Source organism: Pagrus major, chromosome 15 (assembly GCF_040436345.1).
Source record: "Pagrus major chromosome 15, Pma_NU_1.0".
Classification (NCBI taxonomy): domain Eukaryota; kingdom Metazoa; phylum Chordata; class Actinopteri; order Spariformes; family Sparidae; genus Pagrus; species Pagrus major.
Window position 1 is genome coordinate 13297962 of NC_133229.1, and position 269331 is coordinate 13567292.

At 41.9% G+C, this 269331-nt stretch overlaps 8 protein-coding genes across 12 annotated transcripts; 5 read left to right on the top strand and 3 right to left on the bottom strand.

Moving 5' to 3' along the window:
• Positions 1-2156: 2156 nt before the first annotated feature.
• On the bottom strand, positions 2157-93358 carry sipa1l2 (signal induced proliferation associated 1 like 2). 5 transcript variants are annotated; one of them, XM_073481533.1, is made up of 21 exons: positions 93256-93358; positions 58277-60066; positions 52689-52822; positions 51204-51392; positions 45751-45925; positions 45434-45537; positions 43789-43946; positions 42631-43207; positions 36036-36310; positions 29771-30025; positions 25157-25303; positions 23559-23656; positions 22313-22401; positions 20683-21056; positions 17932-18189; positions 14672-14807; positions 9485-9707; positions 7522-7653; positions 5115-5232; positions 4370-4448; positions 2157-3948 (listed from the first exon to the last, which is right to left on the bottom strand). In XM_073481533.1, the coding sequence occupies exons 2-21, from the start codon at positions 59796-59798 to the stop codon at positions 3802-3804; spliced, it is 5190 nt and encodes a 1729-aa protein (XP_073337634.1). In that variant the 5' UTR covers positions 59799-60066; positions 93256-93358; the 3' UTR covers positions 2157-3801. The 5 variants fall into 5 exon arrangements, with proteins under 5 accessions (XP_073337634.1, XP_073337632.1, XP_073337633.1 ...); XM_073481531.1 differs by having other exon boundaries at positions 29771-30067; XM_073481532.1 differs by lacking the exon at positions 93256-93358 and adding an exon at positions 70371-70461 and having other exon boundaries at positions 29771-30067.
• Positions 93359-94138: 780 nt separating this feature from the next.
• Positions 94139-96663, top strand: map10 (microtubule associated protein 10). Its single transcript, XM_073482388.1, has one exon. The coding sequence runs from the start codon at positions 94144-94146 to the stop codon at positions 96613-96615; it is 2472 nt and encodes an 823-aa protein (XP_073338489.1). The 5' UTR covers positions 94139-94143; the 3' UTR covers positions 96616-96663.
• A 1529-nt stretch (positions 96664-98192) lies between these two features.
• Positions 98193-101708, top strand: ntpcr (nucleoside-triphosphatase, cancer-related). Its single transcript, XM_073482040.1, has 5 exons — positions 98193-98265; positions 98756-98918; positions 99009-99111; positions 100155-100364; positions 100959-101708. Exons 1-5 carry the CDS (start codon positions 98232-98234, stop codon positions 101034-101036), a joined length of 588 nt encoding a protein of 195 aa, XP_073338141.1. The 5' UTR covers positions 98193-98231; the 3' UTR covers positions 101037-101708.
• A 6391-nt stretch (positions 101709-108099) lies between these two features.
• On the bottom strand, positions 108100-123043 carry mymx (myomixer). The gene is made up of 19 exons (XM_073482409.1): positions 123019-123043; positions 122234-122490; positions 121043-121178; positions 120601-120795; positions 119974-120126; positions 118820-119037; positions 118299-118482; positions 117697-117852; positions 116443-116823; positions 112463-114379; positions 110933-111067; positions 110744-110818; positions 110565-110651; positions 110373-110464; positions 110194-110279; positions 110041-110104; positions 109720-109937; positions 109092-109238; positions 108100-108998 (listed from the first exon to the last, which is right to left on the bottom strand). The coding sequence occupies exons 2-19, from the start codon at positions 122425-122427 to the stop codon at positions 108733-108735; spliced, it is 4704 nt and encodes a 1567-aa protein (XP_073338510.1). The 5' UTR covers positions 122428-122490; positions 123019-123043; the 3' UTR covers positions 108100-108732.
• A 941-nt stretch (positions 123044-123984) lies between these two features.
• On the bottom strand, positions 123985-138886 carry LOC141009720 (uncharacterized). Its single transcript, XM_073482410.1, has 13 exons — positions 138392-138886; positions 137691-137780; positions 136230-136343; positions 133349-133495; positions 132607-132798; positions 131396-131479; positions 131077-131195; positions 130864-130978; positions 130699-130776; positions 130353-130468; positions 128057-128219; positions 124195-124334; positions 123985-124084 (listed from the first exon to the last, which is right to left on the bottom strand). Exons 1-13 carry the CDS (start codon positions 138884-138886, stop codon positions 123985-123987), a joined length of 1953 nt encoding a protein of 650 aa, XP_073338511.1.
• A 16339-nt stretch (positions 138887-155225) lies between these two features.
• On the top strand, positions 155226-183358 carry klhdc3 (kelch domain containing 3). Its single transcript, XM_073482208.1, has 11 exons — positions 155226-155325; positions 157779-158019; positions 160305-160481; positions 160731-160846; positions 160931-161002; positions 162352-162565; positions 163232-163318; positions 164784-164892; positions 176799-176872; positions 178270-178348; positions 180539-183358. The coding sequence occupies exons 2-11, from the start codon at positions 157866-157868 to the stop codon at positions 180603-180605; spliced, it is 1149 nt and encodes a 382-aa protein (XP_073338309.1). The 5' UTR covers positions 155226-155325; positions 157779-157865; the 3' UTR covers positions 180606-183358.
• Positions 183359-189023: 5665 nt separating this feature from the next.
• Positions 189024-193619, top strand: npas4l (neuronal PAS domain protein 4 like). The gene is made up of 9 exons (XM_073482411.1): positions 189024-189124; positions 190057-190220; positions 190412-190557; positions 190664-190763; positions 190878-191142; positions 191239-191348; positions 192037-192172; positions 192257-193494; positions 193600-193619. The coding sequence occupies exons 1-9, from the start codon at positions 189024-189026 to the stop codon at positions 193617-193619; spliced, it is 2280 nt and encodes a 759-aa protein (XP_073338512.1).
• Positions 193620-249648: 56029 nt separating this feature from the next.
• Positions 249649-254767, top strand: LOC141008988 (uncharacterized). Its single transcript, XM_073481375.1, has 2 exons — positions 249649-250693; positions 253618-254767. The coding sequence occupies exons 1-2, from the start codon at positions 249838-249840 to the stop codon at positions 253764-253766; spliced, it is 1005 nt and encodes a 334-aa protein (XP_073337476.1). The 5' UTR covers positions 249649-249837; the 3' UTR covers positions 253767-254767.
• The last annotated feature ends 14564 nt before the right edge of the window (positions 254768-269331 follow it).

Consider the following 269331-nt stretch of genomic DNA (forward strand, 5'->3'; position numbering starts at 1 on the left):
CACTTGAAAGGCAGGTGCAGGGATGAGTTGAACTGTGCGGAACGGACCATGAACGGACAGTTTCACATGAATCTTTTTTAGAATCATTGAAAAAGTCTGCGCCACTTCAAGAAGGTAAAGAGTTTAAAAAGCCTTTAAATCATCAGGGCTGTTGAATCAGAACAACAGTCAAAACATGCCTACGTATTTCGGCCTCATCAGGGTAAGTATACTTGTACACATACTTGCCCTGATGAAGGCCTTAATGGTCTAATAACTCATTACCCTCTTGAGTGCCTTCAACGCTCCTGAAGGAATAAGATGCCTGAACTGAAGAGCTCCACAGGGGAACACCATTTTCAGCAGCACTCCTTTCATGCTGTTTTTTTTTTTACTTTCAGCTAACTTTGAGTTTCCTTTGACAGCATCTCTAGCTGAGCTTTGGTGTAGAGATACTCATGCAAAATCAAATCATACTCAAAAGGCTAACTATGTGAGACATCAACTTAATTGAACCAATTAAAAGAAGGTATTTTTGTACAGAACTGGGGAAATGAGTTAGGAGAGGATCACCTCATGGCCAGTAAGTAGAGGGGATGGAGATATGAGGGATGTAGGCTATGTATTGACTTAAATAAAGAACTGAGAAATGTGCTTTTTGAATGAGATTTGAAGATTGATACAACTCTCATGCAAGCTCACCAATTAACAGGTTATATCTAGTTTGCTTAATTCGTACAAAAAACAAAATGTTCAACTATATTGTGGCGGTAGTGGCTGTAAATTGCTTACAGGCCAGCCCAACCTACATAAAAATATAAACAAAAAAACATAAGTAGGGGAATGCCCAATGTCCACTACTAGGACAATAAACCAATAAATAAACAAATGCCTCTTTTGCTATAATAAATAAATGTGCTCCTACAAGCCCCAGGGAAATAAAATGGTAAACTGAAGGTGTAAAGGGGCTTGGGTTTTAAGGGGTTCCCAAATAAACAAAGTTCCCTCAAGAAAGATGTGGGCAGCCAAGAAAACACAATGGGGCCTAAACAGACCAGAGTTCTGGCTGGCAATCTAAGGGGGAATGAGGTTCTCTGTAATTCAGGGAGAGACTCAGAATGGGTCAGGGGCAGATTCAGTATGAGGGTGAGAGCCACCGGTGTGCCATTACCCACCTCTCTTAAGCCTTTCAAACAGGGTGTCGTCACACTCTGATTGGCTGGGAGGGAAATGCCCCAAGCTGCTTCCACTCCTCAATCAGGAGTCAGTCTCCCCATCTGTGCACAGGTGATCTGAATCCCCTGCAATTCGTCATCAGGACAATCAGCCCAAACAAAGAAAAATAGCAAGTCACAAACAATTGGACTGCTACAATATATTCATGACAGAATTGAAAAACATGAATCTATCCTTTCACAACATCTGGTTTTAATTGACCAAACATCTGTTAAACTAAAGGGACAGTTCACTCTAAAATTAAAAACACAACAACATATTTTATCTCTTACCTGTAGTTCTAATTATCCATCGAGATTGTTTTATGCGGGTTGTCAAGTTTTAGAGACATCGGCCTTAGACATGTCTCCCTTTTCTCAAATTCAATGGGGAAACGAGATGGCACCCGGCTTGTAAAAGCGCATCTGAAAAGTTCAACAGCAATGTCTCTTTCCTGAAATCATGACACGGCTACTCAAGATAATCAACAGACCTTGTTGTGAGCAGTTTTGTGGAGAAACAATTTTCTTTCTACCCAACTACAGCTGCTAAACCTATCACAACGCTGAGGAAGCGTGCATCAACTCTTGGATAATAGGCTCGTGCTTGTGACAGTGCGGGATGTAAACATTAATGGCTGACTAGCTTAGTTAGCTTAGTTAGCTAGCCTCTCATCAATGAGTAGATGCACGCTATGGCAAGAAAATAGTTCCTACATGAAACTGCTCACAACACAGTCTGTGGATTGTCTCGAGTAACCGGGTCAGGATTTCTGTTGAGTTTTTTTTTTTAACTCAAGCGCCATCTACTTCCATTACATGTGAGAGAAGGCAGATGACTCTACAGCCGATATCTCCAAAACTCACATTAAAATACCAGTACAAATAAAAGGAAAAACATGTGCTTTTGATTTTGGAGTCGACTGTTGCAATAGAAACATATTAAAAAACACAAAAGAACTGTTATTTTTACAACTACATTTATTAAAAAAACAAAACAAAAAATTGAACAAAAACAAATAAAGCAACCAGTGTCCCACCAGGGATGAGACAGTTTCCGGAGAGAGACATTTTAAAAGCATACAAACCAGCAAACTGTAATCTAGCAGCATCCAAATGTTGGAATCTCCAAAATCATCATTTATATATTTAAATATATAGTTTGTTTTTTTGCCCTGGCAAGCTACACACTTTACAACATACACAGAGCTTTATCTCTCCTTAGTGCAGAAAAAAAACAAACAAATACCCTTAATAAAATAAACAACTTTAGGTTAAATAAGCTTAAATAATAGTGTTAAATACAAGACACTTCTGTGGCAGATATGTACAGAAATAAACACATTTGGCATTGTAAGTGTGGTTCACTGGCGCTTGCTCTAATGCTCTAGAAACCACTGCATAAGAACACGTTTTGCTGTGATAAACTACACACACCCACGCACACACATTCATACACACAATTTCATATCAGTGAGCCACAGACAAGGCATGTGTTTATAAAAGAGAATTAAAAGCAAAGAGAAACAATCCATTTACAACCGAGAGTTTTAGGCACAGTCTCTTCCTGTTTTATAAATACATGTCAAGTACGACTGCTTCTCGACAGGAACTCTTCACGTTTGTGCTAACTTTTTTTTTTTTTCGTTTTGTTTTTTCACTTTTTAAACACAGTTTCGTAACTACCACTTTGTTATTGCTAGGACATTGTGACAGTGAATGGAAACTACGGACAAACGTGTGTAGGGAAAGCACCTTTAAACATCAAAATTACTGCCATGTGACCCTACGTTACAACACTGAGGAAAAGAAAAAAAGTGGAATTCGTTGAAAAAGAAAAAAATGGCCCAGAAACATCAAACCTTGAAACTTTTTGTGGCTTTGGGAATCCAGAAATAAAAGGGTCTCAGTTGAGCTACATTCATTTTCCCCTCCTCTGTTACGTTTCAAGACCACCACATGTGGATTCCTCTTGGTGCAAGCAGACAGTAAGTACCACTTCATTATGTCCAGTACATTCCTCCGCTCCCCTCCTCGCCTCACCCTCTCCTCTCTCCTGTGTCCGTGAAGGCCGGCACAGAAACAGCTGTGTGACAGTGTGCGCAGTATGATACAGTAAAGCTGAGTATACAGTACAGTAGACTGACGGGACATACGTAGGTAGATTATATGTTGACTACAGTAAATGAGCTTTACATTCCACTACTGTAAGAAGATCCCGGGGACTCTGGCGGGGCCCCCGAGGGGTTGCCTATCTCAATTCCTCTCCAACACCGGAGATGAGGAAGTTTCCCAAGAGGCTCGTTTGCCGGGATGGAGAGAACGTTAACGTCAGAAACAGCCCAGCACTTCAGACAGAAGAGGTTCCCAAAAATAAGGTCCAGATCGGGGTTTTAATTCCACACAGGGCTGCACTACAGTCTCCTAAGCAGGGGCTTTTTAAAGAGTCTTGATTACACTGGGGGCCGGTAATGGTTTGTTTGAAAGTTTGTTTGCCTGTGGATCATCTGGGAGTCTTAAGTAGGAGTTGAGTGGGTGCCCAGGAGGAGTGAAGGCCATCTTGCACTTTTTCTCGCTCTCTCTTCCTGCAGGTCTCTTGGACTCTCTCTCAGGGTTTCTTGTCAATGGTGTGAAAGAACCACTCTGTGAACTTCCTGAGCTGAGCCGCCGCCGTCTGGCTCTCCTCCTGCAGTCGCATGTTGTCCTGTCTCAGGTGCTGCACCTCCTCCTGCAGCATCGCCTTATCCTCTTTCTCCTGAGCACACAAACACAAACACACACACATAATCAACACTGGGACATGAGGCAAAAATAAATGGATGCAAAAGAGGATGATAAAAGCCCCGCTATTACAAGAACATCCGTCTTTCGTCAGCGCTGCGTAAATGGGAGGCATTAAGCTTTTTCTCTCTGCTGATAAAAGTGCATTTCCTCTCTCCATTTTAAGCACATTAGCGGTCGTGGGGGAAATGTTGGGCTGGGAAACAATAAGGAAAAGGAAGCAGGATATTGAATTAAGTGGACGAGTTTGTATTACACAGACCTCGGGGACACACATTACTCAATGTCTATTCTCCTGAGTTGAGTGGCACAGACTGTTTGCTGACATGTAAAAAAGAAAGCGGAAAGGTGACGAAATGTTAATCAAGACGTTGGTTTGATAAATTTGAACTTACCTTTCTGAGGTCGTGCTGCAGCTGCCTGAGGATCACCTCCAACTGGTTGACTTTGCCAGTCAGTGTGGAGGGGGCGCTGCTGTTGGGGGACACAAAATAGGATGTTGTTACAACTCAATAAAGACTCATTTATCACATTTTATTGTCCTTAGCTAGCCAACTAAGGTCCTATATTTTAATTTTGGGTGTCTACAGGAAAATGTTTACATGCTGGGTGGAATTTTATGTGTAAATTTTTCCAAATCCCCTAAAGAGCATAATAGAGACGCCACCGTTACTCTTAACTGTGATCAACTCAAAACACCGTGGCTACCCATCAGTGGATGTTTCAGTCCAGCACACATTTCTTTAACAGTCCCTGTATCCCTAAATAATAATATACAGTAGTTGGGTAATAATATGACCCTTGTCTTTGGGAAAAAACACTCAGTTATTGTTGTAGCTCGTAAACGATCATGCAGCTTACGTTAAAGCAGATAAACACTTTTCACTCTTGAGTTTTTGGTGTTTGTAGAGGTTATAAAAAAAATAAGCACCCTACAAACTCTTGAGATACTGAGTATCGTTCTTATTATAGCCTCTTGCACATCACTTCATCATGTGAAAAAATCAGGCCTGCTGTGTCTAGTTATGGTTGCTAAGCTATGATTGGACAATCACTGCTCGGGGCCCGGTTCAAGCTAGCACTCAATAATTCACTGGCTACGGGAGCGTTGGTGCTTGTGTGTTTGTCGGTTAAGCGTACTCTGCTTCCAGCGCTGCTCCCTCCGCCTCCACCACTCGTCTGGTCAGCTCTCTGGAGATCTGCAGAGCCTCTGCCCGCTGCATGTCCGTCATGGTGCAGAATGACGCCACGCGCTGGTCTGGAGACAGAACAGGTCACGTAACAGGTCATAAACTGGCCTTAACATTGAAAATAGGAAATGTGTTCAGCAACGCATTTCATGGTGTCAACATGCAACGAAAATAGAGCAGAACAACACACTCGCATGCACACGCTCCTGACAGGATGAGGCAATTCATTCATGCTTTGGATGAATGAGTGGTTCTAGTGTAAGCGCTGTTGCAAAGCCACCAAATGAGGTCCTGCTGTATTGAGAGATCTATATCCAGACAATAAGGAACAAGGTGGTAAACAGAGCATTTCTAGACTATCACAGTCAGTCCCTTGGGCGTTGCTCGGGTGCCCTCGCCCCTCTGAGCTTCCTCTGACAGCTGTTTGCCACATAATGGGCTGGATCCCACAGAGCTGTAAGGCTCCAGTCATGCTTGTTTTACCATATCAGGCCCTTAAGCTTGCTCAAAGCCCCATGGAAAACCCAAACTTGGCATGTTACACTTGGGGACTGCTTAGTTTTGAGGCGTAATGCTCTTCTTCTTTAGAAGCCACTCTGTCTCTCTCAAGCCCTTGGTCTGAGACTAAAGATAGAGGGATCTGCATATTCATAGAAGAGATTAAGGAAACCCTTCCATTAATTTAGACCCCCAAATGAAAGCTAATCCACTCCAAGACAAAAGCTGATGGAGCCTGGAGTTGGTTGTTCAGACGAGGCAGGAAAGGGAGACCGAGCTCTTAATTTACATATGAATGAACATTTTCCTCATATTCGATGGCTGCATCAGAAAGATTAAAGACTTCTAGGAAAGCAGTGACGGGCGCGGAAAAGCGGCTTGTCACTTTTTGCATGACCCCATGTCCAGATTTAGTGGACAAACGGTTGAAAATCAAACAGAAACAGATTACACTGAAGAGAAAACATGACAATCTAGGAGTAAACATACAGTGCCGTATCTATTGGAGATGGGATAATAAAAAACATATTACACAGTTGACAAAGACAGCTTTCAGTGATTGCACCAAAAGCCTTTTGTTGGTGAAATCGACTAAATCCCATTTTAATTCCATCTGCTTCAACTCTAAAAGTCAGGAGGTCAGGATATGTTTGTGGATGCTGCAATCCAAACCGTCTCTCTGCATTATGAATTCGAGCAGCCTCTCAGGATCCGCAAGGTTATGAATGCTATAAAAGCTTTACATCTCTGGCAAACTTTCCTCCCCTGGCTCTAACCAGAGCTGGTTAAACATACATGGACCACAATGGCAGCCTGGAGCCACTTTCTGCTCGGCAACAAGCCTCCAGTTTACACAGTGTTTTTCTGGGCCAGCCGGGCTACCGTGACAAACCCCTTCTTGCTGCCAGTCAGACTCTGCATCATCTCCACTGATTCCACTCTCCTTAAATGATACGCTGCGGGCTATGCAGTCGGAAATGTATCAAAGAAGGAACTCTACAGAGGATACATTAATTATGACAAATGAATAGTCACATGCTACGTTGCCTCTTCAAAGGTCTAGGGGTCAGATGGAGTTCAAGTGGAAAAAAAGCTTGTGGCATGTTTGCGTTTTCCGTGACATGGGGAATACAGTGGTATGAGTGCGATCGAAAAAGTACTTAAACTATGGGGAAATGAGCAGAAGTGATGATGCTGACCATGAAGTGGAGACATTCAAATGCTAATAAACTGCAAACATGCTGTGACTGAGTGAACAGACAGACTTCAGTCCTACTCGATTCCTAAATGACTTGTCAAAGACCACAAACACTCTAAAGCAGCCATTCAGACGGTCCGCCTTATATATGATGATTGCTGGAGGAGAGAATCTGCCACTTTCAGTCAGATGACTCATCTTTTTCTAGAAGAAAAATTCTTCTAGTGGACCAAATTCAGACTTAATGGAGAAAAGGCCAGCAGAAGAGCTGCGATTATCCCCAGACCATCAACTCAGGAGCTTAACAGTAAAAGGCATCGCTGTAAGAACTCTCCCTGAAGTGACGACTTAAGAATTGGCTCCATGTCTGTGCTGTGAAATGATGGCTCATTTTTCCAAGTTAGGGTGCTTGATGGGAATCACAATGGGGCTCAGAGCGGAGGCGCAAAAAGCAAAAGGATTCCCACAAGTCGCCTCGTACAGCACTTAGGAGACGCTAGAGGAAACACAAACACAAAGCGCACACAAACCTGCACATTCAAGCCAGCTAGCACTTGCAGATTAAAGACACACACACACACACAAACACACACGCTAAGCAGCAATAAGGAGGGGGGAGGGGGTTACACGAGGTGCCAGCAGCTTCAACCAGGCTGGTTACCTTCGAAGGCTCGTGCTGCGTCAACCAGGTGGGACCAGTCCAGGCCCGAGGCAGTGTCTGGGAGGGGCATGAGGCCCGGGTCGCTGAACTTGGACCTGTCCGCCAAGGAGCCGTCAGAGAACCAAAACTCATCTGCAGAGACAGGCAGGCACTCAGATCAGTGTCTAGATCTGGCCTGAGTATAGAGCTAATCTCTGAGTTGCCCATCAGTTAGCATCAGAGCAGACAAGAGGGGTTGGGAAAGGGATGGAGGGGCGTAGAGGAGGGGGGAGGCAGGGGATTTATTCTAACTAGTCATCGCTGGATAAAAGGTCCAGTCACTGCTCATCAAAACACCTAGCTTGAGTCCATTTCTAATCTGCATTCACCGAAATAACAAAAGCTCTTAAAGGTCGCAAACAATTTAACTTTGAAAAGAAAAGTTTTGATTTCTGTGACAGCACACCAGCTTCTCTGCATAGCACTGGCAAGACGCTGTCTGTGGGGCGATAAACGACTTGTCTAAGTGAATGTCTTCATGTTTCAATCAATATCTCCTTTCCCTCCCCTCTGTCTCTCCCACCCTCCCTCCCTGTCAGCCCTGAAAGACTGCGAACGCAATAAACAAGCTCCCATTCTGCAGAGAGGCATTTAGAAAAGCATGAGTGGAGGAGCAGAGAAGAGACGGAGAGAGCTCGAGGTGATGCAGACGCTCTCCTTTCAATTTACCCGAGCGTCACAGAGCTCGAGTGATCCGCTGTTTACAAAATTGGACTGTTTCAGTAAGGGAAAGAGGGAGCCCATGTTCTCGACTATCCTTCAAAACAATCGGGGATCCATCAGGTTGACAGCCAGAAGAGGCTAAAGAGAGAAACATCTTTCCAAAAGCCATTTTCTATCTAGCGACGGCAGCCGGAGACGGATGAGGAGCGGTATGGAAATGAGACAGGAGGGACAGAGAGGGAAGGCAGGCAGGGACTCATGAGTGAATGAAATATAATGTATGACAGACACTGTGACACTCCTGATGGGAAAATAGGCATGTTCATGTCACAGATCTTAAGGACCTGCAGCGGCGCAGGCAGGACACATCACACCTCTCATTGCTAATACATATTCAGAGGATGCTGGGCCAACAGTAGAGAGGGGGAACACTAGCCAGCAGTGACAGGTGTCTGCTTAATGCAGACGGAGCGGCAGGCCTCTTTGCAAGTTGCATGCCGCCTCACCCAGTTCCAATTAGTTGGCTATATTGAGGAGTGTTGCTGGAGTGTGTACCAGTTGTGCTAATGATATCGGTAGGACGCAAGTGGCTCTTCAAACAAGTATCTATATCCTGGCTCTTATCTGGGGCCAGAGAAGAGGAATGATAATCCAAAAGCAACATGCAGAGAAAGTCTACATTAGTCCTCCTGTCTCTGAGAGGTATTTTAATAAGACAGAGCACAGTTCTGTTTGTTTCCTCTGAAGCAGCTTCTCTGTGGCATCCATGGTAGGGATACACTGATTGTGAAATTATGGGCTGATACCGATACTGACATTTTATTATGTTTTCATTGTTTTTTAGTTCCTCTTTTGTGAAAGGAAGAAAAGAAAGAAAGAAATCTTCATTATAAAAAATAAAGTCATTCAGCCCTTCATTAAATTATCTTGTAAGATCATATAAAAAAGATGATTTTGTTGAGAAGTAACTGCTTCAAAAGCCTCTTTCAGTTAGCTATACCTAACTGCCTACTCATTGTAAAGGATTTTTCAGAGCTTACATAACCCTACAAACTAATGGCTGGGATGTCACGAGCCTGTAGCTCATGAATTTGCCAGGGCAAAATCAATGCAAACACAAGTGCTATTGTTAACGTTCAACCTACTTTACCAATAGGCCCATTGGTGCATCCTTAATCTCCCGGTGAAAAATTGCACAAATTTTTTATGTGTTATCTTTTGCAGCAGCTAGTTGAGTGAGAGTTTCACCGTCTGTACTTACTCCTTAGGTTGGATGCCCCCTGGTTGTGGATCATGCGAGGAGGCAGCGTGCTGTGGTAAGGGGGGGTGGTGCTGAAGAGGATGTCGTTAGGCATGGCTTGGTCCAGCATGGAGCTGTGCGAGCTGGCGTAGGACGAACCCTTACGGTTACTACACACGCTCTCGTCTGACAGCGTCCGGTACAGTGTGGAGCGTCTTGGTGACAAACTGCCCACCGCTGACACCTGAGAGAGGAAGAAGCAGAACAATCTGTCAAGAGATGGCCACGACGATGCAAATGACAGAGCTGAATGACCTCTAAACCCCCGATGGCCCCTTCTCTGCAACCTTCCCTGCGCTTTGCTCTTATACAGCACAGCAGGTGTACACGAGCGGGCAGCTGGGTGGGTGAGGAGGGAACATCGGGAAGTGGTGTCAGGAATCAATTACAGTCTTTGCTCTCAGGAAAATGCAGATGGATTGAGCACAGCTGGAGAGTGTCTGGCAAGTGGGAGAAAGCGGGGACAGGGCCTGTGGAGGTGGTGACAGAGGTCACTGCGCTGAGGCGGCAGATAGTCACTGAGCTTATGTGATGGAGGAAAAAAGACTGCATATAACAGTTGTGAATGTATTGGTCATGGTAGCTTTAGCTCACCTAAACAACATATATCGGGGGAAGGTGCATGCTTTTGTCTGCGTCCGACTTAAAGTAAACACAAGCCTGCTACAGTAGAATAGCCATTACAGCTAACTGCACGGAGATTTACAACCAGGTCGCATCAGAGTATGTCGACAAACAATAAGACTTTGTATTCCTCTCAGTATTGTATTAAGTATTGTAGTGGTGCAGATATTGTAGATAATGCAGCAAGCAAGTTGACCCAGATGTAGATCCCTATGCAGTTAGATAATGGCTACTTCAGGGGGCTGTTCGGTGTGTACTTTAGGTCAGACTCAGAGACAACCGTTGGAAATTACTGATGTGAATTTGTAAAGCTTCCTTCCACGATGTCGATTTCCTTGACAAACATTGTTCGTCACGAGTCCTCGTTTCCATGAATCTCTCCAACAGTAGCCGTGAGTGCAAAATGAGTGCATCCATAATCACAATGGCTGCCTTTATGGTAAATAAATCCAGGTTGAAAAACACCATAATTTTCCTTTAATTAAACTCCAGCATGAGCTATTATCCAGGGATTGTCAATACAGATAAATAGAACACAGGGGCGCTCCTGTATAAGTCAATTTAATTCAGCGCTCTATTAAAAACTCATCATATTAAATGAACCCAGAACACATCTTCTTTTGTCTGCTTGTTTACAAACCAGACAAAGACCCAGCGGACACAGTTCAGTGAAGCGGTCCGTGTAATGTACTTACATAAAGTGTGTGTGCTGCTTTGCGTGTTCTCTCTAGAATAGTACTCATACTGCGAAGAATCTAAAGGCTTGAAGAGGTCAATGTAAGGCAACGCAGGGGTCAGAAGGCGACACACAGTGAGGATGAACAATCACAAAGGCTGGGGGGGTTTGAAAGGCAGCATCATCCTGAGGAGATGTCCTCTGCAGTGCACAGAGAAGAGTGAGACATACCACTGCAGGGACACTCGAGTTTCGTGACTGTGGCCAGATTTTTGATGGAGGATCTTCTGTTTAAACACACGAAACCGCAGAGGCCAATCCAATCCATCATTGTCCCTTTCAGCCTACATAAATATTGCAGGAGTGACATCAAAAGTAGCCACAAATGATATGCGGGGCAGTTGGCCAGATGGGTAAATGTCTGCCTTTGGCTTCCCAGCTGTAACCAACACTACACTGATATCCCCACAAGCCAACACCCAGCCATCTCAATTTCAAAGACCGATTCCCCACAAATCCCACCGTGAGAATTTAACAAACATCTAGTACGTCTTTAAATGAGATATATACTGGAATTCAAAGCAGCATACATACATACGACATCTCAGAGGGTTTAACTTAACAAGGTTGTCTGTTATTGCAAGTTTTCCCACCCAACTTTACAAGATTAGACCCCATAAGGTTTTCGCTCATCAAAACAACTTAAAACAGGATTTGCTGCTCTCTCCTATAAAGCAAAAATAGCACAGATTTAGAAGTGCAGTAAACGGAGTCACGGCAGATGAAACCATTTGCAATAGAGCTTAATGTTTTTTCAGAAGCCATCTATTTATTACATCTACAGCATCAAACCGGGCTCTCTGAACATATCCTGGCACTGCTTGATTGAACCTGCTGAGCACATTAGGCAGAAAATATCGTATTAATCAAACCTGCAAGATTACGGGCTATTTCAGTGTGTCTAAATCCACCTCGGCTGGCAGCAGTCCTCGCCCCGATTTGGGCTGCAATGCCTTTGAATTCTTTCATTCTTATCAGTCGAGGCAGCACTGACACATCCACCATTTTTCTTCTTGATTTCCTGGACTTTTTTTTACCTCGCTGCCCGCACTGAACAAAGACGACAACCAGCGTTAGAACCCTTTGACGTGCCACTTGGGAGGATGTGTTGGACAACCACCTATTCAGATGCTTTTTTCTTTCCCACAGGAGGTTCAAAGGAGGAACGCTGTGGGAGAATAAGTTGTGAACGGCCTTTCCTTTACGTCAGCCACACAATAGCCTGCCTGTCTGTGGAGGGGCGTCCCAGCGGACCGGGCGGCTGGCAGGGAAAATCTCTCTGCACCTGCTCACCCACACAATGGCATCGGGTGACTACCGGAAGTGACACACAAATTAACCTTTGCCCAAGACTCAGTTAAATCACTTATGAGATTAAACAACTCAGACTGTATTAAATTAGAAATACATCACTGATGTTTCCAACGCTGTCATTACTGTACTTTGATTCTTTTACGTGCCAGCAGATGATTGAAAACATGCAGTCCCAGGGAGGCTGCTCCCAGAAAAGAGTAGTATGTGTTCATTGGGATCAGATGTGTACAGAACATGGTTGGAGTATCTGGCTCTGTGCCCTCCCTCATGCATCTCTCTCCCAGATTGCTTTTCCACACACTGTATTATCACACTGAATCAGACTGGGGAGCGAGACTGCAACAAAGACCGAACTTCTCTTTGAATCCAACAAGCAGCACTGTGCACCTTTGTAATGGTTACTGCGCATTCCTTCTCTGTGGGAAACAAAATAGCATCAAATGAAGGGAAATCACAGCGCAGGCCCGATACACCTGCTTTCATTTTAGACAGCCATTCTCTTGTGAGCGTAGTGGAAGTGTAGTGTACAACAGCTAGATGAACAAACCACTGCACTGAGATACTTCAAGTGAGGGTCGAGGCCTGCTTGTGCCAGAGGACATGCCTGTCATCTGTCGGGCTGGAGTGCATTTATATTAGAATTGAGCAGCATCCAAAAATAACCCATTTGTACGTCTCCAGGGTCTCTTACTGGTAGATAATGGATGGAGGGGTGGGGGATGGCACAGGGGGGACTGAAGATGCAATTAATAGAGTCTGCAGGACGCAGGAACATCAAACATCGATGCACTCTCTGCAACTCCCTGCCTTTAATCCATGACATCCCGACTGAGCAAACACAGGCCCCCTGTTTTAAATCAAATTAACCGAACACTCCGTGCCAGTCAGAGGGGACTGAAAGGGTCTTGTGTCAGGAAAGACAAGCCCTATCAGCTGTGGTGCTCAGCAGCAGCGCCAGCTGATAGGCAGCAGATGTTTGTCCTGCTTGTGCTTGCTTCCCAGCAAGAGGTTATCTGCTCTGATTCTGGCCTTATGTACCGTGCCTGTTAGTCAGCATGATTAAATAGCATCAGGGTTTAGAGAGGATCTTTGGAATGTCTTGTGATTATGCTACCGACATTACTTCACGATTTTCATCCGTACAATTATCATGTACTTTAAGGGCATGGGTTTGCAAGGGGAATGTTCGGAACATGTCCCTTCCAATATTTGAGTGAACTTGTTAGCATTATCTTTGTGGTGAGGTCATATTAGATAATTCCCATATATCCTCCCAGAGGCTACGTCTCCAAGACAGGCATTCTATGCTAGCATCCGATTGGCCGAAAAGAAGGGGGCTGTTGGTCCATAACTCAAGAATGTGGAAAAATGTTTTGTTACACATGACTTGATCCCTTTCCACTGTTGCCTGCATTGCTCATCACACATAATGTAATTTCGTCAATACCAACACAGTTTGTACTTTGTAGATATCGTGAATTATGCCGCTGAAAAAGAGAAAGTACACCAGGAACTTTTTCACCACCCAGTGTGTAAGAGGTAGTAAGCTAGCTATCTAGTAGCCATGTTGATTCAAAAAGAAAATCTACTAGCTACCTTACATCTGATGTTAGATACCATGTTAGCTAGCAATAACTAGCAAGCTTTATCTTTTTTATGTATTTATCTTTTTACTGTTCTTAATCTATTTATCTGTTTAATTCCTCTGATGTGATGATGTCTTCTTATCATCCTTAGTTGATTTTATTCTTTTATCAAACTCTTTATTCGCATAACTTTTTTATTGCTATTGCTTTTTTATTTTATTCCTGTTACATTGACATTTTGAGTTTTGCATTTTGTGTTTTTTATTTCTCCTCTTCCGTGAAGGAAGGCTTCCGTGTTTGGCCTGACCGTTGATTGTTTATTCTGTAATATTTTCTTCAGGAATTAAACTCTGTTTTGAAAGGTGATATATTATCAAAGTTTATCATAATTATAAGCTAACCCTGCATCTGTCGTCAGTAGGCAAGCAGTTAGCTAATGAGCAGGAGTGAATATAAAAAGGAATAAATCAAAATATGAATTTGAGTCTGGAAATCTATTAATTATTTTGTGTGCAGGAAACACAGCAGCAGGCTAAAGAAGTAGAGCAGGCTGATACTGAAACAGGTGCATCTTCAAATGAATTATAGATTGGAATTATAGGAAGGCATCAGCGTTAAAGAGTGTTAGGATGTTCAGCAAATATAACCTTGAAAGTCAAGATATCTGGTCATTTTCTTTTAAATTCTATTTTAAAAAGATGGTTCTTCAGAAAATAAATGAGTTTATCCACATGTTTGTATGTATCTTATCCATCAATGCATAATTTAAATCAATGCATTTTGTTTTATATAGGTGGTGGGTTGATGTGTCTCTACAGTGTTGAGACCAATCGCATGCCCTTGATGTAATTTAGGGGTTAGTTGGTCCTTCAGCCACAATGACCTCACCTTCCGAGTCCTGTCTTCTCCTGGAGGGCTGTCAGGCAGCATCATTTTCATGTATTCTTCTTTCGAAAGTCTCTGCAGTGATTTCCCATCCCGCTCAGCCTGGAGCCGGCAGGCAGCCTCCTGTGCATACAGCTGCCTGTGGACGATACAGAGGGCACAGAAGAGCAGGGCTCATCAGACGGGGCATGGAAGCCACAACATGCAATGGGAGGCCTTGGGCCATCACAGCTCGGGTCCAGCTGTTTAGAAAATATTGTCAGTTTCACGCAAAGGGTTCAGGTGGATTCGTCTTAGCATGCCAACATCAGGTGCGTTCCTGCTCCATGCTAGTCAGGTGATCGTGGGGTAAAAGGGGGTTGGAGAATACAGCAAGGGACAGACTTTATTTCCAATCCTAGCCTGCCAGCCCATGATTAAAGAGACTGTGAAGACTGCAGCCAAGCACGTTGAGAGGTGGAAAGGAAGGAAGGAAAAAAGAGGGTTTTGGACAGAAATTACATCAGACAAGTGCAAACCAGGGACTCTGGGGGAGTGTTCAGACAACAACAGAGGAAGACACGAGAGCTGTTAGACAGGGTTGGAGGAGCCACAAGTGGTGACAAGTTTTGTTTTTGGTGGCGGTGGTTGTCAGTGAGGTATTTCAGGAGAACATTATCATTATATTGAGAGTGCTTGCTGAGTGTTTAGAGGGGGAAGTGACCTGGCTGGTGAAGCTGTGGGGCTGTGAGACCTCTGCTTTAAGTGTGTGTGCTGTTGGCAGGGTGTCATATAGCCGCAGGAGGATACGATACGCTAGATAGCAAGATGTTGGGACAGCCTGACTGAGTTGGTTACCTTAGAGACACTAATGCTGAGAGATGCCCTAGCACCATGGCAACCTAGCCCTAAATACATAGATGGGTGTTTTGATCCATTTGAGATTGCCAGATGCATTCTGACTGATACATGACATCTCTGAGTCGAAAGCTCTTTTCTCAAGGCTGCATCCAGGAAGGAAAAGTGCATTTAATTGAGCTGTATATACTCGTGCTCTTCCCCCTCTTCTCCTTCTGTATCCTGATCAGCTCTTGTCCAATTTGCTCTCATATGATCAATCCATGATTAGGGGAAGATTGGAACCACGCTAAAGCCCTGACCTTTGCAATTAAAGGTTATTCTACTGTGCGGGAGCATCTGTTTAATGCCTACAGCATGTAATAAATGTTGTCTCGCACAGCAGGTCCTGAGTATGGGTGTGAAAAAAGACAGAATGTTTTCATCCACCTGTTCCAACTACACATTTTTAATGCCAGAAATTTAAAAAAGACTACAAAAAAAAAAAAATGCAGGCTTGGCTGAGGAGGGCATACAAAGAGAAAATACAATTATTTCTTTTTGCACCTTGATGCTGAGGCACCTTATTTTGCTGGAGACAATGTGTTAATGTCACACTGCCCATCATTGCTACAGGACTCCAAAGAAGAATAAGTAATATTTCTAAAAGAATAAAATGAGTGGGGATGTCAGGGTGCACATAATGGCAACATCGCTGGTTTGGGTCAAGTCTGGGTTGCTTGTCATCCCCACTCACGATTACAAGAGTGGCTGATTAAAACGCCACAGGGTACACATGTTTCAGATGAGACAAATTCCTTCATCTTAGGTGGGAAGCAGCATGAAATAGCATGATATATCAGAGTGACTTATGCTTGATTACATATGTGATGTTCTTGAGTAAAATTGCCTGAAGGTAATTCACAGAAACGTGGACTGATTCACATTTAACTTTGCCAAAATATTTGAAATTCACATAAAATTTGCTGAGAATTTTAATGGAAACATAACTACAGGAATCCAGAGAGTGTGTCGGCTGAGGACAGGAGGACAGTGGGATTCTGTAGGAGATACAGCACAAATGTCACAGCCACTGATGCACAGCTGGTTGCCCTCTACTCTCAGCATGTGCCACAGGTTAGGACTCGCACCGTCAGACCTACTAGGACAGACTAGTAGGGCGGTGGTCGGGGACAAAGGGGGTAGTGGGTATGTGGGGGGGAGCAGGCTGGGTCAGATCGGGGCCACGGGGTTGACTTTGACTAACTGTATACCTTGAGCGTTCAGACAGCATTGTGAGAAGGAAGGCTAACAAGCTCTCCGCTCCTCTGGAACAAGAAGCAGAAGTAAGAGAGACAGAACCCAGGGTTAGGAGCATTGTTACACATCCTGCATTACATACAGTGTTACAGCAAATGAGAAAACTTCTTAGAAAGGGGGGAAGAGAAACTTCATTATGTTAGAACAATATCTGTGGTTAATATTAGCCCATTCATCATGAGGCACTGTTATGTAAGATGAAATAAAACTGCAGGAATATATAAACAAACAATGGGGAAGGTAACTGAATTACAGAGCTTTTTCATAAGTCGGCAGAAGATGACTTCAGTGCATGCGATCAATCACGGCGCCCTTAAGTGGCAAATTTCACAGTCTAAATGAAATTACTTGGGAGCTAGAGCAGGGGGTTTCTTCCAGGGCAGATCTCACATTCTCTCCTCCAAAAATATGCCCCAAGCAGGTCACGCAAACACCTTCGAACAAGCACACACACATCTACACTCACACCATCAAAGCTGTGTTTCAATTTCACTGTCAATGGCTCTCTGTTCTCAACAGCATCCATTTAATCACCAGACAGATACAGTCAGTCGTCACTGCTCATATAAAGTCTCGACCTGGCTTAGTGACTGCATGCATTCCTCTCCCTTTGTGAATATTTCTAGAGGCTATTCTGCGGCAGGTGTCCTCGGGCTGCATGTGTGACAGGAGTGTGTTGTTGTGTGTGGATCGTTGTTTGGCTCTCAGCAGAGATGCTGATGTGGTAGAGACTCAGCCTGGCAGTCCACGGGGACCCGGCTTCACGGGAGCGATCAATAACCACAAGTGACATGTGCCAAGTGTATTATGTCCACGGCTTCATTGAGCTTATTTATTTTGTGGCTGTCGGCTTCAATCAAGGCCAGTTTATGCACACTGGGTGGGCCGATGGAGAGGGGACACTTGTATTGGAATGGCTTTTGTGCGACTGTAAGTCTGGAGGAAACAGTGAGAGAACCAGTGCTGATGAGGCTAGTTAGCGTGATTAAAAAGTGCGTCATCTAGCTTTGCACGATAGCTAGTGTAACTGGAACCAAACTGTACTAGCTTTGTGGTGTATGAGCTAAATATTTTCTGATGTTTTCAGTCACGCTCTCTCTTGCTTCCTCTTTCACACACACACTCACCCACACTCTGAAATGCTGGGAGGTCCCTCAGTGCTGTGGGCATCTTCATCATCATCCTCGGCCGTCTTCATGCCCACTGGGAGAGTGCAACCAGCCTGCGGCCGTGCCTGTCCGCAGGCCTCTGAGCTGGGCCCCGGCCCCGGCTCTGGCCCTGTCAGTGAGCTGCTGGTCTGGGGGATGGTGTACACCTTGGAGGAGTCAGCTGACATACAGTATCTGGCACCGCGGGCCAGAGGACTGCCAGAGTGGTGTGAGCCACTGACATGATAGCAAAAGAATAAAGCATAATGTAACTCAAAAGTGACCAAAATGAATGAATTTAAAAAGGTGCAATATGTAAGAATTGGCCCCCACACTCCAAACAAATAGGGGGCAGCATATATCACCAGAGTAACTGCTTATTTCTATTAACTGTGGCTGCTGTTAGCTAGTTAGCTCAGTTAGCCCTGCAGCTAGCAGTTTGGGACTAGGAGCTCAGGGACTAGGGGAGTGTTGGTGTTTACACCACTAGCACAGCAGCTTTGTACCGGGAAGGGCCATGGCTAGCTGGTTAGCATGCTAAACTCAGTAGATATCTCTGCAACACAATGCATAGACATAAAGTCAAAACTGCTATTTCCTCACATTCTGTTGATGATTTGAGTTAATTTTTCAACTAGAAGTCTTACATATTGGACCTTTAAACAGAGAAAAACATGAAAGCATAAACAAAAATACAATGACAAATGAGAGAGTATTATTGAAGCTCAGCCTGCTGTTGACTCAGACAGGATGACACGATTTCCTCTACACAGTGTAGTCACGCCAGCTCACCTCTGACCTACATTGGGAGATGACTCACATGCAGTCTATCATGTGCGTATTTCTGCTGAACTTTGCCCTTTCAATATTTAGTCAAATATCAACTGACAAACCCGATTAAAGGGTCAGTGCACTCAAATCACGAAGTAGTGTATTTCACCACTTTCTGCCAGTGGTATTTAGACAGTTTTATCTGCAGAGGTTTTGAGACATCCTCCACTGTGACTTCTGCTGATTTATTTAAAAAACTGAGTAAGGGCATGGCTGGCTACAACAAGGAAAAATGTTTCTTATTTTGTGATTTGGGTGATATGAAAACCTCAACATTATGATGAAATGGTCGAAGGAACGCTTTCTTTGTTGAGAAAACGATGTTTATTACTAGATTTCAGCTACAGTTTCTAAAAAGCGATAACAACTTCAGTCATCATTCACCTAATAATAGATTAATGCAGGATGAATGTGCCACATTTAAAACAGCGATGTGAAAATGAGAAGCACTCTGCCTGTCTTTGCTCCTTTTTAACTTGCAGTACATCATTAATATGAGGGTGGACAGTTTGTGTTTGGTGTCAGCTGCCTGGTTAGGATTCATCGTTTAGGTATCATCTTGCTGTTTGCTGGAAAACTTTCAGCAAACACAAAACATTCTCCTAAACCACCCTGAGACATCAGAGTTGGCTTTAGCTGGAGGCACTACACACTCAGTTTCCATATTCATGACCATCTGGGCCACACCCTGCAGAATGTGCTCCTGCTGCTTCACTGTTTGCTCAGATGACACTCTGGTGTCAAAGACCATTACATAAAAGGTGGGAAGCATCGGAGTAGTCAAGGTGATGGCATGGGCTCTTTAATCATTTCTGAATGACATCCTGGAGCGGACAGTTCTGATGGCTCCCAAACCGGTCAATGATCTGAACAGATTGTGGTAACATAATCCTGTATGGCATAAACAAATAGATACCCATTCTATTTCATAGAGGCAGACTGTGAGTGGCTGCAGGGCCAACCCTCTGTGACACCTCTCCTCTTCCCCAGATGGGCCCCAGTCTGGTGAGGAGGACTTGGACGACGGTGTGATAAAACCCCCCCATGATGCTCCAGCCTGACAGCGGCTCCACCCACTGGCTTTCAGCACAGCTGGACGAGTCAGGTTGTGCGGGTCAGGAGCAAGGGAGCACGGCTCGGTGAAAAGGTCAACTAACAGCTAGCAGCTATCCTTCTGTGCATGTGTTTGTCTGTGTGTGTGTTTAACGGGACAGATAATGGGCCAAAGTGGGCGGGGGCGGCAGTGGGGTATGTGTGAAGTACATCCACATGTTTGAACACAGTGGATTATGCCTCCAGTCATACCATGAAAAGGGTGTGATTTTTTTCTCGGAGGGCAAATCAATGACCCAACACACTAGAATCAAGTAATTACCCATTGAGAGGAAAGAACATCAGAGTCATCACGCAAATTAACTGGAGCACACAATGTAGTGATTGATGAAAACAGCATCAAGTCTCCAAGTTAAGCACTGGGCCTGCAGAACAGCTCTAATGCTCCTTGGCAAAGATACAACAAGTCATTGGAAGTCTGCTGGAGGAGCGAACGTTGTTCTTCCTATAGATATTCCCTTGTTTGGTGTTACGATAATGGCTTTCCAACATGTCACTGTCTCCCGTTGGTGTTCAACAACATATGATTCACATCATTTTTTACATAATTCAGTGACTCTCTGTGTTCTGTATGCAAGCATTTCTTATGTTTCTCCACTCAATCATTCAGGCTTTTTCCTTTATTGTCACTTATCTCGATCTCGCCTGAAAGAAAAATCTCTGTTACCCCAAACACGCTTGTAGCTACAGATATACTGTATACATCAAAAAGAATTGGAAACAACATCTGAACTGTTTTTAAGGGAAAAACTTGAATAAAACACACATCCTGTGTCTGGACTATACCTTGAATGGGATGAGATCTCGCTAAGGTCTCCGATGCTTCCCTCCGTCACATGACTCGACATTATGGCGGAGGCGTAGCCCTGCGGCAGGTACAGCTTCCCATGCTCCTCCTCCGACGCCCCGTCCTCGTGGTGCTCTGATACCCAAGGGTGCCCCTGCTCCCCCACCCTGCCCTGCATCAACACCCGGGCCCCGGGGGCCACGCAGGGATTAGTGTCTATGCCGCTGTCTGTGGACGCCCCTTTGATGTATGTGAGGCCCAGCATCTCCGGGTCCATCAAGTCTCCAGAGCCAAAGTGCTTATCGTCGCTGTTGCTGGAGGCGTTGCTCGAGAGAGTGTTGCTACTTGAGTGGCTCGAGTTTTTATCGCCCGTCTGGTTGAATGAGAGGGGAAAAGGGGGTGAAGGAGACAGAAATACAGCAGATCAGACAAGGTTAAGCAGCAGGTGCAAATTATTCTTAACGGTCTTTTTAACATGCTTAGTGATAGGTTTACCCATCAGGCTACATCACATGTTCATGTGGCCCCGACGGAGGTGACAGCTTGTTTTTTCAAGGCTACCGTAAGGCTGGTTGACAGTAACACGAAGGAAGACGAACTGAATATGCAGAATGTCACACACTTCCATTCAAATTCCGGTACTTATGTGAGAGATGTGCATGATCTTGCCCTCTATATAGGTGTTTAATATTAGCATCAACTATTTTCCCCAGTTCCGATGAAAAAGTCAGAGTTAAGCTAAAAAAAACCAACGTAAATACATTTTCTATGTAGAACAGAAGTCTTATAATTCATTTTGTTGACTCAAAAACAGGCCTCTAGTGAAAGTGAAACAGTGAAACAGCAATGCTTCATTAGAGAGGACTTCAGGATTGTGACCGGTCATGTGTTCTTCATTATGTTATGCTTAACACAGCTAAAACACAGAAACAACTTCAGTAACAACAAATCAAAAACACTTATTCTGATTTGAAAAAACAAGCTCTGTTCATTAGGTAAGGGGAAGGGAGGGGTCTAAATTTTTATCCACTGGCTCGGGTTAATGCAACACTGGCTGAAAGCACTGAAAGATGTTGTTAGCTGTGTGCGCCAGCCTCCAGCATCAAAGGAGAAATAAAAGACAGAAGGAGAGATTGTGCATGGGCCAAAAAAAAAAAAAAAAAAGATAAGTGAGAGGGGAATATAGAGAAAGGGGGAAATGAGAGGCTGGAGCACTTAATATATTCAACCTTCTAGGAACAATGTGTCCTAGAAAAGTGTGAGACAACCAGAAACGGTGATGAGATGAGACGCCTGTTAGCATGCCGATGAAGGGAAAGTGATAACTGCGACGAGCGGCTAGAGGGGACGACACGAGGTTGAATACCCCAAATTGAGCCGCTGCTTGCTGCAAAGCCCATATACAAGGGCAATTTGACCTCACTCTGATTTAAACACTGATGTCGGCTAAACCAGCTCTGACAGAGCAGAGTCGGACTCCAAACACAGCACACACACGGGCTGCATTAAACTGCATTAAGAGCTTCTGTGCCCTTCAAAACACATCGACAGTTAACTTCTGAACACTTTCAAAAAATGTTGTGTGGGCAGCTTGCGTCAAAGTGAAATTAAAGTAGGTCAGGCATTTACCCTGGACAGCTTGTTGGGTGAGTCTTTTCCTCCCTCTCTTTGCTTCAGAGGATTCAGGATCTTGGTGGAGGGGATGTGCCATTTGGCCTCTGAGGACCGAAAAGGAAATGCAGAGTATAGATAAGAGCCAGTTATGAATGGACAGCATGAATTGCAATAAGGGCAACTGATGACAGCGCTGGGTCACATGCCTTTCAAAACATTACATTTTTAGCATTAAAGCAACAAGATGTAAACTTTTTTAACCTTAAAATAACCTTCAAAATTATGTTTATGGTACAGTGTCTTGTAATAAGGTGAATGGTGTCTCTGTCTCAGCCCCCCATCAGTGAGAGGGTAGGATCACAACGTTACATACATGTTTACTTCATCTGGGACCTGGGATTTGTATTTACAACAGTGGTGTTGCACTCAAAAACTGTAGGGGGCACCAAATCGCACATAATGCCAAATTCTACATACTGTTGCTTTAATATGCACCTGAATTAGGCATGGGACTATATAAAACTTCCATGTCACGATTATCCTGGCCAAAATAATTGCATTTCACAATATTACTTCGATAATCAACAAATTTGCTTAAAACTCTTAAAATTGCGCTGAAGACATTCTGAAATCAATTTAACTTTTACATTTTGTATCAAATTTGCAATCAAATTTCAAATATTTATATTGCATCACAGATAATACAAACAGTTCTTTTAATGAACATCCTTTGTCATGAAAAATGTTTACGTGCACAATAATTTTCCACTATTATTCCAACCATGACAATATTCAGAATTTGATGCGGGTCATGTAAACAGCATATTCCATTTGGATATTCCTAATTACGCCTTATTCCGAATGTAGCATTTTCCAATTATGACATGTGGGATATGCTGGTATTATTCTTTTTTTTTAATCATAAATAGTATTAGTATTAGTATAGTATTTCCACATATCTAATTCAACTTTTTTTTGTGAGGGATACAATGGGCAAGCATAGCTGTCAGCCATGGCTTAGGATTCTGGAGTGACTGGAAAGATGCAGGCTCCTTCTCATTGCAATTCAAAATAAATCAGAAAATCAATATAGGACCGTACTTGGGCTGGACAGCTCTTTCAAGTCACTCATCTGAGGTTTTTCATGATTATCCCGATCATGGAAATTCATTAAGATCAACCTATCCTGAGTGTTGAATCACGACAACAGAAGGAATGACAGAAACAAATGAAAAAGAAGATGAAAGAACATCAGACTCACCTGCAGACCTGGTCCTCTCCAGGGTGGGCTCCCTGTGCATCTCTCCGTCTCCCCCCTGCATGTCCCCTGCACGCTCATGGAGGATAGGGGAGGGACACCTGGAGATAGAAAGATAGAGGAGGAAAATGGGCTGTAAATTATTTTCTCTCTATAGTGTGAACTCTGTATTCCAGTCAGCAAAAAGGCTTGAATAGATTTACCACAGATGTACAGCAATTAGCTCAAGATCATTTAAGGTCGAATCACTTGAGCTTATAATAGAATAAAGAAGCTGCCAGACAACGCTGACAAGAGACCTCCTTTCATTTGACTTGGTGCTCGCTTCTTGCTCTTGACAAAAGGGAGAGAGCAGCAAATTTTTCAATGCGGGTCTTAATTAAACCTTGACGAGCTTCTAAAGGTTACAGCAGATGAACAGAGGCAGCAGTGTCTCATGATTTTTAGCAAAGACTCCGACTGGAGATCAATCGGCCAGTCAATGTCTCCGCTGTTGTGCAGCGTGGCGGCTCTGACAGGGCACAGTGATCCCTGAGAATTCAGTGCACTTTAGAGGCCTCTGACAGAAAGGCAGCAGCGTGGAGCTAAGCCTCTTGTCATGGTCGGCAACCACTTGCAGACAGACATTGGTCTCTGATGGGTTCTGCTCATGTACAAGACTCAGACTGACAGATGTAATGCCTGTGCAGTCTGAAGCCGTGCTGCCCTGCAAACCACCAAATGAGAATATTGAAAAGAGATCTATATTGATATGTACAAAACACTTGAACTGGAAAATTATAATGGCAGAAAGAGATTGTGGCGACTATAATCATGTTGACAGAAGCTAAAAGGTCTCTGCTGAAGTCCTTTCTCGTGTTCTCACCAGGATTTTACCTCCCTTGTGTTCATTATGGCCAAAAACTTTCTTTTCAAAAGGCTTTCTCCAAAATTACAGCGTAGTTTGCTAAAGTGGCACTTTAGTCGCAATAGGAAATGGTGGAGGACAAGAAAGTATTCTTTATAATCACTTTCTATTACACTTAAGTGCTCACCGTTTTTAAATATTCCGAACATAAGAAGGAAGATGTTCTTGTAGAAGAGTTATGACAACGCAAAATACTGTACTTGGCTTGGAGTTGAATGGCTATAAAACCGAATGCTTTGATTTTGAAAGTGCCCATTTATGTTTGATGTAGCCTTTATGTTCACCTGAATGAAATCCTGAAACCAAGGCTCGGGATGATTGAATGGAAACTATAATAATGGACATTAAATGGAAAAAAATCTCATACATGAAACTCATCATCTTCCATCATCTTCCCTCTTTTATGCTCTGGATGTGGTACAAGACTATGCCAGGCATAATTTCATTGTTATGTTAGATCACTTCCTGCACAAAAAAAAAAAAGTAAAAAAAGAAGAAAAGAGTAATGACTGGCCAAAAGTGCGCTGATGATTTGGTCATTTCATGTGGAAAAATTGGTGTCATTTTGCAAAATTGCAAGTTCTCAGAAATAATGCTGGGGCTGATTGTAGCTGCATTCATTACTGCTATATTCCTGGAGGGACTATGTAGAGGCTATTTCAAAAGAAGATGTAACGCTGCTGTGGTCCCGTACCCGTCATATCCAGGCTGCTGGGACCAGGTGCTGCTGCCGCATGGTCCTGGATCACTGGAGGAGGACTGGTTACTGGGGGAGCTGCGGTAGTGCTGGTCTCCCTTGTTACATGAGGTGACCTGTGGGTTCTCCATATCCTGCATTGTCCTGCAGAAACACAAGGGCAAAAGATACACAGTTGATCAAAAATAGTGAAAAATGACCATCACAACTTCACAGAGGCCAAGTTATCAAGTGAATGCTATATCAGTAATTTCAGCACTACTCTATCAGTACGGATTATTATTTGAATCCACTTTAAACTCAATATTTACATAAGATTTTTGACTTGAGAAGCCGAGATTTCACAACAAACCTGGAGACACTTCTTTCCCTCACTATTTCCTACATTAATGACTATATTATTGGGTGTCACTCCACTAAATGGTCTCTTGCACGTGAGCACTGTGGATTATCTCCAAGAAAATGTGAGAACTGTCAGTGAGGGAGAAGGTGTCTTGTTCTCCAAAGACAAACAGAAACAGAGATTAGTTACGGTAATAAGCCTCAGTGAGTAATCCAGATGGTGGAGCTCTGTTTGTATGAAGAGTGAAGAAGAAGTAGCTTCCAAATGTAAGAGGATGCTTCAGATTCCTGCTTTGAAACATAAACTCGACTCTGCTCTTTTCACATGTGACCCCAACCTATCCAAAATGTACTTTACCGTCTTGCAATAAGCCCTGGCCTGACTTAATGTCAAGACATGACAAGAGGTTTCTTTGCGTGCTTTCGCCTGGTCAGAGGACTTTGTGAACTACAGTCGAGGGGGAAAAATAAACACTGGATTCAAGTTATGCCTGCTGCCTAGAGGCCTTCCTTTTAACACACACCAAAGTAGGTTAGATGACCGGACGGAAATAAGAGTGCAACAACACAGGCAGGATGGCTTTCACATTAAGTCTCAAGCCAAGTCTAGCTGTATACTCTATACCATTTTCTTCTATGTGTCCCTTTTCTTCTGTATTTGTTTATGAGATGACTTTAGTAATAGATTTGAATTAAGCTGACATCCCAGGTGTGTTCTCCCTTTTTTAAAATATTAAAATTGAAACAATTCCAAGCATGAAGGAACATTCAAAAAGATAAGAAATATGCAGGTAGATTTCATAAAATAAAATCCAGTAGAGCCCGATAATGAAAAAATCACAATATAAATGTCTACGTGGAAGGTGACAAATTCTCGGCATGAACCCTTTTTCCTTCGTCATCAGGTTTCCTTTGTCTAGACCTCCATGGGAAACTCACTAAACTGTCAGTAACTCAGTCGCAGCACACATCATTGAACGCTTTGGCCAGATCGCTACATTTCCTCCCCGGCTGAAGTGTTAGTCTCCTCAGATGGGTCCAGGCACTTTAATGTGAACCAGCAGCAGCTGCTTTTTGTTCTCCCTCTCTTCCTCCCTCGACATAATGTAAAGTTCTGCGGGGATATTGAACATAATTTTTCTGTCTACGCTGCAATAACATTGGAGGCTACAGAGATTAGCGGCTGTCTCAGTTGGCTGCAGCATAGGTGTCATATTTTATAGTGCCAAGTCTGCATTCAGCTATATGTGTGGATGGGATGATGCTTTATCTAAGGCAGCCATTCTCAACCTTGGGGTCCCGACCCCAATTGGGGTCGCGAGATGATTTCTGGGGGTCGCCAAATCATTTTGGAAAAATATAAATGCGCAAAATTAATGTAGCGTCCGACCGGACGTTAGAAGGACAACGAGCGGTTGGTCTCAAACAGGCATTTTATTACTCAAAACCAGTTACTGTCGGCCAAACAAGTACACCAAAACAACAACAACGAACCTGTCCACTAGTCTCATGTCTGCCCTTCTCATTCACACATACAGACACAGCTGCACCTCCACCTCACCTGCCATCAGAGCTGCAGGACACCCTGCTAGATCTCTCCTCTGACCGCACATTACAGACTGCTTTCGTGGCATGCGCACTGGAAGAGTTCTGGTTGTCAGTAGCAAGAGTACGCAGCACTGTCAAAAGCTGCAACCGATGTACTGTTTCCATTTGCATCCACATATCTGTGTGAAAAGACCTTTTCTGCGCTGACATACATGAAAAACAAATACGGAGGAGAGTGATCTTCGCGTGGCCGTGTCTAACGTAAAGCCAGGAATGCAGCTGCTCTGTTCAAACAAGCGGGCCCAGCCATCACATTAAATAGTGGTTGCAGCTATTTGGCTTTGTGAAGAAAAAAAAAGAAGAAGACGTTTATAGAGTTAGGAGTTTTTGTTAACAAAAAACATCTCTGCTTTGACAAGGAAAGGGGCCGAATGAGCAGATTGACAGTAGTTGCGTTTCCATCCACCTTTTCTTATTCGCATTTTCAAAAATTGCGAATAAATACTTGGATGGATACGCCAGAAATTCGAATAAAGGCAGTAAATTCGCAAAAAAGTTTTTACGCTTGGAGGGGGTGGATTTGTCAGCGTATCGATAAAAGGAAAATGCGACTTTTTGTTATGGAAACAGGTTTTGCGAAAGTCCTTCACCCGGCGACGTTCCCAAACAAATGGAGAACGACGCAGTCTCCCTCCAGCAAACTCCGACAGCACTCGTAACATAAAAAATCTTCTTTTCCTTCTCCTCTTCAGGAGGGTTTTGTAGGCTGTGAACGCTGACAAAATTGTAGCTAATGTTCTCCCAAGAGCCGACAGGTTCACCAGTAAATTGTCCACGATGTTGAGTGTCAGCTGAGTGTCAACTGTTGTCATGGATACATTCACGCTCTCTTATGATGTAATCTCACGGCGCACTCCTCCTCTCCCAATAATCGCAAAACAATAACGAATGGAAACGGGCATAAATTTGCATTTGCTTTTTGCGCATTTTCACAAAACCCAGACAGCAGTGCATGTTAAATTGGGGTCGTGACTCAAAAAGGTTGAGAACCACTGATCTAAGGTATCAAGCTTCATATGTGTCCTATAGACCAGTGGTTCCCAACCCTTCCCTTTGTCAGACGTCCCTCCATAGCCCTATCAGATTAACTCAAGTGCCCTTTTATTGATACCACCTGTCATGTTTTTAAAGCTGTTCATTTGAGTTTACGCTGGATGTTATTTAACACTAGTAAGTGTATAGAAGTGGATATTGTTTCAGTAATGTGTCGTCTACTTAGAGTGGACAAAGGCGGACAGTCATTTGTTTTAGCTAACTTTTTTTTAATCAGACTGATTTCTATCTAGTTAGTTAGTCCAGCTACTCTGCAATCTCTCCACGTACTCCTGGCTCATCACTACTATAGGCCCATGTTCGATTTCTCTTCTGCACATCCACACAACATGAAAAATACATTAAAAAAATAAGCAGATTCTTCTTCTCTAGAATATGTCACCGTATAATATTCCCCTCCTGTCTCTCTCCCTCCCTCTTCAGTCTATGCCTCCTCCGTCCCCCTCCTCTACTCCCACTCCCTCTGGGGTGCTACATATCGTGGTCCAGGGAAGAGCTCTCTCTTTGTTTCTGCAGTAATTGGATGAGATGAGCTGAGCTGTGTCAGTGTCCCCATCACCTCCTCCTCGGCAGGGTGCAGGAAGAGGGAGGGAGGGATACGGAGAGAGAAAGAAAGGAGCGAGGGAGAATGGAGTGCTCCCACTGCCAGCGACTCTGATTAGGCAGAGAAGGCGGCCATTATCCCAGTATAGTCAGAACAGGCAACACCAGGGGGGGTCAGTGTGACACACTGGAAAGGTTATCATGACTGTAGGGGTTTCATTAGAATGAACAAATCACTGCTTTACATGGCTCAATAGAGATGTCCAAAAGAGACACAGTCTAGGACAGGAACAAAGTCTGAGTGTGGCCTTATCATCTAAAGGGAGATGAAAGCAAAGCCGTGAATTCATTGGACTAAAATGCTCCATTTATATGTATGCAAATAATTGAACACAATAACAGCACCTCAAAGTGTTACTGTGGTTCTTTTCTAAATGAGAAAGGCTGAGAGTTCAAAGATGTGATCTCAAAGGATTGGATCTTTTGAGCGTCATAATGTTTGATGTTTGCTCTGCATAGCTTTCTGAAAAACGTTGAGGAGAAAGCTTGACTTCTAAAAATGTCTTACAGCATCATTTGTTCTCTTCAGTTATTACATTCACTCACTTTTTCACACCACTGCAAATAATGTTGCTGTGACTTTTTCCTGATGAGATATTTTTTACTTCATTATTTCAATTTCACAAAGGTAAAAAGGTGAATATTTTCTGTTGTTGTTATTGTACATATTAAATCTGGTAAGAGCCTTTAGCAGAATAAGATGTGAATGACGAGTTGAGATTATTAGCTAGTGCGGAAAACCTTTTTATTTTTGGATATTACATTCATAAATACTGAACATGTACAGACCCAAAAGTTTGTTTGTTTGTTTGTTCTTTCACAGGCAGCTAATGGAAATCTTGTTATAGCCAAGTAGTAGTCCTTCATTGTGTCTGGGTCAATATGTGAGCAAAACTTCTTCAGAAAAATTATTCATAGTCTGTTATTGCTAGAATTATTGTTTTTGTCATCTCATCACTTTGAGTGATGAGGCATGGAAAGGAGTGGGAGCTGATGCCGGTTTACCTGGACCCATCTGGCAGCTTCCGATCAAAGGAGGTGCTCCGTGGGATAGCTGCCTGGTGCTGCTGGAGGATCTGCTGGCACTGCAGGCGGTCTGGGCCCTGTGTGGGCGAGCCTCGGGATAGTTGTGCTCCTGCAGCTGTGGGCACCCGATGCCAGGTGGTGTTTCTCCTGAAGGGTGTCTTGTACTCGCAGGGTGTACCCTCGCTGTCGACCTTGTACTCCACCATGGGAATGCGGTAGAGCTCGGAGCAGCCCCTAAGAGGCAGGGAGGGAGGATGGGGATGGAAACAGAAAAAACTGTTAAAGGTTAGTCAAGAGGCCGGGATGAAAATGATACAGTAACATCCTAGTTGTGTTGCAGGTTGCCGTTTCTTAAGAAAGCACCTAAAATATCAACTCTTCTGAGCTCCGCTTTGTTCACCAGTGAGTTGCTAACCTGTCAGTATTACACTGGGTGCTGCTGAGCAGGTAGTGGGTTCATCTAAACTTTGTTGCTGAGAAAAGCTGCATGTTGCTGCTTGAGAGAGTGAGAGAGTGACCATAACCAGTGACTTAAAAGGATCACGGAAGGGGACGAGCAGAGCTGGGTTATAACCAACAACAATTGCCCCACTTGGGACAAATAAAGTTATCTATTCATTGATTGATTGACAAATCCTCCGTCATTTTTCCATTAATGAGACCAAAAATAAAAAGATTATTGCAGTTTTCATCTGATGAAAATGTTACAATTTCCTGAAAAGCTCCATGGAGAACACAGTAGATTAATCTGGGACCAATTTCTTTTTAACAAATTCCATTATTTTACAGTATCACATGATTCCAACTATCATTGCAAATATCAATAGTAATCGTTATGATTATTGCGTCAGTCAATAAATCCACATGACAATATGAGAATGATTATCAGTAATGTGAGAACATTACATTACATGTTTTGATAAGTTTCCCATTAAAAGATTTAACAAAATTTTGCTGTTCGGATAAGTTCATGATTTTAAGTTGGTACTTTATACTGTACTGTGACGCTGATGTAAAATCTGGTGTGAGGGGAAGCATTTATTGCTTGGATTACCATGACTACACCAAAACACACTGATGCTGTCAGAATAATTTAGCCTGAGGCGGACAACTAGATAAAGTGTGTCAACAATACACACACACACACACACACAAACACAGTTGCATGTGCACACTGAGGGCTTACAGGCACATCGGAGACACTTCGAAAACAGTGGAAAACACTTTGCCCATTTTAATAGAGCCGAACCTCAGCTTGTCACTTAATCAGATATGGGTCTCCCCTGAGTAGCTCTACACAGGAGGCTTTTCCTCCCTCCATCTCTACCCCATTACTGCTAACAACACTGAGGATCTCTGGGATGGACAAGGCCTGTGATGCCATTTCATGCAACATTAATCTTTGGGGCTGGGCAGAGGCTTGGTGTGTATGTTGGAAGGATGGGGGGTTTACAAGGTGGTGGGTTGGGGTTAAACAGCCTGGGTGCTCTGCTAGCTCTCCAAAAGCATCTCAGGCATGACCCTAATGATTACACTGCCCTCCCCCCTCCAAAGTCCATTTTCTAGAATCCACTGGAGGGGGGAGCTGTGTATACTTTGCTGTGGTCATACATGTACACACAGTGGAGCTTGAGAAGGGTGCGCTGGCTGATTGCAAAGGCTGTGGTGGAGGGGGTGAGTAATCCCTCTCAGAGAGACCTTTTCATCAAACTGGGCCACGGGTGGCTGGGCTGTTTACAGCCGGTCTCCCAGTGCAGCTGTGGGTGTTATAAGATCTAACTAGAAGATCATCCTTCGCTTCCTCCTCCTCCTCCTCCTCCTCGCAGTGCCTGTCTCTCACATCTGGTCAATGTCCTCGGCAGGCTGGCCTCACTCATGACAGACTGTCAGTGGTGTGCTCTACATCCTATACAGTTTACATTATTTATTGACCACATTTATGAAGCATGCATCACTGGTTTGATATGTGGGACAGTGAGAGTAATGAGTGACATTACAGCATCAGAAGATCAGAGATGTCCATAAATGAAAAGAAATGTATCTTAATGGTTGAAGCTCACAAATCTACTGTAGTATATGAGGAGTCCAAACATTGGTTATTTAACAGATAAAATCATCGTCCTACTTACTTTCACCGTGGTACATGAGGTCTTTCAGTCACTTTTTGTTCATGTCAAAAGAAAATTGTGCTAACAAGAGTGTTAAATCCTCGAGACTGTTGGTCAACACGGCTGCTAACCCACTCATTACATTGATTAACTCTGTTTGTGTGGTCATGCCAGGTTGTCACACTTCATTACTCTCTGGAAAGGCTAAACCAAGCCTAACAGCTTGTCAACAGGAAAAGTCTCAGCCGTTGTCTCTTTCTCTGCTTTTTGCACCATAATGACCAAGGGCTGACAAGCTAAATTTTTATCTTATGATGCTAATGTCCTCCATCAGCACCCTTACAAGCTTAGCTGGAGGTGGAAATTCCCATCCCACTGGCCTGATGTATGTGGAATGCGCCTCTTGTTTGTAATGTATAGAGGGACTCGGGCTCTCTGTGTATAAATCACAGAGAAACGGCAGGAAACGGGTGTTTGGTCAACAGTTAAACCTGAGCTGGAGGCTGGCGGCGGAGGAGAGGCTGTTTGACACATCCAGCCTGACATAAGGAGAGAAGGGAGCCAAGAACTGGTGAGAAATAATACTGTCTGCTTCCTCTTGATTCCAACAAGTAGTGCTGCTGCACTCTTCCAGCTAAATGTGAGGGGCTATAAATTATACCACAATGGCCTACAAACGCTTGTAGAGGAGAACATCCACAACTGAAACCAACATCCGGTCAACTAAAAATACAGCTCCTGTATGTCTGACTTATTGGAGGAAATAATCTGACAACACAATTGCTGGAATAACATCTTTGCTCATTTAAAATATAGAGTTCAGCTCAGCCTGTGGCCGACAATCAGCTCTTTTAGCGTTTGGCTCTTAGAGAATTACAATGAATCAGTGTGACAACAGGACCTTAGACCTCAGTCAGAGTGCTGTCACTCTGATGACATGGCCAGCGACTGAGGGACATGCTAATCCATTCCCACAGTCAGAGTCCATGTCACAGCAAAGAGCCACAGAGGTTGTGACCTCCACCAGGCCTTTGCAGACCATTGTCAGGAGGTTCATTAAATAAGGTGTGCTGAAAAAAAGAGAGAGAGAGAAAAAAAAACTTTTTCAGTGATTTCTTTGCCAACTGATTTAAAAAGGAAAGAACGGCTCCTGCGAAGAATGCGAGGGGATTAAGGCGAGCAATTTGTGATGCAGGTTCTCTGAGTTTTGGTTCAGCTGTGCTCTTTTTCACAGGGTGTCGGCATGAGAAGTGAGAAATCCGGCTTAACTTTGGTCCAGATGAAAATCCATGATGACAAGTCTGATGACACTTCAAAGGAAAGGTCACAAGTGGCCATCTGAGTGTCACAGGCAATCCTCATTATCAGCAGGGGGGCTGGGGCAGGTTCAGCCTACTTAAATTTGGGTTATCTGACATTTTACCGACAATTTTTTATAGTTTTGCGCTTAAAATCTAAAATGTACAATATGTTGGATGAACAATACAGATGCTTTTTTCTTTCTGTCTTGCAGTAATCATCGATATTGTACTGATCCTTCTGTTTACTCTGACATCTCCGATGACCATACACCAAAACATACAATCACTGCCATGTTCTGTACATTGCATTCCTCTTCCATAGAGCTAATCTATTTCATCTTTTTCTCATTAGTTTGATCCAAGGCTAACATGTTGAACTTGTTTAAAGCTTTTCAGAGTGATGATGGAAAAGCCTGTGGTATTGCACTGGGCTGAAACCACATCCTTCCTCCAGTGTAAATAAATACGGCACTAGGTAAGGCTAATATTAGAGGCATATCTCCATTGGCTTAAGGCTGAGCGGGGTAAAACCATTTAGGGCATAAACAGCTTTAGGAGGTTTGCTGTTAAACAGTGCTACACAGCGGCCTACATGTTCCTTTTTTCTTCAAAATGTAATCTTTGCAACCATTTAACCCCATCAGTCTTCCTTGAAACTGAAGGAATCACAAAATACAGAAGACTAAATGATATTCTGACAATCTGAAAACAGTAAAGAGGACACATTCTCCTTCGAGCCCAAACATGTTCTTATGAAAACATTTGTCCTTGTCATGGTAGCAGTATGGAGCCAGGGTACATTGTCTGGAGGTCATGAGACTCTTGTCCATTGTTGTTAGACTAACCCCCATCTCTCTGGCCACAGGGGACAGACTGGGGCCGTCGGGCCCCTGCTGAATTCCTTTCGTTTGAGATAATAGTGGAGAAACTGGAGCACGTATTGTTGAACACAACTGCAACACTTTGGCAACTCAAAGACGCGGAGGCGAAAAGAGTTGAGGGCCCTCGAGATTCTTCACCTGACCTCTCACCTCCTGATTTGTTGGAGAGCCTTGGGAGAAAATTCACAGGACCCGAGACGGAGACTTTTGGTTCTCATGGGATGATGATGAGAAAGTGTGTTTCAGTAACACGGGGAAGTCTCCCAGTAGAGCTCAGCCACTCGAACCAGTATAGTCTTCGCCTCGCCTGTAATACCTACTAATCTGCCAGATCATCTGTTAGCAACGCCATATATGGGTCAAGCTCAGTGCATTATGCATCAAACCACACATTATGGACTGTGCGTCCATAATGTGTACATGATATAATGCCTACTCTTGGGCACACAATGCTATGCTACATGTTTATTTTTAAAACCATCTTTTATTGGCTGTCTAAAGTACATTCACAAGCTTCAGTGGTGTCAGTGAAACCAAACCAGATGTCCTCCACTGGCATAAACACTGTGTCCAAAGCCTCCTTTACAGAACGCTCCATCCTGTAACCACATCTCCAGGGAGCCGGACAGGCGTATGTCGATGCAGAACCAGTTTTTGGAAGATGTTTGTTTTGTCTACTTTCTGCTTCCCTGAACTGCGATTATGATTGTATCATCGTGTATCATCATAGATCGTGGTAAGAGGATTAGACGTTGGTTCTGCCAGAGTGGCTGCTGTGTTGGATTCCCAGACGAGGCATGTTAGCCCGCCATCTGGGGGAGCAAATATGTTACTCCTCTGTTGCCAGACCAGAACGCAAAGTTGAAAAAGCACACCTACTATACAGTCATTTGACATAATGGCATACATATAAAGATGTTCATGATCATTATCATACAGAACTTCTAGCAAGGCAGCCATTAATATCATTTTACAGAAATATAGCACGTTTTCAGCGATCAGCACTTGTACATGCACAGCCATCGACAGGTTTTTAATTTGAATTATTAGCTACCAACATTAGCATGACCTGCAACATCACAAACAGAAAATGGGATTAAATGGAGGCATTCTCTCTGCACACAGAAGTCATTCTGTGACAAAGTGGGAGCAGCATTTGCTGGTACACAAATCTGTCAGCCTGAAGCACAACCAAAACAAAGATGTCGAAAATGTGAGTGTGAAAGAGTGATGGATATGATTTCACAGGGCTGTCCGTCTCTCACAGACAAAACAAGCAGATGTGCTTTCAGAACAAGCATTTCGCACAGACCTTCATCTCTCTCCATCACAAAAGATCGTTTGAAATATGCCTCTCTCTTATTATCACGGGAGCAGTGGACTCTCCCCATGGGTGTGTGTCTCTAAAAAGCCAAACACTCCCATCCTAATTGCTGAATAGAAGACTGGGTGAGGTTAGAAAAAAGCAATCGGAAAATGCGAGCTGTCAGACAATGGCAGCGAGAGATGAGCCATTAATCAAAATGCTCCTCTCATTATCATTAGTGAGAAACGCTGACTGTCCGTGTCTGCGTGACTCTCCAGCCCTGCTGGAGCTTTCTCTTGCAACAAAGCCACATCAATACAAAAGAGAGTCTCCTCTCCGGAGAAATCAGCGGAGAACAACATCAGCCCGTGTGCGACAAAAACAGTATGTAAGCATTTCTTCATGCTAATCATCTCAAACATGAGAGTAAATGTCAAGCTAACTTACCCCAGCTGCAATGACAAACGAGAAAAAGAAACTGCTCTCCTGTAATGACTTCATACATTTTTGAGGAGCACCTGCTTCTCTGTCTCACTAACCACAACACAAAGCAAATAGGTAATCTGCGTCTGTTTTGTAAGCATCTTTGTCTCGAGATGTCTTAGAAAGTTTACTGTGTGAAAATAAGAAACAAGGGTAAGGTGTTACCTTCGGGGGGTGCCATCTTCATGAGGCTGGATTATCACCACTTTGACACTGACGGATGTGCGCAACAGGTCAATCATCTGCTCGTGTGTGAGAGTAGCGACAGCCACCTTGCAGATCTCCACCAGTCGGCTGCCCTGCCTCAGCCCAGCCTTCCAGGCGAAGCCGAAGGGCTCCACATCGGCCACGATGCCTTCAAAGTTGACATGGAAACCGAGCTGGCCAAGGCCGTTGCGACGCAAAGTCATCTCCGACGTCTCGCAGCCTCTGGTGGTGATCTGGAACCAGAATCAGGATAAATTTGTTCATTATCTTCCATACAGGGACATCAATTTTGTTTTGATGCACTGATCCAGAGACATAAGTGGAATGTACCCAATCACACTGAGATAAACAGAGAAAGACTGGATGCTGAGTGATCCTAATATCACTTAATAAGAGCTTTCTGAGCTAAAACAGTATATTCCAACAGTAGCTGTCAACAGTGTACAATTTGCCTCTTTTCTAACAGATGTGCGTGGGTTTTATTACACAAGAAACACACATAAGCACACCAAAGAATAATACGATTAGAGCAGAGTGAAAATCCTGTCCTTAGGCAGAAGTGTACGAGCGTGTTTGTTTGGCTAATTCAAAGAACCTCTCAAAATGGAAGTTAATAAGAGGGTACATCACTGAGCTAACTAATTTAGCGTCAGTGCTGAACAGAGACAGCTAAAACACACATGCACACTGCACACACAAATACACCCCAGTCTCTGTGGACACTCTAACTACAGCAGCTCTGTGGGTGGGGAATTAAGATCAACTCTGCCCATGAGATGCTTGTTCACAGAACTGAGTCTATTAAGCAGAGTTAATTTCTAAAAGGGACTTTGGAGAACAACATTTAAACACCAACACATAATCTGCATCAACTGGCAGGTGATGAACACACTTTGTTCACATCCAGATTGAAAGAATGATCTCTTCACCCCTTTTTCTAACAATTCTGGAGACTGCAGCCATGGATATTTGGTGGACAGTCGCTGCTTGTCCAATTGAATGAAACTTACAGTTGGTTCTTGTCCAATCATGTACTTGCATGCAAATTACGTTGCTCACTTTGCTCAGCGGTGGCCTGGCCTAAGCCTCTGCTTTAGTGCAAGTCTGGTTCAAATGAAGTTCAGGCGGATCTCTTGCATCAGCAGCAGCATTTTAGTAAAACACGCAATGACCAAACTGAGCAGAGATGAAAACATACAACTGTAACCTATCTATGAAGTTATACTGTAAGTGTAGGTGCACAGAAGACTGGACATTTTCCTCCAAGTTTTCTTGTGACACCACTGGGAAAAAGAAAAAAAAACTCCCACTGCATCAAATGAGGGCTTTAATCAGGCATCAGATTAGTCTTGGTTCAGTTGTGGGTGACAGCCTCCATTTGCCTCAGAGTGGCAGCTGGCTTCAGGGACACATTAACTCAGACTATGGCCTGTCAACACTCCACCAGATTCTCACACTGGCAGAAATCCTACCCCACTGTGAGAGAGGGGACCCTGGACAACCATGGTGAGACACAACCCTAAAACTTTGTTAACTGAGGAAAGGACTCATCCTGTTAGTGAGGTTGGTTAAGTCACAGTCTCAATTTTTTTTTCTAAACACAGGCTCAAAGATTCAGCTTGAAAAAAATGGATAAAACTAGAGGAGCACTTCAGTGAGGTGACTCACAAACTAAACAATCACTCTGCATAAAAGATCAAGGGCAAAGGAAATTGTAAATGTGAAGTCCAAAAACTCTCAGGGCGCAAAGGTGTGCAGGTAAATGGCCTGTATATGAGGAAGACATTGGCCTGGGTGGGTGTTAGGGATCATGAATCAAACTGCCCTTTGTCAGAAATTCATTAGGCCTAAATAATGGCTTTCTAAATGCCGTCATCAAGGCCCTTTATTCAGTCCATCTTGAAAATTAATGTGCACAGGTTCTCCTCCGAATGTCCCAGATCCATAATGGCTGAAGCTAACAGGACACTCATTGTCTCTTAGGAGAAAATGTGTTGCCTGTAAAGTTATTTTGATAAGGATGGTGACAAGAAGTATGGCAGCATGGACGTGGAAATGTGTGTCCTGCTGAATGACGAGCTCGAACAACATAAAACTACAGCGCTGCCCTTAGGAACCAAACAGTATCTGCCTCAAATCTGTTGTCAAGTGGTGTTACTGGCGTTGATCCTCAGTGAGAGGTCTGACAGTCTGAAGCAGCTTTGACACTGATGACACCGTCTGTGGTAGCGTGTTTCACAAACATGACAAAACCTTGTCATCCCAGTGATCTTCAATCAGCTGAAGTTAAGATTGGTGCCTTTGGGCTGTATATATTTGTTATTCCTCATATGATCTATCTTATGTAAGATGTTTTGCTCCCCTCTTTGAATTTTTGGGGATTTTAGACTGCTGTGTGGACAAAAGAAGTGATGTAAAGATAGTATCTTGGGCTTTTTTTAAACCATTTTGGACATTTTAGAGAATAAACGATTAAGCGATTAATGAAAGATGAAATTCAATCAACACTTTGTAACTTCTTTTTTTTTTTTTTTACCTTAAAATAACAATCAAAATCATGTTGATGGTACAATCTCTTGTAATAGGGTGAATGGTGTCTCTCTCTCTGCCCCCCCATCACTTGTTTCTGCACTATGTAACTTCAGTGAGAGGGTAGGATCACAGCGTTACATACAAGTTTTTTTTAATAATCAATTAGGCGGCTGTGGTATATATGTCGATGTGTCGGTACATCACTTAATTGTTATAGTTCTACCTTATTTCATTTTGCTACTTTGCTTTCTTCTATCATTCAAATCTATACCAGATTCGGTCATGTGCTTTAATTTGTAGTCCTGCTGATGTGTCCACTACAAAAAGAAACAAATATATAATGCAGGAGACTGCCGGTGTTTTGTTCAGGCAACAAAAAAATCGGCACCCGAGCCAAGATGACTTGTCTCATAAAAGCCGAAACACGCGGCCACCCAGCTCAGCGACACCCTGGAGAGCAGGACGTTACCACAAAGCTTTAAGTTGTGCCTCACACTGGGGCTCCTCTGTGTGTTACAGTGGGCAATCTGTTCACTCTGCTTCGCATTACATCACAGGTCCGGCAGCCTGTAAATCCTTCCAATGAAACATGATTCGAGTCCACCTCTGGGACTTTACAGACACCTTTGGGACAAAGTATGCTCAGTCAGCTCATACCCAAATGAGCTGCTGCTCCACTGTCTGTCTGACTAACACAAATAGACACCCACTTATTAATACTTCTTCTCAGCTTTTCCCTGTGAAATATCCCTTGCAAATCCCGTGGGTGAGTGGACAGTAAATGTGAAGGGATATTAGCATAGTGAATGAGGAAGCGAGGTCCTTTGGCTAATCACAAATGCTAATATATCCTGCACTGTCCTTTCTTATGATGAGTTGAAGAGACGCTGAATGACACCCATGTCCTTTTAAGATTAATTATGGTAAATACTTCTTCAGGATCTCATGGTTTTTGAGGTAGTTGAGTTTCTTTGTACTTGTGTTCACATTCACTTTTCAAAATTTTACTCAATCTCATTTCTAATAGATCATTACAATAAAAAAGTGATAATAAAAAAGGTGTAAATACAGGGTTTGTATAGCTTTTTAAGAGTAAAATTCAAACGCATTTTAAGCACTTTAAGCACTTTCCAGCCCGTACAAATGCATTTGCAATAAATACATTTTTCATAGTGCCTTTATACCATACCTATATCAAAGTATATTGTCAATTTGTTTATATTGCCAACTATTTTTTGGCACCAGGAGACAACAAACAACTATGACAGGATTATTTCATTTCAAATATTAAATGATTTTTGGTCTTGTGTAGAGTTATTTTGCAGATGAAAAACACAGATTATGTTGAAAATGAAGCATTCAAGGACTCTAATTCAAGTATATTCCTAAACTTGAAAACGGTAACCGTAGAAATTACGCATTTTAAAAACTTTTAAGACTTTGTAAGAACCCTGTGATAATCGTACCATAATCCTCAGAAGAATGAAGGTCTTGTCCTTGTTTTTAGTAGGAAATCGATTGTTACATTCATGTTGTTGGCTGAACCAATGATACGCTGACGAGGGTTTGTTAGAAATTTCCAAACTGCTCATGAGGTTGCCAAAGGGATAAATGGAGGAGAGTATGCAGGCAGGCAGGCGGACAGAAATAAGGTCATGCACGGCTCAGGTTTGGATTTTGGGATTCAAACTCGATGTTATTTAGAGGAAACAAAGGGTTGCCTGATTAGAGGTTCAGTAAACAAACCATGGAAACTAGAATGGGAAAAGCAAGCCTGTGCAGCAACATAAGGAGCGGAAACAAGGCATCGGATGCCAGATTCCAGGCTGAGGAACCAGGTGTTTGGACCTATTTTATCTGAACTTGAAAGGTACCTAAACCCACCTGACCCCAAAATCACACAATGTAACCAGGGCCACTGAGTTGTACAGATGGCCGAGACGGAAATACAAAATGGGGATGAGAGAACTAAGTGGGTAGCTCTCCATAGGAGTGAAGTAGTCTGAGGCCAAGAGTCCTCTATTCTTAGTCCATCAGACCCAAAAAATGTGTCTGTGTTTTCTTTCCTCCCCTTCAAAACTGGGTTGGTGTCCTGTTTAAGCTGCCTCGTCCTGTACCTGCACCCAGACAGCCGCATAATCAAGACTGGGCCACAATTACATCACGGCTAATCTTTTACTCCATTAAATTAACCGACTGCCGCAGGGAGTGGCTCCGGCTTTGTAGTTTTTGAATGTTTTATCCTGATCAAGAGCTGGAGAACATCTGCACTTGTGTGACCTGAACCGCTGTACACCTCTGCTGATTCTGTGCGATGAGCCAAAAAAAAGCTATCGACAGGAGGTCCGTAATCCTCTCTGGACTCTATCGACTTCACTTTACAGTTTCATATTCAAGTGACACTCACATCTCTGTACAACCCAAACAAGTCCAGGTCGACAGAGGAGGGGGGAGTCAGGAAAACAAATGTGTTGGGTTAACTCCGTAAGCCACATTCTTACGATGATGAGGAAAAGGGCAGCAACAGAAACACAAGGAAAGAAAATAAAAGACTGGAAGCTCAGTCAGAGCGTGTACTGTTGCAACACATAAGACTTGACAGGATAGATGTAGGTTAAATAAGCATCGGTTCTGCTGACATTATGATGAAAATAAAATAACACGGCTTGTGGTAAGTAGTAAAGCTACAATGGCAAGAGCAATATTTGCAGAACATATTGTTTCACCACAGGGAGACCACAACTATCCTAAGTAAAATGCCTCGCTGCACCATTTAAATGAAAGGGAGCCATTTTCCTTCATGTGCCAGCAGCTTATGTGTGAGACCCAGTCATCATAGATTTACACGGCAATTCTGGTGACAGACAACAACTCCATGTTTATGGGAGTTACTTACAGGTCAAGTTTTAGACAGGATATAGTGGTCAACTCCTTTTCACTCTTAGCCTAAATCAAATAAATGTAGTGGAGTAAACAGTACATGTTCCTCCAAAATGTAGTGGAGAGAAGGTATAAAATATAAGTGAAGGGAAATACTACTCAAGTGCAGTATCAATACCTCAAAATTGAACAATACTTAAGTATTAAGTAAAGTAAATGTACTTTTTTACATTCCATCACTGCATGCTACAGACCTGCAAAATCCAGTGCTGGGCCTTAGATAATGCTTCTCACGTATGATAAAGGAAGATATAGGGGTATATGGTCATGACCAGCAGGGAAAAAGGCAAAAAACATGATGGTCCACCCCCGACCAAAATGTTGGCTGCTGGCCACATATGAGGTAAAACTGTCAGTCCAACAACTGCATAGAACGAAGAGAAGATTGACACAAATGTTTCCAAAAGAGGCTGAGGCTGCGTCATTACTGCAGAGGCCCAGGTGTGTTACCAGGGGCCCTCTGCTGCATGTCGTCCCCTCTCCCTCCATCCTTTCCTTTCTGTCTTTAGCAGCACTCGCTAATAAAGGCAAAGGGCCAAAAAAAAATCTTTAAAAGTTAATAAACTATGGAGCTGTCTCTTTCTTTTGCTTTCCTGCCCTATGGCTGACCTGGCAAAGAGGCCATCAGTATTTGGCTAATTTTGATGCTAAAGTTCACTTTTTCTAATCTGTCAGTGCATGTTAGTGTATTAGTGCCAACCTGGGCTGCACCTTGGCCAATTCATTTAAACAGTTTCTGACACACCACTGGTGTGAGGACTTAATTGTTTTTACTGTAATACGCTCATTTTAGCAAAAATAAACTGGAGGTCCCGCTAGGACGAAAACCCTCAATTAGCCACAGAGAAATCAAACAGAGAATGAATTGCTCTCCCTCTGTGAGGCTGGTTGTAGTGTTTGAAAAACTGATTATCTGTCTTTTCCTGTGAAATCTCTTCGTATGGTGAAATTTCAGACTGACACTAAAGAGATGGGCACAAAGTACGCTACAAACGATCAGATACTCCCCCCTCGTCTAATCCAGCAGATATTAAGACGTCTAAATGACAGATGATTGCAGTTGAGTCTTTAAGGATCTTACCTCCAGTCGTTGCACCATCTCCCTGATGTCCTCTCCGCAGTTGTCGTGGGCAGACAGCATGATACACTCCCCGCGCTCATAGAAGATCTTAATGCTCATAATCCCTGAGGTCCATCCGATGACGTCACGACAAGAGCAGTTGAAGACCACATTTTTTGATTCTTCCTCGATGAGCACAATAAACTCGTTAGATATGCCGAGCAAGCAGTCCACATCCATCGACTGGCCAAAGTCCCTGGCGCGGACACTCCACGTGATGGCTCCCACGCTGAACAGATGTGCGTCCTTCCTCGGTTTCACCTTCTCCTTCTTCTTGGCTCCCAGGGTGATGAAGCTGAATTTGACAGCATTTTCAATAGTAGTTGTGCTGACAAAGTTCTCAGCCAGGTCCTTCAGGTACTCCTGCCGCGTACGAGTCGCCATGGCTCGGAACTTTTCTGACTTGTGTGCAGCATTTTCTCCATTGATGACCTTGGCGAGCAGGAAGTCCCTGAAAACGGCTGACTTTGGGAAAGTTACAGACTTGGGAATAGGGGGGCCGAATGGAGGCACGTCTTTAGATCGGGACACAGCCACGCTGGAAAAACAGGATGAGATCAATGAATCACATGTAGTGGTGACAGTTTGGGGGAACTAAGAGAAATGGAGTATTGAACTGTGCGTTTAATGAGCAGCCATTTGAAGAGTGTTGAAAATATATGGCTTTGAGGGAAATTATTTCTGGTGGGAAGACAGAGAGGAGCTCAGACTAATCTCGGTCGGTTCAACAAATGCTATGTTATTAACATGAGTCGTCTTGACTTCAGAAACACTCAAGGAGAGAGTCGTAAGTCATAATTTCAAGGTGTCTCTGAAGATAATAACTGTATCATCACTGAGCAGATCAAAAGAGCCTCGTGATTCCCGCACATTACGATGAAGCCTTGACAGAAACCACAGAAAGCACTCAGCAGGCTATTATTATTATTCTTTCAAATTAAGTGCTCTTAAAAGTTCATGTAGAGTCATTTGGCATGAAGACATTTATGCAAAGCACATCAAAAGATAAACACATTCCTCTAAATTGTCTGGAGGATATTAGTTTGCGTCTTTAGGATATTAGGAGTGAAATATTTGTGTGAGAGCCTCACAGGCGTGGTGCATGCTTCTTCTATTTACCTGTAGCAGACGTTATCAGTGCAGGGGTTGTGGACTTTGACGATGACAAACACATGTTGGAAATGGGAGCGGATGTGTTTTGGAGTGAAAGGAAGGGCCCCGGGCTCCTGGAATACTATGGTGACGATATCGTTGCCAATGTGCCTCTTCCTTAATAACTAGGACAGGAAACGGAGAAAAGGAGTCAGAGGCAAGTTAAAAAAGGTATCATACACAGGGTAAATATAGTACGAGAGATCAAGAGGCCACAGATTTAGATTTATTTATAGGTTTATTCCATCTTGTTTGAAAGCATTTGAGTGGACAAATCAAGAAAATCCCACTAACATTTCAAAGTCAAGTGAGAAATTGGATGCTATGTCTATACCAGCACCACGAGATCAACACCACCCATTTTTTGCTTTTTATGATTTAGAGTTGCACTATGTGGGTTTGGGGAAGACATTTTTTAATCAGAAGAGAAATTAAATTGATTTTGCATGCCTGAACAAACTAAATAAACAAACTCTCGACTTTACATGAATGAATAAACAAACTGACCTTAAAAGGACAACACAATTTCATTATATTCGCTGGACCCTGCCACCTTTTCTAGCTTCGAACCGTGTTCTAGGGACCTTATTTTCCTCTGAGAACAGCTTGTTTGCTCAGTTTCGTAATTTATTTCTATTATTAACTCATCAATATTGTAAATATCAAAATTCTGAGTTTGAAATTCTTCTCCAAAACCACATTGAGCCCTTTTAGTGTCTAAAAACAGAATAAAGGGCTTTTTGAACGAGGGCGACGTATTCCACTAACACAATTTAGCCTTTTTTGGGGCGAAGGAAACACACTCGCCCAAACCCAATTTAGACTGCTTGTATTGTTGGATTGTGTGGATAGTTAACCTCATTCTCTTGGCTGCCATGCAGTTGTCAGTGCCGGTCAGCAAGAGGTTGAAACAAGCAGGATTAGAGGGTACAGAGGTGAATTGGAAAGGATGAAGGGATGAACGGGGCAAGCTCTGCTCGGGCCTGCTGAAAGATTACCAGCAGGGATTAAATTGAAATGTCCATGAAATACAATTGGAGGTGGTGGAAGGAAAGGAGAAAGAATCCATGCCCAAATCCAGCCAATCAGACGCCTTAGATACACGTGATAGATTAGGTGTCGGCAGTGTTTCACTGTAGATCTGCTGCCCCTCACTCACTTACCAGCTCCTTCAGTCTCTCACTGTTAATATCTCTGCAGGGTTGTTTCATTATGGTCTCAAAAAGTACTTCCATATGAGGAGTACAGAGACTAAGATGGCTTTATTGGGCCGTCGCTCGCCAGTCCACCGTTACATCCACTTAATTCCACTTGTTAGCGCAGACAGACACAGTAGCCCATCAAATACCACGTCAGGTCCAGCCCCTGGGGACGCATTGATTAAATCCTACTATGGGGCACCGTTTCCATGGCAATGCTCATGCTTTCCAACTGATAGGTCATTACCGTGGCAAAATGAGCCTCTGGGGAAGATTGAAAGGGGCCGGGATTGAAAATATCCTTAAAGGAAGCTGCAAAGGGACCACCATTACCACCATTAGACCACACAGTAAAGCATACACAGTGGTCTGCTGGAGGGTACAGACAGAGAAGACATGAAGAGTTTACTGACCTGCTGTCTGTTGTTGGGTGTGTAGGGGAGCATGGTGGACACGTGAAACATCAGCTCATAGTCCTTGTAGGTGGTGTAGAGAGAGTGTGTGCCCGTGGAGTCGGCTGTAACACAGGACAGGACAGGACAGTCAAGGTCTCAGCCCTCAATACAAAAGGCAATTGTTTTAGGTAAGCTGATGATGTAATTGGACAGAAATCAAGATTAAAGATATACAAGCTTATAAAAAACACTACAGAACATCTGCACTTAGCAGGATTACAAGTGTGTGGGCTTGCACTTTGTGAACATTTAGCCTGACGTGTGTTTTATCTTACTCTTGTTATCCAGCTGAGCTCTGTACTTGGTGAAGCCTTTGAGCCGCACCCTCTGGCCGAGCAAATCCAAGAACTCCTCGAGTGCTGGCCCGGCGCTCTCGTTGTTGTACATCTCCTCTTCTGTGCTCTGGCCAGCCTTGCAGTAAAGCACTCCCACCTTGTGCTGGAAGCTTAGCTGCAACGAGGGAAAACACAGACACTCAGCGATGTAAGTATCATTTCCTGTCGCTGATATGCATCACACACCACCACTCACACACATACTGTACATTATGCACTCAAAGCATGCGAGTGCCCACTTTCCATCATGTCACAGCTAATGTGAAGGCCTTCATAACCCTTCTAGGAGAGAGCTGAAATCCCCTTTTGTGAAGCCGGGCTGTGAACTCTCAGGAGCTCTGAGCAGAGCATAAATCAAGCCCAGCTAATAGCTGCTACTTAAGAGCAGCTGTGGAGCAACGAGGGAGACATATAACAGGATAGCTTTGGTTTATGGCAGAAAACTCTATAAGCTGCCAGCAATAGCATTTTAATCCTTTCTAAAAACACTTCCTTAAGCAGTACTTTTGTTTGGTAAAGTCCTCACTGTAGCAGTGAAACACAGGTAACACGCATTGAATGGCAACAGCATCTTTCAAACGACCCCACTAATAAAACTCAATGTTCAACAAAGACTGCCTCAATGACAATAAATGTCTTATTCACAAAGATGAGTATTCATAGACACAGACATGCCAGCCAAATCTCACAGGTTTCACTGCAAGCATTTATATTATCCAGAAGTGACAGGTCTGATATGAACTTCTCTCACATAGAGACAGGAAGAAATAAAACATCCGGAGTGATTCTTCTTGCACGGTGAGAGAGAGAGAGAGAGAGAAAGCCCTCTTCACCGACATGAATCTTTCATGGCTTATAGCTCTCTGATGCTCGCCTAGTAAGAGGAAAAAATAGATGAAAAAATAGCCTCCTGCGTGTGGCACCTGTTGCCCAATATTCACAGCTGAGGACAGCGCGTTCTTGACCCGGGGTAAATGTGTCAATGCGGCAAGACGAAAAGGTTTCTCCGGATGTGAAAGCTGACAAATGATCTATATACTGAAACAAATTGGAATTGTCTTTTTCCTCCGTCACAGGTTATCAGTTCCCGGTGTGCTCCTGACACTGTCCCCATGATGACTCCCTCCATCAGGCAGTCGGCTCTGCACTAAAGCTCCTGCGGTGGCGGAAAGCTATTATACCATCAAGCCCAGTGGAAGTGGCATGATGTGGCCCTCTATTTTTTATCCTGCGTTATATGGGCTCACTTAACCTCCTGCTCCTCTTAACAGACTGGCCTATGGTGAGGGACAATCACGTTGGCCCTTTGGTGCAAATTTGGAGCTGCCTGAAAGGTGCAAACACATCAGGACACACACAGATGAGTAATGCTCCTGAGGTGAGGCTCATTGTGTAACCGCCTTTGATGTGTTTTTTCTGGTGGCATCAGCAGCCATAAAAAAGGTAGATCCCATTTAACGGATCTGTGATTAGTTAAAATATTCCCCTTGCTAAAAGATCTGAGCATACATTGCTAGAAATGCTAGAAATGTGGCCCCTCTAGCATTGCTCCTCTCCCTCTGTCTGTCCAGAGCTGCAGGGTGCTGAACACCGTTCCCCCCTCTCCTTCTCTTCAACAAAAAACTGCAAAGATGGAAAGATACTTAATGAGCGGAGAGAGAAACGAGGACAATGTTCCCCTTGGAGAGCCGTGAGACGTACCTGGGGGATACAGCAGTGTCCTAACACAACACTGTGACATCTGTCTGCACTGCAGTGTCTCGCTGCACCAAAAAGTCTCAAAACATGACGGCCAAAACCTGGTTACAATCATCACACACCATTACACAAACATCTATTACAGTTTTGGGGCAGAAGTGTTCAAGTTCTACAACAATACGTAAACTAGAATGAAAAAAAGACTCCGCTCTATGGAAACGTATTTAAATCAGCTAGATACCTACAGTGTTGTACAAAGTACCCGAAGGTCATACTTGAGTAAAAGCAAAGATATCAAGCTAAAATATTACTCTGGTCACCCATACAAATAGTACTTGAGTTAAAGTTTTAAAGTATTCTTAATGCTAATCAGGGTATTTTCAGTCTAAATAACACCAGGGTTTTCATTGGCCCGTTTGTGATCGGATAGTCTAAGTGGCTACAAAAATGAAAGGTTTAGATATTAATTCAAATTGTACTCATCATGATTTTAAAATGAATTAATTACATGGTGTGATGCATACTTAAGTATAAGTAAAATTACAGATGTAATCCTGCTGTCAAACCAACCAACAAACAAACAGACACTGGGTTGGAACCTCCTTGGTGGAGGTAAAAAGGGAACATGGGATGTAAATGTGAAGGGAAATGAAGGGGGGAAAATTCTGGTCACTACATGTCACCAAGTTAATCCCCGAGTTTCAAAGTCATGAAAGGGGATTGATTTACATAAGGCCGAGGTGATTTTTCTGGCACTGCAATACCAGCCTCAGTAGGTGGTAGATTAGTCTCTTGAACTTGTGGAACAAATCTCACTTAAGCCTGAATTATATTTCAGAGTTGAGCAGTCACTGTGGGAATCGGGAGTGATTTATGGTCCTGCAAAGGCTTTACCTGTTGACTACTGTAAGACCGCTGTGACACTTGATTGGCAGCGCTGGCAATTGTGTCGTGCATTCATTCTTTGTTCGCTTTATGATACGGAGCTCTGCAGTGAAAACGGTTTCCTAGATTAGGAAGAAGGTAATTTGTTCAGCATTTCTGAGAGGGGAAGATAAGCAGCCTTTCTCTGACCTCTTCGATGTTGTCTTCACTATCACCAAACACTATTATGTGTAGTTACGTTTCCTCAGCAGCTACGCATACACCTGCAGGCTCGACTTTTATCTTTTTCAGATCCCTGCTTTTCGTGAATTAAAAATTAAAGCTTGAAATTACGTTTTTAATTCTGAGAGCTGATAAACTCTATTAAACAATTTTCATTTCCATTTAATTTTCCAGATTTTAGTCGTCAGATGGCAACAGCAGATACACATTTGACAGCAATGGCTTTCTTAGAAAAATGTATCATTTGTGATTTCTATCACCTAAAATCACATCTCGAAAGCTGCTTAATGCTTTTCCCAGCCCATCTGCACACAGTCGGCTCACTGTGATCTACAACGTGATCTAAAATACATTCACATATGCCCTGTTCTCTTCTTACAGCCAGGCAATTACAGCACAGTCTACATCACTGCTTTCGGGGATATTCTTTCTGCAGAGTTGATCATGAGGCTATTATGAAGGCTGTCTTGCTCCAGGACACTCTCACTCACCAGGCGTCCTTTCTGTTCTGTTCACAGCAAAAAAAATAAAAAGAGGCCTTTTCACACACATACACACACACTCGCAAAACACAAAAACAGCGGACTGACATCTCCTCAGCAGTGCGTATACACACAAAACTTCCTCAAATAAAGCTTTCTACATGCGGTGGAAGAAAATTACGCACCAAAACAAACAAAAACATGCTTGGTAGACCACTCTATTTCTGAGCTGCAGTGCTTCCTGTCCAATATTAGCTTCCTCACATAAACGCATTAACAGGGCGGTGAAAGTCCGGCTTGCTTAAAATGAAGATTACAGGGTGCTCCACTATTAAACACATGCACAGCAAGCATAACATTAATGATTAAAACAGAGCGTACAAAAATACTGATGACCAAATATAAAAAACTGGCCTCCACTGGGCGTTTGGTTTGAGGTCTGTGAGGAGGACTGCCAGTTGGAAGAGCTTCAAGCCCCACTTAGTCTGGGCTCTCCGTAGTTTCTTAGATTACTTTATTGCTTTTCTATCCTCCCTATGTGTCAGTTTCGCTCGTATATCAATGTCTGTATCTGCAGACAGTCTCTCATAGCGAAGGCATGGGGTGTTGTATGGCAGGTAAACAAACTCAAGTATCAGCTCCTTGAAATCCGGCCAGAATAACATCCTGGAGCACTTATTTACAAAGTTACTTTGCTATAATTGGATACACAAAGTCTGTCATCATCTGGAGTGCATTTAACTTGCTTTAGAGAGGACACTACACCGCTCTTGTTTAAGCGTGTAGCACAGTCTTAATATACAAGAGGGACACGGCTGACACTTTCTATTATATGAGTCTTTCCCCTGTCAGTTGGAAGGATGGGTTCATGCTAATGAATGTAATTACACTAATAAGCAGCCCATTCTCTGATAGAAAGATAAGCAATAGAGCACTTGCTAATCCCCCCACGCTCCTTTCCATCCTGCAGTTTTATTAGATGAGAAAATAAAGGCCTTAAGATCACACAATGAATCCATCTCTGACACCTGCGAAGACAGAGCCCATATCACTAATAGCCATTTTATTCAAACAGAGATAATGCAAGATGACATACCCTGCCATCCCTGCAGAATATCAAATCACCTGCTCTCAGATAAGTAAGTTGTCAAAAGTGAGTTACTTGAGTGTCCTATCAGCAGAAAATGTGTGTCGAAGTAGTCGATGCTGGCTATAGAGAGAGCTGGATTCATATTGATTCTTTTAAAGTGTGATATTGGCTGTCTTATGCCTCCACCTGGGAGCCTGTGTTCATCTATAATAAGCAACCCACATATGGGACAAAGGTTCTTGCTATTTGAAGTGAATCCCTCCCCTGTTTCCTTCTATAGCTAACGTACATGTCAGATACAGAGAGGGATATTTCAAATAAAAAATGTATATCATAATATCATTACATTATTCATAATACTGATATTCTGCAGTAAAAGCACAATAAAAGATAACAATAATGTAATAATTTGCCAATAGTAAAAGTTTACCTTAGCTTAGCATAAAGAGTGGAAACAGGTGGAAACAGCTAGCCTGGCTCTGGCAGAAGGTAACAAAATCGACCTCCCAACACCACAACATTAAACACACAACTATATGTCAATATGTCTCTCAAAATGTTGTGGTTTTACAAGGCTTATGTGATGCAGCCTGGATGCAGTGATTTCCTGGAGTCATGGTTGGTTTCCTGGCAACCTCATATTGACGTAGTAGTATTCACTCAATGAAGTTACGAACCTAGGACTTCATGAATGAATGATACACTGCACCGGTCGCTCTAAGAGAGAAGATTAGCACTGTGTTACCACCGAAAACGCTCCTTCCGGTTAAGTGACCAGATGCACCAGAAGTGGAGCACATAACTCGCGCGAGGTAACATGGATGGCTAGGAATAAGGTGAATATAAAGAGCAAATAGATATATTACCCAAAATATTGCACTTTTCCTTTAATAACTGTTGTTCCCTATCAAATGTCCCTGATCGAGACACTCAACCGGATCGCTCCAGTGCTGCTCAATCATCAACAGCAGTCTGAGGTGGTACTCAAAACATTGAGGGCATCTCCATGTACTCACCCCCTGCTCATCCAACTTGAGTAGCTGCTCCGGGACCTTTGGGGAGTTGAGGGCCAGCCTCAGACACTGGATATTAAGCTCGGGGATGACGTACTCCAGCACTTCTTTCAGCGGCAGGCCGCGGGCCGTCCCGTGTCGTGCAGTGGACGGAATGGCATCCTCCAGGATGGCTCCACGGAGCGTGGTCAGCTGACAGAAAAGACAGATGGTGAAGATTCATCGTGTCGCCTTGTACAACGTGTTTTGGCTAGGTCTGTGTGGCACTATTTTCATGGAGGTCAATATGTCTGTGAATCAGTGGCTTTATTCATTTGGATCTCTTTGCCCACACTGTGCTTGAGTGATTACATTTTATTTCAAAATGCTGGAAATGAAAACCAGGCTTCATCCCTTTATGTTATGCCATATTAATTAGAGCAGTGGCTCCATTACGGCTCCATTGGAGGGCATTAGGAACTCAAATTCTAAATAATTAACATAAGCTGACTGCGCAGTAGATGTTAAGTGGTATTTTACTGTTAAGATCATTAATGTGCCAGTAAACGTTAACCCAAACAGCTTCAGAACACCCACTCTGTAACCCTCTGTTGTTGTTTGGAACATCACAGACACATTTAAGCTCATAAATCCCATTTGCATCCACACAGCCTTTGAACGTTAATGTCAGCAGTCAATGGCTGTCCGACAGAGAGGCTTTCTGAAAAGCAGATTACTTGATAGACTCATAGAGGAAGGGAGAGTGAGAGTGGGGCAGTGAGGCAGAGAGCGCTGAGGCTAAATGATAGGAGTACATGCAAATAGACGCTCCAGTGGTTGGGGAGTTAAAACATTTTCTGCGTGCTACTTGCAGGGCTACCATGACCCAGATACATTGTTTTATCATGGGAGTGGTGCTTTAAACCAAGAATGGCACTGGATATCAGTGACATTTCCCTGCCTGACACATCTGTTGCACCTGAATTATTCAGTGGATGAGACCACCCAGCATCAGTCAAGGAGAGGGTTCTGTACCACCAGGGACTGAGAGGCTGTGCATCTCGGTTTGTGGATTAATCAGCTTCTGTGTGCACGCGCGTAGGTGTGCGAGAGTGTAAGCGAGCCGGGGTGATCACACCGACTCCGATAGACTGCATCAGTGTTTGCATGACTGGCCAACTGAGTCACAACTGGCACGGCGTCACTGGACACATTAAGGTGGTAGGAGCAGATTTGGGAGCTGTGAGAAGCCTCCTCTTATTTTTCGGAGGTACTGAAGCGTTACCTCCACTCTCATACTGCTTGAATGAGCGCTGAGCTGAGTGACCTTAACATGTCTTGCCGAATGCAATATATGAGAAACGCACTTTAAAAGCTTGTTTTGGCTTGTACTCGATTCTTTAATAGGGTGACAGATATCACGCAGGTATCTCGTACCATGCATAGTTCTACGCTGATTTGAGACAACAAGCAGAGCAGAAAAAGTGCACAGAGGTGTATTAAAGTTACCTGGCTGGTTCTGAAGGTGACTCTGTAGTTGAATTGCATTCCTTCTTTCTCCTTCCCATCGTCCAGCCGCTCCCTGCGGATGCTGACGGCCACAGGTCCAAGATTGTCATCGAACCCGAAATAGTTTTGATGTTCTGGAGGTCAAGTAAGAGAGAGCATTATTAAACACAGACTAAAAAAGCAGAAAAGTTGTCTATTGCCCGTCTAAGCATCACATGAAGTGCTCTGAGGTGACATCAACTTCAGTGAATAGACAAACTTGCAAAGTTGTGAAAATTGTTATTAAAGGATGCGTTCACCTAAAAATGAAAAGTCAGACATTTTCTACTTGCCCCCATGCCAGACAAAGTAGGCTGAAGTTTCATAGCCCACAGCTAAAAGTGTTAGTGCGTACCCTGTCTGAAGTGAGCACACAAACTCAACCGCACGTACCGGGTGTAAATGAAGTCTTGTTAAATCAATTTGGGATTATGGGGTTTCCGGAGACTCGGATTACTTCGGGGAGCTGTGTAGAGCCATTTTATGTTTTTGTTTTCAAAAAAGGTCCAGATCTGCTTCAGTTGTTGAGGAGAATGCTGTGATGCTGTTTTGCAGAGAGGCTCCCGAAAAGTTTTGTGGACTTTGACACTTGACCTGACTTTCCATCTGCAAGCCGCCCTCTTGGAGATTGAAAGTCAGGTCAAGTTTCAGAAAATGATTTTTATTTTTGGTTGAACTTGTCCTTTAACCCTGTTCAAATCTTTATCAAATCACTGCTTTTGCTTGAGCAGAATATGGATTTATATGATTGAGTCCATATATTTATCCATCCATGTTAAAATTCTCTGGGCTTTGGCAAGCTGTTGCAGTGATTACAGAAAGCAGCAGGGGTCCAATGGAGATTTGAAAATGATTGGCTTGGGGATTAGAACCTGGTTTGTAGTGGCAACACGGGGATTAAAAAAGTAAATAAATATAAATACAGCCCTGGAAAGTTTGACCCACTCTGACCCATCACTGGCCCAAATACTTCACACAGCGTTATAACTCCACAAAAGCACAAAGTATTGCCGCAGTCAGACACGTTTTTGTTTGGCATGGTTCAGTACTAAAGATAGATTTGGGACTCTGATTAAAAAGTAATAATCATCCTTTGCATTCTTCATTCGGGAGCGGTGAATTTATGATCCGACCACATGCATACCTTTATAATGCAGATCCTGTGTAAACCCGAAAACACAGGGAAGTGTTGGGGGGCTTTTTGCATCCGGAGTCATGCCACTACAGAAGGAAAATCTGCTCCCGCTACTGTATTACACCTAGGCGTTACAAACCATGCTGAAACTTCACTCAAGCCAATTTCTCTCTGCTTTGTTTTAATGGCATATTGCTTCATTGGATAATTAACAGTGCAGGGTGGAAGAATACGTGGGAAGAGACAGACAAAGCTACATTTAAACCCAGGACAAAGTGGTTACACGGTATGCACCCGAAACCACTAGGCTACCACCAGGATGTCCTCTCTGACCAGGCTTAGAGTATTTGTGTCCTGTAGTGGAACATAAAAAGAACAGTGTGTGACATTGCTGGGACTGACAAACCAATTTATGGACTTTATATGAGCTGCTGGTAAAAACAAACAAACGAACAAGAGATTTATACTATTTAAGAATCAGAGTTTTAGCAACAGGGCCTGTGGATCTTGATGTTCAGCTGGTCAGGACATCCATTCATTGCACTCAGACAAAGTCTCCTAATGTCTTTCTAACCCTGCCTCCTCTCCAGTGTACAGGAAAATGACTCTAACTCCAATGGGAAGTCAATTTCTCATTATATTTACTCATCAGGATGCATATTTTTTCATTTGTGGACACTCAATGAGTTTTCCTCTTTTGTCAAGATGATAATTTGTGTAATGAATAATAGTAAGGAGCATTATTATAATGGCAATCTGCCCATTTTATTATTCTAATAGGTTATATAACATTTTAGCCTAATTTCTGGTAAGACTTCAGGAATTGCAAAGTTGCTAATATGTTGTTTGTTCCTCACAGCATGTTTGTATAGTGGGGTATGATGAAAAATATAATGGACACTAGGGGAGTCACCCGAAGGGCTTTAGCCTTTTAGTTTTAATATTACAAGAAGCAGCGCTTATTTCTGTGTTGACATAAGAGATAACACATTTTGAAATTCATTAAAGATGCCTAAATAAGACACTCAAAAAAGTGTACTTAAAAACACATTCTGTACTTACTCTTACAAACATCGGAGTATGTGTGTGTGTGTGTGTGTGTGTGTGTATGTGAGGTATGTGTCTCTGTGTGTCTGTTTAGGACATGGACAGGAGCAGAGCTTTGCACACAATAAGCGGTGCCTTGAGCAAACACTCCCTAATCCAGGCTAAAGCCGGGGAGAAAGACCTGGATCCTGCAGACAACAAAAGAAAAACCTCAAAGCACTGACGTTCGCAAAGTGATTCCTGCAGAAGTTTCGACATTGCATCTACGCCGAGTGAAAACGCTGATTCTTGTCCCTGTGGCCTTAACATCGGGGCAATGTGCTTATCAGCATGAATAATGAATTAACTGTATGTAGGCACTATGAGGTCAGCTGTCTGAGGAATGCATGGCTTGTCAGAGACAGTGGACTGAGGGGAAATGCTCTGTGAGGCATAAGGTCAAATGGTGGCAGGACGGGAGATGCCTATGCATATCAGGCATATAGGGATCCAAATACCAAGGGCAAAGTGACGGGGCAGAGTTGACTATAGAGGAAAGCTTTTTGTCAACACATTTGTAGAAACAAGTCACTGGTAAACAACAATAGGTGTTGACAAAAGGCTAAAAGGTCAAATAATGCTTCTATGTCACCCCATCTCCATATAAGGCATCATCTACATTAAGTGATTCTCAATGACTGGGCCTGGACTCGCTATCGGTCTATCAGCATTGGCTACTGGGCAAAAAAGATATAATCTGACAAGTACCAATCATCTATCCATCCAAAATGGACTGGATGAAACAGCATAAAAGACACCCTCGAACTGTCGCTGATATAGATCATTTCCACCATGATAAATAGTGTGTATGTGCAAATTTCTCACTGAGCAGTGAGTGTTATTTTACATGACATCTAATAAACTTCAGTTTCACACTTCTCTCCCTCTGTCAAAACTGTACATGTGCGCTCCCTCTCTCTTGCACGCCATCACCAGGGCGCTTCCTGTCGCTCTCTCTGATCATGACAAATGTAAAGTTACAAAAACAATGAGCTTGTAGAGGAATCAGCTTACTGTTGAAGAGAAATAGAAGGAATAGGTGCCATTTTAAGGATATCGATGTTGTAATTACTTTTTTTTCTATAAAATCCATGTCCATATATTTAGAGAATCTTATGTATATAATACATGTGAGCAGAGGATCTTTAAGCATTACTTTTTAGATTGTTGAATGTGCAGAGTTAGAAAATGTTGAGAACTCCTGGTTTACATCACCCTCTATTGTATCTGAACAGCCTACCAAGTACAGTATGTAACCAGGACCTGTGTGTAACCATGCTTGGCGTGAGTGTGGATGAAACATCGTGTCCATTAGGACAGCCTGGGGAGAAACACTCCTGTTGCTAAGGGAAGGAGGGCTTGAGGCAATCAATCTGATCAATGTTCAGCCCAGGTTGATAAAAGCCTGCCCTAAAGTGGTGTCACGCGGTCATGTTTGTGTGAGTGTGTGTGCGAGTATGTGCTGGTTTGTATGTGTGTGTGTTTTTGGTGAAGCGAAGGTGACGACAGACTTGTCGTTCCAATAAAACACCTCATGAACGAAGGGCAAGGGCTACATCCACATGCTGTGAAAAAGGCATCTTCCATAAAACCAACAACATCAAAACGAAACAGACAGTGACACAAGGCACTTCAATTATACATTTGACCTCGTTGCCACGGAATGAGGTTAAATGGATAAACAACTACACCAGTTTTGGGATGGGTAGAACATGAGGCAACATTTCAGAGTAAATGGTTATGGGAGAAAGCTCAATTTTACATTTAAACACACTGTAAGAAGAGCTGGGGCCTCATTACAGAAAAATGTCCGAGCTGCTTGTCCTATTTTAACTTAAGTTTCAAAAATAGAAAAAAAAATCTTACTTTACAGAAGCAACTCATGACTGTGTCCTATCCTATCTCAGACATATCTTAACTTAAGAAACTTAAACTGTAAACTCAATTCCTCTTTAATCTGCACTCATCCTGGCTGTCACACCTGTATCAGTGTTTAGCATGTTCTGCCTGTATCCATGACAATGGCTGTCTCGACAAGACAAGAAAAGATGGCTGATCAATTTTAGCTTCAGTGAGTTGGAGTCATGTCAGTGGAAGAGAGAATGTATGTAAGTGAGTATGTATGTGTTTTAAGTCAACACATGGTCAAGGCCAAGGCCATTTTAACGTGTGTATTAGCTTTTCCAACAGGCTATCATCAATGACAGCAACACACACAAGCTCATATTGATGTTAGTGTCTCCAACAGTGTAACATCAATGTCAGCTTCTCCAACAGTTCCTTTTAATCATAACATTTCGGTGTTTATGGTGTTCCCCGTCTTCATTGCCATACAGATCTAACAACAGTTAGCGGTAGTTATTTTAAATTTCAGAAAGGATGAATGTTATCCTAACTTATGAGGTTCCTTACTCAGGATATTCTTCAGTAAGGACACTTCTGTAAAGGCTAAATTCTTATCCTAAATGCAATTAGGAGACATGATTCAGTAATACCAAAAATCCTAAATGTCATCCTGAACTGAGATAAGATAGGATTTCAGACTTAGGAAGTTTCTGTAATGAGGCCCCACATCCATAATGGTCTAATTAACCTTGACGGAAGATATCAAACCTCAACTGAGGAATATTTTAATACACAGTATCTTTCTGAAGAAGGTCAGGCATTTCTCAGTGTGAAAGGTGAAGCAGCTGTTTTCTGGGGAGGCTTAAGAATGGGTAACTCAATCTGCTGACAGCAGCGAACACAGACGCGCAGACAGTGAGAAAAACAGATATGTATAATGCGGTGATGGGTTGGGGTCGGCATGGTATTTCCAGCATTGGTCACATAGGTGTTTTAATGAGGGGACCTGGGACCTTGGAATAGTTTTGCTGACCCCAAAGTTTCATAGGGGGGGTCCCGACACCCCAGCGGCCCCCGTGGGGAACAGCTGCAACACTCCCTCTCGCTCACCTCTCTCTTCTCACATGACTAATCACAGCTTCTCTGCAGGGTTCAGGGCAATATCACAGAGAGGACATGACCGTTCCTCTCCCGAGGAAGTGAAACACACACCCTCGCACCCAACACAGGCCTGCTATTGTTCTGGCCCCTATTTCATCTGGTCCTACAAAAATAACTGGACCGCCAAGATATCTGACCCAATGAGCGGAGGCTGGTCCATAAGAGAACTCTCACACGGCATTGTGCATAGTCTTGTTTCAAGGAAGTTTGGCCTGGAAAGTCTAATCATCCTCAACACGGAGTCATTTCATTCTTCCTGAATCATCACTTTAAATCTCTGTAAACCCCAAAAAAATACACAGTCATCATGAGCATTCCTTACCTCTTCCATAGAAGTACTTGTGGTAGTAGTATGCTCCAAGGTCAATGTGCTCAATGATGTAGCGTTTGACCTTCTCCCTGTGGATAGGCTGGTTTTCTCGAGGCACCTCCAGCACAGAGACTCCTGCATTGGTGCAGTGGGAGCTTAAAGATGATTCAAAAGAGCAGCTCTCTGACACACCACTGTAGTTGGCACTGTTGGCTCTGGAGAGGGAGATCCTCCTCTCGCCCTCACCGCCAATTTCATTTCGAAAGTGTGGACAGCTCAGCACTAAATTGTTGCCCTTCCCGTCCCCCTCGTCAACGTCCAAGTTCTCCTTAGGGTTCAAGTCCTCCCTGCTGCCCAGTGGTGACTCAAACAAGGGGGCATTTACATTGCTACATCCTGCTGCTCCGCCATCATTCCCTACTCCAGGTCCAGCTCCAGCCACAGCTCCAACTCCAACCACTCCAACAGCTCCAGGGCCTATTCCAGCCGAGGCAGCTGAAGCCCCAGTAGTGGTGTTCTTCCTCTGGCTCAGGTTAGCTCTGCTCGCCACCGCCTCGCTGATGTTGAAAAGAACGCTCTGGACATCATAGTGCGCAAAGCATTTCTGGAAGCTGAGCGGACGCCGGTCATCCTCTATTGAGAGCCTCAAGGCGTCGCTCTCACTCTTTATGGTCCGCAGTTTCCTGAAGAGAGATGTCTCAGATGATTCCGATTTAAGACGCCTCATGAACGACTTCTCCCGCTCCCGGCTATAGAGAAGAGAGCTGTCTATGTAGTCGTAGCCTGGAATGTGGACTATCTCACCCCTGGCAATCTGGGCTGCAGTCTGCAGGCTGGGGGAGAGGGAGGCATCACAGCGCAACAACTCAGGGAATCCCAGAGGCGGTATGCTACGGTGGTCCAGGGTGTCCACTCGGTAGCCCCGAAGCATGGTGAAGAAGCCATCTCCACTCAAGCCTTGGCGGTCAATGGAGGATGTGCTGCCGTATTCACGGTGCAGCGAGGCCCCAGTGTTTGGATTGACAGCATTCTGGTCCATTATGTCCTCAGAGTCAATGTCACTAATGGTCACATCACTGTTACTGCGTTGACGGATCGGATGGAGACCCTTCAGCGGGGAGTGGCTGAGAAGGTCACTCAGCGAGTATTTGTCAGAGTAGTCCACCTCCACACAGACTGCTTCGCCTTGCTCCAGTATTTCCACTGCGTGTTCCTGCTGGCCATTCTGAAATACCGGTATCACACTCTGATAGTTGGGGGAAGGCCGTCCGTCCCATCCATCTTTCCTTGGTGGCCATTCTGTCACCCTGGCCCTGACGCCCATTTTAGGCATGGCTGGGGTACCATTTGTTTTGCCTGCGCCTTCAGGTTTCCCCTGCATGTTGGAGGCTGGTGGTCCCATGCTACTATTCAAGGCTTTGAGTTTCCTGCCAAATAGCTCCTCTGTCTGCATGGCTCTGGAGTATTCTTCTGGGCCTCCCACAATTCCCACAAGGTTTGATTTGTTATCCGTCACAGGGCTCAAAATACTCATATCCTGCTGGCAGACTCCTTGAAGAGCACACTTTCAGGACCCGTCTTCATTACATCATGTGATTTGCTCAGTGGTGAGTGGAGGAGGAGCCTCTTTCCTGAGTCAATGAGGCAGCCGTCGTCATAACTCACAGAAGGCGCCTGGCACAACGATCGACACGCAGCATTTGGATGTCAAGGACAAGTGTCTGAGGAGCGCTGAGGCACAGCGGAGTGGAGTTTTCTCACAGCGTGCCACCGATGCAGAACGACAGCTGGAAGAGTTGGATCTGTGACACAGAAACAAAAACACAGAAGAAAATGTTAGCACACTGAAGTGGGTTAGAGCACTTTAAAACATTTAAAACATTTAAAACAGGGAAAAGCAGTTTGCATTGCTCAAAATGACCCGAAAACATAGCACATCCAGTTCAGCTATAAAAATTATCATCCTGCTGACCTAAATGTTCTGTTATCTCGTGATAAACTCCCACCAAGGTGCATGTAGGGCTGTATTACTTTTGGAACTATGTAGAGCATATCACTGAATACGGATAATTAGTGAATTCGAGAGGAGCTGATGCCATTATGGGTTTATAACAAGATAGATGTATATCTTGGTGCTTCAAGCCAATGCCTAACAGATGGTGGTGAAGCAAATTACCACAACAAGAGGCAGATGTTCAGCTAAATGTTCGCATGTACCAATATCTGATCCAACTGCTCGCAGCATCATCAAGCCTGCAAATTATACAGGAAGGATAGTTCTGCATATTCAACGCCAATGCCATTTTGCATTTTTATCTGATGTACTTGGTTAGGAGGAAAATGAACAAGGACACAATGAGGTAAGCTGGCTATGGGGTGAAGTCCGGTCCAATACTGTTAGAGAGACGAAGTTTCCAAGTTTACTCTTTCCCCTTGTTCAGTTTTGTTCTGCTGGGGAAAAATACACAGACAAAAGGCTGATATCAGCAGTTTTATTCATTAACCTGAACATCTGAGGACAGGGAGAAGGAGAGTGAAAACATTGCTCGGCTTGTCCTTGAAAAAGAGTTTAATTCCCTCCTGGGTATTTTAGATGTCAGATATACACAGGCTGCAAACTCACATGGTTTCCATTTTTATCTGTAAGTAAAGTCCCTGTACATCAACCATGTGTACACTATTGTTAAATAAGCGCCACGTTGGCCATACAGCCTCCATCAACTGCGGAAAACGATTTGACACGGACAATGCAATTAAGACACTGACAAACAAAGACTGTACTGTTTACTGACGCTGAAGGCAAGCCTCCAAGAGGAAGTGAGCAAATTGAGAAATTGAGGAAACACAAGCAGATTCTTCTCTCATCGATCTCATCCCATGTTATTGGGTGTGTCCAGTGGGAGTAAGGGACTGAGGTGTTACACTGGATTAATTTCCTCAAATACTGACTTCTGCATTAAAGATCACACAACACCAAGCGGCAGTCGACAATGTGACAGGGACGGATATAGAGAAATAATGATGGGGTGGCTAGAGGGTGGCATGAAGACTTTATGGGGTGCCAGAAATATACTGTATGTATGTATGTCATTTAATCGTGTCTAATATATGAATACTTATTTTGGAAAAGCTGACAAAAAGATAAAAAAGAAAGATATTCTTTAAATCTGCAGATACTGATATGGATAACAGAGCTCACCAGAGCTCCTTTTTCTTGAATGTTATTATCATCGTTATTAAAGTGGATGTTGCTAGTATTATGTGTAAGGATACTTAAACTCAAGACTTGCAGAGCACTTCTTATTGAAAGAGCAAATCTACAAAAATACATTCAAGTCAAATGTATTCCAAAGCAATTTATCTGAACTGTAGGTGAAGAAGATTTTAGACACAAACAGGTGTCGGAGAGCAAATCGCTATGGCAACTCTAATGTTTTGAAAAACTTGAACAAATCAAACAATGCATTATCAGCTACTGGCAAGTAGATTTCTATAAATTAGTTCGAAAGAAAAAAGAGAATTTCAAAGAGTGAGCTGACAATCAATCAACCGGAGTATAGAATTTGGATCAGTACCAGGATTGGACTGGTCCCAACTCTACTTTTTAAACTGGCTGTTGTTGTTGTATGTTGAAGTTGCATGACTGGTCTGACATACGAACATATTTGTTTACAGAATTAGCACTTTCAGAGATGTTGGTAGCTGCAGGCTAACAAGGCACATAGGTAAATATTTGGGCATTGTCAGTTTTAAACTGTCAGCACAGGTGTGACAGTAAACAAAAAATATGCTTCAACAATACAACCCTGCCACTCCCCATTCTGTACTTCCATGAATGAAGTTGGCACATTTTTAGCAGGATAAAAAAGCCATCAGCTGCTGGGAGCAAAAAGGAAATGCTGCCCGCTGCAGGGGCAGCTGGCAGTACCTGGGTATGTTCGGGTAGAACCTAGGAGTCTATGGGGAGCTTCATCTCTTGCTGCATTCACTTGCAGTCAGACATCAGTGTGTTGCTCTTTTAAATTTCTGAACAGCCACAACTTTTCATAAATACATTTTTGTATTTATGCAAAACTGGGATGGCAGCCAGGGTGTCAAGGCATTTTTTTAGGTGTGGCAGCTGCCTTCTGCCTGCAAATCTTCCTACATGGACCTAAATGCCTTTTTCTTGTTCTGTGGTGGTGTGCCTCATTTCTCCTAGTACTGCAATCATGTGAAAACCCCACGAGTTATCAAATAAACCCTGCACATCACAGAGAACAGGGCTCTGAAGTTTTGGCTGTTTGCTTCAGTGAAGATGATAAGCCCTGTTAGAGCTTTCCTCTTTGGAAGGTTTCACTGTGAAAATGATAGATGAAGTTTAGGCCCAGCGTCCCAAGCTGTGCTCCAGCTCTGTCCACTGGCCTTTAATATGATAGCTTCTGTTTCCAGACAACTGTTTACATTTCTCTTTTGCTGTTAAGGAGGAGGATGAACTATTTTGGGAGGGAAATGTGGGCCACATCAAGATTAGCTACAAGCCAGACTAGACAAAACACATTTGAGTCGGAAACATTGTACTAATAAAGTATGCACCTCTGCAGAGGCCAAATACAGGTTAATGCATGCATGACCCAAATGTGTAGGAATAGACTGAAAATGATACCTTCTCAGTTAAGTGTACTGCCAAACTACCCACAATCCTCTCTCTCCTATTATGGGCTGGTCTGGTTATGAACACAACTTCATTCACAAGCAATAAACTGCAGTGTCTCTGTATTTAACACAAGGCGGAGAGAGGACAGCAAGACATTGTGTTGTGTCATGTGAATGTATAATGTAGTGACAAGAACCGTTCTGGGAAATATGTTTGTCGGTCGCAGTAGGCGAATGATGAATAATGGAATATGTGGTGTGCTGCAGCGTAGTGAACAATGACAGCGTCTGTATCTGAAAAGGCCAAAGTGGTAAAATTGGGTATGAAGTTGCTTTTGATAAATAAAGCAACGAATTCTAAATTATAAAAATGGATTCTCCCATTCAAAATGTGGTCCACCGTACACGGCAACAGAAGAAAGATCAGACAAAGATCTGAAGTGTGTAAATATGGTTGTACTTAAAAATGGATAACTTTGTCTCTGAATTGTTTGTTAATCTCAATTAATGACTTGACAAAAGGGAAAGGAGAGAAAAAGTCCTTCAAACGCTAAATATCCAGCACCCCAAAACACCATTTAAGTTATCCTGTCAGCGTAACAAAGTCTCTTAAATTTACTGTAAATTACTGTAAATTTTTTTTTTTTTATCTTCTATCTCTTGGACATTTCCTTTATGTTTCTCCAGTCAACCAAAATCTGCCTCAGGGTCTGTTTCCCAGCCACGATGACAGGGAGCAGAGGTGACTATATGGCAGCCTGCTGACCGACACCCAAATGTCGCCTATTGACTGAACAATTAGAGCAAGTGACAGCAAAATGTGCCACCTGTGCAAACAGCTTTATCAATGGTGACACTCCAACAGAGGCTTTAACGGATGACTGAGAACCGGGAGAACAAAGGAACTGACATACTGTAATCTCAAAGCGTGACAACAACACAGCATGAATGACTTTTCACAGTAGTCCGTGTGGAGTGGCTAAAAAAGATGGAGGGGTGTAATTCTGTCAACACGGCAGCGTCGGGAGAAAACGGCATTATGTCATTGCGTTAAAGATGACTAAATGGACAAACATTAAGATATAAAGAGAATAAAAGACAGGGCCATAACAAATGCCATTCAAAACTTCTATGGAGTTTTTCAAAGAAGCTTCAAATGTCTCTCATCACATTTTGTGGTGCCATCATCCGAAAAAAAAAAAACTCATGGTTTTTTTTTCAATAAATCGTGACTTTTCGACTCTCTGGTTACTGGAAATGCTCGGATCACATCAGTCGGAAACAATCCTACTCAGCCACAACTGGAATCTAATTCTGCAAATGGTATAAGACTAATAACATTAGTGTAGCATAAGTGTAATTCTTTATCTGCAACTGTACAGAAATACCAAGTTTAAACAGAATGAATACGAATACAACAAAAAGAATTTGAATGGCATCATTAAAGGGTAACTCCACCATTTCACATTAAAGTGTATGTACAGGTCTTGGGGAGTACTACTGCATATGTGAAAACAAGTAGTATAAAGCCTTTTGTGGCTGCATGTAATCTGATAAATTGCCTCCAGTGTTGCATTGTGGATTATGTAGGCACCAGGTTTTGAAAAGCAGTCCACTCGTGTAGCATCTCAATCCTACAATACAGTTGGACTCATGATGGACAGTTTAAAAACAAATTATCAACATCGATACAGCAGGGCCACAGATATATTATCTTTTTTTTATTACATGCATTTTTCCTCCTCAAAACCTGATGCCCACACAGTGACTGTTGCATTGTGGATGCAACAGTCACTGAGTGAAATCACTGGAGGCAATTTATCAGATTACATGCATGATTCCATCATGATTTTTTTCCATCAACATGCATTCCTCCCTGAGAAAACCAACCGAAACTGTTGAACAACACCATATCTTGCAAGATGTTTATCCGGATCGGCACCTTGATTGCTGCTGACAAACCTACAAACTAACAAAACAACAAACAAACGGACACAGATGATAACATAACCTCCTTGGCGGAGTTAAAAACACACAGAAGCAGTAGACCACTATGTTTATGTTCATACTGTCCAGCCTCTCCTTGTTTGTGTTGCTACAGGGGGTCAGAAAAGGGTGAACTGGCCTTTATTTCACGTCTCGGACAGGACAGGATAAACCAGTGGACATGGTGGTCTGTGTTTCCCTTTCCTGCCTGCTATTAGTGACTTTCCCTGCGACAGTGATTAATGAACTCAGTTGTTTCATTCCACATCTATCCCCCAACCAATAGAAAGTGCCCCAAGCTACTTGGTCAGCAGAATCTATCTATACCTGAAGGAGGCTGTTTTCTGTCCTCTCCTTTCAGGCTGTGTGTACAAGGGAGGCAGCAGATGGAGGGTGGGCGGTCTGCTTGTCTAACAGCCCTTTATTACTGGAGTAATGCATCGCCATTATGGGTGTTTAAGACACAAGGCCTGGTGAGCAGGGGGGAAGGGATAGAGGAGAGATGGGAGAGAAAGACAGGCCTAATTACAGTAATGAACTCATTTTCTGTCTCTGATGTTCGATGGTCTGTCTTTCATCTCGGTTCATCTAGAGAGGAGTGGCTAGCTGTTCTCGCAGGTCTTAAAATAATCCTGACATTGTGGCCTGATTAAAGGCCCAGCAGATATTAATACGCTGTCAGGAAAGTGAGCACGTTCTGTCCACCATCCTGGGATTAATAGTATCACTGATAAGCCGTCTCACCAGAGCAGGGCACATGGCGAGATATCTCTGACAGTCTCACTTCTACGACTCCTAGACGACTGTCGCTGCGATCATGGAGAGGAAGACCACCCGGACAAAGCTCTGGAGCGCCTTTTGTCGCAGCTCCTTTGCAGTTCTCCGAATTATCCAAATGTTTACAGTGTCGGATGGATAAAAATGGGTACATTCAGAGTTACTTTGCTCCTCAGCTACTTGAGCTAAGAGTGAAATAGCGTTTTAATTTGAAGAAGAGATTTATGGAAATTAAATCACAACGCAAGGATGTTCTACAAAACGGCACTGCATATATTAACACTTAAGCTCTATTCGACGCCAGTTGCAAACACGTTTTGTGCACAACAGTATTCAGATTACTCCGCCGAGAGACGACAGCACTTCAGGAAATTAGGCGCACACTGTGTGCTGCTCAAAAAGCAGGGCCATGTCATAAACCCTTTAAAAATACTCTGCCAAATCATTTGCATGCCTGATTTAGACATAAGGTTACCTTTTAAAATATCTTCTTGTGCCAGCCTGAACTAGAGGAGTTTCAAAGGTTTAGTAAATTGTGTGTTGAAATTGCAAAAACTCACCTAGAAGTCGCAATTATGGAGGCAAAATATCAAGATTTGCATGTGTTTGGCCATCACAGGCACAATTTAGCTGTATGTTTCTGCCAGTGCAGGGTGCACCCGTTCTGCATGATTACAGAATACTATAATAACAGAGCAGCCTGTTATTATATTATTCAGTACACTGGCAAAGCTGAGGCAAGAGCATCTTGTAGGTAAAAGATGAAGCAATTGTATGCAAGCTTTTTACTTCCTTAAATCCTCACATTCCTCTAAAATGTGCCATCCTCCACGTTATCCAACTCAGGTCAAAGTCAAACATGTTTATTTAACCCCCACCAAGCTGCAGGGCCACTCTGAGCCCCGGGGTGAACACAGACCTGTGATTATAGACAATTATCTTTAATAAACCCTGGTGTCATTGAGCCACATTAATGCTCCTCTGTTCTCAGCAAGCAGGAAGTAGTAGCTGGCCGCGTCCCCAAGACGCCTCGACCTCCAGAGCTGAGGCCAAGCCGTGATGCAGTCATCCACTCCTCCCGCAGCGAAATTAGGGTGCAATGTAGGTTAGAGGCCAAGATGATTACACCAATTTTCCAGCTCATGGACTTCATCATATAGTGAGTCAGGCAGCATTACTATGTGAAGCCCTTCTACGTGCATTCACAATCTCTTTTATTTTAGTTTCTTATAACCTGCCTGCTCTGGCAGCTCTGCAGCCAGTCAGAGATTTGGATGTCTCACACTGACTGTGTTCATCATTAACGCACGGGAAAGAAAAAAATCTGAGCGGAAAGCAAACAAACCTGAAGGCACGTTTGCCTATGCTTCACTGCCCGCCATTTGATTCCTCAATAAACTCACAATAAAAACAATGAATCACATTCCATGTCACATCACACTCAAAGGCGATCAAATTTGCGCTGCACACTGTGTTAGTATTTCGCCCTCTGAGGAGTTGATTTAAAACAACGTGGGAGCTCTGTTTTCAATCCTCTATTGTGAGCAGCTGTTCCAACCTTGCAGTGGGAATGGGAGGGGTGCATGCAATGGTTTTGGGCAGGATAGATATTAAATTCATCACACTTGCAGGCAGAGAAGGAGGGGGTGTATGACTGCAACCAGACACGGGCATCTCCAATCTGATGAAAACATTCCTGTTTCCGCTTCACTGGAGCGATTCTTTACCTTAACTGGGTTAAAGCAAAGGAGATTGTGAGGTTAAGAAGAGAAGGGAAAGTGGTGGAGCGAGAAGAAAAAAACCGAATGGGAGTTTTGCCAAACCTTGCTCAAAGAGATTTGTGCAATTAAACCATACAACCAATTAATTGGGTGATGTTATCCTTGAGAGTTCATTACTGGGGCCTGGGAAAACTGGCATACCATCTTCCCCAAGTGCCTCCAAAACCAGAAAGGACACTGTGTGTGTGACTATGAAAGTATGGACCAAAGAAAACCAAATGCACCATTCAACTACTTCCTCTTTCATCTGCTGCTCTCACAATTCAACCTCACAACAGGGAGGAATCTCCCACCAGCTGACACTTAAATTAGCACTGATGCTAAAGCCCTGCCATCAATGTCCAAGCCCAGCCCGTCCTCAACACAGCGATAACTCACTCTATCTGAGCCGGTAAGAACCCAATCATCTAACTCCACCCTCTCTTATTGTGGTCAGACCACCAACCGAACGCCCCGATGTGCCAATATTGCCTGCAGGGAGTAATGCTGAGATTTTAATGGCCAGTGTGAAAGGAGGGTCACACCCTCAGTGGGAGGTAAGGAAACCAATAAAATGAGTTCCAGCCAGCGGCCTTATCGCGCCTGATGTGCATGTATGAAGGGAAACTAACAGCAAACCACATCCAGCCTACTTTTCCTTTAAAAATACTCACATGGATGAGAATTTAACACTATTTATTTAGGTTAAGTGAGGTTGCATACATAATGAGCAACAGAATTAAAAGTAATGCTTCACTAGTGATGGGTGGCCATGTGACAGCATCATCCGTTAGAGAGGATATAGAGACCGTACACCATTTGACCACCTGTATCCAACCCTCTCCTTCACGTCATTCTATTTCTATCATTACAAGCTCCAGTATACTCGATTTGAAATAAACTTTAGCATGTCCTCCGAGACTGTTGAATACAGCTCTGTATGTGACTGGAGGTCAGTCCTTCGACGCTGAAAAGGCTGGAATATGCAGAGAAATCTCAGAAACACAGAGCCAGAAATCCTGATGCTGAAAGTTGCAATGAATAGACGCACCAGCTCCAGCTGCAGCTTAGAGTCACAGCTTATGTTACAAGAGGGACGAGATGATTTAGAACGGGTCCCTGTGCTGCTCTGCAACAACAAAAAGCAGACAGCATGTTTGTTCCCTGAACTAAAGAGGAAGATTGAGTGCAGAGCTTACTCTTTTCTAACAACAGAGGAGCGGTACCAAGTGTGTGCCAGCCGCTTTTATCCTGTGCCAAAAGAGCGACCCGTTTACATAAAAGCACTAACACTCCAAGTTAGTGAACTTAATGTGATTTTGTTTGTTAATTGCATTAGAAGTGTGTTCACATTTTTTTTCAAAAGTTTCTGTAAATGCTAAGCTGAGTTACATTACAAGTACTGCTTGTCTAATATAGGTATCATTAGGGGCATAGCCAAGGACCACCTGCTTTCTACTAATTTTCATGGTAAAACTACAATAGCACGCAGTAGAGCGCATACCTCTGCCAAGGTCCAACAGTCCTCTTTTGTACTCACTCATAGATACCATCCACCTAAATACGCCTTTTTCGTCAGGATCCATGCATTTTTGCCTCCGCCAGGGAGTTTATGTTTTTCGTCAATTTATTTGTTTGTTTGTTGGTTTGTGAGCAGGATTACACAAAACTACTGAACAGATTTCCACAACACTTGGATGGCAGATGGGTCTCAGAATAGACCCCATTAACTCTTGGTGTGCATCGACAGATCCTGGACAGATTCAGGATTTTTTTTCACCTTCTTTAACATTGCGAGATTGACATTTTTGTTAATTTCTCAGGGAATAATGCATGGCTCTTGACTTCAGGTGGCTGAATACAAAAGGAGACTGCTGGGCCTTGGCGTAGGCATGTGCTCTACTTAGTGCCATTCTATTTCCCTGAGAAATTTACCATTTAAGTGTTGAAAAAATGATGCCCTATTTTGCAATCCTAAAGAAAGTGAGGAAAAAATTCCTTGTCCTGTCCTTTTATCTGGATGCGCACCAAAAGTTAATGGGGTCTATTCTGGGCCAAGACCCATTTCTTTATCCAAGTGTCGTGGAAATCTGTTCAGTTCTTTTTGTGTAATCCTGTGTAAGCCCAGTGGAGGCTTTTTATTTGTGACAAACCTGCCATACTGTCTTAGAGAACATGGTAATTCTGTATTTCAATGTCCAAAGTCCCCACATGTTTTACTACTCATGTGTGATCTCATTTCTCCTTGACTGCCCGCAAATATGCACTGTCATTTTCAAGCTAAAATCTCCCCGGGAAAACAAAAGAGTGTCCTGTCATCACCACAGACCATTCTGACATGATCCAATTTACATGGCATTGCCCACAATCACACAAACAAACGTGATGAGCTCATACCAACATGACCATGGGCATAACAGAGGAGACCGAGAGAAAACAGAGAATACTACAAAGGAGAGGAGAGTGGGTGCATGGGTAAAGAGCGAGGGGCTGAACGGAGGCAGTTTCTGCAACAGCGAGACACGATTAAAGACTTTTTGTTTACATCTCAAAGCACACAGACCCAAGTTGACCCTACAGCAGAAGAACAATCAGAAGAAGAGATAAAAAAGGAGGTCAGACAGCACAGAGTAAACACACAGACCCGCCGTCTCATCATTCCCCTGGCTCCGGGCCTCACAATGCACTGTGGGAAATGCCCACATTCACTAATGCCCAGTCAGTGCCCCAGGTGCACAGACTTATGGAGAACACAGCCTCTATCAAACAAGCATTGTAGTGTCTCCAGGAGTCCAACCTCTGGCATGAGTGCTGCTTCAAAAGAGACTCTTTATACTCTGTCTGCGTTTTGATCTATATAAAACTCAAGTAAAAGTCCTTTCAGCTGTTTCACTTCTAGACTGAGAACACCAGACGAGAATCTCTGCAAAAAGGAAGTGCATTCATACCTGAATAAGACTTCAATACTTCTATAACAGTCGAAGAAAATTGAACAGCTTTCCCGCACAGATATTAGACAGACAACATCTGGAATAAAAGAGGCCACAGACAGATATAGCTTTGTGCTGAACTGCACCGTCTGATATCTGCTCCTGTGGTTACAGAGCTTACCGGAGGTCACTGCCCTCAAACAGTCATCTCGCCACACCTCATCTGTCAACAGCTGTGCTCTCACGTGTAAAATTAAACAAAAGATAGCTGTTTGCTTTGCCGTGGACTTTGGGGTTTTGGACTGGTGGTTATTTCCAACTGTTGTCTTATCGTGGAGGCAGCTTACATGGACATGAGTCTGTTTTCCTACACCTGATGCACCCCCAGATTCTGCTCTGCTGCTTTGTGTTAGCTAGCAGTAGCTCCATCTGGAATATCTAAAAGCTCAGGGGTCACCCCGAGATCTGACTCCGCTTTACGTGGTTCAGGGAACAGTAAGTATTTACCCAACAGAAACTGCAAATGGTGAATTCTTTTCATTTCCTGCACACATTCAAATCTCATAATATCTACCATATGCTGCGTTACAGACAGAGAAAAGGGGGTCTGCCAGAAGAGTGGTTTGAAACACCATGACTGTGTATAGAAGCAGGGAACTGGAAGAAGGGAGAGACAGAGCTAATCTTATTATGTGTATGTGTACATATCTTTCATCTCCATTTCTGGGAACATCAGTTGAGTCTTTCAAAGTAATTGATTGCATTGTGAAGCAGCACAGCATGTTGTGACGCTTCACATGTAAAAAGGTCAAATGCTTCTTCGCCGAGTGGTGTTTTGACAGTAAATATCCACAACAGATGTTCTGAAAGTGCTTTAAGACACGACTCTTTTCACTTGGTGGTGACTGAGCCCATTCATCAAGTCATTTGTCTCAGTATTTCTAGTGCGAACATGAAATACACACCTTGTACTTCAGATCTGCTGTTTCGAAAAGTCAGATGGCAGATAATGCATTAAGATGACAGCCGTCGATAAAATAAAATTACCACTGCAGCTCCGGAATGACGACCTTTACGTGCCAAGATTAACATAATTACCTACAGCAATCCATCAAGTGGGAGCTTAACCACAGTAACAGCTCTGATGGTAGCTCCAAATGATCACAGTGACAAGGTGTAGAGCTGCAAAGTTATGAAAAGAACAGAACCACTGCTCTGGATCTGGACCGAGCCTCGTATAAAACAGCACAACAGTGGTAGTGCAGGGGAGCGGCAGGCCTCCTCCTGGCTCCACTGAAAATGGGAGTCTCCTACCCTGATGCCCCGCCAGCTGGCCGTCTGCCCAGCGCCTGCCAGGCAGCACACTGCCATTGTCCTTTAGTTGTTTCAGGGTGATCTGAGAATTAAAATAGACAGGACAACAGATTTTCTCTGTTTATACACACAGAATAAAGAACAGCCACTGCGGTAAACACTCACCCAGAATGCACTGAGTTAAATGATTTAAGTGATGTGGTAAACCTGGCCAACGCAGTGTCCCATTTTTAATACAAAATTCATGAATACTGACTTATTGAATGCAGCCTTACTAGAAATGTGACTAGCAGTGCCACACGAAGCTCTAATGTGTATGTCAGTTGATATTATGTAACAACCAGCATTAATATCACACCCATGATACACATGCATAGTTCTAGATATCTATAGAGGTCTCACAGACTGAAGCTCCTGTATGTTCCCAACAGAAGGAGACCGTGTTTGTTCTTGGCTGCTCCAGTGGAGCCCCACGAGCAGAGAGCACTGTGCTGTGGCCCTTCTCCAAAAGGGACCATCTGTCCCCCGAACTTGGCCTAGCCACACCGGGCCTTCGCTGCTATGGTGAGACAGAAAAGGGACGTGCAGGGTTGATGTGGCCCAGCAGGCCTCTAGAATAAACCACCACCTATTTCCATCAGCACACATCCCCCCTCTGCTGCTTCCCAGCAGCCCGCTGCTTGCCCTGCTACCTCCATACCAACGACAGCCTGTCAGCGGAGCGCACTCTCTCAGGGAGAGGAGAGAGAGAAGAGAGGGGAGAGAGAAATGGTGAGAAGCGCACTCTCATCTCGCAAAAGGGAAGCTGTTAAAAGAGACTTCGGAGTTCGGAGCAAACACATCCGTGCTCGCGCTTCTCTGCTGAGGTCAGTCAGAGTGCACATTGTCACATTATCGCTGAGGAACAGCGCAGCAGAGGAGGGAAGAAGGTAAAGACTGAGAACCTAAACACTAAGGCACACGCACATCACACATCACTCAGGGAGCAGCATCTACACATGCTGACCAGCAGGACAACCTCAGAATGTGTCAGTGTCCTCTTATTCACTTTGGTAGTGCTCAGTTTGTTTTCAAAGTTTGTTTCTCACCCAATCTCAGAGATTTGTCTTAGAGAGACAATTTGGACTCCTTGGCAGCAGCTGGGAGCTCCACAGCTGACACAGAGTATGGTTTAGTCAACTAGGGGGATGCAAACATAACTTGAGGGAGGACAGGAGTAAGCACAGATACACGGATGAATCACTCTTATATTCACCTCGCAAGAACTTTCTGTGCTGTGTCTGCCAGAGACACACACTCACCAATTCCTCCTCTGATACACACCACAGGCTAGACCACTCCTCAAACACAAAGAAAAGACTTTCCTCGCTTTACACACTGCTTATTCTGCACATATATGTGAGGTCAATATGCATTATTTAGCTTTTAATTTTTTCCCATGATGCCATTACATGACAACCAACACCAGAGATCAACAGTTGCCATGCTTACCTGATTAAGAGAGTCCTTTTTCATCAGAGCCATAAATCCTAAGAGCACAGGACACAAAGCCCTGTGAGCCACTGTGGTAATGAGCTCACTATGGAAATGCTATCCAAGTGCATTAAATCCGTCAGCCACTTGTTGAGAGAAAGCCGCCACACTTCACAGCAAGAAAGCCCCTAAAATAAACAGCTCTTCCTTCTTACTCCCTCTGTTTCTTTATCCAATCACTAGTTTGGGGAGAAAACCAAGAAAGGTGGAAGAAAAAGAAGGAGAGAGTAAAATAAGGTCGAGTCTGGCGGCCATCAGGGAGTCAATTTAGGGAAATGCATACAGCTGCCCCTTAATGCACGCGGCCCTCTCCCTCCCCCTGTGACAAAGCCACCAACAGAATGAATGGGACTGCAGCATTAGCATATGTAAGGGAAAGTAGGTGGCTGTGCTGGGCGGGGGGAGAAAGACTGCTGGGAGTTGGTGGCAGGGGGGAGGGGGTGGACCGTGACATTCAGAACTTCTCTGGCTGACAGGAAGGACGGGTAAAAAGAGGGGGAAAAGCTATTGTTCCCGGGAAAAGATGCCCAGGTCAAGCCTGTGACCTTAAGTTTCTTGCAATGGCTGACATTTGGAGCGGCGGGAGATGGAGGGATCCACTTATCGGTCCTCCATCCTATGAACTGCAGCCGGGTACAAAGGTCCGTCTGACAAACAGAGCCAGTAGCAACCATGACCACCTTAAACACACTGAGATAAGAGGAGAGAGACACAGCCAGAGAGTGGAATTGCCCTTCTTTCAAAACTGATAATCCCTCTAGCCACATGCCATATGCTGAGCCGGCATATTTTTACCTTCAGCAGACAGGAGGGCTGGGAGAGGCTGTGATGGTCCTGAGAGCAAGGAGGGAAAAAATGTATGACAAAAGGTCCTCATCTCTGCAGGGCGCTACTCTCTGGTGCTTCACTGCAAACAGCTGTGGGTTTAAGGGCCGACACACCGCAAGCCAGAGAGCTAGTGCCACCAAAGCCTGACTGCAGTTTGTTTAAGTGAAGCTTTTATCAGAAGATGTGAGGCAATGCATCAAAGGCTACAGCTGACAGCGAGCTGACCACTAACATTCATGCACAATCTGCACCTGAATGGCAGGAAGTAAGTAAGTGGTCTATTTAAAAGCTGAAACTGTAAAGGTTTGCTTGGTTTGCTTTGTGCTGGCGTGGAAAAACAAAAAAAGGAACCCAAACCAATCCAGTGAAAACAACAACTTTCAGACACTGAGTGGTGCCGCTTTCAACATTTTAGCAGACATATTCTCAATGCATTTTTTAAACATTTAGTTTGATTCAAAAACAACTTAACGTTTCAGTACACAGACCATCATCAGGTTGAAGAGGAAAAATATCCTGAAAAATAACCTGATGAAGGTACTGTATGTGTAGCAAAACGTCATGTAATTTTCTCAGTGTGAGGACAGTGTGCAGGAGTTATTTGCTATGAAACATTTAGTGGGACTTTCTTTGATTACATAAAGACTTCTGAAAAGTTATTTCCTCTTAAACAAACACAAGTCAGCTGTCGTCTCTGTGGTCGTGTTGTCAAAAATGTTCTTTAGTATCAATACACCCCTAGCAGCTGCGCTTTCTCGCTCTCTCTTCTGACAGCAAGTTGACACAAACACCACTGCAGTGCCCACTGAAGTATTTAACGAGATGTCCCAGTAAACTGCTGTTGATGAGGGCGTTGTGCTGTTGTTGGCCCAACAGCCATCTGTAATTCTCAAAGCTAAAAGTAATCCCCCTTAGAGCTATCAGGCCTGAGGAATCTCAGACAGCAGGGCTTGGGCTATGGTCAGAAGTAACATACTTAGATGCTGTTGTGCCTAACACACAGTACACAAACCTTATTATACCAATCTTTTAATAAAAATCAAAAATTTTCCTCATTTAATTATTGTAATTCTGCCTATGGTATCAAAAGTTGATATTTTTCAAGGTATTCTATTGAAGTTAGAAACTCCAGTCACGTGACAAAACTACTCTATGGTGTTCACCTTTTAACCGAAGATGTCAGGCATTGGGCTGTGTCAGTGGTCATTACGTGTTCAATCAGTTGCTGCTGACGCTAGTTGTTTAAGTTCAGCTTGGTGTGTCTTGGCCTGAACATGGAGTTAGTGTAAGGGTTATTATGGTTAAAATCTGTGGGTGTGGAGACCTATAAAACCATTCTCAACAACCACTGAGACACCTCTAAACAAGGCACTTGTAACTATTGCAGAGGCGCTGCATTATAACCATGGTTCATAACTGCACTGACTGAGCTGTGAAGCCACTTATTTCTGAGGAAGTCAACCTTCCTTGGACACATAAAGGCTAAATATAGAACAACTCTGCAAGGTAATTGAGTTGTGATGATATATCTCTCTTCCTATATAGTGCAACATAACTGAGTTTCAGGGGTCTTAATTGGAAAAACACTAAACAGTGACATTGTAACCACTTCCTGATGACTGCTTTGCTCTCCCTGTTTCTGGTTGGAGGTAGGAGCATGTTAATAGCAGGAAATGACAGACTTTAATCGAGCCGAATGAATGGCACCAAGTACAGGTCTGTGTGCCACAGTCGGCTTTGATCTAGCCTCTGCAGGCAGGTTCTCAGCTTTGATTGGAGTTGAGGGGAAGGAAAAGAGTTTTATTTGAAGAGTGGGAAGCCCCAGGAGGTAACACTTAGCAGTTCTTGTCACTGCATCCCAGCAAACAGACAAACTATTCATCGGCCTACACACATGTGCAGCAGGGCCTGTGGAGAAACACACAATCCCACAAACACTGCTCGTTTGCACATGGACGGCCGGGTCTGATGGGTAATTTACATACCATGGGTAGTCATTACACAAACGGATACACATGCACAACGACCTACATTCACAAACACTTCAAAATGTTCTTTCACAGCTCATCTTTCAAATGCTGGGGAGAGTTTGGACTTATTTAAAGAAATGTACTGACTTTTGGACGATGTGAGGCGAGCTGTTTCCCAGTTTCCTGTTTTTATGCTAAACTAAGCTAACTTCAGACACCTCTACACAAGGTCAAACAAAGCACGACCATGTTTTTTCATAAATTAAATATGCCTGGTTTTTAATAATGGGTAGTTTAAAATATTAATTAAATAAAATATAAAAATATTTTACTGCAAAAGTTAATTTATGTGGTTGATGTTTGGATCCTCCCCAAAACTGAAAATAGCAAAAAATGAGGCTCAAAGTAAAAAAGGGACAACATCTGCTTTATCACATGCATCTCTGGAAATAATAATCACAAAATTACATTACCAAATTTGGACTGGATGTTCACAGACATGTATTACATACAATGAAGCAACAATATAATCAAAACCTTTGTCCATGTTTCAAATTTCTACATGGTGCCTGAATATACTCCCAAAAAGATGTAAACATAGGCAGCTGTGGACACCATGGAGCTTAAAGGACGTGTCCTACACAGGCAGACGTATTCTGTACCTTGTTGTATTGTAGTGGTCGCTGTCACAACAAATTGGAGGGAGACGGATGACTGTACAGGGCCTATGTATGCACCCTATGATGATAAAATCTACGTCTCAAGGACCGTCATGCAATCACAGATGCGGAAAGTAAAATTCCGTATTTAAACACACATGAATTGTGGATGGAAATTGAATAGGAAATTAAAAATCCAAAAGGTAAATTTATACAGTATGGCTGTTAGTAAGGGCGCCAATCACCAAAAAAAATAATTAATATGTACCAAACACTGTTATCTTGTCACAAAAGTAGGTTTTTGGACTATTAACTTCACCGTACGATGTCACCAGCCCTTTTCTTCTGTTGACTGCATTGTTCGTCCTTGCAGTAGAGATATGTTGGATCTTACACTGCTTCTGCCTTTTCATACATCACTGGTTCCATTACTCCTTCCATCAGCCTCCAGCCTTTTCCCATAGGACTCCTAAGCACTGTTTTGTTTGGTGATGGCTTTGACCATTTGGTACATGGCTGTGAGTGCATGCTGGTGGATGACTCAACTCATCCAGACTGGTACCTTCATCTCCTTTCTCACTCTTACTCTGGCAGTGCTAATTTTAGCCCCTGCGATCGTCAAAAACCGTCATTACGTGCCCAAACAAAATGAATGTGTGACGTCTGGCAACAGGCAATGAATATTTTCCCCAACAGACGCATACTAGTTCTGCACCTTGCATAATACAAGAGCATTAGCATTGTACAGGACTTTCTTTTGGAGATGCTTGACTGTGGTGCCAATTTTTCATGGGACAAACTGTGAAGAACTCACTGTAGTCCTTTACCTGATCACAATAAATGTACACTCAACATTATTTAAAAAAAAAAAAAAAAAATCACACTCATTTTCTCTGTAGTGGAACCAACTCCTTCTGAAAACAACCCAACATTTGTCATTCGACGGTTAACCTGATAACACAACCAAACTCAGCATGGTGGTGTGGAAGCAATTGAGGCTTGCTTCATGATTACAGTACTAAACAAGTCTAAGTAGTACAATGTGGCGAGGAACGAGGGCTTTCGCCTGATTGTTTTCACCAGGGGACATTTAATAATCACCAAGAACCAAAGGCACCTGTATCCGCTCAGATTGAGCGCTCATTCACGAGGGTGTGACGATAGCCAGGCATGTGATCCCTTTCGCCGTCCAGTATTTTTAGTCCTGCTGATAACAGCCTGCTGTGGTAAGACAAGTTCTTCCTTAGTTATGCAGAGTGGCAGAGAAGTTGTTTAGGGAAATGGCCTGTTCCTCCCGCAGAGAGGAAGGGGGGAGCAGCAGCTGGCAGCCAACAGGCAAACACAGCATCTCCGAATGTCACTTCTCCCCTATCCACCCCCTTCCTTTTTATCTCTCTCCAAATTCTCTCCTCCTCTCAGTTTGTTCTGTATCTGTTGTCTGAATTCATCAGAGAGCTGGAGTCTGAACTGCCTCCACTATCCCTCCCATGCCACTCCATCAGGAAGAGAGAGAAAGAGAAGGGGGTTGTGGGCACATGAGGTGAGGGGGTGGAGAGTAAACAGTGGCTTTCGCATCCCTCCATGTTGTTGCCAGGCAACTTTTTTCTGCATATGACAGCCTTGAGTGACAGCAGACCTCCCTTCAGAACAAAGCGGGAGGGAGAGGAGAGGAGCAGAGAGCAGCACACAGATGAGTGGTGATCCGCTGAATACAGGGGCAGGCGCACATTGTCGTCGAGTTTCGAGCAGCACAAAGAAACATTATTAAACATTTGGACAAAATCACAATAGTCTAGAAAAAAGGGTGAAGCAGGCCCAGAAGAGTAGTTCCCAATTTAGGGGTCAGAACACACCAAGGGGTCGCAAGATAAATATGAGGGGTCATGAGATGATGAACAGAAATGTGTGCTTCTAATTTTTGCTGTTTTCTTTTAAATTACTGGATAATTTGAGTCTTTATGGCCTCTAAAAACTGTTCAATTAGAGCAAGGAAACTACTCTCAGGCCTTTAGAGGTCTTTATGGGTCCAAAACTTTGTGCTCAAACCCGAAAAACCGAGCAATTTACCAGCTGGAAGTGAACTAGACCAGCCTATCACTTGAAACATGGGACCCAGCCAATGAAGAAGTTAGAAATGCTGGATACAACCCCAGACAGGAGACAATAGACGTGATCTGCACTGATTTCTACTTGTTCACACTCATTTACAAGTTGTCAATACAAAAATTTGTGTTCTGACCTATGTAATGTTAGTAGCCTTCTCCATTGTGCCTGGTTACACACATGGACACATATAATCCATCCTCTTTGCCAAACAAGGTAAAATGTAGATTACGTCAAGGTTTTTGTTTTTCTTCTCTTGCTGATTGAAACAGCATGGCTAATCCACTCGTTAGTTCAATTTAAAAGTTGACTTGCATGATCACGGCTGAGTCTTGTCGGATCCACTTGGGTATTACACATAATGCTAAACAGATCCGGGAACCAAACTGGACCCGATTGGTTGGCTTGCGTGTATCATATGCCCTACTTAGGGTTGCAGAGGCCTGGTATTAAAAGAGGTAGTATGAAAATAGCAGATTATCATAACGTGTGGATTTGCCCATCTATGGTATTGAATTCTACAGTATTTGTCATTACAAAATATATTTTTTCAAGTTTCATGTCAGTCACGAGGACATAATGTTTAGTGAAAATTATAACAGAGCCTTCAACCAAAAAACCCTTCTGTTTTCATCCTATTAAAAGGCCATTATAACTGTTGATATTAATAATAGAGTGAAACTGTAATATGGTTTTAAATGGTTATTGCGCTGTGAAAATTTCATACCATTGCAACCCTACATTACCTGTATGGGATCTCGGTGATGAAACAAAAAGACCTCTGCTATCAAAAGCTTGATGCAACTGGTGACAGTGAATAATGCAACGTTCAAGGTTGACAAGCGTAAAAGAGGAGTTTCAGAACATGGTGCTTCTGAAAACGTTCTGTCTCTGGTGCAAACAACTTTCTCTCTGTTCAAACCAGATAAAGAAAAATTCATTTCTGTTGCTGTCACACTGCAGAACAAACCAGTTGATTAATTTTTGAACACTACAACATTGCCACTGGCACACTGAAGGATGTCTTCAGTAATTAAGTGCTTATCCGAGTCGTGTTTATATTTTGCAGTTTTGCACTCGCTCTTTCATTACCTACGAACATATGATTAGGATCTGTAAGAAACTCCTGGGGCAGAGTATCAGCGTTTACCACCACAACCTACAAACTATACTTTGGCAAAAGTTGGCAGACACCAATAGTTCCGGCTCAGCACATTTTGTGAGCGGCGCAGATGACGTGCTTCATCCATAGGGCACGTAATGAGGGTTTTTGACGATCGCAGGGGCTAAAATTAGCACGTGAATAATAATCACTGGCCGGAGAGCTGCTTTTCATTGGAAGTTTGGCAGGGCAGAGCGTGCTGCTGGATGCCAGGTCAGGGGTGCTGCTCTACGGATGTGTGCAGATGGAGCGGGCAGTCAGGAAGCAAAGGAAAGTTGACACTGGAAACCATATTGTTAACAGCAGTATGGGCAAAGCTGCCAGTGCTTTCAGATGACCGAGTAGGATGCCAGATGCCTGCACCACGGCTGGCAAGAGAAGTGGAAAACAAGGCTACAAACAAACAAGTAGTCCAACAATGGTTACATTCACGGATGAATGAACCTGTTGGCAAAATGTAGGTGAGGCTGGTGAAAGTCTGATACATAACAAAAAAAGAAAGAATGTATTCAGATCATTGTACAGGATCTAGATACCAAAAATAACAACAACAACAAGTAGTGAAGTGCAGGCCATCTGGAGCATATGTTCCAGTGCAGCTACTTCCTCCTGTAATTAATGAAGTCCTCCAAAGGGAACAGTCTGATTAAGTGAAAACTTTTCTTATTCTCCACAGGCCTTGTTTTCAGAGCTCGGAGAGAAATGGCTCCGGCAGAATTCCTGAGAACTAGGCGGCCCTGGTTTGTCATGCAGCTGGCATCTCTTTTTATGGAGTCACTTTCAAAGCTTTTCCCCCTACAAGTGGCATCAAAAACATCTGTTCCCAGGGCAGCCACCCACATGAGAGATCGCCCAGTCCTGGCCTGGCAGGATGGCCTTCAGATGTAGGCAACATGCAAAAGTACATGTAAAACCCCAGACAGCCACATAGTGACAGTTAAGACAACAACATAAGTCATGAAGTGGAAAGCGGAGAGGTAGGAAAAGAGAAACAGAGAATGAAAAGGCTGTACTGAAAGGTAAACATGGCTCAAAAGAAGAATGACAGGAGGGAGAAAACCCTAATAACAACAGGTTATAGCGGAGGAGGAGGAGTGCAATAACTAGTACTTCTGAGTGAATGTCCCAGCCATACTGAAGGATGTGCAGTGGTACTTTAAATCCCAGGCACAAGACCAATTTGACCTCCATCCTGTTAGAAGTAGCCCTGGTAATGCCTGATGAAGTAGCAGCAGCACAGCTACTGTATTTTAAGGCTGCTGTGTCCAAAGATGCCTTAAATGTGCACTCTGACAGTGCTCAGAGCAGTGTAAAACGCTGTGCATCATTAAGGGAAGTGTGTGTAAGTACTGTCCACAGCCCTGTAAAGAGACTGCTGGTGGGGTGAGAGTGGATGGAGGGAGGCAATGGGAAATGGTCCGAGTTATTTCCATTCCCTCAGCCCGTTTATGGAAACATTATGGGAGCAAGGTTCAGTTCTCACGGAGGAGGAAAAGATTCGGGAAGGAAGAGTGAGAGAAAAGTGAAGGAGGGAATGAGGGAGAGAAAAAGGAGGAGGGACTGGAGAAATGCTGCTTTTAGCTATTTTCTCTGGAAAAGACCTTGCTCTGTGTGTGTCCTTCATTGTGCGGTTCTCCCTCTGGCAAAGGCCACAAAAGCCTCCATTTATCTATCCTGAGCATCTAGCCTTATTGAGAGAGGGTCCTGAAAAGCAGGCAGCCATCACATGTGCCAGAGTGACATGGCTTTTCCCTTGTTAACACTTTAGACTTGCACCCAGAGTGCACCCGGCACAATCTCCACCTGAATGAGGGATTACTCCTGCCGACAAACGGGCGAAAAAAGAAATAGTACATCTGTTCTATATATTTGCATTTCTTTGGTTGAATCACAATGCACCACTTGACTCGATGGAAAGCGAACATTCTCAGTCAGGCGTGAGAAACCCACCCCATCAATGAGGCCTTTTTCCACCCTTTGGTTTCTTTAACCAGGGTAACAGCACATCACAAGGAGCAGCTTGCACAAAACACAATCTGTCAACTCGGAGGCAGACGGGGACCGGTTTATTCACGATTTGCCCTCATCAGTTTCTATTTACTCAGTGTTCTTGGGAGTAGAAAGGGGACCAAGTGCAATTTTAGGACATCGCAATGTGCGCTATTCAGCAATCTGCAGCTCTAATTGCAGAGCAAGAGGAATTTTCTACATCTCTTGCATTGAGGCACAACAGCTGCAGCTGGCATGGCATGTGGTGGGTGTGTTTAAGGGAGGTGTGGTGGCTAAAAGGGTGTCAAAGTCTAACCTCCCACTGAGAGCCACCCATACACGCGAGCACCTACACATAAAACACACACAAAATGCACCCAAGGTTACACCCACATCTTCACAATCACACTGTTTTCTTTTGTCTCCATGTAAAGATTAATAATGTTAATGACATACCGAAGCATCAGGGGAAATTCTGCTCTCTAAATTTTGCTTCCCTCTCTGCTGCCACTCATCAGCACATCCTTAATCTCACTGATTTAGAGAGGAGTCAGCTGCCTTGAAGGAAAAAAAAAAACACAGTACACACACGCATCCCATTCCTCCAGTCAGCTGGCCGTCATCATCTCCTGCTAAATATCTGTGGAGGCACGCACAAACACTGTACATGAACCATTAAAAAGTGTGTAGAGAGGACAAATGGATAGGAATGCTCTCTTTTTGCCTCCACATCTCCACTCTAGTCTTGTTCCCACCTCTTTACACCACCCTCCTACCATCCCCCTTCCTGAATGCTAAATGGGGAAAAGTGTCCAGGGAGATGATTGCGGATGAATTCATTCCTTCCACCAGGAACCAAGTGCACTGATCCGACCTGGCATGAGGGCCCCCAGTGATCGAGTGAACTTTGACCTTCAGAACTGATCGAGGCCAATGATCTGATGAGGTGCTCTTATGAAGGGGGGGAAGGGAGCGTGCAAAAGTGGGGGTGGATAAGTAATGTCCCAACAGTCATAAGGAGTATGGTTGTATTGCATATTGCAGCATTTCCTCAGGAAGCTCACATGGAAGTCCATTGGCATTAATATTTATGTAATTCAGAATGACACAGAAAGAGCTGGAGTTAGATCTCTGAATGCACTTTCGCCTCAGTCAAGCAAAGATCAGGCACAAGATGAATAATGTGCGCAGGAAGGTGTCTGTCCTTAATCACAGAGTCGGCCAGACTTTACAACCGAATACCAACGAAGCACAGATTTCCTTATTACTCACTTCCTTATCTCTAAACTGCAGCTGGCTCTGAAGAATGTCACCAAGATGGCAGCATTTAGGGAAATCACCAGGCACTGGCAGCTGTACAACATGCACTCTGGGTCACCAACCAGCAGAATCAAGAGGAAGGTCTTGCTTTAAGGGCAAAAACGGCAGGCAAAAATGACGAAAAAGTCCAAAATACACATTTAGGTGTTTATTTTCATTCAGATTCTTGTTCTATGATGTCTATGTATTATGTTGCAGAAATATTTACAGAAGTTAGCATGCTATCCAGCTAAATTATGAAGAAATTTGCTCATATATCATTCATACCTCAACTTATAAATCATTTTATTCTTAAAAACATGGCAAAAATCTAATTTTATTCATTCGTTTTCGCGGAGTAAAGTCTAAAGAAGAGCATTAGCTCGAAACACCAATAAACTGTGCTTAAGGGAGCTACAGTGTGCAGACCTTTTTTTCATGTTTTCATCAATATGTTTTTGTTAACATTTTTACAGTTTTCACATGTAGCGTCTGAGGTAGATTGCCGACATAGTGTTATATCCAGCAGGGTTTGGTAAGGTGGATGACTCCCACAGGCTGCTGCTATAAATACGATCTCAGTCAATCTGCCTGGTTAATAAGAGGGACAAAGAGTCCTTCAGCAGTTTGTTGGAGTCTGTTGGGTAATGTGTGCGTCTGACCTTGAGATACCACTTCAGAAATATGAAATATTTGAATTCTCACCATCGTCCCAGAAGAGAAAGCTCAGACAGTAATGCTATTCAATACTAAATCAATAACAACCACAGACTTCCTGTATGGGACCCCCTGAGGCAAAATCCTATCAACCAGAGGCTCAGTGTGTCTTTTTCAGCATCTATGGCGGGAAAATGTTTGCAAACCCATAATATTCCACATTGTAAACCTAGCCATGGGCATGTTTTGTTGATTCTGCAGTGCAACAAAAAAAAACCACTGAGGTGGCAAAGCAATGAATGGTGCAGCAGCAATCCATGAAGTCAACAAACAGAGGAGCTGGGACTAACCAGGGAACTGGCTCTGTTTGAGTAGAGGGAAATGCAATGATATCCTCGGGGAGCCCGGACTGCCTTCAGCGAAAATGAAACAAAATGACAGGAAACAATTAACCTAGACTCATTTGTCTATTTACACTCCCCTAGAAGAAGTCAAATGTCACCAACTGAGAGAGAGGATCTTCGTGTGTGACCTGATGAAGATCTGTGTGTGTTTACATGCACTTAACTAACCTGATTATTGTCGGCTTTCTGCTTTAACCTGATTTATTTAGAGTCAGAGAAACTGTTTCCTTAAAGGGAAGGGGGGGCTGGGAAAATCTGGTCAGCTCAGCAGGAACTAAACTTTTAACTTTCAGTAAGTGTATTCTAAGTTATTAGATCATAAAGTAAATCCATCAACAAGTTAAATTTGACCTCTGACCTTTTGTGTTTGTGTGCTCCACCTAAACACAGATTATCTTGTGACAGACGGGAACAGTGTAATTATACAGCTGCTCCTGTGGTTAAATATACAGCACCTGGCTGTGTATCCAGCAGTTGTGTGTTGGTTGTGTTTTGGCTCGAGCCCACACAGCTCAGTGCTGAACTGTATGTGGCCCTACAGGCCTGTTTACATTTCAGAGAGGTTCCGAGGGCTTCCAGTAAACACCGCCTGAGGAAAGGTAAGCACTGAATGAACACACAGTGTTGCTGCTAGGCATTGTAAGAATTAATTGCACAGAGACCTCTTGTTGGGATCCTAACATAGTGTCTGGGACACTGTTTGCCTGCCTGTGTTATGTAATCTCCTTTCCCTCCGCTCCTTCTTCTTTTAAGGCAGTAAACCCATATAAAGGCGAGCATTCAGTGTCAAATGAGCTGCCCCTCCAGCTCTGGATCCCACAGCGTCCCACCCCCTGTGGCTACCCTCCAAACGTCCACAGAAGCTTTCAATACACTTGAGCGGAGGGGAGGAGGGGAGCAGTTGATCTCTTCCACATTGACAGTGCGATTACAGGAGCAAGAGAAAAAAAATCAGGCCACTGTCACTCCGGATCATTATCCTCTGTCAACAGCCTTTACAAATCACATAAAAGGAAGGATAGTCAAAATGATGTCGCAAAGAAAGAGGAAAAGCAAAAACAAGCGAGATGGAATATACTTCTCTAGCTTCGAATTAGCTCTGCTTGGCTGAGCCGGTGCTCCTTAAACACATCATACCACTGCTGCAGCAGCCCTGAGTACAAGAAAAGGCCAGGCCGACTGCCAGCCCCTGCACCGTTCAGCTCCTCTCCGCTTTAGCCTCCCCTTCCACTTTGTGTAAAAGGGTTTCCCATACACACCAGTAAATCCAGTATCTCAGGCCTGTCTAAATTAGTCACAGACTACTGTGTCTTTGCTAACAGCAAGTCAGAGGAACAGGCCAAAGGCAACATTGAGTAAAGACATTTTTGTGCTTCAGTAAGTGGATACAAAGACATGCATAATTCACAAGTACAATCTGAACTGAACTACAAGAGACAAATATTTATATTTTAAGGATATCGAACGGAAGTTTAATGTTTAATTTAACCCAATGAAGCTTTAGACACAAAAAAGCAGTAAAGCTTCAGATTTTTTCTCAGACACTTGAGAAAAATTTGAGGGCTTCACGCTGCCGTCAAATGAAAGAATAACACAATCAGAATAATACATTGAATCACGACACTTTAAAATACACACAAAAAAACAAGGCAAACGGCCAAAGGTTTGTTATTGTAGTTCTGGGATTCCCGGTATAAACCACATATATTCAGTTAACTAAACTCATTATCATCTGATTAATGGGTCAGCGGAAACACAAACAACAATGACTTCCCGATAAGTTTCGTCAGCGCTTCTAAAAACACAATGACGAACCACAGACCATGACTAGACTGTCACATTTGTCTCATGTCAGAAGGCTGACAACATAAAAGGAACCAACAAGAAACAGACACTTTCTCACAATTGATAACAAGGGCTGTTTAGGAGAAAGTTCCTTCCTGTAAAAAGACTGACAGAAACATGTACATTCCAGTCAGTACCGTACAGAACAACACAAGCACAAATTCAATTGTTTTATTACTATATTATTTACATCTTAAGTACATACTGCTTAAGGAAACGGCCTTACATATTACAGTGTAATATCTATTGAAGCGATCCTGCTGGTCATTAAGCTTAAATTGAATTTCGATACAACCTTAATGCTTGACAACAGTGCGGAGGTTCTGCAAAAGCACTGGTGAGGTTAAGTGAAGGGTACTGGCTCCAGCAGCAGTGCCTCAATGACTCACACATACACTAACACACACACACATGCAAACACACTAAAGCTGAGCACTTTATGGCACATCTGTCACGGCTCTGCTCCATTTGACTTGTTAATTATAATCAACCTCTATCAGAAACAAGTCAGCGCACTTTTACGCTTCAAAACAACTCATCCGATGGCTATTTGCTCCTTGGCTTACCCAGGGTCAATTTGACAGTCAAGGGCGCAGATGTCTGCACGAGGGGGCTTCATGTAGTTTTGGCCTATATTTGATGACTACAGGTCCCATTTAGTGTACCTTTGAGGCTAATATTACATTAATATATTACGAAATAAATAATCCAGGAAAATGTAAAGTGTAAAATACATCCATCCTATCCAACCATCAAACTCAACTCTCTATTTACAGTATTCATTACTCTATCATTCTAATGGTATGTTCCATTTGCACTGAAGTCAAAATTTCTGAGTTCTCAGATGGAAATTTCAACTTGAAAACCCCCTGAAGTTGGATTTCTGACTTGGAAAAGCCTTCAGAACCTCACAAACCCTGACCTCAAAACCCAAGACGTCTGCTCCAGGCAGTAACAGTAAGTAGAAGCTGTAGAATTTAGCGTATATTAGCACTTCTGTCTGTTTTGCGTCTCATTAAATCAGCTGTACACACGGTACTACCCAACCTCTTTCTATAGATATGTTGCCACAGCGTCTGTGCACGCAAAAAAACACGTAATGTTTTGTTTATACCTACAGAGCAAGCACAACTATGTTTTGCTGGAGGTGTGCATCTTTGTTTTCCGACTTGCTCAACTGGAATGTGGTCAACTCCGGTGTGACTTCTTTTCCAGCTCCAACTTCTGAGTTAAATAAGTAAGTAGCACGGCACTGTTGGCAGGCAACTGCATAATATATGTATCTAATGTTGGTCATTTTTAAATATCCATGCTGGACACCTTTCCTAAAGTGGTGTTCACTGGAAGATAAAGTCCACAGAGGCTGTAATGGCATGCAGTCTGGACTGGCTGGATCACCCACACCCAGTCATGTCTGCCGCTTCAGACAGGCCCTTTCTTTTTCGCTACAGTAGGAAGGAGGTATGCACACCAGCACTAAACCAAATCCCTTCTTATCTCCCATTGGAGGCTGGCTGAGACCGCAGAGGTCAGCTGTCCCGATTGTCTGGGCCTGCTCAGGGGAACACAGACCGAGTTAACCCCATGGGTCACGACTGGTCCTTGGACTCAGAGGCAATCGGGTTAATGACTGGCCAGCGCTCATTCTCTCCATTGTGGCCCAGTGACAGACACGTAGACAAAACATGTAAGGAGGGTCAGCAACTTTCTGTGGCCTTTTCCCCAACATTCCTGATATGGACACTAATGAGTCCCCGAGGGAACACGGGGTGCAGACATGATTTATCTTGGCAAGACACATTTTCCTATATGCTTGACTATAGAAAATCCATAATGCATGAACATGATGGTTTTTTGGAGTGACACTGTTAAATGACTTGGTGAAACAAAGACTGATCCTGTGGTATTTGCACTTTGTCATGACCGGAGAACAAATGGCTAAATAAAACTATTGTGCGTCCACACCAGGGACTGGTGGGACACACTGGATTATTAATTTTTCCAAGCAAAAATGTCAAACATTTGAATTAAATGTAAGGATTTGCTGGCTTACTTTGTCATGTATGATGGAAAATGACGAGTCTTTGGATTTTGGACAGTTGTTGGACAAAATAAGCAACTTGAAGATGAAATTTTGGGCTCTGGGAAATTGTGATGGGCATTTTTCACAATTTCTTGACATTTTATAGACTAGATCAATTGTGAAAAAAATCGGTAGATTAATCAATAATGAAAATAATTATTAGTTGCAGCCCTACTAGGACCATGACTAATGGATTTACTGCAAAACCTGAAGGTTTTATTTTTAAACTTGATCAAGCCATGATCAAAGATGACTAAATTGGGAAAGATCTTAATTTGTAAAATCTTTGGTATTATGACAATGACAGTCCTCCTTTATAAACTGAGATGACCCACATTTCACCATTGTGTGTCTGAAGATCAAAGAGATTATCTAGAGGATTAATGATTTTCTTTCATCTGGAAAAAAACCATCTCACAGTTACATCTATGTTGACTGTGTGGAGGCTACATCTGTAAGCCACTGCCATACAGTTAAGGGCATATGTAGCTCTTTCCGTATGTCCTGTGTGGTGGACAGAGCTTATATAGAAAACCATGTGTGGTTTCAAAAGGTCATCGTTAAAAAGGTCCAAGCTCTAAGCGGGTCATATGATTTTGTTGTAATGACCAGTGACACAGTAGTTACATCTAATGCACTGCCACAAAAGGGCTTTAAAATAGCTGTAATGCGGATATAGATAAGTATAAAGTACATCATCTGTGGCTCTGGCTGAAGTTGTCAGATCCTTAACCTTTTCCATGATTGTTCTAGTTATGCATGAGCAAGCAGTGACCTCAGAGTTGGTCATCAAACCTATATTTCCCCGCATCCCACTTCCTCCTCAGTCCTTCAACATCTCTCGGCGATGTGTCACCAGAGGTTGATGGGGTCCTCACCAGCCATGCCACGATCAGCATTTGACTTCTGTCACTATACCATCTGCTCCACGAAGCAGCTTCCCCTCCAGCCATGACACTGCGTTTTCACTCAAATGTGCCTGGCACCATAGAAAACCATGGATGGATGGCACAAGGGTTGGAAATCACTGAGCAGAGCAGATACAACATGTGCCAGACCCATAAGAAAGGCTGCTGGAGCAGCAGCTATTTTACTTCTGACACAAGATAACCATGAAGATGTTGTGTTGTGCAGATCCATGAGGTATAATGCAAATCTCTTCGTAAAATGCCTCTAAATGACAAGCATTACATCTGACCGAGCACAACATCAATCTGCTTCTAATCTACTGTATCTACTACAGGGCTTAGCCACATCAGTTCAGTCAGATTAACATACATCTTCTAGACACAAATAAATAAACAAGCAAAGTGGCACACAAGGGCACCAATCCACATATGTCCTCAGAAATACGCCACAGGCCACAACATCTCATTTGTGCATTTCACATAATATTGTGCTGTGAAGGGCTGCTGGCATCTTCTTCCCGTGTTTCTCTGGAATGGATGCTGACACACGCCAGCGCCCAAACAAGCTGTTCAACAAGCCGTCTTAATGCTATTACGCTGATTACACATGAGTAGTCGAACTATGTGCAGTGCAGACAAAAGCAGTGAATGACCCTAAAAGAACCCAACACGCTGACCTTTGGGCAATTAAACATACTACAGGGTACTTTAAACTGGTTACTGGTCTCAATTTAATATTCATGCCTCTTTATGACCTACATAAGCAAACAACACCATCAGCAAGAGGACTGGCTGTTTCTATAAAGTTATTATAGTAATACTTAATGCCTGTTACCGGGTCTGATTCCGACTTATCTGGGTTAGATAAATCACAAAATTAAAACGCAGACTGCTGAGGATGAACTGAGGGGTCTCACAGCCTGAGGAAAGAAGCTGCTGTGTAGTCTGTTGGTATGGCACTAAAATGAAATGAAGAGCCTTTGGGTTTGGGATGGTTGCTTGGACAATGAAGCAATTTGATTTGATTGATTTTTCACGGTTTTGTGACATTTTTTTCACAACTGATGTGAAAATAATCGGCGGATTAACCGATACTGAAATGAATTGCTAGTAGAAGCCCTCCTGATACCTCGAAGAAACTTCAAGTCCTTGTACGTACTGTACACAGCCAGATCTATCACAAACAGACCCCTGCTGGAACATGGGATCAATTCATAAAAAAACATCAACCTAATGACGGCATCTGTGCTTTCCCTGACAGTGATGAGCGGGCTTAAATTCTTCCATAAATCCAGACTGCAATCAAAACAAAGGCTGACAAAGAGAAGGAGAGAAAATCTGGCTCTCACAACAGGAGCAGGCAGCATGTGATCCCCTGTCTGCTGGTTGGTTGGTTCTGAAGCAACAGGATTTGGTTGGGAGGCCTATTGTGACTCCTGGCTAGCCAGCCAGCCGGTCAACCAGTCAGCCTGCACAGACCAGACCAGGTTTCATGATCCTCGTCACATGCATGGGGTCTGGGATCTGTTGGAGAGGGGGGTGCCACATGGTTTGGCATGCTTCTGCGGTACAATAAGGAGAAATGCATCACCTCGAACAAATGTTTTTGTTCCTTTTTCTGTTCTCTAAATCATGACCAGTCAGCACACCAGCAGTAGAGAACCGTGGGAACAGACAAAAACAAGGGGAAAGATCAGGACACAGTGTCAGGCGCACTGGGGAAGTGGTGTAACAAGACTGGAATCAGCTGCTGCTGTTAAGTAATTTCCCAAAACCTACAGAACGCCCCCAAACAGTGTGTGTTACGGTAATATCTTCACAGCCAATTTCTGTTTCACAAACACAACACAAGAGCTGTAACTCTAGTGGGGCGTCTCCAGACCAACTAGGCCAGAAGACATCCTAACCAGCTCTGAAATGATAACAACTGGATGTGGCCTGTGGGCATGTCACAGGAAGCCGTTCCTCTGCCAATCCTGACAGGTGCCTTATTGTTCAGCTGAGCACGCATTGTGCACATAACTTTATTTTGAAAGACATATCTATCCAGCTCAATTACCCATTGTCTGGTTAGCCATGCAGAAGGCGCTGATAGAAATAGATGAGAGCATACTTCTTCTTCAGGGCCCTCTCTTTGCCCTATTGATGGCAGAACGCAACAGATCTCTATTCAGACTAAGATTCAAAGACTTCCCCTGGTACTGTCATTATCATGGTTGTTGAATAGATCTCCATCTAGGAGAGCACTGTTGGCAGTGGGTGAGATGGGGTACCTAGACCGCCTCATTTTCATCTACATTAAGATCTTGTCTTTATCTTCCATCTATCTAGGAAAAAAAGCCTGCCTTCCTTTCTTTAATGCAACAAAAACATAGAATTTCCAACAGAAAATTCAACAATGTAGAAATCAAATGAAAAACTAAATTAAAGATCACAAAGGTTATGTATTGACAGCAGCTGCTTAATGAGGACAGGCATGGATCCAAACTCGATTGTAAAACAGGTTTACTAATAGAAATATTTGCAGGATGACAGAGAGAATGAGCAGATTAATGGGGTTGTTATTCGCTTTTGTGCACAATAATAGCAACTTATTCACACATCACTGCAGACGTCTTTATGTCCATTCAGGAGAGTGGTCAGTTGTAAAATTGCCTCCCTGATGTGCAGAGCTATGACAGCTGGAGTTCAGCCAAGCATTTTTGTCATTAAAAAGGAAAATATGTTAAATGTTAATACCAGGCCATCAACATACTGGAGCAATGTTAAAACACTCCAGCGCCTAATAGGTTAGGAACAGCTCCATGGAAAACTAATCTTTCCCAGACACAAAACCCTGTGAAAAATAATGGTGTCCTATTGATTTTAATGCTCCAGGAGCAGAGAAGTCTTTATGCTTGATCTATTCAGACGGGAGCTGTGAAGCCAGGAGGATATAAATCCACCGCTCTGGAAATTAAACAATGGAAAGTTACACTCACACTCATGAGCACCTAGTTGTTGTGTCTGCAGCGAGCCACCAGCAGAGGACTATTTGTTTTCCCTTTATTGGGAAGTAAGTTATTGTGGAGGCTAAACTTCCTGCAGGAAGACAGCAAAGGATATGGTGCTGGAAGACAAACAACATTTCACTTGTTTACTCTCCCAGAGGGGTATACAGTACACAGTATGCTGAATAGGCCACAGGAGCAAAGCAAGATCGTACATGCTGTGCACAAGCAGACTGTCTGCTATTATTTATGGAGAATCTAAACAACTCTCATGTTAGGGGAAGTAGTTCTTTGTCTGACGGGCTCCCACTGCTGTAAACTGTAAATAAGCAGATAATGAACCAGCAAAGCACAGCAGAGTGTGTGGTTTCCTTTCAACATGACTTACATAAATTAAAAACAAAACCTTTTTAGAGCGTACCAGAATTATTAAACATGGCCTTTCAGATGATAGCTGTGGGCTTCACCTACAGTAGACATGTGAGGGCTTTATTACCCATGACCAGTCAGACAATGATGCCTTTATCGCCCCCCACCGTTTTCATGAAAGCACTCCACTGAACAAATTCATTCAAAAATATCTTTTATGAAAATCCAGTCCAATTACCACCGACCAGCAAACACACGCACGCACGCACGCGCGCGCGCACACACACACACACACACACACACACACACACACACCAACATCACCGAAAACATGACGTCAAGGTGTAATGTCATTAACGGTGAAAATGCTTTTAAAAAAAAAAGAAAGTGATAAAATGTGGTCTGCAGGATGTAAAATTGAGTGGATTTTGCATGGAGTTTGGTGTATGTGTGAGGCCAACATGCTCCTTAGTTAATAAACAAACAACGTGATTCAAGTACAAGCCAACAGCAGCGTAGCTCACTGCACTTCATGAACAGACACAAGTATGGGCTATAGATAGCTCCACTGCTGAAACATCATATCCTCCAGCTCTCCTATGCTCGCCTCTCGATTTGCAAACTAACTTTACCCCATTGTGTTCACTATCGCCATCGATGTGCGCAGAGTTTCTCCGCCTTTCGCTCACTCTCACTGTGTGTAGCGCTCCTCACTTCTCTCAGCTACAGCCCTACTTTTTACTTTGTTAGTCGGCTCGGAGGGAGAAAAGAAAGGACGCGTGGGTCTTACCTTTAAATGTGAGCGGTGTCCTGTCCAGGTTGTTAATGCTTTCAGTTATCCTTTAAAAAAAGAAGAGGGTAAAAGCCAGTTGAAGCTGCGGTGGTCGGTCTCACATCTCGCTCTGTCAGTCTCAGCCTCCGGACTGAAGGAGCGCAGACCATAGCGATATCCATCCAGCACCTACCTACGTGATGACAACACGCAGGGAGACAGACTCCGCCCACCCGACGCTCGGAGAAACTCTCTGCTGTTCACTCCCTGACACATTATTATCACATATCTGCAGCTTTATATCCAAGGGAGCCTAACAGATATATGTCCCCTACAGAATAAAGGTAAATAATGGAGCCTGCTTTGTAAATAAATCAGGCAAGTCCTCGTTGCCATTCACCACCGGACTATTTTAGTGTATAAGCCCAGCAAGCCCTACAGTGGCACCATCTGGTGAACTGAAGAAAAGTTCTTCACTCAGACTGTACCTGAATAAATTATCATCGTTGTCTCCATCTGACCTGCGCTCGTAATGTGTCGTGTGTTCATGTAGTTGCCTGTAAGATGTTATTCTTCAGGCATTATTCCTATTTCTTTGCCTAAATTCCTTCATTTGGATTTGTAAACCTCCACAATTACAAGCATTTACAAATGCGAACAGCATCTCACCCTATTTGTTAAAATATGACAAAAAGAAAGCAGTGTTATTGATATTAAATTCAATTTTAAATCAATGCTATAAAAACGACATCTGAAACTACATTTCCCATGTATCCCAGGGATATGTGTGACGTAGAATGCTCGCGACAGCTGTTTCCATGGAGCCGGCAGAAGCTAAAAGCTCGAGTTGACGGATTAGCTAACAGCTAGGTAGCTGTTATCTTTTGTGGTCTCGCAGCTTTCACGATGTCGGAACGAGAAAATGGCGATAACCTGGAGACTCTGTTTTCATTTGAGTTCTTGGTGGAGTGTATAAGAATCGAGAAAGAAAGTAAAGTGTCCGACGAGCTGGCTGTCGGTGTGCGGCTGCTGGATTTTCCAACGCTGCTCATTTATCAGCCTCAGCAGAGCAGTGAAGGCACTAACCATGGAAAGAATCAGCAGGGGGAATACACCTTTAACAGGGGCAAGTCTTGTTTCTTCAAAATGAACCTGAGCTCACTGCACACCCAGCTATCTAACAGCCCTCTCTACGCCATGGTGTTGGATGTGAAAGAGGAAATTCCCAAATTAGTTGGGACATCACTCGTCTCCCTGGCCAAAGTGATGGACAGGATCAGGCAGGATGTGACTGAACATGGTGCTTCTACTTCCTCGTCTCATGGTGAAAGAGGGCTGGTTGGTATGAGCAACCTCATGGGGGACAGAATTGGATCCATTTCCCTGAGTTACAAGCTGCTAAGTCTGGGAGTTAATTTACTACCACATACCACAGACAGCAGGGGTCTTAAAGGCACCAGCGTACACGTAGAACAACATGTACAAGAAAACATAATTACAGAATTATCGTCTCCTCACTGTGGGGATGTCTGTCCACCCACGCTGGACAAGTCTGATGTTAGCATCCAAAACAACAAACCATCAAATGAGGATACCTCAATAAATGAGGATAAACAGGAAGACGGTGTTTGTGTCGACTTGCAGGCTGAACAGAAGCCAACAAGCGAAAGACGTCAGCCACTCAAAGAAACTGAAAACAGTTTTGAAGAAGATTTAACTACATTTTGTCCGCCACATCTCTTCTACAGTAATTCTGCAGAGGAAAGACGCAAAAATGAAGGAGGGGAATGCAAATTACTGAATCTAGACTCTGAGGGTTTTACATTTGAAGAAACATACTCAGAGGAGGAGTGTGAAAATAAAACTGAAGATACAAGTTCTCCAACAATCAACCCGAGAGGAAGACATGATGTAAAAACGCCAAGAAACCGAGAAGCAAGTGGGCCGACTCCAAATGTCCTCGGGGAAGCTTTACAACAGTTGCCTCTACTGAATGCTCTTCTTGTTGAGCTGTCACAGTTGAATCACCAGAACCCACAACAGCCGTTGTCTATTCATCCTAACCTAGCTTGGATTTACAGGCCTGCTTCCACAGAGCATTCAGAACAAAAGGCACAAACTAAATCATTGCAGAAAACCAGACAGGGAACTAGTCCCCATTTAAAGCATTTACATCCCCCTAGAAACTGTTCGACACCAGTAAGTAGGCCTGCATCTGCAAAAGTGAAGGGCAAACAAGAAGAGATGAGTAGAAGCTCTAGTACGTCTGTGAGGAAGAAGCTTGTATATGGAACAACTAAAGCGTTTAATCTAAGGCTGAAGCAAGTATCTCCACTTAGAGTGAAACGTCGAGAGTGTATGGATTTAATACACAATGAAACACAGTCGAGTATGGCCAAAGAGAAGACTAAGGCGAGTAATAAGATCACAAAGTCGAGCAAAAGAAAAACGGCATTAAAACAGAGCTTCAGGCTAAATGAAAATGTTGAGACAATGATCCAAGGCATCACAGTGGAGTCTGCACTAAAAGAAACAATCACACTAAAACAGAAAAACCTGCATGGGAAGGTTTATGGTAAACAAGACAGACACTCCTCAAGAATGTCAGAGAAATCTTCCCTTTCTGAAAGAAGCTTGAAGTGTATTCACATCCCCTGTGTGGATGTCCCCCCAAACAAAGACGAGAACAAGCATCACAGTGAATCAAGTCAATCACAGTCTGAATCTGACAGGCACACAGACAAAATTGAATCTTCAAGAAGCAGCAGACACAGCAGCCCCAAATCTTCCTTTTCAGACTCCAGTGGGGAAGAAAACGAGGAGGCAGACTACGCTGATGACTTTAACAGTCTCGAACCCAGCGATGCCTTGTCTCCTGACCCCGCAAGTAGCCCCGAGCCCTCCAGAGCCAAGACTCCAAGGTCTCCTGTCCGCCTCGACTTGTGCAACTCTGACCCTGGCTTCCAAGGTCTCCAGAGGAGAGGTGTCCTCCCTATGCCCGTCAAGGCCCCCAGGTCTCCACAGCGTGCTCTGAGGGGCACGCATATCATCAGACCTCGGACCCACGCCTCAGCCCTCAGCTTTTCCTCCGATGATGCTGCTTCCTTGCAAACTACATGCTCCAGAAAACAGATGACAGAGAGTGGTGGAGTGGAAAGGAGCTCTGGCGCTGACAGCTTTATATCATCAAGAGGTCAAATGAGTGAGTCGACCAAGAACAGCAGCCCAGTTCGAGGATTTTCTGCAGAATCGATATCGTCCTTTGAACCGCAGGAGGCAGAGGAACTGGAGGATGAGCTCAGATCTTTGGATTTCAGAAAGGAGTATCAGCATATCTCCAAGCTGGTGGCCAACAAACTCCCTGGTTACACTATGTAAAATATAGTTCCACACTATGGTTACATCAATGCTACAATATTTCCCTTAACAAAGTAAAACAGATGAATAGTAGTATTATACTGTACATATTGAGCAAATGCACATATTTGAATGTAATTGCAAAAATGTTCCTTTCAGTGATGAATAAAGTCCAGCTTTCTGTGGGAATGATGTGATCATTTTACCATCACTCAGCTAATACTAGGTTACTGTACATTTGCATAAAGTGTTGGACCACGACTCTTTTAGTAACATATAAGAGGATGTAAAATCTCTCAGTGCGTGCCAGTTATGCAAATCATTCAATTTATAAGCTCTTGTTTCCAGCAGAGTTGTCACAAGCTGAGGATCTCCCAGAGCTCAAAGGGCAGCTCCTGATTCAGTGTATTCCCTTTAAATACCACCTGCTGCTTTGCATTTGCCCTGTTGGATTATTTGATAGGCAAAACAGAAGCAGTTATTTTAGTCATTAAAAAGTGCGTGGTGTGTTTTGCATGAGCAGTGTTGAGCGTTTACTACAGTTTTTGGGTTTAGGAGGAACAACTGAACCACTCATTTGCAGTGGTGGAAGATTATTATAATTATTATTATTAAGTATATTTTTAAGTCCTCTAGTTAAAGGTGCACTATGTAGTTTTGGGGAAGAACTTTTAATCAGAAGAGAAAGACAAACTAAATAAACAAACTGTCTTTGTTTTCATGACTGAATAAACAAACTGACCTTAAAGGACAACACAGTTTCATACTGTTTTACTTTGTTTATATTTGGCAGACCCTGCCACCTTTCTAGCTTCAAACAGTGTTCTGGGGACATTATTTTCCTCTGAGAACAGCTTGTTTATTCAGTTATGGACTCTGATTTTGTATTATTACCTCATTAATATTGTTTATATTACAATTCTGAGTTTGAATTTCTTCTCCAAAGCTACATAGTGCCCCTTTAAGCAGTGTTCAAAGGAACTTGAATGATGAGTATTTCAATTTCTTAATACTTTTTGCTGTAATTTTACTGGAGTGCTTTTCAGAGGGAACTACAGGAACATACTTTTTAATTTCACATTTATTTCACAGCTCTAATACTTCATATTGTGATTTTTAAAATCGACATTAAACGTTGAATACACAAACTGAGCACACACACAAATTGAGTACACAAAAATGCAATTTTAAGCTTGCATTACGCACTGGTTTATGCATTAGTAGCACTGATTAGTCCAATAAAATAATGTATGACACTGACGGTCCATTCTGCATGATATACGTTTACTCTTGATGTTTTTAAATGCATGTTTTAGTGTTTGTACAGTGTTTGTGCTCCTTTCACTTTTACTAATTTGAAAAGTAGCTGTTTTTCCATCATACAATAATGTCTGTGGTTTATACAACCCCTGCTGATTCTTTACCTAAATATTTTAAGGTTATAAATCATACCATGTTAACACGTTGTCTTACAGTTCAAATCTACGTCGAATTTGCTCGTTAAGTAAACTAAATCCTCGAGAAATGACCTAAACTAGCTGTCTTTGTGAAGTCTGGTGCTTACCGCGCATGCGTCAACTCGATGTGTACGGAAGAGCCGCAGCAGCACGTTGAACGGCTGAACGGTGGAAAGTGAAATGTTCAAGCACGTTTTTCTGACAGGACCTCCAGGTAACATACAACACCAAATGTATGTCGGTGCTGCTGAGGGTCAAGTAGCTCTTAATCCAGTGCAGTCAGTCAGCTATGTTAACCCAGAGACCCAGTCAGTAGACGATAACTTTGACTCTGGTAAAAGTTAGCTTGTTTTAGCTATTGTTGTCCTGTATAATACTGAATTACTGGTAACGTTTTATGCTAACAAGGTGTGTATGCTATTCCTTACAGTCCTTAGAAAGATTAAAGAGACGTCCATACAAACAGTTTCGTTTTAAATATAAAAAAAAATATATGGTTGGCCACAATTACACAATGAATGTCCAAAGATATATTGTTGTAACTTTATAGTAGAATGGGAGCATTGATTAAGAAATAAGGATGCCAATCTCACTAATACATGAATGAAACATGTCCCAAAATGTAACAGTTTTAACATTACTGAAACCTAATTTTACATTCTGATACTGCAATTGTTTTATAATGTCTCTTATTTTGCCTACAGGTGTGGGGAAAACCACCCTGGTCCAGAAGGCCTGTGAAGCTTTAATATCATCAGGAGTGGGAGTGGAAGGTTTTTACACAGCAGAGGTCAGAGAGGGAGGCCGGAGAGTCGGCTTTGATGTAGTCACAGTGACAGGAGAGCGGGGCCACCTGTCCAGAATCAGGTAGCAGGGTTGTCATCCTATCCAAATCAAACTACGTCCTCACTTGTATCATTCTGTTTTTAGTAACCTTCACTTTATTTTAACTCACAGAGATGTCGCCAGTTCGTCTCACGGCAGACGTGAATACACAGTTGGGCAGTATGTGGTTGACTTGCCTTCATTTGAAAACCTGGCTCTCCCCCTCTTCAGAAACGTAAGACAGCACAAGCTTTTTAAACTCATCAATAGATCACAGTAAGCAAAACACTCCCTCTTCTTCCCCTTACTTTACAAATCATCAAACCTTTGATTTTCTCAGAATTGATGGAATAATTGGAAGCTTGCAAACGCATAAATTCCAGAGTGACATTTTTAGTGTTTGTGGTGCCGTCTGGCTGTCACTGACCGTGATTAATCCGGCATGTAAAGTGAGCCTGGAGTGACGCCTACACATGCGCTGTAAAGGAAGGTGTCTGTGCCTTGGCGGCACATATTCCACTTTCATCTCGCTTAAAGCATCTCTGTAATCACTGCTGATCACCCGCTGCGTGTTTCATGCAGACACTGTCACAGACATGAGATTTACACACACGAGACATTAACATGATGAGCTTTCCCCACATGATAGATTAGCCACGTTGCCACAGATGAAATGTATTTGATCTTTTTATCAATAACTGTCCAAACTGAAATGGTTTCCTTTTTTTTCCTAAGGTGTAATTAACATAAAGCAGTTATTTTCACGATGAATTGATTAATGTTTAGTCAATCAAATGTAAATAAAATGCTCATTCCAATTTCCAGGAGCTCAAAGTGATATCTTTAAAGGGGCACTATGTGGTCTTGGAGACACTCAGAAATATTTATTTTTTTCATAAAGGCCCGTAAAACACTGTTTGAAGCTAGAAAGGTGGCAGGATCCATCAAATATAAACAGAAAACAGAATGAAATTGTGTTGTCCTTAAATGTCTGTTTGTTTACAGAGTTTGTTTGTTTGGTTCGTTCTTCTGATTAAAATTTCTTCCCCAAAACTACATAGTGTACCTTTTAAATTGCTTTTTTTTTTATCTGGCCAACAGTCCAAAACCCAATGACTCTTCATTTACTATCATAGATGACAAAGAAAAACAGCAGTTCCTTACATTTAAGAAGCTGGAACTAACAAATGTTTGACATTCTTGCTTGTATGATGAACAAGTAACAAAATGAATGAATAACAGACTAATAGTTGCAGCTCTAACGTTTATCTTCTCCAGGTAGGGTCAGCAGATGGGGGCGGCAGGAAAGTGTTTGTCATTGACGAGATTGGCAAAATGGAGCTCTTCAGCCAGTCGTTTATCAGGTCGGTGAGACAGACTTTAGACAGCTCTTCCTGTACCATCCTGGGCACCATCCCCATCCCAAAGGGTAAACCACTGGGTCTCGTGGAAGAAGTGCGGAGCAGGAGAGATGTCAAGGTCTTCACGGTGAGTAGCAATACAAGCACCAGCACACTCTCTGAGGGGGACAAAATAGATATTTAGGTCAGTTCAGGGGCATTTAAGGCCCACAATAGCTATTGGACAGTGTTTACACTGTATCCACTTGGTCTTAGGAGGTCAGTCAATCTGCCCACTAACGCAGAAGTGGCATGCCCTGCATTATCCCTCTCCTATAGCAGGATTAACTCTAAATCATGCGTGACTGATTCAACAACAAAGGGTGGTCTCAAATGTCAAAATAATTTATCACGGAAGACTCAGTTATGGATATTGTCATGCAAAATAGCTGGAGTAGTTATTAGTAGTTGTCGAACAGGGTTATGATTCAGTACAAACATTTTCGTAAACATGTGATTTGTTATTTTTACTTATGAGACAGTGGGTCAGAGATTAGGTGTTTACAACATGTGGTTGGATAATCTCAAAGTGGACACTGGTATTCTCTGAGGCTAAGCTCTTTGATCCGGACCAGGACAGGACTTTTTTAACAGCTACCATGCCATTCATCTTTTTTCATTTATCTGCAGACTACCTACTCACCATAGTCAATAATATTTCCTTATTTCTTTTCCCACTTAGGTGTCAAAGGAAAACCGAAATGCTCTTCTACAAGACATTATAGCGGCACTACAAAATTGTCTGAAACAAACAACCTAACATGGAGATTCAGAGCCACTAAAACAGAGAAAACCCTGCGGTTCGTGTGTGTTTTAGTGCTGACAGCAAGTTTTATTTGTGTCAGTGCATATACAGCACACACAGCCAGACTGTTGAGTGGATCCACGCACGCTACATATCAAGGTTGTGACCTAACCTGAAGGGCAAGCTGAGCCACTGGAAGAGTTAGTGTGTCACATGCATGTATTTATATACACTATTCATTTTTTTCCTTCACATACAGCCTTAAAATGGATTGCATGCTGAATAATTGATTGTGAGATGGAACAGAGCAGGCGAATTGTTCAGTTAGTGTGTCAATACCCCGTGCTCTCAGAGTCAAATGCTGCTAGTGTGAAACAGCGCTTTTATATTTTTTATTGAGCAGCTGGTCTTATAAACTAGAAACTCCAGCGGGCATTTCATTAATTTGTTCTTGAGGTTAAGTGGTGGTATCTTCTTTTATAAAGGGGCAAACAAGGCAGTGCTCCTATTTATTCATTTGGTCCGTTGCTATGTGAGCCTCCCTTGGGCTTGTCTTGTCAACCTGAGGATGTGCTCATTGAAAATCAATCAATATTTAACAGTGCAGCTATGTCCAATCCTTTCATGGTTTATTCATCCACCTGAATGAACAGACAAATAGAAAAATAAACAACCTTTCAACAAGGAGATTGTTTTTCTCTGGTATTCATTTCGTATTTTTAAAGATGGAAACTGTTCATTCGTTGAGGAGTTACAAATGTTATCATGCTGATTGATAAGCTTCAAACTCGTTCTCAAATTCACAAGTGCAAATATATGTGCTTCACTTTAGTTACAGGATTTTCATGATCAATCCTGAGAGATGATGGACGTCCTATCCGTGTGTGGTCAGATTACATTTAAGGATATTGTATCACATAGGATTTTTGAGGGGTCAGACTGTATTTATGAAGGATTTATTGCAATGGTAGCTCAAGAGTCTCTGAATGAGACATGTCAAACAAAAAGTGAATTAAATATGCCACATTAATTCTTTTAGCCTGATTTGCATTTATTTGAGATAAAATGGATGTATTCTTAATAATGTAAGTTTATAAGGAATAGATGAAGTAGGTTTTTAGAGAGTAAAGTTGCTCAAGAACATTCAAGGTTTATGAGTTTGTTTGATAGTTGAGATCAAACCTGCTCCAAGTGGAGTTTCACAGACTCTGCGTGAGCTCCGAAGTCTGGCAGTTGTATCAAGGTTTTTAATAGAAACCCTCTGGCAAAGATATTTGTTTCAACACCAAAGCGTCTTCAGGTCATTTCAATGTGAACATCCATGGAAGGATTTTTTGGCTTGTTTTTTAGTACTGCTTGTATAACTGATGTAACCTGTCAGGTTGGCTGCAGAGAAAGCTGCCAGCTGTGATCTGCGTCAGACTTGCTGCTGCGCCAGCATCTGTTCGGTGGCCACCGCCGACGTACCTCTGGATCAACTGGCCCTGACAGTCGCTGAAATGGCTTCAAAGTCAACATTGCAATGGTCGTACTTTTGAGCTAACATGGAAATGTGACGTTGGATTGTTATTGTAGGCACAGACTTAACCGGCAATTACAGTTGATGGTTTGGTTCATGGTAGGACAAGCCAAGCTGCTGAAGGGGCTGGCTCAGCTGATTGGAAGGTGATCTTCAGCACCCTGCAGCAGGGTAGCAGATGGGTTATGTAACATTGACAAAGACCTTGCCAATTTTAGTAAAGGGTGTGTGTGTGTGTGGATGGTTGCATTTGATATGATGTAATTAAACATACTGTTCATATTGTAATATTATGGGGATATCGTTTACTGCAGCAATTCCCACCCAGGGGTAGGCCTGCTTCTGCAGTTGCCCGGGTGTGTGTGGAAAGATTGTGGAGTAGCTCAAATAATTTAAGAAAAAATAAAAAACAAACAAACACTTGGTTTGTTATATTCAAATAAATACCCTCATACTGTCGGCATCTGAACACCACTTGTTGAGAATACGTGAAAACTAGCAAGGAAGCTGAGAAGTTATAAACGCTAAAAGTAATGGATTAAGAGATGAAATACCAATGTTAGCTAAAAGTGATGCATTCATGTTAAAATATAGCTAAAGGTAAGAAGTAAATTGTTAAAAGTATTGGATACATTGACAGCTAAAAGTTTACATAGTAGTAAAATGGCTAAAAATAAAGGATAAAGAGTTTAAATAGTTAGCAAATTGATAAATGGTTAAAACATAGCTAAAAGTAATGGATATGTGGCTAAAATTGATGGCTTAAAGTAATGTAGCCAAAAGTATGCTTGGTGAAATAGCTAAAAGTAATGAATAAACAGCTAAAATAGATAGCTAAAAGTAAAGATAAATGGCAATAACATAGCTAAAAGTAACAGCTAAAAGTAATTGACTAAATACTAAACTGATAAATGGCTAAAAGTTAGTTAAAAGAAATGGTTAATGGCTAAAAGTAATAGATAAATGGCTAAAAATGGAAAATAACATAAATGGTTAAAACGTAGATGAAAGTGATGGATAAATTGCTAAAACAGCTAAAAGCAACACAATGGCTAAAAACTAAACAGATACATGGCTAAAACAGCTTAAAGAAATGGCTAATAGTTAAAGGTAACGGATAAAATCTAAAACTAACAGAAACTGCTAAAATATGGCTATAAGTGCTCAAACAATTGGATAAAGTAACAGATTAATGGCTAAAATGTACTCAAAGTTATGGATAAACAGCTCAAATCTAAGCTAAATGTAGATGGAAAAGTGGCTTAAACAGAAAGCTGAAAGTAATGGATACATAGGCTACTTGTAGTATAGTATACATGGTGGAAAAAGCTCAAAGTAATGGATTTTGAAAGAGTTGGCAAAAGGCTATGAATATTGTTGATGTCGGGTACTTTCATCTGACAGGGCTGTGTCTGTGTGCGTGGGTACGTCTCACAAACAAGGTTAGTAACCACTGAACTGCAGTATCATGATGTGTATGAAATGCTGCATATCATCATAACAACAATATTTAATACAGTAACAAAGAATTCAAAGCCATAGAGAGAAACTCCCTCCATCACTCTATTTTATGGTAATGTTCTCCAGCTTGCTGTTTTACATTGTAAACATTGTGGGTTTGTTAATATACATAACCATTGTGCAACTGTAACAATTGGATACACTGTCAGGGGACTTGAATGTATTGATGCGTCCTAAGCAGGAGGGGCATTGCGTGAACATCCATATAGAGAAGCTTGAATGAATGTGAAGTGAATTAATATCCATATCACAGAGATACATTCGCACCATATCTGTGGGACAGATGTCTACGTGGCACCCTGTACCCTTTATCCCTCCACACATGCAGGACACAGAAATGCAAGGAGCTTACCAGCAATCCAGGACAAAAGGGAGCTTGCTGCTGGGAGGTGGGGAGAAGGGTGGCGCAGGGCTGGTGGGGAGCTGGAGCTTAGATGAGGAAATTTCTCTCCAGTTATTGCACTTTGTGGTACCAGCCCAGGAGGCACAATGACAGCTGCAGAGGGTGGACATATTATGATGTATTGTCCGAGAAGCCCTTGGCCAAAATGCCAAACACAGCTGATGAAAATCTGACATATTGTTCAAAGACCATGTGGGAGATACACAAAAGCCTGCTCCAGCTTTCCCAAAGCCAGACTTCAGATTCACTGTTTATTTCCCAAGATGACTGTATGATTTATTGAAAGATGTGGTGCTAAAGCTTCTTAGCATCTGTGATGTCAGATTCTCAGTGCCAAAGCCTGTGCATGGTAAGTACTTAGCAATACCCCCTTAAATCAAAGTATTTCTCAGCTTGTAGCAGTGAGTTCTCAGTTTCTTCTACAAGGCTCTGCATGGCCCACATGCATTGTGATTTCAGATATATTCCCAGAAAGCTGTAATTGAGCTTTAATTCTCCTCTTTGTGCTAATGGGCATAACCAAGGTCCGCTGGTCATGACAGGTAGGCAGTTAATGTCAAACGGGATCCGAAGGCTGTGGAAATTAAGCCATTTGATCCGGGTTCCTAACCACTATTCCATCCTCCTGCCCACCACCGATGATTCCTAAACCACTCTCCCCATTACATCACTTTCATGGGCTCCCCGGGGCCGCTGGAGGCAGACAGTATTGGGTTTCAAAGCCTGTGTCCGGGACATTAGCACACCCCTCCACAAGCCCATCTTTTGAGATAGAATCAAAGACGCATGAAAATGAAAATAAAGAAGGAAAAATCTTTGCTTGATCACAATGAATTTCTTCCTTCTCTTCCTGCATTAATAGAATTTAATAATTTCCAAAAATCTCTGCTTACTTTGATCTCATGGCTCGGCTATAAACAAAAGAGCAGCTGCTAACATCTGTGGAAATCTGGGATGTGTAAAGAGTGATGCATCCTTCCAGTGACACGAGGACCATTTCCCATCAACAGTAGGGGAGGGGTGGAGGCCTGAGGACATCCCTCTCCTGTTACACTATCTCGATGGCTTCTTGTGATCTCCGGGTCTCTTTGAATGACTGTGGTCACCCCTGTGACTCACTCTTCTCACTCGGCTGGATAACAAAACCTGGACTTTACCTCACCTTGGGGAGGATAATTCACGTTGGCTGTTATTATGGGTTAGACAGGGGAAATGCAACAACCAAAGTGTGGAGAAATGTGTGGGTGTTGTGTTTTGTGGTACACATCTCCATCGCCCTGCCGCATAATCCAACAGGAAGCCTCCAGATTGTGGTGACACACACACAGAGTGAGTGTATCACTATCTCTGCAGGGAAGGGTTGAACCCCCCAGAGCTGTGAAGGAAGCAGTAGGAGCTGTCAGCAGATGATATGGAGGTCAAAGGGCACCGGGGGGACACAAAGATCGGGGTCATGGCGGTCAATCGATCGGCTGGTGCTGCGTCCCTCAGGGCCGCAAAGGATGTGGCTGTCATTCCAAACTTGACAGAGAGGAAAATGACACAAAAACTGTCTTTATTGTGGAGGGAAACCTAAATGTTTGTACTCCATGCATATCAAGAAAATAGGGGCCATATGTGCAGGCAGCAACTATGTGATTTACCAATTATATCCCGGATGTCATTGTGGATTATTAACTTGTCTGTCATAGAGTACGTTAATAACATATTGATTATTGCAGTGGCGTTGGACGTGACTTATGTGGGGGATTTTGTAGATAAACTGAACAAATGTGGGGTATATTTTACAGCACTGTGAGCGGCTGAGTCATGCAGCATTCAGCTCTATAGAGTCTCAATAATGATTCACAGATTGCTGACCTGCCATGATTAATGCCTCCGCTGGATGCTTTTGACAAATTTTCACCACAAACGCAGAGCTCTGCGAGCTGTTTCCATTCCATACACTACTGTAGCTGCTCTGTGCATGTGTGTATGCGCATATACATGCCAAGACCACACTGTGACTTCTGGCAGGGCTGTGTGAACTGAAAGGTGGTGCAGGGAGCTGCGCCAAAACTCAGTGCTTCATCTGTCTTTGTTTTGTTTTGAGGTTTTTTTTAAAACATCTGTGATAGTGCCTCTCTAAAGTGTGTTTATGATGTGTACATTGCACCGAGAATAGTGCAGATCAGCATGAATATAATGTGATCCGTAGATGTGTTATTATTCCATCCACTAACAGGCGTTTCAACCGCTTCCACTGATGATATACCAGCTGACACTTCAGCTATTGAAGGTGCATATTATTCAACCATCTCTGGCGCTTCAACTGAGATTTCAATTGCTTTCACCTTTCACAGTTCAACTAACAATTCAACAGCTTTCATTATACTTCAAACGACGGTTCAACTACTTTCAGTGATTGCATACAAGCTGACATGTCAACTGCGTACAAGGCTTAAACTTGATATGAAAAATGTAAAAGTCCCTTCTGTTGGTGCGGACTATGACCTTTTTAACTGTCAAGACCTTTCACATGTACATGAACCAATATAAAACACCGAAGGAAAGGAAAAACAGATAAACATAAAAGGTCTCCTTGACATTTATTTAGAGATTATACTAGAAATCAAAAGAAAATGTGTTGCCAACTTTTTTTGCGATAGATTCTTCTTTTCAGGCTTTTTCAAGCAAAAATGTGATGTAAAGTAAAATGTACAAAATGAGCATTTTCACATATTTTTGCCATTTTATAAACTAAACTGACAGTACTTACCCTTCAACAGCTTTAAAGACATGATATGTAACATTTCAGCATTTAAATGCCTAAAAACAACTTGGCCGTTATTATATATTTTTTGTTGAGCTGTGCCCTTACTTTATCCCTGATGTTTCCGACTATGTTAAAAACCAGAGAAAACAGTCCTTTTGTTCAAGATAACGGTGCGTTTCATTTTGTCACCGGTTGTTATAACTTCAGGAGAGTCAGAGAGGGAGGAAGTAGGCGAACTTGAACAAAATTTAACTTGAACAAAACTTTGCCCTGTCCGTGAACATTTTTCCAGATAGATGTTCGTTGCTTTATAAAGAGACAACTACTCCCATGATCCCAAGCTACTTACATCTTTTGTGTTCTTGTGATTGAGACACCACTAGTGACGGAAATTACATATTGTATGTTAGGTCTAAGTGTTGTCTACATCAAATATCCCAAAAAATGTTTCACCAAGTGACCTATTTCTTTCCCTCTCTGTGGTAGCTAATCTGTCCCTCAGAGATCTTGTAGGGAATCACTGAATATTTTGTAATGCTAAGCAGCATTTTGCAAACTCTTTACGCATACGACTCATTATGCAGCTATAACGTCTGCAGAGAATGCCAGCTTCCTTAGCATATATACAATGTTGATTATGGATTTGTCTGAATCGAGTCTTTGAAGGGAGGTAGGTTGTGAATATGCAAAAATCAGGCTAATGATGTGAAGATGTTCCGAGCCTGGCATGGCCTTTAATCTCTCTCTATTCATCTACTGGTAATCCCCTTTCTCTTCAAAGCCTCCAGAGATGACAACAAAGCTTGAATAACAGACATTTTCACCACAAACGTATTAAAAATAAATATCGTCATCCATAAATCACAGCCGGAGCAAACCATTGGTTTTAATGTTTTATTATGAACAGTCTTCACTATGATTAGTACTCAAAAAGTGTTAAGACAAGCTGGAGCAGTATCAAACTGCTGATTTTAGTGGAAGAAAGAAGATGTTTTGGTGCACCACACTGAAGGAGAGGAGCTGTAACGATCTGTCATGAGTTCAAGATATTGTTAATACTTAGTCATAGCTGAGTCATCACTGGGACTATTCTCTAAATTTGGTTTCTATAGTGATTCTCCACTGAGCAGGAAGGTTTCCTTTATACAGAGACTGTCAACCCGATAACACAACAATCCAACAAAATACAAAAGGAAATATGAAAAAAAAAAGAATAATGAAAAAAATGTGTTTTTCAGTTAATCAAATCTACAACTACACAGTGCACACTCACACAGTATTGTTCCTTTCACTTGACAAGAGAAGGAAAAAATAAACACTAACCGGACTTGCTATAAGGACTTTTCAGCCCATGAAGTGATTTATATAAAACACATCAAAAATAAAACTGTGGTAGCTCTTCCAATCATAAATACAGTCAGTAGTAGCGTTTTTTTTGTCTTTTCAACAAATATGTGCACTGCACATTAGAAACTATTTGTAAAACACTTTATTAGTTACAAAAATCAACAACTCAAAGGTCCCTTTTCCCGAAGAACTTTTTAAAGACAGACTTGTTGCGTGGCCGTGGCAGGCTGGCGTAGCTCCTCAGAGCAGAGTCCTGACAGGTGTCGTGCTGCCAACCAGCCAAGGCCAGCAGTGGAGGCTCAGAGCTCCTGCTTCCGGATGAACTGTCTGATGACTTGTCTCCAACTACGAGAGTCACACAGTAGTTGGAGCCTCTCTCCAGGCCTCTGCCTCCGGGGTTGTGCGACACAGGTTTGATCTTCTGAAAGGTTGCTGTGAGAAAGCAGTGAGGAAAACGTTACGAGACCAAGAAACATATGTCTATGATTCACAGCAGACACATTATGGATGACTTAGGTCAATAACCTGATGTGAAGGAGTGGGAGCGACGCTTGTTGCTGAGCCAGTCGTCACCGCTGGATACAGGGGAGTGAGGAGAGGAGGAGGTGTTGTCTTTGGATGCAGCTGACAATCTGTGAGTCATTGTCTGTTTTAAATTGTCTTCATCATCATCTAGAGAGGGACAGAAATCATTAAAAGCAGAAACGATGAGGAGAAGAGCTGAAACATTTACTGGTAGCAGATGTGAGCTGTCCCTGTGCAATCTTGTGACGTTTTACTTATTGAAGTAAGGTAATGCTTTAGCTCCCCCTAGTGGTGCAGACAACACCTGCAACAGCCATTCATTATTTTCCTCTGGTTACAGCACTTGCGGCAATCTGAAACACTACAACGCTCAATGAAAGCCTGAGGGGAAAGAAACAAAAGCAGCTTGGTTGATAAAATCATTGTTGGGAAAGAGAATAATAATTCTTTATTCAATCAATAAACACCACAGAGGAGTGCAGCCTCTAACCACCAGTGGCTCAGTGGGGGTATTCAGTAGCCAACAATGGAGGGCGGAGCCTTCTATTGCTTCCGTTAAGCAAATCCACATTCAGTTAACTCTCCCCAGGTAAATATAGCTTTTGTGTTCACAGCAGAGGGGCCTCACCACAGCAGCCTCCATCTGAGGATGACATGGTCGACTGCTCGTCCACACTCCTTAAATGACTCTGTGGCATGTGGTTGAACTCTCTGGTGAGGACAACAATCTCTTTGGTTTGGGCGGCGCCCGCTGGTTTGCGCCTAGGGAACGTGGAGGTGACATCATGTCGGGAGGAGCAGTAGCATTTGGCAAGACCGTGGCAACGGGAGCAGAGGGAGGGCTCTCTGGAGGGAGGTAGGGGAAACGTTAGTGTATTATTAGAAGCATCGGAAGCATTTAGATGAGGGACAATCGAGAGCTGGAGGTGGTTAAACTGTCATATCTTACAAGGAAATGGGGAAGTCTTGATCAACTGGGACGCCTGATAACGAAGACACACACTCACTTTGACCTTTGAAGAAAGCAAACATGTAAATGAATATATAATATAATACATGAGCTCAATATTAGCATACACAAGCTTTGAAAAAAAATGGCTACCTGTATTTGCTTGTATTTTCATCATCCATTTCTTCATCATAAAGCGTGAAGAGGCATTGAGCAGATATTCTGAACCATCACGGAGCCTGAGGGACAAAAGAAGACAACTGTTACAACCTCCAGATGTGAGAATTGATATATTAGTATCTAAATTCCAATTTGTGGTTGGTAAGTCTTACTGTAGTCGGAAGCAGTTGGGTTTTTTGGTGTACTCTGGTGCGGGTGAACACACAGCTCCCATCAGGTTCAGCGGGAGGCCACATGCAGAGCTCTGCAGCACAAAACACATTGATTATCACTGACTTCATACTAACCAGTTATGTTTCAGTTCTGTTCTTTGGGGCTCTTTTTGTTGTATTTTCTCTGCTTACCCTCAGTGTATCCTTTCTATCCTGGTAGAAGCACAAGGTGTGTCTATATAGGACAGCGTGGTAGGAGTTCCAGCCTCGGGAGGCTGCCTGTGAAAATAAGATAAGAGTGTGTGCTGCTGACTGTGGGCTTTACATTTGCTGACCATGCTGGCTTCAATATTGAATGCAGCTTTTCTTACTTTCTTTCCTCCCAGCTGCAGCTTGTGCTTCCTCTCCAGCGGTCCCTCCATAGACTGCAGCTCAGGCTTTCCACTCTGAGAAGGTTTAAATTAACACCAGTGTTAGACAAAAACGGAAACTCTCTCCCTGAAGTGAATCATAAAATCCTCATGACTACGAGGCAATGAGCTGATTGCAGTCGCTCTTACCAGGGTGATAGAGCGCCCTCCTGTGGTCATTGATCCTTCCTGCTTCTCCACGTTGTCCAGACTTTGAGAGGCTTGTCTTTGCTGACAGACGCCATCCAAACCCATGTGAACTGACAGCAGACTCATGGACTGGTCCTGTTCAGAAAGAGAAGATTCCACAGTCATCACTGATGACAAAATACCAGCTGCTCAGGCAGTTGTGTTGCCTTTAACATCTACACCAAAAAGAAAAAAAGTTTCTGGCCCCAACTACAGGTTTAAGTAAAGTAATATAGTTTGTATTGACTATGTATACATGATAACTGACATATTTGTTCATACTGTATAACATTTAAGTGTATTACTATTGCATCAATTAGAATTCTAATAAATAAATAAATTAGGGAGGGTTAAAGATTCAGTTCACCCAAATTACGTAAAAACACTCAATCACTAACTGTTTTCTTGTTTACCTCTGGTGATATCTAGACATGCTGATAGTTTTGGTTTTATTTGCTCAGGTGTCAAGTACTTGCAAAGATTTCTGCCACTATTTTGTCTTCCATTTTAATTTTCAAATATCTACTAAATTATATACCATAATTGCAGGCCCAAATGGAATCTGCAGATGTTTTTTCACAGTTTTCCGTTGTGATCTAAAATTAAAATCTACAGAATTCAGTGGGACGTTTCTTTACTTGTAAAGTATTCATTCTATTCATTTAAGATAACAATTATTGTTTTTGAGCAACATTATACATCAAAACAACCTAAAATGATTTCAAGCAGGCTGAAATAAATATTTAGAACTTAGTTCCTCAGCTGTAAATGTTGACATAATGTCACACTGCAACTACAAACTTTGATACACGCGATTGTCCCGTACATGCACAAGGGAATGGAGATGTGTTAATGTTCTGATTTTTACAAGCAGAAACTTTGCTTGTTTAAAATCTGCAGAAAAACTGTGGAGTTGTCATTCCAGGCTTACTGTACTTTCTATTACATTTAAATTATCTTAAAGGTTCAATGTTTAGAGTTCAGAGGGAGCAAGTCTTCCTCCACATAATACAACATGTTGCACCACCTTGTTTCCACAGTAGCCCAAAATGGGCAAATTAAACACCGTCTCTAAAGAAGGCCTTTCAAGTTCCTTGTGTTTTTAGCAGCCATTGTAGAGGAGGGTGAGACAAGGGGATATTTCATTTTTTGCAATCTGCAACTACACCACTAGATGCCACTAAATCCTCCACACTGGACCTTTAACTTATCTATCAGATTATCTTCATATAGTTTTAATGGCCAATTGTGGTATTGCCTTTTTTTGTTTTTGTAACAGATTCAATGTCATTGGAAATTAGGGTCGCCCCTCACTGATGTCTCAAGTATAAATAAATTGAATGAAAACAACAGTTATCTCAAATAAAACCGAACCTATCCCCTCACCAACATACCAGCAGGAATAGGTGAGATTTTCATTATTTTTGGTAATTTGGGTGAACTGATCCAGTCTCATAGGTTCTGACATCACAGTACAAACGCCGACCTCACCTTCGAACAACCTCTGTGCTCATCCACCTCCTCCCCCGCCTTTGCCTCCTCCACCTCCTCTTCCTCCTCCTCGTCCTCTCTGTATTGATAAATATATCTCTGATTGTCCCCCACGTCTGGCAGCTTCACTGGATCAGATGCCGTCTCGTTCAATGTCACCGAGGTCTTGCTGGCTGGTTCCTTGTTAGGGAAGGCTGCCCACGATCTCCTGTCTCCTATGGCCATTGGAGGGTGGTGACCTTTGGGCTCCTTGTCGTAACCCAGCAAGCTCTGAACGTAGGGGGGCAGTTTGAACTCAGCCACGAGGAGGTTGGGTGCTGAGGCTGTGGCCAGATTCCTATAGAGTACAGCTGGGGGCTTCGGTGAGGGTGAGCGGGCAAGGGGCTCTCTGGATTGGTCTGATGGTTCAGACTCTTCCTGGTTGGGCTGGTACATGATGTCTGAGCAGATGCTCTGTCTGTAGTTAGTAGTCTGGTTCCAGATGTCCTCCAGTTCTTCTTCTTCCTCCTCAAACTGGTGGTGGTCGAGGTGAACACGCTCTGCTTCAAGCTCTGCTGAGTCTGTCGCTGGACCCGACGGTGTTACAGTGTTCTCCCTTGTTTTAGTGCAGTCTATCCCTCCCAACTCAAAGGACATGAGCCTCCCCACCACTCCCTTGGGCTGCAAGTTATCTGGACATGGAGCGTCAGAGGAAAGCTTGATACTGCTGGAGGTGGAGATTCCAGAGTCGACTGAGTCCTGACGAACACTCACGCTCACTGTCGACTTCAGATTCACCACCATATGAGAGGCCTGGCTCAGAGACTGAAGTCCAGGACTCTCTTCATGCATACTGTGGGATCTTGGACATTTATGGTACTGGTGTCCGTTTAGGTCTCGAATGAGCGTGTGAACACTGGGGCACTTGTGTTTATGTTCAGCTGTACTTTGGGCTTGGTTCACATAAATAGGAAGCTGGGAAGACTGGACGGTCCTTTCAGCTGTATTGGTTTTAACCTCTGATGACAACTTGTCCCACTCCTGCTCTGCGTCCTCATGCAGACTGAACTGGGTTTGAGATAGGTCGTTACACGGCACAGTCTGATCCTCTTCAGGGGAAGGATGGTGTGGTGTTTGGAAGCTCTTGTCCACGTCAGGCAGATCTTTCACCACAACCGGCGAAGTTTCAGAAAAGTTTATATCTGCTGATGTGACGGCAGGAGTGGGTCGAGTCTGTTTGAAAGAGCTCAGGGCTGTGTGTCTCTGGGAAAGGGGGTCTGGATCAGTCCCAGCTCCTTTTTTGGACTCTGGAGGGGCGATTGTAATAATGTCCTGAATGCTGGGGATGAGGGTCATGTCCTTTGGTAGTTCGAAGCTCAGCACAGAGCCCAAAGAGAGGAATCTGCAGTGGCTCCTCACGTGGTTTTCAGTTGGCCCCTCTGATACAGCATATGGTATAATGCTGTATTCTCCTGAACATTCTGTATCAATGTCCTTTAGCAGGGGATTCTTCATATAGGCCATCGCTTCTGCACTCTTTGGTGTACTCTTCTTCCTTCTGCCTTCCTTCAGTGGCCATGTATGTGTGTCATATGTGATTGTTTCGCAGGCGTAGTGAGGCATCCCTTCTGTCTGCTCCTCCACTCCCATGATTTTCTGGATAGTGTGCCTGCGAGCATCTCTCTTCCTCTTCCTCTTCTTGCCCATTCTCTTGAGGCTGCTGAAGATGGAGCTGTTGCCGCTCCCCGCCAAAGGGTGGAAGGTTACATTAGCCATCTGAGGTGCAGGCGCTGAGGAAGAAGGCGAGACGGAGGAGGACAGCGAGAAAGTCGGGGAGGCTGAGGCTGCAGAGCGGCTCTTTTGGCGGGGCAGGGTGATACTCTCATACACAGGGGACACAGCCAAGTTGTTATCCTTGACATGCAAGTAGGTACTTACCTATAAAAAGAAAAGGATATTAGGCACGTTTGAACTCCCATATCATTCAGACTTTATTGCAAATGGTTAAAGACTCATGCGTGCTGCAGGTTGGAGCCCCTGCAGCCATCTGTCAGAACAAGAGCTGATTTATGTGTTACAGATGAATGACGACATGAAAACTGACTGAGACAATCAGCTACTTTTTAGAGACAAACATCAGCCTCTTTCCCTCTACATCCCACACATCAGAGAAAACAATGGATTCAATAATGTACAAGCCTCACACAGCGATGCAAACGTATAAAAAAACAACAAAAAATGAGATGAAAGGACAAAAAAACATGGACATGATTACAAATGCACACTTGCAGGTCTTTAATCAGAATCATATGTGGCTGCACATGCCGTCATATGCAGCTGTAATGGCTTGACCTTTCAACTCTGTGACTAATCTCTTGTTTCTGTGGAAGCCCCAGACTATATAAATCACAGTGTGCAGTCTGGGGACCTTTCGTAAAAGTTCAACACCAGTTCTCTGTCTAATGACTGCACCTATGTCGGCGTCTGGGACGCACTCCTGCTGGGAGCCATTTTGGAGCACAGGTTTCATAAGAAGCGCGGGTGAGGTCACTAATTTTACAGAATTTCGGTGCAGTCACGGAGAGCTGAACAAAAGGAGGTTTACGTCAGGCTTGTGATGACATGACAGAAGGAGACGAGAGAGCTTCTGTCAACATTCACAGCAGGGAGGAGACTATGTGTGCTTTTCTTACTCATCACCCTCATTCTGTCTCTGTCATCAGTGCCTTCCAGCTTTAAACCCCGGCTCATTGAACAAGTTGAGATCCAAAGAAAAGTTTTAATGTTGGAGGAAAGTTGGATTGTTAACATACTGATTCACTGACTGATTTTCTGTTGGGAATTTCACCATTTATCTGAGTTTACAAAAGAAAAGCTGAAAGGGCAAAATGACTGCTGACAGATTACTGCAAAGATGGATTCACATTCACTCTTGTATAAATACACACATTTGCTTTTAGTGCTTCAAGCTTACTTAGACGGGTTACATGACTCCTTTAAATATAAAAACCGCAAAGATAATTTTCAGTAAATACAACTTTTAATTGAGTTCATGAAGCCACTTTCATTTGCAGAATATTCATCAATTCAAAAACTTTTTAAGGCAATTTTATGAGCACCTAAATAACTTTTGGGGCTGGCATAATACTATATATTTGGTCCATTGTATACCTTATAATAACTTGTCACAACCTGAAAACATTTAGATAAAGACAATATATTTCAGAACAGATGGGAGGCCAGATGTGTTGCTACATTTCATTCATTTGTATTTTTACAGATGGCTTGGAAATAGAGCACCTCTCTCTTCCCATCTCATTAAATGTCATGACAGAATGTACTTTACTAAAATATAGAATTTATTTGGTTTTTGATTTTGCTTTTATGACTGCAGTTAAGTAGGAAATTGTGAGTTCTGACAGTAAAACGGTTTGTTGTCTTTTCTCACTTTTCTCACATTAACTGTAAATTTTCCAGCCACATTGAAAGTCACAGAGCTGGTGTGAGTGCATATATGATAGCACTTTGGCATGACTTGTTTCCTTTTACGCCTGGCTTACAGACATGGCACATACCTTGTAACAGGGGTTAGTAGAGCATGCTGCCCCCAGAAAACAACTCCACACAGCATGCAGCCCCAGGACACTTTGGAGACGCAGCATGCGATGCCAATTCACACCGCGCAATTTACCTCGTTTGCACTCTGCCGATAAATCTTTCTCTTTCGCTTTAAACTACCCAAAGTATTTTCCAAAAGCCCCTGGCAGCGCCTCCAAAAGTTTTTACAGGCAGAAGATTGAGGCACAGTGGGCTGAGGGAGAAAAAGGAAGATATGAAGGCCAGAGGAGAGGGAGGAATGAACAGCAGCAGGAAGTCAAGGAGGGAGATCCCATGCAGTGTCATTACAGAGAATGAATGTTACTGCACTGACTCATTCAATAGTGGCATCCTGTAATGGTGTTTGGTGACTTATAGTGTGAGGTGATGAGTGTGTGTCTCACCCTGTGGACAGGCTCAGAGGTCTCCTCCTCCACCTCATCCGTTCTAGCAGGTGGGTCGAGCACCTGAACCTGGCTGTCCCCTGTGTTACCAAAGCTAAGGATCAGGTTGACCGTGCCCCCTAAAGCAGGGCTGCCGGGCTCTTTGAGGACCACAATAGAGGGTTTGGGGGACTCTGAGGAGGCGGCCTCACCGCCCCGTGGTGCGATGCTGTTCATGACCTCATACCCATCCTCTAACTGCTTCTCCTCCTGCTGCTGTTCAGACTGTCTGGGCAACAGCGATGAGGATTGTCTGTCTCCTGCTGCCTTTGATTTGTCTTCATCGGAGGTGAAGACTGGGGACTGATGGGACTGGTAGGGCTCAAGCTCAGGAGCCGAACTCTATGTAGGAAGCCACAGAAAGAAAAAAATGAACAAATACTATACTCCCATTTTTACCACTAATGTTCGTTTTGAAGTTACTCCCACAAGCAGAAAACACATGTTAGGCATGGCACCAGCTTTGTATCCTCCCACTTTCTATCTTAAGCCAGTCCAGTCCATGGTTATTGAGGTTTGTTTGATTTATGATGATTATTATTTGATTGATCATTTATTGTTCTGTCTCGGCTGCTGGCTGTACACTGCCAAAATCTTCTGTACTACTATCTATATTAAAAGTTGTTTTGTATTGTCAAATAATGTCATACAGTGATAAAACCTCTCTGGGTCAAATTCATCACTATAAGCGGATGATTGCTATCACCGATTTTTTTCTTTATTTCTCATGTAGTTTACCATCTAATTTACATCGGTGTAGTTGTTGTATGAATATTAACAAATTATTGGATATTTACTGATTTGTTTTCACAATATAGCACAGCTCGACTACACTACACAAGGTAGTCTGAGAAACATTAAGGTTCACTGTTCATCTAGTTGGATCGATTTTGGCAGTTTGTCACACACTTTGAGGAGACTAGTTACTCATAATGAGAAAATTATTTTCTTTTTCCTGTAATGATTTTAACGTTCATGCAGCACCAGCCTCAGGTAGCCAGCAGGAAGCTGATGGATTACAGCGTATGAGACAGAGTAAAGTGAAATTTTTTTTTTACATTATTTGACGTATATTGTCATGTGTAAAAGACCCAAAATGAACACTGTAAGCAGATTATTTGACAAAAAGGGACATTTTTCGATTTTTCGAGGGCATTACTTTTCCTCCAATGACTCAACTCTGTGCCTACAATAAATGCCTCTCTTTGCGTTTACCTCTGTGACTGGAGAGCACATTGTGGCCTCGGAGTAAATGTTATCTTGCGAAAGCTCCTGTCTGCTCTTCTTGTGAAGCCACTGTTGTTTCTGAGCCCTCCAGTGCACCAAGATCCACCCGAGCATACTCCTCAGTTCCTCCATGCGCTCTCTTACCTGCAAGACATTACTTGGGGTTTATAAAATCTGACAACAATACAGCCAAAAATATACTCAGTACAGTAAAACATGCACATTCTTTGTCTAAAGCAAATTTTGTTGTCAGTAAAGGGAAGTAAATATCATGCATGGCCTAACACTTGCCCACGAGGAAGTATCCCACTTTTAAGACTCATCTCAAACAATGACTAAAGGCAAAACAGAACTGCTGCATAATGTATTCAGTTTTTTTACTTGTGTCTTGTATACATGTATCTGTGTATTTACTTGTGATGTTACCCTTTTTGTTATCTCAGAAGAGACAACTGTCTGGCATGTTTACATCTTATATTTTAATACTGATGTTCATTTACATGCTCTGTCACTATCAAATAAACAAATGAACGAATAAATGAAAATAAATTAAGGTTGGCAGTGAATCATAAGCATGTAACCCTGCTCACCATCTGCGTGAGGTGGTGCTCTTTGTCTAAAATGTTCCTCCCCGTGGCCACAAGCTCGTCAAACTCCTCGAACTTTAGGTCAATCTGCATGTCCAGCTCTGCAGCCAGTGGCCTCTGGCCATCTTTTCCAAGATGCAAGGCAGTATCCGAGAAAATGCACGACCTGGTGTCTTCTGTCCAAGAGCTATTTGGAGGAGTAGGGGTGGGGGTAGGAGGAGGTGGTGGAGGAGGAGACAAGGAACAGGGCTGTGAGAAAAGCCGAACATTAAAAAAAATATGAGAATGACCAGACTCCCCCTGATAGGACACACATTCATCGCGCTGTCACACTCGGCCCAGGAAACTCACGCTGACCTCCTCAACACATCTTAAATTATACATTTCACCAGGGACCTGTGTTTGACAATGAGAACATCCTGTTCTTTCCTTGAAGAGATATTGTAATGGGCAGATGTTCTCACAAGGAGGATTACGAAAGAAACGTCTGGCCCAGGAAGAGGTCACAACGCGCCCCCACTTACATCATGGCGAGGTAGCTCCTGAAGAAGTCTTGGAGCTGCACAAACTCTCGCAGACGTGATTTGTTCTCCGTCACACTCTTCCCCAGCTCCATCCAGCCCTGCAGCATGGCCTGGATCTTTGCCCCGAGTACGCGCACTCTCTCCGGGCACAGCTCCTCCAACCGAGAAGCCTGCTTCTCCATTTCCTGTACCTCCTCCCTGATGACTTCATAGTCAATCTGTGGAGAATCACAATAAAAATCTATCATCTCCCATCATCCTCGGTATCAGTCAGACAGCCTGTACCAATTGTATCTCTGTACGACTATGACCTCATCCCCAAAGCTTTATGCATATTATTCAGCGATAGAGACCCATATGGTCTACATATGGGCTGCCACGCTATAGCAAGTGAGTGGTCCTGACCACTTTTTTCTCCTTTTGACGAGGCAGTAATTAATAGCATTGAGGGGTTCTCTGGGAGTAATGCTTCATAACGTTTCTCAGCTACAGAGAGCCTCAAGAACACAGATTTGTGGATGCCTGTCTGCTGACGGCACACTTATTTCAGTTTGGGAGATTAGGTCATCTCTGCTCTTCAATGGTATCAAGTCCAGACAGCTGTGTGCGTGTGTGTGTGTGTGTGTGATAAACATAACACTGCCCAAAAATGACTCACATAGAGCTTTACCATCCCCAACTTCACATCTCCAACCCCATGACCCTCGGGCGCATACACACCAGATCACAAACACACACACACACACATACACACACACACACACACACACACACACACACATATACACACACGCTTTGAGAGCCAACAGAACAATGACTCACACAAGCATAAATAAATATCCTGTGTGAATAATAAACTTTTGCACGCTCTAAGTGCGTGTGTGTGTGTGATTGCACGGTGCAGTTTATATAATAAATTAAACACAGCACAAAGTGCGGTGGGCCGGCCCTTTTTTAGATGTGAGAAAATCTGGCACAACAGGAAACAGACTGTGGAACAATGTGTTGGAGGCGAGTGCGGGAAAGAGAGGGGGGCTTCCTCTTTTTCATTACACCGAGCAAAGGTCCATAATCCAGATTCAATGGGACGGATTACTGGATCATTTTACATGTTTACACCAGAATCACAACATGTGCCGGGATCTTCGTCTCACCTCCAGGTGGTCCTGCTTCTCCTGCAGAGCCTCAAGGCCGCAGCGGTCTGGCTCGCACTGGACGGCCATGTCTGTCTCCTTCTCCAGGATGTCCAGGCTCAGCTCCTTGCTGCAGCACAGGCACTCCTCCACGCGCACCGCCAGGCTGGCATGCTGGCCAGGCAGAAAGTCATCATGAGCACTCGTAGGATGTCATTAAGTCATTATACTTCACTGTGTATTATTTGTTTTCCAATGAGAGCCACATTGCAAATTAGTGTTTTAAAAATGGTGTCATGGAGTCCCCTCCGGCTGTGTGTGTGTGTGTGCTATTTTGACATGTGCTATATTTTTTTTTACCAAGAATAAATCGAATTAACACAAAAACACTCATGCGAGGAGGAGTGGAGGCTCGTTTGGGGCCCATTAAAGTACACAGCCACAGACAAAAGGAAACCAGATGTGGTTCTGTTGGTTTGTGCAGCTGTTTTGTCCAAAAGTGGGGAGACTTAAAAACCATTCAGCATCATCTAAGATCATTATAACTTAACAAACATTGCGGAAAAAATCTAATGAACTAGAGCTAGAGCACTTATGCACAGCTGTTGTCCAGAGAGCGTTCAGTATAAACTGACTCCATCCCCTTACCTTGCTCAGCAGCTCCTGGATGGCCTGGTCATGGCTCTGCGAACGGCCTCTTTCCCGAACAGTGTCGTTCAGCATCTCTACAGCCTCTCGTAGCTCTTCCACAGGGTCTCCCATGCTTTCGATCAGGGGCTCGCCACTGCCACTGCTCTGCAGTCCCAACAATGTAGGAGCTGAGGACATCTCACTGTGAAGAGGCTGAAAAAGAGTTGTTATCAGACTGGTGGAATAACATTTTCACATCTTCTCACTTACTCTGCTACGGCACGGCACTGCTGCTTTAAAGGATATCATTTTTACTATTTTCAGCACTTTGTCACTGTCATTGTCTTGGGTTGGTGGCAGAAATCTCACAGACAAATATCCCAAAGCCAAACCTTTAGTTTAAGGGAGAACATATATATGTTTATATTTGTTAATTGGGTGAAAATGCTCAGCTTCTCACCTGGCCCAGGCCGAACTGAGCACCCCTGAGCTCCTGGCTCTCCTCCAGCTCCACGCGCTCCAGAAACTCAGTCAGCATTCGTGTGTCCTGCAGCTCTGAGTTCTGCTGGTTAAGGGCACTCTGGACACGGTGGTATCTGGGTCACACACACACACACACACACACCAGCATGAATACTAAGCAACTGCACCTTAACTTTAATCTACATCCGCTTATACAAGCCTGCATCCTTCAGCAGAACCACATTACAGAGACCGCAATCATGTCACCATGCTGTTGATGTAATCATATATCATGTGTCACATAAACATTTCCTGCACTTCAGGGCATGAAGGTACCCTGCCTGTGCAGAGTTTATATTTGAGATGGTAAAGGGAGCAATTTCAAAGGGTATTTTTTCCAGAATAAATGAGCCTTAAGTTGCTTGTACGTAGCGTTAAATAATGACATCATCCCAACTGTCTTACAGCTGCTGGGTGCGAGCCTCTACCTGCATCAATGGTTCCTCAGACTGCACAAGTGTCCATCCCTGCCCCCATCTAACACCCCCACCCTGGAAACACTTAAACAGAGCCCTTTCCGTTTCTTTATTTTCTTTGGTCAACTCAGTGTTCTTTACAGAGTCTGAGCATGTGTTTGTAGACATAGGTACGTCCAGTGAACCAGCCAACACCATTAGGTTTTACTGAGAGTCTGTGGCAGCAACCTGTCTTTTGAGGTCCAACCAACGTGAGAGGCGTCATCCTGCAAACATGGAACGGGTGACTCTGACACACTCTGACAAGCTGTGGGTGAAGTGCATGTCAGGACTGTGGGGTAGACCTCGTGAAGTGCTGCATGAATCACAAATGAATAAACTTGAGCCTCGCAGTGAATGAGCACATGGAGAGTGTTTTTTGCCAACTTGGAGAAAAACTTGAGATCCATGGATATATATTTTTGTGGTTTATGGGGTGAAATTGTTTGTCTTAAATAAGAACAGGGGATTTTATGAATAAGCTCTTCCATGTTGGACTGCAGACATGGCGAGCCCAAACCTGTGACCTCCTGGAAACACTGACAAAATTCATACTTTATTTCCTGACTACAGTGACGAGTGAAACCACCAGAGTCTGATTGTACACATCCATAACACGAGTCTTCCATGATGATAAACATCATGGGGATACCCCCAATCTCTGAAAAACTCACTTTCTTTCCACCTCCTCCATGCGCGCCAGCAGGCCTCGTGTGTGGGGGTGACTGTGGCCATGGAGGCGGTCCACCTCCTGCCTCAGAGCGCTGAGCTCCAGGCTGCGTGCTGCCACTTCTTTCTCCAGCAGACAGCTCTCCCTCTCAGCCACGCTCATTGTTTCGGGGTCACCGGCAAGAGCAGATTCCTTCATGGAAAGCTCGACGGACTCCAGCCAGGCCTCCAGGCTGCCCAGGGCCTGGAGCACTTTTACAACCTATACAGTAGAGAAGCAGAGAGGCTAATGATCTTGTGGTTGTGCTGCTGCGATTTGCAAGTGATTTAGTGCACAGTGAAAACAACTGGAGGAGATGTACTGTACAAAGAAGACAATAATAGGTTTACCTCATGGAAGCAGACCATGCTCTGACCTACATCTTTTGTAATAAAAGACTCACGCTTTCCAACTAAGTCATCAATCTGGGTGGATTTGCAGCCTCTTTCCATCCCATAATCAAATTATATGGCAACGCAATTTATATCCCTTGGATTAGGCTTCATAAATTTTTGGGATATACCTTTCAGACTCCGCCAATTAAGGTGGTAAAGATGAAAGTAAATGAGCCTCTAACCATGAGTGTATGTGAAAAGCCCAGGCTCGGGGCCAGAATCAAGCTTCGCACAACGGGAGAACTGATCCAGAATCATCCGTCATAACCATAAATTTCCCTTATAACTTCAGAGGTAACTTGCCTCCATATGACTCAAGAGGAGTGCCTGCTGTGAGATATTTTATGAATCTTACCCTAAAACCCAGCTCCTCTGAGGCCTTCAGAAACACGGCGTTCCTCTGGTGCCTCCTCCGCAGCTCTTCCCACAGGACTTCCAGCTGGCCTAGGAACTCCTCGATCTTGGCGCTGCCCGGGTGCTGTGCACGAACCAGCCCGCGGCCCTCCTGAGGACAGAGCGTTAAACTGATGAGAGCATGTGATGATTGTGCACTATTTCTGTTGCGAAATATAGACCTAATCTGAAGTTTTCTCAGAAGAAATGTCAGCTCGTTATTTGATTAATACAAAAACCAGGCCTGTCAAGGTGGCCAGCTTGCAAAATGTCAAGGATATTTTCATTCATACAGTGCTTATGTTTTTTAAGAAACTGCGAATATGACAGTGTGTCTTGGCTTACTCTTTTGACCACCTCTATCCTGGCCCTGTTGGTGAGGATTTCTTGTTCCAGAGCGTGTTGACACCTTCTGGCTGCCTCCAGCCCCTCAAAGCTGGCTATAGAACACACCTGTGTGGCCATGGACACGTTGTCCTTCAGCCAGGACAAAGTCTGAGTAAGTCAGGAGAGCACACAGAGAAAGGATTAAAGTTTAAATAGGATTATCTGAGCGCAGAACAAGAGAGATAACATTAAGATGCCATGGGCCACAGGAAGCGCAATGACCATGATCCGGGTGACCTGATCCACACTGACTTTGGAACCCACCCACATGAAATCAAGGCAACTACTAGACATGAGAAAATAGTACTGCACAGTAGAGAGTCACAGTTGAATGCATGACAACTTTGTCTCATTTAAAAATGTGACATAATGTCTGTGGCTGGTTACAAGAAAAGGGTGTAATAGTGCAAAAAAACTGCACTGCTGACTTGACAATTCTTAGCAATGAGTTTTTTTTCACCCAAGATGAACCATTTTTGTTGATGTTCGATTGAGCGTACGGACAGTTTTGAAAAGCGATGTCTAGTGTGCCCCGCAGAGGTCATGTCACCTTGTCAGCAGACACGGTGAACTTCTGAAGCTGTGGGTGGCCTTGCGGGGCGGCGGCGGCAGCAAGCTTGGGCTCTACTCTGGGCTTCCTGCTGCAACGAAAACACAGACATGTGACTCCAATTATGACTTACATAAAGACCTCTCATTATGTAAGTAAAAGGGAGAGAGGGGGAGAAGTCAGGCTGAAATGAAATGTCACCTTTCAGCCTTCAATTGATGTCTGGTGATGACATCATTTGCACAGGCAGGGCTGTCTCCCGTGGGTGAAGAGGTGTGGTTCACTGATTGCTGCTCCTGGCTTTGCTCGCCTGGTGCTCTCCTACCAATCTCAACAGTACTCTGTGGACAAGAGTAAAAAGTCTCTGTAGGAAAATCCAGAAGATCAGCAACATGACATGTGAGTAATGTTTTGCTTTTTCTGTCGGCCGTCCACTGAATAAATGTTGACTGGATGCATAAACATCTCAAATGGAGGATTTTATGCACTGAGCAGTCACTACTAGACAATGAGGCGTTGCTGTGGCTCGCTGCTAATGTGAATGTTACAATGTGGCTGGACAACATGGACAGCTGCCCAGAGTAAAGTCTCACAAAGCATACTTTCTTACAAAGGTCGACTATTCTCAGTGAAATAAGCCAGAGCGGGCTAAAGATACAAGCTATTTCTGTTTGATGGCATGAAAGGTCACAAAAAAAAAACTTTATAAAGTTTAAATAAATTAGAATTGCTTTATGAATGAACACATTAAGTCTAACAAGGTTGCCAACATGTGCTATACCACTCTGATGACTAAAAAAGAGCCATTGCAGTTGGAAATATGACCCTTTTTTTCTCATTTAAGAGCAGCAGTGTTTTTTCAGCCTTAGATACTGATTTCCATGGCCGTCAACTCCGACTCTGTTTATAACTGTGCAGTTTTTAGCGAGGTCAATGCCAGAGCTGTAGACCTTGTCTATGTGCAGAAATATATTAAAGACGTCAACAGCCTCTAAGCCTCTTTTACAACCATCTGAGTGCTTTAAAGGTTGGCCAAAGGACTCTGCAGCGGGGTTTCCAATGAGAGCTCCGTTTATCTGGACTATTACGGAGAACACAGTGGGATATCCTCATAGTTGGTGTTTTTACTCATGTCCACTGCAAAAGGCCTGGTTCCAACAAAACCAGTGCAAAAGTGCATAATACTTGGACCATTATTTTTTCAAATATTGTTTTCAAAAGCTTATTTTCTTTTGGTTGTGTTATTGCTTTTTTGGTATACACTTATGTTGTTTTTAAATGTGCATAATTAAAACTGTAGGGCACAAACCAAGGTTTTAAAAAGTTCTTAATAAATAAAGTTTTATTGCCTTGCTTACCAAAAGTGGTTGGCATAAATATTAAATATAATAAAATTAACTGTGAATTAAGTTATAAATTCTCCTATGCTGACATTTCTCTGCCTCACTGTATGAGTGCAGACCACACTATGTTCATTGTTCTATATAACATAATGTCTTTTACATATGCCAGTAAAAACAGTGCTGACACAAGTGAGGTCTCCGCAACAATCAGCAAGACAAACACGCATCTGTCAGTCCTCTCACGTTAAATAATCAGAAATGCTGAATTTACACGACAGCCAGAAAGCGCATAACAGCCATTAATAACAGTGTTTTATGGAGTAGCTTTAATTTAACCACGTTATTTTCTGACCGGGCTTGTAGAAGAAGTGAGTCAGAGAGCCTGAGAAAAGTGTCGCCTCCAAAATTATGCGAGAGATGCAGTAAATTGAAGGGGTCTAGCATCATTTACTAACATGCCAGTCATTTTATAAGCCAGTCTGAGTTTCACAGAGGCACATTATCAGCCCATTTGTGTTAGAGCTGCAGAACTAACAAACTGCCGTGATTCATTTGACAGGGTTGATAACCATCACTGATGTCTCCTCCTCAGATATTTGCTTCTGTCCTTCATCCTTCACAGTGGCTTCCACTGTAAACAACTCCTGCGATGCACTCCACATCCCTCTCTGCCATATAAAAAAAAGAATTATGTCGGCCATTTAATGATTCATTATGTCATATTCGATGGTATTCATCCAGTCATCTCCTCTTTCAGCAGACTTCTCCCTATCTGGGTACTGTTGATTCTTATCTGTTTTCTGCCGGTCTCCTCTTCCCCTCTGTGTCTTTCTTTCGGCAATGTGCTATGAAGTGATGTCAGCCAAGAACTATCACTTAGCACCAAGCCCATCTGGTCCGCAGCCCCAGCATCTGGCTAAAATTAGCCAGAGAAACAGACGATAGCCATGTTTACCTCCAGCAACAAGAGGCCATACCACTGCTTACACAGACATGAACATATACCTTATAATGCATGTACTTATACACATACAGACACTAAAACCTTTACAGTTACCTTCAATCAAGTGAGTCAAATTGCAGCAAAGGGGGAGTCTGAGAAAGAAAGTGACCGCAGATACACTGAAAGTACTTATATGAAAATGCCTTATGGAGTTAATATCAGCCCACAGACCTGTGCAGCTGCATCTCACACCCTTACAAATAATGTAATCAATTCAGCACACACGGGAGCTGGAGCTAAAAACCTGCGAAAGTATGTGACAAATTACCTTTTACTGTTCAGCTGGTGATTGAGCCCGGCGCTGACTTTGGCCTTTGGGCTCCAGGGTTTTGTTTGGAGCGTCTTATTAATCCTTCCATAAAGAGTAACGAGCACGGCTCCCACAGACAGTGCACCTAGGTAACTCCCAGCTCCGGGAACAATAAAGGCAATGGACTGCAAGTGAAAGGGCTCAGGACGGCCGTGCCAACGAGCTCAGCGTGTATTGAGAGAAACAACTGAGCAGTCAGGCTCGCTGGCCTGATGGGCTCCTGTCGCAGGTGGCGGGACTACGGGGCCGTAGAGCCCGAAAACATGAGCGTGGAAATAAACTGAACCAGAATGGAAAGAGTGAAATATTCTCTCCTTAAGCATCCGGGCATTTTTACTCTGGGCAAAACGAGGCCAGAGGGACTTAACAAGGGCTCAGGGTCAACGGGAGGAGAGGAGCATTGCATTGTGGGATAGCTCTGGGCTGAACACAAATAGCCACTGTGCATTCAATTACAGATTGTAAAGAGGTTTAATGTGCTAACTTAAAAGACTAAATATACACATAATTACTGGTTTTTAACATACCACACACTTAAGTTTCTGGATTCGTCCTCTTCCAAAAGACGCTTACAGTGTTTGCTTGTAGCTTTATGAGCAGTCGGGCTACTATAGGAGCACCCACATGTTCAATCAAGGGCTGCTAGGCCTCCATGATGAGGAATGTCGTGACTGAAGAATCCACGTGGTCCGCAGATTATTCACTCACCCTCGACTGACCCACACACCATCTAGTAATGTAGTATTAATCCAACGACTGTGTACTGTTCTTAAAGCAGCTGAACGCCAAGATATTATTGTACCATAAACTGAAATTTTGGGTCGGAGGGAAAGGCTTATTTGCTCTGGCCCATCGTTCAACCATGTTGTACAGTCACGGCTTGACATTTTTCATGGAAACTTATGGAATTCTTGTGCCAGTGTAAATAACACCTCTAAAAGCTCTTCCTGTGACTCTTACAGGGCAATATTCATAACATTAGCAGACTGGGGTTCTTGTCAGGAGGGTTACATATTGATCTATCCTCTAGAGCACTGTTGTTTGAGTTACAGAGCCAAGCTGCCATTCATCCTGACCACCTTATCAAGGACCTCCTTACAACTGGGTAATTAGTTGCTATTAGGGCAACTAACTAGCTGGTAGGAAAACCAGCAGTGTGTTCAGTGCCAAGACTAGAAGCCACTTCTCTACAGCAGCAGTTGTTATTTAGGAAAAACCTGCTTAAATTGTAAATCAGGCATTTTCCAAACCAAAGGACCAAGTGCGTCACTTTGTGCAGCCACAGAAGTCGTAGGACTGGATGAGGCTGAGCTCATCTCTTGCCAGCACTGACAGCGCTGTTCTCTCCCAGCCGAGAGCCACAGTGCGGTTTCTCCAGTAATAGAACGAAATGCTGAGGCAACTCACCACGCAGCCTTTCAGACGATTCTGCTCCTCCTTCACCTCCTTTCCCATGATCCTTTGCGTCTCCGTTCCCACGTTGCACTGGGGTTCTCGGGCCGGTGTCAGGGGGTCAGCGTCTTCCCTGGTGAATGTGGAGCCAGTTGGAGAGAGCGTGGGCCTGTCACTCCTGCGGGGCAAGCAGAACAGGAGGTTACTGCGGTGCTGACAGCGGCCTGCGATGAACTCCAATTATGGCTCTGCAGTTTTCCACCAGTGTTTGTGTTATTTGGTTTAAATAGCTGAACTGCAGCTGATAAGACAGCCGAGATGATGTAATATTTGGATCTAAAGATAGCCGGCCGACATGAGAGGCTCGCAGCCTGAGAAATATTTGGAAAGCACGAGATGTTTGAGATGGATGTCAGAACTGCGGGCTTGAGTTATTCCTAACTGTTTTCATTATTTTAAAACTGGAAAATGTTCAATCTGTTTTTGACCAGGTAGAGAATAAGGATTTCAATGTTTTCCATTGGCCTGTCCAACGCTAAGATAACATGTACTACTGGCCAGACTGAAATCAGATGAATTGAGGAGTATTCGTTGTCCCTAGAGGATAGATGGACAATGATTTTAAAAATAATGAAAAACTTCATTTATACAGTGCTTTTCCAAACAAAGTTACACATTTTTGATGACCCCATGACCTTTATTCTAACACAAGTCTATTACTGGAGTACAAACCAGTAGTGATAAATTTATTGTATTTTTTTCATTTGTATGTGGAGTCTTGCATATATTTCAGAGTATTTATTACCTCTGCCAAGGAGGTTATGTTTTCACCAGTGTGTCCGTTGGCTGGTTGGATAATTGATCATTAATTTATTATTATATAACAGATTTCCACAACACTTGGATAGAGGTCCAGAAGAGACCCCATTAATTTTTCCTGTGGATAAAGGGACCACTCAAGGATTTTTTTTTCACTTTTGTTAACACTGTGAGGTGTTTTTCTACAATTTACTAAATATTTTCTGGGGAATAATTTAGGTGGCTCTATAAGGGAGTGCAATTTGATGCTGATCCAAATAAAAGGCTGGATTAAGTGGATTTAATTATGTTTTATTTGATATTGGATGAGGCTTGATTGAATTAAACAGGAGGTGGGCCTTGGCGGAGGTATGCACTCTACTGGATGCTATTCCAGTTACAATCTGTATTCTCAAAAAAATAAAATAATGATTGGAGGTTTGCCACTGCTTTATTGACAGTTATCCGCTCCTGAAATGTTACGTCATATGGCTTTTGATATCTTGGATGGTGACCCTGTCTGTGTATCAGAGGTAGTCTGAGGAAGAGCCTTGGGATTAAATTATGCAGTAACTAAAAGTCCTTCAAAAGGAAGCTTTTTGATGTGTGGATCTCTCTTTTTCAACTTTAACTAATGCCACCATCATCTCAAAGTTTTCCACTTTTACACAGGAAACATAAAAAAATCCAAGGGCCATAGATGTTTCCCAGAAGATCACCTTTTACATTTTGGACATTATGTAAAAGACCACGTTTCACTACACATTCTGTACGGCTATAACCAATGTCAATAATTCACCACAGTGCTCAATCAGTGCATAACTTTTTGCAGTTGGTTCCCATTTTACCACAGCATTAAAATGTAGCTGTACTCATTAAGCAGACATTGCTTCTGATGGTCTAAAAGAGTCTAATGACGTAAAACTCTGGTTTCTTACTGCTGGCTATTAAAGTAACAATAAATTTGTTTTACAAATGCCATAAAAATAATCAAAAAATATTCTTGTAAACATGTTTCATCTTAGATTCAGCAGACTATTCAAGGTGACGGCAGGATTTTAAGAGTTAGAAGAGAACCGAGCATGTTGCCAAATTGACTCAGAAAGCCAAGACATTATTCACCCTGCACAGTAATCAAACACATGGTCAGATTCCAGAGCAGTGCAGAAAACTTAATGTTATAAACCAAGAAGTGGGTGGTGAGTGATGCTCTGTGTGGTAGTTATGGCCCGTCCCTCACTTTGCTTATAATTTTTCATGGATTCAAACCCAAATTAAACAAGGCTAATCAAGAGAGAGCGAAAAATCTTTATACAAAGTTTGTCATTTGGAAAACGTCCCTTAGGTTTTGCCAGTGCAGACTTTTAATGTAGGGAACAAGAAGAGTAATAAGAGAAAATTCAGTTCCAGCTCAGTGGAAACCTGTGAAGGACCAATTACTAGGTGAAATGGCGCATATATTCACAGGGCCACCACCGAAGTTGTCAGTGCTATCCTTGGCCCGCTGTCTCACCTGAAAACCTTCTGAAGAAGCGCCCAGCAGTCCTTCACCTCGCTCTGCTTCTGTGTGACGCCGGCAGCCAGGGCAGGATGGAGGTTAGACAGCTGGGACACGCTCACATCTAGCATCTACCACACACAGGCCTGCAGGTTAGGTAGAGAAGGCTTCTGGAGCACACTTTCAGGATCTGTCTGAGCAGTGCTGCTTTAAAGGGTAGGTTCACAATTTTTCAAGTCTGTCTTATAACAGTAGTCAGCTGTCAAGTACAACATTGTAACAGGTTTGGCTTGCTGACTATTGTTTTAAGACAGGCTTGAAAATTGTGAACCCATCCTTGAAGTGAAAAGATGTTTCCTACCATGATTTGGCTGGCGATGTCACGTATTTCTCTGTCTCCAAAGCTGTCCAGCTCTCTGGATGCAGATATGCTTTTCCTCTGAAAGAGAAAATATGTATAAGTAAACATGAGCAAAATCTCACATCTAGTAGAAAATAAACAGTTAATCCGCACAGGGAATTGTACCATGTTATTGATAGCAAACAACGTATTATCCGCCTGCTGGTAGAATGAGGACACCTCCAGTGCCAGCTGAAGATTTTCATGGTAATTTTTCAGATGAGACTGGACCCTCAGCCACCTACATATAGCAGATGATAGTGCAAACAAGGTTAGGCTTCAATTTATCTCCAGATAGATGACGTTTCACGCAGCAGTTCAACTTAAGGGACAAAGTACATTTTATTGATGTGTTTCCGCTTGCTGGAGATGTTTTTGCCATCTGTCTTCCCTTGTTTCTCCAGTTTCAGGGCCAAGTGGTTGATCTCCTCGTGAAGGTTTCGGTAGAGCTGCTCATCCTGCAGTGAAACGGGGGAACACAGTCCAAGTATGACTTCAGCTGTCTTTACCATACACCGTGGGAGACAAATTACAGTCAGCCATAGATTAATGACTGTGAAACCTCTACAAAATTGTAATATAAACCAAAAACATATGGGAATGTGTATACTTTTACCGCTTGAATGTTGTTCAGGGTCTGTAATGTTTTTAATCCTACCTGTTTCAGATCTAAAATCCTCCTGGTCAGCTGCATTTTGTCAACATTTTCCTCCAGGACATTCACCAGAGCCTGCTCCTCTTCCTGCTGGCACACATAAAAGTGTTTATGGCGCCCATTTGTGAAGAACCCAACCATTATTTCTTTTAAGCAGCAGCAGGATTAAACCACATTCACCCTTCTACCGAGGTAGATGCTAAACAGAAAGAGCCTCCAGCGTTAAACAGGAACTTTGAACTTAGTGCTAATGCACAGAGGAAAGGATGAGTGGAAGTAAATGGAGAATACAGTCTCCTTTGGGGATGGCTGTTTTATAAGCATCCTCCGTTTCCACATGTCCATTATCAATCACCAGTTCCACTGTGCCAGACATGGACATGAACATAAGGTAAACATGCTTTTTGATAATGACAGGCAGATGTTTTACACCGCTGACTATACACAAACAAGAGATGTCTTCAGGATACTGAGCTAATTTCCTGTATTAGCAAGTGCTGTTTTTTGTGCCAATTATCTTGTCAACTGTTGATTAGAGCTGTCTGTACGCTCATGTTTGCCCCTGGGCCGAATGTTTTCGCCGTTAATTGTTAGAGTCGTGGACAATAAAGGAGGGGAAGAACTTTGAGGAGATGAGAACTGGGGATGAGTGCATCTTGTCGTTAAGCGCTGCAAATATCACTAGCACCAAAAATACTCAGCGGTTTTTGTTACTATTTTATCAATGTACACATTTAAACTACATATTGTCAAAATTTGCACTGAAATGTTATGTCTTCCTAAAAAACGAGCATCTGTTACCAATGTTAACAACACCGTTTAACTGCGTCTAAGATTTTACATAGCCACCCACCACTAGGGTGCCAGATAGGGGTGTTAATCACCATAAGCCCCACGATACGATATTTTCACGATACTTAAGTCACAATAAGACAGTTTTCTGAGTGTCGAGTCTAGATCAGTCAACTGAGTGCAATATCTTTAAAGTTAACGGTGCATAAATGTAATTATAATATCCAGGCCCTAATTTGAAGTACTCATTTCACCCTGTTTCCATTAGTGTTGAATTTAAAAAAATGCATTCAGCAATAAAAAACTAGACAAACTGCTGAAAAACAACCAATATTATTATAAAATGCAAAGGTTTTACTTAAATAGTTCAATAAAATTCCTCTGCACAGACTGACAGAAATGGAGAGGAACGTTTTTATTACCTTTTCTTTAATCCATGCCTCCAGCTTGTCCACCTTCTTGTTGAACTCCTGCAGGTTCTTGGCTCCGCCCAGCGCCCTCGTCTGATTTGCAGCCGTCTGCTTCAGAGTCTGCCACTGGTCCCTGAGCTGGCTGAGCTGCTTCTTCACAAGATCGGAGGTGGGGTTCAGCTTGCAGATCAACTGCTCACCCATCTTTTGAAGAAGGAAGAAACATGAAGTCCTTGCTCATTTTAGATGGAGCACAGATGGAGCAGGCAGACTAACACAGAACAGTGGCTGAGTACATTTGACACCTCAGGTTTGTCATTGATTATGAGCCAGCCGACTTCACAAATGTTGGAAAAATGCCATTAATTTCTTGGATTCAGCCTTGAAAAATCTCCTGGTTCTGCTTCTGCCCTTCCTGGGCTGCCTGAGTGTCAGGGGAGGTTAATTATCAGCAATGTACCATTTCCAAACATGTTCTCCTGAGGGAGAAAGTATAAACTGGCTTGACAGAGCCGTCTGTAACACTGAGGGTCTGCTGTTCTCTCCGCTCAACTGGAAATGCCAACGAGGCCATTATGTTATGTGTTATGTGATCTGACAGTCTCTTTAAGCACCGCAGGCAGTGATTAATGGTTACATTCAGATCTCTATTACCTGTTAAAATGGTTACATAAACATTTTAATTTGGATGTGGGCTGCTCTGAGGTGTTTGCTCTGGCAACTCAGTGATATTTCAGTTGCATTGTTTTGTTACCTGGTTGAGTTGGATCAGGGTGTTCTCGAAGTCTTTGAGGTCTCTCTGGAGCGTCTGCGAGGCTTCCTCCCAGTCCTGCAGGGGGCAGCGCTGAATATTGCATCCATCCTTCAAGTCCTGCAGCTTTCCTTTGATCCAGGCCTCGGCCTACATCACAAACAGACAACAAAAATGTTGAAGATATGCTTCACGCTGTGCACATCATAGTGGACCATTTGTGTCTGTTTATGGACCTCTTTGAGCTTTTATTTATTTATTTTTTTTAAAGTGAGAATGTAACAGCTTGAGGAAGAAGATTCTACAATACAAGATTTTACAAGACTGTACAACAATTTTAAATGCAGTCATACGATGTGCAGGAACTGATTTTTCCCTAATTGAATTTTGAATGTTTGGTCAAAGCTGCATGTGATCTAACAAAAAATGTGGTGAACTTGATATTTGTATGGATCAAAACTACAATCAGATTTCTTTTGCAGTGTTTTCAATGAAATTTACAGGTAACGTTTTCACATCTGAGGCCTACTGGTTCTGTGTGAGTACACGCAACAAAGTGGTAGTCATAGTCTTATTCCTGCTGATCAGGAGGGCAAACAGGCCAGGACATTTTCTTCCCTGATTCCTGAATAATACGTCGGCACTTCAGACACATCAAGAACAGCCCTTTGTTCTCAGATGTCATGTTATGCAGAGCAGAAGTTTCTCTTGGCAAGTTCACGGACTCCAAAGCCTGCGCGAGGCTTTGTCTTGCAGAGCTGCCTGTTCTGGCAACATTTGTATGGACCAGGTGGTCAAAGTCAGGAAGTGTTGGAAAGTACATGTTTGTTTTCTGCAAGAAACCCGTTGTGGAAGTCAGTGACCCGCCCAAGTCACAATAATGGAACGGACTCGTGAATCAACTCAGGTTAAATGAGTCATACAACTGATACTATTTTTCACTGTGTTGCTTTGTGTACTCTGCAAGATGTCAAATAACAGCTTAGCACACAAATGAGTCATTATAAAATTACATCCAAGCATTATTTTCCAAGGAATTTAGCATGACTGACAATGAATAATAGCCTGTACTGTAACCCCCTCTTTTGAATCAATAAAAACATCAAGCCGCACATGACACAGCCTCTAAACAACTCTTCACTTGAGATTAAAATGTGATGTCACTTCTCCTCAGAGAGGCAGGTCATTAACTTTACGAGGCCCCCGGTGCAGCGGAGGTATTTCTGGGTTGAACAGAAGGAAAAGAGCTTGACAAAACAGCCCGGCCCCTATCTCCTCACACTGGCTCCCATGGCATTATAATGACCTCATACAGGAAGTCTATGATTCCCTTGTTTCTTCCTGTCTGCTCTCCACAACAATTGTGTGTTTATCAAAATGTACAGTGAGGCCTTTTAGCAGCGAAGAATAGAAAGCTCATGAATGCAGCTCAGATTGTATCACAGCCTCTGATTTCTTGTGAAAAATCTGCGGCCACACAGAAATACAACACCACAGTCAACACAGAACACACTTTATAAAAAACTCCATGTTTGGTGATCATAATCTGTGAGCAGAAATCTTTTTCAGCCTGCTTTTGATTTCTACAAGCTTCAAAGAAACACATTTTTAACTGAAAAATAAGTACAGAGTTCGCCTGTCTTAATACATTTGAAGTATTTACCAAATAAGCCAAATTTTTCGCCTCACGAGTAACGCAACTTGGCCCCAAAAAGACTGTGGGAGTGGACGTTTCTCCACTTTCTCTATCATGGAAATGAGATGGTGAAAGGCGAGATGTTTTGCAGAGCAGCCTCGGAGACAGATGGCCCTCAGCGAAGCTGTGCTTCTCCATGTGGTGACCTGCTTTGCTCCCCTCGCTCGGAACATTGGGGGCCATTAAAAGTCTCTCTCTGGAAAGCTCACTTCCACTTCCACAGCGATGTAATACAGTAATAACACATTTTCATCAGCAATAGCAGTCAACCAAATCCCTGTAAAACAAGCAGGTCCCCAGGCACTAAAACCTCTGGCTATTTAAAGTCCATTCTCAAATAAAGTTATGATACAAAAGGCTGTTTCCTCCAAAAGCAACAGATACGCAAGCTCCACTTAAGAGCAAAGGGGCTGCTAAGCTTGTTAACATTAACGACGTGCTACGGAGCTGTTTTCAACACATACATACATCATGTGTTTCCTTCAGCTGACACATTCAAAATGAATTTCTTATTACTGGAAGTAAGCAGCCTATCACTGGGATGGTTGAGAAGTCTGATGACAAAAGCCAACTGCTGGACAAAATGTCCCTTAGCCGAACTCTCTGAAAAATGTCCTTGTACGACGGGGTGGACGCAGCGATGAGATAACACAAGCAGTTGTGCTGCTTGGCTGAGCCTCTCTGGGCCATAGGCGTGAAGAGATGGAGCCAAACAATGATCTCATCCCTAAATAATTGCTTCACTTGTGGCGGTTTCCCCTCCCTCTCTTCCCTCAGCCGAACACAGCTCATACAGTTCTCGAGACAAAATAAGAACCAGTACATATTTTGTCCTTCCTCGGAGGGTCATGCGACAGGCAGCTTCCACTCTGATCTCATCTTAACAACATAACTTTTGAGATAAAGCTCCACTCCAGCTTCTTTTCATTTAGCATCTTTACATCAGAGGAGATGAGAGATTCTGATAAGTTACTTACACTGGGTTTCATTTTAAAATGATTTAAAACATCTTTGACAGCATATATTCTGGAAAAGCGGAGTGGAAAAAGCACACCCTCCTCAAACATTTTATTAGTTTCCAAATATATGAGGGAACAGAGTAAAGTAGGAGGAAGGTGCAGCTTTCCCTGGCTGACCAGGAAAAGCTCTTCGTATTGATATCGTTGAAATATGCATACTGCATCTTACCTGCAGCACTTCCTTGTTGAAGAGCGAGTTGCGCTGAGTGAAGCAGTCAGTCTGGGACATAACAGCTGCAGATGCTTCATGAATTTCTTTCTTCTGTGATTCAGGCAATGAAATCTGTGAACATACAACACAGATAGCAGAGCGGTTTAAAACATGATGCCAATTTGACTGCAACATTAGCCTTTTGAATTAAACAAAACCTCAACAACAGATGATGCTTGCCTCTCATAAAAAAAAAAAAAACTACGAACAGCGGCCCCTGTACAATGTGGGGATGTGTCCATTCATAATAATAACACCCTTTTTCCATCAAGACACATTACACAACTTGTGTCAGACTGGCCCCAAGGTCGCTCTTAACAAAAACCTACTGTCAGCACTACGTAAGATGAAATGAACTCGACTGGCACAACTTCACTAATGGACGAGCGTTCCTGCTGCTCTCCAATCAGGAAACATCTGGGCACATGAAGGAAGCAGGAGCGGACAGATCCCTGGATGTCTGACGTTTTTTACTGTCAGCCTCACATGTAGACACATCACCTTTAAAGGACTTTGGTAGATCATGTTCACTCTCTCACACCTGAAGGCACCACCGCCTTTGCACATGTAATTATAACCATTTTTTGGACATTTGCATGAATAACATATGACAGGAGGTGTTGATGTGGTTAAGGAATAAGAGGTGATGTAGGTGAGCTGTAGTTTTTTTTTGTCCTAAGAAGGGGAAATGAGGCCACTGCTGTGTCAGTGTGTTATTCTAACCAGCCTCCATGAGGACTTGAGCGAGCCTTTTCTTTTGTTAACATCTTCCCTGACCTCATGTTTTCCAGTGAGCCCTGCCTCAGCAGGCTCTGCTGTAACAGAGCACTTCATCCACAACACACACTGATGACTTCAACAAGAGACAGGCCAAATCCAACAGCCCATCGACTTTAAACAATATCCTACAATATACTTTGACTGTTTCTCTTCTGTAGGCCGCTTCTTTAAAATACATTTACAGCCAAACAAGAGGAAACAACCGACTATCTGTGTGGCGTTCAAAGACACGTTGCTCCCATAACTCGTTTTCCACCTCTGTGTAACTTTGCTCCACATGTACAATATAATAAACTGTTTAAGTTTGGCTGAACACAGCAACACATGACTTCACTTCCTAAACTCCAAGAGATCCATCAACCCCACAGCTGCCTATAAAGACCCCACTGCCTCATAACAAAACAACTGTTTTCCTACAGACTGAATAAAGATGGAAAAATAGCATCATTCTCAACAAGACACTCAATATCAAAAAAATGATTTAAGCCGAGTATGATATTCAAAGACTCTTTAATATAAATGTCAATTCACTGAAATAGAAACACAGAAAGTCATTTTCTCTCTGAAGCTAGTTAGCTATTTAAAGCTATTAGCTATTTAATAAACATTTTTAACATAGCATTTAAGCTAGCATTTTACCTGTTGGACGGACTTCTCTCCGTTCAGTTTCACCCTGGTTTGTCCCTGCGTTGACTGAAATTCATCACTGCTGTCTTTTCTGAGCAAAACCTAAAACATTCACATGAAATAAGCAGTCAAAGTGCTGAAAACCATGCCGTGAATGAGAGGAGCGAGATGGACAGGACGACGAAAACTGTGGCAGGTAAAAACATTTTGAAACATTTCAACAGTTAAGCTAGCTAGACCTCTTAAAACAAATATGTCAAATAATGATAAAAAACTACAATATTTTACAGTTTGTGCGGATATATTTGTCAAACAATATGTCATACAGATTGTTTAATAACCTCAGAAATCCCAAATAGTTTAATTAATGAGTAAAGTAGTGAAAAATCGTTTGGGTTGTTCAGGTATGTAATGTTAGCCTATAAGTTACTGCTAATATTTGCATTGTATGTTGAAACATTGTGCATAATGTCTTCTTCCCAGGCTGAGGCTTCATTTTAATTTCTTTGCTTGTACAACTAAGCATTTTTGTTAAAACCGTTTAAAAGTAAAGGATTTATCACATAGCCTAAACATAACTAAAACATAATTTTACACGTTTTGAACAGTGTGCCTCTTAATTATTCAGCCATATTTACACAAGAAAGTGCCTCTGTGTTATTAGATTTGATTATTAGATTTGTATATTGGCATGAGTAAAATGGTTTCTTTACCTTGAAGTGAGAACTGGGTTTATTCTCACAGCTCACACCTACAATCCTGGGCAGATGTGGATCTGATGTGCTGGTGATGTTGTTGTTGTTATTGTTGTTTTCAGATGTGGACCCTGTGATCGACAGCTGTGCTGGTCCCACTGACATCTCTGATCTGTCCTTACCCCCAGAGATTGTGATCTTCTTGATGGATCTGGACACGGCAGAGGGAGAGGCAACGTTCTGGTTCAGCTGGTCCTCGGCTGCCATGTCCTCCTGTTTGTGTGTGACGGGGGCTACCTGCTTGACGATGGGCGACACGAGACAGGGGCCATGTGCACAGACCTGGGATCGACTGAGGTAGAGCGAGTTCAGGTTGTGCTGAAGAGTGCAGTTATCCAGACTCTGGCTCTGTAGATAACTCTGTGTAAACTCCTGGCATTTTGGCACAGCCGGGACTGACAGCCTTGTCCCAATGGTAAAGGGCTGCACCTTCCTCACAATACTTTCAGACATTGTCCAGATAGGAAAACAAAAAAGTCCAAATGGGCATTAAGAAAAGTCTGTCACATTCCTTTATCCACTCTCCTCACTCACCAGTTCTGTTTGTCTCTGTTGAGCAGGCAAGTGGAGGGTTGAGCAGAAAGTGGAGGGAGAGCTCAGTTCTCCACCTTCTTGTGCATGTTGAGAATGCACAGCACACAGCCCAGGACGGCTTCCTTGGACTCCTGGGATCGAATGCGGTCCCAGACGTGGCGCAGTGCCGTGCCAAGGTGGGCAGCGCCTGTAGAGAGGCTTCTCCTGAGGAACTGTGCCACTGAGCCTGCCAGTCTGCTACTGAGGAGCCTGATAACCAGGGACCGCAGCAAGATGAAAACTGCTGGCATGCTGCCTGACTGTGCAGCGCAAAAAAAAAAAAAAAGGAAAGCTCGAAAAGGAGGGGAAAAGAGGAGGGTTGGTTACGAGAGGGGATGAAGTCACCACCTCTCCACTCACTTTCTCTCTCTCTTTCTCTCTCTCTCTGTCAGGAGCGACAGAGCGGAGAGGGGGCTGTAAAGCCTGGCTGTCAAAACTTCCCCTCTGAACCCCGAACAGAAAATCTGCTCAGATAAGAGGCGAGGAGTAATGGAGTCAAAGGGAGAGACCTCTGTCAGACCTCTTCAATCACAGCTTATCCTCTATGAGGTAATATCCTCAGCTGAAACAAACTCACACACACACACCCACACTGACTCTACCTTACCTCAACTCTGAGGTGCAGGGGAACAGATTCAGCCCTGAGGTGTGCTGCAAAAAATTCCAAGACAAAAAAAAGTCTTTCAAAGGCAGCAGGTTTGTAAAACAAAATCCAGGGTAAGAGCTGAAAAGAGAGAACAAGCCTCAGAGGCTTATGTGAGCGCTGTCTGTCCAGAAGTGAGAGTGTTCTCCTCAGTGCCGAGCCTCCTCTTTCCCTGAAGCAGTTGTCACACAGGTTTCAGCTGAATGGGACAGAGCAGCCCTGTGGCTATGCTCCTTAAACCTCAGAGCTGCTGGCATGACAAGTGTGTGGGGGCAAATTACAGTCAAGCAGATGATGACCCCTACCACTTCTTGATGATGGCAAGGGTTCAACAGAGCACATGTTGGGCTGACTGATTGGAATGGCAGGGGTGGCGTGCGTATGTCGGGGGAGCAAGGATTACTGAGGAGAGCAGACAGCAGAGAAAATATTTGCAGGGCGCAGAGGAGAATCTGCTTCCACCGGTGAAAACTTTCCCAAAAAAGGAACTCTCACTCTTCACTCTGCTGCCCTCTGACTCGACCCTAGCACCTGGTCCAAAGGCTCTCAGAGGCAGTTTAGCCACTTACAACAAACTCCAGTCGACGCGAGCAAACTGAAGGAACTGCATGCTTCATTTTACAACACAGCACTTTTGGAATTTGTGCTCACAAAATATCGTCCAATGCAGTAAAATTACATAACATTTAGAAACAGTAAATGTGACATAATGTTGCCGGCAATACTGTACAAGCAGAGGGAGGGCAGTAAGGGCTCCATGTGACAGAAGTGGCCCCGGAGTCGAAATGGTTAATGACGCTTTTCAAAGAGCTCTGGTTTCATGATGAAGTCATCTAAGGAAGAGATTTAATGTGTTGCAGCTTGAAATCAGAGATAAATTCTGCGAAGGCTGGGTGGTGTTCACAGAAGGCTGGATGGGTGGAGTTCAAGGGGTTTGGCTGACTTTAAAATGCCATTTCCTCATATTGCTGGGTGAGTGGCTGTAAGAGTGTACAATTTATGTGTGCAGTGGGTACACTGTGCTACTCTGACACCACCATAACCAAAAATGTCGGTTGTGCTCAACTGGAACATTTGGAAATACGGGCTATTTTTAATTTATGATCATTATTTGTCAGAAAGGAAATATAAACACACATGTTTTTGCAAGTCATGCTGCGTAAAGGCGAACCAACCCACTGAGGGCTGCTCCTGAGAGTGTGCAGTCTAGAGCATGTAGAATACAACATGAATGAAAGTTTATCAATGAAAGAAATCCAAAAGTAATTTTTACATTTTAGCATTTACATCAAAACACTGACACAGAACTTGCAAAAACATAATATGAATTTGGCTTGAGGTCTCTACTGTTTGCAGCCATGTTGAGCTCCCCTATAATTAACACGATCAAGAGGAATTATAATTGCAGTATTTTGTATCTTCTATTTGAGAAATGACTTCATATTTTAAATGAGAAATATCATATAAGAGGCAGCAACATAGTTATTAAAGTTTTGTATTTTTCAAGAGTTTTCATTTTTGTTTTCATTTTTGGTTCATGTTTTCAAATCAGTTTAGTTTCAGTTACCTTTCAGAGTCTGATTTTGTGTTTCAGTTTAGTTTTTATGGTTTACAAATGTTTTTTCATTTAGTTTTTTATCTGTTTCAGTATTATTTTTCTTTTTATACTAAAGGGGGCATTTGTCCGGGACAAGATTTGAAAAGTACAGAATAGGTATTACAATACGAATGCAATACTTTGAGGAGGCAACTGAGCAACAGTCATGTAGACATCCCAGTGTAAATAAAGGCACCACTGCCTCTTCATGCTTGTTGTATTAACAAATTTGACCAAATTGACAAAGTCTAAAACAAAAAATGTATATTTTTATTTTATTTTAGCTTGTTTTGTAAGAACATAATGTTGTTTCAGTTAGTTTTTGTTTTTCCTAAACTCTAGTTGTTATTTTTATTTCAGTTAACTACATTTTTTTCTAACACCTACTTTTAGTTTGAGTTAACTACAGTATAATGTATGGTTATCATTTGTTATAGCTACACAGAGCATAAAATTCAACAGGACACATTGTAACACAAACATGACACAACACACTACACACAATTTTGTCAAATTACTTTTCATTTTGGTAAAACCAGTAGTGTTAAAGGAGTCCTTTGACATTTTTGAGAAATACACATTGGAGTAGGCTCAGCACTGAGCTGGAGCCAGGTGGCGATTTGCCTCGCATAGCATAACGATTGGAAGCAGGAAAAGAGCCAGCCTGACTCACTAGTTAACACATTGTTTGAGTTTTACAGTCTTATTTTAAAACTTTTGAATGATTCTTGGTGCTAAGCTAAGTGCTTCTTTACTCAAGCTCAAGATAGATACATGAGAGGGGTATCACTATGGTCTCATCTAACTCTCAGCAAGAAAGCTACTCACAAATTTCCTTAATAGTCAACCTATTTCTTTTTACTTTGTCTTTTTAAAAAAATAAAATAAAAAAGCAATAAAAGAGTGGGCTGATTCATGGAGAGAAAAACATATCCATAAAACTTGTAATTCACAAGTGAGGGCACTTTTAGCATCATCACTCAAGTTTCTACGAACACTGTGAACAAGACACGTTGCATAGCATCAGGTAATCTGCCAAAAGTTGACAGGTACACTTGGAGTAATATTTTCTTAATCTCCTGAGTGAATGTCTAATTGCAAGAATTGTACCAAAATGTCTGGAAACTCCTTTAGTCTTTTAGTCTTTAGTTTGGCCCCTGTTTTCCACTTAGCCAGTAAACATTTATAAAGGATGGAAAGCTGTTTGCTCACTGTCAGATTAGATTTGAACCAGGTGTCCTACCTCTGCCAACCAACTCAGATTAGGCTACCGTAACACCTTCCTTATGTTGTTTACCCTGGAAGTCCTCTCTCCCCACAGCTCTAATTCACATCTCGTGCGTAACGCTGAACCTTCTTGCCCACATCCGTAACGAATAATCTAGACCTCAGCCTTGATCTGAAAGCTTTTTATTTGTGCCATCTTCCTTTATATGCACCTTTGATGATGGCTGTTAAAGACAAGCTGGTTCTGGCCTGATGGCTGATATCATTGCCTCCCAAGATGATAATAAAGTCCTTATGCTTTCTAACCACAGGCCCTTGTTGGTGATCACCCTTGTTAGATATCTTCCGTTTTATTGGAGTCAGTAAATACGACTTGGAAGACTCGTTGAAGGGATGATGTCACTGAGGCTGCCCGCATGAAAGGAGAGTGATAGCTGCGGCGGAGGAGACAGAATATGCATGGGAGCTAGAGGGGGTCTGTACTTTTCCACTTGGTCGATGTCATCTCAAAGGCATGATTGGCCTGCTGGTCAAGTTTCAGTACAGATAAGATTGAGTTTTTGCTCTGGATCGTGATCAAAAGGGAAAAGATGTCAAGTTTTTAAAAAACGGCTGATATGAAAGGAAAATGAAAATACTTACTTGAAGTGTGTAATGTCAGGCATGCTTGACCGGAGCTCTTTGTTAACTAGACGGCACAGAGAGAGCTGTGACCCCAACACTGGATGCTTCTTCAGCTTAGCATTACACAGAATATCAATCAATGGAATTTTATCATTATAGTTACTTTTATTTCCTGTCACAGGGTTGAATTTTGACATATCTGGGTCTGATTAGTCATAGAATTAAAACAATTTTTGGAGGACTGCTGAGGTTGAACTGAGGGGTCTCACAGCCTAAAGACAGAAGCTGCTCTGTAGTCTGGTGGTACAATCCGACACTAAAACAAAGTTTACTTTGTTTCACCATCCACCCATTACAGTTAATAATCTATCATTGTCACAAAAAGATACATTACCTCATCGCTATGTACCCTTCAAATAGCTGTGTTTAAAGCTCCTCCCGCTCTGAAAACAGTAGTTGCCAGGGGCAGCACAGCACAACTTCCTGTGTTGGCATTTAGAGCGGCGAAGAAGAAGTAGCAAGGTCCCATTTCTAAATTACGTGGTATCGGATTGGTGCATAGACTCATGTACTCGCTGATATGGATACCTGCATTTTCAGCATTTCCATTATTGGTATCGGAATACAACTCTATCCACAGGGCCCACCAGAACCAACACAAAATGAAAGTTCCTTATAGCTGCTTTATGTCATTTGAAACAAATCTCTGTTCATTGGTTTTATTGTTGTTTTTGCTAAAACTGTATTGTTTCATGTTGGATGCCAAGACTTGATCACCACCAGAATTCAGTCATTTCTCCCAAAACCTCATTTTTTATTTGTTACCAGCAGGACAGACAGAGCATCAACATACTATCTCAAATCATAAAGTTTTAAAGAGACATGAGCATGAACATGCGTTGTTACTGTTTAAGTAGAAACAAACAGAATGAGGACAAAGTTAAAGTTCTGACTGATAATAAAACCCAACTACAAGGCAGTGGAGGCGTAGTGCCAATGAAACTGTGAAGTCATACATTTGTATTAATGCTTATCTGTTGATCTAAATAGCTATAAATTCCTTTGTTCGTAGCTCACAAGTCTGAGCCCACATCTTGACAATGACCTACCCTCTCTCACATGGCTTGCCTGTGGGCTTTTGTACCTCAGCCACTAGATCTAATACACAGCCTCAACAATGAAATGATTTGAGCTTGAACAGAAAAACATGACAGCTGACGTTTATGGACAAAGGGAAATATAAACACATTACGAAAGCCACATTTTCAGCATCATGTCCACATGGGTTTCTTGAGGTTTCACCCAAATGTATCCAGCCAGGGTACTGAACGAGTTACAACGTAGTTTATGATATAACTTCAATCAGATTCTCATAAAAAACATTACAACTTGTCAGCTAAATTACCAAACCCTTTAATCATTGATTTAACACCGAGATGTTTTTGACACCTAGTTTTGACACTAGCCTGAGGCTCTGTTTGACCTAATGAGACTGCATGCTTATCAGCTGACGTTCACACACACCTGTGGCACTTCATCCTGGGAGTCCTGTTTCTCACGTTTCTCTCAAACATGTCCACTCCTATCACTGCCATAAAGAGCCCAAGCATGCCCGAGAACTGGATGACATCACATGCAATAAAATGCCATCTTAGTCAGTCAGTACTCATTGTTTTGAGTGACTGAGTGCCAAGTTTGTCACACAGCAGGAAGAGGCAAGCAGGGGCAATGAAACTCAACCGTCTGCCATGACGCATAGAGTTTTAATATATAACACTGTAGCAGCATTGTTCCAAAGAACAATATGTTCCCCCTTCCTAGATGTCTTGGAATATTATACGTCACGTTAGCTGTCATGTCTTTTTGAAAGGTAACTGCTGTACTGACATTAATAATGCAACGATCCCTGGCAACCTCATGCAGCATTCCTCCATGCAAACATGCAACCTGTAATATTTGTTCTATCCAGCTTCCAACTTTGGCAGCAAGGTATCATAAATAGAAACTGTGACTAGAAAATCTGTGTCAGTAAGTATATTAGATTACAAAGGCAGGAGTCAGACCTGGTTTTTAAAACTAAAGAGCCTTTGTTTTGACTCGGAACTCCTAAAAGGGATCTTGTCCTGACGTAACAATTGGCCATGACGTTAGAAAAATACATAAGGCAGAGAAGTTGGGAAACAGTCATGTTGATGTTATGAATGTTAAAGATCAAAAGATTCTGGCTCTCAAAAAAGCTGATAATTCAGAGTCAACATTCAGGCATGTTAAGTCAATGTACGGGTCAGCAAGGAAATTTGTAGTTGTTCAAATGTATCCACTTCACAGTTAGTTTGTGTTTGTACTTCTCGAGTGGAGGCCAGTTGATGACAGATTGGCATCCAATGGATCATTTGTTCTTGACAAGTACAAGGATCACTGGTAATGGATTGATTTTTCTTGGCTGTAATAGAAAAGTTTTGGAATTGAAATATATCTAACTTTCAGCCAGGCTAGCCTCGAGGGATGGCAATGTCAGCTTGTCTGTAGGTCTGTCAGTCCACCTGTGGTCCAGATTGAAATATCTCGATAACTATTGGATGGATTGTTGTAAAATTTTGTACAGACATTCATGGTCCCCAGTGGATGTATCCTATCAACTTTGGTGGTCTGCTGACTTTTCCTCTCGTACCACCCTGAGGTTGGTATATAGTGAAATGTCTCAACAACTATTGGATGGATTGCCATGAAATTTAGTTCAGTAATGCATGCCCTTTAACTTAACTTAAAAAGTTAAAGTTGTGAATGACAATGAATCCAAAACTACAAGGCAGTGTAGGCGTAGTGCCAATGAAACTGTGAAGTCATACATTTTTATTAATGTTTATCTGCTGATCTTGACAATGACTTTAGATGGCTTGCCTGTGGGCTTTTGTGCCTCAGCCAACAGGCTGCAACGGTTATGTTGTTTTGGGAACGGTTAATATTTTTTTTGTGGGAGTGACTGGCAATCAACCAATTCAACCATCTATGTATGAAGATATGTTGTTTATATCATACATGCAATTGAAAACAATGCAAAGGTAATATATGTAATGCTTTACCTCATTTAATTCATTATTTAACATATGCTTATTCTGAATGTGATGCCAGCAACAGGTTTCAAACAAGTTGGGACAGGAGCAACAAAAGACTGGGAGAATTGTGGGATGCTCCAAAACCACCTGTTGGGAACATTCCACAGGTAAACAGGTTGATTGGTAACAGGTGATAGTATCATAGTATATACATATGATTTTATATGAAAGAGGCTTCTTGGAAAGGCTCAGTTGTTAACAAGCAAGGATTGGCTGAAGTTCACTACTTTGTGCGACACATGATTGTATGTGGGCTTGGGAACCAGTTTGTTTGCAAATGACTGCATTCTGTTTCTATTTATGGTTTTACACAGCGTCCTAACTTTTTTGGAGTCATGGTTGTAATTTCAGCACTTTGCTTTGTGACCAAATAAGTGCAAACCTTTTCCATCAGAACTCAGCTGTGCTTTGCCTTTAGCACTGATTAGCAAATGTCAGCCTGGTTACACGCTAAACTAAGATGGTAAACATGGTACATGATACCTGCTAAACATCAGCATGCTAGCACTGTTGTTGTGAGCATGTAAGCACTCTGACAACATTTAGCTAAAATCTAAATTGAAAATGAAATAATGAAAATGGATTCTTATTAAACAAAGCTGTATAGAGAACAGTCAATGCTTCAGTGTGGGAAGCAGACTAAACAGGGCCACACTACACCATAAGGCCTTCATTGTGCTTTTCTCTGAGTTCAATTTGAAGCCACCCTCGGGTGGCAGTCCGGCTCGGGTGGATGAAGGGATGAGGTCACTCCATCATGTGACATCATGCGCTCATATGGCATATGTGCTCCGGCAGCAGGAAACAATTTCCCCCATATCAAAGGTTGAATAACAGAAAAAAGCTGTACCTTATTTTTACTCTCTCAAAAAGTATCAATCACCATGAGAGAGAGGCTTAACATTTGACCTCTGATGTCATTCCAGCGGCAGGTCGGGTGCCTTCGAGCCTTTATTTGGAGGCCTTGTTGACTTGGTGGTGTGATTTATTAATCACATACAGGAACTTTAATCATGTGATGCAGCCTGCCTGGAGTGTATTGCTCGCCCGTCTGCTTGACATCTGAATCGCCGTGTGTTGCCAAGTGGAGAGGCTTGTTAAACACTCTGAATGCAGACACACAGAATCAAGAAAGAGTTGAAACTACACATTTACATTTAAACATTTACACGTCCAGACATTTGATGGATCTGCTCTGTAATCATGATGTACTACAAAACCTCGCAAGAGAAACAGCAGAACACGAAGAAGAAGAAACTGTTTCATGTGAATGCTTCAGGCAAATGGAAAAATATAGTTAAGCCAAAGTACATCTTGAGTCACTTCGAACACCACTATTGCGTTACAGATTAGTTGAATGTTTTGGTTGAGGTCATTCTTCTCTGTCATTTTCTAATTGGAGGTAAATAAGAAAATACCAATAAATACACAGTAAAAACCTTCACAGATGTTCTGTAACCTTTTTGAAACAGCAGGGTCGACATTCATTTTATCTCGCTACAAAGACATCATTACACTTCACCTCAAAGAGTCTGGATTCAATACAGGGCAGGCCAATGTGGGCTTGTTTTTTGTCTGCTTTGACATACACGGTGGCCTCGAGGGCTTTACATAACAAGCTGGACCTACCTGAAAGTTCTGCGTTATTGTTTGCCTCGCTCATGTCACCTCCTGTTAGTGGAATGGATGAGCTCATTGCTGACACCAGTCTGAGCAATGCGTGGCTTGCTGATGCTAAAATTCAGATGACGCTATGACAAACAGCCTAACAAGAGTGGTATAGTTTTACAAATAGAAATGAGTGACAGAATATTATTTGGTCTCTAGGGATGGAATGACACACAAAAGTGGAATTTTAATAAGCAGGCATTATATAATTTTGGAGTTCAGTCACTATTTGTGAGCATGAATACCTGTGGTGTCATCAAACAGACTAAACTTGGAGGCTCACTTTCATTAAAAAAAAAAACGAATTTACATTTTACTTTCAAATAACCTTTACCTCACTGCAGTGACAAAGCAGAAATGGTTTCCATTGTCATTTAGTAGCAGAATAACCCAGACTGCTGTCTCTTTTGACATGGACTGTTGCAACCTCTAGAACATACAAAGCACATGAATTTGTAGGCCAAGGTTGTTTTAAAGAGACAGCATGTGACTAAATAAAGCTATGCAAAATCCAAGTTCCAGATACATTCATGGACAACAAGAAAGACACACAGAGCATCAAACTTTATCCAAGCATCATATGGGGATGAGAGGAGCAGGTGCAAGTTTCTCCAGATAGGGCGTGGGATAACAATTGGGTTTTAAAACAGGTGCTGTGCAATCTACCAAACAACTGTCCCAACTGTGTGGGGGAGGGAGGGCTGAGGTGGGGCTCTCTTGGGGCAAAAAATAGAAAGTGAGCCACATAATTAAAGGGGTTCAGATGAAAATACTTCTCGCAGCCGGTTGTGTCATCTGTTGCAGTCAATCTGAAAGACCCTGTGGAATGGTAGTTATTTTGTCCCTCTGTACATGCAGCTATTTTGATAATTAATCATTTAAGTCATTTTTGAAGCAAAACATAAATAAATACATACATTTGCTGGTTCCAGCTTCTTAAATGTGTCATTTATGATAGTAAATGAGGAGTCTTTAGGTTTTGGACTGTTGGTTTTGGAGAAAATATGGATTCTGAAGAAATCCTGTTGGGATCTGGGAAATTCTGATGAGCATTTTTGACAATTTTTTGACACTTTATAGACCAGATGTGTTAAAGGTGCACTGCATGTAAGAATTGTCCACCTTGAATTCATACTCCCAACAAATGGGGCTGCATATCACCAGAGTAACGGCTAACTGCTGCTAACTGCTGTATTGCTGTTATCTCAGTTAGCCATGCAGCTAGCCGGACTATCAGGGGAGTGTTGGTGTTTTCCCCGCTAGCACAGGAGCTTTGGACCCCTGGAAGAATGATGTTTTCAGGCCCGGGCTAGCTGGTTAGCATGCTAACCTCAGTATATATATATATATATATATATATATATATATATATATATATATATATATATATATATATATATGTCTTCAACACAATACATAGATGTCTTTGAAATTATGTCAAAATTGTAATTTAATGCTGTTCTGTTGATAGTGTTAGTAAATTTTTGAATGTTTTGAACTTAATTTTTTTCAAATTGCACCTTTAATCAATTTATTGCAAAAATAATCAGCAAGTAAATCAATAATGAAAATAATTTGTTTGTTGTAGTAGTAGTTAGTAACACAATTTCACAAAAGTCAAGTGGAGTACATTTTTGTGGTAGAATGAAGTGTTTGCAGATGGCAAACGTGCAGGGAAACAACCGTTCGGAGCCTCCACATGAGATTACAGAGGCACAGAGTGCACTTTCACACCTGCCCTGTGCTGCACAGTTAAACTAAAACCAGGAGCATTTCCTGCTCTTAATTTGCTTTTTTTTTTTGTAGAGGTGAGAGAGCCACGAACTAACAAACAAACTCACCACAAACATTAAAAAACTGCTCCCAGGTCCGTCTAATGGGAGCGCTCTCGACAGCATCCAAAGACGAGAACAAGCCGCAGAACTGCAGTTTTAATGAAGCCTAGCGAACACCAACAACACTTTACAACTAACTGAACTCGCCATAATTCTCTGAAGAGAGACTGTGGCATTACATTTTGTTTTATGTTTTCATAACTTGCCCTCCACAAGCAAGTGAACTAGAACACTGACTTTCACCAATCCTGACTGCAGCCAAGGCATTTTTGCATGTTTTTATGACCAGAGTGGAAATGATAATACTCTAATAAACCACTCATCTGTTCAGGATTTTAAGCTGTATCCAACAACTGGCCTCTCTGCACAGCCACATGACTTAGCTTATAAAGTATGACGTGTTGGTTAATTGGTAATTGGAAACACTGGCTAACCAATAAAAAGCTGCTACAAAGTACTAATTTTACTCCTCACTCAGAGCAATTCAAATGAACCATAAGCGAGAAAATGACCTAAGGCGAATACCAATCGTCTTCTTTAGAAACTCACAGAGAGGAGCTCTGTTCATTTAATAACCCCTAAATTAAAGGAAAATGTATGATTCAATCATCTGGCCACAGAGTTAGATCATGCTCTATGACATCATCCTGGACTGCCTAATGCTGTTGACCTAATCCAGCTATAGCGGAAGTCAAATCAGTACGCTAAACATCCCGGGAATATCTCTGCAGGATGTCATAATAAACTGATATTAGCTGGTAAATGCAGCTTTTGTAGTAGTGTTTGGTATTATGGTTGTAAAGTGGAGTGTGACCATTTTTGAGGTAATTGCCACAATGTCACCAAGACTGTGTTCAACAGCACCACTATTTTAGCTTACTTTGGGCCTATGAAACTGGATGAACCTACTAAACTATAACACTACTTGTTTTTCACGTCAACATCAACAAACATTTCTCTCCCCTTCCTTTCATTTATTGGTTTATTTTGCATGGAGTTGGTTTTACTGTTCATAATAACAGCCCACTTAGGACTTTTATGAGCCATGGTAAAGAAAAAGGGTAACCAAATGAGCCATTTCTAAGTAGAGGCTGTGTTTTTCTCTGCCACAAAGCATTGCAAAGCTCTTCCATCATCGGGCCTGCCCAAGAATACCGAACAACAGTTGGTTTTAGCAGTTGTTGTTGACTCGCGGAGCTATGCTGCAGTTGGTCGACTCCTGTTCTCTTCGTCGAGGCGTAACAACAGACAGACACCACATGTGTTGCCTATAAAGTTTGTAAAACACACCACGAAGCAAATGTGTCAAAGAGTGGCTCAGCAGGGTCACATGAGTGACGCAATGTGTGCAAATGCTGACAGGTGGGAGAGCAGAGCGAACAGACGGGGCGTAACTGCACAGAGATTACAGAGACTTTGTGAGGAGAAACTCAATTTTTGCAACTGCTACATACACATATCACCTTTTTATAAAGAGGTGAGGCAAGAGAAAAATCTCCATGGTCCTCCTCCTTGGTCTTGATTTTAGTAAAAATTTATTATCTGCTGCATTCCAAGTAAAATCCTTTGACTCAATTAAAGTAAATGTCATTTGCCTTGTCTTGATAGGCAACTATAAAGGTGCAATATGTTAAAATGGTTTAAAACACCAAAAAAAGTAACTAAAATTATCAATAGAATGTGAATAATCATCAGTCGTGATGTTATGTCGAAGGCATGTAAGTATTGTGTTGCAAAGATATCTGCTGAAGCTAGCATGCTAACCAGCTAGCCTCTTGTCCTCCTGTCTATCCAAAGCTCCTTTGACAGCCTGTGTAAACAACACCAACACTCCCCTGTTGTTCCAAGCTCACAGTCCTGTGTTCGCTAGCTGTATTGCTACATGAGCTAACGGAGTAACTAACAGAAGGTAAATTCAGCAGCAGTTAGTGGTTACTCTTGTGATGTGCCTTCTTTTGTTTCGAGTATGAATTTGACAGGTGGCCAATTCTTACATACTGTACTTACAATCAAGTTACAAGTCTTATTTTGAGATGTTTTGCTCTGAGATTGTGCCAAAATTAAGAATGCAAAAAAATATTTCATTTATTACCAACTTTGAATGTAGAAGTATTTGCCAATTTTCAGTGTGTTTCATGTAAACTATTACCCCAAATGACATCCTGTGTCCCAGACATGTGATCATTTATCTAAACGTATCCAAGCCATTTCCAGAAATTCCTGGGTCCACTTCCAGACAATAACATCATCACACTGCATTGTGTAACAGGACTGCTGAGTAGACTACAGCTCTGACTGTCAGGGTTAATTTAAGATCGTTCATCTGCCTCAAAGATGTTGAAATAAAGAACACAAGACTTCTTGAAACTTGTTTTTTATGGACAACATTTCATCTACAGCTCTAGATAATTTCACTTTTTGGGTTAAGATAATTTTAGAATATACTGCACCCACAATATGCTGTAACCTTTTTGTCAATGTGTGTCTGTCTGTGGTCTGTAAACACCTATCCAAGCTCCAAGGGGCAGCCATGGGCAGCTGTCGTTCGGGCAGCCCCAGGCACAATCTCACCATTGTGCATGACGTGCAGCTGGCATGGTGTTGGAATGCCTATACACGATGAATCAATCAAAGCCCCTCCTAAGTAGACCAGACCTGGGCAGTGATACGGGCAGCTGTAACATGGCTCCTCAGAGCCATAATCCTATTACAAGGCTCTACTTTCACTTCAGCCTGACTGTTTGGATCCAAGTTGAACACACAAAACCCAGCCCCTTTGTAATTTGATGCTTTTAAGAAATTAGGCAGCTAAATCAAGTTGCATCATGTGTCGTACTTTGACTCAAGACGTGTGATGCAGGGTGTTGAAGGGGTTCCAGTAAAAATCACTGTATGGGACGGGCTTCACATCCTACAAAATAACAAGTTCCACCAGAGTTGCTCACATTGATCCTTGGCTCCATCACCTGGACCTCACTTACAGCAGGATTAGGTCAGTCATGCCCATATGAACCTCAGATGAAGGTTATTTTGTTCTCCAAGCAAGGCACGCTGCCCAAGAGCACATTCTTATTTACTGACAGCATAGAGCTGGAAGATGTTTCTTTATATCAAACACATATTCATACTTAGAAACATCCCAGTTTGACCACAATCTTGCACGGAAATAATTTGAGGTTCTTGGTCTTATTTAGTGGTTAAATACAGACAAGCTGGGTTCCAGCCTGTGTCATTATCCTTCTTTAACACTGAAGTGTTTCTAAACAATCTGACACTAAAACACTGAGATCAGGGATGCTGCCTGGTAACTGACCACAAGTCCTCATGAAGGGCTGTCATGTCAGCAGCCAACACGGAGTAACAGTGCCCAAGTGCACCTCAACCAGACCAACAGGATAATCTGGTCCCATTGCCTCAGCAATTACACAACGGTAGGGATTATTTTCTTGAAAACGTTTTGGGCAGGAGTCTGTGTGTTTAGGAGTGTGATAGCCTGCTGTGTGACAGCGCCATCTACTGTTGCAATGGTGTTATTGTGTGTGAGAGAAATAAGTCACGTGGGTTACAACAACTGTAAATAGTGGGGATGGAGGTTTCATCAGTTCGCTCCATCATCTTCCTTCACTAACACAGTCTGGTAAAACAGTGATTTCCAACCTTTTGACTTGTGACATGTCACATCTCAGATCAGAGGCTTAATGTGAATGCGAGTTATAAGCAATTTTACAAGACAGCCATTTTTCCTTCTCAGATCAAAGATAACTTTGTGTCAAATATTTATATGTTCTTCTTTGTTGTCACTTTAATCATCATTGACTCCTCAGATTTAAATTGACCCCCAGGATGGGAACCACTGTGATAAACTCTTAGACTCATTGGCCACTATATTCTGTACACTCAATTTAATACAACTTTGCCATAACATCTATTTTTACAAAGTTTATGATGGTCAGTTTTTGTGTACATTGTCAGAAAAGCAGTCCTTTCTACAGCAACACTAATAAATATGACCTCAGTGCCAAAATATAATTTAATTAACTCCTATGATATTGTAAAAAACAAAACAAAAACAAAACTATAGCATCATAAAAATAGACTTTATGGCAGAGCAGTTGTACTGGATTGCATTAGATTGCACAGGTATACCTCATAAAGTGGCCACTGAGTGTTTTATCTCACTGATAAGCGGGTAGCCCAGGAATAGCAGGAAAAGCACAAGTGTTTCTAACAATATCAACAACGACTCCAGTCAATTCAAGTGTACCAGTAAGTCATGACAGAGGGAGTGCATCAGCATGAACATTAAAGGGCCCTGAGCTTTTCCCACGGATATGTCAAAATGATGTGGGGTTAAAAAGGACCGATTTTAAAATTGTTAGAGAATTGTAGTAGCCGTCCAATCAATGTGAGGTTTAACACAGGAAAAAATGCAAATGTAATCATTCAAGGTATTATGTGATCCCTAGGGACATCCAAATAACAATAAGTATATGATTATAGCTTAGTGGATCAAGGTAAATTCAAGGGTTGAAATTTGGAAATATATTGTTTTACAACACTACAGGTGAATAGGGGAAATCAACTAATAGATATCACCATGAAACCTCCTTGTTTTTTTGTATAACAAGTATTCTGATTTTTTATGTGCCAATGAGATACTATCTATTTAATTAAACTGGGCATGCTTGTCTCACTCTGTCTTGGAGAGATGCCCTGTGTCATATCTAATAATGCTCTCATGGTGCGTATTTCTCTTTTTAATCAAAGATGCACAAACTAACTGACACATAGCAAACCAGGGGTCAGTTAGTGTTATTCCATCACAGGCTGGTGTCTGAAATTTTGGGCTTATAATCTATAAATAAAGCTGTTGTTTGTACTCTACTATGTAGTTTTGGAGAAGAAAATTTAATCCAAAGAAAAAGGTCTTCATTGACTGATTTTTTATGCCTAAACAAACTGTCTTTGTTTTCATGACTGAATAAACAAACTGACCTTAAAGGACAACACAGTTTCATACTGTTTTACTTAGTTTATATGTGGCGGACCCTGCCACCTTTCTAGCTTCAAGCAGTGTTCTGGGGACCTTATTCTCCCCCGAGAACAGCTTGTTTATTCAGTTAAGGAAAAGATAAATATTTCTGATCTTGTATTATCACCTCATTAATATTGTAAATATTAAAATTCTGAGTTTGAATTTCTTCTCCAAAACTACACAGTGCCCCATTCAATGCAAACATTAAAGGGATTATTAGGCAACAAGCACGTCTGCATATACACACACGGACAGGTTAATCCAGTCGTGCAGCCTGAAGGTTAGCTACACATTGTCATGTAAATAATCCCTCGATGGGAAATGTGAGAAGAAAAAAATCTCACCTATACCTTGGGTAAAATTGCTGCAAGTAAAGGGTTAAGTTTATTAAAACTTCACAGTCTTCTGATAGTGTGAGAATGAATAAGGGGTGTCTTTGATGCAAACAGCCGGTAGGGGGTGCCAGCGGACGATTCTTCCCCAACACGTCACGAGGGAGTCGGTCGGTAGGGGCTCCCGGTGGATACCACTGCCTGTCTAAACACCAGTTAACAAGAAGCGACTGCACCTGAAGGTAGCCACATTTTATTCATCTGCTGATATTACGGTCTGTTAACTAAACAGTGCATAACTTTGCCAGGGCTGGAAGTGTTTACTCTTACCGGTTGGATATATTCAGTTCACGTTAGCTAGCTAGCAGCTAAATGAGGTATTTAGCTTCCATAGATTAGCTTTAGCTTAGCTAGCAACAGCTTCTCCTCTCGCACAGTTGGTTATCAACCAGCTGGACGCAGGGACGCTGTTATTGTTGTTGGGGTTGATGTTGTCAGACAGGCGACCCCAGTGGATAGTCGCTGTCCCTCACAGGCGTGTGCTATTCCGGTCTGGTAGCTAACATCGGCTACCTTGTGTATGAGGCGTTGACTGGACTGTAGTAACGGTGTTACAGCTCAATGTCACCGGGTCTAGATTAGCTTTATCAATCAACGAGCTGTGCGTCCACGGTTTACATGTCCAACTGAGACCTGTGCTGGTCTACATTGATATTCCTATATGCTAAACAAGTCTAACTGTCTACAAAGCCACTGTGATCATCTTAGGTTGGCAGTGCTAGTCATCTGATATCAACAATATCCTGTTCAGTGGGTACGGAGGGTGGAGAAACTGCTTTCCACCCTATCTCTAAGATGTCCCTGCTATCAAACTGTAAATGATAGTGAAACTTGCTGTTTTACTGTACGTTGGGAAAGTTGCTGTAAACCGGTTTACTGCAGCAAAGATAATGCAATACTTCATGTTGTAAGTGGATTTGCATTATGAGGAGCCACTTTACCCCAGGTGGGGTCTTGAGTTTGCCTTGCTGCTCTTACAGTGAGCCTCAAAGCAATTACTACAATAACAATGACTCTAGTAAAGTTACGTCTCACATTTGACTGTTGCCCAGATCTGGCTTAAAGTGCTCCTCAGAGATGGGTGGTCTTGAAATAGAAAGGTCTATGTGAATGGTCTGCTGGGAGTTTATTTTTAAGAGCAAACAAAGGTTAGAGGTCAGTGAGTAAGTGAGTCATTGAGACAGAATAAGCATGGGGCACATAGTGTGGGGGGAATTTCTTTAATAAAGAGTTCCCAAACAGATTTGTCTGTTGGCATTTTATTGTCACACTTGGAAGTGATCAGCCATCAGCAGCAACCCCTTCTCCCAGCGCACTGTTGCACATGCTGTAATGAGGCCAACGTGATGGAAGCAACTGAAACTCACTGAATCTTGTTAGACAGCTGCATCTTTGTTTTGCAGAGCGCTGTCCCTGCTTAAAGACTGTTCTCATTCCTGTGTAATAGGAACACAGTGGCAGTGTGCCAGAATACAAGGTTTCGTCAGGTCACACCTCGCTTCATTCAGTGCTTTAATCTTTGTAGTAGTTGTATATGAATAACATGAGTTACATACCGTAGAATTACATCCTATACATTTTGTTTTTCCATGACACAGGCAGGTCCACTTGTTTTTAGAAGTTGCATGCTTTTTATAACATATGCAAGTAAGTGAATATTAACCTGCTTGATTGGACTGAATTGCTGTTTATGAGTTGTGTTTCTTCGAGTTGGAAGTATTGTTGAATTACAAGTTGTCATTGAACTGCAGATTTTAAAGATGCTTTCATGTGGCGTGCTTTGTTTTCGCAAACATTTTTGATATGCATGACTGTCCTATCATGCAAACTCAACTGCCAAAATAGACAAATGACTGGTTCACTGTTGCACTCCTTTCAACAGATACAAATACTCACTGTATTACGGCTGCATTAATGATTATATTCATTGTTGAATAATCTGTTGATTATCTTTTTGATGAATCAATTAGTTGTTTCTATATTCTATAAAATGTCAGAAAATGGTGAAAAATGTCACACTTGGTGTTTCTATTGCCTTGTTTTCTCCACAACCCAAAGATATTCAGTTTACTGTCATAGTGGAGTAAAGAAACCAGGAAATATTCACATCTGAGAACCTGGAGTTGGAGCATTTTGACTTGTTTTTCTTTAAAGATTACTCAAACTGCTGAATCTTTTTTCAAAATAGTTGCCGATTCATTTAATAGTTGAAGTATTTGATTAATTATTGCAGCTCTACACTCACCTCAGTGACTTAATAGTTAGCTGAAGGATTACTGAAGCAGGCTGTGGGTAATGATATTGATGTAGCATTTTCATGATATAGTATTGCTTGAAAGTTGTGCCTATGTATTTTTTTAATTCAATATATGATGTACTTTTGTAGTGCAGTGGGAGGGCACAGGGATGGGAGTCACCATGAAAAAAGAGGAGCGGTAGGTGTAGGTCTAATCACTTCTTAAAATACTCTCCAGCTTAGATAATACAGGGGCTTGTGAGCCTGTCAGCAGCAGCAAAGCTGAGCAACTCTCAGCCCAAGAGGACAAACAGTTGCCCTTTGTGTTCTCCTCGATTGCCACTCCTACTTTGCCCCGCCATGCTACTAAGCAGAGCGTTCTTGTTGTCGTGATCACAGGTTTCAATGGTGCTGACTTGATGGGATCCAAGCGGGCAACAAAGTGATGGTCTAGGACTCGCAGTCACAGAGGTGCTTGCGCGTGGAATGTTGCGCTGGTCGGTGCACCTAGAAGGAGGGCCGCGGAGAGTCAACCATGCTGCTGTGGCGGTGGGCCACAAGGTGTACTCCTTTGGAGGCTACTGCTCCGGGGAGGACTACGAGACACTCCGTCAGATTGACGTGCACGTCTTCAACACAGGTAGGTGGTGATTATTGAGACGAATTACGATGAAAAACCTGAATAAATGAGTGGAGAAACATGACAAACAGTTGTTCTGTTACGCTCTGGGGGGAATTTTGCTGGCATGGTTTGAGTCCAGTTGTCACTACAAATCAATACAAAGTCATCACCTTTATTCTATGATGGAAACATTTCTATGTTGCTGAGAGTAGTTTCTTCCAGGATGACAACACCGTCATCCATAGAGCACGAGGGGTCACTCAATGGTTTGCTGAGAATGAAAGTGATATGAATCATAAGCAATGGCCTTAGCAGACACAAGATCTCAATCCAGTTGAACAATTATGGGAAATTTTGGACGTGTTAGACAGTGCTGTCCACCACCATCATCAAAACTCTAAACTGAGGAAATATATTTTGGAAGAATGGTGTTCCAAGTCCCTCAGTAGAATTCAGAGACTCGTACAAGGCACACTGAAGCTGTATTGGCAGCATGTGATGGAGCAACACCTTACTAAAACACTGTTTGGGTGTTTGGATTCAGGCATATAAATTATTGAAATAATTTCTTGTTTTTCAGCTGTTTATCTTGACTGTGAGTGCAGCTGTTGTTGGAAAGTGCTCGTTTATCCCTCTTGCTCTTTTATGACCTGAAAAACAACATCAGTGAATCAAAGAAAATATTTTATTTTCAGGTCTCAAGAGCACGCTGAGTTGTCAGTGAAAAGAGCTGGAATGGTTCATTAGGGCCACACTAGAATCTCAGTTTATCTATTTATGTATATCTTAACCACTTTGGGGTTTTTTTGTACTGAAATTATTTGTTTCCTAAGTAGGTGAAAAGACATTCTCCTTAAAAGCCCGGTGTTTTATCTATGATGAAGCAGGGAAATATTTGTTTTTCAAATTCTGGAGTAAGGACAAGAGAGTGCCTCAGAGTTTATTGAACTTTAACTATTTTAACGGTTACTCATTACAGCTGGTTATCAAAAAACGAGCTTTCCATTGCGGTTTGTGAAATGTTCTGTTAGTTGTTTTTCTCACAAACAGGTGTTTTCCCTAAATGCGCTGCCCTATCTTTTGTAAAAGTGCTCCCTTTTCTTCCTCATACCCCATTTTATATATTCTTTTCCCCTGTGTGGTCAGCCACCTGCTTTAGGGTTTAACAACTTCTTACAGCAGCTCGAGCCTACCTGCCGTTGCTGTAACATGAAAAGATCTGTGACACCAACCCTTGATAATAACACCTTTGGCTGATTGAAATGGAAACGGGACCTCCTGAGCCATTGTTTCAGTATTTCATCTTGTCACTTGTTTTGTGCTCCTTCTCTTTGATGTCTCATTTACAGCAGAGCCTGCTGTCCTTTAAAGCCCTTTGTTTTTTTCTTTTACTTCTCTATCTTTTCAGACATGTTACTTTTAACCCTCTGTTTTTAACCCTTCAAAATAAGTTAAAAATGAACTGCAGTTAGGCAGTCATCCAGATGTTTCACACTACATAACATATTGTTATTCTGTTCGTTAAAAGAAACGCAGGTATGTCAAACAGCTGTAAGAGTCTGGTGAAATGTCGATACTTCCCTTTATTTTTAGTTTGACAGTTAAATCTCTTGCACATGTATTCCCCAATTGTTTCACTCATTGTAATCGCTGCCTTTAATTTTTTTTAAACATATCTTGAAACTCAACTATCTAAAAATTAGGTTACCATTGTCTGCAGTTTGCTATTAATTAAAGTTCCATTTACTTTGGGATTGAGGCTTGTCTAAAGTACATATTGTCAGTATATTTTCTTAAAATTCTTTTGAGAGCCGGATCAATAGAATATCATTATATCATGATATGGAATAAGTGTTGTCTTTTCCTGTTTTTTAAGGCTGCATTTCAGTAAAGTGATTCATTTCATTTTCTGAACTTATCAGCTTGTTCTACTTGTTCTAATACTTGGGTTTACCCCCTTAGTTATAATGTCCACAATACTGATTATTACTCATCAAAAATCTCATTGTTTTTATATTTTGCCAAAGGTCCAATAGTCATCCCAAGAATATTGCCAGTAGGTTGAAAATAACAGATATTTGATTTTTATTCCCAAGTCTAGCATTTATAAGGTGCTTTGGAGGAAATTTCAAAATAACAAGATATATACTGCATTGTGTGTTGTGATGTACACTAAAAATATTGCGATATTATTTTAAAGCTGTGTTGCCCAACCCTTAAATTCTTATGACAAAATAAAAAGAACAAGTTGCTTTTTTACTATGTATTAAATTAATCCCTTTCTCGACTGTTTCATACTTCAGTGTCTTTGCGCTGGATGAAGCTGCCTCCAGTGAGGACGGGAGGACACGAGCGTGCCCGTGAAGTGCCATATATGCGTTATGGCCACACAGCTGTGCTGCTGGATGACATTATCTACCTCTGGGGTGGGCGTAATGACACAGAGGGGGCCTGCAATGTGCTTTATGCCTTTGATATCAGTAAGTATACCTGCTGTTAGTGTTAGTTTCAGACTATATTTCCTTTGAGATGCACCTGTTTGATGTTGAGGTTGTGAGAGCAAAAGGAAGAGAAAACTGTTTTTACGTCAGGGAGCTGTAACACCTGCTTGTATGTGTGATAGTTTTTTATTGCTCATGACTCAAGTGTTAAAGTATTGTAAAATGAGAGGATAGGTCCCTCGCAAGATTACGTACTTAGAGTTCATATAAACTTTTCCTGCTTCACAGACACCCACAGATGGTTCACACCCAAGATTTCGGGAACTGTCCCAGGGGCGAGGGATGGCCATTCGGCCTGCGTCCTGATGAAGGCAATGTATATATTTGGAGGCTATGAGCAGCTGGTGAGTCTTCATCACTCTTCACTTTGGGACTTACTCTCTGAACATTAAAACATCATTTAATTTGTCTCCTCTGCTGTTTTTAAGGCGGACTGCTTCTCCAATGACATCCACAAGCTGGACACCAACACCATGGTTTGGTCATTAATAAATGCAAGAGTGAGTTAAAACTGCCAGTTGTTAATCCTTAAAAAATATAAATTTTCTTCCTCTTCAGACACTGTCTTGTGTTGAGTGTTCAAGTCCAAAAAAAGAGGACACAAAGCAATCACTCAACAAAACACAAAGATAGAATGGACTGGCAACATGCTCAGTTACATTCAAAGCGCTGTTGGAAATCCACAAACCATCGGTTATTACTGTAGTTGGCAGTAGTGCGACACGAGCGCTCAGTGGTCAGATTGGCTGGATACAAAGACACTGCAATGTAATGCTGCTCCCTGGTAGGGGGCCAAGTACAAAAAGCCTCACAGAGGATTATATATACTCCCCTTTTGGGAAATGCCATTTGTGTTTGTACATTTCAACCTGCTCATGTGATAAACGCTTGTAAAATATATTTTAAACATAGACTCCAGTCCTGAGGGTGAACTAGGGACGGGTGCAGCAGGGGCTTTCTCCACCAGCCCCTAGTTTTAGTTCCTAACTGATAACATTTTGTCACCAAGGAGATTAGAGAACCGTGCTGACAGATTTAGTTGTGCATGTGACTGTATGTACTCAGCCTTGCATTCCTGTTGGAAACAAAACTACCTGCTGTTCTGCAAATTTGACCTTGTTTTACATTAATATTGTTGCACCTGTTTAGTCAGGTATTCTCTCGAGTCTTGCTTTCTTTGATGCAGTTCTAGTTGATTCGATATTTTTCTCCCATTGCTGTATTTGTAATGCAAGTCAAAAAGCCTGCTTGCCTGCATAAGATTTGTGGAAAACAATTGGAGCACATTCTGGAAAGAAGGGCACGTGAGAGGCTTTACAGTGGCCACGGGCCAGCTAAATGCAAAGAGGGTAGAGGCTTGCCTTTGTTAGACGCAGTTTCATTCAGTGGAAACGGATCACACGTCATTATTGTCCTGTATATTTGTTTATTATTCATTGTTACCACAGTATCAGCTGCATGAATATTCTGAGTTTGATTCCCACCTAATTTTATACAATATCCATTTCCTGTTACTATACAGGTTTTTGAAAGGCTGTGGTGCTTAAAAAGTGGTTTGGATGTTGTGTGCCTTTGTAGTTGGTAAATGGGTCCACTAGATGGCGATGTTTAGCTGAAGTTGCTGGTTAAGAAGCCTTATTTTTGCCTGTATGGAGATGAGGCTTTACACCCAGGATTATGGTGGAAACAGAACGTTTATGAGGTGAAATTCAGGTTATGCAAGATTGCCGTACGTAAGCATGTAGGTTACATTCCTTGCTTTCTGTCCTGAGTAGAATGCTTTATGTTCGTTTCTTTACTGAAACTTTATAGAGTGTAAAAGTAACATCTGCTGGTCTTCTTTTCGCAGGGCACTCCGGCACGCTGGAGGGACTTTCACTCAGCTACCATCATCGGGACAAAGATGTTTGTGTTTGGAGGGCGAGCTGACCGCTTTGGTCCCTTCCACTCCAACAACGAGATCTACTGCAACAAGATCAAAGTGTTCGACACAGAGACCAACTGCTGGCTGAGCACACCTTCAACACAGCCTTTGCCAGAGGGACGCAGGAGCCATTCAGCCTGTAAGACACACACATACGTTCATTAAATCAATATGATGAACAGATTTGTGATAATCACTTTTAAATGCATTGATTGTTTTGTTTTTGTTTTAGTTTTTTTGTCAACCACTACCCTAAATTTCTGTTGTTTTTTTTTAATTCTGAAGTAGTCTTGGATAAATAGATAGATAAGGATTTCAACCATAATTCATTCAGAGATGAGACTTGTGAGCTCAATTTGAGAATTTTGTCACAATAAGACCATACGGAGAATAAACAATAAGTAGGAGTATTGTTTTGTTTGGGGGCAGCAAACAAACAAACTGTACGGCTCTCTTCGTTTGAATAGTCTGAAATAATAAGAGGAAGAACTTCGATTTATAGAATCATTTTCAAGTTTTCTTACTGTGATGATTCTTTCGTGTAGAAACTGCAGTCCTTTTCCAGTGTGACCTTTTCTCCATTTTATTCTCATGGTTTGTTTTTTATTGTTTGTGTTGTGGGAGTATAAACATTGCTTTTCTTTCTGCATTCAAGATTGCATTTCTTCGCCCACATTGTCTGATTAAACAAATCCATCTGATTTTACCAGTTCACATGGTTCTGTTTACTGTGCTGCAAATTTAATTGATCTGCATGATAGACCTCAAAAATTGGTTCATTTTTCATTTTCCTTTCTGTGTTTAGTTTCCTACAACAGTGAACTGTATATATTTGGAGGATACAATGCCCGTCTTGACCGGCACTTCAACGACCTCTGGAAGTTCAATCCAGGTGACGCATTATTTATTATACATGTCAGATTGGGTAAACATGTTATGTTGCTGTAAAGCACTGCTGTGAATTGTGTCTTTCCTGATAGCTTTTCTTTGCTTAGTGCATAGTAATTCTGTTTTTTAATCTACCTGCATTGATGATTGTTCACCTCTATTGAGGTAATGCAGCACTGGCAGTGCTAGCTCCTGTTGACCCACTTTCCTTCTCATTCTTCTGTAAGGATCCATGTAGACAATCCTCTCCTCCCTTATTGCATCATTATCAGTCTCCTGATAATGGCTGGCTGCTCCCTGTTCACTATGCTGAGTTTGAAACACAGATGCCCTTTATTTTTTGCCAGAAACACGCAGATGAAAAACTGACAATAATTCAGTCTTTAGAGTCTTTATCTGCTCTCACAAATGTTGCCAGATCGATTCTCAAGTCAGTTTTGAGAAGAAACCTTTGTGCGCTTGTTTTAAACAAAGAGGAAACAACACACCTGGGGATAATTCATTCTCAATATAGTGACGAAATAGCACTATACATTGGTTTCCTTCATATTATGATGACACAAGTCCAGTGCATTAGTTATTAAAAATAAACTTGGCCTATTTCCTCTCAGTTCCTGCCTATCTTTATGATAGTCATCAATATACTGAGGTGTATTAATAGTAACAAAAGTACGCATATACAGAATGTGCAACATAACAGATAGCCTAGCAGTATCAATATTTAACCTTTCCAGTTTATAGCACATCACAGGGTAATTAGTGATGAAGTACCTGGTACTGTGTCCAGCTGGAGAGGTTTGCACTGGGTGAACCTTAGATCTGCTGTTAACCATTTAAACCTGTGCTTTGTCTTCCACTAGATGGCAGCACCTCAATTATAGTCCAACATTATTATCCAACAAAGTCTGAATGGCCTGTTGCTATAGAGATGTAATGATGCTGTTGGCTCTGAGAGTGTGAGACTGCACACTTCATCCTTATATGGAACAACTGAGAGAGCTTCAACATCGTCACTCATACTGCACTTCAGCTGAGGAGAGGAGAGGATTTGTGTCTATTTCTGAAATGTAAAATTTTGTGTTCAAATGAAGGTTAAGTTTCGTCTTCTTGCTTTCATCACTCCTTTTTATTCATGTATCCCTGGGCCCTGTGTTTAAATATAGCAAGAAGCTGAATGAACTGCAGGCACCATGGGAAGCACTTGGAGTTTTATATAACTTTAAGTGACTGAGAGTTTGTATAGGTGTTATGATGTAGTCCACACAGATCACACTTGCTGTGTGAAAGATCCCTCTATTGAACTGTTTAAAGCAAGAATGTCATTATTTATGTAAAATAGTCTAATGTATAATTTACTGAGAGTCTTCCATCTTGAAAGAAGACAGCCTGGGTAATATGGGTCTTTTTTTTCTCTTTGTCTAAATATTGTTATCTCAACTTTATTCTTGTCTTATGTGTAAACACTACAGAAGCCTTTTCCTGGATGAAGGTAGAACCGAAGGGGAAAGGCCCGTGTCCTCGGAGACGTCAGTGCTGTTGTATGGTTGGAGATCGAATCATCCTCTTTGGAGGAACCAGGTGAGGCACAAAATATCAGTATTCTTAACTGTCATTTTTCTCTACAGTTTTTGCTCCCAATTTTTGCCCCTTGCCCCTTTTGATTATTCTTTGATAGTTCTTTGTACATGCACCATTCATTATAATTTTTTTTCCAACTACAGAATATGAATATTATAAAAGCTTAGGGTGACAGCAGATGATGATAAAACCCCATTGTGCAAGCTGAGCCATTGTTTTCTTATAAACACAGCGATGCCACACAGCTAAATGATGAATGTGGTGACACCAGTTATTATGTGTTGTATTAGTTCTTGTGTAGAAAATGTTCAACATAATCAACAAGTCAAAAGTTTGGAAATGACTTCATGGTGTTTGGTATGAGAAACATGCTGTAAACAAGTGTCTCAAATGAATTTGTCAGACACCACTGGTTTCCATTAATTTCAGTAGAATGTAATTTCATTATGAAAAGTAACTTACAGAAAACATGTAACTGTGAGATAACCCAATAGTCAGGTCATTGTCAAGTCATTGTTGATTTTGCATTACAGTTTTGTATAGCATAATATATTATGATATGGTATAGTATTGTATGATATAGTATAGTATGGTACAGTACTTTTATTTATCAAGATTTATCAATATCTGTGAGTCTATTCCTTTAAGAGGCTGGTGGAAACTAAGAGAGCAATGAGGAGACTTTCAGTGCTTTCCCAAGCTATGAGGTCTAAGAACAGCCACAGTTTGCCTTTTGAAAAACAAAAATGTCATCAACATGTAAACTATGCAAAGCTGCAGTGAATGACTATTGAAGCAACACTAATGCGTCCAACTACATGTGAAGATGACTCAATATTTCAATCAGCAGTGATGCTTTAACATTGAAATCTGAAATTACTTCTGCTTACCCCTCTGGAGTTATACCTGCAAAATTGTATGATGACATACTTGGTAACAACACCTCTGGCCATGACATTATTCTACTACTGTCTCTGATAATGTTGTGCTGCTGCTAAAATGTGACACACAATGTATTTATCTGTTCAATATAATGCATAATTCTGCTGTTTACCTTTTCATCAGACAAAAATATAAGATAAAGTCAATGTTACTATTGCGTTGTTTTTGTATTGGAGACTCACATTTGGTTGATACTGTAGTTCCTGAATTAAATCATTATTTACACAGTTGAATATGCTTATAGAACAAAAGTGAACTGAACTGAACTACTTAAATGCACTAAAATGTGTCCAAACATGAAAACTCTTGGATGAAATATTGGTTTTCAATAAGAATTGAAAAGCTGCCTGGCTAGAGATGGGAAATGTTACCAACCTTATTCTAAATAAACACTGAAAGTCTTCTACTTATAATTCTTTTAATTCTTTTCATCATTAGTCATCATAATTTTGATGAAGCGCAGGCTCTCAATACAAACTGCTCACTGTGTTTTTGAACAGTTTGTTTGAGAAAAACAAAATTCTTCCCTCTCGCCTCTATATGCCAAATGGAGGGTCTGGCTCTGGTAGACAGCAGTCTGTGATGATTCCCTTGTTGGCTGTAAGACAGTAGTGATTGCTGGGGCTTCATAGCTGGTAAGGTGCCACTGGGCTGGTGACGGGTTGTGATAGGCCAGTAGCCAGTGGAGTAATGAGGTAGCTAACAGTGTTAGCATGGTCCAGAGTAGTCCGGGATCTGGGCTACTGTTATCAGCAAGGCTGTGTTATCAGACAAACCCCACTGGGTTAACCTGATAGGAAGAAACGGGAGGCTGTGGATAAGAGTCCTCTCAGCCCCACTACGTCTACAGGCCCTCAAGTCCTAAAGGCTTCTGTCTGCTGTTGGATTAGTTCTCAACTGGTCCAGTGGCCACCAAATCACAGGTAGCAAGACACCCTAATACACAAGTGTCATCAATTCATCCATTATCACAGCATTATAGTCGTTTTTAATAAAATTAAGTTTCAATTATTAGTAATCGATCTGAACAAAAGAGCAAAATCACAATATGTGCTATCATGCTATCTAATTTTTGATCATGTCAAAAGGTGAGAAAACAGTAATACAATGAAGAACTATAGTGCTGCATAGATGGCCTGGTATGTTTGTTTGGTACAGACTCCAACAAGTGTCACATCATAATTTTAATTGTTTTTTCAGTGAAAATGTAAATGAAAAATTGTGATGCAAATATTATCAATCTTCAATCATATGCCAATTGTACTAGCTGCCCAAATAATTGCATTGTGATTTTTTTCCCCATGTCTTGCAGCCCTAATTAGCATGTTTATTGACAATTAGAAAAAAATATGATGTAACAAAGCATTTGTAGTTCATAAACGTTAATTAACTTTTCTCTCTATGTCCCAGCAGAACCATATTTAAAGGCTTGTTTTCTTTTCTGAATGAGTAATTACAATTCAGAGAAGCAAAATCTGCTCCTTGTATATGCAGCAGTAAAATGTCAGTAAAGTCAGTTATTAATAATGAGGAAAAGGAAAATAATTGTCCACACGAAGAGTTTAAGGTGATGCTTATTTTTGAAGATTGTTATGCATTGTTTGGGTTCTCGCCAGGATTAGTCCAGGATGGGTTTTAAGGAGTCATGATTTCCTGTTGGGAGCAGATAGGGCTGGGGCTAGAGAGGGAGTGTCGTTGGGGCCGCTGGAATGATGGAGGGTGCTGGCTGAGCAAAGGAAGAAATCAAACACCACACATTATCTCCAACATCCTGTTTAAAATGTTCAGGGCAGGTTTGTTTTTTTGTTTTTTCTCTGGCCAATTCTTTGAAGGCCAAGACTTTTCTGCTTTAAGTTGTGAACATATATTCATGACTGCACATCAGGTGTCTTTATAAGTGGAGAACTTTAGTTTGTTTGTTTGTGTTGTTTATAAAGTTGAGGATTTTGTTTTAAGTCTGCCGAGATGTTTTTTCCTGTTACTGTACAAATTAGAGCATGATCCTTGCATCCTCCAAACAAGGTGGCCACACAGGTTCTTCAACATTGCACTTTTGTTGTTTACATGAGCACACTTAAGCCTCTTACACACAGGAACTCCCATAAGCACGTGCACACACATACTAAGATACACAAACAAACACAAAACGGCTTCGTATCACACTTATTTGTTTGTTTTCTCTTCTTTACTAAGAAAGTATTCTTGTTAAGGTTCATTTGGTTGGTAAAGATCAGACTGGGTAAGTGTTTTCACATTATACATCTGTAATTTAGTGTGAGCACTATTGCTGTGTCTCCTGTGTTTACTTTTGCTTGACCTCACAACATGAGAGCAGTTAACAGGGCAAAAAGTTATTGGTGTCTGTCTCAATGCAATTGACAAATGCTTGCGCAGGCCGTCATGAATTACTCGCTGGACACCTTGCTTGTGTTTTTTCTGGGGCTCCTCATTTTGGTAGGCCTGCCAAGGAAATTGTGTTCAAATTTATGGTCTACATCTTGTTTTCCTGAGTTAGTTGTCCTTTCATATTGATCCAAAACAGAACCCTCCAGTTGATTCTTTCCCCAGTTTATTATATTTATTTTACCTGCAGGAATTTGTTCAGGAATAATTTATTACTTTAGTGAAGGACAATAAAACTATTAAGTCCAAGAGCAGTCTGCTTTCAAAGGGGTTACGCTTTGGACTGGACATAACACTGAAGTGTGTTGACAGTAAACACAATGTAAAAACAACATCAACAGCATGATGTAGCCTTCAGTATAGAGTCAGTTAAGATGTTCATTGAATGGGCCTTGATTTTTACATTGGATTTCTCTATTTTGGTGCTGTTAAATAGTGTGTGATATCCTTTGTTTTGTGCGTATTTTTTAGGTAAACGTGTGATTATTTTAGGGTAAACGAGCTGTGTGTGTGTGTGCGTGTGCGTGTGTGTGTGTGTGGCTAGGCATTAGTGGCAGTCTATTGAGTGCCACTTACGTCAGTGTAAACAGGCCTGCTGATCTGCAGAGAGGCGCGAAATTCTGCCCCATCTCTGATTTATGACCTGAGGGAGCATTCTTTCTCACGGACTGCAATTTGATATACCCTCAGCACCTCTGCTACACTCATTTACTGAGACCTGCTCACTGCCCCACGAAGGACGACCCGTGCATGACTAACTCCACCTGCACTGACCTTCAACTACGCACACAAGCAACAAGCAGCATCCTTTGCCAAATCCTGTGTGTTTGTAACTTTTCTCTCACCTTCCGAGGAATTGAACACTGCTAAAGATGAGCTGCACATGAAGACAGCACCACAAAGATTATGGATCTCCTGCTGAGGTTATGTTGTCATTGTTGGCATTCATCGTACTCGGTGTATAATTGCTTACGACAAGCCCAGGTTGGGCTAAATCGGGAAGCATTTTAAGCTTGGGAACAGGGCTTCCTATGAGGGGCAGGATGTGAACAAGGACATGACAGATTGGCATGCTGGGAGCAGACAGCTTGGAATCTGTGAAGGGGAATCTAGCACTGGCCCTTGCGACATTACAACGTGTATTCATTGCTTCATTACATTCAGGGAATGTATTTTTACCATGCCATGTATTCATGCCACCCTGACTGATTTAAATCATCTCTTTGTGTTCAATTTTGACTCTGATTGAAGGCTTGCTTTTTCTGTCATTAAGTTAAATTTGAAACATCCCAGTCCTCTGTAGAATGGAGATTTTATGCCTCGAGTCTTGCAGCACCTTTATGTGGGCTGCTGATGAAAGACGTTTTTAATTGCCCTTCACTTTGAGAAGCAAGGACCAGTGGCTGTCAGTTTAGGTCTTGCAATGCCAAAGTGGCCTTAAGCCATGGATGTGTCTCTTTGATGTCATCACTGTGCTCAGACAGGCCCAGGTCTGGTCTGTGACCCTTATGTTATCATCTAAATTTATACAAGCTCAGACACAGGATGATGAGGTTAGTGCTAGTAGCACGAATGATTGCAGATTCGCCATAGGGGGAGCTTGTTAGGTTAGACTAGTTTTAAACATGCTTCTGTGTGCCACCAAGTGGCTTTGCTCGACTCAGCTCAAAGTTTTCTTGGTACCAGGTACTTCTCAGTTTTGTTTATCACTGCAGCTGGTACCGCTCTAATGTAGGCGGGATACTTAGCTGATCAGTAGCAATGCCTGACATAGTCTTTAGCATTACACAAACACACAGTAACAATGGAGGGTATGCTTTCCTGTTGAGATGCTTTCATCCGCAACCAAAGTAAAGAACGTCTGCTCTTTGTATTGACCACAGCATGGTTTTGTGGGCTGCCATTTTAAAAATCTGGGTCAAGTAAATAAGAAAATTGGAGTTGCAATTTGCTGTCTGTGTGCAGGGTATCCGTGTTACGCAAGTGACAATTCTCTCTGAACAATCAGTGCTCTGCAGTGTTTCCACTCCATCATTAAGTATAGGCTTGGCTTGCTTGAAACCTTGACCAAGATGATACAAAAAAAAAGGACCACGTTCAGGTACTATTAACAGCTTTTGCCAATGGAAAAACAAAAGAAAAAAGGAATTGTAAAGAAGAAATTTAAACTGATAATACTGTGTCACACAAACATCTGCTGGATATTGAATGCTCAATAAGAAATACCATTGAGCTTGTGGCAACAAATATTGTTTTATCCTGTAAATTAATTTATCATTTGATAACCTTTCTTAAATATCTCTAATGATGGAAAACCAGAAGCTTGTAAACCCACTTTTGAGATACTGGCTCTGTGGCTCCACAGTTGGCTGATAATGACTGGCCCTGGTTTTGAATGCTGTTTATTATTGTCATTGTTTCTTCTCAGTTCCATCACAGCTGCAATTAACATCAAATTGCCTGTTTTCCCTTATGTGTGTCCCAGTGCATTGTGTTTCTGGTATAACACAAACTATGGTGGGATTTTTAAAGCATTAAAATATCACAGTGCCCATGATTCACTTCCTCTGATTCTGAATCTCAGTCAAATTGAAGAGGCCCCTGTAGGTCACTGCTGAGATTCCCTACTAGCTTCAGTTTGGTACAAAAGCCAGAAGAACTCTCTGTCCCATTATACCATTCTCTCTTTTCCGGTGAAGTGTGCCATTTCTGTGTGCTTGTATGTGTCTGGATGTATTGTCATGACTTGCTGATTCACAGCTCCTCTTGTTGAGCTGACGTCAGAGTGGTGCACATGATTGCTTCGCTCTGCCAGCTCTGATATTCACAGACTGTTGGTACATGTAGTGAAGATAGTAAGCATGCTGACGCCAGTCCTGACATTTGATCCCAAAATATCTATGTGTCCACTATCGGGCTGTTTTAATGTTTCTGTCACTTACTACCATGACTTAGTAATAATGGAAAATGCTAAATATAAGAGCAGGTATACCACCACAGAGTTTTCAGGTCGGGAGAGTGTGTAGCTGCTGTATACTCTGAGCAAGAGGGAGACTGCACAGCAGTTAATCTCACTGGTAGCCAAAACATCCCAGCCCAGAAACCTCTTGTTTAATCCACCAGAATCTCACCAGGATATTTAATCTGCAAGGAATTTAACTGGTCATTTCAAAACGGCGAGTTGTTGAGCCGCAGAGCCTCTGCAGAATCCAGTGATTCTGTTTAGTAAATCTGAAAGGTCAAAAGCCTGGTGCCTCGATATCACCTACAAGGCCATGTTGCACCTTATCAATGGCTGAAAGGGCTGCTGTTATGATAATCCAGCTGGTAAGAGTGTTGCTTGTTATCACTGTTGAACCTGACAGTTCAGATGTTAGACTAAACACTACATGGGACCGAGCCAGAACTAATTCTATAATACTTTATTTTCTTGGCAGACATTTCACAAAAATCCCTGTTTTGTTGTCATTAAATCTTGAATCTAAATATCAATATGGCTGCACTCCCTGCACCCTATAATAAGGTCTGCCACAGTGGAACTTGGCTCCACGGAAACATGCCTATCAACACTCCATAGATTATGATGCCACACACATGTTGCCATTTGGCCTTGGGTGTCAAAGGGTAGGCTGCAGAGGTTTCCTTTTATTAATAGTCTGTGTGCATGTGTGTGTGTGTTTAGTATGCCCGAGATAAAACCTGTCAAACAGTGGAGGTGACCCCAGCAGGATATAGGGCATCCCGCACGTGGCGGGACAGGACCTCGGGGCAGCACAGCAACACAGTGATTTACTCTTCAAAGACAAGCTCCTGATAGTATTTCATCTGCATCTTAACCCTCTTTAACCCACTAACAGGCTGTATACATGAAGGTGTCATAGGGTTGAGTGTTACACAGCAGCTCAAATAAACAGACTGCATAGGTGATGCTTTGTGATGCTGTTGTCCACATAAATTCACATGTCTAAATAGTAGTAGTTTGACTTGTGATTTACTACTGGCACCACAAACAAAACCCATCTTGGAGGTTTTAGGTCTCCTCTGTAGAACAATGCCATGCTCTGTAGACAAAGTTAAAAAAAAGACAAGCAAAGCACACCAGCTTATTGATTTAACAGGTTATGAAGCTGTTTATTCTCAGTCAGCTAGTCATGTTTAAACAAGCATGGCTTTTGTTTGTAATGAAAGAGAATGATCCAACTTACATGAGAGGAAATACTTACAGCAATCATTAAAGCGCAGGATATGAAGATATAATCACTTGAAAAGTAAGAAGTTTACTCAAAAGCTTTTCTGACAGAAGGCATGAATCATAAGCACACATGTACTTAAAGTGAAGTCTTTGTGTCTCCTGTTAGGTTCCTGACCTTGAAGCTAGTCTTCAGATTGTGGCTATAGAGGAAGTAACTTATATTTCAAAATGAATCCTCCAGCTATAGAGGAGCATTTGACAAGTACTTTAGAGTTTCCTCTGTATATTAACCAGCTGTGTTCAAGGTCCTGAAACACTATTTCCTCTTCCTCATTTTTATAGGCACGCTTGGTTGATAACAGCCTGTCCTGATAAATGGGACTAAATTTGTATTTGCCAGAGATTTGTAAGGCCTGCTTAATTCTCTCCAATAACATCACCATCCAACTAGATTTCGTCCTCAGGGGTTGCAATTTGAGAGGCATGCTTCACTAGTGGCTGGCATCTCCTCTGTCTAATCTGAAGCCAGGCGTCTGTCTCTGGGAGCCAGCTGTAGTTTGTGTCTCACCCTCTGCATGGGGCTTAGGTCTGGGCAGCTACAGGTCTTAATCCACTGTCCAGTCACTGCCCGGGAGGGGGCACAGATAGCTCGGTAAGACGAGGTGAGACAGTCGAGATTAAAGCAAAAGAAACGGACGGGAATCTATCGATCTGTGATAACCAAGTCTGTTGGATTTGTTTAAGAAAGTTTAGCTCCGAAACTGTTGCCAACTCTGGATTTTTAATAGTCCACAAATCCCCTTCTAGATTCTATCCGTAGATTTGGTCATTTCATCACAATGTTTTGGCTTCAAAGTAAGTGTAAAAATTGAAGGTAGAATAATTAATGTTCTTACCTAATAATTGTGGCTAATTGCAGTAAATGACTCAATGTTTTTAATGACATGTTGTAATTAATACAGCTGAAGTCTTAGAAGTAGGGTGAATGCTTTAATCCTTTGAAGGGATAAATATTTCCACCTACCATGGTCAAGACTACGCAAACAGTCTTGCCATGGTCCAACCACAATCTTACATTATTCTTTAAAACTGTTATTTTTAGGGCTGTGTCAAATTCCTTTATTTTTTCTTAACATTTGAATGCCTCTTGTCATATTTAGTGATGTTATCATCCCCCAAAAAGTCCTCGAGCACAAAATGCTCAACTTGAATAAAGTCATTTATCAGAATTAAATGGAGCACCAAGCAAATGCAGATACGTAATCATGGTTTTTTGTAAGGGCTTAAGTACTTAAGTAATTTACTATGAGAGTGTTGGTGCCTAAATAGATTTTTTTTGTTACTCTGGTTATATAAATGTAATTTGATGTGTTAGATTTGCTGCTGTACTGCCCTGTTAAAGGTGGAGTAAGCAGGTAGCTTTGGGTTGGTAGCTGGGTCCAGAATCCCACCTTTAATGCAGGGGAAAAAAATGAAGCTATGAGCTTATGATTGACGCTTTGAAGCTTTAACTACTCAGTATAGCCCTAGTTATTTTTAAAATAATGTTGCTTTAAGTGTCTGATATGCTTGTTTGCATTTATTGTACTATCACTACCTTTTAACAGCATTTTCATTTCTTTCACTTGAAAGTGGTGCTGAAATAACACGATGCATGTCTGGCCATTCTGATAAGGTTCTTGGCAGGAAGTTATAGTTTGTGATGAGTTCCTGTTAGCTAGATGGTTCTGAAGGACCAAAGTTCAATAGGAAGTGGAGAAAGGAAAAGGATGCAGATTATATCACTCCAAGAATGAGGATACGGCCAATGAAGCCTCTGAAAACATGCCTGCAACAGGTCGGGGTCCATCTACGTTTTCTAACACCAGTGTGTGTGTTTAGAAAGCAGAGGTGTTACTGATGGAGTTTGCGCCAATACTCTTTTCTCGTCACTTCATTTGCATTGTTACTGTTTCTAAAAGTCATTTGCAAAATGTGTGGGTAATTACATTCCTGGACACTTGAGACAAATTGGAGTGTTCCCAGGCTCTGTGTTGTTCCCTCATTAGTTTTAAGGGTACAGTTCAACTTCTTCTTCTACCGTTTTGAGACCAAGGTTTGGAAGATAATGAGGTGGAGCGGGCAGTGCATTGCTAGAAAGGACTGGCAATTGGGTGATTAGACACCCTCATTGAGTGTTGTTTGAAATAGCAGCCCGTGTTTTTTTAGTGGGGGTGCGGCATCACTCAGGCCTCATTCAGACTGGGAACCGCTGCTGCTGTAGGGGGAGGAGCACTTTCACACATAGTGATACTTTGCTGATCGAGTAACAAAGTGACCCATCAAACACCAGGATGCCACATAAAGTCACACACTGTGACTTTCCCGCTTCCAACCACTGCCAGTCGCCTCTTTTTTTCCTTCCTCAGCCTCTATGATCCCCTTCCGCCTCTTTCTTTTTGCGATGACCAATAAAGCATTATCGTTACTTAATGTTCTGCCAAATTTCACACCCAGGCTGACATTACCCATGAACATGCGAGAAAGCCTCGTCCCAAGGGATGCAATCTTAATCTCTCTGGGTTGCTCTTGTTAAAGCATCGTCTTATCTTCACCTTTTCACGCATCATCATCCAAGGCCCATACCTTCTCTCCATGTGAGTTTGCACAGTAGTTGACAGCTACTTCAGTATGCTCTTTTGACAGATGCTACTTTTCATTACTTCTGTTATAGAGACAGACTGCTGATGTTACTGTCATTTTTACACATACAGTATCTAATGCAGCCAATAAACGTTTGAATCTTGTGGCATAGCAGTTTTTGTCTTTGGACAATGAGCATAGGTAGTGAATAATCAGTATGCATACAAGATTTAAAACCAAATTATTGTTATACTTTGCAACAAAGTGGCATTTGCAGCAGTCGATCAATTTCAGCAGTAGTTTTATAGCTGCGCCTTTTTTAAAAACGTATTATAAAGTCTTTATTAGTGTCTTTATTACAGTAATTTTACAAGCAGCATTGAACGGCAGGTCCAAGAGTAGACAGTGTAATGATAGCAGGGGGGCCTCGGATGGTGGAGGGTATTCTGGTAAAGGTCCATGCTGTAAGCCCGGGTGGATCACCTCCTGGGGGGCAGGGGGTGTAATGACTTCCCCAGCTGGCCCCCTGGGACGACTGCGCTCGTGCTCTGCACCTCTCCTGGCCGCTTTAAGCCACTACTATGTTTGTTTAGGGAAGATTAGCAACGTAAAACCCTTACAACATCCTGAACACGCAGCAAAGGGAGACACGATAGAGAGGACAGCGGGAAAGGGGAAGAGATTGATTGGTGAAGAGACAGCGGAGGAGAGAATGAAAAATGGAGACAGATTGAAGTAAAAGCGAAGCATAAAAAATAAAACTCAAAGCAACTCAAAATCAGTAGTTTCTGCTAGATTGCTTCAACAGCACAGTGGTGGTGTCTGATGGTGTCTAATGCCCATCACCGTACAGTCCATGTGTAGTAGAAAGCTTCTTGCGAAGCTATTCTTAAAGGCTGGCTACAAGGTCCCTCAGTCATTCTCCATGATGGATATTTATAGACACTAAACTGCCTGGTAAATGCGCCTGTTTGTCTGAAGCTGTCCTCTGGGTAGTGTAAAAATGTAGAGTGCATTTTTATCCACTAATCTGGCCAGGTCTCTTGGTGCACTGTTGTTACGGATGTAAAGCAATGATGTGCATCGAGTACATTTACAGGAAAATACTTGCTGCCTCAAGGGAATACATTTTCCTTAAAATGTTCAGCTCCCACAGACTATAGCTGTTGTTTTCAGTTACACTTTATTCAGCTGCACAGTACCCTTCCAAGTAGCCATGTTGCATTTCCACTAATTGATTAATTGATATGAAGGCGGTTACTACAGAAAGTCCAGGCTTTGTAAGCTGTGGTGCACCAGGTGTGTCACAGGTGTGTGTGTGTGCTGAGCTGTGGCAGGAAACAGATGTGCAGTGATATCAATGGCTGCACAGGTCTGGGGGACTATCAGCGCGGGCCAGCCTGCCGTCTCACTGCAATGCTGTACTTCCTGTGGGCTTAAATCATGCCAGCCCATGATAAGGCAAGCAGAGCACTGTGTTAACAGCCCTGCTTTTTCTGAGAATAATCTGTTGCTCCCTGATTATGAACTTTAGTGGTTAAAGAAAGATGGTAAGAGGATGGATGACAAGGTGAATAATTGGAAGTAAAGTACAGAAAATACAACCTTGGTAAAACATACTGGAGGTTTAAGGAGTTTCTTTTGTCCCACTGGATAGGTTTGAAGCTTTGACTACTTGTAAGTTGTCAGTTTCAATATTTATTTGTTGACAGCTCTAATCTTATAAAATTGTTTTCTGTTTTTACAGTCCCTGTCCAGAGCAAGGAATGGGTGATGAATTTAACCTCATGGATCATTCAGACCTGTATATCTTAGACTTCAGTAAGTATCCTTGTCTGTCTCTTCTGTAAGCTTAATGTGTCTAATCTTGCAGATACACAGCGTTCCTATGCAGTTTGCAAATGCAAATTTAATTGGATTTTAGTGATTTCCAGGTCTGTTAAGCATGGTGAAATGTTTGCTTCCAGACTGTTTCGCCTATTGTGTTTTCAAAAGGATAAAATTCATAATTTCTAAAAGTAAATTGAGTGTTGTTGATGGGGCTTGGTGCAGGCAAAATGTTTACCACTGTGTGAGAGAGCACAGGCCAGAGTGAGCTTGGCGTCCTCAAAAGCAAGGCAAGAAGTATGACATGTTGTTCAACGCACACTCCTACGCAGAACTGCCTCTACACCTGTACATCACAGTGTGCAAAACAGCTCTGCCCCAAGTGCCTTGTAACTGTACCAAATCCAGATATCTGCGACCAAATTATTTTGAAAACATTTTTGTTTGGTGTAAGGAAACCATACCTTTATGGCTGAGTTCCACAGACACAGTCAATGAGTAAAGCTGCATAGATGCTGGAACTTTTCCAGCTCATTTTTTGGTTTTTAATTAAATGGTTAGAATATAACATTTGTGTTAACCGTTGGGTTTAAAACCATTTATTTAAATAATAAACACGAGCTACTCAGATACCAAATGTGGTCTGAAAAGGATACCAAGAAGTCTGGAAAAGCCAGATCTGATGCATAAATGTCCGTTTTCCGTTGTAGGTTGCCATGGTGAATAAGAGTGCAGATTATTTTATATCCAGTGCTCACCTAAATACATTCCAAAGAACCAATAGCCTTCTTACACCACTGCTTCACTTCCAACCTGGCCGAGTATGCCTGGCATTGGCCCTGCTTTGTGTTATCACATGGGGTACTTCCGTTTCATGGACTACCAAATATAGCCTTTTCCCGCCTGTAATGCGGTCAAGCCACAGTTAGGGGTTGCGTAGGTGGGCTGACACAGAGACTGTATGGGACTGGCAGTACCCAGTGGCATCCCCTGTGGCACACGCCTCCACGTGCCAGTCACATGTGTCTTCACACTGTTTATTAGCGAACATATGGTGGAAGAGCTTTGATGGGGATAGTAATTCAGAGGACGTTTGTCAATAGTATTAGAATGGAATTTTAAAGTAAGAAGATTTAATACTAGCATCATAATGTTGTGTGTGTCCTTGAATGTGTATGCTGTTGTTTGTTTGTGCTGTTATTCGAGGGTATTTTATAAACAGAACATGATGATTTTTACACTATAGAGACGAAATCTAACGCCTTTCATCTGCAAATCCGAACCTGCTTGGCTGCATTTTGAATTCCCACAGCTGAAATGGATATTCTTAGCCTAGTATGATTAGTGACTATGATCAGTCTATGACTCATTACACTTTCTCTTCTTTTCAGGCCCTAATTTGAAGACGTTATGCAAAATAGCTGTTATTCAGTACAGTCTGGAGCAGTCAGGACTCCCACATGATATCAGGTCAGCCAAGCATCCTCTTGTCAACCATTGGTGCTATTTGGTCACAGATTTGACATATTGTTGTTAATGCTCTTTGTGTTATGCTTGTCATTGTCGCTGCCGCTGTTTCTTCCATGTGTATAGAAAAATTGGATCATGATAAAACATCAATAAAGTCTGTGTGATGCTCTCAGTCTGTGTAGTCTGAAGAGGACAAGCATCCTCTCTCTACTGATGTGATGCTTCTATTAGCATCACGTCAGTATCTTTAAAGAACCTGAATGTTTACAGAATGTCTTGGTATTTTGTATGGCCCTTTTTTGCTTTAATGAGAGCACGCACTCGAGCTGGCATGGACTCCACAAGTGAGTGCAACTCCATTGAACATTCGGGGGAACATGAAGACTGTGAACTACAAGCATTTTGTGTAATCACAAGAAGCTTTGTGGAACACACATGATGCTGGGATAACATGAGTATTCAGATTTCGCACAAACTTGTGGAGTCCATACCAGCTGTCATTAAAGCAAAGCAAATTAAAGCACAAGGGGATCGCCTCAGATAAGAATTTTCTGAAATTCATGTACATTTTACAAAGATTCAACTTTTCAATCATCTCTTAGTATCATTTGTAATGTTAAAAATATCACCTGTTACCAATGAACCTGTTTACCTGTGGAATGTTGCAAACAGGTGTTTGTGGGGCTCCACAACTCTCCCATTTCTTTTGAATTCAGAATAAGTTATGGTTACAAAAATAATTAAGTTGATGAGGTAAAACATTCAATATGTTGTTTTTGTACTGTTTTCAATCAAGTATATGTCAAGAAGGATTAGCACATTAACACATTTGGTTTTATTTACTTATTACACGTCTCGACTTTTTTAGATTAATGATACATCATTTTCCAGTCTCATTGACAAGTTAGATAATTATTTTGACATTTAACTTGTTGCAAATAGACTTGCTGAAAGCTCAAAAGTTTGAGAGCACTACTTTGATTTGTTGTGACATTGCAATCACAGGGTAGGGGAAGTTGTAATAACTGTGTTAAAACTAGATGTTAAAGCACATAGAGGGAAAAAAAGTACTTCAGCAGCAGTTACTGTCAACCTTCTTTAATTAGCTGCATATAAAAGTGAAAGTGAGTGTTGGCAGGGTCACATTAATTAAAATCTATCTGTCTTTTTCTCAGTAATAAAGAGCGTAATAGTTTTGCCTCGGATTAAATAATATTCACACAACCAGTCCATCCATTTTAAGCATATAACTTTCTCACATAACCTAAAAATAAATAGACCTTTTCAAGCTAATGTAGCTCATTAGACAAGTGCATCTGAAATGGAGAGGTATGAGTCTGACTGAGGAGACTTTTTTTTTCACGTGGACCCCATGCAACTTGATACTAATTACTCCTCTCAGCCTCTCATTCCTCTCACACTGTCACTGCCACCTTGCACGCTCCCCACTTCAGTGTTTGCAGTTGTGTCTCTAACCCTCAGAGGGTTTTTTTCGCTGGGGTCACAAGACTCTGGTTAACTCCCTTTGCCCCTCACTGGCATGTCCAGCTCCAATGCCAATCTCCCCTCTTAAACACACACGCGCGCAACGAAAAAACGAACAAAGCAATTGAGAGGGGAGTGAGTGTGAAACCAGAGCCAGTGATAACAATCTGGAGCTCAACCTCTGACCTGTCAGCAGGTCAGCACTAGACCCTGTTGTCAGCCCCTGCTCCTGGCTCTCGTGTTACAGCGGAGCCTTCCCTCATCCTTGTCCACATCGTAGCCCTTCGCTCGGACAAGAGGGGAGCAGAGGGTGAAAGGGAATGTCACACAATTGGTTGATTGAGTGTTGTTGCAGTAGATTTGTAGCATCTTGGATATTTCAAACAATTAAAGGTTCTGTATCAGAAAAACATGATAAAAGCATCAGGATTCTGCACGCTTCTGATAATCTGACTAAATGATCATTTAGTAAAAGATCATTTGGTACCCATGGTAACTCCTGCCCGTCCATTGAAGCAGTTCTTTAATCCACTTTATTCCTAGCCCCCATGATATCCTGTCACTGATCGGAACCTGCATTTTTCTGTGCACAACTTGGTTTGTTTGTAAAAGACCAGTATGAATGCAAACCAGATGAAAAATAAAAGGCAACGATGTGTACCCTTATGATTCTTGCCTTTTGACTCTTCCCGTTGTTCCCTCCAGGTGGGAGCTGGCTGCCATGACCACCAACAGCAACATCAGCAGGCCCATCTTCTCCTCCCATGGCTGACGATGCTGAAGTGAAGCAGAACCAGAACTCCTTGCTCTGTTTCAGGACACTAGGCTTTTATCTTTCTAACCAACAACTTCAACAGACTGTTTTTCGAAGAGCCTGGATCTGAAATTGTTTCATTCAAGTGAAAACTCATTACTGACCAAAATTTCCTGAGTGCGACTTCCTCGGAAGGACATCCTTGAAGGATATTTTAACCCTTGAGACACCGGTGATTTGAGACAGAAACTATTGACACCTTCTTCTCTTCTTTCTAGCCTCTCTAGAAATCCAATCAGCCTATGATAATCATAGACTTCTAATCTTAAGCACAGGAAGAGACGACAAGAACTTCAGCCAAAGGTCTTGAGAGCTAACCTCTTTGTTGAGGATGTCACACTCAACAGATCTCCACTAAGAGACAAAAGTGATCCTTGTGTTCCTGATACAAAGAGACTGAAAAGTTCATGAGTTTGTATATCTTGCAGCTCTTACTTAGTCATTAAACTATGTAAAACTATCATGTCCGTTTGCGGCAAATTAAGTTATGTACACAGTAGACGGAGTGGACGAGGCTAACTTATTACTTAGGTGTTAAATGCAAGGAGAGGGTGTGTTGGGTACAATATTTTTAGGGGCGTTATGCTTGTGAAAGGTTCTGTTTGACTGGCTTTCAATGCTAAACTTTTTCCCTACTTCATCATAACTTGGCTAGCATCCCTCTGCTCTTAAGTGTCTCAAAGGTGATTTGCAAGGCAACTAAAGCAAGCGCCTGTCTGCCTTGTAAAATAATCATGTCCATCTACCTCCCTCAAAAGTGTGTGGGTCTTTAATAAGACTTCCCATTAGACCCATTAGATCTACATTTCCCTCAGAAAAAAAGGCCTTTTCACAGGGACGTTTGTATTTGTTGTATTCTTCCAAGAAATGTCATAATGTCACAGGAAGAGTGCGACTCACCCCGCCACCTCACACTTACCCTGCGGTTTGTTTTTCAGTGCCAAATGTAGAAGTGAATCATGATGCCAACATATACTGTGTATGTGTGGAAGCACGTGGTCCCATCTACGAGTAATCCTAGCCCACCTGCTTCAGTTCTCCTGTTGTTGTGTGGGGGAGATCATCACTAATATGCATAATGTAGTTGTTCCTCTTATAGACAATCGACAGCGTTCAGAGACTCTTCCTCGTGAGCTGCTCATTCATAGAGAGGCGAAAAACCAGGAATAGTGTGGGCGTGTGTTTGTGTATGAGCAAAGCTACAGCTGAGCAGATGTTAATAATGCATAAGGGCTGTTATTAGATGACACCACGCAGCTTGAAGAATACTTGGAATAGCTCAAATTGGGGATGTGTGGTTAAGATTTTATTAATACTAATAACAAAATTTTAGAACAAACTTTAAAAAGAAACACGAGCTGTGGTGGGCTTTTTTTAACCTTTTATCTCCATCAAGGACAAGGTTGGGAATATTCTGTTGTTTTGATATAGACAACTAATCCCATAAAAAAGACCAAAACCTACAGTGTTAGTTCGTCTCTGGATGCTTCGCTATCATGTCTGTGCCCATTTGTTCCTAGTGAACAGAACCTACAGATTGTTCATTTATTTCCCAAAAGGATGGCGTAATTAGGATCGATTCAAATCAAATTAAAGTGGCTAAATGAGTCGGGTACAGCGCTGTGGCTCTGAAAGACTATGGAGAAGATACATCAGGTTTTGGATGCACTAAATATCTGGGGTTTTTATTTTCTTTCAATTAATTGTTGGTTTTGGCCTTTTTATGGGAATTTTTGACAATGAGAAAAACACAGAACATCACCAGACTTCTCGTTTGAATCTGAATAATAAGAAATATGGCATGACATTGAAATGAATAACTTGGTGAGGATGGATATACAGGCAGAAGAGTTGTATTTACTGTATACTGCCTAATTATGTTGATGTGAATAGGAACTGTGTTACCACAAACTTGTGAGCTGCATCAATGCTTTTCAGCCCTGGTCTTTGGGACCAAGTGTGCTCCGGCTTTCTGTCCTGCCAGATAGTTAAACTCCATCTAGAACTATTTTTTACCCTGAATTACTCGTTAGAATTTAACCCTGCAGGGCTCTGGGTCCCAAACATCAGGACTGGATAACACTGACCCACATCCTAAATGTTTACAAATCTGTGTATTTCATGTGAAGCAGTGTAAAACAATCTTAAATGCAGGTCAAAGTCACCAGATAACTGCACTAAAGCCAATCGCGGCATGTCAGGCCTTACAGAGAGGAGACATGTCGATGCTGCTCTTTGCCTAAGTAGAGTTCCAGATTTTGAGACGATTGCCTGCCCGAACCAAGTGTGAATTTTATTTACAGACCGGTGGTGCCAATGTGACGCAGTCTTGTGCCCTCTAACACTGCACACACACACGGACATATCACACACTGGATATTTCCTCAGTACCCAAGTAACTTGGACTAAGCAACAGCTGATGCAGTGAAACCACAGGGAAGCTGAAAAACAAAACCTACTGGTGAACAAATCAAACTGTTTATGTGACACCAAATGGCCATCGGCAAACTGATGATATTTGTTTTCTTTTTTTTTTCTAATGTTTGGTGTGGAAGTCATTTTTATTTCAGGATTTTGGTCCTTTTCTTGTTGCGTGTGAAGATTATGGGTGATGGTATTTTCAGTCAAGAACTTTTCAGGAATATGAAGTAAATATTGAGCAAATGACAATGTAGACACTATGGTCAGAAATAAAATACCTGCACAACAGATTTCCTCAGTGATGGTCACTCACTTGCCTCCAACTAATGACAAGTTGTAGTGATTTGGCCCACATATATTGGCATTACATTTTTAATGGCAGCAGTGTTTGCGCCTCCATTATTTCTCATTTAACTTTGTGAATCTTTACCAAAACAGCATTTGCCAAGCTCGAAAAAACTGCTTCTGTCAAGAAAAGTGCATCATTAGATTGTAGCGTACACTCATGAGGAAGTTATTCAGGGTGAGCAGGAATTATTTGCCAAGCAGAAGTACGTGACCAGACTGATTTCATGCCAAGAAGTGTTGTCTGTCTTTAGGGCTTATAGTAGATGGGTGAATAATTAATAAACAACAAACAATGCTTGGAAAAGAATCAGAACAAATTACTGAGTGTGTTTTTGAATCATTACACAACTGTTCGGACTCCCTATGCTCACTGTTTTTCTTTTCTTTTATATTTTACACATTTTTCAGAGGGGACTCTGTATCTGTTGAGGTTGGTCAGGACTTCCTGTGCAATATGCTTTATAACTGTATCAATAATAAACCTGAGAAAATTGGAGTTAACATTTGTATCCATTTTAAATGAGACAGAACAGAAAATAGATGTTCTTGTACAGGACAGAGAAGTCCATTAAGAGGCGGCCCTGTCTGCTAGTGAACATGCAGAGAGCAGGGTCCTCCTGTTTGCTGCTATGTCCAGCGATTACCGCTACATGTTCATGTGGTGATGTAGAGAGAGGTTTACTAACTGCCAAGCAGACAGGAAGTTGGCTAAAATGACAGCACCCATAATTTGCGCAAAAAACGATTTAAGTTTCATGATGATTTCTCAAGCTGTTAAGATTTAGCCAAGACTGAACTGACCATGTCAGTACATAACACTAAACATAACATAAACACTAGCTCAGACCACCAGCACTCTGATTTGACACAACAAATCCAACACACAAATGTTTCTGCATAAATCTAAAAAAATAAAGGTTGACTTGATGTTTTTTTACAATTCCTTCATACATTTTTATGAAGGAGAGCCGATTGAAAGGTGAGTTGGTCAGCCAATAGGAAATTGAATCAAGTTGACGTTAATTGTAACAAAATGTAATTTTTAAGGGGCATTATGTAGTTTTGGGGAAGAAATTCAAACTCAGTGTGTTTATTCAGTTTATTCAGTCATAAAAACAAAGAGAGTTTGTTTAGGCATGAAAAAATCAGTCCATGAGGATCTTTCTCTTCTGATTAAAATTTCTTCCCTAAAACTACATAGTACACCTTTAAGTTTGACATGCCTGTTCTACATGTGTCTGCTGTCACAGGAAATAAGAAGAAGAAAGAAGACTGTAAAAGCTGCATTTATTTCAGACCTCAATGAATTTGTTAAATTGAGTCTGATTTCCACCTCTTTATCTGTGGAGTGCGGCCTCCCCCTGGAGCTACTGTATTAGGCACTTTATAGTCAGCAGGTCTTTGAACCCCACAGTCCAGTTTCTGCTTCCTGCTGAATCTACCCCAGCCAGCCTGTCTGATAGCCCTCACCGTCTAATTTAGTGGGTACTCTGAAGCCATGGTGCCACCCAACCCCCCCGGCTGCCTGTCAGACTACCTAATGGGACGCGTGCGGCTGCTTTGTGGGGGTCCCAATCACTAGAAAGTGTCTCACCCTGAACCCCAGCTCCAATCTTTGCCTGTGCTACCAGTAGCGGCCTGGCAGTTTGTTCCTGTCTGTCACCAGCCCCGTGCTATAAAGCCAGTGTTATCTGCAGTGTTAAGTGCAGGCCACAGACGGAGGGTCAGCTTAAAGTGCGGCAGCAGAGACACCCTGTCCCGCCTGGCCCCGCCACACACAGGAAACAGGGCCACGCTGGGTCCCTCTGTCTGGCCCCGGAGCCCGCCTAGGCCGGCAAACGCAGGCGCTAATGCAAGGAGACACTCAGCCAAATGACTCTCTAATTTCCCTTCAGGACTCAGACGATCCCACCGGCCCTTGAGAATCAGACTGAGGATTTGTTCGGAGTGATTTGTTTTGTCTTGTCTCCCCTATCCCCGTGCAATACCCTCACTCAAGTTCTAGGTCTCGGCTCCCAGCGATGTGAGGCCAGCAAATTGGGGATTTGAGAGAAGAGGTATTAAAGGAGCACAAGCCCGTAGAGGATAGAAGCTGTGGCTGTCTGACTTTAACTCATGCAAAAGAGAAAGGAACAAGTCACTATTTCATAACACTGAAAAACAGACAAACTTTACTTTTCCACCAAAGTGGCTCCTCGAGGATGAGTGCAGGGTTTCCAGTGTGCCTCGGTCATGTTCTGTGGAGCCCGTAATCTGTTCATCTGCTATAGGAAGTGATTCTGTGCGAGTGGCCGAGCCTCTCAGCCTCAGTGCGTCATGTTTGCAGACCTGTAGCTTAATTCCCTTCCAACTGGGGTTTAATTGAGTGACTAATACACACGCAGTCAAAGCCCTTTGAAGATAAACTGCCATAGCTGACTGCCTCACAAGTCTGTTCACAAATTAAACAATGATGCATCAAGCTGCTTTGCTGCTGAGACTTGAATGATAATGACACTTAAACTCTGAAGCTGTGTTCAGGCTCTTGTGTTTAAGTGTCTAATATTCTTATAGTATGCCCTTTATTCTTACAATGTTTCACTCTCCATTTTACCATTGAGACGCCTTGTTCTTATTGATAGCAGAGCTGCAATGATTAGCCCATTAACTGACTGGTCGATCAAAAGGAGATTAGATTTGTATGTATTTTATTTTTGTAAAGTGTCTTTGAGAGTTTTTAAAAGCTCTGTATAAATAAAATGTATTATTATTATTATTATTATTATTAATTGCCAGCTGTTTTGATGATAGACTGATCATTTCAGTCATTTTTCAAGCAAAATTGTCTGCTTCTAGCTTCTTAAATGTGAGGATTTACTGCTTGTCTTTGTCATTTATGACAGTAGTTGTGACAGTAGTAGTGGTTGGACAAAAGAAACAATTAGAAGTTGTTACTTTGGGCTCTGGAAAAAGGCGGCAATTATCCATTAATCGTGAAAATAATAGGCAGATGAATTGATAATGAAAATATGGTTAGTTGAAGCCGCATTGTGTGGGGGAGATGGGGCTGTAGTCTCAGTGCTTTTTACAGCCATCCTGTAGGGTTTGGTGCTGCATCATGATACAGCTTATCTCACTGTGAAACCAACTCCATTATCAGGAAAAGAAGTTAATAGTCGTGCAGTGTCAATTTGAATTCATCTAGTCACAAATCACTTTTTACAGCTAGGCAGCAGTAGAATAAGGGAGATAATTCTTCACACGTCACTTTTTCTCTATCTGTATGAATCTGTAAAACTGAGCAGTGAAGTGTAGAGACAAGAATGATTTTCATCTGGATGGTGGGGTCAAATATTTCAAACCTAATGTTCTCTTTGGAGTCCTGGTAGTCCGTGACTTTTCTAAATTTTCGGAGAATTGCTTTTAGAAGTCTGTTACAGAAGATGACACACCACTTTTTATCTCTGGTCTCAGAGACTCCAGCTGTAACACGTGCTTACATATAGTGGGTTTTCATTATGGTCTATGTCTGTAATTGGTGTTGACAGTACATGTTGTCAAAGCATTTGGATTTTGACCCTCCGAAAAAAATCCAAAATAAGTCTATCTGAAAAACGGTTAGGTGTTTATAAGACATCTTACGGGCACAAATTGACTCTGAAGTCACTATGTAAGATAAGATCTGTACAGTATGTACGTCACTCTTTGTCTGTAATTGACTTTTTGGCAAACAAAAGTAATATACAATTAAAAAAAAACTTCATTTTCCTATTTTCGTTTTTTTTTTTTCGTATTTAAGTTTAAAAGTGAGTGGGAAGTTACTTTAACTGAAGTATGACTTTTGGGTACTTTTCACAACACTGACGAGCTCCAACTCACACAGCTACAAAATGCTGATGCATCAGTTTTTATAATTACAATAAGTCACAGGGGCCATTTTGTGGAACAAGTAGCCTACTTTACTTTAGCTTTTGTAGTCACATTTAGCAGATAAATACTAATATACATTTACTTAAAACTACGTAGCTGTGGAGCAGAAACCCAAACTCAGAATTTTAATATTTACTATATTAATGAGATAATAATACAAACTGAATAAACAAGCTGTTTTCTTCCCAAAAACTACTAAGTGCATCTTTAATAGGCTACTAGAACTTTTTCTCATAACAGAGTCATTTTATTGTTTAGTATTTGTCCTTTTTCAAGTTAAAGGATTTCAGTGTTGTAGTTCCTCAGCTGTACATTACTGTGCAGAAGTGGGGCCCTGAAGACTCCAAAACCAATGTCAGCAAAAGAAAAGGGAGGAAACTGACTGTGATGAAAAAAAAAAAGATGTTTTCAGTGAAAACAAAATCAATTTTTAACATGGGGGAATGATCCTTCTGTGTCAGGATGCATTTGTCGGCTATTAATGATTGAATCGAATCAACAATAGCCAGACATTGTTCACTCGTCTCTCTACCTCGGACACAAACCCAGGAAAATGGATATCAGAGACCAATATTCAAGACGCTGGCTTCTTATAGAGCCTCCTACCCTGAAACAATGGGTAGATATGAATAAATGAATGAATGAATGAATTTTGGTTACGTATACGTATTGAGATTATTTCACACAAAGTCAATAACCAAAAAAGGAATAGGCACAATAAGCCCAAGGCTTATTTTTGCCTGTCCTATATAAACCAAAGGATAACTCTGCAATACCCAAGAAAGAAAATAGATAAATAAAACTCTAAATTATAATACTCAATTATTTTAGATTTTATTCATTTTACATTTCAAGGCTTGTTTTGAAGCTCAACAGAGAGCAACACAATTTCAGAGTCCATTCCACATTTTGACTCCCAACACTGATACACATCATGTTGTTACCACAATAAACAGTGTGGAACATAAAACATTCAATTCAAGATTGGACAGAGAAGACGAAGGAGAGCTGTGAGTTAAATGGGCTCCATGTGTGAATGTGAATGAAAGTGTGCCGTGCAGATCCTCCAGTGTAATCATGTTTCCTCATGTTCACTGTTATAAAACAGAAACATACATGTACATATATATAGAAACAATAGTCAGACGAGACTTAAAGCTCTGTCTTAATGAATCTGAGTGTTTGTGTGGAGAGCTCCATATATACTGCTAAAGACAATACTGAATCATCACATTTCCCCTGCATAAATAACATTTTACATCTTTGTCACTTAAATCCTCCAAATCGGTTCTTTTGTTTAATCTACCGGGTTATATTTAGGGCTCACTTGACTAAATATAACCCGCCTCGATCATTTGTCATCGCGTCACAACAAGTAACATTATCCCTCTCTTTTTTTTCCTCTCTCTTCCCCACTGAGTTGGATGAGAGGTGTCGGGTTTGAGGCTATAAAAGGAGGGACTGACATCGGGGCTGGACACTCACCATCCGGACTGGAGCCTGCAGAGGTAGGACATGGTCTCTCCTCACAGGGGGACTGGTTTTTAGTAGCCACCTCTGGCCCAAAATGATCAGATCAGGTTTTTAATGAAAAACTGAATTGCTTTTTTATTTTTATTTTTAGACTTATTGGATCTCTTCTGAGTCATGTCTTACGTGTGTATTTTTTTTTCCTTAGTTGGCTTCATCTGCGTCAAAATGACTATTTGGTGCCACTCCTGCAAATGTCATGTAACTGCTCCGTGCACCTCTCACCATCTGCCCGAGGATCACCGCAGCTCCTTCTGCAGGAGGCACAGGTCAGTGACACTCCTCCTCCTCCTCTCTCCTCTATGCTCCACGTCCTCTAGTGGCTGAATCAACACATGGCTGTTGAGGAGATTTAGACCCCATCTCTGCTGCCTGCAGTGAACGCACCACAGGGAGCACTTAATCCAGTTTTCTCCAGTCTGCAGCCTTGTACTGTATGATACATACTAATCCAGCCACAATGATGCTGTTACTGCTATAAAAAAGTCAAGCTGGGACAGACCGGCCTCTACTGGGTCGCTTTGTTGCAGCCAGTCGATCAATTACTTATGGAATAATACATAATGTGAAATTAAAGGGCTGTAATATACCGTTAGACTTAGAAGTGTCCTCAAAAAAAGCCCCAATCACAGACTCATCATTTATTTAATTTGAGTGGGTCTTTATTGTTAAGACACTGGGAGGCACACTGATATAATTATCCTTTTGTGGCACTTTCTGTGTCCTGGTGACGTGGGGCTCCCCGCTCCGAGGACACCCACTTTATAAGGCAATGAAGGGAGCAGCAGAAGCCCAGCCTCCCCTTTGTGTGCGACGCCCACGCTGAAGCCCTGGCAGCTATAAAAACCCCAGACTCTCTGTGGATGGGCCCAGACAGATACTGATCACACAGACAAATCTGTCGAGAGCCCTCATTTCTGCTGCCGCCACGACAGCCTCTCATATCAGCAGTTTCCATAGGAACCCTTGATATTCAAAGTCCGCTTCACCTTGTGGGGGAGCGACTCTGAAAAAGAGGCCAGATCAGTTCAGGCCAACCACTCTTTTTGTCTTTATTGGTCTTTTTTCCAACTTTGGAAGAGGATGACTTCAGACAGATTTTTTCAAGTGTGGCAGTAGACAAAACTTGCTAAAGCTCCCCAGCTTTAGTTTCTCCTCTCTTCTTCCAACCTCTGACCTCAGTGACCATGGTCTCTCACAGATCCACCAAAGGAGCATCCAAAGCCCGGCGGGACCACATCAATCAAGAGATCAGGAACATGCGCACTCTGTTGCCCATCACCCAGGAGGACCAGGAGCGCCTCTCCTACCTGCACTCCATGGCCGCCATCCGCACCTACATCAGGAAGTCTGTTCTCTTCCAGGGTAAGTCTCCACACTTCAATTTTTTAAAAATGTCTTTGAACGTCTCATCTATATTCAGCCCGCATCAGTGTCAAACAAAATGGGACTGAGTTGGCTGTACCGCTGGGAATAAATCAAAGATAAAAAGCTGTGACAACCTGCTGAGAAGCACACAGTGTAACCAAAGTTGAACTCACTCGTTGTTCTCGCAGGGCTCCCGGCTGGAGAGAGATCACTCTGCTCTCTGCCATACGAGGCCTTTCTCCAAGCCCTGCACGGCTTTATCCTGGTCACCACTGCTCAGGGGAGGCTGGTGTATGTGTCCGAAAATGTGGATGAATATCTTGGAATTTCCATGGTGAGTGAGTTGATATAACAGATTGTCAATGTGAAGATGTTTTGGTGCTTTACTATTAAGTTTACGGCTTTAATCTGTTGTATCTAACAGTAAAACTTTCCTTCAGATAGATGTTCTTCAAGGGGACACTTTCTATGACATGGTGGAAAGCTCTGATGTAGCCGTCATTAAATCAAACCTGGACATTGAAAACAGCTCATCATCAGGTAACTTTAAAGACTTGATATCCCCTTTAAAATTGGTTTAAGTAGCATTTTCCATCATGCAAAATCTCAGATGTAATGAATAAACTGTTGTACTCTCATGTTCTCTTTCATCAGAGAGGAGCTTTATATGTTGCATGCAAACCTCCAAGGCCTTCAAGCTGCAGCACGGCAGCTGCTGTTCCATGCTGGTCAGAGGGAGCTTCCAGGCTTTCCCTCAGCCCGGCCCCTTCTCCTCCTCAGTCCATCCCACCAGCCAGCCTCTGTTCGTGGCCCTCTGCACCCCCACAGTCAACCGCCTGCAGAGCTCCGACTCCAGCTTCTGTCATAGCTTCACCAGTGTTCACAGACTGGATATGACCTTTACTCAGGCATCAGACAGGTAATGTAAAAAAAAAAAATCCCGGCTTTAAACAGATTTTAATCAAAATGTTCCTGTGAAGGTTGCTGACAAACTTTTTATGTATTTCTTTTTCAGTGTTTTATATTTTTTGGGGTATTCAGCAGAAGAAATGACCGGCAGATCGTGGTACAATCTTGTCCACCCTGAAGATCTTTCCTTGAGCGCAGATTCTCACAGAAGTTTAAGTAAGTTCATAAAACAATGCATTTTAAACCAGTTGAATACTAAGATAACAGTCTGTTGCAAAAGGATAAACAAAGTTCCGAAGACTATGCTAAAAGACATGAGAACAGAGAAGATTTTACAGGCCCAGTGAGACATTTAGTGATTGAGCACTGATTTTATTGTGTGCATATCATTTAAGATTCCCTCCACACACATGTTAAGGCATACATTTAGCAGAAAAAACATATAATTGTTTAATAATTGTAATATAGCACCTCATAGCACCTACTCCTTCCTCATTAAATAGGATAAGGATTCGAGTATCGATACATATGAAAAGATTTTTCATTCTGAAGTTTGTCGGCTGGAAACGAGATGTCTCCTGCTTCACTGTAAACTCTATTCTCACTGTATGTTCACTGGAGACTTTCCACATCACACTTGTGTTTGCTGAATTTTGGACCAGGATAGGCTTACAAACTATTTGTGATGTGACAAATCATGCTCGTAGGCCTGCCCCTTGAAATCAGATTTTAAATGATCGCAGAGAAAATTTACACTTACAGCAATAAATGTGTGGCAAACTCTGCACAGTGAGGCTCAAACATTCAACAGTAGGAACACGAACAGAAACATATTTTTTGACCCGAGGGGGACTTTAAGTTTGCATGATTATAACCATGAATCTGTCTTCCCTGTCCCGTCCAGTGCAGGCAGATGAGGGCTTCCAGGTAGAGATGGTGCTGAGACTCCAGTGCAAGGATCTGTCATGGGCCTGGATCTACACTCAGGCAAACAAAGGCCCTGAGTGCGAGGGCGTGAGCTGCACAAACTTTATCATCAGGTATGACAAACTTGACTTTTCCAGCAGACCTGAGCTGACAGTGTAACAAATGTGTCAACTTAACACATTGCTTTGTTCTTGTAGTGAAACAGAGGCCAGATTTCTGCAGAAGAAAATCAGCAGCGATGCCTTCAGCCCATCATCTCGGACAAATTCCTGCAATTTCGCAGCTCGACAGGCGCCCCGCAGTCAGAGCTACAGCAGCGGTAAATGTTTTAAAAGGCAGAGGATGTCTAATAGCCAGAGCGAGGAGTCGCCAGGTGCCAGAGCAAGGATGGACTCCGAGCAAGATATATACTATGTGGCGTGTGCCTCCTCCCAAGGCGATAGCTCACCTGTTCCCTTGGGTGACAGCCTCGCTCTCTTCACCCCTCCCTACAGCCCAGCCTCCTCCTCCAGCTCCCCTCTGCAGCAGGAGGAGCTCAGCCATGACCTCCTGATGGATGTGCATGGATACACAGATCAGCTGCTGTCCTCCCCTGAGGGCTCTCCCTCCTATTACTCCTACCCAGAGGCAGGGCTCACCTGTCACCAGTCTCCCTCCGACTCCCTCCCTGCAGCCGTAGCTGAGCAAACCTTTGACCAGGCAGCCTTTGGCACGCTCAGAGCTCACTCTTCACTCTCATCCTCCTCTCCGACCTATGATTTCCAAGCTTGTACATCCGATGCTCGATTAGTTCCAGACTGCCTGTCTGTGTCCGACATGTGTGAGAGCCCTGTGGACTGTGCTCTGCATCAAGACGACTTCGGCCTTCTGGAGCAGCCACAAGGGGGCGGCCTTGTCCAAGCGCATCATGTTCCCCACCATGTGTTGCCTGTTCCCTCCAGTCTTCTTACCCCCAACCAGTCTCCCACATCCACAGAGTCCAGCCATTACAACGAGCGAGAACAGGCAGAGATCAGTATCCTGGCACAGCAGATCTCCTCACTGGCCAGCAACTTTGCCATGTATCACACCCTGAACCCAACACAACCTGGGTTAGGGTTAGGGACCACCATTCCTTCAGCCTGCGACTGGCCCCGTCACCCTCCTCCTCTTAAGCGTGAGCTGGACCTCGACGACTGTGTGTTCGACAGCATCCTGAAAGACCTTGACATGGTCACAAGGAAAAGCAGCTTGTCCGAGCCTGGTGTTGCGCCATGCAGCTACCAGCAGGGCTTGTTGGGCAGCAGGAGTGGGTCGCAGCAGTTGGAGCAGGAGCTGACCATCCCAGAGGAGACGATCCCGGTCATGGATGCCTTCAGTTTGCAGTTGGGACGTCATGACCAAATAACTGGGTTGCATCAACTCAACCACTACATGCAGAGTGGCCTTCAGCAAGGTAAAATCTACCAAACAACACAACCACTGATCTACTGATGTTACTTTGATACATTCACTGTTCTGAAGTTACGTTTCATTTATATTGTTTTCTGTCTGATTTCAGATGAAGCAAACCTGTACTGAAATAAGTCTGTGACTTACTGTACAACCACTTGTATGACATATTGTCAGGGCAATCTTCCATCGCTGGACTCAAAGAGGAATGCGAGCAACGACATTTAAAGGACATCTTTGCTCAGACACTGTTTCCCCCAAATGACTTATCTCTGAATGTAGAACAGAATGTAAAGTAGAATACGACCGCAGCTTTGTCTTCATTTCTCAACACTGCTGTCGACCATCTCCTCTGTTTCGCTGATGTCTTCTATTTTACGAAAAGGGTACTTTTTAAAAATGTGTCCGACCGACAATGGAGGTATATTTTTCTTCTAATGCTGAGTGACCACAGTTTACTATTGAGCACTTTATCAATGTCGTCGCCACAAGAATTTTATAAATGAGGTGTGCTGATTTAAAGGAATAATACCTAGATTTAAGATAAGCTTTAACACAAAAATCATTCCTTATAACAAAGAGCCATTTGTAAACATTTGGTTTTAGGTGCCTTGAAAACATGTAGGGAAGACTTATCAGTTCCCTTTCTGTTCTCTGTGTCTCATTTTTCTCAGTGTGCCATTAATACATTAATCATGCTGTTATGAATAATAGTGAGCAAGAAACTGATGATTGTTACATAAACACCTACCTCAATGGTACATCTTAACACATTCCAAGTCTGAATCTCATTCATTAATTATATTTATTTTGAACACACTAATTTCTTTCTCATCACTTAATAGTGTTAAAAATGTTTTAATTGCAATGTGAATCTTAAACTTATGTTAATTCATTCCAAATGTCTTTTTTTCATGGTACTGGTGCTGTTTATGTCTGAATGTTCAATCTTATTCCTGCATTTTGCTTTAAATGTTTGAGATGTAAATAAAACGAATGAAAAATGCATTGGGTCTTGTTGATATAATGATGAAGAGGCACAATGCAGTGACCAAGTTATTACACTCTAACACAATCAATACCACATTTTAATTTTTACACCATTAGTGCCAAGCAGGCAGGTTTAGCTGACCGTGATAATGCCTGATGCATTCAGGCAGCTATACTTACTCAATTAGGGTCAATCAACGTTTTCTGCCAAACTTAAACTTTGGAAAACTTGGATTAAATGGGTTAGGGTTAGGCTGGTATCGCCGACACCAATACACTAGATTACTTTTTACACAAGCTAAGTAAAACACACAAACTAAAGCCTGGACAGCTGATAAATAACTTTCTTACAGTCAATGACAGTGATAAAAATCACTAACAGCTACACTCTCCCTCTCTTTAACTGGATAATACCTCAAATTCAAAGCACCTTTCTTCTTCTCTTCATCAGATCACTGCTGCATCACCTCATCATAACAGACGGAAGGAGAAACTAGCGTCTACTGAGTCCCTGTTGATGATAAAATACACATTTGCCCCAAGTTACTAAGTTGAGATATTGATCTTTTAATATGAAAATCAATCCTTGACATCCCCGTATCGATCCACACATCAGTACTTATAAGGTCTTAATGGCAAACATGTTAGAAAACAGTTGCATGATTGCAGATCCAGCAGATCTGGAGCAGTGATGGAATGTAACTAAGTACATTTACTCAGTACAAATTTTGAGGTACTTATACTTTACTTGAGTATTTCCATTTTCTGCTACTTGATACTTTCACTCCACCACATTGTGGTGGCAAATGCTGTTTTACTCTACTATATTAATTTGATTACTTTAGTTTCTAGTTACTTACAGATTACTGTACATGCTGCCAGATTCAGAGCCAAAGTAGAGCACTTTTGCTTTATTTTATCAGTGATTAGATAAAACAGAAAATGTGGAATCTTGGATCCAACAAATCTGTAAATAAATATATAATTTTACTTTCACTTTCACTTTTGATACTTTTGATACTACTATTTTTACAGGTAACTTTTGCTTTTACTGAAGTAATATTCCAACATGATACATTTTCTTTTATTTCCAAATATGACATCTGACCATTCATTCTGAGTCATATTTCTGTCCATCTGATGAATGTACGCTTCATTTTCACTCTGCCTTTTTGCTCTGTTTTGCTCTGAAACAACTCTATATCTGCTAAATGCTCCACTATGTTCACCAGCCAGTTGGTAGCTTTGTGTGTCGGCTGTGTGGTGCTGAGCAGGTGGAGCACAGCGGGTTCATGAGAGCCTTTTTGGTTGAAAACAACTAACTGCCATGTCTGGAAACATGATGACGAGTGTGATGATAGTGAACCAAAACAGCATTAGTTGTGGCGATAATATCTATTTGGCTCTCACATAAGTAATAACTCAGAGACATTTTTAAAATGCAGCTTTTTGTGGGAACACTTATTTGTAACAAATGGGTCTGCTGTGTATATTTTTATGTTCTTTTTATGTGCACTTTGTATCTGATGAAATGGCGCCACATAAACAGCCCCAGCACAACGTCTACTGAGCTCTTCAGTGCTCCCATTGATTTTTACATATTGTGGCTGGTCAGTCCAATGAGAGCACGTAAACTGTATACAGAGGAATCAATGACATGTTTGGACAGATGTGCAGAGTCGATGCATAAATGAATAGTTAGACAAAGGAGTGAATTGACTGGGCACTGAGGCGACTGATGGATCGCCGTGGTTAAACAGAGATGTAGCTCCTGGAGGCAAAAAGCTCGCAGGGGGCACTACAGCCATGCTGCTGGAGCCGTGTGTGCAATGCAGAGTCTCTGTTTCTCTCATAAGAGTCAGAACAGCCACTAGATGGAGTGATAGTTCCAACAGTCCTCAGTGACACAGATATCTGCATGATATCTTGATGTAATGTAACTTAAACAATTGGATGAGTGTGTGCGTGTGCGTGTGCTTGTGGCAGTGAGAGCACGAAAGGACATCATCTAGTCCGCTCATGAGCAGAAAGTCCAGATGCCTCTTCTTATCCATGGAGACCTAATTAAGAGTGATGTCTGTTGAAGGGTACAATGGCAAATAAAGTCCCTAACAAGTCCCCACATCTGCTGCGCTCCTGCATTGCTCAGCGGTACCTGCAATGGTAATGATATCCCAGAGGGATGGCGACACCAGGCCCATGGCATCGAGGTGTTCGTCCACACCAAGCAGACAGCAAGAATCTACCTTCCTAATCATTTCAACACACATACTGAATACTCCAAATATTCCCATGTCTCAAGAGTCTCAACACAAGAGTGAAGAGAGTTGGCACAGTTACGTGATTATTATAAGATCAGTGTTGCAATGTCGGTGTTCGGTGTTGATTTTTCACTTAGAAGCCAATAAAGAATATTATTACATTATTATGATTAGTGGTAGAAGTGGATCAGTGGCTGTTTGGGCGTTAAATAGTTGACATGTAGATTTCAGGGTATAGCTAAGACAAAGGAAGTTAAAACCATGTACATACACACACACAAACACACTCAGTTTATCTCTATAACGTGGGTTAATGTATCACTTAATTACACAGACAGCCCTCCTATCTCCCTGATATTAAATTAAGATGCTGTGAGATTAAATTAACAAAATCTCTGCCTCACAGGGGTGGTGAGGTGGTGTAGGAGTCTGCCAGCGGAAGTGAATGATGAAATGCATTCAGGATGATGCTGTGATTCATATCTGAGATCTGAGAGCAGCATCGGGGCTGAAGATGATACCACACAGTAGAACTGACAAAAGAGAAACACCGGCAAAAACTGTCATCTGCCCTACTTCAGTGGCTTCTAAAGTGCTTTCTCAGGTGGATGGCTGGAGGGCGGGTGCTGAGGGAAAAGCGCATCGGTGCAGTTAAACAGAGCAGCTCATGGATGGGATTCTTTTCAAAGCCGCGCCTCCCACAAGCAGCCAGGGTTTTCATACCCTGCCTCTCTGGTGGCTTCTCACAAATGATTACCTCATTTACTTGCAAAGAAAAAGTCTCAAAATTGAACCTCTTGCTGATTTCAGACAACAGGGCCTCAGGTGGCGCTGCCGTGTCTTCGTTTATTTACTGGCTTTATGCTTTTATTGTCATTGCAACCATGCAGCCTTGAGGGCTCCATTGAAAGCTTATCTCGGAGCATACATTTATTCTGAGAGAGATGAAGATGTGGAAAGCCATCCAGCTCAGAATGTGATTTGTCTGTTTTGCTCTGGCAGACGGAAGCGGAGACACCGACTGCAGCCGCCAAGGTCACAGAGAACTGTTGCACCCTGTCATGAGGGAGACCTGAGCTGTTATTGCATGTTAACATGAACCTCCCTTTTTATTCAGCACACTCCTCGAGGAGATCCTGCTCACTGTGTAATTCATTTTCCCCTTGTCTCAACGAATAAAACAACCCGCCATTGCTGTGGCTGCATCACATTTCCACGTCTATAAGAATGTTGTCCCACTTTTCAAAGGAGGCACATCACCTGACTGGTGCTGGCTCAGTCAGCACACACTGACACCGTAATTGGGTTAAACAAAAAGACCCAAAATAGACTGCAGCCTGCTCCTTCAGGAACCCTCCTGTTCCTCCTGTTGCCAAGCCTGAAACCACAGCTCTGATACAGCACTGTATCCCAGGCATGCAGAGTCAACATATCCTGTTCATATTCACGAGAGAAAGGCCAGCCAACCAGGGAGAAGAATACAAACGGCAGCCTAACAGCGGTGCCTACTTGCATATGAATGCTTGATTTATTTTCTACTCTTCTCTCTCAGAAAGGAGCTTGCTGCTTAAGGCAAAGCACCTTTGCACAGAAAAGACATAAGCATCCCACTTTGGAGAGGTTTGATAAACATGTTATCCATTGTTGATGGAAATTCTTGTGTACTGAAAAAACATGTTCTCATGTAAGCATTTCCATCAGGGACTTGTGCCTGAATATGTGCCTGAATGTCGTATTGTGCTTTGCAGCAATCCCAAACAGATTGTCATGGGTTTACACTAAATTCTTTTTTTCTGCAGAAGCAACGCCACTAGTTTTAGGAAGAGAAAGTCTCAGTATATTGTGTATTTACCCTCCATAAGCTCAATCCCCCCCAGCATTCAGAAAATCAATGCTCCTTGCTGGAATTCCAATATGAAGCAGCACACTGAGGATTTCTATAAGATACAGTTTGATTTTCCCAGCGCCGCCGTTGTTCATGTAGTAATGTGGGTATTTAAAGTAATTGACGAAACTGGATGTGATCGCTGGTGATTACATGCATGTGGTCGCACAGCAAGAAGTGCATCACATGCGCTGCACATATAGGGAGCAGGCAATGCATCGTAAACATGTTTATCTCTCCACTTCTGCAGAATCCCAGGGGGCAAAACATGGACTGAATCTTATTGAGAGCTCAGATAGGCAGAAAGCAATTAATTAAGTGATATGAAATTATGACTTCAAAATAAGCAAATGGGTTCATGAAACAGAATCACATAAAAAGGATTTATAAATGACAAAATAATTGATGCATAGCTAAATCAGAAATTAGTATTAATAGCTAATTAAATGGTGGAGTGTGTGAATCAAATTGACGACCCAGTTTTTAATGGGGAAATAAACAGCTAAATTTACAGAACATGTGCGTTTTACAAACCATGAAATGGAATTATTTTTTCAACTCACACTGACCAATTCATTACATTAACCATTCGCTAAGCCCCGGCTGCTTCCTGTAGGCTGCTGTTGCTGCATGCCTGTCAGGCTTTCTGTTCTCACACATATGCAGTTTACAGTAACAAGGGATTGACGGCTGATACAATGGGTCCTCAACGTCAGACGAAGGTAGAAAAAAGCAACTCCTCGTTTAAAGTGAAGTCGGTTTTTGATGGCTGAAGTGACAGCTGTTGTCAGCAGATTTTATCGGCTGCAGCTGACTAGCTAAGCGAGCATTAGCTCAATAAATTGGTAGAAATCTGTGTCTGCTTGTGACTGTAATGTTTCCAGCTGACTTATTAAGAATACAAATCCTGTAAAAGTAGTCTTAGTGTATATATGCACTAGCAAAAGCTACATGTGCCAGGCAAAAAGTTAGCATTCTCACCAGTGGCTGGTCCTTGTAGAAGACACGAATAAACAAACAGCATTGTTCTTGTACTGCAGTGTAGTCCCAGTGCTTCAAGCATGAAAAGGGTTCACTCTCATTGCTGTGAGTAGTGACCAAAAACTGAGCTAAAAGAGAACGAATATTGGACTAAATTCATCAGGTAATGTTGTTCCATAACTGGAAACTCTTAGTTTGCCATAACAAACTAAAACTTGATGATATGTTACTGTTGTGCTCATAAGGTCTATCTGCTGGCCCCCTGAGTGGTTGGAATAATCAGTTATTGCATGTTTAAATGCAGAGTATCGCTCTAATGCTACAGATCCACGCAGGCAGAGGAGTAAAATCACGTGGATGTTTTCTGTAATATCTAATGTTGCTGTATCACTATCAAGAGAACATTAATGAGTTTTCACCTACTTTGTGATGCAGTAGGTACATTTTCTCCACTGTGTAAATGTTGTAACATTTCATATAACTATTGTCTCTTGTTGTTCTCTATATTTTGGCATAGTATGAGTCATGCTGGACTTTGTTTGACTCAATCTCTGAAGCCATCGGCTATTATCTGAGGATGATTTAGCCTCTGGGGACAGCTGCAGTGTAGCCCACGGCCACAGCCAAGACATCCTATTCCAAGCCCTGGTCATTGTTTACAGTCCAATTACTCTTTATCTGCATATGAATGCAGATACATTTTTAAAATGCTAATAAAAAGCTAAATCATTGACAGCCGACAGCCGATGAGTTACTGCTCGGACTACAAAAAGAGACCAGAACACTTCCAATACCAAAATCTTGTCCCTCTCCTCCAGGTTCTGCATTCATATGTAGATACCTGTTTATAGAGATTACATCTGACTTGACTGACAGGAGTGTAAAATTAAATTGCCTTTTTTCCTTCCTCTTCTGTATGACTGCGTGTGTGTGTGGGCGAGTGGATGGTTCTTTAAAATTCATCTCAAATCATCAGACCCTTTCAACGCTCAGTTAGCTTGGGTTTAGCCCTCATTGATAATTCTGACAGTGTAACGCACTCAAAGGGCACAGGGCCTCAGCTCATGCATAACATATACAATCTTCAAGTCAAATGTTTCACTCCATTCTTCTCATCTTAAAAAGGTTTTTTGAAGCGTTATTGTTCAGACCCTCATTACCAAAGAGTCTTTTTAATCTTCTCTCTTGACTCAGAGGAACATTCAGATTTTCCGTACACGTTTCACGTCCATCTTCGGCAGATTTTAGTTGAAGAAAAAGATTTCCATCGCATTTCTGAATAATATGTTCTCAACAGGATACTTGGGATTAACATACGTGTTGTGTAGATATTAATATTTCTGAATAATGTCATACTGTGCCGACGGAGTGGAATGACAGTTAACACAGCAGGAGCAGGAGTCTTTCCACTACAGACGAAACTTCCCCCTCTGAGGTACTTCAAACCAACCATGTGAAAAACTTTTGGCAATGCTGGGGAGGAGACAAAACTCTTGTGGTTTTCACAGCCTCGAAAAATATACTCAGCCTGGCGGGGGTCAGTGTGTGGGTGATCTGAGCGCTGTTTGAAGGATGAAAGAATAAAAGGAACTACATTGGGAAGATAAGCAGCAAGGGAGCGTCCCTGACTACCTTATCACTCGACCTATGCATATAAACAACGGAGGAACATGTCAAACTGCTCTCCATTACCAGGCTACCAGGCAACACTTCGCACATCCATTTGTTACCTTGAGGGATTTCGACTCATGCATTTACAAGTGCACTTACAGACGTATCCACCAGTAACCAGCATGTGCTTTCTGTCAACAAATGTACGAAGTGTTCCAGATGAAAAAGATCATTGTACAACAAGATTTATCCGTGATGAGGCGTTTCATCTTTATATTGCAGTCACAAGTGCTTCTGCATTCAAGCACAAAGAATATTACCATGGAAACGGTACATTGCACAGACCAATATAGGTAATAATAAATAGTCTGAACCTCAGCATCCTGGATAATATTGTCATATACTAGATTATTTGTGGCATTATAAACAGAATATGTTTTTTATTGAGCAAACCACATAATAATTCATATCAGCAAATTGAGATGTGCATATGGGTGCGTGCTCATTGTAGTCGACATAATACGATGCAGAAACTACCTTGCCAAGAATAAAAGAAAAAAGAAAAAAAAAAACCCAGTTTGTTCTCGCCTCTGCACAATCAAGGTTATATCTCGACTTTTCATTTGCATGGAACTGGTGTAATTATAGGGAACAGTCTTAATAAAATGCACAGTGCACAGTAGTTTCTGCCATAGTAAAATATCCTTGAGGCTGGGATATTTCCTTGGATTGGTGAACCCATCATCCATCTTCTATCTAATACCGTTACTCACTGGTGGCCTGGTGTCCTCTTGGCTGCCCCGACGGTAGATAAAACACGTCCACATAAGTGTCCTCTAGGGTGTCCTTACAGTACCCTTTATGTGTGCTGGTGCCCCATTGCCTACAACTGGTGCCCTTTTTTTCCCCCCGCCCTTGCCCCTCAAAGATCCTGAGTCCACCACTGGTGAACCTTGCTTGCTTTCCATGTCTCCATCCTCTATGTTATACCGTTACTCAATCATGTTACTTGTAGAACCCAAGAGGAGACAAGATCTATCCATTTTGCTGATGACTATGTAGCTCATTCCAACACTCGCTAATGATGATAATTGAGGACAGCACCGCCCGGGTGACAATTTGGCATCACCCGCTCATTAATCTATTCATCTTACACTCAGATTAATGTGCTGCCTGTGATCCTGGTGACCTCTGGTCCGCAGGGACCTCCGTCACATGCTCAGGTCATGCACACCTCCTCCTACAGACCATACTGCTGGAACAACTGAACAAGAATCTAGGCTACGTGGAAGAAAAATAAAATGACTGATAATGTAGCTCAGGCTGACTGCCAAATGGAAAATAAAGACGTAATTAGGAAGTCAAATGAGCACAGATCTGCTACTGTACACAGATTTTGCAGTGCATTCCCAGAGCACATGCAGCCACATACAGCACTCTGGCACACAAATGGCTTTGTGCTCCGACAAAACAAAAATCAATAATGATTTCACACAGCTAATCAAACATGATCTCTTTGGATTTTGGACAGGAAAGAGCTTGATTCGAATTGAATAAACCTTTCTCAGTGTTAGAGCAGTCACTTTGCCCTCTCAGCAAGCCCAATTTTATTGAATAGATCTGCGCTCCTCAAGGGTACCTTAAAATACTCAGAGCGCCAGAGCCAGAAAAACAGACCCGACAAAGCATTTTCTTTCTACTGCCCTCGCTTCTCGCCTTCTCTGTGAGTCACTGTGTGTATTGTTGTTGTAGATAACGCTCTCCTGTGTTCTCTTTTCAATCCAAGGTTTATGACTTGGGCTGCACAGGTTTGGATGTCTAATGGGAGTCCTGATGATGAACGCTGAGGCATTGACACAAGGATGATTTATAGTACAGTAGTCACTGGAGGTGTGCACGCGGCTGTGCCACCCGGGGAGATGCCTTCCATCACATCTCATTTGCATTCACTCGATTTCTGTGCCGACGATGACTCACACCGCTAATGAGGCACCCACAGGACACGAGAGTGTTCAGCTCACAGTTATACTGGTGTTTTATCCTCCGCTGCAAGCATGTGCGCAGCTTCTCACAGGAGCCTGCACATGCATCGATGCCCTGTTTGATCTGCTAAGGCACATGATAGTTATCAGACATGTTTGTTGATACAGGGTCATCCGGTTGTGACTGTACAACATCCCTACAACAGATCCGACTCAGATAGTTTGAGGTGTTCTGACTGGGACATGATCTGGGTTATCCACAATGCCTCAAAATTTCAAAATGTCATGTTTTGATGACCCATTTCACCTGCATGTCATTACATCACATACTGTTCCATCACATTTTTACTTCCATTAAAACGTAGGAACATCAACCTATATCAATCAAAGTGTCATGGGGTCATGATAATTTATTTATTGAGACATTTATTTTTATATTATTTTGGCAGTTTCAGTCCTCCACACTAACTCTCCATGTCAAACAATTCAGCCCTGAAGCCTTTAAACCAACATGCATTAAAGTTTTTGTCCAAAGCTTTGTGCAAATGATGGTTAATGTGTAGACGGAGCAAACGGTGTGTAGAAACACGTACACACATTCTTCTTGTCCAAAACTTTAACTGTGAATTCTTCCTCCAAGGGACTTGGAACACTCTGAAAGACTCCCTTTAAATATTTGATATGTAACATTTGTGCATTAAAATTGATAAAAACAACTAGAACTTTTCCTGCTGCGTTGTGTATTTACATGATCCCAAATGTTTCCAACAATGTTCAGATCCAGAGAAATCCATAAATTCACTTCAGCTAACAGTGCCCCTGTTGCATTAACTTCCAAGTTTGAGAGTGAGAAAGGAAGTTGGCGGACGTGACTGAACATAACGTGAACAACATTTCTAAAACCTTTCGGCCTGAGTCACGTAGTTAGACTTTCCACAGCAAGGTTGGTTGTTTAACAATGAATACAACAACTCCCATGATCCCACGCTTATTTATGTCCTTTGTTTTGTTTTGATTGAGAGACCCATAGTGGCAGAAATTACATACCGTGCATTTAAAGTGTCTATTTTATCACATTAGAAAATAATGCCTTCAGTCTGTGTGAATTTATCTGGTTGCATTTTTGTGTAAGAATTCAGGGATATTTCTAATGCGCTCTGATCCATAAATGTATGCTGCGCTCATGTGCTGTGCGATGAAGCATTTGGTACAGCTGAATGGGACTGTTTACTTGGGAAAGCAGTTTATTTGATACATGCAGTGGAGAATGAAAACGCTGTGGCGTCTGAGGTAAATTCAGTGGAGTCAGAGAGCTGCGGACATGACAGACTGAGAAATAAGGACGTGAAATGCAATATTGTTTCCTCACCAGCGGCGGAGAACTCGCTACGCTGCCAACTTTTTTCAACCATGTTTTCCAGCCAGAGAAGCCTGCCTTTTTTTTTTTTTCAGAATAAAGTATATATTTCCCTCTGGTGAGCTTTTCATTTTATACCCCAAATATCAAGACATAAATACTGATGCTGCTTCTCTAATCTTTGTGAGAATGTCATACAAAAGCATGCAGTGGTTAAGCAAAATACAGAAAAATAAAAAGACATTAATGGGTACTTTGAATTCCAGTCTGTTAAAAGGTAATTTTATGATTTTAATGCATCAATATTTTAATTAAAAATCCTTCATCCATATTTATAGATCTCATTTTCATTTGTGTGTTGTGCAACAGACAGAAACAGAGAAGCAGCTTGAGGTTTAATCATTCAAACCTTTTGTGGACCTTTCCCCCCCGCTTCATTCTTTCTTTCTTCCTAATAAATCCTGCCCTCATAATAAAGCAGCTCTGCTATGAAAAAAACCTTTGTGAAGTCAGAATGAGTGTGTAAATTGAAATTTACGAGTCTAATAACAATGCACGGCGCCATTTGAATAATTTCCTTCTCATATCCTCTTTAGTCATTCTTCACAGGGGAAATAATTGTTCTGCCGGTCTCTCTTTGAACGGTAAACACCACAGGCGAGAAGTTATTTGGAAACTTTTCGGCGGAAATGAAATACTGACCAGCAGCTACCTAATTATATGTGTTAGGTAATAAACTAGTAATCAGTGGGTGTTTAGAGGTATTGAACTTTGAAAATGCTCCTCAAGGCTTCCATGCTGAATCAAAAACAACTTTATTTTCACCGTATGCGGCGAGATCTTTGTACTGTACACATCATTTTAGGTGGGCTATGATCCTAATTTAGACGTCACATACTGTATCTAATCTGTGCTCTCCTGCAGTGTGTGGCCTTTCAGTCACAGTGCCATTACTGGAGGAGTGCAGCCTGTGACTGACAGCTTTAGTGGGTGGTGAAGATGTGTGTGCTCCCCCGGAGCAAGAAGTGCATCAGTCCCCACCACTCTTGTGTCTTTTCCCCTCCTATTGATCACAGGCAGTTAGACCATGTCCATCCACATGAAAGGTCACAGGCTCTTTTTTATGTCTCCGCTGTCACAGTGGAAGGACACTAGTGGCTGCTTACATACATAAAGGCCTGTGGGGAGACATCTAATGCTCTGGATATACAACTACAGGACTTTATAGGCCCCCTTACTGAGTAGGAGGACTCTGAATCGGCCCACATATCCCCACCAACAGCGACTTATAAAAGGCGAATGGCTCCATTGAGGAAGGAAATACAGAGTTCATTTTATCCCTGCCTCGTACTAAAGTTGATGAAATTACTTTGTCCCCTTCGCTTGGCAGCAAGAATCAAGTATTAATTACAGTTAATCAAACTTTGCAGATTATAGAGGAATGTGAAAAGGGTCAGACATTGGACGAGTGCACTCCAAGCGCTCGCTGGCCTCATTCAAGGCATGTTGGTGCGTTTAAGATGTGAGCGGCCTTTTGCTGAGGTTGAAATTTCAGAGTATTAGCAAGTTATTAACTTTCCTTAATAGGAAAATCCTGCTCTCAGAATGCAAACGAGGTGAGGGAGCAGTAAGGTGACAATGAGAGCATCGCTCAGCCGCTCATGGGATAATAATGATGTGTTCATTCATGCACAGGGTGAAACGGCCTCCGCGGCCTTAAGTGGTGGTCGAACACGCACATGTCAAAAGTCCATCCCGAGTTTTCTTTAAGTGTCTAGTCATGAAATTGAACGCCACGGGTCATAAAGAATTGTTATTCATCGGAAAGCCACCGGGGGATTCCTGTTTGCGGCTGTAGTGCGAGTCTCTCTTGATGAAAATGGCCATTTAATGATCATTGCTGGCTCATCAGGGTTGGGTCATCTTTATTCATGTCTTTATTGATTTTGCAGGGATGATTTTGTGATTGTGAAAACATGCAGCGTCAGGCGCATAAATCACTTTTCTCTACTCAAAAGATGGCAACTAATGGTTATGGCTCTATTAGGCATTTGGAAAAAAAACTGTTGTTTTCATGGTATTCCTTTTGATAACATTTTGATATATGATAACCCTTTAAAACTCATGACATTTCCATCTGCCTCAGCTCTAATCAGTGCTAAATATCAATGTTAGCATGCTAACATGCAAAGATTATGAACATTTTAAGCATTATCCCCTCCTAACATCAGCTAGCATTGTCATTTTGGGCATGTTAGCATGCTGACATTAGCATTTATAGAGACACTAGCATGGCTGTAGACATGGAGATTTCTTAGTGTGAATTCTATGACTTGATAAATACAGTATATTAGTCTAAACAGATGAATGAATTCTCCTGAAATTAATTGAAACACTTAACGCAGTGGTTAAGTTGCATTGTGGGTAATGTAGGTTGCCAGGTGAAGAATGAGCAGAATAAAAAAGGGCATCTCTGTTTCCACTGTATCCATTTCGATCCTTTATTTTTATACAGTACATGAGTCCAACGGTGTTGTAGGAGTGCAATGTTAGACCAGTGGACCGCTTTTCAAAACCTGCTGCCTACATTACCCACAATGCAACTTAGCCACTGAGTGACATCACTGGAGGCAATTTATCAGCTTCCTCTGGAGCCAAAGATGGCTCCATACGACTTTTTCCCCCCACATATGCAGTAGTGCTCAAGACCTGTAAATACACTTCAATGTGTAAAATTGGTGGAGTTACCCTTTAAGTGTATTTACTCAAGCTACTCATGTCTGGTGTCCAGGAAGAGATGTGATTACCTGAACAGCACGTGTGCAACTAAAGTCATGGAAGAGCACTGAACTGCAGTACACTATCCCAAACAATGACCTTGTGATATTGAACACAGAAGATCCTTCACATGAAAACTAAATCAATTACGCAATTAAAGCAGCAAACTGCAATGTCACCGAATTTGGCTGCACAGCAGTGGAGACCAGAGACAGTAATTAACTGGAGTAAAACACATTGTTCAGACCTGATGACGTGTCGATAAGTGTCTCTTTTACATTCTGTGTCAAATGTTCGGGAAATGAGGTGTGTGACAAGAACAAAGTGAGCGAGGTACAGAACAAACACAAACACACACACACACACACACACACACACACACACACACACACACACACACAGAGAGAGAGAGAGAGAGAGAGCACACAGATGTACTATACAGATGGAAAGGGGGCTGGCATCAATTAGCAGACATGTTCCACTCTGCGTGTCGCCGTGTTTTTGAAGCGTGTGCTGGAGCGCTCGCCATGCACCAGTCGGCCCCATTACAAAACCTCTCAGAAATGTCATTAGAATCAGTGACCTTTCAAACAACAACCAGCACGCTCAAACACAACACTTTAAAAGCTCGCAACTCTCAATTCATAATACATCGGCTATATTTTTTTCCCACTGGTGCTACTGAGACTGTTTCCCTCAGAAAATATTAGCATTAATAAGACCCATTTAAGAACAGAACTGATTGGTAACTAATCAGGTCACCACTTCAGAGGCATGCCGGGACAAACTGTGTCAGAGGGCGGCAAATCTGTTTAGCCTTCATAATGGCATTAAATTTTCACATCTTCAAAGTAATGGAAAATATTTTTTTAAATAATGGTTGTTATTCTTGAGGACATAACATGAATACAAACAGAAAAAGAAGCAAAACAGAAACAAAAAGATGATCACAGTACATCCTGGTAACAGGGCCGTACGCAGGATTTTAGAAATTTCAAATTTGCTATGTAGTAGAGGGTACTAGAAATTTTGGGCTAGGGGGAAAAATTTGAAAAATTACAGCTTAAATGATGACTTTTGGTGAATTTTGTGAAAACTAATTGATAAATTGAGATAAATATATTTCATACATTATAGCATATTACAATACAGCCTATTAGACCTAAAGAAAACCTACACAGGTTATTATATTCAACTCATTTATGGAACAGTAAAGTAGTCTATACACGCAAGACTGAACCATAGTGGTGAAATATAAAGGCCATTGTGATAATTTTGCCAACAATGAACCATGGATTTGACACCTTTTGTTTGACTTAAACAAATATGATAAGGTTTGGCTGTTTTTGTTTGTTTTGACCAGCACAGGGACACAATGGACAATTACACATCTCTTTCTCTTTCTCTCAGTCTCCTTTCCAGTACAAAAGTTCAGCTTTGCCTGACGTAGTCTTTTCATTTTCATCTGTCAGTGAATAAAGTGAACACATGGTCAACTGACTGGCTATTTACATGCTACCACAGTCTGCTAGAATTAAGTCATGAAAATACCAAGGCTAGCTACTGGGCAGAGTTTTCACAGATGATGCAATCCAAGGATGAAAGAGCACCAACGTTTCCATAACAACGCATTTTCACACCACTCGTTGTAACAGTCAGTAAATTTGTGTTTGTTTTAGTAACTTTATTACCATACCTTTTTTAACTGATGCTGTATAGACACTGGTCTACTTCGAAACTGAGTTAATAAGTGCATCTCTGCCTCTCCTTTGGCAAACACACTGACCTGACGCCAGCTGGACTGACTGATTAAAATATAAATTTATGAAAATATTTGATCAAACCAGGGCTGTCAACATTTTTTCTTAGATTTAATACTTATTTCATATCATAGCCTACATACATAAACGCGTTCGGCCCACCGCCTGTTATTGGTGAGTCGATTTTAAGAAACTTTGTTTGAGTCTAACGTTACACCAGCTATGGTTCTGAAGTATTTATGGACATTTGGACCTTCACAAAAGTCTAGTGTAAACTCTGCCAGTGGGTATAGGCTACCTTGTAACAGACATCCATTTTGATTTTCATAGTTTATCAATCTATGGTTGGGAGGGATGACTTACAAATACTCTGGTGTCTCTGTCCATATTGAAAACATCACTGGTATTGATCTGTAATTTTTTTCTCTTTCGTTCTTGCCTTTAGGTAGGTCCATGGTTGGTTTGCTTTTGCGGCCCCCCCTTATCGTCAGCTGATAGAAATGACAAAGTAATACTTTGTTTCACTGACCGCAGCATTTATTTCGGAGGCTACTAAAATGATTCTCTCTCTGTATGTAGGCTAATAAACCACCGTTATTCTGGTGCCGCTGGTCAGATGATAAAATCGGTTATCTTAGCGCAGTACAATATTTTTGCATCTTTCAAGTAGAGTTATGTTTAGGTAATTTCTGGACAATAATTGGTACGGCCATGCCTTGTAATACTCATAACAAAAGCCACTTTCATTATCAAATAAAATAAGCTACAATGCAGGAAATCTTCTTCTTCTTCTTCTTCTTCTTCTTCTTCGTCTTCTTCTCTTGGAGCAAAAACAGCTGATCAGTCATGTTAGTTAAAGGTAGGGAAGGCAATTCTGGAGAAAGATAGTTGGAGTTGACTGTTGAGTCTCATTTCCAGGTCGGCCAAACACCGACCCAAAACGACCTGGGAATTAGACTCAACAATCAGCTATCTTTCTCCAGAATTGCCTTTCCTACCTTTAAATGTTTACTGTGTCAGAATATTTGGACGAGGGGTTTCCATCTCCCACTGAGTGCATTAACTCTCTATAGTCAAAAACCACCTCAATCATGTGTAAATGTTTAATGTGATACAAGAATCAAAGTGAACATAAAAATATGTTGATGAAAACATGGCTAAAGTTGCTTTAAAAGTGGGTTAAACGTCCTCGGACAGACAACATTTGCCCATTTTATGATGCCTGAGCAAGACATGGAGACCAGCTCCAGGGATGCTGTAGGGTCAGTGGCCTCGGCCTCTGACCTCCACATGCTGAGGATACAAACAAAGAACAAGAGTGAAAAAGCACTGGAATAACAAGCGAGGTAACACTTGAAAACTGTATCACACTTGTAATTTCCTTCCAGGTAATCCCTCTTCGTGTTAATGCCAATTTAAAGCATGAAGAATGAGCAGCAGCAGTCTGTGGGTGAGCTCAGGGACACTCCCAGACTTCTTGTGTCCCTATCAATCATCTCTTTCCAGAGTTTCTCATGTGGCACTAATCTCCTCAGGGGTTTCATCCCACAGCAACACGACTCCCTACTTAACACCACTAGACGCCCAGAATTACTTTTACTCAGTAGCCCACAGCTGTAGGACTAAGTAAAGGGAACTGGCAGTGTGTAGCTTGATGTTTCATTCTCTATCTTTCGTATGGCACTTTGACTTCACTGAATTCACCAAAAGTAGATAAAGAGATAATGATGGTCTGTTCTGGTGTAATCAGCACATTTCACCCATTGATCAGTTGATAGATTGGCTCTTAATTTGCCCTCTTTGCATGAGAAAGAAAGTGTGAAACAGAGGGAAGAGCATTCTAATTTGCTCCGACTGGCTCCCTCCGGTGGCTCAGACAGCGCTGATGTGTCCCTAATTGATTTCCATGGCATCCTGGGATGAGCTGCGAGGGTGAAAGTGCGCCTCGTGTTGCACATTTCGCAGGTTCCCACCAATAAGGCTACAATGATTGGAGACTGCTCTTAACTCGTCCTCCATTCCCCTTCACATCTGATCAATCATAGGAACGTGGAGTAAAAGTCAGTAGAAATGTTAATTAATGATTGCATTCATAAACGCTTTCGTTTCTCACATCAGTGTGAAAATTGAGCTTTGATGGATTCTGGAGTGAATAATGAGAGGGAATATAACCTTGTAATTTGCATGTCTTCAGGTTTTAAAACAGGTTGATTGCACTTCAGCCGACTCATCCCGCTATCATCCTCACCAATAACATCTGCCAAAAAAAAGCAAGTCATACTGATTAATAGGAAAGTTTGTTTAAGGACAGATTCTGTGTGACAAGTCTCCTGATAAAACTGTGTTGCATTATTCCACCTCACTCGACAGACCACTTACCCACCCAACTCTTCCCTCCAGCTAGGGGGAATTAAACAAGAACCCCCAGGTGGATCTGAGTTGTCTTTTCCCCTTTAACTCCCAACAGCGTCGTGCTCACAGCATTCATCTTCATGCAGTGAACTGGACAGTAAAGGATTTAAGAGGGCTACTCTCAATCCGTCATAGTAGCAGAAGCTCTTTTTGAATATTAAAAAGGCTATCTCCTTGATCAAATTGCTCCGGCTTTGAAGCCTTGCCAATGTGGAGGCGCAGAATGGATATACATCATATATCAGGTTGAAGGCACAGACGTATTACAAATGTAAAGATAAGATTATGTGTAAGTTGCAGCATCTCTGCATAGGTTTGTAAGAGCAAGAAAGGAAGTGGCGTCTCCTTTAGAATCAAAAGGGAGCAAGGGATTAATCACTGACGGCTATTTCATCATCTGCTTATATCCAATCATTATACCTGCTTTGGCACGTCAATAAACACATTACTATGTTGTTGCCAGTCAATGAGCGCAGACAGACAAACCTTTTTGGTTGCGGCTGTCGTATCAAACGGGAGCCGCCGGAGAGCCTGGCTGCAAATTAAACCCCCTGAACTCCTCACCCTGCATTCAGCGCTGACCCAACATTTATCAAACATTCATAGCTGCGCGAGCTATTTGCATCAGCACAAGACCTACAATCAATTCCTGGGCTGTGATAGAGGTTTACCAACTGGAGGGCTGTCAATAACTATTTAAGATTCACTGTAGATTTCCCATGCGTGAATCGACCCCCTGCGCCCCGACTCGGCTGCAGCAGGATACGGCAGTAGTGAGCGCTGATGATATATTCCTCGGCAGTGGGCTCAGCTTGACTCAGATGTCTGGGGTTCGTCTGCAGGCTCGTCTCAGTCGTTTATTTACATAATATTTACCACTTACTCCACATCCACACTCCCATGTACATGATGACAATAGTCTCTTAATCTTTACTCATTCAGTGTTGTAGCATTACTGTGTGTAATTAGCTGTAATTATGGTGCCACAGATTTATATTCTCATTGTGTTTTTGCAACATGCCACATTCATTATAATCAGCTATAAATATACAGTATAGTGACACGCTGAGATGCTGATTGTTTCATTACCTTTCAATGGCTGTTACAGATAAATGCAGCGATTGGAAACTGGACACAAACCACTTCAGCACAAATAAGGTCATTGTATGTGTCAACAGTGTCCGCCACGGTCATCTTGAGTAAACCTGAGGTGCAGCTGTAGAGCTCTCAGAGGCCGAGGCAAAAGTGGTGTTCCCGATGATACGCATTGGTGTGTGTGTTGCATTTGATGGCAGCAACTTTGTGAGACTCACCAAATAGCGGTGTGCGGTTTCAGCTGCAAAACCACAGGAATCATTCAAGCATTTGATATGAAGATGTTTGGTGCTGACTTAATTTGCCAAGCCGTGCTCGACACTGAGCTCTAACAAATATCCAAAAGTCTGAAAAAGGTCATGTAGGTATTTCAGAAACGACTAATTGATGCTTTTCTGATTGTACTGAAATATTTAGATGTTTGAAGATTTTGTGCTGATTATCTTGCTTATTGTTTGTGATGTTTTTATCTGCTAAACATGCTTCATCTTTTGATTCTAACTGCCTAATTATGTGACGACCAACCTGCTCATACTGTTCATGTGACAATTTACCTACCTGCATAGTCCGTCATGTGACTGTCTAGACCAATCATGTCACTACTCACCTACTCTTTACTGATCATGTGACTATCTGCTATCCTATAAATGTAAGAGCCCAAAGCCCAAATGCATAGGCATGTTTTTAAGGTTGTTATAATTAATTAAAGGCTTTTTTTTTTTTTTTTTACTCTTTCGCCTCTTAAGTGCCTCAGAGTTTTTTTACCATCTGAAAGAACAAGATCCCTAAACTGATGAGCACCAGAGGGACACCCGCGCAGTACTCCTCGCCTCTTGTTTTTTGACTGAAGACACTGAGATCCTCATGAGTTTCGAGGAACACTTGTCGAGGAGTTAACACAAATTAACACACGCCTCAGCATACGGTAGGGAGAAAAGATGAAGAAAGAAGTGTTTTTATTCAAACCAATCTCATAAAGACTTCCCTTGAAACTTCTCCAAAACCTTCCGTTAATGCCGCCAGAGGCAATTATATTCCCCTTGCAGTTATTGTTCATGCAGTACAACCAGCACATGTACTGGGAGCTACAGTTGACAATTCAAATTCAATCATTTCATTAAAGATGCATCATTAAAATTTCACAAAATGAAATTTCCCTGTTTCATTGCTCACAGTGAGAAGACACAATAACAGCACTAAGTGTCTACAATCATGCTGTCAGCTCTGTGGGGCTGCACATAGACACAGCAGTGCTCTCGAGCTAATGCCAGCATGGCAACATGCTCACAGTGACAACAGGCTGATGTTATAATGTTTACATTAAAAGGGATCAACATGTTAACATTTGCCAGTTAGCGTCAGACTGGGCTGCCATTAGTTATTTCATAGCAACAAAAAACAGAGAAATGGAGAATTTAAAGTTTTGACCTGATGATGGTGCTGGATGAAAGGTTAGGGAGACTTTATAGTACATGAGTAGCTAGAAGATTCATGCTCACTGTTGGCCAGAGCCATACGTCATGTACAAAAAAGCTGAGAACAAGTCCTAATAAGCCCAGCACTAATGTTACAGTACACTATACTGCAGCTCGCTCCCTCAGCGGAGAGTTGGAGCTCGAAGCAAAACCAATTATATGCAAATTAGCATACATCCCCACTCTTACAACTTTTTAAGCAAGCATTTGATGCTGATTCAAAAGGGGTGAACAGTGCACTGGGTTGCCAGGTTGATGATTGCTAGTGGTTATTCTGTTTCTCAGGCAGGTGATCATGTTAAATTCATGTAGTTCATGTAGTTTGATTGTAATGGCAAACACTCCACCTAATGATTGGTTGGAAGGGTTTTCTTGCAGGCTAATTTATTGTGATGTAAAGTGAAGGATTTGTTGCCAGTTAAACGCGCCATAAACCGTCCTTTTGTTCCTGCCGAGTGGGTCACAGTTTTATACAGAAAAGTCTCCCAAGGATTGTTTCCCTCCTCTCCTTGGAGATCAAGCCTAAATCAAATTTAACAAGGCCCATTCTTTTGAGCCCAACTTTTAATTAGTAGAGAGGGTCAGCCTGGCTGTCAAGAGTAACTCCACATGATAAGCCCCCAACCAAGGCTGTATCATTATCCTGTGTGAAGCTCATACCTTCCTCTGCTGGAGCGCTGCCAACAGAAATGGAGCCTGTGCAGGTTTTTTTCGGGATCTTCAGATCAGAGTTGTGCTGTTTGGGGGGGGGGGGAGTGACTCTCTGGAGACGTGTGGTGTGTTGTTTGTGCAGCGCCTTTTAAAATGGACAGGCCATGAGAGGGTTTATATATGAACGTGTTAATGGTAGGCGGCTGAGGCTGTGAGAGCAGACAGGGATTTAGATGAAAGAGACAGTGAGAGGTGTCCCAGTCATCACCTCTGCAGCGAGGTGCATATTTCCAGCCCCTGCTCTCTATTAATTTTATGCTACCTGTATTTGAGAAGCTCTATAAATATGCAGAACAGCCAGATGATAAAATTCCTATCTCAGGAATTGCAAGGTAAGACGGACTATAGCGTCGACCTGAGATGAAGACAAACCCTGATGGCTTTCCTAATTGACCACAGGAGAGCGTGAGGGAATCATCTCTGTGGCGCTTCAGCTCCAGCCAGAGGGAGCAAACCGGGGCTCTTAGCTTAAGTGTGTTAGCGTCATACCACATGACACGGACTACCTCGATACCTGCATGACATACGCATCCATCCTATTATGTCGTCGGAGTGTTTAAGATGGACGGGCCATGTTTCATTCAGATGTTTCCTCTTTTCCGTCCGCCTTTCAATATTCAGTGTGTAACCCCCCTCTGTAATGTCCCTTTGCAGTTTGAGAAGACTGCAGAACAGCACTTATTTAAATATGCAGTGCTCACTTGAGGTCGTTTCACCATGCCATAAGGGGGAATATAACCATTCCACGACATATTTTTTCTCTCAGAAGAGAAGAGTATTTTTCATATTATTACAGCTCTGCCTCACCTTGTGTGGAAATATATACGTGTGAAAATTCTCACCCCCTGTGCAGACTATGACCGAAACTCTTGCATTAATGAACTCCTTGAACTTTAAGTTAACCTCTCTCTGCCCGGAAAAATGATTTTTCACTCCAAAATAAAGAGGCGCGCCACCTTTTCTACTCATGCCCTGTGAAGATAACTCTTGAAGGCTGTGTGTGTCTTAGGGTTTTTTTGTTCGCATGAATTAATTAACACCGCCGCTAATTTCAGCAGCATTGCAGCGAATCCTCCTTAGGCGGCCACCTCTCTTTCCATCTAGTCAGCGGAAAGCACATCAGAGTTGCTTCCCAGACTCAACTTCACAGCACAGGAGCCACAAATGCGGGTACAATAACTTCAGGAAATAAAAGCCTACATGTTCAAATCGAGCGGGACTCGTGTGAAAATTAGTCTTTCGCTGCCACTGAACGTCTCAAACCTGCCGCAGCCATGATACTTCTCACGTCGTCCATGCTCCTTTTTCTCGACCCCCCCCTCCCCCGCCGAGGACAGCCTCTGTGTGCCGCTTGGCGCTTCCTGTGGGGATTAATATAGAAGCTAATATGATGACTGCAGTGGGGAATTAATACAAAGGCTGCTCCATAAGCTTCCTAATACAGAGTGCAGGTATACTAATCTCTTGGCATATGCTGTGCCATGAAGCACGCTGATCTCTGCTTTGAATTGGCCTGTGTGAGTCACCGTGGTACTCATGAAATCATGGATTACACTCGAGAGGGTTGGGTAATATGCTGCAATCACTGTGTGGAGACACACAGGGCATCGTGTCGTCTGAGAGCATGTAGATGTTAGGAGGTGAAGTCTTATTTCTTTCATGTAATTAGTTATCACTCGTGATTTTAATTAAACAGAACATTTGATTTGAACTTTACAAAGTCATTGAGGAGTTTCACAGAAATCTTTTGTCCCAGTGACAAAGAGCACGAACCCATTTGAGTCCTAATCATTCTCTCAATCCTCAGCTCGCTTCTTCAATCACAACATTTTTAATGAAACAGCATAATGCAGGAATTTCCAATTAATAAAGCACAATGCCAAGTTCAGAAGTCCCTGTTTCCATTTGCTGCGAACACAGGGGGCACAATGTAACCCAGAAAACCGCTCAGTCTTGTTCTGCCTATTAGGAATGTGCTGCACTTTTTGTTTTTGAGTCATCTCGGCGCATAACAGCGACTGCAATAAAGAAAGCGTCTATTAAAAATTGAATTCATGAACCTTTAATTTCCCTCAAATGCAAATCCGTTACAGCACAGATATAAACGATGGAGCCGAGGAAGTTTCTTAAGTGCACTCGTTTTTAGACAGTTACTGTACAGGGTTTGTTCTCCTGACAGTGAAACACTTCGACTGTCACTCCACCGTCTGAGGTCAGAAACCCTGCGGCAACAAAGAATTCTCCTTGTGAAGAAAAGTGCTGCTCATTACGTGAAACTAGTCGCAAATCTTGTCTCGCTGAGCTTTTCCCGTCTTCTACTCATTCTCTGCTGATGATGTTGATTTGCAGGTGGAGGTCTCCTGATTGTTCTCCATTCAGCTCACCATGTCTGACTCTCTTCTAATTGCTCATCACCACATGCTCCGGTCAAGGTCATCGGCCAGAGGGAGAGGAAGGCCTGGGAATTCACCCGCCTCCCCTGATAAAAAAAGAAGTCTATTGCCGTGCAGAGCCTGAAGTGACAGCTTCATGGACTTTAATAGCAAACAATGAATGCTCCGGCATATTAAGCCAATGCAGCGAACACTGAGATTGCATCTCAATTGAATTACTGCCAGCAATTTTTGCTGTCATTTTACATTCCCTCTGTTGCAGAGAGAGAGGAGGATGTGTGCATAAACCACCTTTTCACAGTCGTCTCAGTTTTTTTTCAGCATTTATGTGTGTGTTTGCTTGATATGACAGGCCATTCATTATAAAATATGACTCTGCAAGCTGTCACTCTTCTGGATTTGACAATCAAAAGACATGCAAATCTTAAAGGAGCTGAAAAAAAAACTTTGACAAAGTGAACAGATTTCACACTTAAAGATGATTTGAAAGGGGGATCTATCTTGTCATCATTTTCAGCCTGCTGATCACTCTCCCGTGCTTTTACCGAATAATAATAAGTTCTACACCAGCAGAGAGAAAGTTGTGAGCAGATGAAAAAGCAATAGCGGCCTGAATTCTTGACACTAGTTGTCTTTTAAATGAGGATAAATTGAGAATAAAAGCAGTTTTTTTTTTTGACTTATTACATTTATTTCACTGATAACAAGCGGCCTGTACAACTAATATAACCATGTGTGTGTCAAGTAGACTTATATACATACTGATAGTGATCAGGATTTACTGGACCGACTAATTAACCCACGACCAGAAAAAATACCTGCTGCTCATCACATCCGAGATCTGGGTAATTCTAGCCGACTAAGAATGATAACTAATTGTATTACTGTTATTAGTCGACAAACCAATCAAATTGCCTCTTATGATCAAATGATCTAGCGTAAGTGAAATCAAAAAGACCTCTCTCCCTCTTTTCCCACTTCCATCGTAATCAGCTGTCTATGGGTTTGTACTGTTTCGGTAAAGCAGCCAAGCATGCTATGCCACGATCTTCTTGAGCCAATCATATTGTTCTGCTGTCAGTGGTCATTTCAGTGCAAATCGTGGCAACCACATACAAGATGTCTGAGCTCAGCAGAAGCCAGCTCTTCTTCGAATCCATACAGATCTCAGTCATTCTCTTCATCCAGTCACCACCAATCTTAATCAGGAGGTATCCTATACTGCACACGGCTTAGTTACCCCCTTAAAATACGATTACATCGAGATGGGGTCTAATTGCCAGAGACTATTCACATTTCTCATCTTTATTGTGCACATGTCCATAAAATCAAAGTCTTTCTGGATTTAAATGTTGAAACTCAGTCTCTGTCTTGGCAGTAGGTAAGAAGAACAGCATCACCCAAAAATATCACTTTCAGCTGGAAATTGCACAACAGACATCCCAGTTTGGATAACAACACAGGGCAGAGATTAAAAAGAACTCATCTCTCAGTAACATTAGGGATACATTGAGTTACTTGTTATTTTTGCTCCGAAACAATCGTTCTTATATTAAATGAATATCGATTATCAAATAAAGAAACAATTGCACAGATTTTCACTTTGGATCATCGCTGAAAACTTTCAATAAAAAAATAGTAGATTCCACTTGGGCCTGCTAATGAGAGCTTCTTAATAACATAAGTACCATGTTGATCATTATGGCATTATCTACAGTGTCCCCATGACAAACACACCTGGGAATTTGTCTTTTATCTTCAAACACGACTACCCTACACACCAATTTAAAGTTGACACGTTTTTTCTTTTTACTCCAAATATGCATGAAGACAGACTAATCCTTATCCTCTCGGAGGGTAATGAAAGAGAGACGAGACAGACTGTCTGGAAACCAGTAACCATTGCAATGTAGTGGTTTAAGCTCCAACAGCGGCTCACTGCGTTCCCCAGGACACTGTGTTTTGACAGGTCACACATGACCAAACAACCAAATCCTGTGAAACTATCAACCAGGCCAGTTGTAGCTGCACGATTCAGAGGCTAATTGGGAAAGTTTGAATTTTTAGAAAAAACGAGGGGTCGGAGTTTTACAGCTGAACTTAACGTGATCATTAATGCTGAAAAGAGAAGTCCCAGCGATTTAACAGATTGCAACGAGAGATAATTCGTGCAAAACATGTTCTGCTTTCGGTACTGATGCTTCTTTCCTGGCTATAATGTCAAATATGCAAGGATTGCTAATGCAAGGACACATCTTCCAAACAGATAAATTTGACAGCCGCAACGAACTGTGCCTTGCTCTCTCGCTGCCAGCTTTCTGCTTGTATGCTCTGAAAAACATTAATATTATTACAACTAATACAGCCAACACTACAGGAAAATGCACCTTTGAAGACTCAGTTTAGTGAGCGGATGAATGAGGGAGCAGATGTTTCATCAATACTCAAAGGGCATCAACTCAGATTAGTCTGAACAGATGAGAAAATTGGCAACAGGTCAGTCAGTGAATGGATCAATGTAATTAGTTTGCCAGAGAGGAGGATCAATTAGTATCATCGGTGCCCTCTGCCACTTAATTAATATTCTAATCTTCTTTGAATTTGTCAAGTAACATGCATAAAGGAATTTTTTAAAAGAGCAGCATGGAAATAGGCTCAAGTGCAGCCTTTCAGAAATGTTCTTGAGACAGGAAGTTAACATTTAATAATTGTCTATTCTGAGTGATTGAGAGTTAGAATATTTATATTATATATATATTTTTGGGTTGTATGTCAAAGATCAACTTCAGTGTGACACTATAATGTCACCCAAAACAGCCCAGTTACCAGGATAAAATGTTGGCACTTGACGTTCCTATAAACCCCTGATACATTCTCCTCTATAGATATCATAGGCTACATACCATATTGACATTTTTCTACAAAACTTGTCATAAAAAGTTCATTTTACATGTTTATGATCTGACTTTTATGTCACAGAGTGCAGGGGATGGCAGCTGAGTTACAGAAATTGTAATCCTGTCAGTAATCCCCTTTTTTTACTGAATGTATCTGTAATCTAGATGCATCATTTGTTATGTAACTTTACCGGAATACAGTTTCCTTTATTTTGGATCCTAATTATGTAATCCTGCTACATGTATTTAGTTACTCCCCAAGCCTGGGTTTCAAAGTATCCATGGTCGGCAGAAACATACAAGGCCAACATTTATTCTGACGTTTGGGTTGATTGCTGAGTTGTTGAGAGTTATTACATTGCCTGTGGCCAGAGACACTACTGTATGTTTTCAGGTCAACTTCACTGTGACAACATAACGTTTGGCAAAGACAAAAAAAATCCAGTTTTGTTTTGACTAACGCGGATGGGAATTGACCTTACATATAGTCAAAAACATCTTTTCTTTTTCCACAAATGTGGCTGTAAAATGTCTGTATGTTGAAAGTATTCAATGGTTTCTGTGCTAATTACGTGAATGGGTCGTTATCAGGCTTCAGCAGCACTTGATGATGAGCTTATCATTTGAATCAGGTGTGTTGGAGCAGGGAAACATCTACAACATGCAGGCCTATAGGGGGCCATATAGATCTTCTGTGCCGTCGGGTTGAACGTGTGTGTGAATCATCAAAGGTTTCGACTTTGCAGCTTCTTTGCAGCAGCATTCATAGCTGAAGCATTGAATTGATCCACAATTCGGCTGATTGACGTTGCACCATGTGACAAAGCTCTTGATCAGTCGACGGGGGGCGGTATGTTTCACACTGGAAATGACTCACTGGAATCATACATGTCAATATAACAATAACTTCCATTTTGACAGAACAACCAAACACTTGATATCTATTATTAAATTGCTTCAGAATCTTAGCTACATCTATATAATGTGAGACTGGCTGGCATACAATTGTGAGGTAATGCTTCTATTTTTTCTGTCTGTCTGTCTTCTTTCTTTTTTTTTGTAACAAAGAGCCATTGTCTCTAGAAATCGAGATGAAATTGGGTCTGTCGACTGTAACCAGACAGCAGAGCAGTTATATCTGCAGCCTGTCTTGGGTTGGCTCATTAACAGAAGACACAAGCTGCTTTCTTGCAGGAGCAGAAATCTTTATCTTGGCTCTCTGGTTTGTTTGTTTGTTTGTTTGTTTACTTGTATTCATTGATTTCATCCTGAGACTAGATAGCAGAGGGCCTGTGTGAATGTTCATGGCCTGGATTATTTTCCTGATTTGAACTCAAACATATTCATTGTTACCATTTTGAGCGACGCACAAGAAAACCAAAGCCCTTGGAGAAATGGCAGGGAATGAAAGACTCTTCACTCTTCTTATCAGATGAATGACAGTTTTAATCTTGTATGTGTCGCGCCATCTACTGAGGATTCCCATAAGATTTTCATGACTTCTGCATACATGCTTTCTTTTGTTGCAGAGAAGGGCCTGATGTTGAACTATCACATCTCATTTAGAACAGCACCTTTATCCTGAGAAACGGGAACAGGTTTATTTCCTGTATACCCACAGACAGAGCTGTTATTACAGAATGAACCCAGATCAAAAAATTATAGCTGCAGTTAAAAAAACAAAGAAGCATACATGAAAATTTCATGATTGAAGTTTTCCAGCAGCATGCCCACCAGAAAATGCAAATATCAGATATTGAATATTTTCCACTTTATTTTTGTCCCAACTTTCAAATGATTGATGATTCTATGAATCTAAAAATCTTGACCTTTACTGCAGGCAAACGCAGCCCTCATAACCTCTCCCACAAGCATCATCTGAGAACTGCTTTAAAGGCACAGTTTGACATTTTGGTTAATACATTTATGAAACAGCTTCATGTTGTTTTGATACCGCTCAAATATCTATCTGCCAAATATGAAGCCATATCCGCTTAGCTTTGCATCACCTGACATTTTACGTGCATCTATAACAACAAACATACATTAGGGTTAGGGTTAGGGTTAGGGTGGACTTCTTCATTAAGATTAGTCGACTGTGATCATGTTTACAATACATGGTTAAGGTTGAGGAGCAATCATGGTCATGCTTTGGGAAAAAAAAAAACATTGACTGCTATTTGGAAATGGTAAATGAAAAGCTGCCTCTCATGTTTAATTCCAGTGTTTTGTTGTCGTTCCTCAATAATAACATCATCTAACCTCTGATTTAGATGTAACACACATTTCCACTCACCTGATTTGGATTCATGTGGGAATGTAAGGGTTAACACATGAATCCAAATGATGTTGTTTTGCTCCTTCGCCACATGATCAACACGGCTACAAGAGACACGCAGTCTGACATGTAGTATCATTTAAAAATTAATATCATGCTGGGCTCCAGGTGGAAATGATACAGTAATTGGCGAGGTCAGATTTTACAGGCAAATATGAAGGGAGCTGATTCATGCTTACTCAAGGACAGAGTGGAGAATTGACATAAGAAACAACAGTGAGTAAATGGGTAAATGTCAGGGTGGTAATTTTAGTTTCAATTTTTAATAGCATCCTCTGTCTCAGTACAAATGAGAAGTGACGGGATGCCAAGCTTTTATTGACCAGTTGACATTTAAACCATTAGAGGATTCCCTGCCTTATCCAATCATCCCCTCTACAAACAAATGTTGCAGTGCAATTCTCAAAACAGGACGCTCCCTCCCTCCCTCCCCTCGCTGTGCTGTCAGCCTTTCCAAATATAAAGCGTCACTGCCAGTGACATGCATGCACAGACTTTCAAGGACAAGGATAAAAATTTGAATAAGGACTCTTCACCCTAAATGCTGCAGGGCATGCGACCCTGAGACACGATGCTCTGAAACACTGTGCTCTCTGACAAGAGAGACAGATTTTTCGTCCAGTCCAAATTCAAATTGAATTTGCCGGAGACAAAACTGAACTTTGCCAGTTCAGACAATAATGGTAACACAGGAGCCAAGTTTCTAATCAGTTCATCTCGGACTGCATGGCTTCGTTGACGTTGTGACACTAATGTGCAGGATGCTTTCAAAGTGATGTACATTCACATGCTAAAACAACTGCAGTTAAAGACCCATTTGTTTCAAGTTGAGCTGAAACAGAAGGCAGAATGATGTTGCTTCTGCATATTTACGCTTTTATTGTAACTTGTTATTGTAGCCAATAGCAGTAGCGCTGAATGTGAGTTACACCGCAGTAAGAAACAAGTAAAGTCATCTGTTAATCAGGAAACCACAAGGGGTTCTGGCTGAGCAGCCGGAGGACATTAGGAGGGAAAACCAGAAAACATTATCTCCATAAAATATGATCCAGTTATGAATTTGTGTCTGTGTAGAGTAATCAGTGACACACACTGTTACAGCTGCATCTTTCTGACATGAAATCTGAACACTGCGCCACTCACGCATTGCTTTAAGTTAAAAATCAGTTGATGGGTGGATGGCATGATATTGGTTGAAACTGATGAGTACATGCTGACGTAAGCGCACGTGACATTGAGTTTTTACAGGGAGAAATCATGATCGATTTTTATATAAAAATACAAAGAAATAGATTTTTTGTAATTTTCTGGGGCATATATTGCTAAATAGTTGCACAAAATAGCCTAAATAACAATTTTGACATCATGTTAAAGAAGTCTTTGTATTTATGAAGATAGCAGGCTAAGTAGCTAGCCCCTAGATGGAGCACTTGCTGCGCAGTTAAAAGCTAAAGCAGCTAATGTTAGCAGTTAGTGGCTACTCTGGTGATTAGTTGCCCCCCTTTTGTTTAGAGTATGAATTCGACAGGTGGCCAATTTTTACATACTGCACCTTTAAGTTCTTTGATCAAATGAGACAAAGTGGTAATGACAAAAGTCTCTTGTTTGCTTGCTTTCCCCCATAAATAAAACCCTTAATGGAGATCTTTTTAATCGTCAAGCCAATCCTAACATCATGACAAACTCTCTGACAAATATATGGGAGCAATTCACTGTCAAGTTGACTGACAGACCTTTTAATACCCCGTCTGACTGCGTTTGACAGCTAATCATGTCTTCTAAATCTACTTAACAGCTGTAAAGCCCCACTGTCTGCATTGTTTGATTTTCCCCTCCGGACAAAAACATCTCTGCTGCATTAAATATCACTAAGACACAAAAAGCATTTTTTTTTGTCCCTAAACCCAAAAGGCGAAAAGAAAAACTAAATTGGGGCTTTTAAGGTCATACGGAATATTGATTTTGAAGCTCCAGCCATCCCAAATTGGACCCCCTCTGGCAGCCTTTTCTGACAAACTGAAATGAACCCAGCAAACAGCATGAGCAGCCGCCACTTTGAGGTTTGTTGTATTATTCCAAAAGAAAAAAAAAAACAACCAGAAAAAATACAGGCACTACCGGATGCATTAAAAGTGCAGAGAAAAGTGCTGCATACGGCCAGATTCTGCAAATAAATGAATGAATAAATATGTGAAAATATGATTTATAAATGAATCAAATACCGCAGAGTGTGCTGAATTTAAGTTTTTTTGCATATGAATAAAGTAATAACAATGAGGAGGCCAATAAATAATGCACCAAGCACTAAAATGCATACAAAATAAACATCAATCAAGCTCTACCACAGATTTTATCGGTATACAATATACATACTGTATTTCTATATTAACTTATAATAATGTTTCTGATTTGCTGACCTGCTCACATCTTGATTAGTGACTCAACACATAATGCGAAGAAGAAGAAGCATGAAACAGCAATGAATATGATAAATGTTTAAAAACACATACACATACTGTGATACATGAACAACAGCCATCTGCAGGAGATATAAATACACTTTAGAAAAGACCTAAAGTATCAATTTATATGTGTGGCTCCTTGCCATATAAACTCTGGCTGTCACATGCTGTAAGCCTGGTGCATCTGAGATGCTGTTTCATACAGCTGCCAAAGCTCCCTTATTAGGCACTGTTGCTTTTCCTTTTCCCTCAAACTGCCTCGAAAAAAGAGAAAACTCCACCGCATATGACTAAGATATTTTGCCATGCTGAATGGAGCAGTTACACATTTGGCAAAAGCGAAATTGCTGTGATAATGGATGCATTGCGTTTGTGTGGAATGATGTTAAATGACTGCTTTGGCGCTGTCGAAAAACAATGATAAATTTCAGTGAGGAACAGGCTTGTTAATTTTCTGGCTCTTGACCACGTCCACGACTGGGAAAACACGTCTTTGTTGCTGCAGCCGCTTCTTATTAAGATACATATTTCCTTTGAAGTAAATACTAACCTGCAAAATGGCCTCTTGTTCTGAATACAGAAAAATGAATCTCGCCTCAAATGATAAACATCACAGATGGTAAAGCTGCACTTGTTCAGGCTTAGCTACTCGTATATCTGCTGTTATCATTTTAATGAGGTGAATGCATATTTAAGTTTCAATTAGGCAAAAATTATCCACTTGTGCATCATTATGGGAGAGTTATTGTTGATGTTCATGCTTTTTGTCGATTTCCCTAACGACCTGAAGGTGTTAGTTTGGGGTGCACACACACACACACACACACATACAAACAGTGTCCATGGCTGCAGCTGTCAGTGGTGAAATTAGTTAATTAGCTAATTGGCTAGGAAACACTGTCTCTTAAATGTCTCCAGCTTACTGATGCAACAAAACAATACAACACATGCGAACAGTTAAATGTTAAACCTGCACTAAGTGGTTTTGGTCATTTGGGAGCAACAATCTAACAATTATCCAAAAAAGCAAAAAGCATTATTCATCTGGAGCTGTGTGAGGAGTTTAAGTCCAACATTCACTCTCCTTTTTAGCTCGATTCTGGCCTCCACAAACCCCTGAGGGTTAGGTCTTTTGCTGCTAAATGCTCCACCATGTTCAGCTGCGACTTGTTCACTTTGTCTATGTGTTGTTTGGTGTTGGGCATGCAGCGTGCAGTGGGTTAATCAAAGGTTTTTTTATTAACCAGCTGCCTGCTTTGCAGCTGGTCCTGGCCTCCCTGGAGCACATAGCCAAATTCAGCTAAGGGGCCCTCATACCTGACCTGTGAGCCAGTAACCACTGCCACACAGTCACACCTGGTGCCCCGGTGCTCCCACGACAATCCTCCCTCCTATAAAACAGTTTACAGTTTTATCTGTTGGTGTAAGATTAAGTAGAACTACACGAAACAGAATGAGGTGTAAACAAACTTTAATGAACAGAATATTTTCTGTAGAATCTTCTTTCTTAACTTGGACATTAACATAAAGAAGAAACTGTAGAAAATATTAAATGCAGAAAATAATTGAATATATTGCTGCTGCCTGGTAATTAGTCCAGTGCTCACAGTATTATAGAGTTAGCTTTGGTTATACAATGTAAATACAAGCCTTTAGGCTCTGGCTGCAGCTTTATGTTACGTGATTTGGATCAATTGAGTCTGTGCTTGAACTCGCTAATGACCCAGTATCTCCTCTGCTGTGAAACTTAAGCAAAGCACCCTCAACAGCACATTCAAACCGGCTCACATAGATTTCCCTTTGTACATTTTCACATCTAAAAGGCCAATTATGTTATGGCTCGGCTGAATATCTGATGGTTATTATTCACAGAGATCCTTATTGCCAACTACAACCTGGATTAAGAGACTAGGGTGTAATTTGCGGGGCCGCACACAACTTGCATAGTGAGCATGTGCTGTTGTGTCTGCAAATTATGTCAATGACAACCAAAACAATGAATTAAAAGATGATTACTGCAGAGTCGGGCAATAATTCCCTGTGCGTTCGTCACTGAGCAACTCCTTTCACATACAAGGAGTCATTTGATCCATTGCTGATAAAAAAAACAAAAACATTTTTTGCTAACAAGAACAACCTATGCAATACTTATATTTTTTTTCACCAGCCAGTATGATTTAATGGAAACATACTGTGGAGATTCTATCTCCCCTGTGCACCCTGGTTTCAACAAGAAATGCCATTCTCAGGACAGTGAAAAACAAATTAGAATCTTTTTCCTCAATCTGACAAAAGTCTTGAGTGAGACGGGTGCCAGCTAAAGTTGCAAATGCAACAGTATTCCTTCAGCCATTTAAACTGCACTCAAACTTCAGCAGAGTTTGTGCAAAGTGATAGAAGCTAATGATCCACTGGCAATGCTGAGATAAAATTGGGTCACTGTCTGCTGACATGTTCTGGCAGCTCCATTATGAGGCAGATGATTTGACTTTGTTGGGGGATTATACTGTATGTATCCTGCAGCACCAAACACTGTGCAGTGGAGATATCAATAAAATGCAGCAGGCATCAAGTTGGACTTCATACACAGAAATGAGTCTCTTATGCACTTCAGAGGCTCATGAGTGCCTATTTCATATCCAGTCATTGCAAAGTCAGTGTCCTGTGAGTCGTAGATAAAATCCTGCGCTGATAAGAAATAGATGTATTTCATTAGATCAAACAGCTGTGTTGAATATGGGCACTGACACTTTCTGACCCAACACTGCAATTGAGAAATAACCAGTCAGCGTGGAGTGTATCAGGGTCATGTGGGCTGCCGACAGACTCATTTTAGTTATGATAATCCATCTCTCTAAAGTTGTTCTTCATCAATAACTCCAAAGGGAAGCTTTGCTTATTCTAGCTTTGAAGCTTCCCCAGGAAAGGATGACAGGCTGTGTGAAATATCGTGTCACAAGCTATATAAAATATTGCTCTCTGATGAAATGTTGTCACCCTTTGAATCATTGTTTCGCCATGCATTCGTGATGTGACCTTTGCACACGAGTCATCCATGATTCACAGACTGAGGAGGACAGAGTCTGCTGTGTGCAGCCGGGGCCTGGTGGCTTACTGTATGACAGCAACGGTGTGCACGTCATTTTGATCTGTTTTAGCTTTCAGGAAACTTCTACATTAGCAAGCAAGACCTTGCTTAGCTTGCAAGGTCTTCCCATTTTGCCGGATCATAAATAATAAATTGATTAAAATGAGCTGCATTATATGGCTAATGGCTGGTGAACAATTTGAATGTAAATAGTGGTTCCTGCTCCATTTATCCATTTATAAGTCGAGCAATAAAAAAACAAACATAACCCGTGAGCACTCAGCTTAAAGAGGGATGCTGTGCAGTAATGGAAGCTAAAGCAAATCCTGCTATAAAGTAGCGTCCAAGGCCAAAATATTACAAAAGCCTTTAATGTTGTTCAAGGCATAACATTTTACTTGATTAGTATGTTTTATTTACCTTTAGAGTAATCACTCTTTGATTTTAAATAGGATTAAAAAATATTTTTTTCCTGTTTTTCCTGTTTTTAAGCATTAAATGCTCTGAGCTGCAGCTCACACAGCATCGTATACGAGCCACAGTACATGCATTGAACCATTCAGTAATTCAAACATTCACCAGGTACAAACACTTTGAGTGCTGCGTTATTTTTTGCACATGGAGGTATTTTCGCTGCAGGATCTTCAGGTGTCTGTTTGTAATGCGCGTGTGGGCGGGTGAGTGATGCTCCGGTCACAGCAGCACTTAAACTCTCTGATGTATGAAGCATCAGCAACATGAGTCAATTATTTGCAACACCATTTGAGAAGTGCAGGTGTTGACAGGAGCTTCTCTGACTTCTCTGTGCTCCCAGACATATTCTGTGCGTCACTGTAAGATAAATATACTGAGTTTATTCTATTGTCAAACTAAGGCGTCAGAGTTTAGAGTCTCACCCAATTGTGTCTGCAAGGTGCTGTTTAATCCCATCACTGCAGGGAGAAGCTTGAAGAAGTTAAACATTGCTCCCCCCCCCCCCCCCCCCCCCCCCCCCCAAAGTCATTTTAAGTAGCTAATAATTTCAACACAACTTTCATGTTGCTGGAATCACATACCGGTTAGCTTAGCTTAGCACAAAGCCTGGAAGCAGGGGTGGAAAGGCTAGCCCTAGGTTGCCTGGCAACTGGTCCATGGCAAGAAACAGTCCAGCACACATCCCCATAAAATGGATAATTTTACACTTCTTTTTTTGTAAAGATTAAGAAAACAAGATGTCAGGTGTTAATATTCATATAATCATATCATAATAATTAACACACCGATGGCACTTTTTAAGGCTTTGAAAGCGTGAGCAAAGTGGGCTAAGCAATAGTAATAGAAAGAGGATGAGCGTCCCCCTATAATTGAAAATGCTGGTTCTGGTTAAGTGACAGGATGTGCCTGACATCATGCACATAACTCGCGCAAAGTGGATAGTATCCTACATACATGAGTTAAATTTGTAATGCAATGTATTTCATTTCAGATGGGGTTAGGGTTAGATATCAGTCAAACTGAACTGTATGGGTAACCCCTGCTATTGTAAATCGTTAACTAATCTGAGATATACTTGTATGTAGTGCAACAGCACGTGGGTTTTCACATTATTATGATTTCAAAGGCTGAACTAGTGTGTGGATGACTCATCAAACCTGTGCTGAGTCACATGTTTGGATACTGAGCAGACAAAGGTGGGGATTACCACCTTCACCAATGTTTCTAATAGAATCTATTTAATTTATTTTGGGAAAGAAAGAAGTGTTTGAGTGACTCAGAATTACTCAGAAAGAGGGGAAGCCGTTTTTTATTTTATTTTTTTGCCTTCGGTAGAGTGGCAGCTCTACTTCCACTCCGCTTCCGCTCCCAGGAAAACACTGATCCTCTCTGATAATTGTTGTGCATAGATAGTATGTAATCAGCAACCAGACTCGCCCAAGACTTCACATCACCTCCTGAGGATTTGCTGCAGCTCTTAGATATTCAGTGCCACACCACAAGCTGGTGCCTGAGTCTATCAGACCAGAAGCTGAACGAACGTGTGATTGAGTCCTGGAGGCAAGTCTCCACAGGTGCCAGCTCAGTGTATGTATACAGGTCATCTGTAAATCAGCTACAGAAAACACAGTATGTAATGGGTGACTGTGGATCCACCTGTGTTGTCTGCAGGTTCTCAATTCTAGCAGAAGCGTTGACAAGTATGGCAATCTCTGAACTAAACAAGTCACGACAGGCGAGTAGCTGCACTCTGTAACACCCCAGGCCTTGTGTTGAACATCCTCCCTCATCCTAACACTCTTTGGTGCTGCTGGCTGTGAATAACAAGCCCGAAACCTGAAATCGAGTGCACTGTAGCCCGGCCAGGTAGTTTGCATTATGATGTATCACAAGCTGTACTTTCTTGTTGCATTTTTCAGGTTCCCAGTGTCCCCAACACAATCCCAAAGCTGGTGCAGACAAGATTAATTTATCCAGGACTGTCAGGGAACATTTAGACCTCTCAGGCAGCTGTAGCCTCCACTGCAAAGCAACAACTTCATCATCACACGCTGGAGCTCGACACCTAAGAGCAAAAATATAAGTCCATTGTCAATTCTATAGGAAACTCAAGGTTACTGTGAATAAGAAGAATTTAAGGTTAAATTGATTATTTACCTACTCATTTGCTTTGTATTGTTGGAAGATGTGAGATGTCAGCAGCAGCAGCACAGACTGAAGAGCAGGAACACTGTGGTGTACAAACGGTGAAGGACAAGAGCACATGAACATAACTGCTGATGTCTAGATTCGATTTAGCTGAATTTTACCCCAAGGAGCAGGGATGTGTCAGAGTAGAAGAGCTTGTGGCAAGATGTTTCTCAGTATTTAACTCACAACAATGTAAGAAAAGCAGATCAGATCCTTTCTTATTCTCTTGCCGCACTGCCGCGTATATATGGTGTGTGTGACTGACATGATTTTAGACAAGACAGAACATTTTTAGTATACTGTAGGTAGTGCCAGCAGCATGTTGAGGCTTATAGTAGGAAAAGCACAGTTGTTACTATACATTAACAATGCTTTATTCTATTCATTTGTTTGTAGTCATAATTATGACTTTGATTGATTTGATTTGTTGTTTTGGATTGTGCAACAAATCGGGACTTTTCATCCATCCTTCAATAAAATAAAAGCTTGATTTGTTACCATCAAGTGATGAATGCACTGTCCAAGGTCTACCAGCCATATGGCTCCTCAATCTACCAGCTTTGTACTGCAGGAGGACATGTGCCTCTTCAATGGAAGAACTTCTGAAGTGGAAAAGCACAGGTGTAAATAATACAATTAAATGTGACTGAATTCCATTTAGCTGCTTCAGTTTCAGGTTCCTGGTAATGTGCATACTGGCTGTGTGAAGCTGTGTGGTGACTGCCAAAAACACCAGAAGAAGAATATATTTGCACACGGAACAGTTGGTAATGACAGCAACACATGGATGACTGGCGTTTATCGACTACGAGCGAGACAAAGGTTTGTCAGTTAGACAGATCAATAGGGACAAACCCTGTCAACAGACTACTTGCTGAGCAAAGATCAAATATACATTTTGGAGAGATGGATGCATTTACACCTTTTTGACATCTGGCAAGTCACAACACCTGGATTTTAATTCATCTCAAATTCTCTTCTCTGAAGAGAGGCTTCTCTGATGCCTTTGCACTTAGCTTTTTTTGTCATTGAATAGGTATCCAGTCCCGAGACATATGAAGTGATCAAACAAAACTCAATCACAGATATGCAACAGGACCATCCTCATGTCAACTGTACAATGCTCAGGGCCAAACTCTCCGGTTGTGAGAATTCCCTGCAATGGCCTAATGTTTCACCATGTACAGTTTTCAATAATTCAGTTATAAGGAACGCAACTGTTTAAATTTTAAAAAGTACATATTTGGAAAGCAGTGTTCAGTTCTACACTGTCTCATGGCACAATAGTGATGGTTTTTCCAGTCATTAGGTAAACCACATTACAGTAACATGGCCTATGGACTTAGAAGCAATCATAAGAAGATACATTATACAGTATTTGCAGTGTTTCTCGAGCTGAACTGCACTCTCTGAGATGATAAATGCTTTGTTTCATTAGTGGATCATCACTGCAACACATTACTTCACCAGATTACTTGAATTTATGATTGAAAAAAAATGATTTTGCTAAATTATGCAAGCTTATGTAAGACTTAATGGTCCATTTCTTCCCAAATATAATTGGGAAAGGCTTATAGGTTGCCACAGGCAGATTAACACCAAAGATAATTAAGACAAGGGCAATAATAACAGACAATTCAAGCCCTTACTTTTCACTCTGAATGTCTGAGACTGAAGCAGCTGCGGTGCTCCGTGTGCTTGCAGCTCTTTACAAAGCCAAACCTTGCAGTAAAAGTCTACAATAAAACAGACCTGAGTCGAAACGCGAGACTACATTAAGTCATTTATTCCTTTGATCTCGGTCTGCTCAGTTTAGATTTATGTTGCAGAGCAGCCATGTCGAAACAAAAGACCTGGGACTCTGATCTCTCATGTTATTAGCAAAACCTTTATCGAACTTTCCCTCGCTGGTTTCCTGCTTTGTGAGAAAGTGTTTTATGTTCAGGAGTGTGTCGCAGAGCACATAAATGACCTGTATTACCTGCTTTAAAGTGGATTTTCTGTCACCGTAACTCAAGCCTGAATACTGGAAACATGCCACGACTTAAAGACCTCCAAGACTGACATTTGTTTAAACACCTTTTTGAGATTTTTTTTCAGTCAGTATGGATACAAATCTGAGTGGCTGCTTCACACTGGTTGTGACTGGTTCAATTTTTTCTTCCCCGAGGCTTTATTGTTGCTTTCCTTCATCCCTGATTCAGCATGCATGATGCAGAGCTCCATGTCTGAACCTTCAACGGTGATAAGTAAATGCACTAGCATATAGGAACTGCTGCTAACAGGAAGCCTATGAGGTACGAAGGTGTTAAAAAGGCAGAGAATAATGTATTGTTTCAGTGTTCAGACTAAACGACTGAGGATTTATTGGACCTGAGTGAACTTGAGCTTTTGTTTTTGCTTTTGTTGAACGTTCAGAGAAAGCAGCACAAAGGCTTTTGAGTCTGGTCTCCGGAAATTTAGTGAAATTCAGCGTCTTGAAATGCAAATGCTTTGTGCTCAAAAAGTCAACTAAATACTTTTTCTCGATACCTGAAGGATATGAGAGTCAAAATGTTTGTTGTCTGAAAGTGAATTAATTTGGGTAAAGGTAAAAAAAAAAAAAGTGCTAGAGTTGGTATAGTGCTGCACCCAAACCATGAGCTGCTAAGTGCCCGGTATTAAAGAATATCACAAAAGGCATGATGAACATAATTAAGCTTATAATGACAACTTTGCAGTAAATGGTACAGGTAAAACATTAAAGGGGCAGTTAACTTCGTCATCATCAGTTATCGTCATCATCCGTGTTCAGCCTATAAAAGCATTTGTCCTCTGCTACTGGAGGTAAACTCTGGTGATGTCATCAGGGTTATCTCAGCTTAATCAGGATAATGGGGATACATTTTATAAAGGCTGTGAACCTAGACTGTCGAGTTTAAAGATAACAATCACTTTCCAGGCAGGGAGGGGGGGTTTAATGAAAGTCGCGACTCAATTGCATTATGGGCAGTGTAGGCTTTTAGAGTTTGACTCAACCTGCTGGAAATAATAAGCAGAGTATACATCGATTCTGCATGAATTTTATTTTATTTTTTAATTTGTCTTAATACCCAACAGTATATAAAGTGATTAAAATGAGCTATACCAGTTATGACATTAAAGTGATGAACACATTATCATCAATAATTCTAATCCAATAATATATTATTCTGAGATTGACATTCTGTATGATGGGCACTTTTTCTTTTAATACCTTAGGTGTATTTTGATGCTAATGCTTATGTACTTTTACTTTAGTGAAATTCTGAATGCAACTTTGGCACATATGAATCATTTATACAACAAAACATATAAATATAAACAACTGGACTTCCCCTTCAACAGTAGAGAATTACCTGAAAAGACAAACTAACATGGACGCAAATGTAAACATGGCCATTTTCTCATTGCTTCCATTCACCCATATGACTTGAATGTGGAATTAGTGTCTTATAGCACTATAATAAGGCACCAACTAGAAGTAGTACCAGACTAGCTTGTACTGTATTCTGTATTCAGCGAACATGTTGAGTTAATGTGGGTTTCCTGCCCTTAAGCCTTTCCTCTGTCCACTTTAGACCATTTACTGTAGTAACAAGATACAGATCCCAGAGGCTGTTGGGTTTGAGGCAACAATGCTGGATTTCTGTGGACTGTTACCCCATGCACCCATCAGCCATGTCAAGATTCACAGAATTGAACTAGACACTAGTCAATACCTCTAGCCTCAGGTGCAAAGACTCAGGAATGTTAAGGACGAGAAAGAGCGCAGTTTGTACTCTCAGTCTGTATCCAGATGCTTCTCTTGTCTCCCATTTGTGAGGTTAAATAAACTGGCTTCACCGACTAAAGCTGTCATCAGTAGTGTACTTTATGTGTGTTACGTCTGACGAACACACAGTCTTCAGTGGTCTTTTGGCCTGGAGGCGAACATTATCTTGTAATATAAAACTCCAGCCTTGATTAAATGATTCATTGTCATCCACCTGTCGTCTGTTGGCCCCTGTCACTCACTAAAATTGTCCACAATGTACTGCTATTGATTTCCAGGTTGTCATGCCCTCTGGGAAGTAGATAACCCAATCAAATTCAGTCTCCGACATGAAAAACACAATTTTCTCTCTGCAGAATCTTCACGCTGCCTCAGCGTGTCTGAAAGCCCTCAGGTGGATCTCTTTGAATTCCTTCAATAGTTTTCAGCTGGTTTCCATTTGCATTTATAAGGGCATCTCACATCAACTGAGGATTTGATTATCTGCAAACTTAATTAGTGAGTCCATCTTTCAGAAATGGGATTTTTCTTGTGGCGCACAGCTCTGAAAGACGTCTGTCATTTTAATGCTAATGAGAATTTCCCGTATTAAAACAGTTTAGCACCAAAAATTTTAAACCTCTCTCTCCTACTGTTAAAATACCTCTGAGAGATATTTGTTTCTCCTCTCTCTGATCTATTTCACCTGCCTACAGGCGACCGTTTGATTGAGGGAAATACAAAAGAAAAGAAAAAATCAGAAGAAAGTTTTGCAGTGAAACTTTATGGTTGCTCTATAATTACCTAATGTATGCTTTTGTTTCTTGGCCCTTCCTCAGCTCATCATGTATACAGACATGTAAAGAAAACTGAGAGGGTGTTATCAGCTGTCAATGTTGACAATATTATGAAGCATGACAGAGGGTGGTTGCGTGGGTGTGAACCAAATAACACGCTGAAAAGGGATGTTAAGAGGCATTAAAGGACAGTGAAAAACTTAAGGGTACCCCAATACAGTATGACCATGTTACTACATCTGCCAAGGAGGTTATGTTTTCACCCGTGTCCATTTGTTTGTTGGTTGGTTGGTTTGTCATCAGGATTACACAAAAACTGATGAATAGATTTCCACAAAACTTGGATGGACGGGTCTCAGCCCATCCATCCAAGCTTTGGAATAGACCCCATGAACTTTTGGTGCGGTCCGGGTAAAGTGACGTTTCCAGGAATTTGTTCTGACTTTCCTTAACACTGAGAGATATTTTCCTTAATATTTGTTAATTTTTCAGGGAATAATGCATGGCTCTTGATGAATGGCTGGTATCTATGAGTGATTACAATTTGATGTGGATCCTAGATCTTAAATTATGGTTCAGTTATGGCATATTATTTCAACATGTAATTTTAGATAATATAATAAAATGCATTGAAAACACTTGCCCTATGCAAAACAATGTGTTTTTAAAGATTGGGTCCCCCCTTCACATGCCGTTGGTGGTTTGGTCCACAGCCTACGAATCTACACCTCCACACACTTTAGTGCCTGCTAGGCTACGAGTGTCTGTAGAGCGGTCTAAGGAGTGTAGTAGTGGTGGCTGACCTCCAGTAACTTTGCAAGAGTTAACTTAAAACAAAAGACTCAGACACTTTTTATTTACTCACCACTCAGTAGAGCAAAACACATTTAAAGTTATAACCAAACTGCATTTTGGTCAGGCCATTACCTTACTGTTAAATCTTATGCGTCAAGATGGCCGCAATATTGTTACACAGCAGCTGCTTTTTTTAACGTGCTGGTACAACCCTAAAGTTTTTTACCTTTCAATTATCTGGTATAGTTTAATAGTAGTCCATAGCGATTCCTTTTTACACATTAACAGTACCTTCGGTGTCCCCTTCAGGAGTTGTTCCTGAGAAATGTTTCTGTTTATTGCCTCCCAGAACAGACCGCCTTTGCCCCTGACCTTTCATTGTGCCACCATGCGGTTGAAAGGCCATCATTATGTTCATTGGGTCAGTGTTGTTTTTGTTTTGTTTGTTGCTTGTGGAAAGAAAAGGTGGTTGTCAGAAAGTTGACCTGTTACCCGAGCACAGTGTCAGAGTCATGATGCTCTCACTGCTGTCATAGGACCTTTGACACTGCCGGTGAAAGGAAAGGTGGGAAACAAAGCACAGATATCACTGTGTTGAGCTCAGTTTTGACTCCAGGAAAACAAACTGCAGTAAAACATAACTTTTTGGACTCTTAAAAATCGATGAATGTATAGATAGCTATCTCTAACCCCAGCCATTGTATATTTTTGTATGCAATGACAAAAATCAATACAAAGTTGTTGCATATGCTTATTGTTTCTCAACCCACAACATCGATGTAATTTTCTTTTCATAAAAACCATGTAATTACATCGTGTCTTCAGCCTCACAATAGCTTTGACTGTCTTAGCTGCAGAGAAGTGAATTATTATTTTTAGTGTGAGAATACAAATGGCCGAGGTCTGTAATATTAAATCAACATTTTTTTGATATCAGCAACTGGATAAAATATGTGATAATCTGTGATTTTCATATCACTGGTGACCAAAACAATGGGTAACAAAATGTACAGTGTTGGTTTCTACACAAAAGGTAGTTCACTGTTAAGGGATTATTTTCCAGAGAAGAAAGTCATGATGTAAAGTAAGAAATGCAGTTTATTAACAACAGTTGGACTTCTGCTTTTTTGCCCTCTTTGCTGTAGATATGTCTTCCTCTGCATCTGCCTCACCTATAGCACTTGTTTTTCAGGGCTTTGTTGTGTGATGCTGCTGCTTCAGTCTGACCCTTTTCCTGGATGTGGAGAGGCTCTCTCCCGTCTCTCTCAGTCTCTTCCCGTTAAGATATTTCCCACAGATGGATGATGAGGGGCAGGGCAGAAAGACAGGAGCGGAGGTTCAACAGAGCTCAGCTGCCTGCTGCTTTCTGAGGATTTTATAGATGAGCTGCTGTCTTCTTCCTCCTCCTCCTCCCAGCTGCCCGTCAGGTGTTTCTGCAGTGTGCACATCAGAACGTGACGTTCTCTTCTGAGAACTGGACATGAAACCATTATTGGACACAACACTGGTCTAGGTGTGTGAAGATTTTGCCTTGTAATGTGTGTAAATAACGTCTTTTCAAATAAATTTGGGATACCAAGCTGTATGGAATCATTTTTCTCAGTGGTATTTGACATTTTAGTACCCATCTACTTCAGCTGTTTCGGACAATACTGCACTGATGTTTTGCTGTGAAGCTCCAGAAATGTTTTGTGGACTACCAATTTTAACCTGACTGAACTATCATTTCTGGGTGAAACAATAATTGGACATAGCATTAGTTATCTGAAAACAGAATGTGGTTAGATGAGTTTGTTTTGAGTGTTCATCAAGGATAACCACGCGATGAGATGCCTCGTTTTATCTGCAGGTCACATCACGTGACCTCATTTTAAAGAAAACCTTTTAAATTATAACACAGGAAACAAAGGAAACAAAAAACAAGGTTAGACTAATAGAAAGATGTGTAATTGGCAGGGAAAAAGCTTTTTTGAACACAGTTGGCAACTAAGAGTGACATCCAATCAAAGAATACAACAAAACTGAACATCAGAAATGAACCTTCATTGCTTGTTGTATTAAAGCCGTGCCACATGTCAAGGGCTTGAAGGATGGAGGACTGAGGCTGTGTCAAACTATTTTTTCTGCTTTTTGGTATCATTTTAGAAAGCTCTTTACAATCTGCCTTTCTTTCACCCATTCACACACACCAAGGACACTTTCGCATGCCGGCAGGAGGAGCCGGGGACAGGACTGCCATCACTGTAGATTAGATCAATCAGATACGTTTTCTAACTTGCCTCAATTTGAGTGAAGAATTACCTCCAGTATCAGAATCAGCAGGGGTTAAACATCCACAGGACCCGTCCAGAGTCTGGTTTCCTCAGATGTTCGCTGTAGAGAAAGAAAACTACATCCTTTCAATAGGAGTGGACAGAGACACTTGAAAAGCTTAGTAATCTCTTTTTCATCTGAAGAAATGACATCGTCTGTATGTAATGACTGGGGGGAAGGCTCAGAAATACCTGATGTTTCACACTTGAGTGCATCACCACATGGCTGTATCCCAGGGATTTTGCTGTAGTGAGGGTCCATATAATTGGTGATCATATTGGAGTGGTTCGGTGGCATAAATTCAGCGAGTTTCAACATTTTAAAGGGTCAGCAAACCCTTCACAGAAAGCCAAGGCTGAAACATTGTAATATTGGAGGCTGCAGCTCGTATCAAAAGACTGAAATATGACTGGTTACATATGTATTACTCTACAACATTACAAGGTCAACAACAAAATCAATAGTTTCAATGCAAACAAAACAAAGAATGTCAGACAAATAAAAGAGACTGCAGTAATAAAATCACAACCTACGAATGTCTTCATGAACAAAAACTGTACAACTCTCCAGCACAGCCCAGTCCTGTATTATCAGCACTTCCTTTGTCAGCCTCTAAATCAGTTTTCAGGAATTTTCTGAAATATGAAATGTTTTTCTTTTCACTTGCTCTGGCACTCTGTGTGATGCCTTTCTTAAAGTTTTATCCATCATCTCTAAGGGAAACATTACCATAGTCCAAAATATTCACCTTTTAACATTGTTTTAATCATTTCATGCTCCATCCTTTTTACACTTAAAAAAGGTCTCTGAAGTGACAAGTGTGTAAGTAAAAGTTCATTCTCTTCTTCTTATTATTAATGAAATACAATATTTTCTTATTTCTTTCACTGTGGATGAATAAAGCCTTTCACCACTCTGTATTATTTTGCAGCTCAGGTCGCAGCTGTGAACTAGTTAACATTTTTCTGTGGCGTTCCAGAAGCTCAAAATGAACTCACAATGATGTGTTTTCAATGGGAATATGGAAAATACTTCAGCAAAGGTCACATTCAGCAACACAGCTTATTTACTGTTCTGATTAGTGTATTAAAAAGGGTTTAAATGTACCAAATAAAACTGAAGAAGATTATGATTTACACACTGTAATCTGGCTGTACCATATGTCGATATATATATATAGATAAGTGACTTTAATGTACACTATCTGTTTGTTTAACGAGACCTTGGGACAATTTCCAGCTTTGTTTGTGGCAACCAAAACAGGTAAGCCATGATCTTGTGCTGTTGTCATGTGATCCTTCTTCTGACAGTGAGTTGGTGCAGTGACGTAGTGCCTTTTCTTCTTGGTTCGTCCCAAAGAAGAAATTCAGATGGTCACTTGTGCCAGCTGCCATGAGGCTACATAATTGCTCCCTGACATATCAGCCACAGTCACAGCAAGACAGCAGGCAGCTGCTCCCAGCTTCCACTGCATCACCCGCAGTATGCGCACTGCTCCGGCCTGATGTGCACATCTGCCCTGCTAGAGGAATCACAGCTGTGCTGATTCACAAAACCTTTAAAACCTCTATATGTATCCACGTGTTTGAGCCAGTGCATATGTTTGAGGAATTTCTCTGTATAAGCAATATGTCATCTGCACCTGTTTCTCCAGGTTTGCATTCACCAAACAAAATGAAACTTGAAATGTATTATATGTCGGAATGTAAGAAAATTATATCACAGTAGAAATACCTTGCTTGACACTCCACACCCCATGTTGTACATCTGACATGCATGTCATTAAAGGAAATCATTTCCGAATCAAAAAAAAAACTTTCTTTCATCCCAGATTTAGCTCGGGGGAGATGAATTAATGTGACGATCATCGCTTTAAAATGAATCAAAACATTTCTAAAATTATCTTGGATATCAATTATGTATCACCAGCTTTAATCAGATGTGTGGTCATATATTTTCAATCATGGATGATGTGCGCAGAGGACATCGCCTGCAGATCAGCTACTGCTTCGATGTTATAGGCTCTTGCAAACTATTACCATCTTGTTCACTAGAAGTAAATCCCACACCTACATTATTTCACTCAGTCTACTTATTTCATTTCAGTCTACTAAAATCATAAAAACTACCAAGAGGATTTGTTTTGAGGATTTGTTTCAAGCGGTAAACAGGGAGGGATGGTGTGAATTTTCAACAGTTGAACCATTTCCTTTGATAATTCTTCTGAAATATCTACTTTCCAGATAGATTTTTCAAGCCTTGTTTGTGGAAAAATATGTCAAAAAAGCTTTCTTCATGCAGACGTTATTGGATTACTGTGACTTCTGATATTGTCAACAGCATTGTTAGAGTAAGCCTGAGACCAAAAATATAACAAGAAAACATTTAAAGGAGACATAACGTGCTCAATTTCAGGTTCATAATTTTATTTTGGATAGGTTTGTATGCTTTAGTGCTTAAAAAACACATCAGTTTCCTACTGTCCAGTGCAACAGCACTGTATTCCCCCTCTGTCTGAAACGCTCTGTTTTAGCTCCTGTCTATTTAAGCCCCCCCCCCCCCAATACAGTCTCCTCTGATTGGTCAGCTCACACACGCCTAACCCAGCACCGCTAACAGCAACAGAGCAGCTGTGCTTAATCAATTCTTTCATGCCAAACTAACTATCTAGTCACAAATAATGCGCATGTGTGACATGGTGACGTAGTGTGATGTCACAAAGTCACAGAATTAAAGGGGAGACTCCTGACGAGGCGTTTCAGGAGCATGTTATTGTGTGGGAAAGAGGAGCTCCCGTCTGTGCGGACTTTTGTCCTTTTTAAATTTCAAGATCTTTTACATGCAAAGGGAACATACTGTATAAACAATGCTGAAGTAAAGGAAAAAAACAAGAAAGCACAACAGGTCTCCTTTTAAAGTGAACCGAAACAAAAAGAAATATTAAACACAAGCTGAATCACTCACCATGCTTCCGCAGGGCTTAACAACTGGCAACTAGTCTGCTTCTGTTAAACAAAAAATAAATAAAAGAAAGAAAGAAAGAAAAAGTAAACCTGAAGAAACAAACACTACAAATTAGCCAAGGTTTTCATGCCACTGGGAGTCCGTCTCGCTTTGTGCTTGGAACACAAACTGAGAAAACAGTCTGATAAACAGCAAGTAAAGTTTTGCTTCGCCCTGGTGTTGTGGACTCTTGCTTGTGGAAGAAGACATAAAAATAATATAAACCACCTCTAATGGCCTCTGTCTTCTTGACACACTTCACCTGTAAACTACTCTCCTCACATGTTACATATAATCAGCTTGTAACGTTGAATGCATCCCGGCAGTTATTCTGTGATAAGGTGTTGTTATTTTTTCTTTTAATGGACCCACTTTCCCTCATCCTGCCTCGTCCATTTCAATCCAATCAGTGATCTCTTTTGCCAGCTTGCCTCAGGAAACGCCATGGGGAATAGCAGTGAACCTAATCCAGTTACAGTTACAGTGAACGTTGGCGGATTTTTAATGATTGTGAAGCAGGAGTGCCTGCTGTATCTGAGCAGCTTTGCAACACGAGGATGATGCTACATTCACAGTTGCTGGCCAATTACATTTTAATGTAAAATGCAATAGTATCATTCAGCATGCAGCTGATAGGGAATGATTCACCTATATCTTACATGCCAACATTAGGCTGTGAGTAAGAGGCAGATTTCCTGGACTATCAGCAAACAGCCTTACCGTCAACACCCACCACGGATTAATAGAATAAATACAAGAATGTGACAGAAAATACAAAGCTCACAGTAAAGTAAATAAAAAAAACAAACATAAAATGTACAAAAAAAGCGATCAAAAGTCAGCATCTAAATTTGAGGAGCCATCATTGCCACGTAGACCTTCAACAAGAAGGAGACGAAGGATAAAATGACGGAGAGGGGAGGCAAGAGGAAGAGCAAGTGAGACAGGGGGGTCTGAGAGAAATTTGGAAGCTCATTTCTTCTTCCTGGGATCTGTTTCATCCATTTTCGGCAGCAATGAGCTGAGCAGAGTGCTTGAGCGCATGGAGTGATGAGACGCACATCAGGTAGGGTCGTTTGCACACGTCTCAAGAACAATGTAATCAGGTGATTAACAGAAGAAATAACTAATCAGGAGCACAGCGAGAGAAAGGGTTAAACATGGGGAGAGAAAATCAGGAGAGTCGGCAGATGTGCCACATTAAGAGGAGAATGATTGGCACATGTGAGTCATAATACTTTGTGATTTTTAACGAAATGAAAAAGAATACGGATCAAATCGAAAAAGACCTAAAATAATGACAAGAGCAATTACTCTGCCCACCTGCTCATTTCACCTACAGCTGCATGCGGCAAGTTCCAGCTGTTCTCAGAGCAGCGAGAAGTGGAAGACAGTAAGAAATCTGTAATGAGTGGAAGTAAATCAGCCAGGTTGAGTACATGAGTAAATCCAAAAACTTTATAATGAATGAAGTACTTGAAACTGTGCCTGATTAGGTGCAGCATGGGTATAGAGTGTCAGTGTGGGGTAGACATACAGCAGGACTTCTCACACCTACGACACACACGGATGTAACTGCAGATTTTAAAGGTCTTCATGGAGCCATTTCCTCTTACAGAAGAAGAATAGAAGTCTCCAAAGCTCAGCTTACCGTTCCCAAAGATTGTACCGACCTTACCAAAATCTTCTCATTAATGAAAACATTCAAAGGACTTCGCTCTTCATCTAATGAATGAATGAATAAATGAACAAGTGTTTGACTAAGGAGGAGTGATAATGAATTAATAAAGTGCTCTCCCTTTAAAAAAAGCATAAAACAGAGCTGCAGTCCTCTCTCCTCTCCTCTGTCTATCAGTTATGAGAGCACTTCACTCACCAAATTAATAGTTGAGATCTAGTCCAACAGGGCAGGAACCATGATCAGCCAGGTTTAGATAAAGCCCTAGATCAGCAGAAACAAAGGGTAATTCCTACATTTTGACTCCATAGTATTGTAATTGTAATCATTTGTCATAATTTACATACTGACTCTCTGGTTTCACTTTTACCTATGACACTGATCGTAGTTAAGACTTACATTTCAGATGTGCTCACTTGTGGTTGTGCCTCTGATTACAGTGGGATAGATAAACTAGAAAACTTATTTACAATCTGTCTGACCTCTTCCCAACAGTACCGTTTATCGGCAACGAATTGTACTCACTCACCTCAATATGTTTGATTTTTTTATCATGAAGATCCATGGATAATTTCCCGAGAAATTAACAAAAAATGTCTAAAATGCTGTATCTTGCAAGGTTACCAAGGTGAGAAAAAAAAGTCCTGGGTCTGTTCCTTTATCCGGATCGGCACCAAAAGTTAATAGGGTCTATTCTGGGCTGAGAACCCTCCTCCATCCAAGTGTTGACAAGCAAACCAATTGACAATTGACAACTCAGAGCTCACACGTGTCCTTAACAACTCTGTAAGAACACTCCCACACAGGGTTTAAAAGCCTACAACTCCCCTCCAGTTAGTTGGAACTGAAGAAGCCTCTTGGATGAGAGGTGAGACGTCTTCAAGAAACTGAAACAAGTCCAGCTGCCTACGATACAGCACTCAGAATTACCATGACCTGGATGACTGAGAACCTTCATCAACAACTGTTAATTACTTTTTACTTGCTGAAAAAGCTTTGACACTAATTTACTAATTACCCAACAGTAAAATTAAATACATTCACATGTCAAAATCTTCTTTATTTCACCGATTTAGAAACATTAAACCAATGCTCTTTCACAAGCAGTCCGCCCACCGTTTGACAGTTTAGTGGCCATCAATGGGTAGCTTAGCTATAGTGCTCACACACCCTCCAACCCTGAACAAAACCAGGTTAACTCCCAGTAAGATGACAAACCAAACCTGATGATGATGACAAGTCATCTCAAACCAACTTTTATGTCACATATACAATCATAGACAGTACAACGCATAGTGGAATTCATAGATGCCTAGTTCCATAATGGGTTTGTACACCTAAATGTCAAACAAATGGTGAGAAACTTGAATTAGAAGGCTAGCTGTAATACAATTACTGAATTTTGATTTGTGATCACATAGTTAATGTCCAACACTGGTTATCCTACCCAAAAGGTAAGATAAAGATAAAATATTTTTTCACTGATACATTAAAATGTTAATGTTAAGATTTAGGGCGTGAGGAAGGAAGTTGGTGAACGTGACTAAACATAACTTGAATAAAACTTTAAAACTTTATCACGTCTGTAAACATTTTTGCCAGAGTCTGGCAGACTTTCATCAGCAATGATGGTAGTTTAACAATTAAGACAAAAACTCCCATGATGCCATGCTTCTTACTTATTTTCTTTTGTATCGATTGACAGACCCCAAGTTGCAGAAGTGCATTTAACAAAATATTGACTTGGCAAGTCCCTACAACTAACCTCGACTATGGAAAAGGGGAAGAATAATTGAGAATTCAATGGCTCACATGGACAAGAACAAGAACAAATGGATTTTGGAAATTGAGAAGATTATCACCTGAGGCTTCCACACTCACAACATCGTCCACGGTCGAACGATGAAATCAAGTGAGTGATTGTTTTGGAGTAAGAGCGTGTGAAAGCTTTCATGAGGCAAACAAAAAGAGTCACACAAGGGGTGCAGTGGTTGAAGCTGTTATTTGCACTCCAGTCGGCCTTCTTGTGATATTGCAAGACTCCAGACTCAAAGCAGAGACCGTGGCAGGGGAGTTCAGTCAAATTAGGACCAAACAGAAGGTGATAAACTCCCTTTGGACTGAACTTCTATGAGTGCTCTTGGGTAAAATTGAATTTTAAATTCGACACTGTGCAGCTTTCATCCACTGTGATTAACAGCTTGAAATAAACCGTCACCATAGAAGAATATGACTGAATTAAAAATATTGGAGATGGAATAACAAAGAAAAGACATCTTATTTTCCTTTACATTCACTAGCACAAGATATCTGTGCAAAAAGCCAGTTAGGTTAGCATTAACATTGGAAACTAGCCTGGCCGTAGATTTGCCAACCTCCTAACTCCTCCATAAATGTGTCTTATCACCATAGAATAGTTGTAGTGCAGCACACAACTCTTGCTAAAGTGGTTGTTCTGCTTCCAGCCTTTATGCTAGCAAAGCTAATAGTTAAAGGGACAGTTCACCCCAAAATCATACATTGTTCCTCTTACCTGTGGTGCTAATTATCCATCTAGATTGTTTTGGTGGGAGATGCTAAGTTTTATATCGGCTGTAGAGATGTCTGTTCTCTCTCCAATATAATGGAACTAGATGGTGCTCAAAGCACCGAAAAATACATTTGAAAAAGTCAACGGCAATGTCTTTTATCCAGAATTGTCTCCAGTTTCTCAAGCTATTCCAAGACCTACAGGCTAATGGTTAATATCCCAGCCCCAGCTCTAGCTCGCATACATACGGAAAGTGGTATCAATCTTCTTGCCTAAATCGCAAAAAAAGGGGGAATACTGGCAAACCTATCTCCCATTATAATTTGTTTGAATACTACTCTAGGTAGTTAATTGCCTGAATGTGTATTAGGTTACATTCTAAAGGTCGATTCTGCAGTTTAAAAGGTGATTAAATGTCTTCTTGTCTACATCCCCGCTTGCAGTGTAGAAGTAAAATGTACAAAAAAGACTCACAGAATAAAGCCTTGTTTTTACAATAATAAATAGCAATTTAGAAGACCAGTGAACCCAACAGTGTACAATGTGCTTTTGATACACCGTGTCGAACTCGTTTTACACAGCTTAGACTCGATTTCTCAGTACCTCTTTAGTCTTATCTTTCTCATTGGAGAAAACATTCAGACACTCTCCCTCTACCTCTCTCTTTCTTCCTCTGTCTCAGTGTTTATTTACATCCCTCTCCAAAGCCCCCTCAGTATCCCTTTCCTCATGCTTCACACAGTGGGCAAAACAGCTTCATTTTCTAGACCTCAGAAGCCAAAGGGAATCGATTGTGTGACTCAGAATCTCCTTCAGCCGCAACTCTCACACACGACTTAAGGTCCTTAATTTAATCAAAAGGACAGCATGATTACGTTATGCGTGAAAATGTCGCGGTTTATATGCCCTGAGATATTCATGGGCTTACAGTGTGTGCTCTGTTCATTGCGCTGGGAGCAGGGGTCATAAATAACCCATTTTCTTTTGTGTCTATATTCCTGAATGTTACTATTTAGTGCCAGTACCCGAGCAATTGCAGCTATGACCTTTAAGCCATGCCCTGTCAGTTTGAGAGTCATTTCAGAGAGGTTTCATCTACTGTGAAGGCAGGAATACACTGAGAACAAATTCAGGTGAGATCTACTGAAGGCTTTGCATACATTACTTAAGACTGAAAATGTTGGTTAGTGCCTGTGGTGTCAATGCCCAAATGCAATTAAATGTGAATTCTTGTGTGCTATGCGGCCCTATTATCAATCACATTAGTCTTGGAGCGGTATCATTTAAGCACAAATAATTTAATTTGAGTTTCTCAGTCATGGATTTCACTCCAAAGTTAATCAGGGTCTGAGCTATCACCTAGTGCCTCTGCAACTTGCCAGCATCCTCTGTGTTTAATCGGTTTAATGGACCTTCCAGTGCATGCTGATTTACATATCAGCACAAAGACTAGGGAAAGAAATAAAAATGAATCGCTTAGCTTTTTTTATAATCTTGGATTAGACATGCATGGCTCCATGTTCTGATTGTGTTAAAGAATGTTTTGGAGAGCAGAAAGAATAAATAGAATCGGTAATTAACATTAGCATCCCAAGGTGCTGCAACCAACAATGTGATTAAAGGAAAATAACATAAAAATGATATGATCAGCACAAACTAAATAATTAAAACTCAATTGACTTAATTGTTAAAAATCCCTCCACATTCTGATACTCATAAAGTGCAAAAGGGGAACAATAATGAATGTGTATTAAGTCTTAAATGTCACTGTGATGTGAGCATTATAAATGGTTCACTGTGTAATTGAATGTTGCCTGCCAGCTCGGCTTTAATGTTCGATTAATAAATATCAATTTTGTATCCCTAATTCATGATGCAAAATAACTCCTGATGATGCTTGTCGGGTACCAAAACTCTAAACGGCCGAATGAGTTTGAGAAAGCAATGCCATTACTAACGGTTCAAGATTGGCATTTAAAACTCACAACGCCTTCAGTCACAGGCTTCCTTGTGAAAAGATTAGATTCCTGAAATACACTGGAGGTCTGTGAAGGTGTATCTCACTGAAGCAGCTGACTTGAATGAATGTATTTACCTAAAGCTTGTAGGCTTTTCTTCCTCTGGCTTCTTTATAAAGAACAGCTCTTATTTGGTTATAGGCGTAATACGTTATTGCTCCAGTGTCTTAACGATATTTTCCAGTGTCTCCAATATCAATGTTTTGCATGAGTGTTTTTGGTTTTATTAAATTACTGTTTTCACATCCATCTCCTGCTGCAGATGTGAACTTGCGTTTTCCATCAGATGTTATCTGCATTGGAGGCAGGCACCTTGAACAACGAGCACAGATAGTCATCGTGCCTGTGAGAGTCTCACTGTACACTTAACCTTTTCAGTCATGACAGCTTACTAGAAATGTGCACTTTTTCACAAAATGATCAGTCAGTTGCAATCATGGTCCTGAAACAATATTAACTAGAATGGTCCTGCAGTTCCCTTTAATTCAGTCAAGCCTAATGCAATATCACATAAGACATATTTAAATTCCAGCCACCTGAAAATTCCTGTATTCCTGGATCCGTCCCTCTGTCTGGATCCCCACCAAAAGTTAATGGGGTCTATTCTGGGCCGAGATCCATCCATCCGTTCTGTGTAAACCAACCAAACAACCAACAAACAGACACAGACACGAAAACATAACCTTCTAGGTGGAGGTAATTATAATGTCCTAGGAACAACACCAACAAAGCGATATCAGATACACCTTTCTTCAACAGTCACTTGAAATGTACCTGTGTGTCTGTTTCAACATGCTTTACACGCTCACTTCAAGGAACGCCTCGGGAACCTGGACAGTACATCCCCAGGAGATAAGAGGCGAAAATGGCTCGACTTCATGGAGAGCACAACATACATAAGAGACACGAGGGGGGATAAACTGTGCTTTTCCAGGAGAGCACAGATTACGAAAAGGCGACCAATGCCGAAAATTGACTTTGAGCGATTGGAGCCATCGTAACTCAGCTGGGCCTCCAAATGGACCTCATAATGTCATACATCCCAGCAGGACACAATCATCTGGCAACACGTTGATTGATAGCAGCAGGAGGCACTCCAGCGCATCAGCTGAGGCAGATTTATCCATCATTGGTATTTGGATTTGATAAGCTGGTTGATATGAGAAAATATCATTAGAGTGGCAGGGGGATGCAGCTGGGTGGGCTGCCGGTGGGAAGGCTTCAATTGAGAGACAATGAGAAATCCAGAATGGGTTTATTAAGAATGGCTGATATTGATGAATATCTCGTGGGAAAAGGACAGATACATAAGAGTACATTGGAACGGACATGATGTCTGTAGAGGCTGACGATGTGTCGTCTACACTGAGCAGTCCATTCTCAAGATTCTGCTTTTGTCATACATCTATAATCTCTCAATCATATTCGCCAGCTTTATTGCGTCAGAAGAAGAAGAGGAAGAAGAGTGCTCACCGTGCAGAAATCTGCTGAGGTTTGTCTGCCTCCGAGGCTGTTTGCTGTGGAGGGTGACAACTTAAATGGCTGATATAAAACCTGACACAACTAATCTATCACACATCCCCTGCCTGTCTGCTTGAAATTCCTCTTTTTAAAGGATGGTTTATCGTACAGCCATAAGTCATGGTGTACAATATTGCAGGCTGCGGCCTTGTGTGTTTACAAGATTGCATGTGTCGTCTGGATTTAGAATATCTGTAACACGGACATCTGATTCCATTTTGACATGCAATCTCGATGTTGGGATTACCCTGCAGGAGCGGGGATAACATCATTGGGTTTATTTATTTGTTTTTTCTCTGATAGTTCAGATTTAAATGTCCAGTATGTTTATCATTTAAAACAATAATAAACGTTTTCATTTTTGCAGGTTGTCATCATTAACAAAAAGCTATTCAAGGGTTTTTCAATATCTATTTCTTGTAAAGAAAGCTTTAGAGCTTTAAAGGCAACTGTGACGCTAATATTCCTTTAAAATTAATAAAGAAAAAAAAGGGGCAACCATGTTTTATTTAAAAACTAACTGCAGCCCATCCTCACCAGATCAACAGCTGTAGAAGTCGTCTGTGCTAACAAATTGAGCGTAGCGTTAGTTCTGGCAGGCCACGACGTCAAGCTCTAACTGCATAGCTGTCATCACCGGCGCAGATCAGCTGATGGCTCAGCTGACTCTGCGTGCCCGCTCCCTATTGGGAAATTGCATTAAGAGCGGGGTATTTAATCTGCTCTCGCCCGACCCTCCTTCCTGCTTCCTCTGCTGCTGGCACTTTCGCAAGCTCCCGCATGAAGAACATTTTGCTCACTTTCGTATTTACCTTGTTGCTCCCGATGTCGTCGCCCCTCGTCCACGATGATGAAGACCCGTGGCAATCCGACGGCATCATGGTGGAGCCTCACCGAGTCTCTGAATCAGAGGAAGCCATCGACGAGGAGAGGGCTCCTTCTTCTCTCCGTCGAAGCTCTCGCATAGCAGGAAAGGGTACCGGCCAAATCGCACCATCAATCGATGACTGGCCGATTCCTAAACTGTTGGAGTTCCTGTTTTGCAATGATGTTTCTGCTCCGGTCGGAGCGTCTCACCGGGAACTGTTTGCGCTGTTCCTGAACTGCGCTGGGTTTCCACCTGTAGTTCAGCGTCCAGTCTTCGCTCCTACTGTCTTCGCTCCTACTGTCTCCGCTCCTCCTGTCTCCGCTCCTCGGAAAGCGCAGCCAAAGCGCAAACACTGGTCCCAGAACTCAGTAGTCGCTCCGACTCCAGCCGCTGCCCCGCCGGCCAAAAGAGCCAGAGCCCCGGCCACAGCAGTCGCCTCCTCAGCTCCGGCAAACGACGCCATCCTGGCAGCGCTGTCTTCTATTCAGTCTTCCCTTTCCAGCATGAATTCAAGGATCCAGACCTTAGAAGCCGCCGCCGTTCCATCCACCAGCTCTGCGTTCCAGGCCGCCGTGTTTACATCCCGGGAACCTGCTGCTGCTGCTGCCTCTTCCGCGACGCAGTTCAGTGACGTCACTCCGGCGCCCCTCGACGGCATCTCTATCCCGCGCAGGATTCTGGGTAGTGCAGTCCCAATCTCCACCGGTGTGCCATTCTACCCTCCTGCTGCTGCCATCTCCTTCAATCTGAGAAACCAGATCCTTGCAGGTAATGATGTCAATTTAGTGAAAATCCTGCTGTGCTCAGATTTTAGTGACAAGCGTGTGGTAGATTGTGGTGATGTGTCTGTGATGCTAAAGGATAGTGACCCTAGACTTTCAAAGACCTTGACTCTAGCAGAATTTACTGTTGCTTTTGGTGTGTTCAGAGATGTAATCTGTGAGGTCTATCCATCCCGTCGAGCAGAATTGGACACCTATCTGGCCATCATTGCAGATCTTGCCTTAACATACGGTGGAACTTTGTTCTATGAATATCATAAATCATTCTCTGCCAAGGCCGCCATGTTCATTCAGAGGTTTAACCAAAGACTGGACTGGTCCGTAGTCGACCTGGCTCTAATCAGCAGGCACTGCACTGGTCGCCAAGCTCTCTCCTGCTCCATTTGTGGCTCTTTCTCGCACTCTCCCAATATGTGTCCCAAATCCGTGGCTATAGTTCATCCACCGGCAGTCCCGCAATCCGATGAGACTAAGGTGACACCTTTTTGGACTCCCATGTGCCATAATTTCAATGAGAATGTGTGCAGGTTTGTAAATTGTAAATATATTCATGCTTGCAGCTATTGTGGGGACAGTCATCCAAAGTCTGTGTGCCCCCGACGAACCCGCCTTGTGAGAAAGGAAAAGAAAAAATAAAACCTTCAACCCCAGTCAACGTGGCTGAGCTGGGCAAGGCTCTAAAGAAGCATCCGAACCGCTGCTTTGTCAATTATTTGCTTACCGGACTGGTTCAAGGATTCATGGCTGGGTTATTGTGGTTGCCTAAATTGTCTTTTGCTTGTAGCAATCTGCAGTCTGCTTTAAAAGAGCCTGAAGTTGTCGACACTCTGCTGGAAAAAGAAGTCAGGAAGGGTTTTATGATCGGTCCTCTGGATAAATCCCCTTTCCCCGTATCTCGCATAAACCCCATAGGTGTGGCTACCCGGAAATATTCTGGTAAAAAGCGTCTCATTATAGATTCATCAGCTCCTCATCATGATGAAGTCCAAAGTATTAACAGTCTCATTCCACTCCCGCCGTTCTCTCTGTATTATGCCTCAATTGACGATGCCATTAAGCTCATCAAACAAGCAGGTAGAAGAGCATGGTTATCAAAGGCCGACATCACAGATGCGTTTAAAGTCATGCCTTTGCACCCTTCCCAATGGCATCTGTTCGGCATGAAATGGAGAGAGAAATTGTATTTTGCAGTTAGGCTCACTTTTGGGTGTCGCAGCAGTCCAAAAATCTTTGACACATTGTCTGAAGCTCTCTGCTGGATTCTCTTAAACAATTGCAAGCTGCCTTTCGTGCTTCACCTGTTAGACGATTTCTTGCTCGTAGATTATCCTCATGCCAAGCCAGACCACGCAATTATCACTCTTAAAGATACTTTCAAAAACCTGGGAGTCCCCTTATCTGAGGAGAAAACTTCAGGTCCACTTCAAGCCATCGAATTTCTAGGTATCAAACTAGACAGTGTCCTCATGCAAGCTTCCCTGCCTCTCGAGAAATTAAACCGCATCAGAGAAATTATGAAGGAACAGGTTTCAAAGTCCATTTCAAAAAGAGATCTGCTCTCCCTCCTAGGTCATCTCAATTTCGCCATGCGCGTGATTCCTCAGGGCCGCTCATTCATATCCAGGCTTCTCGACCTCTCAAAGTCAGTTGAAAAGCTTCATGACACAGTAACTCTGGATGAAGGGTGCAGATCAGAGCTCCGGTTTTGGTCTTTGCTGCTCGAGAAATGGAATGGCATTTCATTTTTCTATAACGACAATACTGAATCATCTTTGGCCATTAGATTATTCACAGATGCAGCTCCTTCCGTGGGTTTTGGGGGGTTCTTTGATAATCAGTGGTTTGCTGATGTATGGCCAAAAGAATTGTCATCTCTGCCAGCTAGTGCTTCTTCCTCTGCGCCTATGGAAATATACCCAATCGTTATAGCTTGTCTTCTCTGGGGGAAATCCTGGTCCAGGAGGAAAATTATTTTCTTTTGTGACAATGAAGCAGCTGTCCACATTATCAACAAAGGGCGTTCATCTATTCCATTTATTAACAGATTTGTAAGACGCCTTACTTGGGAATCCGTGCTGGGGAACTTCATCATCCGCGCAGCGCACATTCCAGGATTGGATAATAATATTGCTGATGCTCTGTCTCGATTTGAATTTCAGAAATTCCACAGACTGTGTCCGGAAGCTGCGCCCTCCAGCCTGCCTTGCCCCCCCTTTCACCATGCGGTGCTAGATTAGACAGCACCTTGCAAAAATACATGCTGTCAGCTGCTGGCTATATGCGTTCTGGTTTAGCGAAGTCTACATTAAAATTGTATGACTCTGCATGGTCCTATTTCACAGCATTTTGTTTCTCTTTCTCTGTTGCTATTCTTCCTATAAGTATTCCCATTGTATGTGCTTTTCTGGTTCACTGCTTTGAGTCCCGAAAAATGCAGCCGTCCTCCATCAAAGGCCTCCTCGCAGGTGTCCAGTTTCACCTGCGTTGCCTGGACCCGTCCTCCAACAGCTTACTAGAAAATCCATCCATTAAGCTTCTGCTAAACGGCTTTAAAAGAGAGAAACCTCAAGGCAATGACATCCGTCTCCCTTTTACTCCTCCACTTCTGCACAAGTTAATCACTCACTTAAGGAACGGGTGCTTTGGTCCATATACAGACTCACTGTTAGAAACTGTTTTCCTCATAGCTTTTTACGGGTTCTTAAGGTGCGGAGAATTCACTACACGCTCACGATCTTTTGATCCTTCACAAGACCTCACCATAGGCGATGTATCAGTTCACAGTCACTACTTTTGTATCCTCTTAAAACATTCTAAAACTGACAGAGATAGAAGGGGAACATCTGTCATCATTTCTCAAACTAACTCTGATTTCTGTCCATTGTCTTCCATGGTCCGCTATCTGAAAAGCCGTGCCCAAGCCAGCCCTCAGGAGCCGCTGTTCGTCACAGAGAGAGGGGAGCCCCTGTCACGAGCCTGGTTCGCCTCTCGCCTCCGCCTCCTTTGCCAACTCTGCGGTCTCCCTCCGGAACGCTACACTCCTCATTCGTTCCGCATAGGAGCAGCTACGACAGCAGCAATGGTCGCTCCTGTGGCCACCCTGAAAGCTATGGGCAGGTGGTCTTCTTCTGCCTTTAATCGTTACGTGCGTCCTGGCAATAAAGCCATCCTAGATGCTCAAAAAGCCATGAGCCTCTCTCTGTAATTCTTGATATAATAAATATTCATTCATAGGCATGATTGGCTACGTCTATATTATTATATTATTATTATATTGTTATTACTATATTATTGTATTATCATCGTTATTATTAAGAGGCAGCGTGTGGCTTATTCCCTATTAAATTGTATACAAATTATTTCATCCTAGATAGCTTCCTGGCATCTCTTGTAGCAGAGGTTCCAGGATTTGCCGGTATGGTCGTTTTGGGGGTTTTCTTTTGCTGCTGCGCTCCCTGCTTATGCCGTTCATGATGGCTCGTGAAGGGCAGGAAGGTGCTCTTCCTGCCTCAGGCTTTCCACGCAAGCGCGTGGAAGAGCAGGGGGCCCCAGAACAGTATCATACCGCCAAATAAAACTGTGCAAGTAAATAAAGATTATTTTGACAAAAGTGGTCCTGACTGAAATTGAGCGTAGCGTTAGTTCTGGCAGGCCACGACGTCAAGCTCTAACTGCATAGCTGTCATCACCGGCGCAGATCAGCTGATGGCTCAGCTGACTCTGCGTGCCCGCTCCCTATTGGGAAATTGCATTAAGAGCGGGGTATTTAATCTGCTCTCGCCCGACCCTCCTTCCTGCTTCCTCTGCTGCTGGCACTTTCGCAACCCACCTCCACCCCAGCTCCTCCTGTATTCATGTTGGTTGCTCTGCTCTGTCTGGGTTTTCTTTTGCTGCTGCGCTCCCTGCTTATGCCGTTCATGATGGCTCGTGAAGGGCAGGAAGGTGCTCTTCCTGCCTCAGGCTTTCCACGCAAGCGCGTGGAAGAGCAGGGGGCCCCAGAACAGTATCATACCGCCAAATAAAACTGTGCAAGTAAATAAAGATTATTTTGACAAAAGTGGTCCTGACTGAACTTAGTATGACCCGTATTTATGGTAACTGTCAAGCGGTGACCTCCAGTGGACATAGTACTTGTAAGGGGCAGAAGTACTATGTCCAGGCAACCCACACGAAGGCCGGTTAAGTCAACGACCCGCAAGTGGCCCTAACGACTCTGAAACTCAGAGCTCACAGGTGTCCTTAACGACTCTGTAAGGACACTCCCACACAGGGTTTAAAAGCCTGCAACTCCCCTCCAGTTGGTTAAAACCGAAGAAGTCTTTCACATCTTCAAGAAACTGAAACACGTCCAGTTGCCTACAATACAGCACTTATAATTACCATGACCTGGGTGACTGAGAACCTTGTTCAACATTATATCCTCATGTGTCATGTTCTACTATCCACTTCCTGTCTTTGTCTGCTTTCTCACCCATCTTATCCGTGAAAAAGCCCCCAAATTGTTCTTTATTTTAATGGGAGCACTAAAATATGTCACTCCCTCCAACCCAAATGAGACTTCAGGCTGCTTGTTTTTGTCTGCTTTCCCTGCTGCCTTTGACAAACCCATTAAAACAAGTTAATCATCCATTTTTATTACACAAAACATCAATTAATCATGTCCATCTCTACTGTTAACTCCTTTAGAGCCCCATTAAACTATATGTGAGTGAGCATCTGTCATTCGAACACTTTCAGAGCAGCCGGCACACTTCAGCAAGAAACACAGAAAATGAGAGAGATGCTCATTTAAAATTAGACTGGGTCATGATCCAGCTTGGTAGATTAAGGGAGTTACATAAACGTGCCCAGTCTTCCAAATTGAATCACAAAGTTTATTCATTGGGCTGCCGTTCTGCTCCAATTTGAAACTATTGACTCAATTTGTGGTTAGCTCATTGATGCAATGTGATATTTATTGGCCCTGCGGAAAGTTGTTTTGGACTTTCAGCACTGCTGAGCCACTGTAACCACATGCAGAACAGTACATACACAGCACTGAATTTTACAACAAATTCACAAATCACACAGATGCTTTTCACTTTATGTACCCTATTAACTGCACTTCACACCATGTTTCGGCATTTACAAACCCGTACATGCTGCAAAAATGTGCCTCATCAGTGTGTACAACAGACACCAGTCCCTCATAAAGAAGTCTGTGAAGCCACAGTCCCTGTCACTGCCCTCAACATTAACGACTGTCAGCAGAACGCTGAAACCTCTCATCTGCATAATGCAACACCCACCACCCTGTCAAACACAACTAACCTTGGCAGGTAATGTGCATTACCATGGTTACAGTGGTCTCATGCTGCCCATGTGTCTCCAGTCTGCACATGCCTTTGTTTAAACATCAATTAACATTTAAGATGTTCTATTTTCACTCTCGAATGAGTTCATGTCCTCAGTCTGCTTTGAATAGTACAAAGTCAAGCTCGTTTTAGCATTGTAGTTAAAACTGTTTTCTAATTCTTTCTTGTCCGTGCACCAAATGATGCATTTGATCATCAGACTGCGGTTTAATGGGAAATAAAGATATAAACAGACTTGTTTTTTTCCTAGGGAACATTATACTTCTGCACTGCAGTGACTTATTCCAACTCTACTATTAAAGTTGTAGAGAAACTTCAATTCTTTGCACATTTTTGTAAGGAAATATATTATAACGACTAAAGATTGTAGGTATTGTACATTTTTTTCCATGTTTCAAAATGGGATGCAACAGTTTTTTCACATACTTGTGAAGACTGGTTGGGTGTTTCCAGTGGCAGTGACTGACTGACAGCTGACAGCTGGTACTGCAAAAGTCACTGTTGTGTTCGTCCTGCATTATAGAAAGGAGTGGGTCGAGCAAGCACCCGTGGGTCGAGTTGTGGTGATGACCAGACTCCAAAGTTAGTCCTGTTATTCCAATCACCAGGGTTTTACAACAACAACAATCTCCGTCCAGGAAAAGTTTTAGCACAGTTTCAGAGATAATCTCTGTTGTGAATGCGAGTGCCGGTGTAAACAAAAAGCTGTGGATGGCTGCTTAATTACAGAAAATACCATGAATAAGGAGGGGAACGTGACTGCTCTTCACAGAATCCTCCTGGGTGATGCTAATTCATTAAAATATTGCGAACAGCCGGTTTTGTCTCTCTTTTCCATCTGATGTTATCATTTTCCAATTGTGCCTTTCTGACTATAAACAATATCACTTGTCCTAACTCAAATCTCCTATAAGATTATAACACATACACCAAGTTCATATTTGCCAGTGGTGTTACATACACTAATAAGGCCTGGTTTGGTCCGAACATACTTGTCTACGGTATAGTTTCCCAAAAGTTTTTGCCTGTCCAGACGTAAACAGTGCAAGTTGAGATTTTGAATATTTCCACCTTGGAAGGAGATTTCCAATTTCAGTGACCTAAAAAGCTGTTTATGCATGTACGAAAGGGCAAAACACATAGAAAAGCATTGTTTAAGAAATAACTGTGTACATGTGGACAGGACTCCAGTAACATAGGCCAAGCAAATATCCAGAATACATTTTGATAATGGACATTTCTGCAAAGCAAGGATATATTGCAACTTTATGTTTCTTTAGGTAAAACTTTCAGTTTTAGGGTGCAACAAGGCTCGCTCATAGGTTTCGGTACAAAATCCACTTGGGTAGGGTTAGGAAAAGATCCTATTTTGGCTTACCCGGTTCTGCTGCTACAAACACAGCTTGAAATTGTCCTGACATCTACTTCAGTTAGATGTTGAAACACTGTCTCAAACACCTTGAACAGTGGTCTCTTGCTTCACAGCTGTGGTTTGCAGAAATGTAAAATACCAACATTACAATATGTAATATTCTGGGGACAGGGATGCGTAGGTAGTGCTCAAAAGTCAGCTCATCAGCTTTTCAGTGCTTATTGGAACTGAACTGACTATTCCATCAACCCACACAAATATTGCATCAAACAAATTCAGTTGGAAAAGTACATAATTTCTGTGGAGAAAACAGTCTGCACAAGTCAAAACAAACACAAACAGGATTTACATACTGATTTCTTAGCAAAAATGAATTTCAATTTCAGTTGGACTGAGAACTGCTTCGACCACCGTACATTTATTTAGTTTTTTAACAAATAATAACTGAGGAGTGCTGGATGAAATATGTTGAGACAGCTTCAGTGTCTGCTGCAGCCGGAGCATGGCAGAGCGTTTGATGAATCTCTGTAGCTCACAACAGACCCAAAGTAGAATTGCCAGCATGTGATCTTCTTCAATCTTTCACAACCTTGGTCAAATACATATCACAGTTTCTCCCTGCTATCACTGTCGTCCGTGTCTCTCTGAATCTCATATTTGTTCCATTTCCCATGGTGCCTGTTTTTCCTGTATTTCTCAAGAGTGAAGCCATTAAACTCTCTCACTCTCATATGCTGTCGATCAAACCAAGTGCTGAGCCTTTGTCTTGAAAGGAGACTTCACACAGAACTGAGACACAGAGTCATGGTGCCATTAATGCATCTTTTCTACTGAGAGAATATTATGTCTGTGTTTAACATCCAGTCAATTTATTTATTCTCTAAAACGGCATTTAACATGCACAACCACCAGTTGATCTGTAATGGGGTTTGTGACAGATGAATGAGTTTTGTATTCATGATGAAGCAGAAAGGAAATGGAGTTATAACAAATAATAAGAATAATAAAGGATGAAAAAAACGTGATCTTTCTTTTCATTGTGCTTACGGTGTTGTGATTTATCAACCATTTTATAATTTGTTTTTTAACAGCATGAAAATAATGACGAAGCAGAATATCAATCTAACAAAAAAAAAACGTTTTTTAAAAAACATGAATTTCTTTGAATTATGGCTTAAATGAAAAAGTTGTTTATATAAAGGACCAAGAGCAATGAGATCCAGTACACTAGTCTAAAACACTGTGTTTTAACTGCATCTTTAAGTACAATGAATCACCTTTTTTTATTTTTTGGTGGAAGTTATGTTTTTTGCAGATTTTTGGGATTCACACCAAGCAGTTGCAAACACAAAAACAAGCACCAGAAGGTAAAATTCACATTTAGCTTGTTTGTTGGAGCCGATTTCGGTAACCTGTCCTGCTGCTGCCAGGTTAGAGGTCTGGCACTGTGAAGATATATTTATAAGACATTTGATTCCAGCTAAGCGTGATGAATGTGCTCTCTGGTGTGCATACTGCTAAAGAGCACATTTAAAAAAATCAATATGAGCATCATTTTAGTTTGTGGTTTTGCCCTTCGTTCATTTAGTTATGCTGAAGGTTTTCAAACGAGGCTGTTTATGCTCTTTTCGTGCCCTGAGGCAGAGTTTGACCTAAGGCATCTGAACCTCTTCAAAACACACATATGATAGTCTTGATATGAACAAATCCTTTCATCATATACAGTTTACCCTATTTGTTGTGTATCTTCACACAACTCAGACTCCACCATCTGCCCGTCTTTGCAGAGGATCAGAGAAAAGAGAGTTTTGACTACTTGGACTGCAGGCAGCTGAGGACTCGCTTTGTTTTTCCCGAGCCGAGAGCTCCTGTTGGTTTTTTTGCAGCCCTTCACACTTCACAGCATCCCGGAGTAAATGTAGTTTGAGTCACATTCAGGAGGAATAGCTTCAGCCCAAAAATATGACACTCAAACCATTGAGATGGAATAATATATATAAAAACATCACCATAAACTGCAACGTTTTTTATCCAGTGTCATTTCAAATCGTCATTTTTTATTTTTTTTTGCTGATAGTGCTTCTGGCCTTTTTTGCTTCATGTATTATTATCCAACCAAATGTGTCAGAGTTTAATGTTTTCCAGAAACAGCAAACGGTTGAATTTCACAACATTTAAGCATGATGTCTGAATCCATTATGAAATGTATTTGTAGCCATGTAGTTAGTTACTGTTAATAATTTACACAAGCCTAAGTACTGCACAAAGTCATGAGGGGCATCTCAAACACAAAACCACCCCAGAAGACGTTCATTAGGCACCAAAGAGCACATAAATAAAGCAAAAACTCTTCTCCCCCCCACACACACACACAGTCACACACAACACAATCATTGTCAGTTTGTCTTATAATCCTGTGCAAGCAACTTCTTATCCTTAATTAAAGGAGATGTATTATGCTCATTTTCAGGTTCATACGTTTGTAAACTACTTGAATAGGTTTAAATGCTTTAGTGCTCAAAATAACACATCAGTTTTCTCAAATATTCCAGTGCAGCAGCGCTGTATTCCCCCTCTGTCTGACACGCTCTGTTTCAACTCCTCTCTTTAAGTCCCCGCCCCCCTAAATACCCAGTCTGCTCTGATTGGTCAGCTCACACAAGCCTGAGCCAGCACTGGTAACAACAGCAGAGCAGCTGTGCTAAATCAATTCTTACGTGCCAAACTAGCCGCTGGGCAGAAATTGTGCAAATGTGTGACTCTGTGACGTAGTGTGATGTCACAAAGTCACAGAATTATCTCGCTGTGAAGATGCTGATTGCGACCAACAACATAACAATCCTCCTCACCCTCCTGTGGTGGCTGCTAAAAACTCGAAAATTCAAAAGGCCTTCTCCAGAGCCAGTGTTTGGTTTGTCGGTTCTGGGCCATTGAAATGGAGGACTCCACCATGAAAAAGGACCCACCCCCTCTGTAGGTATAAAAGGCTCTCTCTAAGGTTCTAAGGTCATGGAAATGCAATGATTCTTATTTTCAAGTTATTATACACTAATGAAAACATAATTTTGAATATGATTATAGTACATTTCTGCCCATAGCCTCCTCCATCCCCCTAAATCCTACATAAAGCATAATAGGTCTCCCTCAAAGTTAATAAATTGTGCATTGTTTAAGTTTACATAATGTGGTTTCTGGTTTAATTAAAAAAGTGGAATTGTTATTCTATGGAAATTATTTTCTTAAATAGATCATTAGGAGCAGTTTCATTTGAATAGAACTGCAGGGCAAACACATTCCCTCAGTAAGGAAGCCCTAAAGGGCCATGCATTCATACATTTTATTTCCTGTTTTCCCGTGATAATGAGTTAATTTAATTTGTTTTCTCGAGATCTCGAGTCATTATCTCGAAATAACAACTGCTGTTTTCCCGAGATAACGGGATAATTTTCTCGAGATCTCAAGATCTCGAGATCTCGAGATAACGAAACTGTTTTCCTGAGATAACGATATAATTAATATGAGATCTCGTCATTAACTACATAGCTGGTCAGCTATGTAGTTAATGACAACATCAGGCTCACTTAGATTGCGCCGCTGATATAGCTGAGGCCTTGCTAACTGTCTTTTTAGATTATGCACACTAATGTGTATATTATCTGTAACAAAAAGCAAAAAAAAAGCAAGGCATAATGCTATTTCAGCCTATGTCAGGCCTTGATTGAACGTGGTGATCGATATGCTCCTGCTCCTCTGACATTGCTACACTGAAACTATGTTTCCTGCAATGATTTAATATACTACACTATCGTTTTGTTTTCTCAAGATCTCGAGAAAATTATCCCGTTATCTCGGGAAAACAGCAGTTGTTATTTCGAGATAATAACTCGAGATCTCAAGAAAACAAATGAAATTAACTCGTTATCACGGGAAAACAGAAAATAAAATGTATGAATGCATGGCCCTGTAGGGCTTCCGTACCTCAGTACTACACTGCATATATGTAAGAACTTTTTATTTGAAATTGTTAGTAAGTCTTTGGTCACCAACATTTACTGCCTGCTTTCTGTAAAATATGTACAAACTTTCAGATGTAAATCCAGTCATTAAACTCAGGGTCGTCCCTTGCTTGACTAAAGTTCATGACTTCTACAGTACATTACCTTATCATCATCATTAAAAAGTTATTCTTACAAGTCTTTAGAGGCCTCTGAGCTCTTTGAGAAGAGAGAATGAGTGCTGAACTACAGTGTGCGTTGAGTCATGGCCTTGGTTTGGCCCGCAGCACTGATTCAGAACTTGGCATGAGACCTGTGCACAAACTTATCAATAAGAGGCTGCAGATTGCCAGCTCAGAGTTTTTATATCAATTATTCAGGTAAGACTTGTGATTTCCTTAAAACTCTGGCAGCTGAATTCAAGGAAGGGCCAAGTGGGGTAATGAGTAAGAAGCGAGGCACTCTGCTGCAGCTACCAACACAACTTATTACTTATTCCGCCTTGACCATGAGCAGCGCAGCTTAATTTTCTTTCCAAGCTGACCGTGTTTTGTGGAAGTTAAAAAGTTTGCCCACTTGGATGTTCACAGAAATGTGGGAGGATTAGTAATCCCACACTGCCTCTTCCATATCAACACACACACTTTGTGCTTTTTTTTCTACTTGCTGTTTCTCTCGGGGACATGTAGCCTTGACAGACACAGAGGGGCAGACAGAAACCTCAGAGGACGTGCCCTTTTATGTCAAAGAGAGCTAGAGCCTGAGTGGGAGGGAAGTGCGGGGCGGTTTGCAGGGAGGTGGGGAGCCGTGCTACGGCAAGCCAAGCTAAATCTCCACCCTACTTTGTATGCATGCCTACGCTCGCCGGCTATGCATAGTGCAGGCGGAAGGCAGAATTTGTCACCCAGCTCAGGAAATTATTCAGAATTAGTCAGACATGTTTGATATCCTGGGATGCACCTGTCATTTATACGATGTGTTTGCGTAGGGGATTCGAAGGGAGACGAGAGAAAAATAATCTTAATGTGTTTCTGAATTAAGTGTCATTGAGAAAATATAGTAATTCTATCAAATTTCAAAGACATGAAACATTTACTTATTTCTCCTCCCTTTGTGGCTGATAACTGTATTTAATGAGAGCGCGTCGACAACTCATGAATTAGACTAAAAAAAGAGCAAGAAAATAAAAGATAATTTTTTTAAGGGACACTTGTTGCTTGTAATTTAAAACACAAGCTCAATAATGTGTTTATTTTCCGCAAATTCATTCAATAATGCTTGCAAATGATCCATCTATTTGATGGATATTCATGAAACAGGCGCCATTTGCATGATTGCAATGTCAACACTGGGGTCCAGCCATTAGTTATGAATATTTATGAGGATGTCTACAAATGCATAATTGTCAAGGTAACCTCACAGGGCCCAGCTCGCAATATGGATCGTGACCAGCACCTTTGGATGCAAGGCTTGGCTTCCTTTCTGAGGATCAGTTCAAAGGTAACTGAGGGAGAGTTGCAGTGTATGTGGCAATAAATAACTGGAATGGAGAGTTAAGTACAGTACAGCTGGAGACCATTTTCAATTATTTATTGGTCAATAACATCATATAATGAAAAAGGTAACTGTTATCAAAAAAGAGCAGAACACTGACCCCTGCAACCCCACTGGCTGGATGAGACATGAGGGTAAAATGTGGGAGGGAAGGACCAAAGCAACCCATTAGCTGGGTGCATACACAGTCTTTTCAGACCTTTCGTGACAAGACAAAGTTTTTCCCTGTTTGGGTCTTTCTTTTTCCTTTCCAGAATGAAAAAGTGGCCCTCAGAACCCACATGATAGACCAATCCTCCTGGACAATAGAGCCCAAACCTGACAGTCTGTGACACCTTCAAAAGGCACTTTCTGCCGCTCTTCAACAGATAATGAGAGGCCCAGGGCAGTCCCCAAGGTGAATTTCTGGTGATAACCACACGTTTTCCACTTCTGAGCTGTTATCATTATGTCGCTGAATACATTTGGATGGAAAAAAACTCAAAGGAACATTTAATCCAGTAAGTCAGTCTCCCTTTTCACTCTTATTTGAGCTGCTGCTGCATCTGTCACTGGATTACTGTACAAGACAGATTAGTGTTTGGGTGTGTAGATAAGGGGAGAGTTTGCTCGCAGTTTTATTCATATTGTACTGGTTTGTAGCAAAGCATGACATGTTGTGAATATGTTTGAAGCAAAAACAATAATTGACAGTAATTGTCTGTTAATCACTTGGTCCACAATTTTGGTCCAGACTGAAATACCTCAACTTCCAGATTGCTTGCCAAGAAATTATATTGATGTACCACTCAAAATGACTTGTAATAACTTTGCAACCTTAAGGTGCCAGATGATTTGTAACACAGAACCATTTGGGAAGATGCAGCTAGAAACTGTTTGGAAAGGGGCAGGCACTTTCAAAGAACACTTGGCAAGTGATGGGACAAATCATCTGTCTATCACCATCTATCACAGGCTAACTTGTTCGGACTATCACTTCCTCCACCGGTTGTCACACCAAAACCACGACTGTCGCTCACAGCAATTCGTCATAGGATGCTGATTGGTTCGATGCCTGTGTGTTTGGCCACAAGTGCACAGCTTGAAGCCTGGAAAGATGGACTTGCGAGATCACATGATCTCGTGATCTCAGTCATCCAGCTGCCTCGCAAGTTCAAAATTTCTTCCAGCACTTGGTGTATGGTGTTATGTGGTGAAACAGGCGAACTGATAAAGACTAAATACAGGGATGACTTAAATGAAACACAGATGTACAACAAAAAGGCGGGAAATGCACAAAGACAGGAAGTGAAAAGCAAAACATGACACGTGAGGAGTGAACTTCAAAATAAGACAGGAAATAACTAAACCAAAAATCCAAACCATGACTTATGAGCAAACATGTTTTAACAAAATTGATCATTCCCATCTGCTTAAGTTGTAGCTCAATGCACCATTGGGCCTAAAGCTTTGATTGTGCTTCAATACAGACATGGAGAAAAAAAATATGGCGACCTCAAAATAACAAGATGAAGAACTCCTTCGCTTTTTTGTGTTTGGCTGAACAACAAGAAAAAGTTAAGGAATACAAGACGGACAAATCATGTGTGAGAGCTTAATGAGAACAGAACTAAGGATGGGGATTACAGTATGGAGCCCAGACGTGGGCAGGTGACAAAATTTACATGACTTTGTGTTTGATTACAGTGTAGGCGAGGAAAAACAGGCAGCGATTGTGGTCCCAGACAATTTTTATACTGAAGAAACAGAGAGAAACACAACATTAGAAACCTTCAGTACACTTGTCCTGTTCTTATCTCTTCCGATAAAAGACCACGGGAAGAAACAGGAACTTTCTTTGAACCCAGCGATAGCCTGAATCCTCTTGTACTACTGTAAATCAATGAAACAAGCCTGAGCTTGGTTCTGAATAAAGATCAGCTCATAGCCTTGACTGTGTTACTCGGAAAGAGCTAAATCAAACTTGGAAATGGAAGAATACATTTGAATTTACACTCACATACTTTACAAGATTACTGTGTCCATTTCTGGTTTTCAATGTCAGCTGAACCCTTAAAGGCCACAGATGTTAATGACCTACTGGCTGCAGCTGGTGGCGACAAGCCTCTGAAGACTTATCTCCACACTGGCCTCTGAATTGTTTATGTTAACCCTCTGAAAACCATCAAAATGTCAGCTTAATTTGTTCACCATGCAAAAACATAGAACATCCAGCTCATCCACAGCAGGAGCAGGAACTGAACTGCCATCCTGTGGTTTTTAGACACCCCTGTATATGTATAAATGAGAGATAGCAACAAATCAATATGCAAAAGAAAAGCATATTGGTCTTCTCTAAAGGGTACTCTCCATCATATTTGACAGTAAGAAATGTGGTTAACTATTTGCCTCATTCGCTCTCCTCTCTCACAGGCTGATGATGGTCTAGACCAATAATAGCGAGGTCTTTAAAGGTAACCTTGGAGCAAATCCATCTCGACGCTCTGCGGTGAAACTGTGATTATCAAACTGCGGTAATACAAGTTCCTGACTGACATGAAAATCTACCGAGCGATAATGTGATTATTTTTACATTGTACAAGTTTCCTGTGGTGAAATTGCCTCGCCTTAGAGGACATGCTGCAGATGCTTTTTTTCTTTTCAGTCTGTAATGCAGACTTATCATCAGCATGATGTGTTCCACCACAGCAAACTACTCAAAACTGAATTTGTCACAGAAATGATACACGTCGTTACAAAACAGAGAGATATGTTTCTTGTTAAACGGTTGATAAGTTCATTTCCCTCAGGAAACAACAGATAAGACTTATTTTTTCTCCTCTTGATTGCTTACAGCCGTGGTTGTTTTGTTCTTCAATTCATCATTTCAGTCTCATGTTTCAGTGTCATTTCTGTTGGAGTACTTTGTTAGCAGGGTACCCAACGGTACCTTTTTTTGGTACTTTACTCTGTGCAACAACAGGTGTCATTTCAGTTGTAAAAAATAAGTCACCAGCATTGGGAGGAAGCTGTTCAAAGACCTGGAAGCAGCTTTGCACTTCACTCAGCCTGGATAACTGGACTGAAATGTGGAAACTGATGGAATATCAGCACAGTATTGGACTCCAAAGAAGAAGAGGAACAGCCACATTGTCTAGTACGTTATTGTTGTCACTACAGCAATGCTTGCATACTGTAATATTTCCCCATAAATAGTATGCAGTTTACATACTGTTGGTTTCATACCAAGGCTTCGGACTAAAAAACCTCACACGCCTAAACAGCATGTTGGTAAGAAATTTCAGAGGCAGCTAGGGGCTTAAAGCTGCTGTAAGCATTGCATTATTACTAACTTCCTGTCCGTTTTGAAGTTAGCAAACCCTTCCTTCCTCTACCTCAACACACCTGCACAAGTCCTTTTTTTTTTCCTCGAGGCAGGCTCTTTTTGCCTCTTTCTTTTGTCAAGCGTGTTTCATAGCTTTGCCTGTTTGGGAGGATAACCAGGAGCGCTGGAACTGGTAGCTTTCTCTGTTCCGCTGGTAAACTGAGATCCTGCTATCTCAGTGTTCGCTGAGCAGACAGGAGCACCTCTTTATGGAGTTCTCTGTCCTGATTGGATAAAGTGGACAGGGGTACCAGAAAATGTATTTTCATGAGGATTGACATGGGTTACTGACCAAACACTCTGTAACAGCCTTGCCTTGTCGTCAGTGCAGGAGGGTTCAACTCTGGCTGGCTGCCTTTAGATATTTTAAATTTGACAAGGCGTTTCCTCAGGCTAGACATGTTGCCCTGGTTGACTTTGTGTTTTGCATTACAATATAAATATTGCCCTGACTCACTAGAACTTGCTGCAGGGGTGACGTCTCTGTCTACATCACTCTCAAGATATGCTCTCAGCCACTGACATTTGGCACAGAATGATTTAATGTGAATCCTAATTCAGTCTGTACCCTTAAAAGAACCAAGTTCTGTATTCAACACTATTTGTTACTAAATTAAGTTTAATTATAAGCTGATGGGGTCTTGCTTGATACTTCTTGAAATTGTTGTGCAGTAGACTAGTAGTAGAGTAGCTATTGAACATCTGCATGTTATTGCTATTTGTTATACTTAAGGATGACAACTGCTACTCTATTTTTCCACTTAACATTACATTATTTTGTATTATAGCAACTAAAATTATACTTTTACTTTGGGTAATGGCTTCTATTCACTGTATGGACAAACACCGCTAATATTATTCGACAAAGAAGCTAAATAAACACTTCAATACTTGTTTTTTTATGTTTGGCACACTCACACACACACACACACACACACACACACACACACACACACACACACACACGCACACACGCACACACGCACACACACACACACACATTAACCCCCCCCCCCTTTGCTTCTGCTTACCAAAAACGAGCCCCATGCATTTCCTTAATGCTCAATTTGGCTGCAAAGCCTCTACCATAATTACACAGGAAGCTCTGACAAATGTGTGACTATGCCCTGTTGAATTGACCAGTGTTTACTTTGGTGCGACTCCTAAAATATTTACAGCCAATGAATAAAAAAGCAGGAGACGTGTCCATCCCTCTCTCCTGGCGTTGCACGACACACTGTAATGTAAAAGCGTATCACTGACGGGAGAAAACATAGCAAGGTTTTGGTCCAATGTAAAGTGGTGCAGGGCTCTTAATGTTGGGACATTAGTCTCTGTCAGAGCTTGGTTAGAGGGAGTTGTGTGCAAGGCTGTGCTATCTGGAGAGGATCCAGCCATGTCAGCAGGGCGAGAACAGGCTCATTTACCTCCAGTCAGCTGCTGCCTTACATCACAGAGCCTCGCTTAAAGCTCTGGAGGGCTTAGACTCTGTTGACTCTTCCTATGTCCGACCAATTAGTGGATTTTGACTTCAGACGCACTGGATTAACTATACTGGAGTGAGAAATATATTTTTTCCTGCCAATATTTTTACACAGAGCCGAGCACCAGTGGACACTGCGGGTCAGCTGTGGTCTGCAGTTGTTTGTCTTTCACAGTGTTGCCGGATTTGGAAATAAAAGATTAGGACACCACCAAGAATTCCCTCATGTTGCATCACACACACACACATGCAACGTAGATAATATGTTCGCTCAGATTTCTCAGAATTTCTTTCTATTCACACATGATGTTTTATTCACGACATGGCTGTCACTTGTCAGCCAGAGTTCAACTCCTTCAGACAGATCTGTGTGCAACAGTAGCTGGCGCGTTGCTTGAAGGGATTTGACTGTTCTCACCCGCAAAATATGTTCTGCTGTCATGCAAATTTTCTGATTTACATCAACTGGAGGCCATAAGCTGATGTACTCCTTAGTGTCAGGCTTGATACCTCAGGTGGTGCTGCGCCATTCATCATAATCAATTGTGCTGTGATTTAAAAAAAAAAAAGTATTTAACCTTAATCCAACTGTGTAGAAGTCACGTCGAGATTAAAATGTCTTGTTCAAGGAACTCTAGCCTCGGAGGCAGCATCAAGAAACAAGTAACATGGTTATTATTTTTTAATACCCCGTGTGTTGGAAGTGGGGAGACATCAGTTGCATAATAAGTTATGTAATGAACAATAATGTGTTTATCTCCCCAAACACTTTAATGTGGGACATGTCCCCTCCATGCTAACATAAACTGTGCTCTTGTGTATGAAAGTTAAACTACTCACTGAAGGTCAATTTGCCTTCAGTCATTATTTCTTCATTACTACTTCAGCAACATCACAACATAACGGTTTGTCAGGCATTCTGTAAAACGGAGACGACAGAGCCGCTGAGCCAGACAAAGCTTAATTTCTGCATCCAACAGTTCAGAGTGTGTTTATGCTGGACTCGACCACACCACAATTCTGGCATTAGCTCTGAGAACTATCTTTGAATCTCAATTTGCAAAATAATTGTGTCCTTGCAGTGGTGTGAGCTTTTGCTTTAGAAAGAGGGTGAGAAGAGGGAATCAAGTTGCCCAATTATAACAATTCCTATTTTATAATGATGAGTTTGTTTCTAAGAGGCTGCAATCATGTTCTCCTCATAGCTGGCTGTGTTACCATCGCCACCTCTTCGCATTCTTTATAGTATGTATGCAAATGAATAAAACATGATATTATAGCAGTTTGCTAAAATGGTGCTTCAACCTTTTTTTTCCACACAGCAGTCTCTCCTAATTAATGCTGTTGTTTGGGGTTACTGAATAAATTAATTATGACAGAGCTCCTGGGAAATTGAGATTTCTCCTGTTTCCACTGGAACCATTGGATGTAATGTTGCCTATTACAGTCCTGTACTGTGAAAATCAGCATTTTAATAGCACATTATTACCCTTTACTGCGCT

What these genes read in the sequence shown, in the direction of transcription:
- map10 (XM_073482388.1), top strand. Translation starts at nt 94,144, where the DNA reads ATGTCGGAACGAGAAAATGGCGATAACCTGGAGACTCTGTTTTCATTT.
- mymx (XM_073482409.1), bottom strand. Translation starts at nt 122,427, where the DNA reads ATGAAGGAATCTGCTCTTGCCGGTGACCCCGAAACAATGAGCGTGGCT. An exon ending in TGTGCTCTCCAGTCACAGAG is followed by an intron (nt 116,824 to 117,696) that starts GTAAACGCAAAG and finishes CTTCCTACATAG; the next exon opens with AGTTCGGCTCCTGAGCTTGA. An exon ending in GAGGGCGCTCTATCACCCTG is followed by an intron (nt 110,819 to 110,932) that starts GTAAGAGCGACT and finishes AAACCTTCTCAG; the next exon opens with AGTGGAAAGCCTGAGCTGCA.
- npas4l (XM_073482411.1), top strand. Translation starts at nt 189,024, where the DNA reads ATGACTATTTGGTGCCACTCCTGCAAATGTCATGTAACTGCTCCGTGC. An exon ending in AATATCTTGGAATTTCCATG is followed by an intron (nt 190,558 to 190,663) that starts GTGAGTGAGTTG and finishes ACTTTCCTTCAG; the next exon opens with ATAGATGTTCTTCAAGGGGA. An exon ending in GCAGAGTGGCCTTCAGCAAG is followed by an intron (nt 193,495 to 193,599) that starts GTAAAATCTACC and finishes GTCTGATTTCAG; the next exon opens with ATGAAGCAAACCTGTACTGA.
- LOC141008988 (XM_073481375.1), top strand. Translation starts at nt 249,838, where the DNA reads ATGAAGAACATTTTGCTCACTTTCGTATTTACCTTGTTGCTCCCGATG. An exon ending in GAGAAACCAGATCCTTGCAG is followed by an intron (nt 250,694 to 253,617) that starts GTAATGATGTCA and finishes CTATCTGAAAAG; the next exon opens with CCGTGCCCAAGCCAGCCCTC.
- klhdc3 (XM_073482208.1), top strand. Translation starts at nt 157,866, where the DNA reads ATGTTGCGCTGGTCGGTGCACCTAGAAGGAGGGCCGCGGAGAGTCAAC. An exon ending in GCTTTATGCCTTTGATATCA is followed by an intron (nt 160,482 to 160,730) that starts GTAAGTATACCT and finishes CCTGCTTCACAG; the next exon opens with ACACCCACAGATGGTTCACA. An exon ending in CCTGTATATCTTAGACTTCA is followed by an intron (nt 176,873 to 178,269) that starts GTAAGTATCCTT and finishes TCTTCTTTTCAG; the next exon opens with GCCCTAATTTGAAGACGTTA.
- LOC141009720 (XM_073482410.1), bottom strand. Translation starts at nt 138,886, where the DNA reads ATGTCTGAAAGTATTGTGAGGAAGGTGCAGCCCTTTACCATTGGGACA. An exon ending in AGGCATGGATTAAAGAAAAG is followed by an intron (nt 131,480 to 132,606) that starts GTAATAAAAACG and finishes GTGTGCCAGCAG; the next exon opens with GAAGAGGAGCAGGCTCTGGT. An exon ending in ATCGTCTGAAAGGCTGCGTG is followed by an intron (nt 124,335 to 128,056) that starts GTGAGTTGCCTC and finishes TCTTGTCCACAG; the next exon opens with AGTACTGTTGAGATTGGTAG.
- ntpcr (XM_073482040.1), top strand. Translation starts at nt 98,232, where the DNA reads ATGTTCAAGCACGTTTTTCTGACAGGACCTCCAG. An exon ending in CTCTCCCCCTCTTCAGAAAC is followed by an intron (nt 99,112 to 100,154) that starts GTAAGACAGCAC and finishes TATCTTCTCCAG; the next exon opens with GTAGGGTCAGCAGATGGGGG. An exon ending in GAGATGTCAAGGTCTTCACG is followed by an intron (nt 100,365 to 100,958) that starts GTGAGTAGCAAT and finishes TTTCCCACTTAG; the next exon opens with GTGTCAAAGGAAAACCGAAA.
- sipa1l2 (XM_073481531.1), bottom strand. Translation starts at nt 59,798, where the DNA reads ATGAGTATTTTGAGCCCTGTGACGGATAACAAATCAAACCTTGTGGGA. An exon ending in CAGCAGCCTGGATATGACGG is followed by an intron (nt 23,657 to 25,156) that starts GTACGGGACCAC and finishes TTCTATCTCCAG; the next exon opens with GTGTCCCTCCCCTATCCTCC. An exon ending in GAGAAGACAGGACTCGGAAG is followed by an intron (nt 9,708 to 14,671) that starts GTGAGGTCATTG and finishes TTCCTCTCTCAG; the next exon opens with GTGTCAGCGGTGGGCAGTTT.